The sequence below is a fragment of the Alligator mississippiensis genome, chromosome 7, assembly GCF_030867095.1.
Source record: "Alligator mississippiensis isolate rAllMis1 chromosome 7, rAllMis1, whole genome shotgun sequence".
In the NCBI taxonomy this organism is placed as follows: Eukaryota; Metazoa; Chordata; order Crocodylia; family Alligatoridae; genus Alligator; species Alligator mississippiensis.
The window spans coordinates 51,478,330-51,766,687 of NC_081830.1; the positions used below are offsets into that span (position 1 = coordinate 51,478,330).

At 43.3% G+C, this 288,358-nt stretch overlaps 3 protein-coding genes and 1 long non-coding RNA gene across 7 annotated transcripts in view; 2 read left to right on the plus strand and 2 right to left on the minus strand.

The window, feature by feature from the left end:
• Positions 1 to 98,918: 98,918 nt before the first annotated feature.
• On the minus strand, positions 98,919 to 132,924 carry FAM124B (family with sequence similarity 124 member B). 3 transcript variants are annotated; one of them, XM_019491732.2, is made up of 5 exons: positions 132,505 to 132,924; positions 127,641 to 127,672; positions 119,472 to 119,554; positions 108,217 to 108,962; positions 98,919 to 101,784 (listed from the first exon to the last, which is right to left on the minus strand). In XM_019491732.2, exons 4-5 carry the CDS (start codon positions 108,949 to 108,951, stop codon positions 101,161 to 101,163), a joined length of 1,359 nt encoding a protein of 452 aa, XP_019347277.1. In that variant the 5' UTR covers positions 108,952 to 108,962; positions 119,472 to 119,554; positions 127,641 to 127,672; positions 132,505 to 132,924; the 3' UTR covers positions 98,919 to 101,160. The 3 variants fall into 3 exon arrangements, with proteins under 3 accessions (XP_019347277.1, XP_006276543.2, XP_059586931.1); XM_006276481.4 differs by lacking the exon at positions 119,472 to 119,554; XM_059730948.1 differs by lacking the exons at positions 119,472 to 119,554; positions 127,641 to 127,672; positions 132,505 to 132,924 and adding an exon at positions 109,444 to 110,248 and having other exon boundaries at positions 108,217 to 108,958.
• Positions 132,925 to 142,914: 9,990 nt separating this feature from the next.
• Positions 142,915 to 239,149, minus strand: CUL3 (cullin 3). The gene is made up of 16 exons (XM_006276482.4): positions 238,828 to 239,149; positions 206,888 to 207,085; positions 192,076 to 192,189; positions 174,857 to 175,017; positions 173,368 to 173,482; positions 171,828 to 172,056; positions 170,553 to 170,698; positions 167,361 to 167,537; positions 164,562 to 164,732; positions 161,535 to 161,642; positions 153,954 to 154,078; positions 153,514 to 153,610; positions 152,077 to 152,211; positions 148,075 to 148,261; positions 144,669 to 144,814; positions 142,915 to 143,391 (listed from the first exon to the last, which is right to left on the minus strand). The coding sequence occupies exons 1-16, from the start codon at positions 238,891 to 238,893 to the stop codon at positions 143,260 to 143,262; spliced, it is 2,307 nt and encodes a 768-aa protein (XP_006276544.1). The 5' UTR covers positions 238,894 to 239,149; the 3' UTR covers positions 142,915 to 143,259.
• Positions 239,150 to 239,195: 46 nt separating this feature from the next.
• Positions 239,196 to 241,675, plus strand: LOC106739510 (uncharacterized). The gene is made up of 3 exons (XR_001372781.3): positions 239,196 to 239,303; positions 240,143 to 240,335; positions 240,796 to 241,675. It is a non-coding gene; the product is annotated as an uncharacterized LOC106739510 (long non-coding RNA).
• Positions 241,676 to 283,344: 41,669 nt separating this feature from the next.
• Positions 283,345 to 288,358, plus strand: part of LOC106737496 (guanylate cyclase soluble subunit beta-2) — a 23,398-nt gene continuing 18,384 nt past the window's right edge. Inside the window, exons 1-5 of one of the 2 annotated variants that reach the window (XM_019491867.2) lie at positions 283,345 to 283,458; positions 284,900 to 284,973; positions 285,939 to 286,033; positions 286,235 to 286,395; positions 286,777 to 286,876. In XM_019491867.2, the coding sequence (XP_019347412.1) occupies positions 283,456 to 283,458; positions 284,900 to 284,973; positions 285,939 to 286,033; positions 286,235 to 286,395; positions 286,777 to 286,876 (433 nt within the window). In that variant the 5' untranslated portion in view covers positions 283,345 to 283,455. The other variant, XM_019491868.2, reaches the window with a different exon arrangement.

Consider the following 288,358-nt stretch of genomic DNA (forward strand, 5'->3'; position numbering starts at 1 on the left):
ACTTAGACAGAGTTCTGCCTAAGAAAGGCAATCAAGACAGCACCGAGCCTGGAGACTTAAATACAGCCTCAGATGAGGATACTGATCATTTGCTAGCAGGCTGCTAGCAGATGCACATATTCTATGAATAATGAGACAGTGCTTTTTCTCTCCAACCTCACAAAAACCCCAGAATTTGTTAGGAGTTTCATCTGAATGTTTATAGCCTTCTCTGGAAATTCCTTTTGACTTCAATGGATTTAATACTTACAGAGAATTAAGACCTTAAATTATATAGCACCTCTGATAAGTTTTAAGAATCGGCAACAAACCACAAACCGGCAGCATTTGCAGATGCCCTAGAAGTGATTATATTCTTTATGTTCCTCTAAACCAGAGCTACCAAAATTCTTTAAATGATGCTAGTACTGCAGGCCTCCCAGTATTAAATCTTCGTTTATGGGCACATAAATGTGTGTTTCATTTCTTGTCACATTTAGCATCTATAATGATTTCTCATATACACATATTTCAACGACCATTATAATTACTTTCTGCCACTTTTTATATCCATTCAACTTTATGGCAACATTCATAGTTTAAAAATAATGATGTTTACTGGACTGTAGATGTTGATTTATTAGGAGCTAGCAATGGCTCCTAACAAGCAGTGTAGAAACCAAGCATGCTCAAATGAATGCAATCTCTCTCAACCTAATTAACATCTTTGCCTACCCGAAGCAAGTATCTCCATTACAATGATCAGAAAATCTTTTTGTTGCTTATGTTTTATTTCTTTAAAATAAATCTAAGGCTAAATAAAAGCAGAACATGTCAGTGATTCCCTCTGTCCTTTCACAGAATACTTTTGTTCCTTTTAGTTATCTCTCTACTTCCTCAGAACAAATATATTTCTCCAGCTTTCTTAGAAGTAAACCCCTTAAATTCTGATAGTCTTTCTGCATGTCCATTTCTCATCCGAGATTAGTATTATTCCTTCATTCCTTCAGATGTTAGTGGTTAAAGAGACACTGCCAAGCACTGTAAGCAGAAAGAAAAATTGGGATAAGAGGGCAACATGTGGCTTTTATGCAGTAAATCATTTTTTACGTTCTCAAAGTTATGGTTGCTATTAAAGAGGAAAGGGGGAAAAAACCCCACCACAAAACACTTTTAAGACTAATTTTATTTCTGTCCTTAGTTTATTGGTCTATTTGCATGTGCAATCCTCTGATTTTTAGATATACTTGTAATAAATCCATGTGCAAATTATGCATAAATTTGAGCATCTAAACCACTTGAAGATTAAGCACTTATATGGATTTATATGGAATAATTAGAATTCAGAGATAATACAAAAAATAATGGAATCATTTAGGATGCCTCCAGTAGTTCAGAGCCCTGCTCTAACTCATGGCACTTTACATAAAGCACCATAGGTCCCTTCCAGCCCCTAACATCTATGAAACTATGAGTTAGAGCCCTCCCTACCACTACCGTCAGCCCAACAGATATTGGGTCGGGGGAGGAGAGGGGAGGGCTGGAGCTTGCCTGCACCAGCCCTGGTCAGCAGGGAGGGGCAGGGGGAGCAGCAGCTTGGAGCTTCTAGCTGCATTGAATGGCCAGAGCTGAGGGAGGGGGCAGGGTAGAATAGTGCTCCTTTGCTGTATGGACCCAGCCCAGCTCCTCCCAATACCCCAGCCAGGGTAGCTGGGAGGGGAGCCATAAGGCAAGGGGGCTCCATTCCACCCCACTCCCCCCTCACTCAGCTCTGGCCATTTAAAGCAGTTGGCAGCTCCATTCTGGCTGCTTGCTTCCCCTCCACCTCCTCCCCCCACTGACAGCCCCAAGGGTATGAGCACTAGGCCTGTGCGAAGTAGCAAGTATTTGCTTCAGATTCGGATTAAGCTGATTCAGAGGGACAGTGATTCAATTCAGTGATTTGAATCACTGTCCTGATTCGATTCAGGCGATTTGGATTTAGAGATTCGGCTATAGTTTATAATGGGGAGTCACTAAAACACCTATAACTTTGTTATTTTTTTGCAGATTTGAATGAAGACAACAGGGATGGCAACGCCTTCTGAGGGCATGAATTCTGCCAAGTTTCAAGGGGATAGGTGTGGGGGTTTCTGTGAAAGTGCACCTCAAACTGTTGAAAGCAAAACTCATATTGTTTGTGTGTGTTAAGACAGAGCGGGATGAAAAGAGTAGGGATGGTCCCTGATGATGGTAGGGAACTCAGAGAACGATCACAGTCACTGGCCAGCTACAGATGTCAATATCAGAGCAGTCTTTCCCCACCCCCCAGCCTTTTCCATATATGAAAAATCACCCCATCCCCTCCCTCTTCTCGGCCTCTGTTTGCTGCAAGCCTTCCAAATATCCCCAAATTGATTTGGAGGCTTCCAATTTGATTCAGACCTTTTAATGGGTCTCCCAATTTGATTCAGATTCAGAGATTTGGCTGCCAAATCAGGCCAAATCTCTTCCAAATCGAATTGGCTACTGAAGCTTTGCACAGCCCTAGGAAACACCAGCCCAGCTCTACAAAGCATGAAAAAATTGCTTTAGAGTGCCTTAATCTAATAATTAATTTAATCATTCCATCCAGGAAGAGCACACACCAACTGCTGAAACTTCCTTAGCCTGATGAAGGGTTTTTGAACCCGAAAGCTTGCTTAATAACTATTCTCCAACTATTTGGGTTGGTCTAATAAAAGATATCAGATTCACCCAAGGAACCTTGTCTGCCGTAATCTAATAACTCATTTGACCAGAGTTAATTTTTTGTGAGACTGGCCATTTTAAAAGCACTCTGCAGCCAAGTATATGTCTTAAGTTACAGCTGCAGAGTACTTTCAGGGGCCTGATCACACAAAAAATATAACTTGTGTAATCACCCTTAGATGTCATGGATGTGCCATCAAATCACAAGTGAAAAGTTCTCATTGCAATCAGGAATAGAACTAAAACAGACAGAAATTTAATTTGCTCTTAAATAAAACATTGAATTTTGCAATTTGGGTTTGATGCCAATGTCAAGTGCACATCAAGTGCTCTGGGAACTGCCATATTTTAGCAAGCATATGGAAACAAAACATAGCAAATAAAAAACTGGTAATCACATTCACAAAGTCAGCTGAAATGACCAACATATGAATTAAAAAGGATGTATTTCCCGTTTCCCTTTTAGAAATAATCCATCCAAAAATGGACCCTGAAGGATAAGTGACAGCATGAAGGCAGAAACAACATGGGAAGAAACAGCATGCACCCCCACATTGGGTGTAGAACTAATTCATTCTTCTCCTTGGTGCGCCTCTTTCTTTTTTTTTTTTTAATATCACTTCACTGAATGGGCTTGCACTGATGTTGTCCATACTCTGCTCATACTGGGAATAAAGAAGACTTAACTCCTTGGTCCTTTCAGTGCAAATGCCAGCTTCACTTAGAGGGCCAAATTCTCTGCCCATGTAAATGGTACAGTTCCATTGACTAGAATGGTGTTGTGACCAACAGAAAATGTGATTCATAAGCACTCCAATTTTGTTTCAAGCCTGTGATCAAATAGTATGGACATGGCATGATAAAAATTACTGGATGGCAGCAGTCTAAGTAAGGGTGGGTGAGTGGGGCATCAGCCCCAGACACCAACTTAGGAGGGGTGCTGGGATCATCCCCAATCCCCAAGGAATACCCACCCTGTCAGCAAAAGCAGCCCCATGGTATTGCTCTTTCAGCAGCAGCTGGATGAGCTGTAAGAGCAGCAGCTGGGGTAAGCAGACCAGGCCACAGAGGTAGCAGCAGCTGGGGACTATTTTTGCCTGCCTGGCATAAGTGAGACTCGTGTCCCCCCCAGAACCTGCACCCCTCTGAAATTCCCCACCCTCCTCCTGTCCCCACCTGCACCCCCAAATGATTTGCCCAGGATACAAACCCCGCTTGTCATGCCTCTGTTGGCTAGTCTTTAAAAAATATGACTTCAGCTTGGTCTAAAGCCAAAATCCTGGCACATGGTCCAAAACATCTGGAAGAATGCTGGTGCCCAGATATCAAACTTATTTTATTTACTTCTCTTTAGTAGGCTGCAATTTTGCTTTTAGTGGCTTGTGATCTATTTCCTGAGCTTGTCTCTTAAATTTGGCCTCAGAAGCAACATGCATAAACATCAAAAGCTATCAGTTGTTACTGTGGTACAGGACTGAATTTAAACCATTTAGCATTTGCATAAATAAATATGCTGTGCCAAACTATGTCAGAAATCCTTTCCCAAACAAACAACATATTTAAATTCCTGTAATGAAAATATCTGGGGGAAAAATACAAGTTCAACTAAGAAAGAAAAAACGATTTGCTACCCAGATATCTTCATAGAAACTGATGACTTCAGCTTCTCAGTGATAAACATCAATGGCATAATGGATGCCAAGCAACCATAGGGGTAGAGATCACCTTCTCTAGTCTGTGTACAGCACCTATCACAAAGGGATCCTGGTCCAAGGCCAGTGATACTACAGTAATACAAATAATGAGTAATTGTTACTTAAATTTCACTTGATGGGTATGTCATAGATCCCAGGGAGCTAACATGAGTTACAGGCATTAATGAGCCTACTTAAGCAACTTTAATCCCCTAACCTTAGCTACTAGTTCTTACAATTATGGATTCTAAGTCAAGAACTGAGTGCAGTGGCTAGAAACAGATAAGGAAAGCTCCCCTTATCCTAACAACTGCAACAGACAGACACATACTGAGGGGTAAATATTGTTCACCCACTCTGCCTCGTCCAGTAACTTACTTGAGTTCTTGGATGGGAAAGGAAGAAACTGAAGACTTGGTTTCTCTGCTGTCAAGACTCTGGGTTCTAGCTGACAGTAATGTCTCCCATTTTCTGTGATGCTGTAAGGACCTGGTCCCTAAGAGAACACACACAAAAATCACAGTGCCTCTTTTTTTCCAGTCTTCTAGGTCAAGTCACAGTTAAAATGCTGCAGAAAAGAAAAGAAAAACAAATAATCTAAAACAAAGGCATCTTTTCTTCCCAACCAGTTACCAAGAGCCCTTCATGTTGATTTACTGATTTGTCCATGACTCCTCCTCCCAAGTGAGATGGGCAGGTTATATCAGGCCACTATGTTAAAGGAATAACAGTCTGAAGGATGCTTTCTGTCAGACTGAATTTTCCCCCAGAAATTCAAAGGGCCAAAAGATCCCAGCCCCAGGGAGATTGGTGGATGATGGGTGTATACCTACCTGAAGCCTGGTGTCAAGGTGACCTTACTCACCATGGGAATAGTGGGATAAATATTAATGGATTTGGAAGACTTTTTTTAAATGGATACTTTTACTATACTCTAAGACTCAATGCTTTGCATACAGACCAGTCCCCTGACATGGGATAGAACTTGAGACTCTCTCTAATACATTACCAATTAAAGTGCTAGTCTCTAATGAACTTTTGTCTTCCTTTCCCCAGATTTTGCCTCAAGAGTGCCATTCCTCCGCGCTGTCTTCCCTGCCGCTTCCTGATCTAGGGGTCTCTACTGGAAAAGGCCCAGATACTTCTTAACCAATTCCTTTGTCCATGAGAAGTGAAAGGTAGATTTTCTCTTCGCCCAATTCTGTGATACCTTGAGGGTTCATTTGATCACGTTTGCTGTGCTGACACTTCCTGGCCAAGTTTTTTGAACTTGAATGCCTGGGTGCATTTACAAGTGGATGGCTATCCAAGCAGTGATGCCTGAAGGCTACTGGAAATCAGGTAATCTAATTAATTGCCTAGTGAATTTTGGGTCTCTAGTTTTGAAAGTGCTGATGGGGCCAGATATTTTTTTTTTATTTTAATGCTAACTAAATTCACTGGTTTTAAAAAAGCAAATTTATATATGTTAAAAAAGCTAAGAAAAACATTGCATTACATTAACTATTTACATAGTAGGGCTTTCAAAGCAAGAATTCAATTTTGTCTTTCAATACAGCCTTGAACAGTCTGTCAGTGTACAAAAGGAACAAATAATATTACAAACAACTTGTCAGTAAATATGTAGCTGTACCATATCTGGGCTAAGGCTTTCAAAAGAGACAAAGGATAGTTTAGGAATCAACTTTGACTGAACATCAACAGGAATGGGAGGCTTAACCCCCACTGATGCTTTTATAAGTCTTCTTTCCTAACTTCCCTTCCCCCAGCTGTTCTAATAAATTGTGACCTGAAAGGAAAGACTACAAAAAGAAAAAATAAACGTGTCCCATAACTCCTTGCGCACTAGTTGGAAAGTTCAATAACTAACCATTTTGCCATGATAATCACTATGGCATCTGGAGTCTCAAGATGACAGTAAAGTTATTTGAAGTAACCTCAGCTTTCGAGGTTCCACTTCATTTAAATAATTTCCACCTTGATTATTCTTAATGCCTTTAAAGTGGATGACAGAATCGATTCATAGAAGCTACTGACAGATATTCAATTAAAACCGCTGTTGAATCTGATCTGTGATCCCAACAATTGTGCCTCCTGCCATGCTATCTTTGTGGGATCAAGTAACAGGCTTAAATCATGCCCTATTGCAGGGCTCATAATCTTGGGCTCCCACTGCACCAGCAAGTAGCAACCCAGGTGCCAGTGCTCCTAAGGCTTGGAGTACCAGCCAGCTGATTGGCTTTTCCAGCTGCAGGGTTGCACTGGAGCCTTGAAGGGCTCTGGCATGCTCCCAAGGCTGGAAGCACTGATCAGGTGATTGGCACTAGCCGCACATTCAGTTTAAGGCACAACAGGAACCTGCCACAGATTATTACACGTTTTATGCAGGAGAAGGACTGGGGGTGGGAGGGAGGTTCAGATGCAAGCATTGGTCCCCAGGCACCGGAGACCCCCAGTACGTCACTGCAAATATGTCAAGGATGTGCTAACGGGAGCATCTTAAATCAGTGTCTTCATTCTTAAATGTGTCACTGGACAAAAATTTCAGACCCTGTATTGGAAACATTAGAAAGCAAACATCGGAAACCTCTGCTGAAGTAATCCTGGGAAAAAACACATAGAAACTCATTCTAAGTTAAATCCTCTTTCCAACATCTTAGAGGAATTAAGTTTCTACAGCATTTCTGTTAATGATAAATATTTGCCTGTTCACATAGCCTGATATTTGTGAAATTCCTTTCCTGCATCCCTATGAGTTAATGCTTTCCTTGGCACAGCTGTTTTAGGAAACTATATCATCTTTTTTATTCCCATAGCAGAAGCCATAGAGACCAGCTGATAATTCCCATGACAATTCCCAACATCCAAAAAAAGAAAAAAAAAAAGACTAGTGAAAATCTATACAGGTATGCACATAAGAGCTAAGAGAGATCAGTTGTCATTTCACAGCTTAACACTGGCATTGCTTTTTCTGAAACAAGAATTCTTGCCTTCATTTCTCTCTCCAAGATATTCACTTGTTTAATGAGGTCTGGAGTTTTGCACAAATTTCCAAGTTTTTAGATTAATTTGCATGCAAAAAGAAATGAGAAATGCAGCACACAAATTTTGCATAATTTTTCTAAGTGTGGTCTAGAGATAACACACAGAATTGATTCAGTTAATAATAAATGTCATGGAATAATCCCAAAGTAATCTAAGCAGAATAAGCAGAATACAACAAGTAACTTTTCTTTTGGCCTAGATAGACGGAGACTACAACTTTTCCCAGTGTTCAGATGTTCCAGTCCCAAAGGGCAGCAGACTTGCTTCATCGGCATAAAAAAAAAAATAGTAAAACTTTTCCTCTTGCACCTAAACAAATGTTAGGACTAACCTTTTCTGTTAGACTTTAATACAGTGATGTCCCAGTAGAACAATGTAGATTTTGTAGTTGTTCTAAAAAACTAGTGTTTAGTGAACAGTAGGAGCTTTGGGAAGCATCTTGTTTTCTTTTGTGCTTTTTAAATAAGCAGGCCTTGTTCAGCTTAAATATCCTTTCTGCACAAAGCCTCAGAGCTTATTAGAATGTTCTCTTAGTAGGAATGTTGCTTTGAAATGCAACCTTGTTTGCAATCACATCCAGAAAGTCAGATGTCACTGTCAACAGTTCATTTATAGGGAATTCAAATCAACTGAGAACTTGTGCAGATAGTTTAGAAATGTATTTCCATAACTCCATTAATAGAATTGGATACATTAAAGTAAGTGCCAAAGTACTAGATACCAGTTTTCACATCTTAGCACTGCAAACATAGGTAAATTAGTAAATGTAGCATTTATGTGAAAGATTGTGTGCTTCACAGGGGATGCTTGTGTTGGAATCACCACAGCTGACGAGCTGTGGCTCTTAAGATGGACATTGAGCTTGCTTAAATCACTCAGGATTTCATGCTTACTCTGGCATTCTTGGTGTCATCTCAATTAGCTTCAAATTCTCTCTCCTTCCATATCCTCAGCTAGCAATTAGAAGTGGAAATACTTAGTGCCCTCTGTTTGACTTTGGGAAATCCCTATTTTCTGTTACATCAAAGGAACAGTTTTGAGGGTTAGTTCTTGGAAACCATTTAATTTGAGTGTTTCCAGAAGTCTCTGGTGACAAGTACTGTTCCCAGGGCAGACCACTCAATGAAACTTCAGAATCATCTTTTTTCCTTTATACATTTAAGTGGCCTGTATGTGCTAATTTCCCTGACTTTTGCCACACAGGTTGTTCTGGCTCTTGCCAGCCTGTGGCCACAGGGTGGCCATGACATCCCCTGGTGGCTGTGCAGCCCCTCTCTGGCTCTGTCTCAGCTGCAGCTCTTCCCTTTGATCACTTGCCCACCACACCTTGCTTTATTGAAGGTTATATAAGGGAGGGTACCTATGGGCTATAAGTGAGCCTGAGCCTGTGCTTATCACCTCTGAGCTTATGTAGCACCAGCCTTAGCCGCCTTCTGGTCAGGCAAGCTCTCATTAGCCTCCTGCACCACCTACAAGCAGCCTCACAAATTGCCAGCTCCCTCAAAGGAGCAGGCACACCCCAGGAGCAGGCACACCCCTGCTACACTGGCTTACACATGACCTATGACAAGTGAAGCAAAATGAGAAATTATTTTGTTATGTTCAGATGCAAAGCCAAAAAACAGTTCCTTGTCACCACTACAGTACCCAGGAAAACTCAACGAGCCAGTTTGTCCTGTGGTTAAGGTCAGTTAACCTGTGCTCTCCTTCCTTAGCAACTGATTCAAGCATCCTCACTGCAGGGAAATTGCTACGTTGCAAAGAAAATTACTCAGAATCCAAACATTTTTTTCTATCTATAAAAACAGTATGCTATACTGATATAACATTGCCACTTGAAACACTGGATCATTTATTCCACAGTCTGTGCTTTGAACCCATTTATTTAGCTGGTTCAGGCAAGCTGCAGAGCCACGGCAGATGGGGTCAGGCCTAATTAGAGAATCAGCTGACTCAGGGGCTGACAGGTGAGGCTAGGCCTGATCTTGAGAGCCATATGACTACAGGAGAGATGCCTGATTGGAGAAGGGCTGGGCTGGGACAGGATATAAGCCCAAACCCTGAGAGCAAGAGGATAGTAACATCCTGGGAGCTGTGGAAAGAACATCATGAAGCAGGTGGGCTGCAGCTCCTTGAATGCTAGCATAGAAGATCTCTTTGGAAATTTAGAGTAGGAACTATAGGGATGGAGGAGGTTTCTGAGGACCCAATGTGGGGTCTAGAGTCCAGAGGAGAGAGGGGCTTTGTGCACAGGAGCCTAGAGAGAGGCCAGGCTAGCCCAGAGGAAGAGGGGCTGTGTGTAGAAGGGCCCAGAGAGAGACCAGGTCAGCCTAGCCCAGGGCAGAACTGAAATTTTTAGGGCCTAGTGAAAGTTCAGGCCAGTCCTAGGAGAGGGGCAGGCCTAGGAAGTGACTAGGTGAGCCTTGAGTAAGGGTGTAAGCAGCAGGGAGACCTGGTAGAGAGGCCTGGGAATGCCCAGTAAGTGGTGCAGAGTACAGGGGCCCATTGAAGGGTCTGGGGGTGCCCAGAGAAGAAGGGAACTGTGTAGTATGATCTAGACAGGGCTACAAGCTCTGTGGAGAGAGGGAGAGAATGATTCATGGTGGGACTCAAGAAGGTGGACTTATGGAGATGGTGGGACTGACAGCCTGAAAAACTTACCTTGAGGACCTTGACTGGCCTATGCTGGGGCCAGGGCCTCTGAGAGGCTGAAGGGTGAGAAGCTACCACAAGAAACAGCCAGAGCTGGACTGCCTGGAGTCCCAGCTGGCCTGTTGGTGGGGCCAGGGCCTAGAGAGGCATGAAAGTCCATACATGGGGGGGGGCCACTGCTGAGAGAAAGGTGTTGGGGGCAAATAGCCTGGATGATAATGGGTAATGCTGAACCATCAAAAGAGGAGGGATCTTGGCCCAGGGTCTGAGTACGAGTTGGGGGCCAGACAGAGAGCAAGACTACAGATGGAGTCCAGGCCAGAGAATCTGGTGGGCAGCAGCCTAGGAGAGGCACAGGACTTCTAGGGGTAGCCCAGAGAGATGGATGGAAGATCAAGAAGGCCTGGAGACAGGTCCTGGTTGAGACCTAAAACTGCTCCCTGCTGGAGTTGGTTGGTGTGGTGGGGCAGCCTCCATGAAATGCCACATGTGGGCCACTCTAGGGGATGGTGAGGACGGAGTGCCAGAAAGCCTCATCCCCTACTGCCTTGTGGGTGACCCCATCGGCAGTAGGGGGGAGCATACCCTGACAGAAAAGCACTGGGTGAGGAGGATCATGTGGACCACGGGGGGTACAGAGGCTGGAGTAGGATGAGAAGCTGGAGCAGGGTGAGGAGCCTGAGCCAGAGTGTGGCCCAATGAGGGGCCAGAGAGTAGTGTGGTCCACTGAGGGGTGTGTAGGACCAAATGGGCCGGAGGGGCTGGAGAGGGTCTAGGAGAAATCAGAAAGGAGCTGGCAGTTGGCAGAGGGGCTAAGAAGAAGACTGAGGGGCCTCACAGCTCAGAAATCAGTTGCATGAGGTAGAGGGGTCTGAGAGCTCAGAGAGGAGCCAGCGGACAGACCCAGGGGTCTGGCAACATAAGGCCTGGGAGAAAGACCAAGGGGTCTGAAGCCCTGATATGGGGGCTAAGAGAGGCTGAGGAGTCTGCAGACCCAGTGAGAGGCTGTATCAGCAAATAAAGTGAACACCTGCGAGACATGGGACACGGTGTAGGGGAGGTATAGAACCATGTAATTGGTCCATAAGGCCATGGCCACAAGGTGGGTGGTCAATACAGTAAGATCAGGGCTGCCTCCCATACTCTACATAGTTCTATTAACAGCAAGGCATGGTGGGCAAGCATGGGGCAGAGTGCCCCTAAGACAGTTATTACAATTTTTTTTGTGGGTGCCCTGTTACAAGCACAATGAACAATTGCCTTACATTACCTAATTTGAAGTTGTGATGTTTGTTTAAGTTTAACTTCAAGTGAAGGAAGAATTTTTTAGAATGAATCTTACATCATATATGCATATGGTGCTATGGCGTCTCAGTTGACTAAATAACCATTAATTGTTTACGTGGTTTGAAGTCATTTGTATTGAAGATAAAAGCCATGGACAGCTGTGAAACAGTTTGAAGTTTAAATGAAAAATGAAAGAGACTGGCAATACTTCAAGCATGTGAAGTGTGTAAAATCATCACTTGATACTGCATATGAAAGTGGCCATAGCTCTTTGGCCAAGTTTCTTGAAAACTTGTTAACAGTAAGTTTACAGAATTCAGTGCAAGTTCCAGTGAGAGGTCATAGTCATTCCTTTTGACCTCTGGAACTGGGGAGAGCTCTCTACAGCTGACAAAGTGAGTCTCTATGGTAAAGGCAGCACCCCACAGAGGTGCAAAACTAGCTTTGCACACAAGACCTTCTGAACTAGAAAAAAACAGAGCTGGGGTTGCCTCTCTATCCTGGGTGCAGCACCTGCTGTTTGGCACCCTAGTGCAAGCAAAGCTAGCTCTGGTATCATTGCATAGTACTGCCTGACAATATGCAGAAATACCCTGATTTCCTCTGCACTGGGTTGATTGTGAGGCACAGGAGAGTGTGAGCCAGTATCTTCATATAAGCTTCACTCCCAACCCACCCGCTTTCCCTTTCATTTGCTTCCTATCCTTTCCCTAAGCCTCCCTGCCAACTTCCTCCACACCTCAAAATAGCCCTAATTAAATATTTGCTGTCCCTTTTTCACTGTGCTTGCATGTTATGCTACACCACTTCCTCTCACCCTCTGTCTCTTTGGGGCATTGAATTGCTTAATATGCAGGTATAATAACTAACACAATGGACAACATTCTTGATTAGCCATTAGGTATTACTGTAATAAAAATAGTAACAGCAGATTCACAACTGCAGAGTAGACCCACCCTGAGCAGGTGTCTACATGTGCAGGTATTTGGGAGAAGATTTGCTGCCCCCACTCCCTCTGGCCCTGCACTGCCCCCTGGAGGCTCTGGTCACAGCTTCCTGCAGCCAGTGGCCATCTTTAAAGGCCAGCCCTGTGCGCTGCTCCCTGGCCACCTGCGTTCTGGGCCTGAAGCAGTCTGCAGAGTGCTGGCACAGTGCTCTGAGCCTCCGTTGCTGGAGCCTGTGCCCACTGCATGATGACTGCTCTACCCCCAGGCCACAGGAGCAACATCCAGCACCCCAGGCTCCTGCTAGACACCCTGGTTGCTGTGTTGCACCATCGTGGTGACTGCTGCCTGGCCCAGGTCCATCTCAGCCCTAGAGTCCTGCCCCCCCCCCCCCGTGTAGTGTGGCCACCTGGCCAGATGCACCACAGCATCTCAGGCCCTTTGCCACCATGCTGCTGCTGCTGCCTGAACCCCATGCTGCTACTGCTGATGCATACCTAGACACTACAACCAGAGCTGTCCATATGCTTCTGGGGCACTAGCCCCATTGCCTGTGGGCCTGCTCGGGCAACCAGGACTGGTGGCTGCATGTTGTCCAGCACACCTGGGACAACAAACAGTAGCTGGAGTCATTCTGGATGACCCAGGCCACTTTCCAGGAGCTCCTTGAGCAGCTCCACCCACACCTGCAGCAACAGGCCACCACCATGCAGCAGCCCTTTCCTGTGGCTCACCATTGCCTTGTTCAGGCTGACCATGCCCACCAACCTACACTATGTCAGCCACCCTTTTGGTGTGGGCAAGGCAACCACCAGGAATGCTGTCCTGGATATGTGCAGTGCTCTCCAAGATGTGCTGGGGCATGCTGCGCTCCATGTGCATGACTCCCTCGACGTGGTGGTGGGGTTCCACACCCTTGCCTTCCCCCAGTGCACTGGGGCCCTGGACAGGACCCACATCCCCATCACCTTCCCACCCTACCTTGTAGCTGGGCAGTGGGCAGTTGCCAGGGGGCAGTCAGGGCTACAGCCAGGGGCTGGGCAGTAAGCAATATGAAGGTGACCGCCAGTGCCAAGATGGTGTCCAGCACCTGGCGGTCCTCTGCCATGGCCTTCACTGCCCTGGCCACAATCACAGCTTCCTGGTCCTGGGCCTCCAGGTGCCTCTCCTCGAGGGCCAGAAGCCTATCCTAGAACTCCTGGTCTACTTGATCCCTCTGCTGGTCCTTCTCCTTCTCGCGCATGACTCTCTCCCCCTTTCACATGATGTCCTCTGCATGCCAGCTACGTGAGTCCACCAGCCATGGTGATTAGCCAGTCCAGCAGCCAGGTCCAGTCCTGGGTCTTCCACTACTAGACTCAGTGCATATGGAGGGCCTTAGCCAAAGCTGGTGGTGACCCTGACCACAGATGACTGGTATGGGGCATGAGGGAGCACATGCCCCCCCTGAGATTGGCCTCTGAAAATGGAGGGTTTTTTTGCCACATAGGCTGGTGGCGGCTCACTAAGCCACAGTGCAAAAGTATAGGAGTGGATATGGGACTTTTGGCCCACCCCTGGGCCCACTCACAAATTGTGTCCCTCCCAGACTCAAGAGGTGCCAGTTACCCCTGACGGCGCATCCTGACTAGTACCTATAGAGACAGCAAAAAGAGGCTGTTTGTGAGAGCTTGCAACATTTCTGAGATAACATGCACTAAACCAGGGGACTGTGTGCTTCCTGGCCTCAGACTGGGAGTCATGCATGCATGGGTGCCCATGCCCATGGTAAGTCAGCCAGGCAGGCCCTGGCACAGGCACCCCCCATCCCCACTTGCTCCTCAGGGGCAGGTGGACTGCTGGGTGCTGGCTGCAGGCAGCCTGCCTTTCCTGCCTTCATGAGGCCATGGCTCCAGATCCACTCCACCCATTTCTCCTGTAGGCCAAGCCATCTATGCTGTTGCTGCCTGGGCACCCCCTGCTACAGGACCTTGTGGCCAGAGGCTGGCTGTAGATGTCCCAGGGCCCCGGAATCCCTGTAGCCTTTTAAGGGCCAGGGGCTGGGGCAGAAAAGAGCCACCCCAGCCCTGGGGCTGGGGAAACTCCAAGCCCCATGGCCCTGGGGCTAGCCCGAGGGTGGCCCCCTGGTGGTGGGACTGACCAAGAGCAAATTTGCTCCCAGTCAGCATCTACATATATGTTACTGCACAGTAACTACTCTGCAGTTAAATTTGCTACCTGCATTTGCAGGCAGAAAATTAACCATGGAGTAGACCATCTTACTCTGCAATAAGCTTCTGCGTGTGTAGACAGTGACACTAACTGCACAGTAATTTAGTCCACTGTACAGCAAAGCATCTCATGTAGACGTGCCCAGATAGTCTTTAAAGGACTTTCCAGACTATTCCATTGAAGCTTTGTTATTGCAACTTTCCAAGAGCTGCTTATGCAAGTTAGGAATAATTCAGCTACCTTAATTTAAAAAGGAAAAGAAAAATTGCTTAAGCATTAAAAGAGCCTAGTAAGCTGTTTCTTATGACCATTTGTGTTAGGCTAAATTAAGCAATTTTTCCTTCACACCATGCAAGAGTAGAAAGAAACAGTGAAGAATTAGAGAAATGACAGTTACAACAAACTAAAGGAGATTGCAAAATGCAACTCAAGCTTTTTAGTGGAAAGGCATTGGAGCTCATGATTTGAAGAACAAAGTAAAATACAAGAGAGAGATACACAGGTCTTAGCTCAGTAAAGAAGGTGTAGGAGGAAGGGGTGCACAGATGTAAAGATTAAGGATGCATGAAATGGAGTTAGTTTTAAAGACTGGTTGGCATCAGCTCTCCTGAGGTATCTTCAAAAGAAATAGGTATCAGTATTGCTTATCAGTGCTATTCTGATCCTTTGAACAGGAATGGATTTTACCTACCTTGCAAAAGTGTTTGAATTCATAACTTAGCTTCCAGTCAAGCTGCAGAGCAAGGCTTGAGTGGAATGGTGTATACTGGCTTTCACTAGGCCCATGGATTTGGTCTTTGATCTGGCATGATTCAGGCATAATATTCCTTTTCCTGGGGCAAACTAACCCTGCCTTCCACTACTAAACAACTGCCCTGAGCCTGCAAAAACACACCCTTTAGAAATTTTAGGGCTCTTCAGTATTCCAAGCACTGCACAAACATTAATTAAGGAATTATCATAATATCCCTCGGTTAATTGGAAAATAGACACGAAAGGATTAGAAGGAAAATATTCTGATGAAAAATTATAGTATTGACTTAAGTTTTATGTTTGGAAATAGACCTAAAACTTATCTATTATCTGGCAGCTGCCATCTTGCAGAACAACAAAGTACAGTAGAACTCCTGCTCTGTTCTGGCTACACACACATTTCTCCAGCAGGTTATTTATGTTCTAACATGGTTCACAGCTGCTACCTGCCCCCCTTTCCAGGCTTAAAGTTTCTCTCTTGCTATTTGACATCATGCTCAGGGTTGCAGTAGGTGTCTTACCTCCTGTTCACAAATGCACAACAGCAACCTCACTTGCATCACAAGTTGTACTACTGTGTACTTGTATGGAAAGAGAACAGGACCACAGGCATGTGTAGGAAAGTGGGCTTATGAGATAGCAGAAGCCAAGTCAGCTGGTCCTTGCTTTCAAGCTGAAGAAGAAATGAGTTTAGCTGGCCCTGGGAAAAGAGAGGGAATGGAGTTATCTACTGCAAAGTATGCAGCCAGGCAAGCACAGTTCTTGCAAATGGGTTTTGCAAGACTGCAGTTGTCAGCAAAGTCAGGTTGAATATTTTCGTTGCATTCTTTAGCCAAAACATTATGGGTTTTTTTGTTTTGTTTTTTAAATATTGATGCATCTATTCAGTCTTGTTTAAATGGTAATGTTGTCTTCACAGTGGAGCTTATCAAAAACTTGCAGTTTTTATCTTGCGGAATTTTCCAATATTACAGCATTTGTTCTCATCCTGAACTGGGACTAAAAATAGTCAAAGTGCTGATCCATTTAATGAAATAATGCATTCAGAAAAATTTTGATTCAGAAGTGTCAAGATGATTTGTTTGGGATAAAATCAACTTTAATATTTCCACACAAGAAAGAGCAGCCTCACTGCATTGGAACTAGGACACCCCCTTCCCCATACCATGGGGCAGGCTCCCCAAACACACTACATCTCCCACATTGCATCTTGGGAGATAAAGTTCAGCTAATGAGCTTGGACCAGAAGGGAAAAATGGAGGCATATAAACTGTTGCTGCACGCTGATGTCATACTGACCCCAAACAAATTGTGTCATCTTGATTCTCCTGATGGAAAATTGAAACATTTCTGCAACAAAAATTTTTTTTAATCTAAATTTAATTTTCCTGTAGGAAAAGTATTTTTGCCATCAAAAGACTAATGGAAAATTCCTACCCACCTATGTGAGTGACTTAAATGCCAAGTCAATCTGTAGCAGGCAAAACATTTAAATGTAGGAGTTTGACCACCCCTTCCCAAATTCTCTACAGTTTGTCACCTCAGCAAATACAGTGGCACAAAAATAAAAGAAAAAAAGGAAACATGTTATGCAAGAATTTACAACCTGTGTCAAGTAGAGGGTAGGAAAGTCTCTTTGCAAGCTTTTGGGCACAAGCACCCTTTCTTCAGGCATTTCTGTAAGATCCTGGAATAGTGATGGTTCTGTTGTGGGGTGTAGTTATTGTGGGAGTTGTGGAGATGTGTTGGCAGGTTTTATATTTTTTATCCCAGCATGGTCTGGATCCATTCAGTGTGGTTTGGGCCATAGGAAGTTTGCTTCTGGTGATGAGGTTAGCAAGGTTTAGTGCTTGTTTAAAGGCTAGGATGAGTGGTTCTGGGAAAATCTCTTTAAGAATTGGGCCTTCTTCTAGCATGGGTTGCAGTTGCTTGAGAATTTTCTATATAGGTTCCAGGGAAGGATGGTATGTCATAACTAATGGTGTGTGATTCATGGGGATTTTCTTTTTGTACTGCAGCTAGTAAACTGTAGAGAGGATACCTGGGGTTCTCAGGTGTTAGGCAGGTTATAATGTGCCATAAATTCAATGTTTAGCTTTAGTACATGATTTTTTGTATCCAGTAGATCTACGAAGTGAAGTTCATAGGCTCATCTATGAAAGACCACCTGATACCATGGGAAGAATTGCTACTTTCACAATAACCTCACCCCACAACAGAACCAACCATTCTTGGATCTTACACCTGCACCTCCAGAAATGTAATGCATCTAATTCAATGCACTAAAAATATATAGAAGAAAACAAACAACTGTACCAGAATGAGTGCACATTGAAAATTTATCAAAGACAAAAATATCCAATTACCTGTGGGTGCACACTTTTCACAAGATAAACACTCTCTTTCCAATCTCTCAGTTCTAATGCTCAAAGGGAATTTACAAAACACCTTTCATAGATGAGCATGTGAACTTCACTTTATAAATCTACTGGATACAAAAAATCATGGACTAAATATAGACATTGGATTTATGGCACATTATAATCTGCCTGCCATCTCAGAACCCCAGGTAACCTCTCTACAGTTTACTAGCTGCCTTCTTTTACCAAGTCAACATCCCCCTTCCTCCCCACCCCTATTGTTTACCACACATTTGCATTTTCACAGACCTGCATTTCTGCGTATTGGCTTCTAATCTACCCAGGAGAGCACCCAAACCAACAGCAGACTCTCTCCAATGCCTGAAGAAGGGTGATGGTGCCCAAAAGCTTTCAAAGAACCTTTTTTCAAACTATTTAGTTGGTCTAACAAAAGATATCAAGATATATACCACATTTACCAAAGAACCATTTCTGCCTATGTCCTTAGACCAGCATGGCTACAACCAGTAACCTAGGAGAGTCTCAGAATTTGTGTTGAAACATCTTAAGAAAAGAACACCTGCTAAGTTTCACTGCATAGTCAATATGGTCATGAAGCAAGTCATACTTTTTGACTGTTTAATTTAGGAATGCCAGTAGAAATGTAATTTAATTTCACCTATTAGTTTGTTGGAGGTATGGCAATAAGGACCAGTTTTGGGGCAATCCATTGTTTCCTGAATTAGAAAAGACAAATAGCTCCTCTTTGAGCGGAGATTTTTATTTAAAAAATATGGGAATTAAAAAACACCAGAAAAGTTACGGACCAATTGAACAAAGATCATATTAAAGTGTTCTTGATCATATAGTTGGTCAACTAATTAATTGAACAAACATCACGTTAAAGTGTTTTTCAGTTAGACAGTTGCTACCATGGTACTAGTATGGCTGAAAAGAAGGTTTGACTAATTGGCAGATAGCTATTCATTGCTTGTAGCAGTAACCATTACTGTCGCTGTTATTATTATTCATAACTTGAGCACTTTACCAACAGTTTCATTTGTACAAGCAATGCTTCTAGACCAGTAATTCTCAACTGGGATGCCACAGCACCTTGGGCTGCCATGAAATCCTTTTAAGGGCGGCATCTGGTATTGGGCAGTATTACTACTATCAGGTGGGCAAACACCTGCATGAGTCTCAAAATAAACCCACATTTAAATGGGAATCCATAGTGATAAAAACAATCTGACTCGTTGTGGCCTACCTGAGTTCTTTGCAACAGTAGATTGCGCCATTATTTTTTCATAGTCTGAACAAAAAGAAAGAAAACCCTAAAAAAACAAGTGAAAGCTAAGAGCTGGCATTTTTGCAGGGATGCCTTGAGTCTAACAAGGCATCCCTGCAAGCCAGTGCTCTAGAGTCTAGTGATGGATGCTGCAGATACATTTAAATGCATTAATTTTAACCTAAAATAGTGGGGGGGCAGGTTCAGATAATTTCACTGGGAAGCCATGGCCTAAATAAAGCCCTTAATACATGCAGGTAAGTGGGTAGTTGTCATAGCTCACAGACACTCACAGAGCAAAATATGGACTTTCAGTGAAGATGAAGAAAAAGAAAGGGTGTAATGTGCCTCTGGGACAATAGTAGTTTACCAAGCGGCTGCTCAACTTTGTCCCTAGAGATAGCTCTTCAGTATAAAGAGACACTGTGCAGTGGAAACTAAAGGCTTCAAAACTGCATTCCCCATAGTAGCCTTGTATAGGTTAGGCTGTGTTAGCTCAGATGTAGCATACTGTATCCTCTTAACCTGAGCACTCTCCAGGAAACTTGTGTTCCTGTAGGTCTTAACCATAGGCTGTAAGAACACCAATTTTGTATTTTGAAAGCTGTTATATAGCATGTTTAATATTTCAATCTTTTGATTTAGGTCCAACACATAGTTTAAAAGACAGTTTCCCCAAATCAGACAATACTTGTATTCAGCTTGAGGTGGAAGAATAAGACAGCAGTTAGTGGTACTAAGCAATTTCTTTCAGCATTTTTGTGGATTTGACTAAACCCCAGGATTTCAAGGGAAAGCGAAAGGAAGAAACCATCCCCACAAACTGCTTAGATACAAAATACCATGTTAGTGAATTCCAGCTCAGGAACCCTATGAACAGTCCCACTCTTATTACTGCAGTGTCTTTATCTTACCCAGATGGTTGTCTTTGCAAGGGCTATTTTAGGACCATACAAAAGGAAAGCTTATGTGGTAAAGATGTTAAAAAGTAAGTGAGGATAAACCACATCTGTTGAGAGAGTAAATGGTTCACCTGTGACAAGGTAGGGCCTGATCCCAAGCTCACTAAAATTAATGGGGTGTCTTTCCAGTGATGTCAGTAGATTCTGTATCAGTTGTGTATATGTATTCCCCAAAGTGACTAACCAAAATCCAGTCTCCCTACAATTTGGAGTTAGCTTCTATTTTTTTCCCCTTGAACACCTGATACAGCATGGTCCTACTGAAAGAGTAGAGCAGCTAATCCAGAGGTGAGCAACTATTTTGGCTGGAGGGTCACTTAATGAGTTTTGGTGAGTTGTTGAGGGCCATAAGGGTTGCCCCCCTCTTAACAGGTGCCCCGCACCCTGGTCACCATCTTGGGATCTGAAGTCCCACCCCTTAACCTCTGACCTTTAAGACAAGCAGTCTCTCCCTTGCCCCCTAAAGTATTATTTTTGGGACGGGGTGGGGCTTGCCATCCTTGAACCAGAAAAAAACCAAAATATACTAAAAGTCAAACACCTACTATAAAATATTTTAATTTTATTACAAAAAATATTTTGTCATGATTTGTGTTTGTATTGCGTATATAAAGGTGACTGCATAATAGTTCAAAAATAGAAACTTACTCTTTTATATATTTTGTGTGGGGGCGTGTGTGGGGGGGTATGGGGGGAGTGGCTGTGTATGTGTGGGGGTTGTTGGGTATGTTGCAGGGGAGTGTATTTAGGGAGGGTTGGGGCAGTGTGGATGTGTGGGATTTGTGGGGTGTAAGGGAGGGTGAGTGTGGAGACCCTCCCACAGCCCTCCCAATGGCACACAGCCCCCACCACTGGTTGCAGCAGCAGTAGCAGGTGGTAGGCCCTTGGGGTGCTTGGGGCCCATGCAGACACTGCTGCCCAGTGGCACACAGCTCTGACTCTGCTGGAATTGGCAGGGAGCCCTGCCCCCTGCTTCTGTGGCAGCAGGGAGTGGGAAAGGCAGCCAGCTCCATCGTGTGGGACTTTCCCTCAGTGGCACATGAGTGCTAGGAGCTGCATGTGCACCATCAGGAGACCTGCGCAAGAGCGGTGGGACAGCCTGGCTGAGCTCCTTGCTGCTATGTGCAGGTAGGGCTGGAGCTGTGAGCCATCAGGTGGCAGTGCCTGCATGGGCAGCAGCACCTGCATGGGCCATGAGGGCCCGCCCCCTGCTGCTGCTGCTCCTGATGCTGCCACCACCGGTAGGGGCTGTGCACCATGGGGTGGAGGGAGTGTGTGGGTGTGTCCCCACAGCCTCCCACCCTCTCTCACACTCGCATTCTGCCCACCTGAGTTCCACACTCCCACCACCCCACTGGGCACGGGCTCTGTGCTCCCACTAGCCCCAGCCCCACCCCTGCCGCTTCCCTACCTGCTGCCCAGAGTGAGCACTGAAGCAGGGAGATGAGAAGGAGCTGTTAGAGGCCAGGGAAGTTGAGCAGATTCCCCAGTGGCCAGGGATTCCCCCGCCTAGTCAAACAGAATTCCCACCCAGAAGCTGTGCGCTTGCTGGGCTGGGCCCTTCCACACTGGAGAGTGGGAGTGAGGCACATGGACTGGGTGGGGTACAATTAATTGGTGGGTGCCTGTGGGCCAAATGAAATTGCCGGGTGGACCAGATTTGACCCATTGGCCATATTTTGCTCATCCCTGTTCTAATCCTTGTCCAGATGGGCGATTGGTGCCGTCTTAGTCAGGGGGGCACGTGCCGCCCCCTAAAACCAGTCCCTCTGACCGGGGGGAAAGGGGGCCCACAGGTGACCCTGTGGGCTGCGGGTGGGGCAATCCCACAATGCCCGATTGCTGCAGCCAATTGCTGCAATCGCTGCAGCCACTTCTGGGAGCAAACGCCAGCCGATCACTGCAGTCGCTCCCAGAAGGGGGTGCACCAGCACTCTCAGGGGGTGCACATGCACCCTGTTCACGTCGCCACTGCTTGTCCACACATCTTCAGCAAAGATGAGGAAACACTTGCAGATCAATGACAGGTTATATACCTTCAAAGAAAATGAACTCTGATAAGACAGCAGTACTTTTTTCCAATATGAGTCAGGGAAGTGGTTTTCTATGACTTATCCAGGGATTGTAACAGAAGAGAAAGGTCTCAGAGGTAGGTCTAAAGCAACCAATTAGAATGATGACCCTACTTCTCCAACTGTAATCTTGAAGAACAGTATTTCACCTAAATAGTTGTTTGAAGAGGCATGGTATAATGCTTAAGGAAGCATTGAATTAGACAACTTGAATTCATAACATGTACAGCAACTGAGAGGAGAGAATAAACCTGCTTTCATGTTGGAAGTTTGTGTTAAAACAGTCAGGAAAAAATGCACTGGTCTTGACATAGAGCATCACACTGTAAAATTAGACCTGAAGTCTGCCAAGATTTATTAAGTTATATTTATTAAGTGCCCATCCATTTAAGCATCATACCAAAAAATTAAATGATACAACTGATTGATAGAACAATGGTTAAAACTCAGGCGATTGAGAGACGTGGTTCATACAGAAGTTTGAACATTAAATTCCTGTTAGAATAGACATGAGGGTGAGATTCTCAAAGGCACAAATGGAGATTTTCAAGGTCAGTGGCATTCAGATGCCCAACTATCATTTGTGCCTATGAAAATCACAGAAATTCTTAATAGACATTCTAGTTAGTTTGTTCCTAGACCAACAGTTCTCAACTATTAGCACTGTTAGGTGTGCAAATACTTACACAGTGTTCACTCACAAGATAAACCCAGAGATTTTAAATCAGAAGCTATAGTATCAAAAATGTTCTGACCTGTTTTGGTCTTTCTGAGGGGTGCCTTGACTAACAAGGGGTGCCTTGTATCTCACAAGGTTGAGAACCATTCTGCTAGACCTTGGTATCCATTCCATTCAAATAGGGTAACAAGATCTCTCCAGAACGGGTATAAAATAGGTTAACAAATATCAGCAGGGGCCATCACCTCTCTTGGTAACAAAAAAATAAAATGTCAGACCGCTAGGACTCTCATTCTATTGACTGTCACCAGAAAGAATAAAAATCTCTGAAAAAAGGAACCCACCAGTGCCCAAGGGTGGCTATACGCTTGCATTGAGGCAGCTCTGATGCACTGTAATTACAGCGTGTCGTTAACATGTAATTACCATGGTAATTACTGCACTCCAGTAGATTTCAGTGTCATGTGTATCAGCGTCCCCATGCTGAAAAATGGTGGCAGGGGCACTTTAAAGTTTGTTCATTGATCTTTAGTTAAAGTACCCCCACTGCCATTTTTCAGCACGGGGATGCTGATACTTGTGATACACCAGGTGTTTAAATTAGAATGGCTCTTGGAGCCACTCTAATTAAAATACCCCCCTGGAGTACATGTGTAAGTGCCCCAAGTGATTCAGTGAGAACTTCCATAGAGACAGGATGTTCCTGAAACTGTTCCATAACTGTAAAAGGCCTTTTGGCTCCCAAGACCCAGACCTGGCTGAAAATTCTAGTGAAATAAATAGCAAATCAATGGACTCTAAGAAACAGAACTAGAAAACTAGTGTAAAAATCTTGTAGGAAATAGCAAAGTTGCTTGTATGGCAGAGAGAGAATCTATGTGGATTTTCCAGATAAGACTGGAAAGTGAGTGGCAACCCTTCTAACCATCAGAAATAAAGACTAAACTTTTACATATGTCTACCAAGAGTAAAGTACCAAAGTCCAGTAACTTCTCCATTGTATTTTCAATTCCTCAATAATCAGGCTAAGTGCAGAGTAGACCAAATTATTGTACAGTAATTGCACATGTAGATGGTGACACTTACTGCACAGTAACTCAATCTACTGTGCAGTAAAGTGTCTTGTGTATATACACCCAGATAGTCTTAAAAGCAATTTCTAGAATTCAGCACATATTACATACAAACTTCTCCTTCTTTCATGTCCCATAAACACCAATGAAATTCCTAGAATGCACCAGGCTGTTATATTACAGAGACCTCAACCACTGCGTTTTCACTGTGAGCCATTTGGGAAAGAAAGTTCAGGTAAACAGAAGTGTTTTCTTCCCTCCAAAAATCTTGTTCATAGCTGGGGTATTTTTAAATTCTAAAGGCATAAAACTAAATGCAAAAGTCAAGTGTGTCTGGGTGTTACTTGGGGTCACCGCCTACTCACAAGGAAACCAGTGGGAGGACTGTTTCTTGTGAAGAGTTACTAACTCATTGTTCATAACTGGGATTATAGTCAGCAACAGCATAGCTAAATAATATAGGGGAAGTTTTATAGCATAAACACCTAGCATTATTATGTCTCCTAAAATAACGGCTTACTATGAAAGGGGAGAAAAAAACCCACAATGTAAGATTAGGGATGTATCCTTACAAAAATTCTCAAGGAGCATTGTAGCAAGTGCCCATCCCAGAGATGGTCACAATGCTCCCTGGTAGATGCTCAACCCTTGCCAACCTTGGCTTCCTTTGGAGTTCTCTCCCCTTTACTCACCTGCAACAGCTTGATGTTATTAATTTCTGAGGAAAGGGAGGTTGCCCCAGGGCTTCCCAAGCCTGGCCTTACTCTTATGACCACAGGTGCCCATGGTCATTGCCTTAAGGGTTAATTACATAAGTTCCATCCTCCCCAGTACCCACTCCCATGTCTCACAGATGACATGCTGACACATGCCCTTTCTGGGCTATGGGCTCTCAGCCCTAGTTCTCACCCCTAGTGGGCTACAGGCTTCTTAGCCCCGTCAGTATCTGGCTATATGGGTTCCCAGTCCTTGCCTCTCTTAGGATACGAGCTCCTTAGCCCCCTCAGTCTCTGGCTGTGGTCCATGACCTTCAGTCTGCTTAGACCCTGGCTCTGCTCCTAAACTATTTGGGATCTCCAGACTCCCTTGGCCCTGCTGATACTTGCCCCTCCTGAGCTCCACACCTCTGGGCCCCAGGCCCTCTATTCTTAGCTTCTGCTGGGCTCAGGCTTTGTTCCTATGCTCCGTACTGCTTATCCCAGCTCATCAGTTATCTCAGGAGCCCTGCTGCCAGGAACTCTTCTGCTTGTGGTACTTGGGGCTAGACTGCCTGACCAGCTCAGGTCCTGGGCTTATATAGCTCAAGCCCAGCCCCTTCCTGGTCAGGTGACACCCAAACTGGCCCCTGTCACACCTGCAGACTGCTTTCTGAGCACACCTCTTAAAGTGACAGGCGTGTGAACCACCCTGTCACAGTCATAGTTAGACTGCAATTGTTATAGAAATTGTTCTGTCATCCAGCATGTTCAGCTTCTAAGTGCTGCATACAAATTTCAAATTAAGTTTTCTAGTACATCCTGAACAGTTGACTAATTGTTTCCAGTTAAAAATAAGTTGACCATCCTAGTTATTTTAAGAGCACTGGTGTTCATACTGCTTTTCTGCGCTACTTACTGAATTGATGTAGAGGGCAAGAGAAAGTGTTTTTGGCAACTTCTTTTGTGTTTGGCAATGTTATAAAACTAACTTGATGAAACTGAATAATTTAATGCCCTCCTCTTTTCTCCTTAAAGTTCCTTACAACTCATGCTTCTATAAGCATTTCTCTTCTGTTTGCCTGGAAGTGAAATTTGAAATAAGCTAGGATTTTAAGAAATAAGCTATCTATGCTAATGCCACATCCGAAAGTCTATGACCTAGATCCGGGCAACTGGTTCCATGTGATCTAACACAATTGGAAAAGAGAGCAGTTGGGCACCAGTTTGGAAATAAACTTACCCATAGTTAACAACATTTTTTTATTTTTGTTTGCATTACCACTTCATTGGACAAATCTCTTTCATTGTGTTGATAGCTTTGTACAAAATAATAATGGAGCAAACTGCTTTAGTTTGTTTTCTTGTAACTAGGTACTTTGAACAAACTATTTCAAAGACAAATGTTTCCTACATTTTGTTTTAATATTTATCATTGTGACCTTATTTTCCTTTGACTTATGACATCTACCAAGTACAATTCAAGAGAATGTAATGCCTGATATAAACAATTCAAGTTAAGGAAAAAAATTGTGAAGGTAGTCATCCATTTCAAGTTTTTGTTTATTCTCTGAATTGTGTGGATGGAATTGCTCTGTGGCTACTTAGGACAGCCACAAAATAGAGCTCTACCATGAAAGGAAAGTTTACAATAAGCACTAGTGAGCTTATGCCGAGATACTTGTTTAAAGAGAATACCGATGAGTTCCTTCAAATGAAGTTACTTGGATTTCTCAGTCACTATAAGACAATTTTCCACTATTTTTGTACTTTGCTGCTATGGACTGAAAAGAACAGATGAAGAAGGCCAAATACTTTGGACTTAATGATCCAGGAAGTTCCTTCCAGTACAATGTTCCAATATGCAGCTGGTATAAGCTGACATAGTTCCACAAATTCAATGACAACTGCAAGGGAATCTGGCCAAGTGAGTCATTTGCATATGCTTATCAAGGCCTCAATCCTGCACTTGATAGCCTGCCAGCACACTGAAACAGCAATGTAGAGCCCCATGGACTTCAAAGCTGACTGTGCTCTATGGACTGCAAGTTGGAGGCCCAAACAGACAAATATTCCTTTGTATTTTAATAAAATTATTTGTCTATTTTTAAATTAAGCTTTTGAAGATTTTTTGTTTTATTGTATAGCCCAGCAACCAACCTTCTGTGATGTTTTACTAGGTCACAGTGATAATGTTTGAACATAATAGGCTTACTGGAGTTGTACACCATCATACAATTTCTGAAAAACCTTTACAAGTGTAATGCAAATTTTAAAGCAGGAAACCATTGGGTAACTTCTAAACTGCTAACACATTCCTACTATTTCTCTAGGTATTTTATATTAAAAAAATGCTAGGATTTTACCAATTTATAATTCAATACAGTAACTAATTTAGTTGTCAATGGGGGGTGTTGTTTTGGTTTTTGGTTTTTTACTTGTAGTAAGATTCAAAGAATAGTAGTGAATTATGACAATCATAAAGCCATTACTGCCACATATATCAGTTGTAATGTGCAACTCAAATCTTATCCCAGGTCATCTTCTGCCTGTTTACTCTAATCCACAGCTGGCATTTGTTAACTTTTCTGAGAAACAGGTGTTCTTTCCCCGTTTCCTATCACAACCACAGCTAAAGAATGCATGTCACTAGTTTCTTGCTTTTAACTGTATTGCTTGGATGCTGAAGAATAAAAGAACACCCAACCCTGTGAAAGAGTTCTTCTTAACCCAAATGCCTTCCCCCCCCTTTACAATTCATTTTAAATCACAGAAAAAATATATATATTAGGGCTGTGGAAAATTTCTCTGGGTGTTTGGGTTTGAAGTTGTTTCAATGCGTTTCGAGCTCTAAACAGCAAAATCAGAATGAAACAAAAGGCTTCGAAACAGCTCTGAAATGAAATGAGGGCACTTGAAACGTTTTAAAAGTTTCAAAATGTTTTGAGTTTCAAAGGCGGGCTTACTTGGCTTCAGCGCCAATCCTAGGCAGCAGAGGCAGCCTCCTCTCATCTGGTATGCAGATCCAGAGGCATGCACCTCCTGGAAGACTGCAGGGCTGTGCTGGACTCCTCCTGGGGGCATGGGCCCCTGGATCTGCTTGCCAGATGACTGGAGGCTGCTGCTGCTACCTGGGACCAGTGCTGGGCACAGCCTGCACCCAGCGCTGACGAAGAGTGCTGCTGCCACTGGTCCTAGGAAGCAGCGGCAGCCTCCTGTCATCCGGTACGCAGATCTGGAGGTTCACACCTCCGGGAGGAGTCCGACACAGCCTGGCAGCCCTCCCGGGGGTGTGGGCCCCTGGATCTGCATGCCAGATGAAAGGAGGCTGCCACTGCCACCTGGGACCAGAGCTGGGTGCAGCCTGCGCCCAGTGCTGGAGAAGATTGGTGCTGCCACCAGTCCTAGGCAGCAGAGGCAGCCTCCTGTCATCCAGCATGCAGATCCAGGAGCCCACACCCTGGGAGAGCTGCGAAGCTGTGCAGGACTCCTCCTGGGGGTGTGGGCCCTGGATCTGTGTGCTAGATGAGAGGCAGCTGCTGCTGCCACCTGGGACCAGTGCTGGGCGCAGCCTGTGCCCAGTGCCAGGGATGATTGATGCTGCCGCCGGTCCCAGGTGGCAGTGGCAGCCTCTTCTCATCCGGCGCACAGATCCAGGGGCCCACACCCCCAGGAGGAGTCCAGCACAGGCCCGCAGCCCTCTTGGGGATGTGGGACCCCAGATCTGCATGCTGGATGACAGTAGGCTCCCACTGCCTGCAAGTGTCATGAGTTTTGCTTTGAATAGTTTGAGGTGCAGTTTCCAAGAAACCTCTGCACCTATGTCCTTGAAACCTGGCAGGCTTCATGCCCTCAGAAGGGGCTACCAACCCCGCAATTTTTCATCCAAATCAGGCAAGAATTGACAAAGTTTTAGGCATTTTAATGTCGCCCATAGGCTATAATGGAGAATCATGTCGGAACGCGTCATAACAGAGAAACAGTTTCGACGAAACAAAATGAAAGGAAATGACAAAATGAAACACTGTCCCTTCAAAACAGCAAAATGGAAGTCAAAATGAAATGGTGCTGTTTTGCACAGCCCTATCTGTCTTTACTTACAAATATCAATATTTGCTTATGAATACCATTGGTCCTATACAGAAATTTAAATTTCACTCACTTCATTTAAATATGAAGAGTTATATAATGCTGGAAGAATTTAAAAGGCCTTTAAAACAGTTTTTATAGCCTTTTAAAAAAATTATATAGTTAGACCATGATGCCTAAAGTCAGATGAAAAACAAAGTTGTTCACAAGTTCAATTCCATCCCTATGTTTAACCTTATATTCAGCCTGCAGCAGAATAATAATAAAGGAAATCTTTTTTTTGTCAGGGTTGTGACAGAAATATACACTTTCTGTCAAATTATATCTGGTAATGTGTAGCTGACATTTGAAAGATTTTTTAACTTTTGAATCGAGAGAGGCTTTTTCCTTCCAAACTAGGGCATTTATAGTAAGGCTCTCCTGGAACATTTATCAATATGCTTAACTTCATCCATGTAAACATGTAAAACATATTCAAAATCCTTAGAGATGGGAAAATGTGGAAATATTAGTTAAAAGGGCATTTAGGAGTGCTGATAACAGACTGAACTTGATTTCTTGGCCTCCTTTTGTTGCCTTGGGTCAGAGATACAAAGGTTTCTGACCCTGTCATATGACAGGAGATTAATCTTTGTAACCAGGATTGAGGCCATTCATTCTAGTGCTTACTGTTACAGTCAGCACTTCAAGATTCAGAAAGTTCATGGTATGTGAGGTGTTACTCTGGCAAAGAAACCAGGCAGTTTTGTTTCCACAGACCTAGATAGTTACATACTTAAATACCTTCATTTTTCCCCAGGGGTGTTGGTTATAGCCATGTTGGTCTAAGGACATAGGCAGACAAGGCTGTTTGGGTAAATATGATATCTTTTTTATTAGACCAACTGGATAGTTGGAAAAATTGTTCTTAAGCTTTTGAACACAGGCACCCTTCTTCAGGCATAGGGAGTGTCTATTTCATCCCCCCCCCCCCCTCCCCCGGTCTTCTGGGATGTTACTAGCAAAATGCAACCAAACCTTTAAAAGATTATCTTGAAGAGCAGGCAAAATTTAGCCATGTCACTTCCAAACATCACCGTGTTAAGAATTCATACAAGGAGTAGGAGAAACTCACTGGAGGACAGCTGAGAAAAGAAAGGATGAAATGAAATCAGACAGACAAGAAAGCTGACAAAGTTTTAAAGCATGAGTATCCAGCAGAAAGGAACTCATATGTGACAGTGTGGGCTTTCATGTTTGTCACTTAGAGATTCTGATCACATTTGCTTAGTTTGCAAGTAGAAAGGAACATCCTGGAAAGAAAAGTTGTGAGCTAGAAAAAATGCTGCTCATATTACTACCACTTGTGAACTTATTTTGACAGGAACTTAGATAACTATTAAGTTGCTGATGCATGGAACCAATACAGAATCCCAGTCACCTATTCATAACTCCATTGATAATACAGAGCTAATATTAATAATATACAATAAGGCCATGATTCAGAAAAGTAGTTACGTGTTTAAATCTCACTGATTTCAATGACAAATGCTTAAGGGCTTTCTTGAATCAGAACTCCCTGGCTAGGGACAGACATTACACATAAACTGGTTTAAGTGATCAGAAACTATAGTTTAAACTTGTAACAGAACAGACATTCAGTGTACATAACCAGTTTGAAATTGGCTGCAACTGCTTTGAGATAAACCTGGCTGAATGTATTATCAGATTTATCTGATTTGGGTCAAACAAGTTTATGCAATGTTTTTTTTCCAGACCCCTTCCTGGTTTAACTTAAACTGGAGTCCCTCAGCATCCTGGGTCTGGGTCTGGGCTCTCTGCTCCAGAGCAGGGCTGGCCCTGCCTCTCTGCCTGCCCCTCCCCCCCACTCCTTGCTCAGCTTTTGTTTTCTTGATGGGGTGCTTAATGCTGTGTTATCAACTCTCTGCGGACTCTCTAGCTGGTCAGGAGCAGCAAGGGGGGGAGGGGGAATGACCCCTCCCTAATCAGAGCATCCTGCCGGGGCCTGGCCACACCTCCCCTCAGCTCAGCACTCTGGAAGGGAAGGCAGGACTGCTCTAGCGCCCCCTTGGCTTTTAGCCTGAGCCACTGCAGGTATGTGCCTACATTTTCTCAGTCCAGAGGGAATGTCTATTCATATGCAAACCAGTTCAGCCTAGCCAGGTTAGACTAACCTGCAAAGATTGAATCAATTCAGGCTTTTTGAATGTCTGTCCCGATCCCCTCCTAAGTATCTTTGTCAGCAAAGCTAGCAAGTATATGCACCCAGAAAGAAGATCTGTTGATTAAGATGGCATGTCTTTATACAGTCATTTCCCTATCTGTAGAAGGATTCTCTGTGTTACCTTTTACAATTCTTTAAACATTTAGTAATATTCAATTAATTTGATCATTCCACAAACTGAGGCACCAAATCTTTACTGACAGCTATTGTTAACAAGCATGAACAACCTTGAACACGGCTGGAAGTAGGGGAATGTCAGAAAGACAACAGAGCATGAATCTGACATTGGGAAATGGAATTTGAGTTTTCAGCTGAGGTAGGAGCTGAGGACAGGCAGGCAAGTCCCTAGCCACCTCCAGTTTGAAAGCTGTCAGCTCTGTATCTTTGTGACTAAGAACAGATATAGAAAAAACATTTAAAAAATTCATCATCACAACTAGCCCTATGTATTTATGTGAAACCACTCTGCATTGCTTAGTCACAGAGATTTGTTATTCTATTGTTTAGCAAGATCAAAGTCTTAATGACTTATTGGAAAAGCTGAGATTTGCTAACGTTTTGGCCCCTTCCATGCTCAGGTAATTTTTTTTTAACAATTGTTAAATTGTTGTTACTGTAATTATATCTCCCTGGATACCCTTTTTGTCCCTATTATTTAGGAAAGCAGAGAAAAAATGCAAGAGTTACATGTTTGTAAGTCTGACTTTTTAATGACCAAAGTTGTAGGGATTTAGAGGGCTCTAAATTTGAAACCATGGCGATGACTTTTACAAATACCATATTAACATAAGCTGCCGATGTTGATTTTCTGAAGGGTGCCTTGAAATTAAAGTCTTTGAATAGAGATTTGTCACTTTTAGCTATATTAATCTTGTTTAGAAGGATCCATTAACAAACAGTGGTATAAACAAGTTTATTCAGAATGATCTAATCTGAAAAAGGAACTTTCTGGTTCAACCTGAATTTGGCCCATAAAAAGCAATTCATAATTTGGGCATTTTTGCTATATGATATTCCTTCCATAGTATTCAAAGTTTCAAGTAACAGCAATCAGAGTATGCGCCAAGAACAAGGCAGCTTCATTTCACAAACAGCATTGAAACCTTTTCTATCTTAAAAATGTGTAGGAAGATCTTTTGGGTACTTTTGTACACGCCCACAGAACTTAATGCATTCTTACAAGTGTAATTTACTAATTTTCCAGATGACCTATTTCCAATCAAGTTTGCTACTAAAGAATATTTTTCAAAAACAATAGCCATATTCAGCAAACTACATGCTGAATGTTATTTGCCCCCTAAAGGAAGAAGTAGAAAGAGTAACAGCAATAAGAGACCATAAAAATTAGATTTTATTCTCATTCTAGACTGAATCGAGACCAGAGAGCTGTTAGCAATGGACCAGGTTCGGGCACTCTTGCTCACTATGAGGAACACTTTACTTCCCAAGTGGCCTTATGAGTAACAGCTTCTGGCCTTATTACTATATTCTATCATTGCCAGTTTAATGCATTATCAGTGGTGCACGTACCAGGAGTCAAGTTTGCCTAGCACTTTCTATTTTAAACTTCTATTTCCAGGTGCTTATAACACTGCAAAACTAACTTGGGCTGAAATCTTCCATGGAGTCCAGGGCGAGGGGAGTGTCTGCCACAGGCTGAATTTTTTCCCAAAAGTTAAACAGTATAGTCAAAAACAAGGTTACGGAAAAATAGATCAGTTTGCCCATACTAAAAAATTAAATCCTTACAGCCATTTTATTGAGCTATTTCTGCACTTCCATAGTCTGTAGCAAGGGCTTGGCATGATGTCATCATGGTGCCAGGTAAATGCCTTTTGCTGTGTTAGTCAACAGGGGCTCAACATTTGGCCAAGTTCTACAGCCCTGAAAAATCACAGCTCACACAGGTACACACTTGATTGAGGTTGACAGGTTTGTTCTCTGAAGTCTTCACCTGCATGCTCAAGCTCCTGACAACTCTCACATGCAGAATGACTGTGCACCACACCAAGACAGCTGGAACTAAACAGGACTTTCCCTGTACTTAGTTTTGGCCACAAGGCCACTGTTCCAGGTGCATTAACAGAGACAACCTTACTTTTAAATAAAGCAGCCCCACTGCCATTTTGAAGTGCCGGGACACTGATACACAAGACGGTCTGGGTGCTTTAATTAGAGCAGCACTGAGAGCTGCTCTAATTAAAGTGCCCCACCACATGCACACTCCTGGAGCACATGTACAAATGCCCTTAATGTCATAGGTCAAGGCTGCCTTATCACTGTTTCCCAAATAAAAAACTACAAGCCATGCACAACTTCCAGAAGCACCATCTTGGTAAACAACAGAGCTGAGTATCCAGCAGTAGCTTCTCATGTCTTGGCAAATAGGGAGGTTCTTTGTCCTATGGAGCAGTGACAAGTCCTCCAACATTAGAACTGACTGCAGAATTGCAAACACTATTGTAGCCTGGCCTCAGAAGCCTCTCCCACATCCTTCTACCATTGTCTTGACTGTACTGTGCTAACACTCTTAAACAGATACTCTGCTCCATGCAAACAAGCAGGGTCAAAGCAAGTACAGCACAGCAGCAAGTAACCCATGTTACAGATCACTAACATGCTGCTCAGCTGGCTGAGAAGCTTAATGCATCTGTATGCCAATGTACATCAGAGGAAAGCTGGGAAAGGACTTATGCTCAAACACAAGACTAGGAAGAGCTTAAAATTCTTGGGGTCCCAGAAAGCACGCACAGTAGATGCCTCAATCAGCCAATGGTCCCTACACCCCTCTCCTGTACTGAGAACCGAAGCTACATAGATGGAGTTAGGATTCAGGAAAGCTCATGTAGCAAGCATAGCAAACCCATAGATCCACTATCCCAGCTCCCCAAACATGGGCTCATAGGGGCATGCAGAGTGCACAAAAGCAACACCTTGTTGCCAGAAACTCATAAGCATCTTATCACAACTGTTCTTCCCTTTCCTCAAAGCAGGGAAATAAGGCTTCCAAGACAACATGCCCCCACCAATTGTCATTTAGGAGAGAGCATCTTGTTGGCTGTAAGTCTTTCTACTCAGCAAGGAGATATTAATGCCTGCAGATGTTGTGCAGAATGCAGCACACAATTATGATTTGAGGCACCTATTGCTCAGCTGTCTCAAGCCTTCTACCAAGTGCTATCCATCTGTCTTCAAAGTCCCAGAGGCACACCACACTGTTATCCTGCAGCTGCTTAGGTAATATTTAAGCCGTGATCTGAATGTCCAGTGAAAGGCTTCACCAGTCAGGGCTGTAGAGGTTAGAGAGGTTACCCAAGGACAAAAGGAGAGACAGTCACATCATTAATATCAATCCTGCCTGCATGTCCCCCTCCCCTCATTAAGCCATACTTTTCTCATTAGGGGAAGCAGCTGAGACTTCTTGAAAGTTCTGGCATTGTGATTTCTCCAGACCAAGCCATACTCATGCTAGTAAACTTGCCACAATGGTTGGTTTTTTGCTTAGAAACTACAAGGCTTGGGGGAGAGGGGGGAAGGGGAAAGGGCAAGGCAGGGGGAGAATGCAGCTATGGATCCCATCAACTGCACCCATGCAATTATTAGGAAGTCTTGTGCATGCAAAGTAATAGCAAGCACCACACAAGCTAACAGTAGCTTTTTAAGGGTGTCACACACTTCCACTGTAACAGCCCCAACAGTTTACCTGCTGATGCCAAAATGGTGTTCATCTGATCAGTAGCAGTTGCAGGTAGTGAGTTTCCAGATAGCTGTCTTCTGAATAGACAAAGGAATTATCTTATAGTCCGAGGGTAAGTTTAGAACAGATGTCCAGGAAAGTGCTTTTGGTGATTTTGAACCTCTGTATCCATGGCTGGCCTTCTAAGTCCTTCTTGGAGCATTATCTCCAGTGTTATCTCCAGTTCCATCACCTCCATCATCATCTAGGAGAAGATACAGCTGTGGAAAAGGAAAGCTGTCACTGCTGGAGTATTGCAAAGTGTTGCCAAAATTGCTTCCAAAGGGGCAGCTGCCTGACATAAAGGGATAAACATTTGCACAAGCTGGTGAATATTTCCAGTGTCTTGTCCATATTGATCTTTCTGTAAATTAAAAAATGGCATCAGCCATCAGAAAAGAGGCAGATCATAGAAACCAGAGAGAAAAATCATGGCAGTTTTAGTAAATGTGGAACAGAAAGACTTCTGGCTCATTTCTGGAATTCATCCCATCATGCAGTACACCATCTATCTTATAATACGAATAGGGCATAACAGCAATACAAAGGGCTGTGGGATGTCTCCTCACAAAGCTGTTCACATACTTCCAGGTATATCCTTCCACCCCACGGAAAGCTTTGTTTTGTAGTGAAGTAAAAGTTGGATGCAACTTCAGTGAAGTAATTGCATTGCTTTTGCATCTCTGAAGTACATCTCTGAAGTAAATCCATTCACACTGAGAAGTCCTAAGAAAAACCTTTAATTCATTTCCATGTCAGGGCTGGATCTGTCACAAAATCCCTCCCTACCAAAAATGCCCACACTAACCATGAGTTTGGAAATCTAAACAATAACACACACAGTTTTGGAGGAAAGGGTAGTAAAAATTAGTAGTCAATGAGCCAGAAGAACCTCCATTCTTTAACTCCTACTCCAGAAATTGCAACCTCCCAGAGAAAAGGTCAGGCCCGGCCGCCCTGGGATCCCTTCAGTAGTGGTTGGTTAATAGAAGTATAGTGGAAAATTCAGTGCATGGAACCCCAGGCCTACTATTAATCCTTATTTTATTGCTTACAAGCCATATGCTGTCAGGTTTTATTTCTGCACCAAGACCTTAAGTTTCTCAGGGCAGCAAGATCTAAAAATTTTAAATAATCTCTTGAATCAGACCACCAGTAGGTAAGTAGATTTATTGGCCTCTAACCTGAGTACCAGCCAGTCCACTGCTGGCTGTTTAAGAGGTGACATTTCTGTCTCATTGAAACCAATGGCAAAACTCTTGTTGTTTTACAAAGGGCTAAGATTTCATTAACGGTTTTAAAAGGGTAAACTTTAAAAGCAGTGAGAACATCCTATGTCTGACAAAAGCCAGGACTTCTCACTGTGAATGGATTTACCTCAGAGATGCATCAAAGCAAAAGCAATGCAACTGCTTCTGAGGAAGTGCCATAGGGAACAACTAAGGTATAACCTATTTACAGGAGAAGCTACGTTCAATACCCCCTCAGGTATACCCTGAAGCACGAGGATTTATATCCCTCCAACATCTCAAGGCTATTTAAAGTAAATATAGATGATCTTGTTATCTACATTATCTAAGCCTATTCATCTATCTGTCTGTCTGTCCTACCATAAATCTCACCAAACACTTGGCTTCAGGGGCATCCTGTAGCAATAGATTCCCTGGGGAAAATACATAATGTAAGTAAAATTATTGTGCCCCTCTGTTCTTGTCTGAAAGGAATAGGTAAACAGAGCTCACAACATTAGAAAATTAAGCTTTGTAAACCTGTGACAGTATCTATTACCTGTGTATTTATTTGAAACCTCCAGATAGATCACAACTATTTGCATCTTAAAAATGCCCAGTATTCAGTTGGACTTATGCCCACAAATATATCTGTACAGGACTTTGCTAGGCTATCATAAGAAGGATGATGTCTATTAATTTGAGTGTTGGGAAGACCAACATTTTGGTATGAATTGCATGTTTACCCAGGTGTCAACATAAAACTGCTTTGTTAAGAAATGTTCTTGATACTCATTTGGTTTACGCAAGTGTTACCACATTATACACTCACTTTCTTTGGCAGAGTTATTCCTGATTTACTCTGACATAAATCAGAGGAGAATTATGCCCACAGTAATGTTCTTTTGAATACCTCCATGACTCAGTGCTTGACAATTCAAATGATTTAAAAGTCACCATTCATAATTATAGGAAAGCATTAAAACAATGTGTTGTTACTAATTTACTACCTTTATGAAGATTTTTACCATGACTGGTATTTTACAAACCTAAAACAAACCAATGTAATTCAGAATCCAGATATCTTACACTCACCTCTTTCTTAAAATAGTTTTCCAGAACATTGGGATCTCACAGAGTTTTGACAAACCCAGGAAATATGAAAGAACAAGAGAGAAAATCTAAGGGCAAACGCATTGTTTTTCTTTTGATGGATAAAACCAGACCACAGATATTCTGTTAGTAGGTTTCCTGTTGCCATTCTCCTCCAAGGAATTACTCTTAAAACCTACACTGATGTAAAGTTTTAAGAACACTGTCTAATTGATTTCTTCATCACTGACAGGGATTTAAAAGCTGGAGTATTGACAGACGCACGGAAAGTATTGCGAGTTGAAATGCATTAAGGTAATACTTACATCAAATATAAGTACTTATGCTACTGCAAGACACATGAGAATGAATGACACCCAATTGTTTGATTCATTGTTTTGGCAGAAGCTATATTCTGTACAACCCTGATATGTTCAAATCTCTGCCAGTAACAGGGAGTGCTAACAGTTGCAGAAACCATAGGCCAGCTGATGTATAATGGTAGAACTCAGTTGACTTCAGTGGAGTTGAAGGCTTGACTCTTTGTGCTTGGTAATTTACATGTAAGTGGTGGAAAAGAGCAGGAACAAAATCAGAAAAAAGTTACAGGAATTTTTTTTGCAGCAGATAATGCAGGAAGACTGTGCAATGTAAAGCATAGACTACAGATGACAGTATCAAGAAAGTTACCTTTTCCTTTGTACTATCCGTCAGTAATATGATAGAATAGATACCTCAGTGTAACATCCAGGGTAAAGTTTAAACAATTTCATGAGATTGCCATTATCAATATTGCATAATCATATTTCTCAGATTTACCTATGCCAGGATTATCTAAATTTAGAAGCTGACAAACATGACAGTCAATCTGGGTAAGCTATTCTTTCTCCCTTTTTCCCAACAGTAACATTTCCCAAACTAACTCCCACACAGATACAAGATGAATGACTGAAAACTGCCATGATTTTCCTTCTTCATATTAATACGTGTTTGTAAAAATCAGAGGAGCTGATAATGATAAAATGCTTCCCTTATGGCTAGGGACAGAAGTTACACATAAACCAGTTTAAACCTGTAACAGAACAGAAGTTCAAACTGGTTTAAACTTCTGAAACTGGTTTTAGATAAACCTAGTTGAATGTAGTATCACACTTAACTGATTTGGGTCAAACCGGTTTACGAAATTTCTGTCCCAGACTCCTTCCTAGTTTAAGTTAAATCAGTCTTCCATCATGTTTTCCAGCCCTGGGTTGGATTGTGCTGTCTGCTCCAGCAGAGAAGGGTTTGTGAGGGGCAGGAAAGAGGGTGGGAGGTGGGGACTGGCCCCCGGGCAACTCCTGGCTCAGGTCTGGGGCCAGAAGCACAGAGCTTCCCTGCCCTGCTAAACTTACTGAAAGTTACTGCTGGCTGTGACTGTGGACTACAAATCCTAGAGGGACCTTGAAGCAGGAAGAGGAAGTGATGAGCAACCCTGCAGAATCCTGCTGTTGTGATTCTGGACTGCAAATCCCAGAGACTTCAGGGGCAGCAGGAAGAGGAAGCGAACATGCAGCCCATGCTGGTTACATGTCATGGAGCCATGCACTAGTGCTCCCTGGTTTGTGGTCTGAGCCACTGCAGGTATGTGGCTGTATTTCCTGAATCAAAAGTGAATGTCTGTCCAGTTGTTTCTCAGTTTAATATCTGCAGTTTAGACTAACCTGCAAAGGCTGAATTGATTCAGTCTCAGGTTTTTTGACTGTCTGTACATAGCCATTGTGCCTAAAGTACAACAAACATTTCAAATAGTTGGGAATTTTTTTGTGGATTTTTGTGGATTTTTTGGTCAGAAAATGCAGATTTGTTCATACCATGAAAGCATTTCAATTTTCAAATAACTTTTTGCTGGGAACATCTCTCAGGTCAAAAATGTAATTCCTACTCACAGAGAAACCCAGAGGAGTGAACCTGGGGCTTGAGTATCCCAGATGAGTGTGTTCTGAGGTTAGCACTCTCTCTCCGCCCTTCCCCCTGCCTTTTCCTCTCCCCATCAAAAGATTACATTTTTGTTCTCATCAAGAACAAATTCCAAAACCTTGAAATAGTTCATGAATTAGAATTCTTGCTTTCTGGCCAAGCCTACTTTCAAACTAGTGATTTCAGTACTGAACTAGAAATACCAGTTTCTCCAAGGTAGAAAGATAAAACCCAAATAAATATAGGTGTATTGTATTACCTTAATTCACAACTGGCCATTCCCAAGATGTGTTAGTCACCACTTCCTGCATTTATTTTGTTAACTTATGGCTGGATATTTAATATCAAAAGTATTCAGCCTTGGATGAAAAACTGTTAAGTATGTTACATGATTCTCCAGGTATACACATGATAGTGACATAAACATCTTTTTCAACCCATACTAGCAACAATACTGTATATCAGTTACTACAGCACAGATAGCAATGTTTTCTAATTTTACCCATATTTTTATTGGAGCCTGCCCCCTTAAGGAGCTACACAGAAAAAGTCACACTAGAAAGAAGGCTATCTGATCAGCTGCCATCATTCTCTCAATATATATCTAGAGCAGGGGTGGGCAAAATACGGCCTCCATGCTGGATCTGGCCCACAGAGGGACTTTGTCTGGTCCATGGCAGATCCCTTGTTCCCACTTGGCCCATGCGCTGTCCAGCTCATGGTGCATCCCACCACCCCTGGGTGCGCAGCAGGGCTGGGGTGGCTCTGCAGCTCGACCTCATTGCTTGGCATCCCAGGAGATGGAGGATTGTTCCAGCTGCCGCTGCTGCTGACCCCAGCCCTATGGAGACTGGAAGGGAAGTGCATGCATAGCCCCGGCCTGCCCTGCACCTGCTCTGAACCTGTTCTGGCTACAGCAGACCAGCTCTCGACCAGTTGGGACCTATGTGCACAGCTCCAACCCTGGGCAGCCCTACACCTGCCCCGTAGCAGACTGCCCACATGGTAGAGCAGCTGTAGTGGCAGTGGCTTCGCAGAAGCTGCTGCTGGGCATTGGGGAAAAGCAGCTGCCTCCCCCTTGCTGCTGCTGGGCCCTTCTTGCTGCAGCCTCCTGGAGCCCGCCCCCAGGCTGCCCTGTGACTCTTCTCCACTACTGTCACCAGCACTGCCTCTGGGCCACCCAGTGGGGCAGCAGTGACAGTGAAGAGGAACTGCAGGTTGGGCTCTGGGTAACTGCAGCAAGAAGGGCCCAGCAGAGGTGAGGGGGAGGCAGCCTCTTTTCCCTCATGTTCAGCAGCAGTTTCTACCTGGCCGCTGCCACTGCCATTGCTGCTTAGTGTGGGTGGGTGGGTCTGGAGCAGGTGTGGGGTGGGCCAGGACAAGGGCTGCTAAGGTCCCAGCTGGTCTAGAGCTGGTTTGTTCTGGCTGGGGCAGGTCTGGAGTGGGTGCAGGGCAGGCCGAAGCTGGGGCTCTGCGCTCAGCTGCTGCTGGGCACTGGTGGCAGTGGCATGGAGGAGGAGCAGGTTGGCTCCAGGCTTTTGGGGTGAGTAGGGGTACTGACCAGTCCGTGCAGCTCCCCAAAAGCGCCTTTGTGGCCTGCAGGCCCAAATGATTGCCTGTCTCTGATCTAGAGCCTCATATAGTATGATCATCTTTCAGTCTAAGGGTATGGACACAAACACCAGTTATACCAGGTTAAGTGTGTAGGTGAGGAAGACTTACAACATAGTCATTGTGTAATGTGACCACTCCTACCCTGTGACAAGCAGAAGCTAAACCATGGTAACTTAGTTTAGGTTTCATTTACTGCAAGGTAAGAGGGAACACACAAAACACTGTAAAGTGGCTGAGGTTCTGCAAATGCCCTTTCCCCAACTTTTAATTCAATATCATTTGTTCATCTGTCCATATCCTAAACACTGCAAAAAAATTATCGAGAGCAAAAAAGAGGGCTAGATGTTTTGGGTTTTTTTCTCCACCCTTCTGGACACATCACATCCCTGCACATCCTTGCAAACCGACATTGGCACCCAGGGTGGACAACTGAAGACCCTCTGGGTTAAAATCCATGGTGAACATGGCACAGGGGACACAATGGTAGGAGTCTAATACAGACCTCCTAATCAGGATCAAGAGCTCAACCAGGAATTGGCCAAGGAACTGGTTGAGGCTACATGCTCCCAGTGCATGGTTATCACGAGAGACTTCAACCCAGACATCTTGTGGGAAGAGCACTTGGCCAAATCCGAACGGTCACAAAGCTTCCTCACGTGTGTGGATGAGCTCTATTTGACTCAAGAAGTTTATGGACTGACAAGAGGTAAAGCACTGCTTGACCTGGTACTGGCAAAGGGGGATGATCTAGTCAGCAACCTAATGATTGAAGGGAAGCTGGGAGACAGTGACCACGAGCTGATCATTTTCACTATCCACCGCAAAGCTGGCAAGTCAGTCAGCAATGCAGAAGTCATTGACTTCAGGCAAGTGGACTTTGACAAGCTCAGGAGGTTTGTTGGCAAGGCCCTAAGGGGCCATGACTTGAAGGGGAGGGGAGTTCAGGATGAGTAGTTGCTTCTCAAGGGAATGATCCTGAAAGCACAAGCAATGTCTGTCCTGTCTCGGAAGAAAGGTAGCAAAAGAGCACAGCAGCTCCCTTGGCTCTGCAGGGAACTTGTGGACCTCCTGTGTCTAAAAAGAAAGTCCTATAAAGGATGGAAGATTGGAATTACCTCAAAGGAGGAATATTCTGCACTGGTCCACACCTGTAGGAAGTGAACCAGGAAAGCCAAGGCTGCAACTGAACTCCAACTGGCTACACATATCAAAGACAATAAAAAGTCCTTTTTCAGATATGTGGGGAGCCAGAAGAAAAGCAAGGATAACACTGGACCCCCGCTAAACCAAATGGGACAACTGACAACCAGCACCCAGGAAAAAGCCAACATGCTTAATGGGTATTTTGCATGGGTTTTTCACCAGCCCCAAGGGACGGCCCTGCTTAACACGGTACAGGATCGCCAGGCTGAGGGAGAATCACTGTAGACCATGTAAAGGAACACCTTGAGAGGCTGGACACCTTTAAGTCAGCTGGCCCAGATAGTTTACACCCCAGGGTACTTAAGGAGCTGGCAAGCATCATAGCTCAGCCACTGGCATGGATCTTTGAGAACTCCTGGTGCTCAGGTGAAGTGCCCAAAGATTGGAAGAAGGCCAATGTGATGGCCAACTGTGGCCTCAGCTACATCACAATCCGATGGCTGGGGAATTGGCTCCGGGGTTGGACCCAGAGAGTGGTAATAAATGGAAGTAAATCATCGTGGTGTGCCGTAACCAGTGGATCCCACAAGGCTCAATTCTTGGGCCTATACTCTTTAACATCTTTATTGACGATGTAGACATTGGTGTCAGAAGCAGACTGGCCAAGTTCACCAATGACACCAAACTTAGGGGTAAAGCATCCACACCTGAGGATAGGTTGGTGATCCAGGCCAACCTTGACAGGCTCAGAAAATGGGCAGATGAAAACCTGATGGCATTCAACACTGAAAAATGCAAGGTACTCCATCTTGGGGATAAAACCTCACAGCACTCTTATAGGCTCGGCAGTGCTACGCTTGCTAGCACCATGGCCGAAAGGGACTTGTGGGTCATGATTGAGCACAAGATGAATATCAGCCACCAATGTGATATTGCAGCTGGCAAAGTGAGCAAAACTCTGGCTTGCATCCATAGATGCTACTCAAGCAAATCTCAGGATGTCATCTTCCCGCTGTACTCGGCCTTGGTGAGGCCATAGCTGGAGTATTGCAATTCTGGGCTCCACAATTCAAGAAGGATGTGGAAAATCTTGACAGAGTCTAGAGGAGAGCCACGTGCATGATCAGAGGGCAGGAGAACAGGTCTTATGAAGAGAGGCTGAGAGCCATGGGACTCTTCAGCCTGGAAAGGCGCAGGCTCAGGGAGGGCCTGGTGGCTGCCTGTAAGTATATAAGGGAGCTGGGGGAACGCCTGTTCCCCAGAGCGCCCCAAGGAACTACAAGGTCAAATGGTCACAAACTCCTCCAAGACCATTTCAGGCTGGACATAAGAAAAAAACTTCTTTACTGTCTGAGCCCCCAAGGCCTGGAATAGACTGCCTCCAGAGGTGGTGCAAGCACCTACTCTGGACTCTTTTAAGAAACATTTGGATGTCTATCTTGCTGGGATCCTTTGACCCCAGCTGACTTCCTGCCCCTGGGGCAGGGGGTTGAACTCAATGATCATCCGAGGTCCCTTCCAGCCCTAATGTCTATGAAATCTATTAAATGAAAACTGTCATGGGCAAAACACAAAACATAGTTCCAGACTATATTGAAGACCTTTTGGAAAGTTATTTTGTTGCTACAGATAGCATTTTGTTTCTTCCCCCCCTTTCCCTCTCTCCTCTTTCTCTTCCCTCAGTCCTGCTAGGAAGACTTGTATTAGGACAGGATCTCTGCTAAAAATCTCTCTTCTTACTGCTTCCTTCCTACTCAAAGGCCCAATATTCTGTTACTGAAAACAATCATTTCCAGAGGGATCAGTAATGTCATCACAAATATTGCTAATTCCTGTTGCTGAATCCTCCCTTGAAGTTTGCATTTGTTGTAAATAGAGTCCTTTGGAAATAACAGGTTGCAGAAATAGAACATAGGAGCTTGAAAGGAGAACTAAGCAATAGCAGCAGATGACCCTTTGGAAAGCCTCCATAATAATAGGAAAAATGGATGCATGCACACATATTTCCCTACTAGAACTTTGAAAAAAATTAGAAGTAACAAATTTGACTTTTAAAAATGTGATCTACACCCCTTCTATGTTCTTATTGTGGTTTACTAGTTAGTGAGTTGGGGGAACACCATGAGAGTCAAAATGCCAGTTCTTATTTGTTTGAAGCAGACAAGGCAGGGGTGTGGGAAGCAGATTCTAAGCAGAACATAGTAGGTGGAAGCCTAGGATAAAAAACAGAGAAGAACATAGCCATGTGAGGAAAAGGGGACACCTTAATAAAACACCCTCTTGAAGCACTAAGTCCCCTCAGCAGAAAATAAGACCAAGGCAAAAGGAAGATAGATGCTGACCTAAGCAGTGAGAATGCATGTCCACAAAATGCAAGAGAAAATGACTGTGGGAATGCTTTCTTTGTTGAAGCAAAGGGTCAGGAATGTGGCACAAGTAATGGAAGCAGTGTCTTTATGCCAGGATTTGCCTTTGTACCTAAAACAACTGGCTAACTCTGCATTCAAAAGCTAACCTCAGGATTTTCAACAATGCTAAATTTGCAATAGATTCAGGAGTAGAAGTAACTGTAATTTGTAAGGAGACTTTTAAGAAGAGGCCTCCACTGAAGAAGTACGTACTAATGCCCAATGACTTAGCTAGACAGGTAAATTGGCTAGGTCTATTCAAAACCTGTACTAGTTGTAAAGGCAAGGTGTATGTCATTTATGGAACTCCTACAAGAAATCTCCTTGAATGTCCCAGCTGTGGAGACAGGCCTTCAAGAGGGCATAAGATTAGAGAAAAAATAGCAGACTTGAAGACAGACCAGTATAGAGCCTATTAAAAAAACAACAGATAAAAATGAATGGTATACAACAGAGTACACTGCTGAACTGAAAGGAGCTTGCCAGGGGAAATATATGGTCACATTGATAACCGAAGTAACTAAGGGTGAAATGAAACATTTAGGAGAAAAAGGAATATTCGTTCTCCTAGGGATGACAGAAGCCCTGATTCTCTGTATGACCTTGTGATGGCACCACAGTGAGGCTCCTGGCAGCCTTGGGACTGCTTTGTACTCCATCAGCTGGTTGCATTCCTCGAAAGGGCATTTTCTAGCTGGGGAGTCAGATCCCAGCATGGTCTGGCACTGGGGTTCCATACCTGATAAAGACTTACTGATAGCAGAAGGCAGATGGAACTTGCCCTAGTTTAAAGCAAGGGATATAGTCCTGATAAAACTAGATATAGACAGATACTGGACTACACCAGTTCCTGTCACTGGGCATACTGGTACCTTCTATATCTGTCTGATTGGGATGAACCATAACGTCTGCTACAGAAGAAACAGGCGGGTATGGAATGCAGCTGAATTCCCACGTGGATCCAGGAACAGTGCTACTCACACCACAGGCTTACTAAGGCAATAATTCTGTGAAGAAAACCTACTGACCTGGAATGTGGATAATCTAAGAAAAATCAAAACTTCCATTCCTCAAGGTCAGAGTACAAACAAATGTGGATGTCAACAGCTTGCATAGATCTAGTTTGCTCTTCAGTGTTGATGCTTGTCTAACAAAACAAAAAGGAGGCATTTTCCAGATTTGTAGAGGAAAGAGAAAGCTCTACTATAAAGAAGTAATACAGAGGAAGAGAAGGCACTTTTGGAGGAATGGGTTGTTTTGTTTTCTCTGTTTTAATAATGTTGTAATAAGCTCCTTGTTCAGTGTTAGAGGTAAGCAGCTCCATCGTCATATGGTGGAGGGAACCCAACACCATTACTGGAAATAATGCTGAACTAAGAGCATTCAGCATTTTCCCTAGCCTAAATAATACTAATAATGGTAAATTTAGTTAGTAAATAAGTTAGCACAATAGAACTGCTGTAGCTGTCCCCTTTATATGGGTTATCAAAAAGGAAAGAAACAATCTTTAAAGTAAACATCTTTACAGCAAGCAGTAAAGATAAAATTGCAAGTTAATGTCAGTTAATACAGAATCCATTTTGAAATTCATTTTTGTTTTAAAGCAGTATTTCTATTGGACAGAATGAAAAGTGCATTGGATCCTTACATTGTATCTGTTCCTGCAGCTTTTTGGTACTTTGGTATTTTCTTGACAGAACAGCCCATGAGGTTCTAATTAGGAGGCAGCATGGTGTCCATTCAACTAAGCAGTAAATCAGCACTCTGTCAGTCTTGGCAAACTTTCTTGCCTGCAGCAATCCTTAACATTCAGCAGAACACAAATGCTGGTCATCACATTAACTGTGGCCCACAGTTCAGCTTTCCAGTCACACCCCACCCTAGTTCCATCTCTAGATCCAGGAAAGAAGAGGAAAATGTGCTGCAGGAGGAATAAATATTGGTTTAACAATGAACACAGGGATTCAGGGTTTGAAAGCACGAGAAATATTAAGAAATATGAAAGTATTTGGCCTGGCACTGGTAGATTACTAGTAACCAGCAGTTGTAATTCACAGAAGTGATCTTTTTAAAACACACTTAGTATCTCTCTGTCCTGGGGTAGTGAGACTAGGGAATTAGTATTCACTGTTCTCTGCTATGCTCCCTGCCCTCTCCCAACTTTAATAATTAGGGGAAAAACACAAGAACAGAATTGGGGAAGACAGACAGAAAATAAAGGTTTAAAAAAAATTTCTAACACTTTTCACTTTCACACCTGGCCAGTGCTTTCTTATCAGTCCCCAACTGGTTTCAATGGCAGGCAGGAATTGCCACTGTCTTTGCAGTGAATTCCCCCCTAGTCCCTGGATGTCTCTACTTCCCTGCTGGCCCTCAGCACACTTGCCTCTGCCCCACAGCTCCAGCCTTTTCAGTTGCTGTCCCCATGTGGCAGACTCTCTCCATCTCTACTATCTGGGGCTTACACCAGCAGGCTGAAGGCTGGCAGGCACTCACACAGGCACATGCAGGCAGGCACAGGCACGTGGACTCTGGCTCCCCTGCTTGTATTTCATACCCCCACCAACTACTAGAAAGAACCACAATTCTCTGGGCAGAGGCCCTTCGCACACCATCCAGAGGGCAGAGTGCCATTAGCTATGCCACACCCAGCCCATCTGCAATCCATCCATTAATGCTTTCCCCACCAAAACAACACTCATCCAAAGAAACACTTTCAACATGTAACATAAAATACAATCACATAAATGTCACACACTCAGGGAGGAAAGTCACTCTCATAGGAAAGCAACAGAGAATGCAATTAAGGAAGGGAGATAAGATGGGAAGTCGTTGGGAAAGTGGGTTTTCACCAAAATTAACATAGAGGATGGATGGTTGATCTTGTAGTAAATGTGAAGGCCTAAGATCAGAAACCTGGGTCATGGTCCTTGTGGTATATAAAATGTATCCTTAAGAGGCCAGCAGTGGGATGACCCAGTCCCTCCCCCTGATGCCCTGAGGGTGCGGTTTGTGGTGGTGGGTAGTTGTAGTCCTTCCTGCAAGCTGTGAGCGTGCGAGTTGATGAATCTTGTTCCTAATAAATATAAAGCTGTTTACCACCCCACCCCCCTGGTCTCTGCTGAATGGTGACTCAAGGACAGAACCCCAAAGGCATGGAGGTCTGAGTGAGTACCCCGGCCCTGAACCCAATGGCATATAGCCCTGGATGTGTCACAGCTGTGGCTTTGGGCATAGAAATGCCTCTATTTCATCTAAAATGGTATGGTAGGAAATACCGCTCTAGACAAGTTAAAGACCCAGGGTAAAATCCTGACCTCACTTACTTCAATAATTAAATTGAATATAACAGGGCCAGAACTCTGCTACCAAACCAGCAAGAAAGTTTTGTTTCATCAGATGTGAATGTATGTATTCATGTATCTACTCTTCTGCACCTTTTTCCTCATCAGTATCACCCTAGGGAAAGCCATGGAGTTGGCAACAGGGGCTTAAATAATAGGAGTGGCCCACAACAATGAGTTACTGGACTAACATTTGCTGACATCCCCAAAATCATGTTAACAGCTACCTCCTTGCTGGTCCACTGAGGTCAATGGCAAAATTCCAGATGATTTTAAGGGAATCATGATCCCTCCCCAGAGAGCTCAGGAAGCAAAATGTACTTGCATTACAACTGTTTATCAGCACAAATAAGACAGACAAGGCTAGGAATGGAACAACATGAATGCTAAGGAAGAATTTATGAGGAAAAGGAAACTAAGTTAATAGTTTCAATGGCATTTAAAGGTTTTGGAGCCAGCAACAGGCTTTATTCAAGAATATACACTGCTAAAATTCTCATTTCTACAGGGACTTTGTGCTGTGTATAGACGGTACCGTAATAGATGGGCATCCTTGCCTTAAGCAGTTTTGGATACTGCCAAAGCAAGCAACTTTTAAAATCTACAATAACTTTTAACTAATTGCAGAAGTCAAGCCAGACAGTACAAAAAGGCCTGGAGTTGAGGTTTTGACAGATTGGGACTGCACTTCAAGGAAGAGTAACACAGCATGAGCTCTTTGCAAAGAGACCAAGATGCCAACTGGCTTAGACTAAAGCTTGACATCACTCTGAAAAGCCCAGAAACTGTGTTTGAAAAGCTGACAATCTCCGTTCTTGTATGCACGATATACAGTTTAACTAAAACTAGCACATTAGAATGTAGAGATTTCTTATCCTTCCTCTTTTGAAGTCATCATTTATCAAAACACAAGGAGAACGAGGAAAGTGCAGTGCACTAGTCTGAAGTGTACTTCAGACTATACTGTTTGTGGAAGCATTAGTGGTATGCATGTTGAAGCCTGTTAAAAATTAAGATTTAACTGATTTTAGCTAAGCAAATTGGCCAGAATTTTTTTAAAGATGCCAAATGATTCTATTTTCCAAAAAAGAAAAACACATTTTCACTTGCCTATTAACCAACAGATGTTAATAGTGCACTTAAATATCTTTGCAAATGTGAAAGCTGACAAACAATGTAGTTATGAACCTAATGGCTAGTGAATTAATTAGAGCAAAGTGACTAGAGAAATAAAAAAAAAAGTTACAATTGCCATTTCTAAGAGGCAGTAGCATAATAACTAGGGAGGGTGAGTGGAGTGCCAGCCCCAGGCACCATTTTAGAGGCGGGTGCAAGATTGCTGGATGTGCCACTGCCAGCCCAGCCACTTCTGCTGCCCCAGCTGCCTAGGATGCAAAAAATTGCTTGTTACACCTTTGCTGAGAGGTGTTATAGGGAACTGAAGGTCTGGAATTCAATTAATCCTAGCTGATACAAAGAGTGTAAATGCCCCCAGTCTTTGGAGTGAGCGTCACTATTACAATCCACTGTTGGTACCAACATGGCAGCATATGGGCACTGTTTTATAGCTATGCACTTTCCAGGTGTCCTGAGTCCAAAGTCCTCTCTGAATCACTGTCACCACATTTTGGAGGAACAATTTGCAAAATATGAACATCCCAATGAGGCTCATTTGTGCAGCTGAAGTCTTCCTAGTGGCATTTCCACAAGGGGCCTGCAAGCCAGCTTCTGCTGCTGTGAGCTCAGAAAAGAGAAAAGCTGGTAAAATGAAAGCTGCCCTCCCAAGTTCATGCTTCCTTAATACCTGCTCTTCAATAATAGAATGTAGTCAGAAGAAAAATCACTAAAATGGACTCTGTGAAAGAAGAATAACTGGAGGAGCCCACGCCACAAAGTTTGATCCCACACCAAGCTCCCTTCAAGTTGTTCATGGGTGTTTGAATCAGAGTTTTTAATTATGGCCAGTGTCCTTGAAGAGATTCAAAATCAGTTTATTTTAAACAGCCGATTGATAGAGGTACTGCTGTTTATAAGCCAGGAGGGTTTCATTTACATCCTACATTGTTAGAAAGACAGACAGACAGACCAACCCTCCCAAGCTTGGTCAATAAAACAAAAGTTCTCCCTGGAGATGCACAGTACAAATGATCTGGAACTCATAACAGTACCATCTGCCTCACTCCAAGAGGTGATCAATCATTTTGAAATGCTAAACACCAAGAATCCCTTACTCTGTAATACTGTCCAAATCAACTTATATTGAACAGCTGAACAAAGGATGCTGTGTTCTTATTGGCACATAGGACAGTCCCATGAAGGACTTTGGGGTACAAGAGCTCCATCAGTTCATTAAAATACCAAGTTGACTAAAAGCAATGATTTGTCCTATTTTTGTAACCGTTGCTGAGATGCAGATGCTTCATTTTAGATGAAAACCACTTATAGTTATAGAACCTAAATTATTACTAGGTCCTACATGGTCAGATGCTGTGTGTGTTGTGGAGGAGGAGTGATTGAGGGGATAAAGATAATATTTTGCTCCAACATGGCTCTGCAAGCACTGCCCAGAATCACACCCCTAACACAGGACTGCTGCTGAGTTTCTCCTCAGTATGTTCTCAGGACAACCCTATATATAGACACCCAGGAAAAACTTTCCCAAAAGAGAGGGAGTATAGAAGCACAGCTTTTGTTCTTCTATGTGCTGGACTAGTCAGAGGTCAACTAGCTATGCAGGGAGTAGGAGATAAAATGATGTAGGCATGGAGCAGAATTTATCAGATTACTCACCACAGCACAATTAGGTGGTTCTCCCTCTGGGGCATTACAGTAGGCCATACCTAAAGTGCATAATTTAGTCCTTCATTAGGAATAAAAAAGCAGAGGAGAATACCCTTGTCAACTGGTCCAGTGCAGGCCTCATCTACTGCCAGTGCTGCAAGTACTATTAGTATTAACATGCCATCTAAAACTCAAGATTGATTAAATGTAAGTGCACTCAAAGTTTCTTTGTGAACCAAATCTTGCAAAAAAAGATAAAGTATTTAGTCTGTTCTCAGAAGGTGAGTAAGCAGTCTAAGAAAAGAACTTGAATGTAGGATTTCTTATAACAACCTGGTCCCAGACATGCCATCATCATTGGCTTGGAACTAGTCCAGACTAAACAAGTAGTTGTTTGTCCAAGCTGGCAATAAATTGTTTATTTTCTTCAACAAAATCATGGAGTAGTAGACAAGTTAATGATTCATTCTCCCCCATTTTTTTTTCTCATGGGCAACTATTTATTCACCTGCTTATTTCTGGGGACTCACTAACTTTGTGCTGAAATGCATCTTTGTTACAAATCAAAAACAACCAAACAAACCACTCCTAGTTATAAGAAAATATACAGTGTTCATTCAAACTCATTGAAGAAATCAAGCCCATGATTCATGAACACATCCCTATTTAAAAACATATGCTTAAATCCCATGTTGCATTCCCAAGTGTTTTCCAGCATCCGGGCATAAGACTTGGTGTAGTAACATGTGATGCTGTTCATTTGGACAGCTTGTGCAGTACCGTATATTAAGGTGTTGAGATATTTTCATAGGATTCCATAGGTGGAAAGATGATATAGGTAGGGTCACATTATCTGGTAAAGACCTCCATTGACTTCAGTGAGCTTTTAGTAAAGCCAGGAAGAGAAGAGTAGATGGTGGTATGAGAAAACATGTCTGAAGATTTTGAGAGAGAGTCGGTTGGTTCAGAGAATTCTAACTGGGGAAACTGAGGTCTTGCTTTGCTTTGCTTTGAAAATGTTAGGTGTCTAACTCTGGGTTTTGAACACTGGAAGGTAACCATTCCTCTCAGAGGGAACTGATATGAGAGCTAAGGAAACAACCTATTAGTATCACTGCAATGTACCGGTAAGCACAATAATGTTGCACCAGCAGAGGATATCCAGAAGGCAATACTCACAGTGAAATTCAGTGTATAAACAGCAGGATTGACACTTAAAATCTATGTTTTGCACTTACATCTAAGGCAGTTATGCATAGTTTTTAATATGTGGATCATATTTTAAGAGAAATATTTTCTCTTGCAGAGACATCACCAGTAAGTGAGAAACTCTTGCCTGTGTCCCTACTGCAGCCACCACCCAGTTTAGTTGCCAGTGATCACCAAAGGTAAAATTTGGCTGGTGAAAAAAATAAAAGAGGCAGCTGCAGTGGGGCAAGGGAGGGGCAAACCCCTGGCAGCTGCTCCATTGCCTCTGTAGCTGCTGGCTGTCACCTCATAGATTCATAGCTTCATAGATGTTAGGGTCGGAAGAGACCTCAATATATCATAGAGTTCGACCCCCTGCATAGGCAGGAAAGAGTGCTGGGTTCAGATGACCCCAGCTAGATGCCTATCTAACCACCTCTTGAAGACCCCCAGGGTAGGAGAGAGCACCACCTCCCTTGGGAGCCCGTTCCAGATTTTGGCCGCTCTAAGTGTGAAGAAGTTCTTCCTAATGTCCAGTCTAAATCTGCTCTCTGCTATCTTATGGCCATTATTTTTTGTGACCCCCCAGGGGTACCTTGGCGAGTAGAGCCTCACCAATTCCCTTGTGCACCCCCGTGATGAACTTATAGGCAGCCACAAGGTTGCCTCTCAACCTTCTCTTGGGGAGGCTGAAGAGGTCCAGGTGCCCTAGTCTCTCCTCATAGGGCTTGGCCTGCAAGCCCTTAACCATACGAGTGGCCCTTCTCTGGACCCTCTCCAGGTTATCCACATCCCTCTTGAAGTGCGGTGCCCAAAACTGCACACAGTATTCCAACTGCGGTCTGACCAGCGCCCGATAGTGGGGAAGTATCACCTCCTTGGATCTGTTCGTCATGCATCTGCTGATGCACGCTAAAGTGCCATTAGCTTTTCTGATGACTTCATCACGCTGACGACTCATGTTCATCTTGGAGTCCACTAGGACTCCGAGATCCCTTTCCGCTTCCATGCTACCAAGCAGGTCATTCCCTAGGCAGTAGGTATGCTGGACATTTTTCCTCCCTAGGTTCAGCACTTTGCATTTCTCCTTGTTGAATTGCATTCTGTTGTTTTCCACCCATTTGTCCAACCTGTCCAGGTCTGCCTGCAGTTGTTCCCTGTGGGACCCCACTGCCCACGTCCTTCCAGGTCGATACCGACCCATCCACCACCACTCTCTGGGTGCGGCCCTCTAGCCAATTTGCCACCCACCGGACTGTGTAATCATCCAAGTCACAGTCTCTTAACTTGTTCACCAATATGGTGTGGGATACTGTATCGAAGGCCTTCCTGAAGTCTAAGTAGATGATGTCAACCCCTACTCCTGCGTCCACATGTTTTATAACCTGGTCGTAAAAAGAGACTAGATTAGTCAGGCATGATCTACCTGCTACGAACCCATGCTGGTTTCTCCTCAGTATAATTTTTCCTGCTGGGCTCTCACATATATGAGCCTTAATAATCTTTTCAAAGACTTTGCCTAGGATGGAGGTGAGACTGACTGGCCTATAGTTGCCTAGATCCTCCTTCCTCCCCTTCTTGAAAATGGGGACCACATTGGCCCTTTTCCAGTCCTCCAGGACCTGGCCCGTGCGCCACGAGTGTTCAAATATTCTTGCCAGTGGCTGTGCAATGACATCAGCCAGAGCCTTCAGTACCCTCGGATGGAGCTCATCCGAGCGTGCTGACTTAAATGCATGCAGTTCCTCCAAGTGACTCTGCAACATCTCAGGGTCTACTCTTGGTAGTCTGGTGCCTTGCTGCTGCCTGTCTCCAATCTCAGTAAGAGACTTGTCTTGCCCCTCTTTTAGGAACACTGAGGCAAGGAATTGATTGAGGAGTTCAGCCTTGTCCCCTCTGTCTGTCACCAATTGCTTTTGCCCATTCAGTAGCAGTCCTATACTGCCCTGGGCCTTTCTTTTACTCCCTATATATCTGAAAAGCAATTTTTTGTTATCCTTAACTTGGGATGCCTCAGCTTCATGGTACCTTTGGCTTTTCTAACTGCCTCCCTACAACTACGAGCTGAGGAGGTATAGTCCTCTTTAGTAATCTCTCCCTGTTTCCACTGCTTATATGCCCCCCTTTTTGCCCTCCTGCCCAGCATCTTTCTGACACCCCACTCTCTGACCCCAAGGTACACTACTCAGGGCTCCAGCTCTTCTTTGCTCAGCTGCTTTCTCTCTCCAAAGTGCACATCATGGCAACCAGAACAACTGCTTGGATGGAAAAGAAAAATCCATATTAACTCTCCTTAGCACTGTAAGCATTTTATCCCTTTCAACAAAAAGTCTCACCATCTCTACCTGCTTTTCAGCTTTATTCTTCCTTAGCTACATTTCCTTCAGAAACATGAAAAGCCCCACATGTCCAGTTAATCTCCTGCTGAGCAGCAGTGGGCTATGAAATACAACCTGGAAACTATAACTTGGGCTGAGCTTTGGAGGAGAAATTCCCTTTTGCAGCATAGGAAAGGATGGATTGGAGGGAGCAAAACAGGAAAGATAATCTGCCCTGCTGTTAAGTTAGTGGGGCCCGTTATTGTTAATTCACTTTTCCTTTGTATGCCAGTTTTCCTCATGACATCTATTCTATGTGTGCTATACATGCAATACTCAGAACAAAATGGCTTGAAATACCAAATCAAGTTTTACTCCATGCCGCACATCTCAGATTATATTTCTGCTCTGTCATCATCCCACTACATAGATGTACAGGGATTAGTGATTAAAAGCTAAAGCAAATCACCATTAAGTCAAAAGATTGAGCTGCAACATGTATCTGGCAGGAAAGGAGGCAAATGACCTGAATTAATATTCTATCAGTCTTCACATAAAATTACTACTAATGCCCAATTAATTCCTTCCATTGTACTGCCTATTAAAGCTTCTTTCAGGAGGTTAGGGAAAAGGATATTCCAGATGTAAAATAAGTTGCATGGGCTAAGTTTCTCCATACACTATTTTAAGTCTGTCTGTACTCATACCCAGGTTTAACTTACACATCATCATGAATGCATGATTTGAGGGAATTACTTATTTAGTGTTATGCATACTGCAAAACCACTAAATGAGCAGTATTCGCAGCATGGTGAGACCTGCTTAGTGAGAAGGTTTCCAGTATTTTGTGTGAGAACACAAAGACTTTGAAAATATTTAAAGGCTTGCTTGCTCCAACTCCCACTGAAGTCAGTGGAAGTCTTCCGTTACTTCAGTGGGCTTTGGATTGGACCCAAACACAGGAAGTGTCTGAAGTTGTGAAACAGAGGCTAATGGGAATGTTTTAAACATCTGGTCGTTATCAGTGTCAACAAAACGATTCAGAGATCAACATTTATGAAGTTGGCCCTGTGCAATCATTTCTTATGAAACAGGGAATTTAAAGTTCACCACATACAAATCTGTTTACTGGCTTCATTTATTGTTTCCATCAGTTTCCTTTCCCAATGCCCCACTAGTGGAAGAACCACAAATAATACACAAGGGATACTTTCCAAAATGTACTGCCTATGTGAAGATGATTCCAGAAATTACCCAAGTGATGTGAAGATGATCTGTATAATATAGAAACTTTTTAACGAGCTCTGAAAAAGCCTATTAGGAAATAGTAAGGTCATTACTAACCTACAAGTAAAATGATTTGGGGGAAGCAAGTTACAAATACAATCCAACTAGCCACATTTTTAAGTGGATTCCTTAACAGGGTTGCAATTAGAATGCATAGAAGCCTTGATTTTGTAGTATACATTTAGGCAACCCTTGTTTAATTTGACTTTACAAGAGATCATAAGTCCTCAGCCACTCTGAATCCCAGTCACTTGCATTTAACAGGCCTTTTTCCAAGTTTGAAAATGTTGGCCTCAGATTCCTGCAAACCAAAAATTGTGAATCAGTGGCTGACTAATGGGAAGGACAGGAGAATGAGCAAGACCACAGTTTGGTCAGAACGCCCCAAAGCAACTATGATCTCTCTGAGAAAGTATTAAGAGCACAGCTCATCCTGTTGGAAGTTTCTGAAATGTTGTGGATCATTTTGGAAACAAACTAGGTTGGAACCTTTTATTTCCGTGTTTACACAATGCCCAGCCTGGTGCAGCATTGTGATTGGAACTCATGGGCATTACCAGAGGTAGATTAACGCACAGGCCCAGGAGCCCTGCCAATCAGGGGCCCCCTGAGTTGCCAGGGCCAGCATGGCCCAGGTGGGCATCCTGGCCATAGGCATGTGGGGCAGGCAGCCTGTCCCTCCTCCCCTCCAGCCAGGCCAACACCAGAGCCAGGGGCTAGGGATGGGCGCAGGGCTCCCTGCAGGCAGTGGCAGCTTCGCAGGACTGTCTGCTGCCAGGGGGCCCAATAGGTAGCCCTGCTCCCGCTCCTTGCTGTCTGTGGGTGGCTGCCAGCACCAGAACCACTGGGACAGGATGGGACAGCCCTGTCCTGCCCCGCCCAGGCCAGCAGAGGGCCAGGTGGGCAGCTGGGGATGAAGCTCATGCCCCCTCTCCCCCCAGCCAAGCTGGCCCCATCCCATCCCACGGTGCTGGAGGACCGCAGCTCCAGTTGCGTGATGCCTGCTGGGCGGAGGGGGTCGGGCTATGGCCAAGGCCACCTTCACCTCAGTGATGCTAGTGCCCCTGGCTCACCCTGGACATGCTGAGGAGGCTAGGTGGGCCCAGCTGCAGGCCCCTGGCAGGCATAGAGGGAACCTGCCCTCACTTGGTGGGGGGTTGCCCATTTTGTTTTCCCAGGGTCCCAATACATTTTAATCCACCCCTGGGCACTACTACCATAGAAATAATAAACAACAATAGTAGAAAAGTCACTATATAGCTCTAAATCTTAGTAATCCAGGTGTATCTGAAGCTATCTGGAGGTGTGGCAGGGAAGTCATGCTGTGCAGATTTGTGCCCGAGGTGTTTAGGCAGCCACTTCACAATTTAATTTCCCTCTCTGAGTTTTGAAGTTTTGTTACTCAGCCACAGAGCACTAGCACCATAGGTATGTCTACATAGCTAACTCCCCCTGTAGGCAGCAGCAGGATCAAACGTAGACTGCATCCTCACTCCAGATAATATGGCAAAATCCACACAGTGCTTTGGTACTGCACAGACACAGCTGCACTATTTCTGGGTAGGCTGTTGCCCAGGTGGAGCAGCACATTGTATTTGAGAGCGCTAGTACTGGGCTTAGTTTCGGTCACCAGCCACCATAAGTACTGAATATAGACACAGTCAAAGAAACAGAAACCCTGGCCACGCAAAAAGGTGTGCATAGGCTTAACTGTGAATATGTGAACAAAAGAATGACGCTCAAACTTAATACCGAAAGAGCTGTTCTGACTGGGGATAGTTAAACATTCACCTTCCTAAGTCGGGGTCATAGTGGACAAGCCACATATTGAAATGTACTCAATAAATAACCAAATCCATCTCCAAATGCATTCTCAGACAATTCATGATTTCAAAAAGTAAAGAGGCTTTTGCCATCAGTAGTAAGTCCAGCTCTAGAGTTAGCTCCCTTTGCTCCAGTCACATGGTAAGCATCTGTGCAACTGAGCAAAACTACCTAGTAAGTGGGACTGACAGGACACACAGGAGGAGGATAATTTGATGGTGTTCCCAAAAAACTTTTTGTTCTGGTGAGAGACCAGTGGATTCACCTGCATGTTTAAAGAAATTTTGAGACATCTATATATATTTCCTCCTGCCACATTTTATGGCTCACTTTGTAAGAAAATAAAACCAAACAGAAAACCTCCCAAACTTTGCTATAGGTTGGTTTTGTTGAAAACATGAAATAAGATGACTTTGTAGAACTTACATTCAGTGACTATTTTAGTAAGCAATGCTGAACAGCTAGTACCTCAATTAGTGTTCTTTATGACTAGAAAGTAGTGTTTCCATATTGTTATTATCTGCACACCTATAGCACTGAGGCCAGAGCCCCACAGTGCTGTGTGCTGAACAACCACATAGCAGCTTGGGGAGACCATGACAGTAGCACTGCCTCCTTGCTGGTTTCCATGCACCTGGAGCAGGAGCAAGTGGATTGATTTGACTTTGAATGGAAGTGAAAGGCTCAGCAAGGAGGCAGTGTAGGTATGGTCAAAGAGGCATTCCCTGCTCCACCAAGCTTTCCACCTGTGGTCAACATCTGTTTCTTAACATTTGGATGTAGTTCACATAGCTCTCTCTCAAACTACTGGATCTGTGGTGGTTACAGAACTGCAGAACTTATTTGGCTCTAAAACATAATTGTTTTCATCCATGTAGTTCTGGTAGATGCCAAAATGTTCAAGAAAATCCTTCTTCTCTTGGTGAACATGAACAAGATGCTTCCATATATTATCTATAACAAGGAACATATCTAATAAGATGAAGTGATTCCCAATCAATTCAAACTGAAACTTTAGAGTGTTCTAATACCAAGTTGCTACATATTTTCAGGCATGTTAGGCTGCAGTGATTGCAACAAGACTGTAAACTCTGAGCAATCTTTTTAGCTACTGTGTGTAAAAACATCTCTTCTTGAAAACATTGGCTAATAATATAGGATATTTGCTTGCTTTATATACACATTTCATCTTCCACATGACTCATAGCAGGGTTTTAAAGGTGAGATCGTCTCACACAAAACTGCTGTCACATGCTTTCCATTACAGACTCCATGGATGGCATTGTTCCAGCTACAATACAACCACCAGGGGACATCTCCAGAGGCAAGTCCAAGTGATCTTTCCAAACAGTCAAGGAAATGCTGAATGTCACTGAGAGGCGAGGCTTTTAAAGACACTAGAGATGCATTTCAACTAGAGCAATGATTCTGTCCCACGATCAAGCTTATTTCAAACCAGGAATGTACACATAGAAAACAACTTAAATACAAACACAAAACATTATTTTACAATATTAAGTTTCAGATCAGAGACCACAGAACCATGGTCACTTGAATAAGTATATTTTATTAGTAGTACTACAACACCATACACCAAGAGGTGTTCTCATGCTTTGTGCTGTACAAACCTGTAGCCAGAGGCCAAGCGTATGCTCTCAACAAATAAGAAATGAAGGATGAAAGAAAGGGATAAGTGTGCATGTGGAATACTGAGAAACAAGTGTGCCTCCATTCCCAATCTAGCAAGCACCTATTTCTTGAAAAGGCTCAACATTAGTTCTTAAATGAATTAAGGGACAAGTTAATGCAGTGGGGGCTGATCTTTCTGGGAGGCCTGCCACAAATTTGCTTCATGCCCTCCCAGAGTGCCGCTCTGATCCCCTTCCCCTGTTTCATCTGCTTCTCTGCTTCCCACTCCCTGCTCTTTTTAATATCTAATCTGTATTTCCCAGCCTGTAACATTGCATGGAACAAATGGAATATGCCCAAGTAAAGCCTTTGCAGAGTCAGCAATGCAGCCCAGAACTGCACTGTGGTGACCTGAGATTTGGGAATAATCCCACTATTGCTTAAACTTCTGGAAACACCTACTTAGTGCTGTGGGATCTGCTTCTTGCCTTCTCTTTCGCTCAAAGGGAAGATGTTCCCTGCTTACAAAGTGATGCAAGTAGCCTGTTATGAAAGTCAACCAAAGTATACAGGTAGCAGAATAAGGGCTGGAGATCTCCTTGAATGTTTGATTCACAGGTGTGGTATAAAATACTGTGCTATGACCAATCCAGCTACCCAGGCATAACCATCCATCCCAGAACTTGTATCAGCTTGTGATGAAAAACACCAATGAGAGGAGTAGAGAATATGCATTAGTCATAGACACTAAAGGAATGATATGTATATTCTTCATAGGTTGTTTTGACCACTTTTCTTCCATTCCTCTGAAATATGCTGCTGACTGGGCAAATTGCAATTTTGCCAAGAGCTGCTTTAATAGCAATATAGCGACATGTTTGATTCCAGTCTGAGTAAAAGGATTAATTAAACTGACCCTCTTTCTTATGCCAGTATGTAAGCAAAGTGTACGCATTCAAAAGGTATCCTCATCTCTTGTTTTGGTATTAACGTGGCACTCCTATATTCTCTGCAGGCCTCCCACAATATCATCTGCTAGTTCTACACTGGCCCTTTGCATTCCAAATTAGGACATCATCATTGCCCCAAAGTGTTTACAATCAGAACAGAGACATGACTTGTGAAGGACAGACTGAAACAGGAAGGAATGGGAAAGTGGCCTCCAGGCAAAAATACTGTCAAGAGCCTGGGGTTATCAATAAGTGGTCAAATTTCATAAGAGTTTACAGGATGCAAGGAGGCAGACAAGGTTCTTTGGGTGAATCTGATATCTCTTATTAGACCAACTTAAATGTTGGAAACACTTTTTAGCAAGCTTTTGGATTTAAAAACCCTTCATCAGGCTAAGGAAGTATTTGCAGTTGGTGTGTGCTCTTCCTGGATTGAATGAAAAGTAAAGAAGCCAGAGGCTGGGCTGGTATGCATACAAGATAGGCAGTCAATGAAGATGTAAACTGAGGTGTTAGTGAGTGGAAGACAGGCTGGGTGGGAGAGGAGAAGGGGGATGAATGTAGCAGTGAAACAGTGGAGAGGTACGTGGGAAGTCAGATGCCAGGCAGGTTATATTGTGACATAAATCCAATGTCTCTATTTAGTCCATGATTTTTTGTATCCAGGAGGATGATGAAGTGAAGTTCATAGGCTCGTCTGTGAAAAGTGTTTTGTAAGTTTCCTTTGAGGATTAGAACTGAGAGATTGGAGAGAGAGTGGTTTTCTTGTGAGAAATGTGCCCCCACAGGTAACTGGGTATTCTTGTCTTTGATAGATTTCCAGTGTGCATTCATTCTGGTGCGTAGTTGCTGTTTGGTTTCCTACCTATTTTCCATTAGGGCATTTGGTGCATTGGATGAGAGATATTACATTTCTGGAGGTGCAGCTGTAAGATCCAGGAATGCTGATGGCTCTGTTGTGGGGTATACTGATTGTGGGGGTGGTGGAGATGTGTTGGCAGGTTTTGCATTTCTTGTCATGGCATGGCCTGGATCCACTGGGTATGTTTTGGGCCATAGGAAGTTTGCTTCCGGTGATGAGGTTAGTGAGGTTCGATGCTTGTTTGAAGGCTAGGATGGGTGGCTCTGGGAAGATCTCTTTAAGAATACAGCCTCTTTCTAGTATGGGTTGCAATTGTTTGAGGATTTTCCATATGGGTTTGAGGGAGGGGTGATATGTCATAACCAGTGGGGTGCAATTTGTGGGGGGGTTTCTTCTGTAATGCAGCAATTCTTCACGTGGCTCTTTCAAATGTGCAATCTGTCTCTCTGGAGGAGTGTCCCTGTTAAGTGAAAGCCATTTTAAGATTGATGGTGGATATCCCAGATGTTCTCCTCAGTGCAAATTTGGTGGTATCTAATGGCTTGGCTGTATTTCACAGCTTTCTTGGTGTGTTTAGGGTGATTGCTGGTTCTGTATGTTGGTCTGTGGGTTTCTTGCATAATGTGGTCTGTATTTTAGCATTCTGGATACTGATCATTGTGTCTAAAAAGGAGATGCTGGTGCTGGAGTATTCAAGAGATAGTCGGATGGAGGGACGGTGATTGCTGAATTTCTGATGGAACTCAATCAGAGATTGCAGGTTTTCAGTCCAAATGAAGAAGATGTCATCTATATATCTTAAGTATAGCAAAGGTTTGATGGATACAAGAATGTACTGAGGACCAACTGACTTTCGATAGCCAGTCTGACCCCACTTACCACTTAGTATTTGAAGGCTAAACTGGGGCCATTTAGCTATGTTTCATTCAGGCATAAGCTGATTCAGTTTAGTTTTTACCTAGCACAGGGTACAAGCAGGTGTATGGATGGTTACTGTACATCAATTGCTCTATGGCAAGTTTTACCCTCTGTTAACTAGCTGCACTTAGGTCATCCATCCAGATTCCTGCTGGATCCATATTCTTAATTGGACTCTCAAGATACATCAACACATGGAATTAATTCAAAGCAAAACACTCCAGAGCAGATTGAGCCAAAGTAAAACTACCTGCAGATGCAGCATCTACATGTACACCAGGGGCATCAGCAATTCAAGCTGGCATGGAGCAGTGTGGCGGAGCACAGGGTGCTCCTGCCACTTTAAGGGCCTGGAGCTGGCAGCCTCCAAGTGCCTGATTAGGGCAGCCATTTTGGGGCCTATATAAACTAGGCAGTTTGGCTGCAAGAGGTCAGGCAGCAACATTGCCTGGCCTTAGGGCTGCTGTGAACGCCCGGAGGTAAGGGGGAGCTGCAAGGGGATAGTAGGAGGCTCCTGGTCCTGGGCATGACCTGAAACTGCACCCTGCCAGGAGTGGGTGGTCTGGTGGGGCTCTCAGTGGCGCGGGAGCCCCCAGGAAATGCCAGGCCAGTGATCACCCCGGTGAAAGGCGGGTCGGGGTGCCTTAACCCCTAGCTCCCACCACCACCGGGTGGGTTACCCTAGTGTTTACTGGAGGGCCGAGAGGGCCTGTGTGTGTGAGGGGCCCAGAGAGGGCGGACCCCGAGAGTGGGAGTGATGTGGGCGAGGTGCCGCGGTTGCTCCTAGGAGGAAGGGAGTAGTGGCACGGTGAGGCCCGAGGAGTAGAGTGGCTAGAGAGACCCAGCCCGAAGGGGAGAGTCCCCTTGACTGGCCCATGCTGGGGCCAGGACCAGTGAGGGTCAAAAGGGCCAGGCGCCCACCGCGAGGGACGCCCAAGAGCCGGGGGCCTGGGGTCCCGACTGGCCTTGAGGTGGGCCAGGGCCAGGTAGCCGAAGGTTCCGGGGGAACCACACCCGAGAGGGGAACAAGGCTTCGGGTGGGTGAGGTAGCCCAGATGACGGCGGAGTGGCCGCCTGAGTAGAGAAGACCATAGTGGGGTCTTGCATAGAAGATCCTGGGGCCCAGTGCGGGGGCCAGTGAGGAAGAACACCATGATGCCATCTGCGAGGCTTGGGCTGCGGTATTAGGGGAGGTTGGAGCCGCAGAGCGCCCCTGGGCATCGGGGCAGTCAAAGGGCAGCCTCCCGCTCAATTATCATCATAATTGAACTGATTATCATCAAAGGCGTGGCGGGCGAGATGAGCAGGCGGTTGCCCAGAGACAGGTGGGCGGGCCATGAAGAGCTCGGCCCTGAGTAGGCCTGCTGTCACGGTGACAGGCGGGCGGGCCACAAGCAGATATGGGGGATCAGTCCTGGGCTCTGGGTAGTGGCAGCAGAAGGGCTGGTTGGGGCATGAGGGTGCTGGAAGTGCAGAGCTGGTTGGTCTGACCGGGTGTAATTTATGCCTGCAGTCAGCGTCTACACATGCATTTAAATCACAGTTAATTGTCCCACTGTAAGATAGTACTGTCCTTGACAGTAGTATCTTACAGTAGTATTAATTAGTTTACTGTGGCCTAATAGCATTGCATGTGTCCATGGTGATGCTTTAGTTCACAGTTAATTAGTTTACTCTGTAGAAAGCCATTTTAGAAGTAAAATCATGTCAGCACAAAGTTATACAGAACCAGGTCACATTCTAAATGACAATAGATAATGGGCCTACAAGGAGATCCACTGGACCCTTTAGTAGCAGTTATTACATATTATTAACTATATGGGTACACATATAAAAGGAGAATTAAGGGAAAAAAAGAGTGGTGCTATAGCAAAGGCATAGGATTAGGAGTCAGGAACTCTGCTCTTACAGGGACTTCCACAGATTTCCTGTGTGACACTGCACAGACTGTCAACCTGTCTCTGCCTTAGTTTACCTCTAGATAAAATAGATACAGTGATACTTTTGCACTTGACAGGAATGTTGTCAGGCTTAATTCATATCTGTTCCAATGCTAGTGAGGCATGCAATGGAAGTGTCCACACGGCATGAGGTTACACAGGAAAACATGTCAACCACATCTATCTGAGAGAATTTCTCAATTCAGATGAATTGATTTCCATCCAAGTTCCAAAAACAAAACCTATCATGCATCATTAGGCCAAGAATGAGCATGAGAAATTTCACCCTACAGGGTAATTTTCTCAAGAAGTTGGAAGCCTCTGAAGACATGGGCTTGCAATGAAAGTGCCTTCTCAACCATAACCATACAATTGCTACTGTGACACTGTAATCAATTTAGTATAGTTTACATGTTGTCCCAAGAGCTGTTGTGATCTTGGTATATGCTATGCAATATGGTGAGATCAGATGTTCCCTCTGAACTACAAGCCCATACATACTCTAGGTTTTAAGGCATTAAATTACTTTTGCACAACTGAGCCTTCTTTTTCCACACAGGTAACCAAGGTTAAATCTATTGTTTCTTTGGGTTAAGCCAGAGTGTTACATTCACTAACAGCAAGATGAGAAGATTTTCAGACTCAGTACTGGAAAAAAGAAAGAATTAGCTTGTTTCTCAGTAAAGACAGACTCTAACAATGCCCTAGGAACCTTGTGCGTGTTATAAATTCATAAATCCACATGCATATACCTACAGTGCATCTACATCACGCACACATACCTATGCACACTAATAGGTGAACAGGTTATAACAATTACAATGTTTAAGCACTCCATTGCTCTACAATAAATCTGAAAGCCAGAGGGTAATCAACCAGGACCTTTAAATAAATGTCCGAAAGTGGCATAAAGCAGTAAGGAAAAGAAAATAGGTATAAGACACTAACCCAGCAAATCTGACTTCAAGACGTTATCGAGACTTCCCTGGTGTGAAAAGAAAAACTAGCTGTTAAAGTGGCCCAGGGATTGTTAACTAGAACTAGCTGAAAACAAGAAGGATGACTGGTTAGCAGGAACAGGTTTTTGTTGCTGTTGTCTTGATTTGATTTGGGAGTAGCTGGCTTGGGGGGGGGGGGGGTTGTTTTTTTTTAGTTTGTTTTGGTTTGAGTTCTTTGAGATCTGGTTGGACCCTGGCACAGTACTTCCTGGATTAAATCCAGTTCCTGGACTCTGTTCCTGCTCTGTGGAACTGACCTTAACTGAAATGCCAGTTTCACGAAGCAACAGCCTGGGGTCCCAGGGTCTGTGACTCCAGTGAGACCAGAGTCTCCTGGGGTTTTCAGGCTGCCAGTAAAAGTAACCACTGTAATGTGCTGCTATGGTTATGAATGTGTCAATGTGATAAGGCCTCTATCAATGGAGGAATGATCACAGCCAGTAAGCCATTAGCCTTCTTTGCAACAAGGGCACGCTGTTGGCCCATATTCAGCTTATTGTCCACTGTAACCCCCCAGGTCCTTCTCTGCAGAGCTGCTGCTTAACCAGTTGGTCCCCAGCCTGTAGCATGCATAGGATTGTTCTGTCCTAAGTGCAGGACTTTGCATTTGTCCTTGTTGAACCTCATGAGATTTCTTTTGGCCCAGTCCTCCAATTTGTTGAGGTCTCTCTGAATCCTAGCCCTACCCTCCAGTTATCTACTACTCCCCCACAGCTTGGTATCATCTGCAAACTTGCTGAGGGTGCACTCCACCCAATCTTCCGTGTTGTTAGTGAAGACATTAAACAAAACTAGCCCCAGGACTGATCCCTAGGGCACTGCACTTGATACTGACATTGAACCATTGATTACTACCCATTGAGCCTGATGATCCAGCCAGCTTTCTATCTACCTTACAGTCCATTTATCCAACCCATACTTACTTAGCTTGCTTGCAAGAATGTTGTAGGAGACCATATCAAAAACCTTGCTTAATCAAGGTATATTATGTCTACTGCTCTCCCTGCATCTGCAGAGCAAGTCAACTCATCACAGAAGGCAATCAGGTTGGTCAGGCTTGACTTGCCCTTGGTGAATCCATGCTGTCTGTTCTTAATCACTACCATCTCCTCCTCCAAGTGTTTAGAAATGGATTCCCTGAGGACCCAGCTCTATGATTTTTCCAGGGACTGAGGTGAGACTGACTGATCTGTAGTTCTCTGGATCCTCCTTCTTCCCTTTCTTAAAGATGGGTACTATATTTGCCTTTTTCCAATTAGCACTACTTCTATCTTAGCTTTTAGCCATTTGTTCACACCCCCTCTTTTGGTTGCTGGCCCTTCTCCATGATTACTATATCTGGGGACTTTTGAAACTAAGGAGTCCAGTGAAAATTTCATTCACACACAATGGGTGTGCGACAGCTTGGGTGACAGCTAATGGCTCACTGAACATGGCACACAATTGCAGAGAGCAGGAGCATTGACTGAAAAGCCATTCAAGAGCGTGCTAAGCAAGAAGTCCCCTTTTATGAAGGGATGGGCAAAGTTAAGACATAGGAATTGTTACTAGAGCTGATGGGAAACTTTCCTGTTATCTCCCCACCACAAAATTTTTGGGATATCAACATTTTTCCCCATCTTAAATTGAGACAAAGTCAAAACCTCCACAATTTTTTTCAAACTGAATATCAGGGGGTGAGGGGGGTGGAGGAATCACTTAGATAATCTTGAACTGTTCCATCTTGGTGCTAATGTTTTAATCTGAATATCAAAGTGAAAATCACTTTTTACTCAAAACACCAAGAGGACGTGTAAGTGAGTCAGTGCACCTGCAGCCATTTAGGCAAACTTTGTCCTCTTAAAGTGCTTCTAAAAATCCAAAAAATAGTCTGTGAGAGGGCTTGGGTGGCTGCAGCTCCACTCTGTGGCTTTGCTGCCTTGGAATCCCCACAGCCAGTCCTCATACCATAAACAACAATCCTTGGTCCAAACAAACAAGCAAATGAGTAAAGCAAGCCTTTAGCCTTTTCCCAGGTAGCAAGAGATGGCCATTTAGTTCTGGCCTGTCCTAGATGCAAGGTCCTCTGGGTTTCACTGTGCTTCCAACCAGGAAACTGTTCCTTCCACAGCTTAAGCTGCTAGCTCTTTCTTCCCTTGGGCTTTTAACTTCCTGCTAATCGCCTGCAGCTGGGCTCCTGCACCAGGGCTGTCTGCCTTCCTTAAATGGTCAGACTGCCCTGTTACAGGACTGTATTCAGAAAGAAGACCAATGTCCATATTGATGTTATATGTTGGCTTAACAAGTGAGTGTCATCTCATAATGTCTGTCCCCAGTTTCCACAACAATGTTCTACTCATAATGAACAGTTTATTTTAGTTCAAGCATCAGAAAGCTATGTTTTCAGTGCGAAAGTGGTAAGGTTCTGTTTCGAAGGACTGACATCTGCATACAAGCTTGAATTTTTACATCAGGTTATATGAGTATTTTCATCCTCTATTCATTTTCCTATGTAAGTATTTGCAGAGCAGGTCCTGCTATCCATCAGGTAGGTGGGAGTGTTCTTGAATTAACACAGCTTCTTCAGAGATCCACCTGTTTGGAAAGCAAAAAAATGAGTCAAATGTCAAAGTTGGAGCAATAAGGAATCAAAGAACCTCCAGGGATGGCCAGGATTAAAGATGAATCTGTCATACACAGGTACCTCTGAGGTCAAGCAGGCAAACTTCCATACCAAGATGCAAGAGGGTAGGCCAGGGTCAAAGTTTCAGCAATCACTCAAAGAACTTCCTTGCTTTTCTCATTTTGAGTTAGACTCTAAAATGTTACCTAGTTAACTTCAAAAGGCTTGAATTGGGGGGATGCAAATAATTCTGACAATTTAAAATGTTCTTAGACACGTTATCATTCCTCAGGTACGTGAAAGAAAAAAATTATACAAGCAGGACAGATGCTGCAATGGTGCTCAACCGCAAGGCATTTAAAACATAAGCCCGTTAAGTGGCTTATTTACGTGGAAGTTTTCCAGTATGACATTTCTGATCTGTTCATCAGCCCAAATAACGAGGAGCTATGGAGACAGTCTTTCCCAACCCATGCAGGACTCGGGAGGCCTTCTGGTGACACTCTCTGTCTGGAATTCTTCAGCACTTCCCCGAGTTGGCCGACGTCATTCCAGTGACTAAGCAGCTCCCACCCTGAAATAGGAATCCAGGGAGCTGCTCACTGTTCCCGGCTCCCATACGCTGCCTCTTGGTCTGAATTTGCTTTTGCTAGTTTTGTTTATGTTCTACTCCCCCAGCCGGATTTGACAGAGACAGGGTGCGTTAAGTCTTTCTTGGCACAGATAACTGTAATCTGTTCCTAGGCACAGCTGGGCAAGACTGACTTAGCTTCTGTTCGGTTCTCACACAGCTGTCTTTCCCAATCGGCCTGGAAACTCTGGTTTTAATGTTCATAGTAAATGGTGGGTCGCCCCTCCCCCCTACCTCCCTTGCAGCATTTTTTATTCAACTATGCTTCCTCTCCACAGCAAGCCTGCAGATTCATTTTAACTGTTGTAAAGTGACATGGCTCTAATGCCCAGCTGTGAACCTGGGTGTTAGAGCCCAGATTTTAATAAAGCAGAGTGCCTACACATTAAGTCCCTGGAGTCCATAGCTAGAGACTTATATAAAGTGTCTAAATATAAAAAATGCTGGAGAGAAAGGAGCTTCTATTCACTTCAGTCATGAAAGTTAGTCTCCCACAAATATGATACCAAACATGAAGATTGCACTGAAGAAATTTGCTGTGGGAACAGATGGTGACACTGCAGAGACAGGTAAAGCACTTTGAATTAAATCTATTTAGAGACATTTTGGGTCAGAGCCTATTCTACCTACTGGTCACCATAGTATAATTCTAACTCCACCCTGCCCCAGTCCCTAAAAAAACCAATAACACAAGATAGGGAGGTCTTCCATCTTCTTAGCCTGAGTTCTAAGTCACAAAAAGTAGGAGGAAGGAGGTTTCCCAGGAACTCAGAACGGTGGAATAGGATCACAAAGAGGCACCTAATAAATGGGATGGGATCTGACCCTTATTGTTTACTGAAATGTGCATTATAGACAGATCCAAGGACAGTCCAAGATGGTACCTGTACCCTGCACAGCTCCATTACATGTCAGATAGGACTAAACAAAAAGTACCCAAAGGCCTGGCTAATGGACCAACAATTCCAGGAGAATTAAACAAGGGAAAATGGAGCTCTCCGAACACATTTATGAGTTTAAAATGCCCAGACATCTCTGTGAAAGAGGTGTTTACCATCAGGCTCCTTCTCTAAAAAAGTGGTTCAGACAGTCAAGAAAACTACAAAAAGCCAAGTTTCAGTATAAACAGCCTCCCATGGCAATGCATGCAGAGAAACAGGCTTTACACCTTTTACCACAAAAGCCAGGACTGACTGATTCAGCATTATAAGCTGGTTTTCACAGAGTTAGAAGCTGAGGTGGCTGAACCACAACATTTCCAGTTTGCAGAAAATGTTAACTCCTGGAAATCTCTAGCTTTACTCTGACTAGGACCAATGTGAGATGGAAATTAAAAAAAGAAAATCTTGATTGGCAAATGCTGACACAAGGTGTTTCCAAAATTAAATGCCCAGGTGCTGTGGAATGAAGTCGACATGATTGGTATCAGTTTGATGGCTGTCCATCCTTGAAGAGCTGCACTGAAATTATCAGTAAAAAAAGGACTTTGAGAATTCTGGCTCACATCAGTCTCCCAGAGCTCTGAGGCTCCCAACCTCATGATAAGAAATTTGGGAGCATGGAGAGCCTTGGCTCTCACAAGAGTTTAGAGGGCCTCTGGGCTCTGCTACAGCACTGAGAGCCGAACCTGGGTTAGAGTCAAATCTCTGAAGGCTTCTTCAGCAGGGAGCCTGGAAGTCATAGGGTTCTCCCAAAGCCAGTCCTCAAGATTGAGCTGCCCTGGAGTAAGGGATCCTGAAAGCCCAGATTCCCCAGCAGCCCTCCATGTTTACTGATAGGAAACCAGGCATGGCCTTGCCCATGGCCTGTCTAAATTCAAACCCCAAAGTTGCAGGGGACATTTCCCAGTGTCACCATGTTTCCACAGGTCCTTTCCAACCCTCCACATGATCAGGAGTGGTAATTCACTTAGGTATGATTTTCAGAAACGAGATCAGCAAAAGTATCAGATAAACAAAGAGACTAAGAAAGAAAATTTTTAGCTCTGGAGGAAAGAGGGAAATATGCAAAGAAAAAAAAGGGATTTTCAAAAACACTCAGAGCTGATCTAAGTCTGTAGTCATTGAAGTCAATGGTAAAATGCATCTTGGTTTAACAGGGAGCAGAGGTGGGCCCAAGGATAAGTGCTTTCAAAACTCCTGCTCTTTTCAGTCCATAATCACTATTCAGGCTCACTTGACAGTGTGCTTGGTGACATCCCAAATGGTTTAATAAGGAGTCCTTCCCTTACAGGTAACATCTTCTAAAAAATCTCAGTGACTTAGAAGTGTTCGGTGCATTTTTTAAATTGTCATAAGGCCACATGTTTTAAAGGTAGCTAGATGCAAATACCATATTTACTCAAACATAATATGACACTAATATAAGACAACCCTCCAATAATTTGATTCTATATAAAGAAAATGTACATATATTTGTTATAATTTTCCAGGTATAGAATCTAAGGATTGCAGGGTTGTCTAGAATTCCCACCCACACTTCTACAGCAGGGAAAGCAGTGGTGGGGGCAGCCGGGGGGGGGGAGGGGCAGTCAGGTGGCCCCCTTGCCTTCTGTTTTGCCCACTTTTTTTCCCCTGCAGCCTTCTTGCCTCCCCTGCCACCTACGCCCCCCACCTCTAGCTCCCCATAGCCTGTGTCCCTCCCCACACTCCTCGCAGCCTCTGCCCCTTCCCCCCTGGTCTCCCCAGTCTCTGCCTCTTCTCTCCAAACTCCCCAGTTTCTACCTCTTCCCTTTCCCCCCTACCCCCACTCCTTACTGTCAGATGCCACTTGGGCTATTCCATCCTGGGGCACAGCAAATGGAAGCTCAGCCCTTGCCTGGCCATGCAGCAGTGTTGGCACTATTCACTGGCTGAGTAGGAGAAGGAGTTTCTGTGTGCACCATGCCCAGGAGAGACCCCAGCCCAAGCTGGAGCTGAGCTGAGCCTGACAGTAAGGAAGGCGGGAAGGTGGTGGGCAAGAGGGCAGAAGCTGCAGAGGGGAATTGAATAGGAGTAGGGGCAGGAGGCTGCTGTGGGTCTGACTCTGGCCCTAACCATGGCTCAGGGGTAGTCAGAGCTGCAGCAGCTGCCTTCTCCCCCCTCCACTTCTTATGCAAATATAAGACAAGGGGCTTTTTTCCCTATGCTGATTGGGAGAAAAATAATCATCTTAAATTCAAGTAAATATGGTAGGTGTCCAATAGGATTTTCAAAAGGCACTTAGGAAAAAATAGAGATTCTCACCTAACCCATGAAGATGCTTCCAGAAGATCCCACTAGTGACTATGTGTTCAGGTGCTTACTTGCCATCGGAAAGCTGCCTCTACCTGCTCAAGTCACTTTTCAAAAAATTATCCTATGCGATTAAAAGCTACTTTGATTGGTAAACAACTGTAAACACATTCTACACATAGATCTTTTCCAGCCCATAATGAAGTCACTGGAAAGCTAACATAGACTTTGTTGGATACTGAATCAGATCTTAAGTGTGGCACATTTTGTAATACTCACTGAATGTCTAGACTAGGGCTCATCTTCCCCTCCCTGGGGTTAGGCCCAGTGACAGTTAATGATTCTCTATTGCGATAGTACTACATGATTAGGGGCCATTTTATCAGGTGCTGTATACATGTGCATTCTCCTCCCTCTACAACCTAAAATGGAACACACTTGAGGGGCAGAAATTATAGTCCTAATATTCATTACAAGGCTGCAAAACAAAGGTCCTAGTTTGATGAATGGCCAGAATCTATTTACTTTGTACAGGCAGCACTGTTAAAACGGCTGCTGACCTTACATTTTAAGTTCTGTCCAGGAAATGATGTCTTAGGAGTTTCCTTAAATATAAACCTTTTTATTCACTCTTAAACAAATATCCTTACTTTGGTTCAGCCTCACAGGATGTCTTAAGTCAATCCTCATAGAGCAACAACAATGCAGATTTCAGAGAATTAGAATATGAAAGTGACAAGCTAAGGTTACTTTAATTGGAAAATAAACAGTCAAAACGTTGCCATTTCACTTCTTAAGGAGAAACCAAATAAATGGCAGCTGAAATGTTCAAAACAGTTTGAGAGGTAGATGCCCCAGTTCAATGGGATTTGGGTGTTTGGCTCCCATAATTGAAGAGTTTATCTGGCTAAGGAGTTGCATCTAGAGGGCATAGAAGGTAGGATACATGGAAATGGGTTTAATCTACAGTAAAGCAGATTTAGACCAAATCTTGGAAAAAGCTTCTTCACCTTAAGAGCAATAGGACATTGGAACAAGCTGCCCAGCGGAAAACAGATGAGGCTCTGTTCCCCCGGGCACCACCTGGGATAACAAGGAATTATGGCCACAAATTGATTGAGAGCAGGTTCAGGCTTGATATCAGGAGGCATTATTTTATGGTTAGAGCTGCCAGGCTCTGGAATGGGCTCCCAAGGGAGGTGGTGCTGCCCCCTCCCTTGGAGGTCTTCACGAGGAGGTTGGATAGATATCTGGCTTGGGTATTATGATCCCAGCACTCGTTCCTGCCCAGGGCAGGGGGTCAGATTTGATGATCTGTTCAGGTCCCTTCCAACCCTAGAAACTATGAAACTATAGGGAAGTTGTGGAATCTGCCTCAGGGGAGGTTTACAAGAAAAAGCAGGATAGGCATCTATCTGGAATAGTTTAGAAAGAGCACATCTGGTATTTGTGCAGAGGGTGACTCTTGAAGTCCCTTCCAACCCTATGACTAGAAATTTTAGCTTAGTAAGATCAGATTTTCCAAATGAAGCTGGATATCTAATCGTGCATGTGTGTCTATCTAGCAATGTCAAAATGTAAGATAGTAGATAACACGTTGCTATCATATCGTTTTAATGTTGCTATATTTTCTGTGAACTTCAGTTTGAAGAAACCTGTTCTGTTCAGTGCTACATGATAGATTAGTCCACAAGACCAGACAAGCATATAATTGTAAGTTTCTCTGTGTTCATCCAGAGAACAGAAATGTATTGCCAGAAACAACAACGAAACTGTACTCATGTATGCAGCAAGACTGCCATTGCAGAGGACATGTAAATGACATGCATGTTATAGACACTGACATCATGCAAGAACTCCAAAGTGCACAAATAGATCCAAGGGCTCTATCTATCCTGCAACCTGCCTGTTGACTTTATTGGATCTAGCCTTCCTACCAGTCTGCGTGTGTTCATACGCTATGGAACATAATGATCCTGGTGAAGGCTTTTGAAACCCACTTCAATACAAAGAAACAACAACTAATTGTGGCTCTGCTTTTCTGGCTTTTCTGTGGGTTGACATTAATCTTGTTCAGATAGATTTCCTTTCACATTTCTGTAGCAGAGACATGCTTTTAATGTGAAGGAAGGGACAGACAAATTTGAATCTGGAATAAGGTGGTACATTTTTAACAGTGAGGGGAATCAAGCATTGGAATAACATGACCAAAGGATACGAAGGATTCTCCATCTCTGAAAACTTCTAAATCAAGACCAGAGTTTCTCATAATCTAGTTCAATGTCAGCTATTAACCTTGAAGTGTAAATCAATACAGAGAAGTCCTCTGACCTCCTGCGCAGGAGGCCAGATGCTTAGAGTCACTTCTATTGTGTCATTTTACAGCTGTGGGTTTCAAAGGCAATAAAATCCAGATCCTGGAAGACACAGCAGGCAGGTTGATTGCTGAATCTACACTGAGCTCCTTTGAAAGGGGCTTCACTAGCCATGTGCCCTCATATACAAGTAAATTAATCCTTTAACTGCCGTTACAGTTGTGGATTTTAGATGCCTGCCTACAACAATGTTCCCTCTAAGGAGCAGCAGTTCGTAAGTGCGCCACCTCGGTCTGTGAGTTCACAGCCTCGGTCCAGCGTGGGACACTTACTGAAGGGGGCTGGGGGCCGGGGGCTGGGGCCAGCAGTCAGAGGCCGGAGCCAGGGGCTGGGGCCAGGGGCTGGAGCCGAGGGACAGTGGCTGGAGGCTGGGGACAGTGGCTGGAGGCTGGGGCCAGGGGCTGGTGGCTGGGGCCAGGGGCCAGACCCGGGGGCTGGAACTGGAGCCTAGCACGGGCTCCCTGGCTCCAGGAAGCGCTCCGCTACCCTGCATCAGGGCTGAGGAGTGGAGCACTTCCCTAGAGCCGGCAGAGCCCACGCCAGCCCCAGTGAGGCTCCTCAGGCTCCAGGACACTGCTCTGTTCCCCCGCATCAGCTTGGGGTGCGAGGAGGCACGTGGCGTCAGGGCCGGGGAGCAGAGCAGTGTCCTGGAGCCGGTGGAGCCTCACTGGGGCAGGCAGCAGCTCCTCCCTGAGGTGAGGCAAGGCAGGGATGGAGGCTGGGGCAGGCTCCGCCAGCTCCGGGGAAGTGCTCCACTCCCTGGCCCTGATGTGGGGTAGTGGAGCACTTCTGCAGAGCTGGGGAGCCCGTGCCAGGCTCCAGCTCCAGCCTCTCCTGGTGCGCGGCCTTGAAAAGGCTGTGCGCGGCCACAATTTTAGTTGTGCACGGCCGTGCACGTGTGCACCTTAGAGGAAACCTTGGCCTACAACCTCTTTCCAGCCTGTGATTTCTTAAAACATATCATGCAACAGAGGAAGGGGAGAAGGAGTGGTAGCATACCTGAGGAGAAGGCATACTTGTAGCTTGATATTTTTGGGTGTAACATCTGAATGCATTGTTCCCTGTGCTACTGGTCATTGTCCTAACAGATGGGCAAACCTCAGTCCCTTTGGAAAATTTCTGTGTGGGGCAGTAAAATTCCCTGGGGGTTATTAAGAAGCTTCCTTATACACACTCTGGCATATATATTGGATGTTCATGACAACCCCCCACTTCCCTTGTGTGTGCTAGTGCATTTGGCACTTGCCTAGTAAGTCCTATTTCTATGCAGTTAATATAGAACATTTGTAACAAATCTTATTTGTAGAAAAATGGGGGAGGGAGAAGGGAAAAGAAAATGATGATGCTGGAACTTGGAGTTCAGACTGAGAGCATTTGTCCTTGACCTGCTGTAAAGATGACGAAACACTGTTTAAAGCTCCCGTACTTTAAGCGGGCTACTGACTGTGTGTAGTGAGGTTCAGCATGATATGGCTCAGCAAATGGCTGGGCTAGGCAGCTGCACTGGATTGGTCCATAGAGGTGGCAAGATGTCTAAAGCCCATTTTACAACGTGTAGTCTCACCAGGCAAAGCAGCTGAATCAGAGCTGAGAGGAGCCACAGCCAGAAAATGTCGCCCTCTTCAGTCCAGACCCGAACCTCTCAGTGCAGCTAAGCATCAGAAAGAAACAAACGTACAGTCAGCCTGAGAAACAGGCACCAGCAAGGTGCGGGGAGGGGAATAGGGACAGGGATGGGCGGATTCAGCCCTGCAGTGCTGCTCCAGTACAAAGTCCAAGTGAGGACAGCCTATGACTCATCAGTCTGGGGCAGCTAGGGACCACATCAGACCATGGAGCAGGATCAAGCAACACGCAGACCTGCTCTCACTTTCATTCTCTGAGTGCTTATTAGGTGCTATGCTGTGCTGTGCCCTCTGCATCCCACCGTGAGTCCAAGGTAGGTGAGGAGCTGCTGCATGCAGGGTTGACAGGAGCAGAGATTGCACAGTGATAGCTGAATGTAGCTTCTCCGCAGTGCTAGCACACACTTTGGTCCCTATGTGCAGATGAGTGTTTAATGGCAGGCTGGGCACCATATCTCTCTCATTCATTGCATACCTTAGCAGCTCCTGCCACCAAGCCCGTTAGCACTCACTGTTGTTAGTCAAAGCAGCACTGCAGTGTAGATTTTGGTAGAGATTCAGTGCAACAAAGATAGTCTGAAATGAGGAGCTCCAGCAGCCAGAAGGGGAGGCAGCACAGCCTCACTCCCAGGTGCCACTTGCTGCTTGGTAATGACTAAGGAAGCCCCAAGAGGCCCTATGTGTCATGCCATGGAGCTGTGAGTTCCTTGTCATGTTTTAAATGGATGCAAGGAGGCAGTGCCCTCTGCTGGTCCGGTGAAAATTATCAGTGACAGGTTGATTGGGCTGCCAATATCCAGGCAGGTAGAGAAGGAAATGCCTGAAAGACAGAAAAGAGATTATTTCTTCTCTTTTTCAACATGATGAATCATGGTTATAGAAACAGAGCAATGTTAATTTTGGACCATAAACTCTCCCCCTTCCACCAGGCAGCTGTTGGGTATGTCTGAATCTTTTACAAGGTTTCAACTCTAGACAAAAAGATTCTTTATTAAAACACAGAGTTAGTTATACACTCTGCCTTCCTATCTAGCCCAGTCTGTTGAAGAGTCATGAAATTTGGATGTGATTAAAGAAGACGCTGATTAAGAAGCTAGCCTGTCACCATGTCAGTGGCCTGTTCGAGGGGAGGAAAGCAGTGCTGTCACATGGTGTCTGCTAGAGCCAATTTACAAACCTAATCGCTTCGCAATGTAACCAGGCTGCCAGCTCCTGAATGAGGATGACAGGGGAGCACAAAGCTGTGGGGACTTTTAAAGAATATAAATGTATAGCAATAGACATAAGATCTGTTTCTGCTCTTAACTAACAAGGGAGCTAAGACTCAGAGCTGGAATTGTAATGCAAGCAATTCTAAGGGGAGAGAAGCCTCCTGAGAGAGGCTCAAACTGGGGGTATTAAAAAAACCAGGATGGCACTGTACCAACATGGAAGCAAGGCAGAATGAGGAGAGGGAATCAGCCTGGTGGAGCTGCCAGTTGAAGCAATAGGCGCTGAGAGCCAATGGAACAGTAGCATAACTAAAGGGGGTAGGGGCAATCAGGACACTCCATCTAGGCACCAAACTGGGGGGATGAAAGGGGAGGAGGTGAAAAAATATTGGCTGCTGAGGTGCTGCCCCATGTGCCACCACTGCCCAGGGTGTACAACTGCACAGCTACTCTTCTGCAAGGGAAGCAGCAAAATCTGTCATGTAGGAAACAAGACTGGCAGTCAGAGCTGTGTGTCTGAAGTGCATATGGAGCAGGTAGTTTTGCCTTTCATAGATGTGTAGGTTTGGAAGGGATCTCAGCTATGCCAACCTCCTGCACAGATCCAGGATGCACTAAATCAGTGGTGTTCAACCTCCAGCCCATGGAACCATGTCATCCAGCCTGCAGGGCTCCCCCTGGGAATGGAAGTTTACTAAAGGGGGAGTGCTGGCAATTAATGCTGCCACTGTTCTCCCACCAACAAATTTCCAAGCCCTATGGCTGGATGACTTGGCCCTGCATTCCTGATTGGGCTCCCCACATGGAGGAGGGGTGGCATGCCCCATGAGGCACTTTGAGGGTCAGTGCTGGGGTGGTGGGCTCAATCCAGAAAGTGCAGGGCTAAAGGCAGCAGGCCCAATCCAGCAGGTGAAGTGGCCACAGTTTGGGCAGCAGACCTAATCCACTATGCTTGCAACTGGAGTTGGGGCTAGGGTGGTGGCCCAGATCTGGCATGGGGCAGAGGGGGGCAGGGCCAAGACACCAACTCCACACTGGATTGGGCCCATGGACCAATCCCAAGTCCCAGATTCAGCTTGCAGACCAACCACAAAATAAACTACTCATCCAGCTCATGGCCTAGAAAGGTGGGGCACTGCTACACTAAACCATCCTAGACAGGGAACCCTCCAGCATGCAGTTTAAGTGCCTTGCCTCTGTGGCCAAGTTGAATAGTTGCTATTCTTCTTTATGAAAGCCTTTGAAATATTTGAAAACTGCTAGCATGCCCCCTCTTGATCCCCATTTATCCAGACCAGACATTTCCTCAGCCTTTCCTCATACAGCTTGTATCCCAATGCTTTATCACCTTTTGTCGCTCACTGCAAGAACATCTAGTTTCTCAGCATCCTTCTTTAAATGTGGAGCCCAGACCTACACACAGTGCTCCAGCTGGGACCTAAGTAGCACCAAGCAGAGTGATGCTATCACATCCCTAGGTCTTGTATGCTACTCCTGACAGCAGGGGTGTCAAAGACATGGCCTGTGGGTCAGATCCAGCCCTCAGAGACCTAGCATCCAGCCCCTGATGTTGCCTGTGGTCTTGGAGTTGACACACTCTGAGCTCATGTGTCTACATCCCAGAGTGGCCAGCATGGGAGCCACAGTCCCAGAGCAGGCAATGCTGTTGTGGAGCAGACAGTGCATGCAGTGCAGTCCTGGAGCGGTTGGTCTAGGTGGTGCAGTTCCAGAGCAGCTGGCCCAGGCTCTGTGATGTGCACAACACCCAGGCCAGCTGCTCTGGGATGCGTGCTGGATCTGGCATGCGGGGTTGACCTGTGGGCGCAATCCAGCCTCACACTACTCGTCCAGCCCATGTGGCTAGATGGGCTTGTTTCACCTGACTTATAGTAGTGCAGCTTAATGTTTTTTTGGCAGCCTCAAATTGCTGATTTTGATCTCTTCTGAAGCCATTTGCCTCAATGTGCCTCTGCTTTCTCATAAAAAAATAGTGTATATTGCAAATTTTAAGCCCAGCTGGAGCTGATCAACAGAATATGTTTCATGAGGCCTACTCCACTGACTGCTCATGGCTAAAAGGGGCACCCTCTTCATGTGAAAATGTGGTTTTATGGTCCATAGATCTGTTTGTGGGGAATGAGTGGGTGAGGGGAAGAGCAAAGGGGAGATGGACGAAGCCTCAAGTCAAAAGTGAATGGTGATTTTGGATGTTTGACTTGAGATGTTTGACTCTGAGAAAGTCAAGAGCTTTCAAAAAGTCAGGCTCTTTTAACGTGCTTCATTAAAATTGGACATTAGTGACATTAAAAATTCAAACTGTATACAGAGATTTAATCCTTTGTATAGAAGAAAAGGTGAATTGATTATGTACTACAAGTTCCTGTAGAGCCTGGTGCTGTAATGTGCTTGAAAGCAAAGATTGATAAAAGTTTATTATCTTGAACTAAAAAAATCTAAATTAGCAAAACAAATCCAGGATGTAAAGAGGGACTCATATCAATGGAACCATTTGGACATTATTGGGCCAACAACTAGGGGCCAAAGTAATTTGTAAAGGATATGAACCCTTCAAAATCTCTAGCAGTTACAGTACAACAAACTGCATAGCTGAGCAGAAATAGTTTCTTGAAGAAATCTGGTTTTCTGATGCAGCCAGAATGATGACACTCATTTGATTCAAATATCCCCTTGCTGCCAAACCCAGAGAACATGACTCCTCTTTATTCAGCCCATTACCACAACTTTCATAATTCATGCTTTACTTCCACACATAATGCTAAAACCGTCTGTTTATTGTCATCTCAGCTATTGTCATAAACCACTAAATAGCAACAACTTAAGCAGCAATTTAAGCAATCTCTGCTGAGTAAATTTATTGCTATTACAATTATCTAATGTTATCCCAAGATCAAATCAGCTGGCAGATGATTACTGGCAAAGTTATATCCCTTGTTGAAGAAATCTATGTAAAGATACATAACAGTAAACAACTGAATGGGTTTTTTTTCCTAATAATTGTCAAGAGCTTGCTGAAGCCTGGGAACTTAAGGTACTGTCAAAGCCTGAAAGCAGCATACCTAGGGAATTAGTGCCACATGTACAATTTGTCTCCTAGCTAAGTGGTACAGGGTGCATGAGTTCCTACCACATTGTGCAACTTTTTGGGTGTGCTTTTGAGATGCCTGAAAGCCAAAAACCAGAAGGGTCAGAGGGTGGGTGATGTGCTTGTGTGCTACCACCAGGGCCAGTGCCATTGATGCTGCCCAGTTTTTCCTGTACTGTAATACAGCATCTCCTCCCTTTGGCAGAAGGCTGGAGTCCACTCATAGCATGTGAACAAGTACTTCATTGCCTAGGAAAGCTATTTCTTTGAATCAGTTAATCTCAAAGCCAGTGATTTTCAACCCTGGGAGGCCCCAACAGCCTCTGAAGGAAGAGAGGAGATAAGCAAGATAAGCACAGGCTCCAGTGAAGAGAAGTGAGGAGAAGTGCAGGCTCTTCCCTTCCAGCCACTCCTCTTCATACTATTCACTGCAGTGCAGGTTCTTCCCTACCGGCTGCTTTTCTTTCTTCCCAGCAGGTAAGCACTACGATAAATAAGTTAGTCGCACTCAATTCAAAAGAGTTATGGAGGACTACCACCTTGAGTCTAAAAAGGTTGAGAACCACTACCCTAAGTTGCCACCCTGCCTTCTGCCTGACTTTAGACTCATGCAACTAACAACCTCTCCCCCATTCTGCGCACTAGTGCAGCATTGTAACATGACATCATTTGAAGGGCTTTTGCTCCATTTCTCATGTGTGACACAAATTAAACATCACGGCTGGATGTTATGGAAGGTCACCTTAACTCACACGAGGATGAGGGGATAAATTCTGGCCCCTCCAAGCGTTCAGCTGTGGTGATGCTCTTTATGAAGCAATGGGAAATCCAAGTGAGCACTGCCAAGAGTGCAACTCCAATTACCATCAACTCCATTTAGTATCACCAGTTTTTATCAGTCCTGTGCATGTGACATGATATGGGTTTGACTATATAGTTACTTATTACCAGTAGCCTGTACTATGGTAAGGCCTCTATTTAGCAAGTACAGAACTTTGTGTTAATTTATGTATGACCAGTCCCCCTGCAGACAGAAAATCTCTTTTCCAGCTTAAATGCCTTTCTGAATCAGAGGTCAGGGAAAGAAATTGAGTGAGGTTTCTCACAGAAAGTCTTGACATGCCTCAAACAGGATCCATCAGGGACATTGGAGGACACAGGGAAAAAAAAAATTTGTGACAAATCCATTAAAATAAGAAACTCTTAAATGGCCCGTTTCCATAATCATGACAGCACTAGTGAAGCTGAAATACTGACAAGCCACCTCTACCTGTCAGGATTCACTTCCACAATAGTATCACCGCCCCGCTGTGGTCAATTGCTTGCATATTATGTCTAAACTATTTGTATCCTGCTTCACACTGCTTCCTAATTTTACAGTGCCCTGTGTAGTTGTATGAAGTATGTAAAATGTACCCAGAATTCACCAGCATACTCTATCAGGATGTCCAGCTTTCATACATTATGATACACTTGTGCCAGGTTCGCAACATTTCCTATAGTCAGGAGGAACAATTGTCTACCAGATTTATAACCTATAGCAGTTCTCTACAAAAAGGTGAAGCATTCATTATGGTGAAGGGGGTTTAATTAACTCACTGAATTTTGAGAGATTTTTGGGCTGAATTACACTGTACTGGAGCTGTTAAAAAAGTGACTTCACAGAGGTTTTCATAGCACATAGAAAGATTACCCAGACACACACATACATAAACATACAAATACGTGTCCAATGAGCCATTTAAAGTAATCAGATCAGCCAAGGCATTGGAAGGAGCTGATTGGGAATAGTGTTGAACAGCAGCTTGAATCTGAAAAGCCAGGGAAGTGGTAAGGTAAGGGCCTCTTGTAAACACACACTCCTGTGCCAAGGTCCTGTGGTGGACTGAGCTGGTGGATCTCATGCCCTGGGTGACCTTCTGCCAAAGATATCTGGACCCAAGTGGTTGCCCCAAAGCCCACTGAAGTCAGTGGAATGAAGCCACAGGGAATGGCTTAAATTAAATCTGTACCTTTTTACATCAATGGGATTATTGCCATAGATATCAGTTCATCCCATGCCAGGGGAACCCCTCATACAAGCGGTCACAGTATAGGTGAGGGGCAGCTCAATGTTTTGGAAAAGAAGGCATCTTGGGAACAGGTTGGTCAGTCCACAGCAGGCAGCTCTTTGCAATCCTCTGCAGTTGAAAGCACCCTTGTTCTCTGAGAAGCAGGTTAGGCAGGACTGCCCTGGCCTGGAGCTCCAGAGCAGATAAAGGCACAGCAGGTAGCATGTGCTATGGAAAGCCTCTTCTAGTGGGGAGAGGGAGCTGGCCAGCAGCAAAGGAGGGGCTGCAAATGCACCAGCTGCTTCAGAGGTGAGGCACAGAGATCTGAGATAGTAGCCTCTAGAGCTACAAGTATGAACCTTTAACTAAAATGTTACAGGGGTGCAGGTTGTAGCCGTGTTGGTCTAAGGACATAGGCAGACAAGGTTCTTTGGGTAAATCTGATATCTTTTAATAGCCCCACAGTATGCCAACCTTTTTATGAGCCACCTGGAAGAAGACTTCCTCAAGAACTGCACCATCAAACCCTTGCTATACTTAAGATATATTGATGACATCTTCATCATTTGGACTGAAAACCTGCAATCTCTGATTGAGTTCCATCAGAAATTCAACAATCACCATCCCTCCATCCAACTTTCTCTAGAATACTCCAGCACCAACATCTCCTTTTTAGACACAATGATCAGTATCCAGAATGATAAAATACAGACCACGTTATACAAGAAACCCACAGATCAACAAACATATCTGCACAGAACCAGCAATCGCCCTAAACACAGCAAGAAAACTGTGATATACAGCCAAGCCCTCAGATACCACCAAATTTGCACTGAAAAAAAACACCCGGGATTGCTACCTCACCAAACTTAAGAAGGCTTTCACCCAACAAGGACACTCCTCCAGAGAGATAGATCACACATTTGAAAGAGCCACCCAGATACCAAGTGAAGAACTGCTGAAGTACAGAAGAAACCCCCCCACAAATCACATACCACTGGTTATGGCATATCACCCTGACCTCAAACCCGTACGGAAAATCCTCAAACAATTGCAACCCATGCTAGAAAGACACCCAATTCTTTAAGAGATCTTCCCAGAGCCACCCATCCTAGCCTTCAAACAAGCACCGAACTTCGCTATCCTCATCACCAGAAGCAAACTTCCTCAGGCCCAGAACACACCAAATGGACCCAGACCATGCCATGACAAGAAATGCAAAACCTGCCAACACATCTCCACCACCCCCATAATTACTACACCCCACAACAGAGTCATCAGCATTCCCGGATCTTATAGCTGCACCTCCAGAAATGTAATATATCTCATCCAATGCACCAAATGCCCTGATGGAAAATACGTAGGAGAGACCAAACAACAACTGCGCACCAGAATGAACGCACACCGGAAATCTATTAAAGACAGAAATACCCAATTACCTGTGGGGGCACATTTCTCACAAGAAAACCACTCTCTCTCCAATCTCTCAGTCTTAAACCTCAAAGGAAACTTACAAAACACTTCCCAAAGACAAGCCTATGAACTCCACTTCATCAACCTCCTGGGTACTAAAAATCATGGACTAAATATAGACATTGGATTTATGACACATTATAACCTGCCGGACATCTGACTCCTCTGGTATCTCTCCACTATTCATCCCCCTTCCCCACCGCTCCGCACAGCCTGCCTCTCACCCATTGACTCCTCAATCTACATTGTCAGTGACTGCCTGTCTTGTATGCAGAAGAGCCCAACCTCTGGCTTCTTTACTTTTCATTCCATCCAGGAAGAGCACACACCAACGGCTGAAACTTCCTTAGCCTGATGAAGGGTTTTTGAATCCAAAAGCTTGCTTAATAATTGTTTTCCAACTATTTAAGTTGGTTGTTGCAGGGAAAAACAAAAGGGAGGGCAAAGGGGGAACCCCGGGAACAGGAATCCTGGGAAGGACAGGGAGGAAAAAATAAAAGTAAAGGTAAAGGGGAACACTCACCTGCAGCAGGACCCGTGGTGAAGCCAGAACACCAGGAGGAGCCTGCGTTGATCATCAGCCACGCTTTCATACAGCTGTGGCTGGTCAGTGATGTCAGTGGCGATCAGCAGCTGGTGGAAATCAAGCAGGCCGCCAGCGAAGAGGCGGGGGGAGGACAACAGACACCGGCAAGAGCACCAGCAGGAGGGGCCTCCCTCAAGCTCCCGAGGGAGCGAATGGAGCCAGAAGCTGTTTTCCCTGGCAGGAAAGGATCCTGCTGCGCTCTCTGTGAGCCAGAGGCTGCTGGCTGTGGCGAAGACTGCAACGAAGTAGGAGTGGGGTCTCCCATCTGGAAACCGGAAGAACAGGGCAGATGGGCCTGGAGGGACCCTGACTCCAGCGACCACCACAGAGGAGTGGGAGGTGCTGACCTACTACCCAGCACCCAACCAGGTGGGACTGTGGAGGGCACCGGGGCAGCAGGAGAGATGTACCTAGAGAAAGACAGGAGGCCAGGGCAGCACAAGATGCTGCGAAGTGCAGACCTTGGCTGCATATCGCCGATCCCGCAGGTAACTGGAGGACACGGGGTCACCGAAGGGCTGAAGGGGGCCCGAAGATATAGAAGCCAGGGCGACGAGGGAGAGGAAGTCTGGGGGAGGCCACAGGATCTCACGGCCATGTATAGGGCCTAGGATAGCCCCATAAGAGTCAGGGGGCGTGTTGGTTGTGATTTGGCCTTGGGGGCCTGATGTGGGGACGGTAGGGTCCCTCAGAGGGTATCAAAAGGCTCTTTCTTTTTTTTTTTACTCCATTTTGCGTTTCCCACTTTTGGAGGGGGTGGGTGTCAGGGCTCGGGGAGCCTGATTGTTTCATGAGCCTCAGGATCAGGGTTAGCATTAAGGAAAGACAGCGGTCACGAAGACCGGGGAGGAATCAGAGGCCCAGCACTCGGGAGTCTGGCCACAAGGACAACAGTGACCCGCCAAGGCTGGGTATAAGGGCAAGGTAGAGGGGAGGTGGAGCCTCGCAGAAGACCACCAGAGAGACGTTCTGCCCTTGAGGGAATCTGAGTGGTCCCACCTCCCCACTGTAATAAGATTCAAAGTCGTGGCAGGCGAGATTGGGGAGGACCAGGTCTGGAGCGGACACCTACTCGACGGGCCACCCAGGGTAACAAGGCGGATACCATCACATATCCGGACCAAAGTCACCTGAGACTGGAAGTTCGAGGCCAGGCGGGCAAATTGGTCTAATAAAATATATCAGTTTCACCCAAAGAACCTTGTCTAACTAAAATGTTTGCATTTATTCCAACCAAGAATGGTTGTCCCAGTGAATGATTTTTCCCCCAGTCTGTCTCAGACTTCCAAAATGTCTCCCCTACCGCCTCTTTGATCAACAGAACTTACACTTGCCTCCTGCCTAATGTAGTGCTGACAAGATTTCATCAGCATTATAACCCCAGGTCTGAGAGTCATGTGACTATAAGACAATTAAAAAATATTTGGCCTAAGTCCCTGCTTAATTTGAAATTGTTACTAGTTAAATATAATCCATGATTTTTGCTGTGGTTGGTAGAAAAAGCTGTGCTGCTCTTGGCTTTTCAGCAGGGTACCATTGTTAAGGCATCTCAGCTCCAGCACATTAAACTGTGTAGGTTTTATAATCAAACAATAGAACACCACAGAGAAAGGACTCTATTTCATATCCTGGCCTTAATTTCCTAGTCTGCAGGCACTGAAATGCATTAATTCAAGGCAAATGGACCTCCTTTTGTTATTCAACTCCTTTCCTTACATTTTCAGGTAACACAGTGAGTACTCAACACTCTGAGTACAGAGAGTGCTAACCAGTCCTATGGGAAATGCCATAAGGACCTCAAGTGGGAGGATTGGACAGCATGATTCAATGAACAACAAGTATTCAGCAGGGGGAGACTGCAGAACAGTGAGGTGTTGCAGAGAGAGAGAGAAAAAAATGTCTCATTAAGAGTAAGGAGCTCTGATTTTGCAATATCAGTTCAGGAGAATGATCTAGGAGTTCAGGGAAGATGCCTGCTCAGGCTAGGAGTGGCAGAGAGGTGCTGGGACAGAATACAGATAACATATTCCTGTGTAGTTAGGAGAACTTCCTATAAAAGTTGACCATGAGTGCAGGCTCCATTTATGGTTAATCTATACTTCAAGATGGCTCCAGTAGAGATGGAGACATTCCAGAGAATAAAGCAAGAAGAAAGAATTGGATAAACACCTCATATAAAAAGAGGTTGGGGAAACATTTACACAGCTTCCCTTGTGCCCTCAGAGACCCTGCTCTTGAGTATGTCCTGTCCACCTAACCCTGCACTGTTGGCACTGGATTTATGATACCTTGTTCCAGGTGGACCCAAACCCTCTGACTGACCATGATCTCTCTATTTGATAATAGGCAAATTTTATTCATACACAGTGATAGCAGGTAAGAATAATGCAAACAATTCTATACGTACCAGTCCCAGGGTTCACAGAGTCACGGTACATCTGGCCAGTGCATGAACTTCACTCTGAGGTTCTCTCTTAAATGTCAGATGTCAGCCACCTGGAGGTGGAAGGCTGAGGCCCACCCCACAGTGGGGTGGGTGAGACAGGCTGGTAGTGTGCCCTCTGTTCATGCTGGCTTTGGGTTCCCTCCTTGGGGACCCTCTGCTGCTCTGAAATCCCTCCTTTTGTATTATTTTTTTCCCTCTGATGACTCTTTATCTTTGGGCATCATTGATTGGTCTACCTGTGGTTGTCATACTGTTCACTTTTTGTCCTGTCAGCATATTCCTTTGTTTCATAAATCCATCACATGCACACATCCTAATTTGGGCTTTACCGGTCTTCTCCTAATTTGCTCCATTTCCCAAAACCGGAAATCCCAAAGGCTCTGCACTTGGGCGCTGTGACCTGCTGCCAATGCTGCAGAGTTCCTTCTCTCTGTTATGGAACAGTGTGGTACATGTCTTCAATTTCCCAGCCTGTGTGTCTGCTTGCTGTTTGGCTGTTTCAGACACAATGGACCTTGAAGAAACTTTGTCACAAAAGACTTTTACAAATCAATTAACCCTTGCCATTGCCCTGGATCATTGTCCTAATGCAATGTCTACTTTACCTATAAGCCAATTCCAAAAAGCAAACCTCTAAATACCTTTTTCTAGCCATCAGCACCACACATGAAAAAACAAAGAAAGGAGGTACTAAGGGTATCCAGAGGGAATCCCACCACTGCAGCTCTCAAGCCCACTGGAAACAAAGATCAGGAGCAGCAGCAGGGGAAGACCAAGAATGTCTTCATCATTTCATTTCTAAATCTGAGGTATGCAGAACTGGAGCAGGTGGACATGCTTGAGATTAGATCTTCACTCCTCCTCTGCCCTACCCGTTGCACTGAGCATGCCCTGTATACCTGGAAAAGGGGAAGAATAAGAAGCAACTTGATTGAAGTTTTAGGAAACAGAAGTTTTTAAGGGTGGGGACTGCTTTTCCCTGGGCCTGGACACACAGCAGGTTAATACTATTGTAATTTAAGTAGACTTTGTAGATTTCTCCCAATCCTGGGGTAATTTACATTACACAGCTAAAATAAGGCAGGCCCAGGTTGTTTCACTGTCACCTCTGCCCTTGTTATTCAGGGTTTAAAACAATGGAGGTCAGATGAGAACAAACAGGAACGTGCAACTACTGTCACCCTCTGATGTCAGAAAACAAGCCACAAAATGGACTTAGAATTGCTTAGAGAAAGATGCCATTTCTGGTCACAAGATGGAGCTGGTGTATTAGTGATAACAGGAGTAACTGGGGCACTTGGCTGGAGAAGTCAGAGATTCAGTAAAGCTAGCCAATGCCTCCCCTTACTATGTACATATGCAGGCACAACAGAAACAGACAGACGTATGGAATCTTCCACTTCTCCAGCATGTGGATGTCTACTGCATATTTCTACCACAAAAACCATGCAAGCAGATCATGTTCCTGGGACCGGCCCCACCTGTAATACCAGAATCCAGCACTTGTGCTGTAATTGTAACAAGTCCCTGACCATGCAGGAAATCCCGTTTTTCTTCTGAGATGTGTACTTTACCCTTTTTTTTGCACTAACAACTGGAATTCAAAGAAACAGAGTGAGCTGGCAGTGTAAACTCTGTGGGGCAGACACTATTTTTGTTATGTGCTCACACTGTTCCTAGCACCAGGATCCCCAACTGAAGCCTCATGACACTGCTACACTGTTTGTAGTATAGCAATAATTAAATAATAATAGGATACAGGCACGTGACAGTTACCATATAGTAAATTGACTATTATGTAGTAAAAATGGAGCAAATGTATGACACAACTCTGCTATATAGTGAATCACTCAAATCCATTTTATTGTTATTCTTTATAAAATAGTCTACTAACTTCACACCATAGGAAAGTTACTCCTTGAAATGTGTCATGTGTCTACTCAGTCAATTTCTTCCTAGATAGCTCAATGAAAAGAGGAGCCACTGCCATCCAGTAGCCAAGCTCTGCAATAGCACCTAAGGCATCTATCTTAAAAGAGCTACTCAAATGGCTGCTCTTTGCTTTGGAATACATTTATCATAGGAGTAAAACGGTGGTAAATTACTCCATAGTAGTTATGCTGTATGCCTGCACCCATACTGGACTGGACTGCTGTAGCCAGCAGATCACGGCTCATTGACACTACCTTCTTTTCCTATTGCTCTTGTTGAGAAACGCTAAACCAAATGACGCCATTTTCTCTTACATCCAAGGTTGTTCTGGAGTCCTGTTTTCCTTGCTCAGCCAGCAAGCATGTCTATTTACTCAGCTGGCTCCAGGAAACCTGTAGGTCAGGTATGCCTGTCTCTGTTCCTCCACTAGTTAAAAAACTCTGGTGGATGCTGGTGCCAAACCCTCTAATTGCTTTATAGGTCACTGTCAGTGATTGGCCCCTGGCAGTGTGGGTCTCTCCTTTGCAGTAGATCTGTGCACAGATGTAAATGTTGCAGGTAGCAATTACTCTTATAGGGGACTCCCTAGAAGACTGACTTGAGAAACAGGGAATTCTTTCCTGTTGGACCAGAGACAAGGGGCAGCCAAGCTGGTGAACAAAGAGTCTATTTGCAAGTGAGGTAATATTTTAAAAAGGTTAGGTGGCAAGTGAGTGCAAAGTTGGTCTAAGCAAAGTAACTTTTCTGTTGTTTTAAAAGGTGAACTTACAGCAAGTGGCTCTCTTCTTACCCAGGTCATTGTTCCTTCTCCCTACCTGCTGGAGCGCAGAACTTAATCCTGCCCATGTGCCCACATTTTGTCTTGGTGACCAAATCCATTTCTGTATCTTCAGATACCGCCTCTACGCTGATGACTCTTAAAGCTGCATCTCATCCACCAAAGTCTTTCTCATACTGTATTCTCATCTTTCTTCCAAATGGTCCCTTAACCTCCAATCTGCTCTTCAAACTGAATATAACTTAAACACAATTTTTCTTTCCTCCACACATTCTCCTCGCCCTTCCTCCTTGCACCAGCTATCCTGTGATGCATCACTTCACAGCCACAAAATATCACATGCAAGGCTTCTGGATTTGGAAGGAAGAAGGATAGAACCTTCTATCGAACAGTACTTTGTGCACTCAGATGGTACTACTGTATATTAATAGTTAACTGAAGAGTAAAACTACGGTTGCTGTGCCAAATCACGAATGACATGTATTCTTTGCAATCTGCCTCTTATCAGAGCTATGGTAGACCCAACATTCTCCATTCTCTGAGCTGAGTGCAAAATCTTTAACTAGTGTCCACAAATATATACTGTAGAGCCAAAATTCTAAGGAAAATGATTTTTGTTTTAAACTGAGTGTAAAGGAGTCTAGATGGCTCAAAAATTATTATTAGCTGTGGAGATTTTTACTTCCATGCCACTAGAGACTGAAAGTCTATTATGAGATGATGGCTATATGGTTACCTGTTGGATTGGTTCCAACAGGCAGGTACCTACATTGTGAGATCCAGCATAAATTATCTGACAGACCCAGCAGAGACCAAGGAAAGAATGGACGTGGAGCCTGAATGACACTCCAAAAGTAGTTTACAGAAAAGCTGAATGTGTCAAGGAGATATGGGTAAGTCCACATTGTTGCTATACATGGGGCAGATGCAGGACTCCCCAAAGAGGGGTGCGGAAGCAGCAACCCGTTCTATAGGTGTGGCTGCACACCTCTGCTCCCAGCTTTCTCTTTCAAACTGGTGCAAGCAAACCATACTGCAAGATCTCAGGGGACTTTTTAAGTCCCCAAAATGGATGAAAATCCCTTTCTGCTAGAGGCACATCACCTCCACCTTCCTCCCCTCCCACACACACTCCTGTGCATGCTGCTGCTGCTTTCCTGCTGTCCCAGGGCAGGGAAAGCTCCAGAACTCCTCTTGCCTGCCCCAGCTGGAGTGTGCAGGGGTTAGGCTCAACTGAGGACAGGGACAGCAGCAGCAGAGATGGGGAGGGGGTTCCCCCTCTCCAGACCTGCTCCTAGTGGACTGGGCAGGGAAGGGGAAAATACTGTCTGCCATGCTGTTGCTGCAGTCCCCATCCCCAATGGAGCCCAGTCCCCGCACAGTCCTGCTTTGGGTTGAGGCAGGAGTGGTTCTGAAGTTTCTCTCACCCTCAGGACAATAGGGAAATCAGCAGCAGTAGGTGGGAGGGGAGGGGGGACATGCTTCTGAGCACAAAGGGGAAGGGGGGGATTTTCACCTGCTTTAGGAACTTTAAAAATCCCTGTGTTCCTGTGGTGCACTCCAATCCAAAAGGGTAACTGTGCCACTGCACCCTCCCCCCCCATCTGCCCCCTGACTGTATGTTAGATACATTGAGGATGTTGTCATTCAAGTCTTCCTGTTTGCACTCTTCATTAGCAATTTAGTGCATGTATGTGCACTTGACATTGCAAAATAAATCTCCTAAACCACTGTACTGTACACAAACACAACACATACTGAAATGTCAACATCAGTTTCATGGCAAAAGCTGGCTTATTGAACAACATTGTGATGAAAACCTGCAGTGGGACTGCAGAACAGAGCTGCCAAGCACTCCTTGTTTGGTTCAGCTGCAGTGACAGGTTTTTCCTATCTTTCTGTGAATCCTCTCATCTGTTTTTCCCATGCACTGCATACTTCATACCACACACACTTCTGACTGAGCCCCAACCCTTCTGGGCATCTGCACAAGTGGAAGGGAGGGAAGTGCATTATCACCGATGAAATCTGTCCCACCTATGTTAAGAGACAAGGAGATAAATTCCCATGTCACCCATGTTACCATAGAGCTAGAGAGACTCTGCTGAAGCTGTTGGGCTTCCTTCTGACTTACAGAAGTAAATGAGAGGAAATTTTGGCCCCAAATGTTTAGAGAAATGCCCCAGAACTTACTAGAAAATTGCATTTTGCATTTATTTCACCAAAAACCCATGTCCATTGGCTTGGCTCCATTCCAATATTCTTCAAAATAGGAGGCCAAATTTATGCGCCAACAATTTTGACTGAGTTGCACCAGGGGCTGATTTAGCCCAAAGTATATACCCTGTTCTTGGGCCTGAGGCCAGTACAGGCTGGGCATGGAGCCCAATGCTCCTTTTTTACTCTGTATCTGAGATGCTAAAGAACACTGCCTGCTCTCCCTGGCAACACATGCCCTGAGCTGCATAAAATACTATTCTGCTACTTTTAGGCTAGACAAAAGGTGCTGTTATTGTAGCCAGGGGGCTAAAATAATGAAAGCATCAGCAATAGTGTCTGCAACTTGTGTTAAGATGACTCCACAGAGAGCTCATCTTCTATTCTGAGCTCTTACTTCCAGCCTGCTCTTCTCTCAGGCCTGGCCTTTCTCATTTCAGATATGGCCTATCCCTTCTTCCCCTCCAATTACTGACACTATCTGACTCAACTGACCAAGAAAATAACCCTTTTCTTTGGGCTACAGAGTTTTAGCATAATCTTGTCCTAAATAGAGCCACTGCAGCATTTCTGTATTCAGTTAGGCTGCCCAATTAATTATTTAGGCATCATTTAAAGCAATCTTTTGAGTTTGTTCCAGTGACGCTTATCAAGGATGGCTCTACACAGATAGAAATTACAAAAGACATCAAAACTAGAGAATATATTGGAAAGGTCAATGGGCGATTTGCTCGATAGGCAGAGTGCATGGAAAAGGATGCATATTAAAGCAATTCAACAGAAAGTAGTATAGTGCTCTCAGAGCCTACAAGTTTCTCTCAAAGCTTACACTGAATCTGTCTTTGGTTGTGTAGTGAATCTGTCCATCATACTAGGTTGGTTTTCCTCCTCCTTCCCCCTCCCCCCCCACCAATTTCATCTGGGGAAACTTAAATCTGACACATTTATCCTGAAAATTTTTAGTGTGTAAGAATTTAGTGCTCATGAAAAGTGCCAGATTGACAGCTCTATAGACTTAATCCTTCTTTTTGTCTCCCCATCCCTTGCACTGACTGCTAAACTTCTAAAGTCTCTTAAACCCATTTTAAACAGATGACCCACAGAGGTCAGAGGTCATTTCATTCCCCACGCCCATTCAATCCCAGGACTCTTTCCAAGGAATGCTAACAAGGTTGACATCTGCAATGTGGACATTGAATTACTTGGAACAGGATTAAGTCAACACAAGCTCCTCTCTCAGAAGCCACTGGGCCACAATCCTACTTCTGTATCATTAACACTACATAGGGGGATACATGATACAAAGCATTACTGTGGTCCTCACATCACATGCACATGTGTTGAGAAATGAGGAATGGGTCCTTGCATCACACTTCAGCCAGTCAGATTACAGCTTGAATTCAATTCACTTTCACATTTCTACCAATCTCAATCAAAGGTCAGGGTTAGGCCACCTCAGCTCACCAACCCCTCAGCCTCCACACAATCAAGTCAGAAACAACAGAGTTGCAAGAAAGCAGCAATATGGACAGGCAGAAATATCACTGGAATTATGCCTGGTTTAGAGAGGCCTACATAAGGTCACAATCAGGTCTTGCGCCTGTCTGTCTAGAGTTCCCTGTGGGACATTTGGATTGCTGATCAATAACATTATGTATGAATGTTCTTCAATATGCTGCTGACCCCATTAAAGTGAGACATTTATTTAGCATTAGTATTGATCAGCAGTTCAGAATCTCTACAGCAAATTGTATTAGGCCCATTTCCCATCTAAAATCCATGTTGAATTAGAATCACTTCCAAGTGGGTTAAATTCGGTTCTGGTTTCAGTTCAAAGACTTTACTGAGTTACACCAACAATGGACTCAGCTCCATGTTCTGAAAAACAAAAAGCTCATTGTAGTGGTTTTTCTGCTTCTGTAGCAGCTCACTCTTGTAGTCTGTCCTTCTCTCATCTGTCTTCCTCTCCCTATTTCACCTAGAAACTGAATTTTTAACCCAGTGCTTTATGAATTGACACAACACTCAGCTGATAAAAAGCAGGAAAGCTAGTTTTAATAACTACTAACAAGCTACAAAACTAAGTAACAGAAAAAGACTCTTTCCTAATATAAAGCGAGCTATTAGTCCTAGTATTGCTTTAGCTCCAAAGAGATCTTTACCCAATGCAGGCAGGAAGCAGTTCTTGTACAGCCCTCAAAGTGTGGGCAGCCCTTCACTTGTTGGCTGGGTGGCAGGATGGCTTCTTGGTCTTTCCTGGACTGCACACACCTTGTTGGCAATTCTGTCTTGCTTTATACTGTTTCTTCAAAGCATATTTTTTTGATGGGTTGAAGATCCGGGTCCAGATAAAGCTGACAGGGTGGAGTTGTACAGCTGACAGTTGTGTTCTAAATGCTACACTTTTGGATCTATCTCTGGTTGTTGTGGGCAAGACTGACATGCACAAAACCCTTGATCGCTCTGGAGGTTTATCATTTGCTTAACTATAGTATGGCATGATTGCTCGAGCCCAACACCCTAAACTGGAGGTATACCACTTGATTAATTGCAGTAGGGCTTGATCACTTGGACTGAGCACTTTATGAATTGTAAGGCACTGTAGAGGTCATTGTTATAACAGGGCAAATCCCAAAATATTTATCCAACTGGCACAGGCACCTAGACTGGCGAGAAATGTAATAACAAGAGAGAGGTAATCACTTTGAAAGGGGAGCTTATTCATAATCAGTTTAGACTAGTTGGGGAAGGGGGGGAACTTGATACCAAAGCCAGAGATGGGATTAACTGTATTGTTATGTTTCAGGTGGTCTCAGTCATGAGTTTACATTCTCATGCAAAAGGCACTGATATTATAATTTAGTCATTTAAATTTTGCACATAGGTCCAAACAAGCTACGTGTCCAGCATCCCTATTTCTTACCTAAGTTTCTACTGCTAACTCCTACATTTATACTGTGGTAGCACCTAGAAAGCCATCAGATTGCAGCCTCCTTATGCCTGGTGAAAGCTGCCTTCTCACCTCACTTCTGCTCTGCATTCTCAGTTGTAATTTATATAGTGTCTGCTAGGAAGATACCAGGCTTTACTTATGAAAGTTTATTTTTTTACTTGCCGTGTTTGACCCAATACTTCAGCACAGATTACATAAAGATAATGGAGAAAAGCCTCTCTGCTGTTCAGTCAGCTGTGTTGACCTTGATACCCCTTTGTCAACCTCATCCGTGCAAATCATGGGACACGCTACTTGGCAGCAAACAGGAAAGGGTGTTCCAGAAGGTCCCAGTGTTACCAGGTTACTTTGGCACAACCTGCCCCCTCCCCCACCTCGGTTACTCATTTTTTGCTTCCTCCCTCTTGTCTGGACTCCACAATTTAATGAGACTCAGCTGCATCCATCCCAGTCATAACACAACTTCCTGTTCCAATACTTCTGTAGGCCTAGTTGGAAGCTTTGCCTGTATCTCTGGGTAATTCAAGCCAACCTGCTGGGGGCTTTCCCATGACCTGAAGGAAAAGGATATTGCATCCCAATAGACCTCACCTCTGTTTTGAAACCAAATCACTCCCAAGGGCATAACTTACCCTCCTGTTTCTCATATGCCAACCAGTACTAAAGTCCCTCATGGAGACTGAGCTATGACACTCCCAAGAAAGGAATCATTAAAGCTAACCTTACATTGATGCACTTGCAATGGTCTGATCCTCTTTGGATACTTCTTGGGGAAGGTACCATCTTCAGTTGGTACTTGGAATAGTGCTACGCTCACAGCGAGCACTTCAGAGACACTCGCAGAGCCATGCCATTGAACTGGAAAATAAAGAAAATATACAACAGAAGCCCAAACTTCTCTCTAGGATCACTCCACTGAAGTCAGTGACCTAGAGATGAGCACACTGGAGAGAAAATAACCCCAACACTGAAGCAAATTGGAATTTCAAATAAACTAAAGAATTTGTGATAGAAAACCAGAGGTTTAAATGATTCTGTCTAGTACCATTAAACATTAATATAAGGTTGAGAGATCTCATCCCAGTTACTCTTCCCCCACCTTATAGAAGCCACATCAGCAAAAGAAACACTGTCATCAAAGTAACTTGAGTTTTAGCTCTAACTCTTGCCCTTGTTTTGAGGCACTCCCTTCTGCTTCGAAACCAATCTTGCATTGATGCAAGGGGAAATGGGGGGGAGGGGGAGAAGAGACTCTTTGGGCCTACATGGAACTGCAAGGCAATAGGCTTGCATGGAAGTACAGGAGCCACCCGTGTGCCACGTGCTGCAGAACTAATCTGTACATTCCCTGCCTGAGAGCTGGGATCTTTTGATCTCTCTCGTAAACTAGTAGCAACTCTTTTCCAATTCTGTACTTTGTGTGAAGTTCAGATTACACATAAGTATATGTACTTTCTTTACAAACTTAGTGCTGCTATGCTTTGCCTTGAGAAGTGCTGGTTGAAGTTATGGAAATCCTTTAGAAACAAACCAAACCAAAAAACAAGCCAACCAAAAAACCATTCTGGACCCCAATGCAGTTAAATTATTCAACACCATAATTTCTCCTGTGATTTCAATAGAAATAGGGTCAGGTCTTTAACTTGGGGGTGTCTTCAGAGTACTTTCCATGCCACTCAAAAAGGTCTCTGCTTATTTCATTAAGAGCAATACTTACTAGTATCAGAGAATAATTAACTCAGGGGTGGGCAAAATATGGTCTGTGGGTCGCATCGGGCCCACCAAGTCATTCTATCCAGCCCGCAGGGCCCCTAAAATATTTAGAAAATTAATATTTATCTGCCCCAGGCTCCTGTCAAAGAAGACAGGAACCCGGGGCAGTAGGACCCAGGGGAAGCCCCGGTAGCCTTCTGCAACAGCAGGGCCTGCCACACCAGCTGGAAATCCCTGCTAGCAGGGGCTTTTGGCCTGGGGCCATGGAGCTGTTTGTGGCTGTGCCGGCATGGGAAATTCAGATAGGAAGGGGTGGAGGGAGGCTGGAGAGGACCGTGGGGGTCACCGCCGGTGGGGTGGTAGGAGCGCAGGGCATGGGCTGGGCTGCACCAGCAGGGAGCAGGGGGAGCTGACCCAGCTCCACAGAGCTAATGCCGGCAGGGACCAGGTACTCCTGCTGCCCCGCTCCGGGCCCTGCTGGCACCGGTGCAGGCCCTAGGACACCGGTGCAGGCCCCGCACTCCCGCCTGGCTGCTGCTGGGTCCCCCAGCCCCTCAGTACAGGTGGGGAGCAGCGCGCAGCCCCGACCCTGCGTTTGCCTGTGGGCTGAGCAGCAGTTGCTGGCGAATGAGCTGGTGCTCAGCACAGGGGAAAAGCGGCCGCTCCCCCTCCCTCTGCCTGGTGCCCTGTGCTGCAGCCACTCACAGCCCATGTGTGGCTGTCCTGCCTCTCCGCTGCATCACCACCGCTCCATGGGGCAGCAGTGACAACAGAGAGCAGGCACAGGCAGCCCCGCATGGGCTTCAAGCAGCTGCAGAATGGGGCACTGGCTGTGGGGAGGGGGAGGGGGAGCGGCCACTCCCCCTCCCCCCCCCATGCTGAGCACCAGCTCATTCCCCAGAAACTGCTGATTGGCACAAAGGAAAAGTCAGCTTGCCAAAGCCAAAACTCTGAAAGTGGCCCTCTGCTCAAAATAATTGCTCGCATGTGTATTCACTGGAGCAGTAGATCCAAAGCTCTGGATACTTGGGATTCAAACTCACTTATTCATGGCATTTCTTTAAATAAGTTCTAAAGCACCTAACAAACAGCACCAGTACAGTGTGCTGTGAAGTGTAGAGTTTCACCCAACTGATGCATGGCCTCCATGAGGAGGGAATTGCCCAGGCAAAAAAACCTAATAAACCCTCCCTCCTTTGAGAAGTGCCTGAGAGATGAAAGGTCCTCACTGGAGAGAGACAACCTTGTGGGTGAATATGTTTTTCTGACCTAGGACATGACCCCATTGCACACAGGTAAGGCTTTTGCACACCTGCTGTGGAAGCACCAAGGGCAACATCAGTCTGCTGGGATTCCAAGATCACAGAAGCTAAGGACAAACTATTGTAACACCGCAGAGAAAAAGCGATCTCCTACTATGCAGACCATATATAACCACTCAGAACAGCTCCTAGAAATACCCTTTACTACTTCATCCCCGGAGCTGAGTAGTCTCTCAGTAACCAGCACCATTAAAAACATACTCCTTAGCAAGAGCTTCATATTGATCATAATCAAAGTGTCAGCCCATTTGATTATTCTTATAAAGGTATATTTAAAGGCTTTTCATCTTTTATTTATTAATTGATATTATGTGCAATTATCCAGTGATTATAATGTCTCAGACACCACTGGAGCTTTCCTTTTAGATGTGTGTAGCTGAACCCCTTAGTATCTTATAGGAGACCCTATTAACCCCAATTCTCAGTTACCTGAATTACTCATGTTCCTGTATTTGCAGCAGGGAGCAGAGAGAATGGTAAGTGCTCTAAAGACATTTGTACACTCAGATTTTGGGGAAATCAGGGATGTACTCAGCCCCTGGTTTCAATTAGAGCAACCTCTGGACCGTTCTGCCTTACAGCCCGTTTCCCGTGGGCGACTAAAGGGACTGAGAAGCAGAGAACAACTGTAACACAATCCACTTTGCTCACCCCCGCCCACATGCTAGTCGCATGTTGAAGGAGAACAGCACTGGTGTTTTGACATATCTACTTACTGCGTGTGCTGCCAGGCCTGGATTTTTTTCAGGCACTTGTGGAGACAGAGGCCTTTCCACCCTTTCCCTGCCCCGTGGCTTAGAATATTCAAAGGTGAAGAGATTTAGCTATTTGGCAGCCTGTAATGCAGGGGCAGGCAATAATTTTGGGCAGAGGGATGCTTGCTGAGTTTTGGTAAGCTGTCAAGGGCCACATGGGTAGCCCCGCCCCTTGACAGGTGCCCCACCCCATGCTCACCATCTTGGGACTGGAAGTCCTGCCCCTAACCTCTGACCTTCGCCACTAGAAGTCCCTCCCCTTGCCCCTAGAAGTACTCCTTTGGGGAAGAGGGTTTGCCATGTTAGGGGGGAAAAAATTACATACTAAAAATCAAACACCCATAATAATATATTTTAATTTAATTAAAAACATATATTTTTGTCCTGATTTGTGTGCGTTTGTGGTGTATTGGTCCTAGTCCATTACTGAAGTCACTAACCACACTTTTCCAAAGATAAATCAGATGGGAGATAAAAACCTCAGCTCCAAAGCTACCTGAACTCGTTCTCATGTATCTCTCCTTGTGCTCTTTCCCACTTTCCCCTCCTACTGCTCCTCTCTGTGTAGACATCAAACCTTCGTAAGCAGCCTGATAGATGCTCTTCTCACTCAACAGATGTTGCCAAATGAAGTGGATCAGCTGTGCTGGGATATGTTTCTGGCACAGCTGATCTGCTTCATTGGGAAAAATATAAATCCCTGTCCCCTGTTATCCATTGATCTGGTTTGACAACAGGTGTTGGGTTTCCTGCTCACAGCCATGTGCCTCTGGGAACCTCTGGGGAAGAGAAAACTGGCTCTGGTGGTCTGAGCCCCACCACTGCACTGGAATGTCAATGCACACCTGTGGAATCCCAGACAAGGGAACCTGGGCAGGTGCTGCCAGGGCTTTAGGGGCTTGATCCTGAACGGCCCAGGAATCCTTGGGAGCACCTGTCTGAAGTGACTGGAGATTGTGGGCATCTCTAGGATGCCCATGCTCTCCCGCCGTAAAGCAAACTGCTGCTGGCCACAAAATAGTAGCACAAAATCGTATCACCTGTCACAGTCACAGATTTTGAGCATTTGTGATGCAACGAGAGGTATGGATGTGTTTTTTTGGTTTTGCTGCCACCTTCAATTTTTTTTTTTAATTTAAAAAATGATTTTATGGTGAAACAAAGAGGACATCTGCATACACCCTTAGTTTTGCACCATCTTTCATCCTTTAAATCATAGGGAGAAACAGACCTCAAGGGTGATCTAGTTCAGCATTTCTCAACTGGTGGGTTGCAAGAATATATGAAAGGGCGGCAAGCAAACTTTAAAAATAGATCAACACACTTTTAAAATGGTTTATCCTTTAAAGGAGAAAAATGTGGGAAACTGTGGCTTTTCCCTTGCAGGCGGGCAGAGTTCCAGCGTGCGAAGGGCTGTTTGGGGCTGCTTAACCCCTCACACACCTACCCCCCCACTCACTGGGAGTGAGGGGCACTGGGTCAGGACTGACCATTGATGTTTATAAATGGGTCCTGGTACAAAAAAGGTTGAGAACTACTGATCTAGTCTAACCTGTTGCAAGCAATCAGAAGCTCTGTTAGACAGTCCATCCTCCATGTCCTGGAGTCACCATCTTCACTCCTCCCCTTAAGGCCTGATTTTCCTAGTGTAAATCAGCAATACCTTGACTGATCTCAAAAGTCACACCTGTGTAATGCTGATTTAAGGGGGAATCAGGCCATGAAATCTGTCCTTAAAATCTACATATTCCATAAATCCATTCCCTATGGGATTTTTTCTTCTAGTAATTCCTTTTCACCCACAGCATCTTCCCTGAACTACTACCTTTGCTTTTGTACTGATTTTGCTGCTTTATAGTAGAATGTTTCTGAAGGTTGTGAATCATCTTGTTCTTGTTTTAAGAAGCACTGGGCAAATTTATAGCACATTACACAAGCTGGGGTGGTGGGGAGGGGGAAAGAAATCAGCTTTGATGTAGTAAATTGCCATATTATATTTTATTGCAAGCAATTAAAAATTCACAGAACATGGAATTAAACTTTAAAAATAAAAGCAACAGTTTCATGTTTTCAGTATAAAACAGGAGATACATCTATATCTGTAAGCAGAACCATGCTGGATGGTTTCCTTTGTATAGGACAAAATAAGATAAGAGTCTACTCTCAGGAGAGATGGCACAACATGGGAAAATGTGGCACATAAAAATAATGCTTGGAGCACACTTTATTTTCAGTGCATTGGAATGGACCTTCCTTGCACTCACACACTTCTTCAATGGCAGCAATACTGCTCACTTGATGCCATCTTGGTCATGTTAGGCCTGAGCCAGAGAAGGTGCTGCAAACCCACAGGTCCCAGTAATTTGAGGGACAGGTGGTGGGAGCTTAACACCTCTCAAAACTCAGCACTTTAACCCTATAAAGAGAAAAAAATACAAAGAAACAAGATAATTGCAGTCTAATATATGAACTGCCTCGTCATGTTTCATATCGCTAAAATGAAAAACTGTGGTTCTGACAAGGACCTGACTAGCTGAGACAGAGGATGCTGTTATCACAGTTACTTTTCAGAGAAGACTCACACTTTAAGGTCTAAAGGTAAGCACCCTCTGTAATTTTATTCAACGGACAGTAATGGGAAATGGTGGTGGGAAAGAATTAGATTTCTCCAAGCAAAACCAAATTTCTTGCAAAACTGAGCAAGCCCCTATTTCTTCACAGCAAGCAGTGCTTTCATTTTGGGGACTATTTTGGGGTCTCTGGACATTCAAGTATAACATAAGCCCTGAACAAGACCTAAAATGGGCTTATGGTTGCCTAGGCTTACAGACAGGGCAAATAAATAAAAAAGGCAAAGGAAAGCATGTAGATGTGAGCCAGTCACTGGATAGGCTCCAGTGATTAAATGTAAAGTGCAGCACTGTCCTTTCCCTCTCTACTCTGTACCTCCTCAGTACAAGTAAAGGTGAGAGAAATCGAAACCTATCCAAATGCAGCCTCTGCTATACATCAATGATGGTCAATCAGCCAGCAGGGCAGGTGCTTTCAAAAAGGTACTGTCTCCTTAATCTTGACTCTGTATGTACAGTCTTTTAGCACTGTTCACTTGTGGCTGGTTTTGTAGGTTAAAAGAGCTCCTCACATTTTACTTCACCCTTCATAGTTTGACACCTCAATTATATCCTCTCTCACATATCTCCCTTCTAGTTTATGGAATCCAACTGTATTTAGGTAGGTGGACTTTTTGAGCAAGTTTGGATATATTTAGACATGTGCTTTATTTTTCATGACTTATTTTTTTCCTGAAATGTTTATCCTTTACTATTCTGGCAGCTTCCTCTGGATTTATAGCTCTTGCTTCTTTTGTATCCTGCACTTTAAAATCCTCTTAGGATTTCCACCCTGCTGATAACCGTGCAGAGGTCTAACAAAGACTGTGCAAACTGTTCTTGTTTTTATTAACTACTCTGGGGGTGGGGGAGAGAATGTGCTGATTAGGGAGAAAACATGATTAAAGCTATTGATTTTAAGTGCTTTTTATACGGTGTCGGCATGCGTAGAAGGTCTCTATAGACAGCTTTTTTTCAAATATTTGAAAAGGAGCTGTGTGTGAGAGAGACACTTCTGTGCATGCTTTAGTGTTTTACTTGCATATAATTGATCACACTCATAGCATTCAAGTCTGAATGACAGGGGAAATGAGAAGAAACCAAGGGGTAGAAGGGTGTTGCAAGATTCCTCAGGTGTTGTGACTATGCTGCCACCTATTAATCCTCTTATGCAAGCTGCAACACTGACATCTTAAGAGGCACAATTATTCTGCCATCTACTGGCTGCGACTCACAGAGACAGAAAACTCAAATATAACATATGCTAGGACACATTAACTTTTAAACACAGTAATAAGACTCACATGGCTTATTCCCATTCATTGCACAATAACCCTCCTATATATTCTGCACTAAGAATAAGCAGTCTTGGTAACTACATGATTATATTTCTTTGATTTCGCTCCTGGCTCCCTTAGTATCGCTTTTTGCAAACAAATATCACTCCAATGCCATAGAATGCCACTAAAGTCTCTTTTCAGAATACAAAAAGGTAGTTTAGGCACCTGGGGTATCTGAAGAAGCACAGAGTGACACAGCTTGCTGGATACTTCCTTTCCATTTCCAAAAGAAAGCATTTAGCAGTCAGGCTGTCAGGCACACATGGTTCAAGTCATATAAAGAATTCTTCTTCCTCTTCATTTCCATTGCTATGGTTTGCCCTTGAGAGCCTCCCATGCAAGTTTGAAGGTTGTGGTCCCGCTGCATGGTTCCTTTTGGCCGAGAATAATGACCGATGGGTTCTCTCCTCGGAGGAGCCGGCAGCACCTAATGGACAGTTTGCAGCTCGTGGTTGAAGAAGGCTGCCCTGCAAGTCCCTTGAAAACCAGCTCAGAGGGGAGAGGCTGCATTCAGAATTGACTACAGTAAATCCTGTATCCACATTCATCTCTGCTTCTTGCCTTTGAAACCAATTTTCGCGGCAGGAAATTTTCAGTCTTGTGCCCGAGTTTACATAGGATGAGGCAGCTTCCTGCTGTACAGTAACTGGTGGGCTGCTGGAGTGGGATGAAGAGCAGGAATGACTTTGGGGGGTGCTGCTGGAGTTCTCGCATGCAAAACTTTTCCTCTGTTCAGATTTGGTCTTGCACTTCATAGTTCTGACCCTCTGCCTTCTGTGCTCCAGATTCACTCTCCAGTCTGGGGTGAAATTAGGTAGGGTCTTTTCACCCCCCGCATGGTTGTGCCGACTGGAAAGCACACCGTTTTTTTCATTGTGCTTTGAGTGGCTCTGAACCTGTTAAAAAAAGGTTAAAGGAACAGAGTGAAATCATCATTTTAGCAGTCAGAAAGTGACCACATTCTCATCTGCTGTTCCCTGTGGTGAAATCTTCTATGAAGAAATTATTATGGGTTCACGCGTGATCTTTTGCAGTTACACAAATTAAACATGGAGACTAAAGAACAAATTGATCAATTAATTCCAATTAACTGTTTCTATTAACAAATTATTTTAATTTGCTTCTGCTTACAGCATACAAGTTTTGCTGTTTTGAAAAATTAAAAAAATAAGTTACATATGAACTGCGGCTTGTGGTCTCAGACTGATCCCTGCTGGAAAGTTCTGCAATAAAATAAGAAGTATAATAAAAACCCTTTCACAATTCCTTCTAATAACAATCTGTTTTTTTAATTCTGCATTTCTGACTCCCAGGGATTGAGAATGCAAGACACTGCAAATAGTCCTAAAATAGTCCAGACATTGCAAACTGATTTAGGGACACAGTTAGTACCTCTGCAGAGAGGCCCAACCATGTCCTCTCTATATCAGACCTGATCCTATGAAGCACCTTGGTACACATCTGATTCAAGCTTTTGTCAGGATAATTCTAAGGCAATTCTATGGAAAGGATAGCTTTGGCTGAAACATGACACAGAAGATATGAAACCACCATAAATAAATTGCCTTCCTTAGACAAGTTTATTTTATAATGGAGGGAAAAAAATACTGAGATGATACAAGTTACACACGGAAGAAACAACTAGTAGCTCAGTAAATCCAAAATTGCTATGGCAAGCTAGGTACTTGTTAGCTATCGCTACTCCTGGGAGTACAGGTTACATTTGAATTGCTGTTGATCTTCATGTACTGTATTTTCAAACTAAAAATACAAGTGCAGTTGACAAACTTATTTTCATCCTGGTGCTGATTCAGGTAGAACCTCATTACACTGACTAAACAAGGATTTGAAATACAACAGGTCAACGAGAGATGAGCTTACAGGGACAATGTTTTCACTACCATGTACTTTTCTAGTCATGAGAAATGTCATTTTGAAAATGTATAAAGTAAGGTGCAAACCGGTCGCAAATCAGGCAGAATAGCTTTACACTGACTTTCTAGTGCAGAAGTAGTAAAGCAGAAACCATTAAACTAGTGTGTTGACTGCACTAGGAGAAATCCCCAAATCATTAGGCTTTGTGTTAAAATAATTAAAATTTCTCATGAGTTCTAAGATGAAGTCAATAATAGATGTAATCCTTGGGGAAGGGCAGGGAATGGAATGGTGAAGTAATTAACAATAATTCAAGTAATAAAAATTAAAGTGCTGATGATTTAGGACATAACCTTTTTTCTCATCAAGCTGGGCAACCTTTAAAACAAGCTAGCCCATAATAAATAAACCAACTGGAAATATGACTACAGGTCATACTTCCTGAAGGAAAAAACATGTCAGAGGGCCCAGAGAAGAAACAACATGCTGCCATAGGTGAAAAGTTACAAAGTGATGCCTGAAATAAGTTCTATAGATTTTACTCTTAAATAAGAAGTCAAGAGCACTAATCATTCAAGTAAACAATCATTGGGAGAGCCCCCTAGCTGTGCAGATAAAGGTGCACGATCCACAGTCACACTTCTTTCCATTCCAGACATACATGTCAGGAAGCATGATTGTGGGATTGCAAATTGGATCCCATCATGCCTTACTGCTAGAGCAGGGGGGGGGGGGGGGGGGGGGGGGGGGGGGGAGGCAGGATCGTGATTTGCTTTATTTATTATCATGATCTTGGGCTCCCCCTGCACCAGCAAGCAGAATGGATGGCATGAGAGGAAGCAGCAATAATATGATTACACATATTTTGTGGAATAGCTTTGTACATATCAACTGGTTAATCATGCCTTAAATGTAATCTGTAGATGGTGCCTGAGAGTCAAGAGTGCAGAATCAAGCTCTAAGTCACTGGTAACCAAGCAACTTAAAATACGTCTCTGGCATTGCCCCTTCTTCAGATACTTATGTTCCATTCTGACGTCAGCTTTGCCTCTGCTAAGCGGTAGATACATTTCTTATGGCAATATTTTTAATGGACTATTTATGTAGTTGGGATACTACATAGCTGATACAAATCCCTGCTGTCAAATAATTTCTGCACCATCACAGCTACATCACTCTTCCTAGTAGTAGGAATAAAAGATGAGTGCTAGATTAAGTGGAAACTGGGGTATGTTCCATATGTAATACATTTTATTTAGACATATACCCTCGTGTTGGAACAGAGATGGCCACAAATGCATACATAGCAATCCTTTCTTGCTGGAACGACAGGACAATGGCTTTTGGGAAACTGGAAATGTTCAGTTCCCAGAGAGCAACTTACTTCCTCGAGAACTGAATCTCAACAGAGAACAAACTCCAAGTCTGCATTCCTCTCTCCCCCTACCCAAACTGCTGGTACACAGAAGCTGGCATAACCAAGGCTTCTACCACCATGGTACAATGTCTTTCTGAAATTGAAAACTCACTTACATACCAAGAAAAAAACTTGAAAATCCATCTACCAACACCACCTGGTGGTAACATCTGCCAGAACAGAAAAATGCTGAATACTATAAATACCATAGGCATTTAGGATGAAGTCAAGGGGTGTTGTGAACCCTTGACTACCATCAACTTCACTGGCAATTGAGAGCCTCAAGCAGTTTACAGGTAAAGGACTTTTATGTGCCACTCAAAGCAGTTCACAGGGAAAGGACTTTCATGTGCCACTCAAAGCAAAAATACACACAAAACATCTCCCCCTCCCTCACGTACAAAGCAGCTCCTAACAAGACAGTGTGGCACAGTGTAAAAAAAAATTCTTATAAGCCTGCATACCAGGGAATTTAAATGCATCTGTCAAAGCAAAGACTGCTAGTTGTACCAGGTGGGTGGCAAACTAATTTTCACAATGATGTAGGATGTAAAGAAGCAAGTGCATAAAAGCAAACACTACACAGAGAGATCAGTGCAGAAATCAGCTATGCAGACTGATTAGTAGGGCTGCGCGAGGCTTCGGACAGAGCTTCGGATCTGGAGAAGCTTCGGACACTTTGGGGTCCGAAGCAGCATGTCCCGGTTGAAGCGCTGGCTTTGTTCGGCTTCCCCAAGGGGCTCAGAGCTCCCGAAGAGCTTCGGAGCCGCCTTGGAGATCCGGCCATAGGGTATAGTGGGGAAACAATAAAATATCTATAACTTTGTTGTTTTTTGTTCAATTTGGATGAAATTTTCACAGGTGGTAGACTCTACAGAGAAAATGAAGCTTACCAAGTTCCATGAAGATCAGTGCAGGGGTTTGGGGGGAACTGTACCTCAAATTCTTGAAAGCAAAACTCATGTCACATCTAGGCGTTACAATATAGTGGAGTGAAAATTGCAGGACTGGTAGCCCTTACTGAGGCCACAAAGCCTGCCAAGTTCCATGAAGATCAGTGCAGGGGTTTGGGAGGAACGGCACCCCAAATTCTTGAAAGCAAAACTCCTGTCACGTCTATATGTTACAACAGGGGGGGGGCAAAACTGGAGGGCTGCTAGCTCTTACTGAGGCCACAAAGCCTGCCAAGTTTCAAGAAGATTGGCACAGGGGTTTGGGGGGAACTGCCCCTCAAGATGTAGACAAGCAAAATTTGTGCCATGGGTGCTTGTGGGACTGACTGTGTCTGTCTTGGGGCAGGGAGGGAGACACTGCTGCAGGCCTGGCTGCTAAGCTGCTGTGTTACCAGTTACCAAGCAATCATGATTCACTCAGGGACCAGGGACTCAGGGACCAGCTCAATACACAGGACCTAGCTACTACATAACCACTTAAGGCGCATCAATTAGCACCTACAAAACCAGGCTAAGGAGAGGAAAGACTCAGTACAGACAATCATCTGCCCCAAGACAGACACAGTCTTGGCCCGAGTTTTGTCTGTCAGCAGCTAGGAGGGCAGGGCCCCAGACCCCACCCCCAGCACCGATCTCCTCCACAGCTGGCAGGCATCACAGCAGGGGCCACCATCCCTGCAGCTGTCACCCTACTGTGCCTTAGCGCACACAGTGTCACCCATAGCACATTTTACTTGTCCGCAGCTTGAGGGGCAGTTCCCCCCAAACCCCTGCACCGATCTTCTTGAAACTTGGCAGGCTTTGTGGCCTCAGTAAGAGCTACCAGCCCTGCAGTTTTGACCCTCCTGTTGTGTAATACACAGACATGACATGAGTTTGGCTTTCATGAATTTGGGGTACAGTTCCCCCAAACCCCTGCACCCATCTTCTTGAAACTTGGCAGGCTTCATGCTCTCAGCAGAGGCTACCATCTTGGCAAGTTTAATCCAAATCAGAAAAAAACCAACAAAGTTATAGCTATTTCATTGATTCCCCATTATAGCATATGGCCGGATCTCTGAGACAGCTCTGAAGCTTCAGAGCCGCTCCGGCCTGATTGAGGAGGAAACCCGGTCCGGAGCTCCGGATTGGAGCACAGCCATCCGAAGCGGATCGCTGCCGACTTGCACAGGCCTACTGATTAGGAAGATTTATAGAAAGTGACCTCTGGAAGGAAGAGAAAGAAGAAGAAAAAAAATCACGAGTGAAAGAGGAATCATCTAGTAAATGAGAGAAAAATTAAGAATCTATAGGGCTGGTAATTTAAGAATCCACAGAACTGGTAAATTATTTAAGTAATTTATATTATGTGGAACATACATAAGAGTATGATATACTGAATGAAGATTATACTGGAAATAAAATATATAAATGCAAAATCTGAAGTAATTAAGATTTATAGAAATAATTAAATTGCAAACCCCTTCCTTAATGAGAAATATACATTGTTTCACTGTAACATGTTCATTTTCCAAAAAATTCAACTGAACTATAACCTAATTTTTTTTTTTAAAGGGAAATTCTCTCTCAGATTAGCATTTCAAAAAATTTAATTAGATCTATTCAAAAGGCACATTGCAAATGCTGGCCCTGCTTCTGCAGCTCTTAATCTTCATTTTAAGGCTATTATTACTCATTATCACAGCTCCTCTGTGACAGGTGCTACACTGCCATTTAGTAAGTGGCTGCCACTGTCCCTACTATAAATAGCTTACAATTTCAAAAAGGGTGGCCTAACTACTTAACCCTTCTGACTGCAAACCGTAATCATAGCACGGCTGAGAGCTGGAGAATATACGAGAGATGTTCATGTCCCAGAGCCTGAGGCAATGAACTGCCAACAGCACCTCTGTTTTGGGAGCTGCATTTAAATTGCCTGTGAGATGCCTGTGGCTTCCAAGCTTTGACCCAGCCATAGCTAATTTAAATGATGCCAAGTATGATCCTTCTCCTCATGTTAAGATAAATCAGGAAGTTGATGGAATTAAGGCAAGAGGAACTAGGCCCAATGAATTCATGTACTATTTGTAGTTATAAGGTGTGCCTTCCAGCTGGTTCCAGATTGCTCACCATAACCCCTCACAAGGCAATCGGCATTAAAAGGGCTGGACTTTCAACCTTCCTGGCAGCATTTCCCCCTCTAATCATTGTGATAAACCAGGAGAGCTGTAGTGAGCATTAATTAGGTGAGCCTATGACTACAGCTCTAATTCACATAAATGGTCCATAAATAGTGACTCTACAGTTTGTCACCGAGCCATAGGAGCCAAAGTTATTTAAGGATTTTGTATCTTAGATCCTCAGTAAGACTCCCTTAGACCTACCTCCATTCTTGTTTAGACTTTCTTACAACCTTGCCTGGTGCAAATCACGCCAGTTCATCTTCCCTTACACCCAGAGAGGCAAGTGACCCTAAGCAAGCATGAGTGTAAGGGGGTCTAAATTATTTACAGAAATTATTGGACATTAGGGAGTCAAATAACATAGGTGAAAGCAGTAAGTAGAAAAGAGGTACTTTACCTGGAATAAATTATTCACTATGCTGCATTCACTCAACACAGCTGCACTAAGACCCACTAAAGTTTTCACATAAAATAATGCAGTGTGCTGTACTAAAATTTCAAAATAATCTTCCTCCCCTCCAGGTGACACCCAATAACACAGCTAGAAATCAGCTTCAGAAAGCATTTACAATACAAAACCTTGAAGAAATAATTCAAGCAGTTATGGTAATTTGCCTTGAAGTGAAACTTCATCTATGAACCAGCCTGCAAAAGGTATCTGTACTCACATATCAAGTTATCATTAACAAGCCTAACTTTGTGTTGTTAAATCATTGTAAGTTATGGTGTAATATAAAAGGATTGCTAAATATTTTTTAGAATTTTTTACATTTCTGTTAGTAGGAATGGCATCCAGAGCACAGAACAGGCATTTACACAAGTTGTCATACTCTTGAACTGATAACCCAACAACAGCTAACTTCCACTCTGGAACTACATTCTTCTCCCTCTCTGACTGAAAGAGAGCACACACAACATTACCTGAAGCAGGATTTTGTTTCCTTCATAGTCCTGAGTTTGCCATCTGGTGCTGCTGATAGGAATACATGGATGAGGCAAAAGAGGTACTAGCTGTCCTATTTCTTGCACCTTGAATTGCAGCACTGAAGATTCTTTCAGCTCAACAGATATCCCAAGAGGCAGCTGCTTCAGACAGAGCTGAAAAGCAGTGTGTTTTGTTGTGTAAAGGGCAAAGAGACAAAAGTTACTTTTCTGCATTGTTGCTTCCTTCTGCAGGATCATCTCATATAATCTTACTGCATCTTCGTAGTTATCAAAGCTACAGTACAGGGTAACACGCAGAATTTCAGTGCCATAATGAACTTGCCTGACACCCCACACAGGCATGTGGTCATCCAGACCATAGAAATCCTGATTAGCTGGTGCATAGGGGTAAAGTTTTCCATTAGTATTTTGTGTGTGATAATACTGCCATGGTGGGTGCTGAAAGAAATCATGGACCTGAAAAATCCGTTCTTCCCCAAAGGCCTCATGCAGGAAAAGGAGAACAGATATCCCTGGAAATCCAGAGCTTTTCTTGCGGTATTTCTCATAATATTTAATTGGAGTAACACGCTCTGATACAAGGAAAAGGCGAACATCAGGGCAGATCCATTCCAAAAGTTGATCAAGGGTTTGCTGCAAAAACAATGAATGTCCACAGTTGGCGAGGAGATGCACTGTCATCACCATAGTAGGGTCTGTACTTTCATCCATTGCAAAACTGCCTTGAAAATAAAAAATAAAGATAAATCAGTGCTTTAATTTTTCTGGAAAGAGGCAATGTTGCTAATGCTAGGTAATCATAAACAACTGTATTTGTCACTTCTCTACTGCTTTCCATTTACAATCACAAAGTCCTTAGCAAGCTTCACAACAACCGCATGCAACTCATATGTTCAATTTGCAAGGGGGGCGGGGAGTGGAGGGGAAGAAAACAAACAAACTACAGGAAGACACAGAGAAATAAAATGACCTGTCCAACATAATAAAGATGGACAATGGAATATGTCTCTTATTTGCTAAAATCCAGTTTGGAATTTTAATCCATGTCTATGTATGAGACCCCCTGCCTCTTACAAAAAACCCTCCCAGCCCTAACATTTTTTTTTATAGTAAGATAAAGTGAAGATTAAGAACACATAAAGAAAAAAACCAAGCAAGCAAAGTATTTATTCTTGAATATTTTAATTATCTTTTAAAATATACTTGCCGGCTGATCACAGAAGCACAAATTCTGGGATCCAGTAGAACTGTGACAATGTACGTCACTGGATAAAGTTACTGCTGCTGTACAAATGCCATGTGGCACTTGAGTTTTAAAGCCTCAGCATATTTTGCTTTGTTAGTCAGCATGCCAATGTTTGTGCGTGATCTAAAAGCTTGTGATCTTTGTGAGTAACACCCTTCTGGAGTGCACAGATAACCCATTCTTTAAAAACAAGGAAAGGAAATAGGCTAAGAAAAGAAAAACAAATGTGAACTACAGAGATAACAATTAGGGCAGATAGGAATCAATCTAAGGAAAGACAAGAGTGTAGGGAAATTCCTTGACTCCTAATTTTTCCATTGTATCATTTCACTCAGGGTGGAGAGTACTGCTGTTCCGTACTAATCGAAGTGTCTCAATTCTCTGTTTGTTGTATACACTTCATAGTCATCTAGGCGCCAGATTTTTCCCTGCCTTTTGGTGCATTTTCTTTCTTGTCTATTGCTGTGCTGTATTTGGAAAACCTGTTCCACTTATGCTAGCAGGAGTCTGGATAAGCTTCCTTTTAATGGCTTTAAAAAGTGGGTGGAAGGGGGGGACAGGTTGTGTTTAAACTTTCCCAAAATCCATCTAATCTTCAGAGGGGGAAGGGGGAACAGGTGCTGCTCAGATTGAAACATCTAGGGTGATGACAGATATGCAGCTCCCTGCTGTAAGCCATGGTGCTTTACAGGAAGCGCCATGAGTTTCACTGATTCCCCTGACCCAACAGCCGTTCGTTGGTGTGTCTGGGGGATTGGGGGATTGAACTCCAGTTCAGAGTGGCTGAAGCCTCTCTTCCCCCAGCCCCTCCTCCCCATACTGTCTTCAGGATGGGAGGGGGGAGAAGGGAGGGGAAATATATAGCAAAATGTATAAAAGAGGGACGTTTTATATTTCTGTGATCTGGAGAAGGCTAGAAGGAGCAATATTTTCATCAACAATATAATATATCAATATCAAATTATACCAGTATGAACTGTTACAATGTAATTTACCTTTGTAACACAAGTGTAGTAAAACCACTGAAGTTTGACTTTCATTCCAGGTCAAAGTTAGCTGACTTTGTACTGCTAGAGGATCATGCTGATATAACCATCAGAAGTGCACATCAGAGGCACTGATAGAAGTGATGTTTTGTCATGCAATCAGCCCCCTGAAGCCCTTTACAACCCTGACAAAAGTAAATATTGTGCAGTATGTGGCATTTCCAGCCCTCTAGATTAATAAAGCACTCTGACTCTGAAAGAGTGTGTTATTCAAACTTTGAACCACATCCCCTTTTTCAAATTTTATAATTGGTTGTACAAAAACTCCAGGTCTAAACACACCAATATTTGGACAGTTCCATATCTATGGTTTAGGTACATCTCAATAAAAGGCTTATTCTTTTACTAATTTATAAATGCATAAATACCATATGCTTATATTCCATGGTAATATGTGCAATATAAAACAAAGGATTATTAAAGGCAGAGAGAAGATTAGATGGATTTGGGGAAAGTTTAAACACAATCTATTTGCTTAATAGGCCTGGTGACTCCATAGTAATTACTGTGAAATAGAATAATTCCTACCCTTGGACAATCACAGGAATTCAATGGAGAAAATAAAAAATTATAGCACTTCAAGAAGTACAAGGGTTTCAAGGCTATAGACAGAAGCCCTTTAAAGCACTGTAAATGAATTCTAAACAACTTTCTCTTCCCACCACCTCCCTAAAGTAGATGTCTCCAGCTAAAGAAAAAATATTTAATCAACTGTGGGTATGTCTGCATGTGCAATAATGCACAGAAAGGATACTGCGCATTAAACAAGGTGCAGTAAATTATACCCAGGAATGTGTATATATGTGTGCCCTGTTGGGTGCAGATTTGTGCCCAACAGGATCAACCTGGTTCAGGGCTGCTCCTGCCCTGCTCTTCCATCCTGCACCAACCAGGGGGAGTGCCCCTGGCTGCCAGCTGCGGGGCTAACAGGAGGCAAAGGGGCCGGTCCTGATGTGGATGGGGCTGGGAGAGCTGTGCCGGTTGCAGGGGCAGCTGGCTTCCATCCCTGTCCCCATGTGCACGGGGCCAGGAGAATTGTGCTGGCTGCAGGGGCAGTTGTCTCCTACCCCATGCACATCAGGACCATCAGGATTGGAAGCCATCTGCCTCTGCTGCCGGCACAGCTCTCTTGGCCCTGTGCATGTGGACACCCATCCCTATGGGACCAGGGTAGGGGTTAGCTGCCCCTCTGGCCAGCACAGCTCCCCCAACTTGGGGGTTTAGCCAGGCAGCAGTGGCCCCCTGGTGCCTGGGCTCACTGGGAGTAAAATTGCTCACAGTCAGAATCTACACGTATGCTGCGCATTATCTAATGTGCCATTTATCTAGTACCTGTATGTGCTGGTACTAGCAAATGGCACATTAGACTAATTTAATTCACAGTAGGTTCAGTGCATGTATAGATGGCAACACTTTACTGCACATTAGAATAGTCTAATGTGCAGTAAAGTGTTTCATGTAGACATGCCCTATATGTTACAGTCCTGAATCTCAGTGATTTTGGATAGGGAAGAAGGACAGGACAATCAGCTGACTTCCTGTGTCTCAGATCAACCGGAATTTTGCCTGGGTATTAAAATTAATGAAAGACCTTCAGAATTTGGCGTCCAGCAAGAAATATAAACTCAGTTCAAATGCAAATGTTATTTGTCCTCCAAGAGGGGCTGCTGCTGTTCGAGACACCTTAGAAGAGGCATCCAAGGCTACCACATCACTAGTGTGACTCAAATAGAAAAGATAACCAGTGTTAGAACTACATTATGATCAGAGCTCCTATCTCTGGTGATAGTGAGGAGGATAATATAAGCCAGGGAACAATCAACTGAGGAACAGCTCAGAGAGAAAGATTCAGAAATATGCATTTACTGCAATCACCATTAAGCCAGCATCTGAGTCACCAGCCACAACTTTGATTCCTCCCTGTATAATCAGCCACTCCATTCCACCTCCCCCTCTGTGGGTTCCACTTCACCCCAGGTCTGTGTCCACTACCTTTTATGCCCTTCCCCTGTGCTATAGCTTCTATGTAAACTGTTTTCCTATTAATGCTGGCAAAGGCAACTAAAAGAAAGTAGAATGACTGTGATCAATTTTAATTTGCTGGTTTCACAAGAAGCACTATATAAGTCGCATGGACGTGCTCTTCCTGTGATACTGGTAACACTTGGGAAAATCTATTCTGTGCCTCCTTCCCAAGGAGCACCCAATCTGAAAAAGCATGAGAAGAAAACAATACAGTAGTAACCCTATATCCGGTAATTGCCATCTGTTTCCCCTTCTCTAAGCTAGCATGCACATATGGGAGTGAAAGAGCTGATGTACTTATTTGTTGGCAAACTCTTAGTTTTCATAGGTGTGAATATAGAGCAGTGACGTGCCCTAATTTCCTTGTTGAATCACATCAGCTTCTGCAAATGTATACAGCTCCCTCCCACCTTGCTCAACTCACAGCAGAAGCCCGGCTCTTTAAAAATCCCCTGAATGTAAAAATGTCCTTAGGGAAAGGATTCATTCTTGAAGGCAACTGAAAAGTAGATTGTGCTAAGCAAATTTTACAACCTAGCTGCACTTCATGTGGATTAACGTGTTTAGAGGGTGGGGGGTAATGGAAAGAAAAGACTTTCCACTGACTTTATTGGGAAATGAATTAGGCTCAGTATGGAGGTGAACTTCAACAGCCTTATGCACTTCAATCTCCTTCCCAGGTATTGGTCCTGAAGCAGCTGTGATCCATTTGAAGTTCCACACAACTTTTCAACAGCTGGGTCTAATTCTCATATACAGAGGAGATGAAGCTGACCACTAAAAGAGGGCAATTTTTTTCAGCACACAGTACATTTGCTAAAAATAAAGCTTTGGTCATTCTAAAACTATTTGTGAATTCATGCTGAATAATCAGGGCTGGGAAAGAAAGTTGGGTACAGTACTAGCAGCAGTGCCCCCTTCTCTCCCTCCACACCTTCCCTTTCTTTTGTTTAAGAGCTCAGTGGTCACAGAACTCAACCAAGACATGAGACCCATGGTTCAACTTGACTTCTGCCTGAGGGCATTTGAACGTACACCCCTGAAGAGCACTTAGCCACTGCACTAGAGCAATCCAAGATCAAGTGCTCCCAGTTGCTCCTGTTAATACTGATTTACTCTGTGTGGCTAAATATTCAGTAACATGGAGGTAGGAACCTAGGTCTCCCAAATCTCAGGTGAGCTCAGGAGCCACTCTCATGCTCTTGCTCTCAGCCTCAGTGAATATTTACAACTTGCCTTTCAGATAAAAGAGCAAACCTTTGACCACCATCTCTTCACTCCCTCCCCCCAGCCCTAGTTTTGTGATTCTAGCTCTGTTTCCTCCCCCCCCCCACCTTTTATTTTACAAACACCCAAAATGAAACGTTTCATGTCAAATGGAAAAATGTCAAACCAAATTCTTTTTTTCATCAAGAAAAAGTGAGAAATATTATATTAAATTTGAGAAGAGAATTTGCGGGGAGAAGTAGGGGTTGCTTTGGCTGCCAAATAGAAAAGTTATTCACAAAGCCGTACTGCAAGAATCAGCAAAGATCTCTGTAGGAGACCAAAAAAAGAGCTGTCCAGAAGTTCATAAGAAAATGAATTGCACTCAGAAATAAAATGGCACTATAGTATTGTGACAGCACCTTTGGTGCCTGTCACTTTAAGGGCGGGAGCAGGGAGCTGCCAGGTGGCTGACTGCAGCAGCCATTTTTCAAACTTAGGCCAGAAAGGCAGCAGTCTGGGTTGAGTAGCCAAGGAGGTAACATTGTGCTGAGCTGCTCCTTGGAGGTAAGGGTAGGAGCTATAGGGGGTGGTTTGGAGGTTCCTGGTCCTGGGTATGACTTGAAACTGCACCCTGCAGGGCAAGGGTAGTAGGGCTCCTAGTGGTGTGAGAGCCCCCAGGAAATGCCAGGCCAGTTATCTCCCTGGTGAAAGGTGGGTAGAGGTGCCTTAAAACCTCAGCCCCCACTATATAGTGGAGAATATACAAACTATGGGGCCAGGCATGCTGAGGGAAAGGTGCCTGAGCCCCTGGGGGTGTAAGACCCAAGCCCTGGAGAAGGGGCAGTGTGGAGCCCAGGAAGGGCATAAAGGTGACCCCAAGGAGGGGTGGAGAGTGGTTCCAAGATGGGGCAGAAAGAGCTGAGTGCCCAGGAAGGGGCCAGTGGCTAGATTCAGCCTAGGTTTAGGCATGGACTGTCACTCGCAAGCCGGGTTGCAAGAGTAAGCCTGATAGCCTGAAGGCCGCTCTCAGGGAACAGGGCAGAGTGGAAGAGGCCCGGTGAGAGGGGGCAGAGTGAGGGAGGCCTGGTGAGAGGAGGGAGTATGATTGAGTGAGTGCAAGAGGCCCAATATGGGGCAGAGTTTGGCCTGGCTTCTGGCTAGAGCATTTATAATCATGGATGCTATCTGCGAGGCATGGGCTAGAGTTTGGAGAGGTTTGGAGTTGTGGATATCACCCCAGACATCAGGGGTTCAAAATGGGCAGCCTCCTGTCTAAGTACCTCCTTTATTATTTATCAACAAGGCATGGCAGGAAAACTATTTGGGCAGCATGCCTATAGGTAGGAGGCGGGCCAGTACTAGCACTGGCCCTGGATGCTCACTTACCCTGTCATAATTATTCACAATAAGAGTGACTATCTGGGAATATAATACAATATAGTCACACATTTATTTTACTTTGGGAATATACATGAGCTACTTAAATACTATGCATGTTTATACTAACAACACACCAAGCTCTATAAGGCCCATATAAACCTTCACTTTGTGTTTTTAGTTGAACAAATTCTTTTTCTCTTTTATATTAAAAGGAAAAGTTTGAGAGAATTTTTACAATACAGATCAGTGTACAAATGCAATTGCAGGGTGGGAGGGAACATATTTTAATTTAGGAATGACAGGTAAAGTGAGTATTATACAATGTAATTAATGCCTCAGAGATTTAAAAAAAAAAAGAGTGAAAAGTTTAGAAAAACTCCAAGCTCAATTCAAATCCTGCACTCATGGCAATTGTCTGATGGCGGTAAAGAATTCTCACATGCTGCAGTAATAGATGCAATGTTATACAAATCCAATATAAAACATGAATTTAAGAACTGGTAAGCGACTTTAATAGTGTAAACAGTTTCCTAAAGTCCCTCTTCCCAACAGGATAGCTAATGAATTCTCAGACCTGACTGAACTGTGACTCAATCTTAAATATAATACTATTCAAAATAGGCATGGACAAAAGTATAGCTGTACTCAGTGTGTAGAAAAATGAACAGTTAAAACACTTTAAAAATAGTAACAATTTACAGTAAATCCACTATAACTGATTTATCTGTCAGCTCTAAACTAGATCATGGCATCTTTACAGTAGTTTCACTCAGGCTTCAAGTTAGAAGTTCAGCTTCACCATACTACTATAGGACTGGGTAGACAAATTTATATTTTAACAAATCTTTTGCAGCCTCTTTACTCAGATTTATTCCAAAACACTGTTTGCTGTCCTCACTTCCTTGTTATAAAAAAAAAGCTTTAACAACAACAGCAACAAAAAATTAAAATAAACTGAACAGACGCAACAAATTTATACTGCCCTCTCAATTCTGATTTGTGATTTATCTCAAACATTCTTGATTACAGTCAATTTAAAAGGTATGCCTGCTAGCTGGTGAGGACCCATTTAACGTGAAGAAATTATCTTGACAACCACTGATCAATCCATTCATTCTTTGCAGTCAAGTGCAAATCTGAACAACCTCAAGCTTTTTGACCAAGCTTAGCTTTGGGTGCAAACTCTATGGCTCTGGCTCTCACCCACTTTTGAGGAAGGTAAAACTGTCATAATGGAAGAAACTCAAAACACAGAACTTTAAATGTATTAAACACAAGCATTATTGTTTATATTCTCTTGATTTCTTATCTATAACTGGCTAATACAGACTAGGAAAATAAGGTTCTGAGTACCAATAGGTACAGGAACAGTTCACTGTTTTCTAAGTTCCACAATGAGCAATTCAGTAAAGAAATGAGAGCATAATAAAGAGCAGGAAAGGAAAGTGGAAACCTCAGTCTACCACTGATTAGCTTACCTGAAGGCACTACTGAGCAGGCTGGGCCTTGGGTTGCTGGCTTTGAGTCACCACTACAAACACCCCTCAGAAACAAAAGTCAGAAATTAACCAAAAGGCAGCCCTTGAAAATCAAACTTAAGCTCCTCTCACAGACAGGCCCAGTGACTTGAGACTCTTGCCTTAAGAAACACTATTCTACAAGATCTGCAGACAATATAGAGTTTCAAGACTCAGAGGAGAGATATATCCCAACAACACTTCCTTGTCAGTTAACATAAAAGACAGTTTTACACTGACACCAAAAGACAGCTCAGGGAGTATGCAGCCCTGCAGCAGTACTGTGCCCAGCCAGAGGTCCAATTATGGTGGGAATGAATTTTTCTTGCTCAGTTCTCTTAAGTATAATATTTAGACAAACTGAAAACAAGAAAACCAAGATAGCAGGGGTTATGCATACTTTCTTTGGAAAACAGAATGACGGAGACTAATTTCAGTCAATGTTCTTCAGCATATTTGCTATTTTTTTATTGAAAAAGATAGGAATGTGCCTTTTGAGATCTTCAGCTCTGTAAAGAAAAATGAATATGGCCTAACATTAAAGTAGCTTGGCATGTATACTTGAATCAGAATAAATATAGTCAAATTTTGGGAGCAGATATAAGTGAGTCTGTTTTAAGTTGGTGGATCATACTCCCTCAAGGTTATAATAAGGGTTGGGGGGAGGGAGGGTTGTCCTTAAAGAATTCGCTTGTATTCTTCCTTTCATTACCAAGTCAGGCATTTAGCAACCAGCAGTTATGGGAATGAGGGTAATGCCTTAAATTTTTGTTTACTGAACTTTATCTTAACCCCCCTTCACCTGTCCCCTAAATCATCTTGGTAAAAGGGCAGCACTAGGACATCTCTCTGAAACTCATTACTGCTGATATAATGTGATTCAATATATTAAAAGTTTTTCTGATATTTATTTGGCTATCAGGAGAGTGGAGAATAATGTAATACATGAATTTGCATTAGGAAAAAAGAGAATCATTTATACCATCTGCTTCTGGCTCCTTCAGATCTGAGAATTTTAGGGCTCTATTCTGCCCTTATTTAGTCTCCCTTCTCATCAGGCTGGATAAAACCAAGATAGACAAAGACCATTATCAGCAAAGACAACTTGTGGAAAAAATGGAAGGAGACTACAGATAAACATAATTCTACCAGTGAAAACCTCAATCCACTAAAACCAATAGCAAAACTGCAATTTCTTCAAAGAGACCAAGTTTTCACCCCCTACTGACCAGATAGGTTCTGGATGAATATTCACTTTCCAAACTGAAGTCTTGGTGGGATTTCAAACAGCGCTCTAGGGCCAGATTCAAAGCTCACTGTATTCAGTGAATTCTTTCCACTGACATCACTGAGGTTTGTTTCAAATCCATCATGAACAAGTTTCAATTTTGCGCAAATAAGAGTGGCCTATTCAAAAGTGGGCAGGATGACCTCAACTTGTGTGTGCTCTGGAGGATCAGTTGATACATGTTATGCATGCTTACAAATTCAAACTGCTGTACCCTCTCACCTCCAGCCAGACCCCATACTTTATGACAATGATTTTCAACTATGGTAACATGAAATCTTTTTAAGGGTGCCATAGGATGCTGCTCAATAGTAGCTCTTTTAGATGTGCAAATGGGTGCAAACAGAAGTGCAGCTCCCCACTGTAACTGAGAATGCTTTGCAGGAAGTGTCCTGAGTTACAAGGATCTCCTGGACCAAACTGAAGTTCACTGTAGTTCCAAGGGGAAGGGAAAACTAGCTGCTGGCTGCCAGCCTGCAGGCAGTTTTCCCTAGCAATACCTGGTCCTTCCTGTCAGCCTAGACTGTTTTTCAGACTGGGAGGGAGGAAAGGGAACCTGGGGAGTTCATTCAAGCAATTCCCCAGCTAGTGCTGGAGGGTGGGGCAGGTGTATTGGAGCCACCCTCCAGCAGGGGCTGAAGAAACCCCAGACTGAACTCCCCCCCCCCCCCCCTCCGATTCTGAAAACAGCTTGGAGGCTGGCAGGCAGGCAGACACAAGTTACAGAAAATACTATGTTTTGAAACATCTTCATCTGAGTCCTCGTGCAATGAGGGTTTAGATTTTCATCCAGTCATCCATTTTTTAAGTGGTCCGCAGCTGTGCACTTGTGTTTGGTCATGGCTATAAATTGCTTTCTGTGGCCAGATCAGGCAAAAATTGTCGCTTCAGTCTGCGCCCATGATTCACAAAATAAACCCAGAGATTTCAAATTGGAATCCATAGTGTGGAAAACATTTCTGGAACCTGTTTTTGTCTTTGTGTGCTTTACAACAAAAGAATTTCTCTATTATTTTTCCATAGTCAAAAAATGAATGAAAGCCAAGAGCTGGCATTTTCCAAGGGGTGGTTTAAGTCTGGAAAGTATAAGAACTGATGTTTTATGAAACGCAGGAGAAAGTAACTAGATTGAGAAGCAATCTAGGAGCTACAAAGCAACAATGAATGTATTTATATCTACATGAACAAATAAGTCTTCCCACAACTAAACATATTCAGACAGACTAGGACTGGTGTGGTTTTACAGATGCCCCAGCCATAAACTGGCCCTTCTCAGATTACATGGCTGATGGCAACTACAGCCATAGCCACAGGCAATTTTTAGGAAAGTATCAAGCACAGAAAGAAATCTCTTTGTAGTCATTCAAATGAACTGCTTTCTTCATCTGCACTTTCCAAGCAGTCCAGGGACAGGGAAGGTGGAATGCCATCAAAGAAATGTATATAACCAAAAGTTGAAAAGAGCATTTTATATAGACATTTCTATACAAACTCAGCACCAGCAGTTAGGATTTCCTTACCGAGTGATAATAGGGTTGTATTTTGGAAAGCCCAAAATCCCAAATCTCAGCAATGAGCAGTCACACTGTTTGCCTTTTAAAAACTGTGAAAGGAAGTGATAATGGACAGAACATCTATTAGTAACTATATCTCATAACACCAGGGTAACTCTAGTATATGCTGGCCTGACTACAAGACCACCATCATAGCTGTAAGTGGAGAAATGGTTGAAAACCTTTATTTGTGCAGTCTTATCAACGAAGCTTTCCCTCCATTCTCACATACCAACTGCAAACAATTTTGGTTTATGTTTCATCCATAAATTGTACACTATTTCCAGTTACAGAGAACTAGTACTAGCTTAAGACAGCTCCTTAACTATACCTTTAAAAAATGTAACATACCTAAAAACAGACTATTATGTATTAGGAAATAAGATTGATTCAGATTTAAACACAAACTTGTGTCAGGTCTGGGAAAAAACACCTCCAACCTACAGCTTCATGTGACTTTTGAAATTTCAGAACTTTTTTCATTTGTAGGGTTTCAATGGAATATATATATATTTTTTTTCTGAAAACACCCAGACCAATTAAGCAACATTTTTCATTTATCTAAAGCCATTTTTGGTAAACACAGGATTTCAAATAACAATTTTGATAAACATTTCAAAGAAAATAATCATTAAGAAGAGTGTTGCAACAAAAAAGAAAAATGCTTTAAAAAGTTCCATACATTTATTTCCAAAAAATGTTCAATGGAAAAACCTTTGTTCAACAACTTTAATGAGATTTACTTTTATGAGGAATAAAACATAAAGGGGGAAGGCCTACCTTAAAACAAGTTGAATAAAAATGGCTCTAAGAACCCCAGTTTTTTCCCTGGAAATCCTGTTTCTTATTAACAAATCAACATTCCTCTTGCAAGGTACTTGCAAGTATGGACAGGTCATTAAAAAGGAGAGACGGTCATTAACATCCATGGAACGAAGAGTTAAGAAGAAATCAGGTAGATTGCAATGATCCATAGTCAGTTGACTCTGTCACTGCTGCCTGAAGAGAAATGCTGCTGCCACTGCCAAGCAGTTTGTTTTAAACTTTGGGTGGACTAAGGATCAAAGAGGAGTGCAACTGCCTCACTGCACCCTGCCTGGATCTGCCTGAACTTGCAAGCCATAGTTCAGACTGCATAAGTGAACAGGGATCCAGCAGGAAAAAGGACTCTGAACAAAAGTGTAAATTCATGTTTCTAACACCTAAACTGAGCAATTACAAAATGTGATTAGCAGGAAAAAGTTTTCCCTCAGAAAAGGAGGTTTAAAATAAAAGTGCACTTTATCCATCAAAGCTACATAACAAAAAAATTAATGGAAGTCTTTGTAATAAAACTCGATCAACATTCAATAACATTTATGCTGATTATTTTCCTTTCAATTTTATCCTTGTTGGGCTTGTGCATCTTATACACTGGAAATGATGGCAAATTTAATTTCTATATTTTTTTCACTTGGTCACTTCTTAGTGGCTGGAAGATTGGACACATTAATGCATTTTTCTGTCTTTGGAGAAATTCTTTATATTAAGAAACTAGTGCCCAAGGTACAAATTTGCAACAAAATTCAGTGTTCAGCAGGTCCGTCTGAAAGCAATGGAATGTTCTTGTCCCCAGGAGAGCTGAAAATCCAGTCCCAGCTATGCAGTCAAATGAGCTAGGGTAGTTCTTTACTCCAAGATGGCATCCCACTAACACGGGCTCATGGATCTTCACTGGCACATAGGTTGGTAGGATTAGGTCTTGTTAACATATTCATCCACAATTAAGAAGCTAAAAAAGTAGCCTTTTTCCTAAGCATCTGCCATTCTATTGGTGGGGAGGGGAGCCAGGGAGATGTGGGCAATGGGACTGGTGGGTGAACAGAACTTATAGTTTCGTAGTTGGTAGGGTCAGAAGGGACCTGAGCAGGTCATCAAGTCTGACCCCCTGCCATGGGCAGGAAAGAGTACAGGAGTCAAATGACCATGGCTAGGTGATTATCTAGCCTCCTTTTGAAGGCCTCCAGGGTAGAAGTGAGCACCACTTCCCTTGGAAGTTGGTTCCAGATCCTAGCCATCCTGTGAAGTAGTGCTTCCTGATGTACAGCCTGAACCTACTTTCAATCAACTTATGGCCGTTGTTCCTAGTTACTCCTGGTAGTGCTCAGGGGAACAGGGTATCTCCCATTCCCTGCGGGCCCCCCTTGGTAAGTCTATAGATGGCCACCAGATCTCCTCTCAGCCTTCTCTTGTGAAGGCTGAACAGGTTCAGGTCCCGTAGCCTCTCCTTGTAGGGCCTGCCTTGCTGCCCCCTGATCATGCGAGTGGCCCTCCTCTGCACCCTCTCAATGCTGTCCACATCCCTCCTGAAGTGCAGCGCCCAGAACTGGACACAGTACTGTAACTGCGGCCTGACCAATGTCATATAGAGGGGGAGGATCACCTCCTTGGACCTGCTCGTGATGCATCTGTGGATGCATGACAAGGTGTGGTTGGCCCTACTGACTGCGTCCTCTCATTGGCAGCCCATGTTCATCTTGGAATCAATAATGACTTCAAGATCCTTTTCTGCCCCTCTGCTGATGAGAAGGGAGTTCCCCAGCCTGTAGGTATGCTGCTGGTTCTTCCTCCCTAGGTGCAGTACCTTGCACTTTTCAGTATTGAATCCCATCCTATTCTCATCCGCCCACCCCTGTAACCTGACCAGATCTAGTTGTAGCCTGTCCCTCTCTTCTAGCGTGCCCACATCTCCCCACATCTTAGTGTCATCTGCAAATTTGAACAAGGTGCTTTTCACCCCCTCTTCCAAGTCGCTGATGAAGATGTTGAACAGTGCAGGCCTAAGGACTGAGCCCTGGGGAACTCCACTGCCCACATCACTCCAGGTTGAAAATGACCCATCCACCACCACTCTCTGGGTGCGGCCCTCCAGCCAATTTGTGACCCATTTGATTGTGTAGGCATTGACACCACAGTTGCTTAATTTTTTAATGAAAATGGGGTGAGAGACAGTGTCGAAGGTCTTCCTAAAGTCCGGAAAGACTACGTCCACTGCGACACCTGTGTCCAACGATTTTGTGACCTAGTCATAGAATGCCACCAGGTTGGTCTGACAGGACCTGCCTCTAACGAACCCATGTTGGTCACCCCTAAGCATTATGAAAAAGGCTACTTGAACATGGAGGTAGGCTCCTAATTTCAGGCACTTCTGTTTGACAAGGTGAGCTGAGGTAATGGATGTAAATCAAATATTAATTTATTACTTTCATTAAAAAATCATAGATGCATCTAAATCAAATAGAGGATTGTGGGGTCCTGTGGTTTATTTAATGGGCTTAAACATAGCAATGTTGCAGGCAACTTATAAGAAATGCTAACAGCAGATGCCAAAATAAATGATGCTGGAGAGAGTGTTAATAAGAGCAAGTTCTCTAAGCTTGGCCTTCAGTTTAGGGAACAATGGAGAGCCATGCTGTGTAAAGGCTCCTAATTACTCCTATTCCTCAGGCCAACTCCCCCCAGACACTGACTAATGCACTCATAATTCTAATTAAAAAACAAAACACGCCACTGGGCACGTGTCCCACATGAGGCAGGAGTTGCCAACCGTGTCATTAACTAAGTTACTAGCAAACTGAGACAGCTTGGCCACAGAATGAGGTTGTTAGAGGGGGCAGCTTCTAACCAAGGTGGGCCCAGCAGCTCCCCTGGATTGGGCCCACTGCAGTACCCCACGGGAGGGCCCTACAGCTACCAAACAGCTCCTTGCCCACCCCACCCTCCTTCCAATCTTTCTCCCCCTTTCCTGTGGAGTGCTACTGGGCAGTCACTGGGGTGTGGGGGCTCATGAGTGAGTGGGCAGCCATGGGGCCCAGCAGGGTTGTGTAGGCTGCAGGGAGCCCAGGAGCAAATAATGGGAATCCCCCCCACCTTCCCTCCCTTCCCCCACCTGGTTGCCACTGCCACTCTGGGCTGATCCAAGCAGTGGGGTGAAATCTTTGTAGCAGAGGGGGAGTCCAAGTGGCAGGGGAGCAATTGGGGGATGAGGGATTAATTGTGGGGTGGTCCAAGCAACATGGAAAGGGTAGGGGGGGCTTTGCCCCCAGTCTGTACTGTGGCTAGAGAGTCGGGGAGCAGGAGTGGGCATGGAGCAGAATTGGCAGCTTTTAGCCACATTCCCGCTCACCAGCCTTCTAGCATCAGGTCAGAGTTGGAAAAGGATATTAACACTGATGTGCAACTACTCATAACATGTGCTAACTTTAATGCCAACTGACATTGCTTATAATTATCACATACTAATTGTAATGTGTAACTACAGTCTAATTAGACTGTGATCTATCCAAAAGAAACAGTTAGGTTGAGTTCTCTGTGACCACCAACTCAGCAAAGCTGTGATGGGCCGGCAGCAGCACAGGTTCCTTATACAGAGTTGACTGCTGGGAACATGCTGGTTCCCCATCCCTCCTAGAATAGCAGGTTTCTAAGTTTTATGATGCTTGGGGGAATTTCACCCTTCTCAAACCAGTTGTTTCAGGCAGCCTGCAGACTCAGGCATACTCAAAACACTTTGCAAATGTGAAGCTGAGATTCTGCTCATCATCAGATGAAAAGGCAGAGCTCCTTAACACTTTGCATGAGTATTCCTGAAACCAGGTAAGAACTTGTCCCCTCTGAGGTGCAGAGAATACGGTGATGACAGCAGTCCACATAAAATCAGTCCTGAACAGGTGAAGATACTCTTAGATCATATGGATGTTTTCAAGTTAGTTGGGCCAGATGACCTGCATCTGAAGGAACTGATGAGCTCATAGCGGTGCCTCTGGTGAGGCTGTTGGAAGAGTTGTGGAACTCAGGAGTGGTCCCAAATGACTGGAAAAGGGCTAACGTGGTGCCCATCTTTAAGAAAGGAAAGAGGGACGACCCTGCTAGCTATAGTCCGATCAGTCTGACTTTGGTCCTAGGAAAAATCTTTGAAAAAAATTGTCAAGGAGGCCATCAACCACAAGCTTGTAACTGGTGGGGTACTGAGAAACAACCAGCATGGCTTTGTTAAGAGAAGGTCATGCCTAACAAACCTGGTGTCCTTTTATGACCAGGTAACTAACCAGCTGGACATGGGACAGGAGGTGGATGTCATCTACCTAGATTTCAGCAAGGCCTTTGATACTGTTTTCCATGAAATCCTCTCAATTAAGTTGGAGAGTACTGGCCATGGTCCTTCATCTGGGTAGAGAGAACCCTCACCATATCTATACGATGGGTGGTGGTCCACTGACTGGCACTGCATCCAAAAAGGGCCTGGGGGTGACAATTGACCAGAGGATGAATATGAGCTGTCAGTGTGATGAAGTCACCAACAGAGCAAATAGAACTCTGGTGTGCATCAGCAGATGTGTCACCAGTAGAGCCAGAGAGGTGCTCCTCCCCCTCTATTTGGCATTGGCAAGGCCACAACTGGAGTACTGTGTATAGTCCTCAGCACCATACTTCAAGAAGGAGGTGGACAAGCTCAAAAGGGTGCAGATAAGGGCCACCTGCATAATCAAGGGCCTAAGGGATAGGCTTTATGAGGGGAGACTTTGGGATCTGGGTTTGTTCAGTTTGAGTAAAAGACAGCTGAGGGGGGACTTGATAGTCACCTACAAATATGTCAAGGGAGAACACCAGGATCTGGGAGAGCAACTTTTCAGAAAAGCAACACCCCCCCACCCACCCACCCCCAGAGGATGAGGACCAATGGGCACATGCTAATCAAGGAAAAGTTTAGGCTAGATATACAAAAAAACCCTTATTTTCCATACAGGTAACTAGAATCTGGAACACACTTCCAGCAAAGGTGGTGCAGTTGCCATCCCTGGCGGTGTTCAAGAGGAGGCTGGACAATGACCTTGTTGAGCTCATTTGAGCCCAGTTACCTCCTGCCCATGGCAGGGAACTGGACTTGATAATCTTACAGGTCCCTTTTGGTCCTTCTTTCTATGATTCTATCAGAAGTTTCAAGGAACTGCAACCCCAGATACACATCCATAGTGTCTTGGGGTAAAACTATTAAAATGCTGTACAGCATTACAATTTATGAAAGACTTTTTCTTGTAGATCATCACAAGTGTCCCCAGATTCAAGAGTCAGTTTTAAGTGAGGGCCACCATATTTTAGCACTCTCTCCAGACTAATCTAAACTATGCCCATCAACTATGGTCACTGGGGCTAGTACTCTAACCAAGAATGAACAAACTATAGTACAGCTCTGGTCATATACTGTACTTCCCATATAACCTGCACACTTAAGGGTGCAGTGAAATGAGTATGTGCCACTGGAGCCCACTACACTCTGAACGAGACTCCTCTCTGACAGAGGAAAGCACATCTGGAGGGAGAATGGGGCATCCTTCAGTTTTACATAGCATAACTGGTACATTATGAAAGTCCTGTATAAAATGTTTGGGAAACTTGCTCTCCATGAGGCCACTAGCAAGATGTATATTCAGAATCACAGAAGCCTACAAGTTATTGCCTCTGGTGAAAAAGGCCAAGTGAGAAATGAATATAGCCCATTTTATTGGCCTGATCTCACAATTCCTTCATCCCCCTGCAGGCATTAGGTATTCCATGGATTAGAAAACATACATGAAAGGCAGCCAGCCCTTGCTTTGCATTGCACTTGTGACTATGCATAACTAAACCCACTCTTTGTCACAGCAGAAAGCAGGGTCTGGCAGTCTTTCCAACAGATAATTTATAATACAGCTGGCACCAAGTTATTCTCTCTTTCTCCCTTGTTCTTGATGCTTTAGGAGTTCACTGACCCCTAAAGAGTTGGCCTAATGTCAAATGCTACAAAAATAAGGAAATTCACATTGGACGAAAACACAATAGCAAGCAGTAAGCCCCCAGAGCAGGAACCATGGCTACCGCTCTCTATGTACAGCACCGAGCATAATGCAGTCTTTGGGTGCTATTGTAATCTGACTGTTAAATGATGATGATTAAAGAGATAGACTTTTGACATTATCTGTATTCTGATAGAGGGAAAGAAACTATCTGGAAAGAAACCATTACTTCTGGGGTATATGATTAGGGACCTATCGAAATCACGGTAGAAGTTCGCCACTTGGCGGCAACTTTAATCTTGCAGTTTCCTGGGTGTCACCCCTCCCCCACCACTGATTGGCAGAGGGACCTTGCCATTTGCTACTGATCAGCAGGGAGGCAAAAAACGTAGTTTTAAATATGGTGTGGTTGTTGCCTCCTGGCCAGTCAGCAGCAATCAGCAGGGGTGCCAGGGCTCCTCGACCAATTGGCGGCAAGAGGTAAAAACCACACCTTATTTAAAACCATGCTTTTCACTGATCAGGAGTGAGTGGCGGAGAGTGACCCCTCCACCAATCGGGAGCAGGGGTGCATGATGGAAACTGCTTAATTAAAGGAGTCGCTGCGTAGTGCACTTCTGCCACAATTTTGGTAGGTCCCTATACATGATGAATTCCACAGTGAGCTTTACTTTAAAGCTAATGAGCTGAATGTTTAAACCACAGCTTTGTATACAGTACTCTTCCTACTCAGGCAATAAGGAAATGGAAAGAAATGTTTTTTTTGCCACTTTCTCAGTAAGGAAACTCATAGACTGATCCTCTCTGTTGCCCTGCACTATCATTTTCAGCTAGACAACCTGGGTACAGAACACTTCTCCACTGTGGTAGTATTTCACACTTATTTGCCCAACAGGATTTGACCCACAAGATGAAGGATACCAGACAATTTTACTGATATTAATCTAGTTGCTATTATTATAGTAATGCTTATACTGGAGTTGGATGCTGTGCTGTTCTCAGCAGGAAAAAAAATAGCCTTAAGTATAGGATTGTTCTTAGGAAGTTCATCTTGAATAAATGAGTAAACACATTTGTTTCCAGTGTCTACTTAGTGCCACAGCCAGCTTGGTGCATGGTGCAGGGTCACATGCAGACTGCCCCTCTGCACACTACTACGAAACATTACTTGCATTTGATTTGGTGCCCCCCAATGCAAGGGCACCCAGTACTAGTGCACTGCTGCTACTGCTCTTCCTATGATACTGCCTACCACCGTCCGCCCTTTCATACATGCCACATTTAATAATGAAGTGTATTAACTGGAAAATAAAAAGTTACTCACTGCTGGTTGAGGACATTCCACTGCAATGAGTCCTGTGAAGACAGAAACAAAGTGTCAGTGCTATTTTGCCCAATACAGTGTTTGGGATTAAAAGGAAAAAGCTCTCTTTACCACTGAAACAAAATCACAATTGGCATTGGAAAACATGTTCTTGTGCATCTGTTGTTTTCTTTTGCTTTTACTTAATGAAAGGTTCACCCTCCTGTCTGCAAAGTTAAGCAGTCCCTTCTGAAGGCTTCTGCAGTCTGTACTTTCCCAACAAGTCATGTTGCACAGCTACAGATGAGCGGCTGGAATGTACAGACCTCAAAACACTTTGTTTTCAGTCTAGACAGACATCACTTTCAATGTCATTTGGCACCTCTTCTGTTCACTTCTTTAAATGCTGGTCCAAGTTCATTAGGTACCTTGGAAATAGCATTTTCTATCCTACAACCACGTCTCAGAAAGGTTACCATGATCCTGCAGTTCTATCAAGAAAAGGTCACAGAAGTTGTAAAGAAAATCCATACCAATGAACATGAACCATTTTCATGGAGTTTAAAAAAGTTTTTGCCATTCCTTAACTGGTAAGAAGCAAGAAATAAAACCAGTGAAATAATACAATGTAGTAAGAGTTAAAGAGAAATAACCTACAGTAAAATGGAGACAGATAATGCTGCTGGTTTCTACTGATAAACTAACACTAATTTGCTATGACTTCTTAAAACTTAAGTGACTTGACCTCTCCATGTCCCATCTTCCTAATCCTAAAGTCATCGAACTTGAAGTAGATGTGATCTGTAAAGCAAATTCTTGAGTCACGGCATTTTGGAATATGTAAGAATTTTCATCGCCATAGGCAAAAACCTTGTCCCTCTTGCAAACAGCAAAGTGTGTGCCTCATGCAACTCAACTCAAAGAAGAAAGGACTTTACTTTTACTTTACTTTTATTGAAAGTTAAATCAGAGCACCTCCATGAATCTACTAGGGAAAGAACTACTGCTCTATGTATAGATTTTATCCCTTCAGTGCTGGGAAGAGAGGGAGACAGACCCCTCAAACAGGATAGGACCAGACACCAACACACTCCTTGAACCCCCACATGAAGCTCAGATGGAACTCCACTATACAATTGTATATATTCCTCACTCCAGTACCTATCTGAATGTTTAGGAAACCTTAACTATAAAACACAGCACACCTCAGAGACATACAACTAACTCCATTTTATATAGGAAACTGATAAATTAAGCAACTTTTCCAAATTTTCACAGGAAATCTGTGGCAGAGTCAGGAATAGATCCCCCATCTGATACCCTCAATCCAAAGCCATCCTTCACCTGTGGCAGCCACTGCATCATCTGAGAGCATGCCATGCTTAGAAATTCCGTGGGCTGCTATTTGTAAAAGAACTATGCTGCCAGGCTGCTGGCAACAGCAGCCACAGAAGAGCTGGCATGGAAGCAGACAGCTCTCAAACAATAGCTGCGTTCTCCCTTTGATCTAGGATGGGGATGGACTTGCACTCTGATGCAAGCCCAGTCTCTGAACAGAAGACTTCCTTACATGCAATTCCTACTTTTATATGAGTTTTAGCAGCCTTGTCTTAACTTCATAACAGAGCAAGATCCACTGAAACACCTTTTACCTACACAAAGATACGATTTTTCCAGCGGGATTTTTTTTTTTTTAAGAAAGCCCATTCAAAATTATCCGACTGCACCATTCAAGCTACCTGGCCCAGGAGAGCCATGCTTACATGCCCAAAGGCAGAACCAGGACTCTCACCAATCATTTAATTGTACAAAAACTCCAGAAGCAAAGAATAAAGTAAAGGAATGTCGTAAAACAGGGACAAAGTGCTTCAGCCGATGCGATTAATAAGCCTTATAACAGAAAAAACAGCTTGGCAGTTCATCAGTTCTTTTTCTGTAATTAGTATTTAAGAGCAAGTACCCAATTATTCACTGTCTTGCTCCCCTGATTGCCAAGATCAAAAGAAACAATATGAACTAGGAAAAAACAAGTGATTCACACAAGTGACTCAGTTTTGCCCTGGAATTCTTTACGTAGCTCAGAGGTTAGAGAAGTGGTTCTGTTACTCTCACTCACAGAGCTTGTACCTGCAGCCTTTCACCTCTGCAAGGATGTTTACTGATTAACAGCTAGGGCATTGCAGCGCTCTGCCTGCTGCCTATTCCATCAGTCATGATTGCTGCACTATTAACCTGTTCTTACTTAACCTCATTTGGTTGCATCCATTATGTATAATCATTTCCTTATCACATGCTTGGACTGTAAACTACAAATATAGGACATAAAACTGGACAGGACCTCCTTATTCGTTAGACCCAGTCCCCTGCCATTGCAGGCAACTAAATTGTATGATCTTTAATAAACGGTTCAAGTTCAATCTTAAAACCATTTAGATTTATTATTCCCATGCCTCCTTTGGATTGGCTGTTCCAGAACCTCATTCCTCTGATGGTTAGAAAACTTGTAATTTCCAATCTAAATATATTTATGCCTTTTTTATACCCATTTTTTTCTCATGTCAATAATGTCTGTTAGCCTAAAAAATTCTTTTTCCTGCCCTTGTGTTTACCCCAATCCCCTACTGTATTTACAAAGAACAAACGTTCTCAGCACTCATTTTTGAAAATGAGTGCTTTTCATTTAGTTTCACAACTATACACCAAAAAAAGCTCAACAGATTGCTCATGCCAAAGTGGTCTATTGGACATAGCATATAAAGGAGTGATGTGGCTAGCATCAACCCCAACAGCATTTGACTCTCCCAGCCTGAACGACCAGGCACCCATCTACACCAACTTAAAAGTGGAGGCACCTTTCAACAACAATTCAAAGCAAGAGTCAAGGTCACACCTCTGTTGCCATAGGGAGACACCTTAACCATTCTATCACCAGGCCTCAGCAGTGTGTGGTACCACAGCATTCATTTTTCACTGCTTTGAATGGAAATACTTTGCTTGATGCATTCTAGGATCACACTTGCCTTTTTCATAACCACATCATGTAGTCGCCCTCTGTCAGACCAATGCGTCTAGGTCTCTCTTTCTCTATCACTTAAAAAATGAGGAGTTCCCAGATTATAGCAGAAATTCTTGATATTATTAGCCCCCAAATACATGACCTAGCACTTTGTAGTGTGGACTTTAATTTGTTACTCTAGATCTGGGGATGGGGAGACTAACTTTTAATGACATTGTGTATTGCACCTAGAAAAACAGGGCCTTGACCCCCATTTTGGGTCTCCAGGTATGACTGCAATACGAATGATGAAAATGGATATAACAATTCAGATAAATTACACAGAGCACCTATAAAGCTGATGGAGGTATTGACAGGGGATCTGATTGGACCTAGGACAGTTTTAGGCAGAAAGGCATACAAAACTTATGTGGACAGAGAAATAAAGACCAATGACGAGATCCTAACTCAGTGGTCTCCAACCTTTTTAAGTAGATCACCTTTGTCATTTAAAATCAACCCAAGATCTACCATGCGCCACTGTGCACTCTCCTGCCCCCAGCAGGTAAGTCTGTGGGGATGGGGGGAGATTGAGGCAGAGGGAGAAAAAATTATTTGGGGGTGTACCACCTCAGCAGGTAAGTCTCACCCGGCCAGGGCCCCACTCAGCTTAGCCCTGCTCTTGCCTCTGTGGCACTCTCTCTCACCGCGGGGGCCTCGATCTAGCCCCCGCTCCTTCCCTCCCCCCCGGACTGACCTGCTGGGCTGGGGTGCACATGTGTTTGCATGCGGGCACTCAGCCCCCTGCCCCAGCCTCGGATCGACTCCAAGAGGCTCTGAGATCTACCGGTGGGTGGCCACTGTCCTAACTAGAAGAACCCCTTCCTCTAAAGTCGACACCAGAACAGCACATCTAGTGTTAGCAGCACTCTTCCCCAGCAAAGAGCTGCCCAGGTATAGCTAATGTGACTTCAACAGCATCTAAAGCTACCGTTCCTTCTCTACAGGTAGAGTCCAGATTAGGAGGGAGAAGGAAAGATGAGCTGAATACAAGCTTTTGAATTAAAGCCCCATTGTGAAACATTTCCATTCACTGAGAAATAACCTCATGGACGTTCACATCCCTTATAGACAAGGCTCTTCCTCACAGGAACAGACCAGAATCTCCCAGCCAACACGTTATTTCTGAAGTGACCCCCTGCTTCCTCAACCAACGGAACAAACAGATGGGCAGCGTCTGCAGCGGTGGTCCGTGTGCTCCCTCTCTTGGCATCTTTGCCTACAGAGCACACATGCATGTGGGCAGGGGGTGGGGCGGATATAGGGACAAGTCCTAGTTCCAGACACTAACCCAACATCAAGATTTGGGATGTTCTTTTTGGGCCCCTGAAAAACGACCTCTGTGTAGCCGCGATGCAGCCTCAGGGCTGCCTGCGCTCGTCTGCGAGCCCAGAGACGGCCGCGCGGGCCCCGCCCGAGCCCGAGCCCGAGCCCGAGCCCTGGAGATCCGTCCTCTCGCCCGCTCCGCCCGCGGGAGCCCAGGCGCCGCTCGGGGCTGACATCCACGCTCCAGCCCGGGCCCGCGCCGCTGCGGGGAAGCGCCCGGGCTTCTACCCCGGCCGGGACCAGCTCTGCCGTCCCCCACCTGCCTCCTGCGGGGCGTCTCCGTCTGGCCCGGGCCCGGCTCAGCCCCGCTCGACCTCGCGCCCACGGCTGCACCCTCCGCCGGGCCGGGCCGGGCCGGGCCGAGAGCCGCGGGCGCGAAGCGCGTTGGTGCAGCGCCGCCGCGAGCCGCCCGGCACGAGCAATGCCCCGGAGCAGGGCCCCGCGCTGCCGCCTGGAAACCAAACAAGCCAGTTAGCAACCGCCCGGCCCGGCCCGGCCGCCTACCCCGCGCGGTGCAGCCGGAGCCTCCGCCCGGGTCCCCGCAGGGGAGCTGCGTCCCGTCCTCGTGCCCCGGGAGGAGGCAGCCGAGCGCCAGCCCGCGGCGGGGCAGGGGCTCTCCCGCCGGCGAAGGGCGGCACGGCCCGGAGCACCCCGGGGAGCGGAGGGGAGGGAACGGGCTCTGCCCGGGTCCCCCCCCCCCGACTCGTTCTCCTGCGGCCACGGCTGCCCCGGCTGCGCGAGGGCTGTGCCAGACAGGGAAGGCTGGGGTAAGGTAAGAGGAGCTCGCCCCGTTACCAATACTGCTACTTCCTCCTTTCCACCCCCAAGGCAAGGCAGTGCCATCACTCCGTCTTCTTAACAGCTCTCCCAAGCAAGCTGCTTTTCAGCCCCAGCCAGGGCCATGGTCTGCACAACACACGGCTGTGCTTGCTTTTAGGTAAGGATTAACCACCGCTATCCTACTGTGATCTGTAGCCCAGGATCCCTGCTCAAAGGAAACGTATAATTAAATCTTTGCACAGATTAGTTATGGGGAAGAATTATGGCTTCGAAGCTACATACCTAGACATTTCCTCACAGCCAAGCTCCTTGCTGTAGGCTCTCTTCCCAGGACTTCCCTAGGGTCCCTAGTAGCACTCTTTGCACTTCCAAATCCTTGGTCCTAATCCAGTTGATGCAATCAGTGGAGGCCACTACTGACTGCAAGCAGCCAACGGGAAACAAGGCATTTTGCACCTGCTGCTGTCCCTCTATGCTACCGTCTCAGCCTGAGGCCTAGATCTTGTATTTTGTCTGGACTATCCAAACTGAGCAAGTTGTCGATAGGAAAAAGTCTGTGGTGCAGTGGACCCAACACAGGACCAGGATTCATGGACTCCCAAATTCTAATTTTAGTTCTTTTACTAACTTCCTTCACTTAACATCACCTCTGCTTCTTGAATTGCAGATTAAAGATGATCCTTATCCTGCCACATGACATGGGTGGGAAGATTAATAATAGAACAGTAGTTGGAAAAGCAGCAAATTCAGTTTTTAACAGCAGATTAAATTATTTCTAATTATACCTGTACATTAAATCTTTTTCCACTTAAACACGTTCCCTTTCCTGTCCACCCAGCACTGGCTGCGTGGGCCAGGTTCAAGAATGCTGCTCAGCACTGTGACCCAATGTAGTTGCTATTTGTAGAATAGCAACTACATTGGGTCACATTGTCATCCCAATGTAGAATGCACCTGTTGTTGCTTCAAATTTCACTGAGACTTGATAAAAAAAAAAGGAGTTGAAGTGCTCAACCACCAAAGTACCAAGCACATATTTGCACAGATAAGCACTAATTTATTGCTTGGGACTTGGAGATTTTTTCAACAGGGAAGTGTGGGTAAAGGATAAATATATGATTAGGGTTAATCTGTAGATGGAATCCAGGGGGACCATGCTAAAAGTTTTGGTGCTAGCTCTCACAGGAGTTATATTCATGTCCCAATGCTTACTTCTCAACTGTGAAACATTAAACTTTAACATTGTTTTTAATCTTACTCCCAGTAATGATTATAAGAGCTCCTTCTCCCTAGAATCCTGCTCTCACACTGTAGTCATCTCATCATTGGAATTCTCTCCTTGTCTTGACCATGGACATACAATTATTAGTGACACTGAAAATAATTCCAACTGCAAATGGTTTAAAAAACTTTGCCCTATGCTGGGATTTAAAGCCATCTGTGTTGATGCATCAATGCAAAAGCATAGTGTAGATGTGCTGTGCCAGCAAAGACCTGTCTTCAACCAGCATGGCTTGTCTTGGCTTTAGATTTGAATAGGATGCCTGTTGGTGAGTTATGGGTTACATTGGTATGGCACATCTGTACATGGGTCGTTACACACAACCCTACTGCAGACAAACAAACATGCTCTGTGCTCGGTCTGAGTATCATGCCTATGGAGGCAAAGGCTTCCTGGGGAGAAACCATAGGTCAGAGTGATTTCTTGTACAAGTAGGTCTACGGCAAAATACTTATAATCTGGAGAATGGAGAACCTCCAGACACCCATGAGATTTCTGATCTGCACTTTGTCTCAGGTTGGCTTCTCATTTCTTACTAAAAGCTTGGAGAAAGATCCAGGGGATTGGATCATGAAGGAAAATTGCAGTCAGATGCATTCAAAGGCTTTTTAAGTTGTGTTGACAGTGGCTAAAGTAGATCATGGGATAAAAGGGAAGCTCAGAAGTCTTGGGGGCAGATGCCAGGAAGGGCTAGAGTTTAAATAACTACCTATGTAAAATTTAGAATGTACATTTCTGTATCTCCTCCATCCCCTCTTTCCTTCCTTCTGATAATATACGCTGCTTCAAAATGTCATATATATGAATGATTATTTTTATTCCTTCTTATTCCTCTTAAGACACGGAGCACCACCAGGAAACATCTTTCCTTTCCTGGGGAAAGGTGCCAGAGCTTTTCACTTCCTTTCCCTGTGACAGAGGGATATTTGTGCACTTAAGTGCACCAAGACTCTTGGTTCACTGCTTTGGCTCTTCCTGTGAAGAAGTTATCAGATCTGCCCTGCAACTCTGAGTCTTCCAGACAGGGCAGGATATAAAACTAATAAACAAGCAACCAAAGAAACAAACTTCCCTCTAGAGTCCCTCAGCAGTGCAGATATATGTCTGAACATGCACTTCATTAACACAGAGCAGTGGGGAGAGTTCTATAGGCCCGCTCCTTCTGGTGACAGAGCTCAAGCAGGACCTGCTGGCTGATACACTGGAGCAGAGAAGACTGGGGAAGGAAGGACTACAAAAAATGTAACTGAGTAAAAATTCCCTAGGTAAAAGCGTTTACTAGTTGGAATTTAGAGCTAGAATGAGAGGTGCAGGATTCAACCTTCTATTGATGTTGCTAATACGTAACATTTAAAATGCATCTGTTTGACCCCATTCTTGCCTAATAATCTTACCATGTGTATCCACACTGGAGGTTATTACATCAGCATTGTCCCACAATTACCTTTCACAACCTCTCCTGTCACTCTTTGGGGACTGACATTTTTTCAGGGACATTGAGCCTTACCATGTACAGTGACCAATTATATCCTCTTTCCTCTTCAAAACTAGAGAGTGCTTTATTTTCCCACTAAAAGACAAAACACAACACCCAAATCAACAGAAGACAGATTGTAGTAGGCTTCACATCAATCATGCCCTGGATGCACCATCCTGTAGGTTCCCCAGCAACACTCCATTCCAACTACCTTAAATGAAACACATTGGTATTTATAAAGAGAAAAAATAATAAAAATGCAAAAAATTTCTAAAAATATCTATACAAATACTACTGAAAACACTCTCTAGAACGGCATTAACACTTAGTTACAAATAAAAAAAATTAACAGATTACATGAATCACAAATCTGGAAATTTTAAGAAAATATAAAAATTGATGAATTTGGCTGGTGTTTTTGAAAGGAATTGAGAAGTGTTAATGAAAGGTGTTGATACCCATTATAGACAACTAAGAAATGTATGTTGTAGTTTTATTAGGCATATTGGTAACATTTAATGAATTATGTAACTTGATGTAGTTTATGTATAGCTATACTGTAACTGCAAAATAATGCCAAGATCCTTAACCAAAATGCTATTCACTTTCAAAACGTGTCAGGGTGAAATATATTTAGAGGCATGGAGAGAAGAGGGAGCAGCTTTAGGGCAACTGGCTGCCATCCATGTGGAAGTCCCAGTTAATGGTGAGCAAGATGCATCTCGGAATTAAGAGGCACTCCCCTTTTAAGGATCAATTTTCATTTACACACTGCAGAATTGTAATGCCACCTTAACAGTAACTACTTGCTACTTCTGAGAGTCCTGTTAACTGTTTCACTAGATTCTTCCTTACATGAGTCATGTAGAAATCATGACTCACCATCCATTATCATCTGCCGACAATATGATCATAATACTGTGATGAGGTGGGTTTTTCATAGAAAATTTCATATTAAATAGCATAGAATACATTTCAAATGTGCAAAAAATATGAGCCTTCCCTACATGATAATACATCAATCACTATCAACAGATTGCTTTTTTAGAATTACCAAGAAAAATTCTTCAGATTTGTATACAAAATGGAAAGTAATATATTCTGGTGTATGAAAATGGAGGTCAGGTAGATGATTGCTACAGGTGCATTAAAAGCATAAGAGGAAATACCAAGCCTAGCTAGCAACCTGTTACCAAACTTGTGCAATGTACACAGAATAGTTTTATTATGGATGACAAAATTAGCATCCTAACAGAACATTGTTTTCAGAATAAAGGAGTATCAATTTTTTCAAGTTGTGCCCACCAAGTCATCTGGGAGTGTGGGTGGGATGGGGGAGGGGACTCCTGGGCGCTGAACAGAAGGACGCCAAGTATGAAAAGACATGGCTTTCACATGTATTTGACATAGTTCAAGTAATACAGTGAATTGCACACCTGAGGTGAGAGACAAAGCTGTCTCTGACCATTTATAACCACTCAGAAGTATGTGTTGCATGACAAGTTAATAAAGGGAAGGAATAAAATATATTGATTTACGAATAACCCCGGTTTTAAGCCATACTTTTTCAGTAAATTTACCAGACGGGAGACCAGGAATCAGGTGGTACAACTCGGCAGATGGCAAGACCAGACAGCCCAGACGCATATTAATTCAGAACCCCATTTAAATAGCCTCCGCCCAGCAGTGGGATTCTTCACAAAAAAATTACCCCTGCTAAATTATGCATATTTACTTCCTGTTTTGCAGCGGTGCCAAGCCCATGCAACCCATATTCCCTTCAGAATTGTATGTGCTCTGTGCCTGAAATGGGGCACTTGGGATCAGATCGCATTCCACCTACTAGGCCTCTATGGCTACAAACTGGTGTTGCATATAAACCATTTTATATGTTTTCCTGGGATAAGAAGTACTAACAGTTCATCCCAGGATATTGCATAGTAAATGCAAACAGTTATCCTGGGATTACATCATTGAATCAATGACAATAGTAGCAGCGCATTCAGCCGCTCACTAAAGCCTGATTAAAAGGGTAATCAACGTGTGCACAAGCCTATCTTGGGATATTTCTGTTCTTAGATGATCACAGGCACAATCTGTCCGGAGACAAATGCAACATCTGCTCCTACCATAAGTTTGATTCTCTTCTACCTTCTTGCCCAAATCCCTGAAAACCTAACTCATTAGGTGACTGGTTTCTCTCGTGTCATTTTTGAGTTTTAAAGCTACAATGATGTGTTACAAAAGTACATGCATTAACAATTTTTCAGGGACTTGAGCTGCATGGAACAGGATTGAACCTAGACACTCCACATGCCTTAGTGCAATCAGACACCAGTACGTGGAATAGGATCTGCCCCTACTTTTAAGATCCCACTCAATAACAGTCTTCTCTTGATTCTTCATCTTGTATTGCTTCTAGATGAATTACCTCCAGGTTTAGTCAACTCACTGTGACCATTTTTCACAACTGTTATGACTCTCAGTTCTAAATCTGAGCCATTTATGCTTAACATGAAAGCTTCAGACAACATACAATTTTTCTGTACTTACTAAAGACAGCCTGCTATTGTTTTCAAAGTATTTGAAGGCAGACCTCCTTCAGTGTGAATGGGCAGGTTTCAATAGGGGGGCACTGAATTGTTTCTTTAACTTTGTAGCCAAAAATCCAGGCAGGAGGAAAGCTAATGGAAATCTTAACAGCCCAGTTTTTGTTCTTTTGTAAGTGTGACATTCTGCAAATTTTGTACTACTACACAAAACTGTAGGACACAAATGGCAAATTGTGTTAATTTGAATGTTTACAGTATCTGGTATCTACTTAAGCTTATAACAAACACAATCTGCTGCAGTAATTTAAATCAGTCCCATTGGGATTTTCTTCTAAATTGGGCTCTTAGAATTGGCAATATAGTTTGTTGGTATTGTGTCCCCATGCCATCATGTACGGACTCTATGTACAACTTGAAATTTAAAGAAGCAGAACTTAAAATCTCTAATAGGGCACTTTGGTTGTAGCTCTGTTGGTCTAAGGACATAGGCAGGCAAGGTTCTTTGAGTAGATGTGATACCTTTTATTAGACCAACTGAGTAGTTGGGGAAAAAGTTCTTAGCAAGCTTTCAGGTGCAGTCACCCTTCTTCAGACATAGGAAGTCTTCAGGAGTCTCAGAACAGCAGAGACTTCCTATGCCTGAAGAAAGGTGACAGAACCCAAAAGCTTGCTAAGAACTTTTTCCAACTACTCAGTTGGTCTAATAAAGTATATCACATCTACTCAAAGAACCTTCCCTGTTTAGTAAGGCACTGTATTGTTGAGTAGAACTGGTTGGAAGATTTCCACCAAAACATTTTTTACTAGAAAAATGATAACTGGTCAAAGTGTAACAAGTCACATCTTGATACACTCAAGGGGATGTGCTGGCACAGTGCTCTCCATGATTCTGAAAAATCCTACTCTGACATGAAGTAGCCTTGAAAGTGAAGTTACTTTGTTAGCTTATCTCACATTGGTTTAAACAGATCACCGGAACACAACCCTCTCTCTGCAGAGCTTGCTTAATGAATTAGACTGAGACCAAGTGCATCCACAAAATATAATTAGATTGCATCAGCTGGCTGGAGTAGCTAAACTGTCAGCCACTGAATTTTCCATTTACCATAAGCTGACATTATTTGGCTGTTTTAATCACAGCCATTTGTTAAAGTGTGGTATTTTGCACCTAACAGCTGCTCTAACTTAAAAAAAGTGTATTTTTAATTCTCACATTAACTTTCCCTAGATCATATTATAGGCACAGTCAGGGTACAAGCAAATTTGGTACCCTCTTTTATTGGACTAACTTTATTGTTGGAAAAGATGTTAAAAAACCTTTTAGAATACAAAGTGCAAGGGCCCATAAGCCTGTCTAATTTCTAACATCTCTCCCAATGATAAATTTGGCCCACTAAAAAGATAAACAAAATGTTCTTGTATTTTCCGTGGACCATTACAGTTGCAATACTACTACAAAATGTACAGGTGACAAACACATAACATATAATGTGTTAGGAGGGAAGGCAGAACAACAAGAGCATATCACTACTACACCCACTCTACCATAAGTTTAGTTCCAGGCTACTCGAAGTCCTGGCACTAATCTTTACAGCCCACAGCGAGGTGGAGCCTAACAATCAGTGCCTCTGCCCTAAACAGTTACAGTTAACAGAAACAATGCAGCTGATAGGGCTCAGGATCAAGTTATCAGAAACTGATGATTTACGGTGGCAAGTTCTCACTGTACAATGCACTATAACTAGTATGCATCAAGATCCCTGCAGTTCATAAGAAAGTGATTGGAAAAAAGAACCCTCAGGAAAATGCAACTCCATTTAGCATTGATACACTTCTTATATCAAGTGTATATGCTCTCAGTCTCTTTACAAACATTATGCTTAACATCTATTCAGAGATGGAAGGATATTCAGCCCCTCCGCCATAGATTTACTATATAAGGTAAACATCAAATGGAAATCAAAGCTGGAAATAAACCCAAATCTCTAATCACTAAATTATACTGCTAAAAACAATAAAGTATACATTTTGTACAGTTTAAAACTGAAACTCAAGGTGAAAAAAATCCAGAGTGTAGTTATGGCAGTAGCATAGACATAACTGAGCTTAGGAAAGGCAAGCTTTCAGAGAAAGACAGATGTGGTGTTTAGTGACATAACCCCTTCTTAGTCTTTCCTTGTATGATATACTTGCAGGATGGCAATTTTGCAGCCTGTCTGAAAATCTGCCCATGTCTCTTCTGATATTTATGAATTTAGAAGCCTAATGTTAAGGCACCACTGACTTAAATTTCTTTCCCTTCAGATCCTTGAAAGGAACAGTTCAGTATTGTACTTGGCTTTTCAACCTCACTGCTTTCGATTAACACACACAAAAATGTTTAGGAAACTTAGTATTGTTCTTAATGCTTGATAAAGTTCATATTCTCCATTGTTATGAAAGTTGCATAGTCACTATAGATTGTTTTTAAAAATTCCTGAAGGTAGAGCCCACGTTAAGAAAGATCAGAAATGATGCCATATGAGATTATCACAGCTTGCACAAGAAATGTCAATATTATGCATATATATTCTTAAAAAAAACCCCAACCCAACCAAACTCACCTTAAAGGGAAGTGTAGCAATATCTTTCTGCTGCCAGTTTGATTTCAGTTTGGATATTCCCATCTTTGTATCCTCTGCTTTATGATCTCATAGTTCATGTTTAGGAACAAGATTTTTTAAAGATTCACTTAAACAATTTTGAAAGTCCCTTCCCAAATAATTAAAATGTTAAATTTACTAATAATTTAACATTGAAAATGATATTCTATTACCTTTTGCTTAAAAAGGCTTAAATCACTAATAACACTATTACCAATAACTTTACACAATTGTTAACATAAAAAGTTAAGTGTGAACTAAAAAAAGCCATAACATTCTAGATTAAATCCTATTTTCATATAAACAATGGTAAAGCACCCACTGACTAATTGAGGAAGTCACTTGTCAACAATAAATTTACATTTCTAGTTTTCAGTACTTTAGCAAAATGCTAATGCTGTTTAAAAATGGTTCAGGTATCTGAAAAGAAGAAACCCCCATGCACCTTTGTAGAAAGTGCTGTATGCCCCAGAAAACATGGGACACTATACATACTGCAGAAGATTTTTAAATGTCTTTTATGAGCCAAGCAGCATCTAAGAGGTACTCAAACAGTTCCAGCATATCATCTTATTTAGAACACGTACTAGGTTAAAAAAAAATTCAACATTTGTAACATTATTAAAAATACATACCTTGGTCATTTAAAATTCTTATATATACTCTACACATGTGCACAGGTATTTTAGTGACTAACAGCAAACAGGCTTTACAGATGGACTGCTTATTAAGCATCATTGTGGAAACAGAATATAGCTACACACAAGGAAACATCTGAACGTACAAGCTTTTTTTGTTTCCCCCAGTCTGATCAAATTCTTCTCTTTTATGATGTAAAAAGAAACACACTCCTTTTGCCTTGAAATAAATTGTAAAAACAGCAAAACATCTGAAATAAAGCATTATTCTCTCTCTTTACAATACTCAAATGCCAGTCAGGCTCTGTATACTTGTTGACCAGAGTAAATTTAAAATTCTGTGGTGTTGTGACATTTTTATCCACACTGCAAATAAATTGCTCTATTTGCTACATACCTAAAGAGATGCATTTGCCTGGTACGGTTAACTAACAGATATACTATGAGTATGCTAATGATCCAAGACCCTTTTTCCTTTTTATTCTAAGCTGAAGTCAATATTATGAGCAGCCTCTCCCAAATACCTTTTTAAATCTCTAATTAAAAAAATACAATTAAGGATAACAGTGCTTTGATGTAAAAAGAAGAAAGCATGGTCTATGGCAAAAGTTATGCAAAATAAATTTGTAATGCCGAAAACATAGCTAAAAACAAAATAGTAATCTTATACACATCTTCAAAGTAAAAACTCTGATTTATCTAAGAATAACAATTACAGTGAATTGCAACTTGGAAATAGATTGTTGAACCATACTAGCTGTTAAGTGAAAAAAAGTTGTTCTATAAGAACTGAAGATTTCATTAAGATTAAAGTAACAATATTTATTGCATTTTTAGATTTAATTTTAAAACAATTAATAGTGCACAATGGCTTCATTTTAATTTCCTGAAATAGGTACGTATGGTGGAAAATCCTCTGGCCATAAACCCCTCTATGGCATATATAAACAAAGTACTGTCTGGTGCGTTTCCCCAGGGGACAGTATTTATGTTCAATCAATTGCCGTCCCTGTACTCTAACACACTTAGTTGTTTGTGTACACTAAATCCATTTATTTTAAATGTGTTTTGTCTACATTAAGTGAAATAAAAACATCGCCCTGTACAATCCACTATCAGCAGTGAGTACAACAGCCAAAATTATTATACAGTTTATACACACTAAAATCTTTCCTTTTCTTTTTCCTATAAAGAATCCAGAACAAACCTAATCAATATAGAACTTATTTTAGAAGAATTCAAATTACAGAAGGGAAAGCCAAAATTATTACTGTCTTTACTGAGCCCCAAAAGGTTCCTGATCGTATTGCTGGAACAATAGTGAGTGCAGCCGGAATAGTGAAGCATGCTAAAATTGTATTTCCGGGTCTTTATAAGATTACCAAATATTTAAATTAACATGGCTAGTTAAAGAAATGTCTGAAGCAGAGCAATATACCTGGGAATTCTGTCTTACCAGTTGTGGGCTTTTTAAAACCCAATTTATACAATGCGCGAGGTGCTAAGCAACACTACAGAAACACATTTACATCAACACTGAAAATCTGGGGAAATGAAATTCCAACAATTTATTTTTTAATGAGCTGTATTTTCTAAATTTGTTTTTATTTTTCTGTTTTCATACAATATTGAAAACAAACGCGGCACATTCACATTTTCCCGAGGAATTGTAAGGATGATCTCTACAGGGATAACGTTGAAAAGCCTGAAGCTCAATCAACTGATGTTGAAAACTCTCAAAAGGAGTAAAAGGCTTGATCTGAATGGTCTAGAACATGTATTGTAATTTAATAGAAGAGATGGTCGTCTTAATATTAATGATTTAAAAGAACTTCCCAGTTCATGCGAAGAATATAGTCCAAGAATAAATCAAATTTTTGAACGCATTTTATGCTACGTAAGTGTATACTTTGCGATCCTCAGGTGTTCGTGCCAAATATTCTCTCTCAATAAGTCCTTCAATACGTTTTTTAATAACAACTGGACTCGGTAAGAATCGGGCTTTCAGCTGCTGAGTTACCTAGAATATAAAAACAAGATTATGTAATGTGGAATTTCAGGTCACATTAAATGATTAGGCAGCACAACAAACACATACCAAAACATTCATGGAAACCCCTTTTAAAAATACATGTAGTCATCTGCACACTAAGGGTGCCTCTGCATGTGTGGTATGTGGTGCACAGACCCATCTTCAGCGTCACACTACCATGCAGGAGATCCCAGGGTTAAAAGACCCCAGACCATAAAAAAGTGTGGCGATGCATGTGGTGGCAGCACGTGCCACCCTAAACCAGAGCCTGGAGGCTGGAGCCAAACTGCCAGCCAGGCTTCCTGTTGCAAAAGCATTGTGGCTGCAGCTCCCAGATGCCCCCAGGACCCCAGGTAAAGCTGCTGGGGCCAGCACAGTTGGTAGCCACTGAGGTAACCTGCCATGCGCCAGAGCACAAGGTGTGCTGCTGTTACCTGTCCCCAGGGAAACATGTTCCTGCTCATCTGGATGCATCCTAAGATTTTTAACTTGCTTAATACTGAAGTTTGTAACAGAAATAGGTTTGGGCCAAGCCAAAAATAAATTAGTATCTTTATTCCTGTACTACTGATACATCACATCCAATATTCTGCCTGCACTAGCAGTCACTGGCTCAGGCAAAGAGAAAACTTGATAATGCATCAGGACAATTAAGGAATGATGCATATAGAGGAAAACATTTTTCCCTGCACCAACACAAATCAACTTGTATTCTGAAGTATATGACACTGGTGCAAACACCATCTATGTGCTAAGTTTTCTTATAATAAAATGTGAATTTTACTACAAAAATAACCAAAGTGCTATTCTCTGGAGTACTGCCTGGTCTGAGAATTCTCCACTATCTAACCACTGTGGTTATGATGGGCTGGAAAATATCTGCTGTTCCTAAAAAAAAGCAAAGTTTCACATTTCAAACTAAAAGGATCAAGACTCTTCCCTTACTGAAGATCCACTCTTTGTTTAGCAAAGACTGCAATGCAGGATACTGATCTTTAGTGTTCAATATATTACTTTGTGTAATAAAACTTTAATTTAAGAAACTGTTTACATAATCTCCTTTAGTGCCTGTAATTAACAGATTCCCTCCTACCCATCTGGGGTGTTTCAGATCTCTTAAAACTAGGTTTTAGAAAGAAATATTAAGCGTCTCAATAACAGTACTACTGTGGGATCTAATCGCCGATAGTGTTCTGTAACACTGCAGAACTGAAAGGAGTAATAACTGTCAGAGAAATCTCTTGTCAACACCAGAGACACATTACCTCTGCTACTAGCACATTATGCTGCATCTTCTTTCTAGATTTCATTATCCGAACTATAGCAGCCTCTATCTCATGTTTTCTGTCATCATCTACTTTCTGCCTTGTTTCTTTTCGTTCTGGATCTGATTCCCCTTGTTTGGCAGCAACTAAAAGAAAAGGTGAAATACCATAGGCCAAGTCAAAATAATGCATTTCAGTAGGGTTAACATGCATGAAATCTCATTTGAGTCACAATGAAGTTAGTTATTTCTTGCTTGCAATGTTTTCAAATATGGTTTTTTAATTAAATGAGGCCACAAGAACTAAGATGCATATAGTAGTCAACACATCATTATGTTTGCTTGTCAATAGTGAATAGCAACTGACATCTTACTGTAGAAGTTAAACAGTACTAAAAAGCCTGCCTGCAGAACTCTGGCTACTGTGCACAATTCTGCTCACTAAAATGACACTGGTTTTGCCAAATTAATTGTTGGCTAAGGATTATACCTGAAGTTTTCTGAAATTAAAAATACTTTTCCATTTTTTTCAACAAATTAAATTGTTGGGACAGTGCAATCCAATTTTTGAAGTCAGGTTTTTCTACCGTTGCTTATCAGGATATGGTTGGTTCATTTCAAAATTTAGCAGTTTGGGAATTCCAACATGGTAAACCGAATCACAGAGTAATAGAGAAATTAATGTTGGAAGGGACCTCAAGAGATCATCTAGTCCAATTCCCTGCTCAGAGAAGGACCATCCCTAATTAAATCATTCCAGCCAAGACTCTGTTGAGCAAGGCCTTAAAAACCTCCAAGGACGGAGATTCTACAACCTCTCTAGGTAACCCATTCCAGTTCCTAGTGAGAAGGTTTTTTTCCTAGTATCTAGCCTAGACTTCCCTTGCTGCAACTTGAAACCATTGCTTCTTGTTCTGTCATCTGCCACCATTGAAAACAGCCTAGCTCCATCCTCTTTGGAATCACCCTTCAGGTAGTTAAAGGCTTCTATCAAATCTCCCCATCTTCTCTTCTGAAGACTAAATAAGTTTAGTTCCCTCAGCCTCTCCTCAAAAGTTCTGTGCCCCAGCTCCCAAACCATTTTCATTGTCCTCCACTGGACTCTCTCCAACTTGCCCACATCCTTTCTCTAGTGGGAGGCCCAAAACTAGATACAGCTTTTTAAAGGTCTTGGGTGTGCATGGCAAGCCTTGGGAGCATGGTGCCCTCCCCATTTGCCTGAAAGGATTGAGTGGGGATGCAGGGTCCAGGACCTAGTGATGCCTTCGGCCTGATCCCACTGATTAGGGAGGGGATGGCTGCATCCTAGACCCTTAGGCTGCCCCCACAGCAGATCTCTATGATCAGCTGAGCATCAAGATGTCATGGGTCAGCCCCAACATGACGTGCATTCAATTTAAGGCATGATACAAATGAGCCAAAAAACGGGTAGGCATTGCATGTGGAATACCTTTGTGGCGCGTTTGCTATATGACACCACAAACTGGAGTCACTGTGTAGCTGGGTTACTATTTATGGTGCGATTAAAACCTTAATGTCCTAAATATATGCATCAGGACTAAGCCTGTACGAAGCAGCAAGTATTCGCTTTAGATTCAGATTTGGCCTATTTGGAGGGACAGCAATTCGATTCAGTGATTTGAATCACTGTCCCAATTCGATTCAGCTGATTCGGATTCGGAGATTCGTCCATAGACTATAATGGGGAATCACTAAAATACCTATAACTTTGTAATTTTTTTGCAGATTCAGATGAAAACAGCAGAGATGGTAGCCACTTTTGAGGGCATGAAGCCTGCCAAATTTCAAGGAGATAGATGTAGGGGTTTCTGTGAAAGTGCACCTCAAACTCTTGAAAGCAAAATTCATATCACTTGTATGTGTGGGGAAAGATCACAGTCACTGGCCAGCTACAGATGTTAATATCAGAGCAGTCTTTCCCCACCCCCCAGCCCTTTCCATATATGCGCGATCATCCCACCCCCTCCCTCTTCTCAGCTTCTGCTTGCTGCAAGCCTTCCAAATCTCCCCGAATTGATTCAGAGGCTTCCGATTCAATTTGGACCTTTTAATGGGTCTCCCGATTCAATTCAGATTCGGAGATTCGGCCACAGAATTGGGCCGAATTTCCTCCGAATCGAATCAGTTACCAAAGCTTCACACAGCCCTAGCCAGGACCCTAAAATAATTAGCAACAAGAAAAACATCAAACAAATCACTTCGCTCTCTTTAACTGCATCTCCCTTCTACTTTTACCAGCATTTAATTGTGTCCTTTTTCTGCCATCACTGATTTCTTACTTTTTCCCCCCCCTCACTCTCACTTCCTATAAATATGACTTCAGAACATCTTTTCTTTTTCTGAATAGGTGCGCCTCCTTACTAAGATCCCTTTCCCCTCTTAATTTCTCGACATAGAGCCGCTGAGCATTTATGGCTTTTCGTTAAGAGTGAGCATGCACCATGTTTTAACCTTCAGTTTTTCACTAGAGAATGTAAAGATACATTTTCTCAGAGGGATCAAAACTAGCTCTACACTGCCAGAGTGCTAAGAAACAGAAAAGAACCTAGATTCGGTCACCCCTGAAAAAAATCTGATCAGCTTTATAGTAAACTGCTTTTACAACTGATTGGATTTACATTACATTAATGAGTATTTTAAGATCCACAGAGGACTGCAGGGCAAGATTAATGTTGAACTGGAACAGCTGGGGGCAAACTGTGGCCCATGGTGCCAGCTGGGTTGCAAGCTGCAGCTTGTCTTAGTAAAAGGTTCCCAACCTCTGGTTTAAGATGTCTGCTGCTTTATCCAAAACTACAGTTTTTAGAAAAAAAGGTTAAATGGTTGCAATATTAGAAGTATCTGGCATCAGACAGACCATTTTCAGTAGTAATTTCTATTTTATGCACAAAAATCTCTTTTTAAATGCTGTCACTGGGTGTTGAGATAGGAGCTGGATCTGAGTTTTTATATGAAGTGTGATAATATCAGGTATTACTATCTTACATTGAAATAGCTAAAGCATATTCTATCCAAAGATCTAAATATAGTTGGCGATAATTTTCAACACTTTTGTGAGTTAGGCAAGTGATTTCAATTGATTTCAATTTAGGAAAGTGAACTCAGATCAAACCGCTGCTCAAACCAAGCTTGATTTAAAGCTTTGGTGCTTTAATTTCCTTTTTTGCTGAAGATGACTGAGCATTTTGAGAACATTCCCCGTTCACTTAACCATTACTTCCTGCAGTTAAATTTTCATTTTCAGCTACTAGCCTGTGACAGCAGTACATTTTATTGATTATTAATTTCCTCTGGCTGGTATAAAGTGTTAAGTTTGCAATGTAAAATCCCAATGCTTTATAAATTAAGATGTGAAACATATCAGCAACTAAAAAAAAATCACTTACCCGTTTGAATCTTGACTCTGTGCAGTTTTGATGTGAACTGATCATTCACTGTAAATATATGACCATTTTCTATTTCTTTCGATTTAGGCTCTTTTGTAAGAACTCGTTGTGTTGGCTTGCCACATGCAAGGGATTGTAGGGCTCTAACAAGCTCTCTTTCAGGGATATCAGTTTCTTGTTGAATTTCCTGAAAGAAAACCATGACATCATAATTAGTTTATGATTAATATCAGAATAGGTTAGGTACTGTACTTTGCAAAAGACAGTACTGACTGTACAAAAAGTTAATCCTTTGCCCTCAAAACAGTTTACTGATGTTTATAGTCTTTAGAACATTGACAAATTAGACTTATCACCGAATGAGTTAACAAGTGCTGTGTAAAATGGTTAAAAGATTGATAATTTGGTTTCAAGAAAGTGGGCTTCTTGAAGTATAATTTTAAGAAAACAATTGTCAACCCAATAAAACCAGCTGAATGAATAATTAGGTCTCCTAAGCACATTAAATGATAAGTGAACATTTATCTCCTGAGAAAGTGGACTATTCCCTTTCACTTATCTCCAGCATTTGCTGGAGTGAAACCTGAGCTCCAAAGGAACTTATATCATCACTTCAGTGGAAAGTACATACAGTCCATGCATCAATGAAATTCCTGACACAGGCCTATGCAAATATCTTACTAAGCCAGCAGAAGCAGTACTTTAATATGAAAAACTCACAGTCGTACAGGTATTATTAAAGTCTATCTTGAATCTGAAACTATACTTTTCAAAAGCAAATTCTCATGACTCTGCAGAGTATATACTTCTGACAGAGTAAACAACTATACAAGATTGGTTTAGTTTCTGTCCCTCCCCACTTCCAAACAAAACCAATTCAGTTTTGTTCATCTTGACTCAAGCAAGAGATGAAATCTGAAGGAGGATGGCAAACAGTAACAGTGTTAAACTTATAACGCTACCACATAGAGGGCATGACAACCTTGTTGGAAAGCATACCACAGATTACCCTCAAACCCTTCCAGCGCACCACTCTGACTTGCTTTTCATGTCCAGTCTACTGTTGTGCTTTTTGCTCTCATTCCAGTGTTCCCTACCTGAACCACTGCTCAGCTTTCTGCTCTATCTGCTGCTGTGCAGTCTGTCCCCTCCCTGATCTGCCACATGCCACAAACATAACACTACTTGTGGCATGAATGCTGCAGGCTGGCCACCCCTAGCAAAAAGAATTAGAAGGCCCACTTTTCAAGATGTGTAATCAACTTGTCTGTCATGTCACTCAAACTTTCATGTACTTTTGTAGTTAGAGCTTCTCAAGCAGATAATTTGCTAGGTAAGACATAGTATGCTAGTTTTAACACGCTTACATAGTTGGATGCACATTTAGAAGGTTATTGTCTCCAAGAACTCAATAGAGAGCCATTTGGAAGCTCAGTCATCAATCTTCATTTTCCAGTTAACTGGGCATAGTAATACAGAAGATGTTGAAATATTTCTGAACTTTTGCAAAATGCTTCAGGACTTTACTAGCAGTTAGTATTTCCTCAAATATAACTAGTATGCTGAAGACTCTTGTATCTATAGTTAAAGATGGCTGTATTCAAAATCTCTACTTTTTTATTGGGTGACAAAAGAGTATTTCATACTTCTGTCTGTACAGTGTTCTTAGATGGCACTGTCAGCAGACAGGAATTAAAGTAGATCCAAATTTTATTTTTGTATTCAGTTCCCAGATGCTATGGGCACGTCATTAAGATGGATTCCAAGTGCAGTGCTAAATTATGACCCCATGCAACCCAATTCCACATAACCATTTTAATGGTGGACAAGTGAGAATAGTTATTCAGTTCTCACATAAGTATGAAATAACCCTCTGAATATTTAAAAGGAATAAAGTTTTAAAGAAATATGGTGCCATTCTTAGACTTTTGTTTTCAAAGTAGAACTATACTTTAAAGTTTTAGTAATTCATGTAACAAGCTTGCTGAACCCCTGCAGTGCTAAGATTTGCCAGAACAAATTAGACATTTAAAGTTCCTTGCTTTTCAGCTTAAAGGCTAACATTAATACATGGGCTACAGACAGGAGTTACACATAAACTGGTTTAAATGATCAGAAACGGACTTAACGTGTAACAGAACAGAAGCTCAGTGCACGTAGACCAGTTTCAAAATGGCTGAAACTGGTTTAAGATAAATCTGGTTAAATGTAGATCAGACTTAACTGATTTGGGTCAAACTGGTTTAGGAAACTTCTGTCCCAAACCCCTTCCTGGTTTCAAGTTAAATCACACTCCCCCAGCATCCCAGCATTTTGCAGCTGTGGGCTGGTCTGTGCTGTCTGCTGCAGAGAACAGGGCTGGCCCCACCCCTCTGCTCCCTAGCTGGAGCAGTGAGGGCTGGCTGATGAGAGACGGGGAGGGGGGGCCAAGCCCAGCTGGGAATGCAGCCCAGTCTGCAGGGGGGGGCCGGGGGGGCAAACCCCAGATGAGGTCTGGGGCCAGGGAGGGGGGTTACACACCCCTTTCCCTGCTCAAACTTACTGTTCACTGCAACTGTGGACTACAAATCCCAGAGGCTCCTGGAAGCAGGAAGATGAAGCTATGAACAACCCTGCAGAGTGCTGCTGCTATAAATCTGGACTGGGGGCAGTAGGAAGAGGAAGTGAACAAATACACAGCCAGAAAGCCATGCTCTAGTGCCCCTGGCTTTTGGCCTGAGCCTCTGCAAGCATGTGGCTGCATTTCCAAAGTCAAAGGTAAATAAATGTCTGTTCACTTCCATTTAATCTGTGCATCTTAAACTAACCTGCAAACATTGAACTGATTCAGCCTCAGGCTTCTGACTGTCTGTACTTAGCCATAATGATAAGCTAACTGTGCTGTTCTATACAATTCCCTGTTTCCTAAGTTGTATTTCACTCATTTCAATTAAATTATTTTAAAAACTTTCTGCAACACATCTAAAAGCATAACATTCTATAACTATCTATATCCATTATTTATAGATGACCAAAAAAATTGTAAATGTTAGCATCATGCATATAGATAAGCTGCATGCTTCGCAAAATTTTCTTGAAATATGTTAATGTGGATCAAAGTGCATTTAATTCCCTGCTGATAACCAAAAAGTCCCCCTCACTATCTTTAAATGTGTAACTGGTACTTGGCAGACAAGGTTCCTTGGGTGAATCTGCTATCTTTTATTAGACCAACCCAAATAGTTGGAGAATAGTTATTAAGCAAGCTTTCGACTTCAAAAACCCTTCATCAGGCTAAGGAAGTTTCAGTAGTTGGTGTGTGCTCTGCCTGGATGGAAACTGGTACTTGTTCACTTGTATTGTAATTTAAGTACAATATAACCTCTTAAATCTGGATATCAAAAATCTGGAATTTTCAAAAATCCAGCACATTGGGGAGTAGCAGTGGCCAGTCCTGGAGCAGCGGCGAGGGAAACTTGCACGTGGTGGCTGCCACCATCCTCCATCACCCTGCATTGCTGCTCCGCAGCAGCCACTACTCTCCCTTATGCCCTACCCGGCCCTGCCACCAGCCACTGCTCTGGTTTAAAAAAATCCAGAATTTTCAAATTTATGGCAGGCAGGTGCTCAGTCCTGAGCATACTGGATTTATGAGGTTATACTGTATAACCACTAGTTTGTTTCTATCCCATTTGTTTTTCAAGTTTCAGTCTGCCATGCAATTTTAAAGCTAAATTACAATAATCTAAATTTTGTCTCAAAAATAAATTTTAAAGCAGTGGTAGTCAGTATTATTTGAAGAAACTAAAGTGAAGTGCACCTTAAACTGTAATACTTGCATGGTAAGCTTTGTTACGTACTTAAACTTAATGCCTCAAGACAGCACCTGAACAACATACCAATGAGATGTCTACACCATAAGGTCTAGATGAGAAACCATGACCTCTTGACAAAACTGACATCTGTTTGCAAGGGTCAGTTTAATAATTATTTAAAGCTTGCTTAAAAAACCACACTTCTTACCTCAAACGTGTATTTTTCTCTGTTGTTAAAGAGCATTAGTATCGTCATCTGGAAAGTGGAAACTTGCAGTATGTGTTTCCGTGTGTTTGAGCCAGTTACTTGGGCACCTCCTACACCAACCTCAGAGCCGTCTTCCTGTTTTAATTTAAAAAATCATAAAATTACTTATAGGAATCTAACTGGACCTCCTAAATCAGCTTTCCATTAAACGGAAGACTCTGCTTATGAGTATTAACTACAACATTTTTAAATACATACAATTATCAGAGTGGTATATGCTAGGTGTTTCCTTTGCCAACCCTCTCCAAGGCTCTTTCAGCATCCTAACTTCCCACCTTCCCCCACATTTGTCGTTAGTGCTGCACCTGAGCTACCTGTCCATTGCTCCAGTGACACCAGGCCCAAGCCTCTTATTAATCCCTTTTGAGGGCATCCCATAAATCAGGCTTGTTTTGCAGCTATGCTTGAATGCCCTCTTTGTCTCTGTGCGTCATGCAATCTCTTTTTTCCACCTCAGTGGTACTCAGCAGGCTGGGTGGGCATTGCCTGGTTCATCCACAGCTTGATCCAGCCAGTAGTCAAAATCTAGTGCCCAGGGAAGGTGCAGTGGGGCCCCATCCAGCCATGTGAAGGGATCATGACCTGGCTCTGATCCAGCCGTGCGGAGGCAGGGGGCATGGCCCAGACACATGGGAGGAAGGGGGCATGGCACAGTTCCAAACTAGTTATGCAGGGGAAGGGGGCATGGCCCAGCCCCAATCCAGCCATGCAGGAGGAAGGGGCATGGTCCAGCTCTGACCTGCTGCCTGGACCTTGGGCATCTGGAAGCAGGGGAGGGTGGGAGTATTAAATGCCATCACTCCCCCACTGCCAAATTTCCCAACCTGTGAGAAGCCCCACAGGCCACATGACATGGCTCTGTGGGCTGCAACTGGCCCACAGGCTGGAGGTTAAGCACCCTTGGCTCTAATTTAAGATTAGCTTTCCAGTACTGATCTCTTCAGTGCATGCTACATTTGTTTCTCATGCATATCAGATTGAGATTCAATAAATTCAGCAAATATTATAAGTTAGTGGCACTCTGTATGTGAAACTAGAACAGGTTTGGCTTTAAAATATATGTAAGTACAATGAAATAACTCTGGAAAAACAACCTGATTTCACTATGAACAGATTCACAGTTTAAATTTAACACATATTTGGAATGTTACTTGTGACAACAATCACCATTCTATGTTATAGAAAAGCTAGCAAGTTGGATAGTTTCAAATTTGATTCTAGCTTCCAGAAAATAAGCATTATATGTATATTCCAAATTGCTGTCAGGGATAGAATTGGTTGTAGAAGGAATGGAGCATATCTAACATTGCAAAACTTGCCAAAAGCCTACAAGTATACAGTGTTTTAAGTTAACGCTTGTACAATCTTGAAGTTTACCTTTTTAACAGGGCCATAGAAAGTGGCATTGAGATCTGCAGAACCCATATGATGCTGAAGCGTCAGTTGTCGACCACTATGTTTAGCTAAATAAAACCTATAATACAAATAAAATGGAATTTGTGAAATTAAAATGGAAAGAAGTTACATTTTTATACCTTGTATATTACCCGGAGTTGTCCCAAAGCATTTCAGGTAACTACTGAGAACATTCCTAGCCTTTCAGGATGAAATATACTAAGTGTAATTTATAGGTTACTCTTAAAAGCATTAAATTAAATTTAACTGGAAGTCTCATTTGAAACAAAAAAGACAGGCAATAAGCAGTCAGTTTTCTAACTTTCTAGCTTTTAAAATATAGTTTTAAAATTCTTGTAACTACCTTATCAAAAACATTTATTTTACAAGACAGAGTACCAAATGCCTAATTTAACACGTACCTTCTAAATATTTCAAAAGCATGTCTGGGGGCTGGCGGGATGTTACACTTTGGTGTGGCTGACTGGGTAGGCCAGTAACCTGTTGTGAGAACCCTCACTGTGAGATCAACACCACCTAATGAAACCTGCAGAGTAATTGGAAGAAGGAGCGCACAATTTAAAAACAAAAGTTTTGCATCCTTGTTCATTGTTATAATTAGTCATTCACTTTCCATAAGCTAAGGATACAATACACTTGCCATACTTTCCAAGAAGAGCAAATTAAGTCATCACTGTTGGTAAAGGAGCCAAAAGAAATCAGAAGAACAGCCAGAAAGAACTAACATTGTTCCCATCTGGCATTTAGGACTGTACAGAATTTGACAATGTAAAGTAATAGGCAAAAGCAAATATTTGTGATGATAAACAGAAATTCTGAAATTCGCATCACCTCACAGCCAAATCTGTCATTTATGACCTCCTACTGTTACTTTGTTTTTAAAACAGTTGACTATCTAGAAGAAAGCAGGTGGCTAACCATATGAATTAAAACCAAAAAAAGTTATGTACTTGCCCTATGGCACAATATGATAAGAAAATTTCACAGCATCTGATGAAGTGAGCTCAGGCTCATGAAACCTCAAGCTGATTTGGTTAGTCTATACAGTGCAAATATACCCTGCCTTCTGCCTAAATAAATAGCTTGCTATTTAACATAGGGAGTTAACAAGAGTGAGTTAACTCATACCTTTCCTTTTCTCAAGTTTTAAAATAGAAAACCATTTACCTTACCATATATTTTACTTTAATTTTGCATCAAGAAATGGTTTCTCTCAAGTTGGAGAAAATAATCGGCTTAAATTCTTGTTCTAAAATAAATGAACTTAACTTTGGTATTTGCACAGGTTGAAAACACTTGAAATGAAGTTCTGAGTTAAATTGTTTCATCAGTAGGTGGCACACAACTATTTGCAATCAAGGTGTACTTGTTAGCTACAGTCAACTAAATTCAACTGCATTAAACTTGTAAGTAAAAGTATAGGAAAATGAATGTGGGCTTATTATAATTAATACTTTCAAAGAACATGCATCACAGGCAGGTACTTTTCTCTCTAAAACAAAGTGTAATTAAACGCTTCTAGATTCTTACATACTACAAGAAAACCTAAGATAAAGGAATAGATACAGCACATTAGATTAAAAAGCCATAAAAGTCATGGAAATGAAACTCTGACTCTTTCAAAGTTAAATAGCAGGACAGCCTCCCTGAACAGCATTAAAATGTAATTTTTATATTACAAAAGTACAGTAAAAGTTCTGTTAACCGGCATCTTATAAGCCAGCATGCTCAATTAACCGGCATGCCGGCTTGTAAGGTAAAGTGAAACCGGAAGTGCCCACCGTGGCACTTCTGGTTTCTCTGAGCCCCAACAGGCTGGGACAAAGCAGCCTGTGCTGACGAGCCCCCATGGCCCGGGGCCATAACAGGCTGTGCGGGGTCTGCCTCCATATCCTGCGGGGCCCACAGGGGGACCAACTGGCCAGGAGGTCGGCCACCTCCAGTTGGGTCCAAGGTGCTAGCTCTGAGCAGGCAGGGTCCTGCCACTGGCCTCCCTAGCATGAATTCTGGTGTTCCCCGTTTGAACGCTGATAAAAAAAAATCTCAAAATCACTCTGTAAATTACCCTGAAATCCATGTTCCTCCACAACTGAAACAAAAGACCACTATAATATATATATATATATATATATATATATATATAGAGAGAGAGAGAGAGAGAGAGAGAGAGAGAGAGAGAGAGAGAGAGAGAGAGAGAGAGAGAGAGATCGAGATCGAGATCGATCGATCGGTTGGGCAATGTTTTATTGATATATCTATAGCGTTAAAGCAAATTTGAAGCCTACCACTGTCTCTATCATCATAATAAAGTCAATTCTAAATATTTATACGTTTTGCTGCCTCCCACCCCCTCAACAGGGCCCACATGCCCCACCCCTGCTTGCTCCCTCAGCCCCCTGAATTGCTGCCCCACTTGCCCCATCCCCCGACGGCTCCTGTAGCCCCCCCTGATGGCTGCCCCCCCCCCAGCCCCCTCAATAGCTGTCCCACCCGGCCCCATCCCCTGCTTGCACCCCAACCCCCCCCCAGTCCCCCATGGCTGCCCCCCCCACCCCAGCCTCTGGCACGTTAGAAAAAAAAAAAGCCTCTACTAACCACAGGAGCAGGGGCCGTGGGGCCTCCTGGCAGAGCGCCCCCCATGCAGCATGGGGCAGCAGAGCCGTCACCTGGCCCTGCACTGTGCGGTGGGTCCCCAATGACCCCCAAGGCAGCTGCTAGTGCTGGTGAGTGCAGGGGGTGAGGGGTTGTTTTTATAAAATTGCTAGGATGCTGGGGCCTGGAAGGGCAGTGATGGGGGAGCTGTGGCAGCCATCAGGGAGTCTCGTAGGGGGGCAGGCAGGGGATGCGGCCAGGCAGGGCAGGAATCAGGGGGACTCGGGGGACAGCAATGGGAGTCTGGGGTCCCCTCCTCCAGCCCCCCCCCCCCACTTACCAGCAGGAGCCCGGGTCCAGCTCCCTGCAGTTGGCATGCTGCTTGTCCTGCACAGGTAGTCAGTGTGCTTTAGCACCAGGGTGAGGGCCAGCCACAGAGATGCTCTGGCTGCTACCAGAGCTGTTTTGTGGAGGACCCAACCTCCGGCTGCCTCTTCCCCGCTTTTTTCCGTCATGGCTCTTTTTGACCCCTGGATATCCAGGGGTCTAATTTTGCCTCCACAGCGTAGGGAATATTTTCTCATTCCCACACATGCCTCTTGCAGCATCTCAAAGGGCTTTGACACACTGTAAGATGCATGTGCTTACAGCCCCATGAGATTGCTTTCTTCGTCACTGTGTGCCCAGCATCAACTAAGGGAAGGAGTGTGTCTCAACCATGTAACCTGAACTGCATCATCTCTAAACTGCAAAATTTAGGTTTATTGGTATCTCAGTTTTGACTTTTGCCAATCCAGAACTTCTCTTTGTGTGAAACTGTCCACACTGCAATAAACTTGCAAAATATGTTGTTAACTTGGTTTTAAAACCAAGAGGCTTTGAATAGAGAAGAATATCTGGTTCCTGACCTTTTCTAGGAGAGGTCATGTATATGCAATGTGTGCAAATTATTTAAACTGAAACATAATAGGCCTTTCTTTATGGAAAATGTTAGGACCTATGGCACTACAACAGTAACATAAAAACTTCTCAACTCCATCCAAACTGCCAACAATTTTTATCACAGAACTGTTCTGCTAGGGAAATATATACTCTTCTTTTTGCTTCAAGTATTCTAGACATTTAATAAAAACTCAGCAATAAGGCTAGCCAAAGGGAAACCATGAAATGAATGACTGCCGTCCATCAAGATTAAGATACCTCCCTCCTTTGAATCAAGTCTCCTTTAACATTTAAGTATCAAAAAGCATGTAACATGCCTCTTACTCCTAATTAAATAAGAACTTTCTCTCCAATTTCAGAATATTAAACTCAAGACCTAGAATGACTCTTTTAGACCCAATATTTAGAAAAAACCTTTCCCTTATGAATTCACATTAAGGAATTACAGGAGAGGGGATTTCTATAACCTGATACTGTAAAATCTTCCTTTTTAAAACAAATGAAGAGTTTTAATTATTTCAATTTTCCAGAATAAAAAAACCGTGCCGGAGAAGCTAAAGTTATCTGGGTTTCAAGGATGCCCAAATCTTCCTACAGATACAGCTATAAGACAAAATCCATCAGACTGATCACACTCAGCAACACTTTGCCTAGTTATCATGGGACATACTTCTTGAAAGTAACTGCTGGTGGTGTCCTTTGGTGAAACATCTAAACCCAATCTTCACCAAAAGCAGATAAATATCAGGATGCACTGAAGGAATCACCTGCTACTGATTCCTTCAGTGAAAGACTCTAACATTATTCAAACACCTTAAATCTTCAAGAATGCTATATATATTCTCATGCACTGTCTAGAGAAAATGAGAAAGATTAAACTGGTGGTTCTCAACCTTTTTGAACTTCACGCACTCCTCAATGGAATTGAGGCATCCCTCTATAACTTTTATGAGTTGAACGGAACCTAATTTTTTAAAAGTTTATATATTACTACAGTGCTTATCACCTTACACAAGGCCTGGGAAGTAGAGGTGAGGATCATCTAGGCAGGGACAATCGTTAACCTAACTTAGCTGCTTATCTCCTCACATGTCACTGATGATCTCATACCTTGCAGCTTCCTTTAAACATCTAGAAGTGCTTGGGCACCCTGGTTGAGAATCACACGCTTAAACATACCTCAAACACTTGAGAAGGAATGTCTGTAGTGGACTCTTTATGTGGTGGACTCTTTAGTACCTGGGAAGTTGTAACAGGCTTGAGCCTACTTCTTTGATTTCTCTAAATCAGGGCTGTCAAGCTTCAAAGTGGCCGTGGGGGCAAAAACACATGGGGGAGCACAAGTGGGGGTCCATGAGTTCCCCCAGGTTGTACACCCCACATACACAGATGAACATTTACCTTCCCTGCTGCACTGTGCAGGTAGGTGCTCCCCCATGCGGTGCAGCACCCTGCCACATCCTCACTTTCCTATGGTGTATGGGTGACCTGGGCTGCCAGCACTGCAAGCTTTGCTGTGCTGTACTGTATCACCTCTCCAGCAGAGGCCTGCAGCACAAACCAAGGGAGGGAGGGAGGGAGGACAGTTGCTGCTACAGCTGGTACAGCAGGGGCAGTGGAAGTTGGGTGAGAACCCAGGGAGCAAATGTTAATCCCCCTCAGGGCACATACATCCCACAAGTCCACCACTTGGACAGCCTTGCTCTAAATCTATTTCCAAATTATTCATGAGTACAAGCCCCCACAATAACTAAAAATATTCCCGTGAAGCAAACAATTTAAATTCCCTGTGCTTATCAAAGATTTCAGAGTGCTTTGCATAATCAAAAACATTAAAGCTGAGGTGCTCCCACAAGACAAAAAAAGGCACCATACAGCATTCAGAGATCTGAAGTTGCCTGCACAGAATGTCCTAGTACATCTGATACGTAATGGCCTCTGTTTATCTGTGGACTGGTATTCTTTGGCAGGCTATTGGCATTATCATTGTACTGTGAATCTGAACTGATTGTATAAAAAAAAGTATATGGAGCAAAGTACTTTTGACTACTATAAAGAGAAATAAAGTAAGACAACAATGTTGAAGCACCCAGGGAACAAGACGAACCCATTTACAGGTCTTACATCACAACATGGGTCCTGCCAGCATGAAAAGTGACAGTCTGGGCAAGGGGTCATGGTACCTGCCTGATCCTGAACCAATAATTGGTAGTAGGTAAACTGAAAGAAATGGTTAAGTCTTGTTATACCTTTGATGGAAGAATTCATTTAACCTCTAAACCACTACCGCCACTAAGTCTAGCGGCAGACGTTCAAAAAGCCCAAGTTTGATTTGATTCAATCTTTGTAGGTTAGTCTAACCTGCACAGACTGAACCAGTCTGCAAGTGAATAGACCAAGAGTGGCCACAGTTACTCACCCTGCGAGCCACATATGATCCTCCACTGAAGTTCAAGAGCCAGAAAGCAGGAGGTGGAGAGCAACCCAGAGTGGAGGTGACCCCTCCCTGCACTGCCGAGCCACTCTGGCTTTCCCTGTGGGGAGCACACCCCAGGGTAAGTGGCACAGCTGTAGCCCCCACCCCGGAGCCCAGCGCCTGAGCCAGCAGCCCCTGCAGTGCCTCTGAGCTGGCCCGGGTAGCCCTCTGGGCTACGCTACTGACACGGCTCAGTGACCTTGTCACTGAACTGCAGCTGCCGGGGTGGCCCCAAACCCACAGCCCAGCTCAGTCCAGGCAGTGGAGGCAGGCTGCCCCCAGCAGCTGTGGGGGGAGGAGAGGAGCAGCAGGAATGTCCCTCCAGCACTGCCCTGGGGAGAGGTGGAGGGGGAAGAGTCCCCACCAGCACAGAAAAGATCCCTGGCATAGCCCCACTAAGGTGAAGGCAGCAAGAAGGATTAATTCCTTCCTCCGTCCCTTCTGCCCTGAAGCCAGGGTCTGCCAGCCCCAAGGGCCACCATTGCAGCCCCCTCCCCTCTGCTCCCATCAAACAGGCAGTCTCCGACTGCGGTGGGGAAGGAGGGGAAGAAGGGAAGAATTAATCCCCTCCCTGCCCATTCTATCTTAACAGAGCCATGCTGGCCAGTGTTTTGCCATGTCCCATCCCTGCTTGGGCTAGACAGCAGAGGGGTGGGGCCAGCCCTGCCCAGAGAGCATACTGGGATGCTGAAGGACTGTGGTTTAACTTAAACTAAGAAGAGGTCTGGGACAGACATTGCATAAACCAGTTTGGGCTCAATCAATTAAGCCTGATACTACATTCAACCAGGTTCATCTCAAACCCGTTTTGGCAGTTTTGAAACTGGTTTACGTCCACTGAATGCCTGTTCTGTTACATGTTTAAACCAGTTTCTGATCACTTACAGTGGTTTGTGTGTAATGTCTGTCCTTTGCCTAAGAGGATAGATACAAACTGATTCATGTCTAATGGATCAGCATCATATAACATTTAGTTTGTTTATATGGGTATAACTGACAGACAGGTTACATGCGATTCTTAAATAATAAGGAAGAAAAGAAAAGGGGCTGGCTACATGCCCAGTGTCTTAGTAGATCATAATTACAATAAATATCCAAGATTTAGTTTTCATACTTTCAGATAAAGAACCAGCAAGACCACCTGTAATGATGTCTTGTGTAACTCCAAAAATGTCACTATTAATTTAGTTCATAGATCAAAGCTTAAAATGATTCTGTCAAAGTGCTACCACAGAACTAATCTTGGTTGGCTATGAAAAGCGAATGGATCTCACACAAAACCCTTACCTTACTCAAGAGAGTACATACAAGGAGTCAAAACACAAAGAACTAGATTCCTAAATAGAAACCTGACCAAGAAGATCCCTGCTAAGAAGGAAAATGATATGTAAAGCTGCAGCTTACAGATGGAGCTCATTACTAGTTAGGAGCATGAACTGACAGTCCTGACACTTAAGTCACTTTCTGCCTCAACAGCAAGTTGGTGTGCACCACCTGCTGGGAAAGCAGCTGAACAGTTTTTAAGCCTAGCCCTGAAGCTTTCCCAAACTTGCCATATGCAAGTACAGATGAGACTGTAGTTCTACTACAATTAAGTCTACTTCTACCAAGCACTAAGTCTGTGCAAATGCACAACGCATCTTTTACTTAGTTGGTTAACTTATGTTGTGTCTTGAAGTGAATACAATTTTCAATTATATTTAACTCATTTATGGTAATTACTACATAAAACTATTTAGAATACTGACAGAATAAAAATTTTAAAAGAACTTTATTACTGAGACTAGTTTTCATCAAGTAGTGAGTCAGGTTTCAAATAAACACAGGATAAAACCATTTACTGAATGAGTCAACCAAAGTTGCAACGTGAAACATGTAGCCAGTAAAGGACTGCATGACTCCTAGTACTAAGAACCAAGTTTTTTCTGTACCTAAAGCAGAAGCACAAGAAAAATATATAATTGATTCTTACCCCTGTAGCCTGAAGATGTTGCCTGAATTCATCCATTGTTGTGTTTGAGATGCTCATATCCCTGAACATGCCTTCCAGTTTAGATGTGAATTGACATCCACATTCCGTCTATAAAATAAAGTAGTTATTTCACTGTACCACCACTATAAAAATGTATCTATAAATGCTGCAATCTCAAAACACTGAAAGAAAACACTAAATGCCACAAGTGCCTAAATGCAGAAAAGGTAACTTTGGCTATAATTTTTTAGTTAAATTATCATTCACACCCAGTTTCCAGGTCTTAAGAGAGAAACTCTTCTTTCCATGCAAGGATGAGAAGCAGTGTGTGACATAATACTATGAAATCTGTTTTTCCTTACTGACTGTGTTCAAAACAAACCAGTCAAAAACATATTCTTTATCTCAACCTGCTCTGAAAAGTTAATGCACACATACCCACATAAACCAGCCTTCCTGTAACATGACAATGAATGAAAAACTAATTTTACTCAGCCATCCAAAATCATTAATTGCCCATGACAAGCAAAGTTTTCCAGGTCACTACAACATATCAACTGAGATGACAGAAAGTGTTAAAACCAGACAGTATTGAGCATGTGTGTTGTAAATGTACTTACACAGACAAGACAGCCATATTAATTGAAATGTCTTTAACTTGTGCAAGTCTATGAGAAGACCAACTAATCCTTGCTGACAGCTGTTAACTAATCCTTGCTGCAGCTTGGAGGTACGGTGACCTGCGTCTTTCAAATAACTGAAGTAGGAGAGGCAAGAGAAGCCAGAAAGGCCCCACCTCTAGTCATCTGTGATAAATCTGGAGTGACCAAATTTTACCAACAGATAGTGTAGAACAATTGTGGAAGGCATACCACCAATTAACATCTCATTCCCCCAGTGCCACTCCACTTCCCCTGCCAAATCTGCTGCTCTCCTTTCTGCTCCCAGTCCCATGTTCCCTGCCTGCTCTGCTTATTGTGCTGCCTGTCCTCTCCCCCATCTGCTGTGGGCCAAGTACAGAGACTGCCTGTGCCACTGGTGGCATCCATGTCGCAGGCTGGTTTCCCTAGTGCAGAAGGCTGGTATGTCACGAGACAGGCACTGGCTGTATTTGAAGCTTGTTCTTGCTAACTGCTATGCCACTCTACATATACAGGTAAAAGGCACAATGGGATCTAATGTTCAATCCACACAATCATGCCCCCTGTCATGCCACACATGCATGGCAAGAGGCACAACTGTGTAATTGTGATTTGGTTCTATCACACCTTATTGCCGGTGCACAGGGAACTGCAGATCATGATCCCTGGCTCCCCTGGCTGTGAACACTAAAGATGATGGGGCTTGGGCTCACAGCAGGGGCAGCACTGGGAACACTGCTCCTGCCATGAGCACTGTTGGCTGCAAGGCTCACAGTGGGAGGTTTACAGCAGCAGCTTCCCCCCTGCTGTGAGCCCTGCAGCCTATGTCACTATGGGGCTTGCAGTAGCTACCGTCACTGAGAGCCTCATGTCGCGCAGGGCTCACAGCAGGGGGGAACAAGCTACAATGTTATTACACGTTTTTTGCGGAATAACTTCGTAGCTTTTTGCTTGTTTTATCATGCCATTAATTGGTTGAACACATAGCTGGGTCACAACTTAAGGCATGATTACCTGGTTAATCATGCCTTAAGTGTAACGTGTAGGGGAGGTATAAGTGACCTGTAGGTTACATATACATGGCATAATGCTATGCTGGGCAGGGATACCAGAGCTAAGCTGCATACCAGAGTCAGTACAGCTATGTTAATAAAGCATAGCACTTGAGCTAAATAGCTGTGCTGAAAAGATAACTTGTGTATCTTCTACTTTATTGTGCTACAGGTTCCTTAGAAGAACAGGTCGTCTTCAGCATCTTCAGGTAAAACAGATTAAAGACATTTTTAACTAAGAACAGACGCAGTCTTGCTCACATCTTACAAAGGCAAAGCAGATTCTGCAAGGTGACTTGCTGCCTCCCTTCAGAAGGGACTGTGTGGGACAGAATCAGTAGTTAGGCCAAGTTGTTTAGACTCAACAATCCCTGCTACATGCATGATTTTATTCAACTGAAGATCTGTTAGTCCTATGTGAGACAGGCTGAGGCACAAAATAGCACAGGGTAAATCCAGAGCACCGGCTGTCCAGATCAAATCAGCTAGTATGCCAGTCATTGTTTCTTGTTTTTATTTTCAGTGAGGTCTTGGCAAAATGCTCTAAGGTTTCAGCCAGGATACCATGTTTGGTTTGCACTAGAGCTTGGGTATCTTAGTCTTCCAGATGACCAGATAGAATTATAGGTACCTAATGTCCACTAGTTTATCTCCAACTTCTTCATGAGTTCAGGGTATAGGTTATCAGGTCCACAGGCTTTACCTGTTTTAACTGCCCTTTTTAATCTGGAGTAAAGTGCATCATGGGACATGAAAGGCAGCATAAGGTAAATGTGTTTTCAGAAACTAATATGGTCTCACTATAAAAATGCTAAGTCAAAAAAAGGAGATTCAGAAAGAAGAAATAACATACTCTACAGTTACTGCAGAACTTTTCATTACCCCATCTTGAAGTGCTTTATTTTATGCTCCAAGTGCTCAACAGTATTAAAGATACTGCAAACCCATTTTGCAGATCAGTGAAAATGTGTGGAATAAGAAAAAGGTCAAACTCCCAGTCTCAAACCACTTAATCATACTGTCTTTTGGAGTTGCACTATTAGGAAGAGACTAACTTTTTTGACGACCTATAAGAACAAAACAGTCTAAAATACTTTTCTATTCTATTAGGGACAGACATCACCTAATTCTGTAGTTTTATTTCTTTTTGGACAGGTTAGCCTTTACTGCAAAGAACTAAAAACAGTATTTTTTCAAGTTTATTAAAAACTAAAATTGAATATTTAAATGAAAATAATTTTATGTCAATTACATATTAATTAAAAGAAATCAGAAGTGAAGATAAATTAAAGAACATTTTGAACGTGCTAAAACACATACAGATAATCTTTTACCTTTAATTTTGATATCATATTTTTCTCAGAGTCATCTGAAACACTCTTGTTTGTGAGGAGTCTTCTTGCCAAGTGCTGTTTATAGTAACGTTCAAAAACATCTTTCTCTTGCATAAACCTAAATAAAACCATTGCCTTATCCAATATAGTTTCTACTTCTTGCTCTGTTAGCTGTAAAAGAAATACATAATTTGCTACTTTTAGTATATAAAATATAAAATTTCTTAATTTTTAAAATTAAAGTCTTAGCCCAACAGACGCCCTCCCCTCACTACACATACTCTTCATGAAGAAAAAAAGTACACATCTAAGTCAATTTAACTGGAAAACAATTCAGTTTTGACCCCAGGATTAAACTTCAACATATAAAGGAAACAAGTTCGAACTCTAAAGTATCCTGGTTGACTGCATTTTGAAGGACTTTTCAGCACAACACCACCACCACTAACCTGACACTAACCCTAGATTGGAACCCACCCTGCATATGCAAAGTAGATGATCTGGACCCCCTTTTGCCCAATCTACCAGGTGTAACAAAACAGCAGCACACTAACACACCAAGTAAAAAGGAAAACTCAGGTCAAACTAAAATGAAGACAAGACACTAAAGAGGAAAAAAGTTGTAGTATATGACAGAAGAAAAGTGCCTTACATTTCCCACAACTACTTTAAAATAAAAAAAAAAAATGTACTGTTGAAATATACATTAAAAAAAACAACAATATCATTTTTAAATGAAGGCTGAGACTCCATTTGTAAATCATTTGATGGTCTGCCTGTCAGTCTATGGACTGAGCTGGAGTTCTAGTGCTACAACAGGTAACAAAAAGTAGGTTGACAACAATTTCAACCTTCAACAACAATAACTAACGTAAGTAAGTAAAACTTACAATTTAATTTCTGAAGCATGAACAGAAATCTACGCTGTAAGAACTCTCACACATTCTACTGCAAGCTGAAAATATGTTTCAGGTAAACAGGAAACAGCTACAACTAAAGCCCAAGGCTTTTCAAGCAAATGTTAGCTGCGGGATAATTTTTAGTTAAAGCTGAATATGCTGTTTTACAAAAGCTAGGCTTCTTTATTTAGATATGAACACTTGGTCTGTAATTCTTACCATTTTCAATGACAAGATGCAATTGTAGTGCTGTATTTTCTTTCAAGTTTGAAACGGAATCAATACAACTGAAAAAAAGGGCCACTATCTTTTCAAATCAACTGTAATGTCCTAGTTGTAAGTAAAATATCTTGGTTTATGTGGTTCACTATACAGTTTAGGTATAATATTTTACATTAAAACATGCTAAACTGGTTACATTTAGCCGTGAAGTAAAGCTTGTTTTCCCAATTAATTTAAAAAACTGACAATGGGAATTTGTCGGAAAACTTGGGTATGAGATTAGTCCAGTCTTCCACCCTTTCATGCAATGCTTTGATTTGGTTTGTATTACTGTTTAAAACATTAAAAAATAAAGTACTCTAACTGAGAATTTGGCGGCCATACTTGATTGTAAAACTTTTGCAATCCTCTCTGCATGTTAACTATTTATGGTAGGGATTGCTCATAAAGTACATGGATGAGACTATGCTGGGAGAGTTGAAAACACAGAACCACAGTAAATCAAGATGATCTTGATGAAGCGGTCCAAAATCAGCAAAATGAAATTCGATCAGGACAAGTTACTTTGGAAGGGAAACAAGTTCAAGAAAGATAAGTGTTAAGCAGCATACTCAGGAAGGAGAAATCAAAAGCAGAAAATCAAAGTGCAAAATAAATGGGTATGCAGCAGTACAGCAGAAGGGATCTGGGGGTTATGATGGACCACAAACAGTTAAACAATCTGAAACAGTGGCAAGAAAGGCATATGCCATTCTGAAATGTATTAACAGGTGTATCATATGTAGGGACCTACTATATTCAGAAGGGCTGCCCCCCCCAAATTTCATGGGAAGAATGTGGGCCTGGGTAGCCATTTCACAGGTTGAAAGCGGCAGGCCCCCCACACCTGATTGGCCGAGGGGCCCCAGTGGTCCTGCCTCTCGCCACTGACTGGCTGCGGGGGCTGCCCATCTTGTGGCCCCACCCCTCACCGCTGATTGGTGGAGGGGGGCAGGGCCACATGACAGGCAACCCTCACAGGCAATCAGCAGCAAGGAGCAGCAGCTATCTTGCTGGTAGCCCTTCAAGCAGGCACTCCCCTCCTCCCCAGCCTGGGCAGCTGCCACAGTGCTCCATAAGTCATTCTCCCCAGCCCCAGATTTTGGGGCAACGTGGTAAGTATTCTGTTCTATTTCCATTGGCAAGGACTCAAGTACCGTGACATACTTTGGGCATTGCACAAGTTGTTGAAAGTCCAGTGGAGAGCAAAAGAATGATATGACCTATGAGGAAGGGTTAAAGGAACTGGATTTAAGGTAACTGAAGAGGGGAATTGTAACAGTTTTCTGATGCATAAAAGTTTGTTAAAAAGGTGAAAGTAATCTATTGCTTTCCATGTCCTGTGTGATTGGAACAAGGAGGAACTGTCTAAATCTGCAGTTAAGATTTTCAGTTAGATATTAGCAATATTTTCGAACTTACAAAGGTTAATTAAGCAAAACGATCAATTTCCAAGGTACTGAGGGAAGCTGTGGTATCTCCTTCACTGGAAACGTTTAAGGACAGGGTAACACATTGTCACAGATGGTCTAGATATACTTATCCTGCTTCAGAGCAAAGGAATGGACAAAATGACCACGTTTCGGATCTGTCCCTTTCCATGTGCATAATGTACCCTGTTAACAGAGTCTATACTTACTCCCTTGACTCCTTTTTTCAGCTTATCATCAATAAATAATGAGAGGTACTCTGGAGACCTAGAGTTGAGGTTGAGGAAATACTCAAAGTCACCCGCAATAGTTTGCTTGAAGAGACGGTCATTATTGAAAGATTCTTGAAGAAAGCGATCAAACCTACTCTTTAAATCCAGTAAACCCTTAAGGAAAAAAAAAAAAAAAAAACCCAGAAAATTTTGTTTTTACATGCATGCTATTGCAATTAGTAAGGAAATTACATACTACACTGCATTTTAAGAAACCTTAATTGAAGTCATACTCTATAAATTTAGCATTTATCTCCATATTTCCCAGTGTTAATTCAGAAACTTCTCCCCCATTTTTAACAGTCTGGAGTGGCACAGATCAGTCTGTTGTTACACTAACTGCTTCAAATAAACCAACTAAACGACATGCATTAACAGTGTAGCTATTCATCAAAAAGGAAAAAAAAAAGATTGTAGGTACCAAGTTGATTTTATCCCCAAATTTACTAAAATGTATAGTCTAGAGATACAAGATGGAACATGATAAATCTTAACATCTACAGACATAGTTCCCATTATCTTGGTTACATATAGTTCTTACCAAGCTTCAAGGGGCATCATGATCAATAACAAACAAGATACTCATAGTTATGAGCATGTATTAATAAAGAAAGGAAAATAAAATAACAACATCAAGCACATGCAAGTACTATATAATAGCTACTTCAGCCATTCACCCAAGGTCCATCTTGGACTAAATGCTTTTTTCTCAGTAAGCCAAAACCAAAAAACATATATCAGTCCTTTTGTCAATATTAACACTATCATCTTAGCATAGAATAAATAAACAAAACAGTTTACAGATGAGCTAGGGCATTTCACATAAGGATTGGTGAATCTGTTCAGTTTATAATGTATAAACTAAAGAATTTATAAATGGACATTAGCCAAGTGATATTTTTCATGTCTTATAAAACTCAAAAAAATATTGAACTCAGTTACTTAGAAGAAGCCATTCAAGAGTTACTCAATATAGCTGTATTTCTTCTCATTTCCCCAATTCACTTTAAGGAGTAATCCTTAGACAGGCTAATTAATGAATATTAGAGGATTTAAATTTAAAATTGATTCCACTAATCTCAGTTTACTAAAGTCAGGTTCAGTTTCACAGTGTGAACACCTGGCATTAACAGGAGAAACTGTTAGCACCTTGAATTACAATAGTATTTCAAATGTCCCTTTCAAAGTAATCACAAGAACAATTAAAGTCTAATCCCTTGGCAATGCTTTGGCAATCATCTCACCAATGATGCTGATATTGCAGAAGCAGAGCTGGACTGGAAGGCTGCTTGTTTCTTCTGAATACCATATTAGTCTTCTTGCTGCTCCTTACTTGAAAGAGATGAGGTGAACAGGCACAGGCTGTGATGAAATCAGAGTGCCAAATTGGTATCTCAGGGGTTTAGGTTGTAGCTGTTGCTGGTCTAAGGACATAGGCACACAAGGTTCTTTGGGTATCTCAGTTTATAGGGATTGATATTCTTCTCCTTCCATAGTAGAAGATACAGTTCTCCAGGGGCTTGCTAGAATCTGAACATCAAATGCTGTCACACTTTCCACACTTCAGCACCTTCATGGAATGATCTTGCCACATATTCATGAACCAAAGGTATTATCTGCTAATGCATATGCAGAACGGTTGTAAATCTTCTTCAGTTTCACGGTCTTAATGCTTTTGTCTTTGTGGCAGCAAATTCGCAAGTTATCTTTAGAGTAAAACTTAAAAACTCTTTTCTTTTATTCAGTTCATTTTCTGGGATAGTTCCACAAGGTTTAACACAGTTGAAATAATTTCAAATTAATCCAAGCCCTTGTATTTCTAGATCAAAGCTTTTGGCTTTTATTTTAAGCTAACATGACTCAAATTTTAATGTTCAAATGATCAAAAAGATTACTCCTCCACTTAATCCTTTGCAGGGGTCATTTTTTTTGTCTTTTGAAGTTTGGTAAGAAAGTTGCATAAGCATTGCCAGAAAACAAATTCCTCAATTAATATGAATATTTTTATACTCAAATGGCTTCTTACAATTGTATCCTGTTATAACTAGGTTATCCGATTCATTGCCAAAAAACATCTTGCTATTAATACAACAATATTTGGAGAGCATTACGTTAAAATGCCTGTACACACATACAAGACATTTGCAACCAAACATCATAAAAGAATATTTATATACTGTCTTCAGGACACAGACTATACACAAATATTTTCCCTTTAGAGTAGAAACACTAGATCATTAGAAATAATCCACATTTTCCTATCTATACAAGTTTTTCTCAAAGATTAAATAACTGATTCATAAAGGTATACATTTTCGTGGGCAACTACCTACTGATGAACTGCAGTTTATGGAACTCCCAAGGTGCCACCCTGCCCCTATCTTTTGCCTGACTTCAGGCTAACAAAACTAACCGCCACTGTTCAAGAGAAATGAGTACTTATTTAAACAAAAACAAAATTTTAAAAACAAGTTTTAGTGAGAATATTTCCAGAATTCTTTTCATACATTTAAAACATTTTCCACCATGAAGACAACCAGAATTAGCTATCATGACAACATCTTTAAACTCCTAGCAAAGTAAGAGGTGCTCTGCTATTTGAGAAAATGCTTCTGCTGTTTTTTGTTGCAATCGTCAATACTTTTGCCTCCCAATCTACAATTAAAACTCCTGCCAGGTGCACTATACAAGAAGAATATCGTAACAACCAACATTCAGATACCTCTTACTAATATGAAAATCTAGTTCATTAAAGCAAAACACAGGAACTATAAAGTCTGTATTCCAGAGTCTGAACAATTGGACCTTGATACGAAGGTCACTTTTTATATAAAATAGAAGCTTCCCTAGTGTTTTTTTTAATTACCCTGAATATTTCACTTAATAAAAACAGAAGCCGAAAACAAGTGATTAGCCTCCAAACCTATGTATGAAAAGGTGTAAATATCTTCTTGAAATCAAAACTGTCATAAAACTTTAACAACTTCTAATTTAGGCTATCTGTAACCATTGTTGCATCTATCTGAAGGCTTACTGACCACATATGACATCAATTAAACACCCTTGTAGTTAATGACTACTCTGAAATGCAGAGAAAAAGTGAAAAAAAAAAAGATACATTTTATCTACCTGTATATAGTCAACTGGGTTCTTTCCTTCTCCTTCTTCAGATACTAGTGCTTTTCCTTGCTCCCTCAGATACGAGCTCATACATTCACACATTGTCTTCAGACCATTTGGCACACGGCTAAATAACTTGTACATGCAAGCAAGGTCTGGAAAAAAAAAGGAATATTATTGATTTCAGCCAGCACGTATGTTTCATTCTCACTCATTCATTCGATCAGCACAAACAGACATGAACAAATTCTAGCTTAAGATTCATTTAACAGTCTTCACAACAACAAAAATCAAGATCTGCTACAAGAACAAAACAGCATGGCATTAAAATTCACTAGACAATGAGATGTTCATGAATTCAGGGGGAAGCTGTTGTAAATTTTGTTCAGTAACACAGTCTTCAAAATGACCAGCCTAAAGTTCAAAGTTAAAGTAAATGGGAAAATACTTTAAAATAGAAAGGACTAATGTAGTGAGTTTTGGGTTTTAACTTAAAAAAATAAATAAGTCACTAAACTTCTTAGGAAACCTCAAAGTTAAAAATAATTCATGTTTGATAGCAGCCCCAAGTGCGGGATTCTGCAGCACAATTTGTCAATAATCTAAAAGTGAGTTTGCTCTTCATTTGCTCAATCTCTCCTGTGCCACTCCCTCCCCCCTCACCAAAGTTCAAAACCTTGTGGCTTTCCTCCCTTCCAAATCAAGCAACATAGAATGGATGCTCCTTTCCTTTATGCCCTTCATTTGCACATCTGGGCTAGGGACAGACATTAAAAAAGTCAGAACCTGAATTGATTCAACCTTTGCAGGTTAGTTGAAGGTAGAGGCAGTTTGTATAGAACATCCAAGGCTGAACCATTTGTAATGGCGCAGACATGTGGGCACATGCTTGCAGCTGCTCATGCCAAGAGCCAGGGGTGCTACAGCCACTTGTTCTCCATAATGTAGTTTACAGTCTCTTCCCTTGCTGAACTGATCAGGCAAGATCACTGAGTGAACAACTTTCTCCAGCAGTTCTCAAACTGTGGCTTATTGACCAGAAGTAGACTCTGGAGTCGGATGGTTCAGAAGCTGCACATTTTGAAAACTACTTAAGAGAAAGTGTAGGAGGCTGGCAAGTTGACAAGTGCCACTTATTATGCATTGGTACTTTTGTGAGAGTTGATTTGGTGCTTCTATACTTCCACGGAAATGGAAATATTAAGGGCTAAAGAAAACTGTAAGTATCACAAAAAAACAAGCAATATCCTAAGTATTTTTGTTTTCAATGTAATCCAGTCTTACCTTCAGTCTTTCCATTTTTCAGCATATGAACTAGCCCAGAGTTCTCCATTTCCACTATAGTCTTCATATGCTTGGAAATAAGCTCCCGCTCAACAACTTTCACTATTGGCTCTTCTGTTGATTTATCAAGGCAGTGCATCACCCGTTCTATTTCTTCGTTAATTCTGGCTTCTACTTTCTTTATATATACTGAAGCACTGTTTTCAGCTAAAAATTTCTGACTTTCCATCTATGATGAAAAACAAATTAACGTTTGAGAGATTTTTTTGAAAATGAAGAAGCAAATGTGAAATGTGCTTGGTATTAATCAAATAATTTATAAATAAGTTCTAATCAAATCTGAAATGTCACAAACCATTAAATAACTATACCTGTGATATCACAAAAAATATGCAAGTGTGCAAATATTTGTGCGACTGTTCACACAGTTCTATACATGACAGCATACACACAATTTCAAGAGGCACTAGCATCCAGTTTCCAAGAGTCAGTAAAACTAAATCATGAGGGTAATGCATAAAACCGTAAAATAGCAATATCTAATTGTCATACCATAGTTAAGGAAAAAAGGAGAAAAATAAAAGGATGGACAATTTTTCTGAACCTAGTTGGTGAAAGTTTGAGAGGTGAAGGATCAGAAGCCCATTTTATTTTCATTCTAGCTAGTCAGTGAAAATTTTCTTATTTTATGTCAAATGGCTTTTAACTAAACAGGTCAATATCATTCTCCCTTGATGCTTAGCACAAGACAGGCAAGGAGTTTTTTTATTTGTTTTTTTAACCTGTCATAAACCAATTCTTTAATTTTAATTTAGAAATTTTGTTCTATGAACAGTAAACACTTCATTCAGAATCAAATTTAACTCCTCACTCTTCAATTTCACCTCTCCTTTCCAATTTACATAATCCTAGTCCTTAGTATTTCTTTCTACGTAAATTAAAAACATGCCTTCCTGCTTCAAACATTTTCAGAGACCTCTTACACTTTTCTACTTTATATCATGTGATAAAGAAGACATTTTTATTATTAAATTTGTTAGCATCTCAATTTTGCTTTTTAGTTCCCCCATCTGACAGAAATGGAGGTGTAGGAACTTGCTTTCAATGAACATACTCGACTATTTCAAATAAGGATATAAGTGGTTTCGAATTCAGGATTAAGCCTCAATAACCATTCCTCCAAAACCCCAATCTTCCCTGTAACATTTCTTAACCTTTATTCAAGGTTCCAATAAAAATACTGCTTGGTAAGATAATTATTTTTCTTCCCCTTTTACAGAAGTTATTTACTTATAGAGTTTATGAAACTAAAAACTCTCAATAAGCGTAAAACACTTGCATAACGTCAACGTTGTAAGATTAATCAAAGTTTTGTTTAGTCACGTGCAAACATGCTCTCCCTCCTCCTCCACCACCACTATTTAACTTATGTAACAGTTAATATAGCTGTAGATCTCATCAACTCTTGCACCTTTTGGGCAACTACAAATGTATTAGCTACATTCCAAGCACAGTTATTGAAATGACAACAGCATTGTACCTGAAAGAATTCTGCAGACATCTCCAAAAATGGAGCCTCAAAGTCTTCTTCATAAACCGATCTTCCTTCAAGACCTAGAATCATTAACATCTGGCAAGCATTTCTTATTGCGCCTCTGCCAAAAGATGTTGTTAACAACTTAGAAATTCATACATGCTCTTAAGACACGAAGTAAACAGGCAGAATAAGTTAATATAACTATATAGAACACCGTTATAATAGGTGTGCTGTTTCTGTTCAGCACCTAACAGATTTTATTGTGACATTTTTGAAAATGTAAAAGGTAATACAACTCTACTTTCAAAAGAAAGTATCACTGTAAGTGAACTAGGTCTCAACTGCAATAAATTATTCTGAAATCTGTTTACACTTATATTACATGACTGCCACAAAACAGAACTGACAATCAGGTTATTTTTCTTTAAAAGTAAGTTAAATTGAAAAGGTACCAACAAATAAAAAATGGAACCATTATTCTAAACTTGATTTTATCTTGGATGAGACTCATTTAAAAGAGTCCAATAGTTACAGCCATACTACTGCTCTAGTCCAACTATGGAAAAAAATACAAAAAATAAAAACAAATCAGAAAGACAAAATATGATTATGAGCACAAACACATCAATAAATTATAGGAGAGTTGAGGATTCATTCCAGGAAAATAAAACCCACTGTCTGCCAATAGAAAAGAATATCCAACTGTTGCCAAGCAATATCAGTCTCCCATAGACTGCCTTTGGAGCAACCCCAATCACACTACTACAGCCAAACTAGCATGAAATTTACATATCTCCACACCCAACAGCTGTTCTGAAATTGGAGAAGTACACAAAAAGCTCACAAATTTCTCATTATTTTAGCTACAACATCATGCATGTGGCAAGAATCTCACTATTTGCTAATATGGTAGAAAGGAACAAGAAACTGATTTAAAGTCTTAGAGAAACCAGAGAGATTAAAACTCTTGGAATGCAAAAGTAGTTAAATAAGAGAAATTACGTAAAGCAAATCAGTAGATCCTAATACAAGAGTAAAACCAATACACACAAAATAAGAAGAAATAAAAGCTAAGGCAAAGGCCAGAAATTGCCCAACCCCTAAACATTACAACAAGCTGCAGAGGCAAAGAAGTGGCAGGAAAGCCTTGAAAGAAACAAAATCCCAGGTTAAATATAAACGAATATTCATGTCTTTGCAGTTAAATCAAGTATATACTGTTATGCAACAGCTTTTCTTAGTCACAAACCACCTAAAATTAACAAAGGTGGTTGACTCAAACAGTTAAAGGAGCCATTTTGCCTGTTCAAAACCTGCACGTTTTCTAGCATAATATAGAACAACTTTTAAAATATACTTGTGGTCAAAATTGTAGATGTGATAGAGGTTGCTTTGCAAACCAGCAATCTATGTATTTATGTTGCAAATACTACTTTCCATTCTACATCTAACAGATTAAGCAAAAGACAGCAATAAGTTATAACTACTGTACCTGTCTACAACTTCTCCTTTCCGCTCTCTTGCGATCATATCCAACAGTGTCTGTCGAAGGTGATCCCTAATACAGCCATAACGTACAACTTGATCTCGAAAAATTATTAAACCCAAATTGTAGACATTCTCCACATTATTTTGTTGTACATACACACGGTCCTACAGAGAAAAAATACATGTGTCAACATAAATTTATGCTTAACTGTGAAATTTGAAATGCTCATTTTTCAAACCACAAGGAATCAATTACATCTCCCCTCCAAGTCGCACAACTTATCTGATTTTCAAATATCTCATGTACACTGATAAAGTCTAGAGAACTCCATACCACGCTATCATTATTAACAGGAACACATAATATGCTCAAACCTGTGTCCTTTACAAACTTCACTTGTTTATAGGAGGAAATCCATGGCTCCATTCCTGCCCCCGAGTAATCTAATGAATCCCCTCTAATGCTATTTCTATTAAAAGGAACAACCCATTTTATTTGCTTCCCTCAGCTACCAAGAGCGTTCCTACTATTTCTGTTGGACAGACTGTTTGTCACACCCAACACTTACAGATGCAATTTCAAGAAATACTACTGGGCTAACAAAATAAAGAATGGCTCTAAAGCGAGATAATTTAATTATTATCATAGAGTTAGGGGAAAAAAGGTTTACCATGAAAAACGCACATGAAAATGTTGAACTCAGACCAAAATCCTGCTTGATTTTCAACTAACATGGAAAGGGGAAAAGAAACCAGGCTTCAAAGACAATTTGTATTTAATTTTAAAGAAAGGACATTTTTCTTTAATAGCAACACAAATGTGTGTCTGTTCAGCTTAAAGCATAGGCCAAGTAGCTCATACATCCACCAATCCTATCCAATAAGATAACAAAATCCTTAGGAAACAGTATTCCATATATTACACAGGCCAAAAACCATTCTTGAGTTCACCTATCCATTTTTGCACTGATACGCACAGTTTGCCCACAGGACATCATTCCTACCCCAGCTAACTTATCTGTATAGAGGAGAGGATGAAATTCATTTCTTTTTCCAGAAGCTCTTCACCTAGTATCAGAAAACTAATTCATCTTTGTCCAGCCTCCTTATGCAATCCAACTCACCCACGACACTACCTCCCCCACGGCAGCTTTCCCAGATATAATCAGAGGTCCTAGTTTTTTTGTAAAGCATTTTCTTGTACTTGTGTTCAGAGAAAAGTTAAGTAAAAGAAAGGAGAAAGGCCCAAAGAAACACGGAAGAGGACAGCAGAGCAAAAGGAAGAAACAGGACAGGCAATGTGAAAAAGCAAAAAGGTGAAAGAAAGGAGTGGAGACACTTTCTTGAAAGCTTCAGATGCCACATAGCAAAAAGAACAAAGCAAGCAAGTAGGCACCTTTTTCATAAGCATAAAAGTGCCTAGAAGAAAATTGAGAAAAAACAAGTTTCATCCCCCTAACACAAAAATGTACCTTTTCTAAAAAGACTCACCAGGTATGGACAATTAAAAAATAAAGCATTTTATATATCAAACTACTTAAGAAAAAGAACAAATCATCTTTAAAGAAAATTTAGGGTCTATCAGCTGATGTCATTACAACCAAGAAAGCAAGTAACGTGCTGGCAGTACTAACCACTATTACAGTAATTCAATAATAGGAATACTGTTCTTGATGTGGCTGACATGTCCTATTGAGTAAACTTGACACTCCAGTGAATCCACAACAGTATAACACCGAAGTCAGACAGCTCTATTATTGTTCTTGATGCTTCAGATAGACTTCCCACTGAGAATAATACTTTCTTTATTGGATACTCTTCCAAAGCAAACTGGAGGACAAAAGATGGTCCATGTGGAAATAGGCTCAGAGAAAGGTTCTAGGCAAGGAAGCAGCATTCACGTCCCAAAAAGAGCAGCAGCAGGCACTTCAAAGAATAAGAGAAACTCTCAGAAGTCATGGGTGGGGTTGGAAGTGGCAATTATTTACAAACTAGAATATTGCTAGCAGGTAGTTAGGTAGGTAGGTAAAAATCAAGCTACCTGCTGTAAAATTAAGAGTAATGATTTTCCTTGTTCTTCCCAACAGTATATAAGGAGTGTTTGGGGACAAACTGTCTGTCGTCAGTCAGTGTTGCGCCAAACTTTTGGTCCTAAGTCCTAGGTTCGACCATAAAAACAAGCAACAAGCCTCTTCCCCTGCTCCTTCACCACATGCATGAGCTTGAGCTTGTACAATGGGAATTCCTGTGGTCAGAAACCATGGTCTTCTACTTGGTAAATTTACTGTGCCTGGTAGTGGCACCCTCAAGAACACTGTGCAGTGCTGGGGTGGGCTGCCTCTGAGACTAGGGCTACGGACAGAAGTTACACATAAACCAGTTTAAGTAATCAGAAACTGGTTTAAACCTGTAAAGGAAAAGAAGTTCAGTGCAAAATGGCTGAAACTGGTTTAAGATAAACCTAGTTGACTGTAGTATCAGACTTAACTGGCCTGGGTCAAACTGGTTAATGAAACTTCTGTCCCAGATCACTTCCTGGTTCACATTAAATCACAGTCTGCAGCATGCTTTCCAGCACTGGGCTGGAGCAGTGAGGGCTGGCTAACAAGGGAGTGGAGGGGCAAGCCTGGCTGACAATGCAGCCCAGTCTGCAGGGGGAGCGGAGGGGTGGGGGGCAAGGGCTGCCTCCTCAGGCAAACCCCCGCTGGGATCTGGGGCCAGGGACAGGGGTTATACTGCCCTTTCCCTGAGCATGGAGCTGCCCTGTGGAGTTACTTACCGCTGGCTGTGACTGTAGACTACAAATCCCAGGAGCACCTGGAAGCAGGAAGAGGAAGTGATGAGAAACCCTGAGAATCCTGTTCCTTTAGTTGTGGACTACAAATCCCAGACACCTCGGGGGCAGCAAGAAAAGTAAGCAAATACACAGCCCAGGCTGTGTTTCAGTTAATAGTTTTTCAGACAAAGAACTATTCTTGTTCAAGCTTTTATGAATTCAGTGCTACTACCTGCCATTGGGGGAAGGGGATGGCGTGGGCGGAGGAAGCCTCAGACAAGCAAGACAAGCATCACCTGCAGGAGCAGCCCAGCCTAAACCGATAACAAGCGAAACAGGTAATCATGTAAGTGACATGGGCCTGGGTACCGCTGGGATTAGGGGGGCAGTCCATTCATCTTCAAGAGGCCTCAAATGCCTCTATACTAATGCTCGCAGCATGGGGAACAAGCAGGAGGAACTAGTCCTCCTGCTAGCCAGCACCAACCCAGGCATAGTGGGGCTCACTGAAACGTGGTGGGACCCACCGCATGACTGGGCAGTGAATATCAAGGGCTACAGGCTGTACAGGAAAGATAGGACAAGCAGGAAGGGTGGGGGTGTGGCGCTCTATGTCAAGGAGCAACACACATCCACAGTAACACTGGGTCAGAGGAGGAGCAAACGGAAGTGCTCTGGGTTAGAATACAAGGGGGTCGGGGAGAAAGGGACTTAACGGTGGGGGTCTACTACAGACCACCCAACCAAGAAGATCGAGACCAGGAATTCTTAAGTCAGCTCACGGTTAGATAGTTAGGTCCAAGGATGTGGTTGTCATGGGTGACCTAAACTTTCCAGACATCTGCTGGGAGGAGCAGACAGCCAGGTCTGACCGCTCACGCAGGTTCTTAACTGATATACAGGACCTCCATCTAACCCAGGAGGTACACAGCCCCACCAGGGGAGACGCCTTGTTGGATTTGGTCCTGGCCACAGGCGATGACCTGGTATGGGGTTTGCGGGTGCTCGACCACCTGGGCAATAGCAATCATCGTCTGCTGGAATTCACCATCCAGCGCAAGGTGGCGAAAGCCTCCAGCAAGGCAGCAGCCCTTGACTTCAGGAGGGCGGACTTTAACGAGGTGCGAAAACAAGTGGGGGATGCACTGAGGTCCCAGAGCAGGAGGGAGTTGAGTGTCCAGGAGGAGTGGTCGTTCCTTAAGGAAACGATCCTTCAAGCTCAAAGGGAAGTAATCCCTACATGAGTCAAAGGGGGCAAGAGGGTGCAAAGGCCCCCATGGCTCACCAAAAGCATCCGGGAATGTCTCTAAACAAAAAAGGAGGTATACACCCGTTGGAAGGGAGGGGCCATCACAAGAGGGCTATACCTCGGTAGTTCGGGAACGTAGGGGGGGCGGTCAGAAAGGCCAAGGCGGAAATGGAGCTGGGACTAGCGACCCAGATCAAAGACAACAAGAAGTCCTTTTTCAAATACATAGGAGGGCAAAAGAAGGTGCCAGGTAACGTGGGGCCTCTGCAGGACACGCTAGGAAATCTGGTCACCTCACCTGATGGTAAAGCTGACATATTCAACCATTTCTTTGCCTCCGTATTTCTGAGGAGGAACCTGGATATCTCCCCCACTGGCACCCCCAAGGGCCCTGTGGGTGGCACACCCAGGCCTAGGGTTAATGAGGACCTTGTCAGGGAACTTCTGGAGGGACTAGATGTATTTAAATCCGCAGGTCCTGATGATCTCCACCCCAGAGTGCTGAAGGAACTAGCAGACGTCATTGCAGGACCTCTGGTGCAGCTCTACGAGCACTTGTGGTGCTTGGGCGATGTGCCAGAGGACTGGAAAAGGGCCAGTGTGGTCCCCATCTTCAAAAAAGGGAGGAAGGAGGACCCAGGAAACTATAGGCCTGTGAGTCTTACCTCGGTCCTGGGGAAGCTTTTCGAAAGAATTATCCTGGCACATGTCCAGGAAGGGCCAGCAGGGGAGGTTATGCTCAGGGGCAACCAGCATGGGTTCGTTAGGGGCAGGTCTTGTCAAACCAACCTGGTGGCCTTCTACGACCAGGTCACCAAGTCCTTGGATGCAGGTGTCACAGTGGATATAGTCTTTCTGGACTTCAGGAAGGCCTTCGACAAGGTCTCTTACCCCATTCTCAGTAAGAAACTAGGAGACAGTGGTGTTGATGCCTACATGGTCAGATGGGTCACTAACTGGCTGGAGGGCCACACCCAGAGGGTGGTGGTGGACGGGTCTTATTGGACCTGGAGGGATGTGGGCAGCGGGGTTCCCCAGGGCTTGGTCCTCCAGCCCGCACTATTCAACATCTTCAGTGACTTGGACAAGGGGGTAAAAAGCAACCTGTTGAAATTCACGGATGACACTAAGATGTGGGGAGAAGTGGGAACACTAGAAGGGAGGAACAGGCTGCAATCGGACCTGGGCAGGTTACAGGGGTGGGCCGATGAGAACAGGATGGTTTTCAACACTGACAAGTGCAGGGTAATGCACCTGGGGAGGAGGAACCAGCAGCACACCTACAGGCTGGGGAACTCCCTTCTCACCAGGGTCGAGACAGAAAAGGATCTTGGAGTCATCATTGATGCCACAACGAACATGGGCCGACAAAGTAGGGATGTGGTCAGGAAGGCCAACCATACCTTGTCGTGCATCCACAGATGCATCTCAGGCAGGTACAAGGAGGTGATCCTCCCCCACTACGTGGCACTGGTCAGGCTGCAGCTGGAGTGCTGCGTCCAGTTCTCGACGCCGCACTTCAGGAGGGATGTGGCCAGTATAGAGGGTCCAAAGGAGGGCCACCTGCATGATCAGGGGTCAGCAGGGCAGGCCCTACGAGGAGAGGCTGAGGGACCTGAACCTGTTCAGCCTCCAAAAGAGAAGGCTGGGGGGGGGGGGGGGGGAATCTAGTGGCAGTCTACAAACTAGATAAGGGGGACCAGCAGGCATTGGGAGAGTCCCTGTTTCCCCGAGCACTCCCGGGAGTTACAGGAAACAATGGACACAAGCTAGCAGAAGGTAGTTTCATGCTAGACATTAGGAGGCACTATTTCACTGTCAGGGTGGCTAGGACCTGGAACCAACTTCCAAAAGAAGTGGTGCTGGCTCCTACCCTGGGGGTCTTTAAACAAAGGCTGGACGAACATCTGGCCGGGGTCGTTTGACCCCAGTACTCTTCCCTGCCATGGCAGGGGGTCGGACTAGATTATCTCCTCATAGGGTCCCTTCCGACCCTATGAAACTATGAAACCTCCTCCTGCCCCCCCACCACACAGAACACAGGCTGAGGCCTGGCCATGCCCGGTGGACCAGCTCCAGCAGGGAAGGTGTGGGGGGGAGTCTTTGGAGGGCCTTCTCGGTTCCCTCCCCTTTGGCAATGGCTGGCAGCCATGCTCTAGCACCCCTCAGCTTCTGGCTTGAGCCACTTCAGGCTTGTGACCGCATTTCCTGAATTAAAAGTGAATATGCATTCACTTGCTAATCAGTTTAATCTCTGCAGTTTACACTAACCTGCAAAGACTGAATCAATTCAGCCTCAGGCTTTTTAACTGTCTGTACTTAGCCTTGATGTGCAGCTATGTCAGAAAGGTGCTTCATGTAGCTACTTCACACTGCTTAGTGGAAGGACCAATTGTCCTCAAGTCAATTAGCCTAGACCAGAGATTTTCAAACTTTTTGAGCTGAGCTCCCCTTTGAGTTAGTTTTGTTCACATGCTCCCCTCACCCCCGAGGAGCAGTGCAGCCAGGCACAGGGCACCCCTCCTGCTATTAGACACCACAGCTTGCCTCAGTTCAGCTGAGCAGGGTCTACGTACTATGGCTCCAGCGCCCCTGCCTTGGCCCTGCTGAGGCTCTAGGCTGTGCACCCACTGTGCCTGGCTCCCGAAGGTGCAGCAGCCCACTGGTGGAGCCTGCCCAGGGCTCTCTGCTCCTGCATCTCCCTGTGAGACTGTAAAGGCACTGACTCCTTACAGACTTCTTGTCTGTGGCCCACTACGCTGCGCCTCCCCCCACCAAACATTCCTTCATGTCCCCCCCCAGGAGGACACACCCCACAGTCTGAAAACTGCTGGCGTAGACACTTCTTCTGGTTAAGGAGGCAGCATGCCTGAGCAACACTTGTACTTTTGGGCCCAGCACAGTAAGTTTACTGTGTGTAAAGAAAATTCACATGGCTATCAATGCTGACTTAAACTAAGTTAACATGGAGCTTGCAGAGCCACAGGCAGCAGCCAGACTGAAAGAAAACATACATGCACTATCCTCTTAAAACAAGACAAAGCAGCTGCACTGAAAGGAATTGTTTCCTGCTCACAGTGCCTGCCTGAAGTTCCTAGAAGTATGCTTACACCTGAAGACATGACTGCTATGCTGTTGGGCTTCCTAAGATGGACAGCAGAGCAGTGGAGACATGGCAAGACTAACTTCTGCATGGTCTAACTCAGAGACGGGCAATTATTTCAGGTTGAGGGCTGCTTAATGAGGTGGTGAGCTGTTGAGGGCCGCATGCATAGCTCCACCCCTTGACAACTGCCCTGCCCCCTGGTCACCATCTTGGGACCAGAAGTCCCACCCCTAACCCCTGACTTTTACCACTGGAAGCCCTTCCCCTTGACCCTCAGAAATACTCCTTTTGGAAGGGGGGGGAGGGTTGCCATCTTAGAACCTAAAAAAAACGAATTATATGCTAAAGGTCAAGCACGTACTATAACATTTTAATTTTATTACAAAGAATATTTTTGTCACGATTTGTGTTTGCATACAGTATATAGAGGTGACTGCATAATAACTCACCAATAAAATCTTAGTCTCGTTTACTGTGGGTGTGTGTAGGCGTGTAGTGGGGTGTGTACGGGGGCTTGCGAGAGAGTGTGGCTGTGTGCGGGGGGACACAGGGTATGGGTGTGAAGGATGGTGGGTGCCCACCCGAGCCCCATGCTCCAATCCAGCTGCAGCTCTGCCTCTGCCACTTCCTGACCTGCTGCCTGGAGCCAGCGGAAGACCGGGGAAGCAGAGCAGGTCCCTGGGGGCTGCAGCAGTAGCCCTGACCAGAAGCTACGTGCTGGCCGGGCCAAGCCCTTCCACCTACAAGGGTGGGAGACAGGTGCAATAGGGTACATTTGGAGGCTGTGTACATGTGGGTGGAAGGGCTGGGTGCCGCATAATTTGTTGGTGGGTTCCGCAGGCCAAATGAAAGTGCTTGGCAGGTCGCATCTGGGCCGTGGGCTGTATTTTGCCTGCCTCTGGTCTAGCTGCATGCAGCTGTTATCATGGATGTTTATACAACTTTAACTAATGCCTGTACTGTTATTTTTGTATGTGCAAGCTAGAGGGGATATTCATATGCAAGCCACAATCGCACATTTAAATGTAGCTAGCACACGCATACCAAAAGGCATGTGAACTCCACACCACTCAAAACAGGGCTGCAGCTTATGCTTCACAATAGTTTTAATTATTTGAATCTGCCTGCCCATTCAGTTTTTCAAGTAAGCAAAGATATTCTACAATTTGGCACTGGCTGCTAGAGTTGAGGTATGGAAATCAAAAGCAGTACAATCAATTTACATGCATTATAAGATACAGTATAGCTAAACATCTGAATTTCAATGACAGAACTTGGAATGCGTCTTGTATGCTAGTACTGCTTTTATAAAACAACTACAAGTCACAGAACCATGCTACCCTAAAATGGACCCATATTGAATTCAGATTGATGCCAAGTAAGTGGAGGGCACTGATAAACAAAAACAATAAAATGTTCTTTTAAAGCAGCCATAATTCAAACCTACTAAAATACTTTATTTTCAGATAGATTTTCAGCAGCAAATCAGATGCTATAACATGACTCTACAGCACCCATTTTTTCCAAAGAGTGAACATTAGTATAAGACTGCAAGTATACTACCTGGGCACTATACCTTTCTAAAAAGATATTATTAAATAAAAACCAGATGCATTTGAAATACAACATTAAAGTGGTAACACTTAAATGACAGAGGAAAGGTTCTCACTACAATGTCTGCTTGCCCACAAGAAACATACGTGTATTTTTTCCTCAATTGTTAAGTTTACAATCTTCATGTTTTATTATAACCTTTTGCACTACTTTTCAGGTTTTGTCTTGTTTTGTTTTTTTTTTTTTTTAAGATGAAAGAGATTGATCTCACGTGTTTATCTGCTTTACTGTACAGCTAACAAGGATGTCAGTTGCAATGATAGTTTTATAATATGCATGCAGTTCCACTAAAACTGGAGCAGATTCATTATATTTTAAAACTGTGGTTTTGAGTTAAAACCTGACATGATTTACTGACCGTCGTTTGAACTAACCCAGAAAGTATTTAAACAATTATTGCTAAATACAGTATTTATATGCGATGTAACATTGGTAGCTTCTTCCCAAGCACACCTGAAACAGTGATAGATAGAAAGAGGTAATGTTTGCTGAATTTTTAACCACGCTACAGCTAATGTTTATTGGAAGACTGAAGTCATATGCTGCCACCTAAAGGTCCATTTTAGCTTTATGTAGCATCAAAAAATACCTTTTCCAGTGGATACGCTCTGTCAATGTAAAAAAGAAAAGAAAAGGACAAATCTCTAAAACTGAAGTACCTTGCCCTCACATACAAACTTTTTACTACTCTGAAAGAAAAATAGACAGGCAGTAACTTTAACTTTTTAAGGGATAGCTCCATATAATCCAGCCTTTCATATTAGACGATAAGCTTCACTTATTAGTGTTCTCAGGAAAGGGAGGCAGGCTTTTGCAGGTCTTTAAAAGAAAATTGTTGATCCACTTAGTTCAATAAATTCTTAAAACATACATTTACATTTTTTTTTAATTTAAAAAGGACACAAGTACTACCTTCAGTACTGCTACTATTGGAAGCAAAACTATTGTCTTGTAGAAATCAAACAGATAGAAATCTATTAGGTTCTCACTGACAAGGGAAAGGCTATTGAAAAAGAGGAAGATAAGTCATGTGGACTCTGCTGAACAGCTTTTAGTATTAAGAAGTCAAATACTGCATTGAGAAGTTTCACAAAATAACACAAGTGCTAATTAGTACTATGCAAATTTATTACCTAGATTCAACTGGACATTCAAATTTCTTTTTGGCACTTTTGTTCCATATACATCTGAAAGAAAGGCATCAACCCTTACTAATGCATACAAATTAGAGGTAGCTGTCTCTCTCGTCTCAAGGTTAAATGGAGATGGCAAGACAAGACAAACTGAACACTTACCTGATCTTTCACACTGCATTAGCACCTAATGACTGCACTCAAGAAGCAAAGTATTGCTGATCTGTGTACATTCTGTATATAATAAAAAAAGAATCTGTATTCCCAATAAGCTTGCAACTGAAGCACCTATCACTCTCAAGTAATCATACCAATGATACAGCCATTGTTGGTATAAAATTCATCATGGGGACTTTTTCTAGACATTGAAGACTGGTAGCTAATTCAGTGAACTTCATAGTGTAAGCTATTTTTTAGTCACGTCACCTAAAGGATCACAGATTCTTAGTCTAAAGCCAAAATAAATTATTAGGTTCAGCCCACTTGCTTATCACAGGGCCAACATATCACCCTGTAGTTAACTTCTGGGGTGCACCCAAGAACTTAATTTGACAAAGGTACTTTTTCAAAAGAAGGCAGTTTAATCTGAAGGTGTCAAGAGAAGAATTCACCAATGCCCTCAGCAGTTCAGTCCAGCAATTTGTGCCTTATTTCTTCTCTGAATGCATCTAGCTTCAGCTAACAGCCACTGGCCCTTCCTATACCTTTCATCAGTAGATTAAAGAATCATTCATTACTCTCCTGTGAAGATTCTTCTCTACTGTAATTAACTCATCCCTCAGTCTTCTTTTTGAGAAGATAAGGAGGTTGAGATCCTTAAGGATCTCCACATAAGGGTAAGCATGCTACACGTTTGTAAGCCAGTGGTTCCCAACTTTTTAAACAGCGGGCCGGAAGTGACTGCAGACCAGCCAGTCACTTCTGGACTTCCGGTCTGACAGCCAACCTTTCTACGGACTGTCAGCCAACCCTTCACAGCCCAGGGGTTGGGAACCTCTGATGTTGGCAACCAGACCTGTAAGCTCCTCACTAAACAGCTACATTTCACATGGACCATTTCCCACCAAAACAAGTCTTAATTATTTTCCTGGCATTGTATTAGTTATTAACTATCAGTCTAAGATTGCCTTTGCTGAGTGAGCTTCAAAAGGAAGAAAGAATACTAATACTAAGTATCAAGAAAAGCTAAACAAACAGTACTAGCATTAACAAAATAAGCAACAGCTGAAGAAGCTGACAACATGCAAAACATCATGCAAATGGACAGGAAGAGGGAAGAAGTGACAAGAAAAATGATGAGAGAGCAGAGCATATGGTGCTTCCTGTTCTACAGTTTAAACCGGTGGTGCCCAACCTTCCAGCTGTGCAGGCCAGATGAGTGATGTGGGGTCACAAAATGAGCCTGAGTCCACATAGGGTCAGTAAATGGGGTCTGTCCACAGGTGTCATTCTGTGCACTGGCTTAATCTTACGCGCCCAAATGCAGCCATAGAACAACTCCATGTGCTACGACAGGGCGATATTATTCAGCGGACATGATTCCCCCACTGGTCCAGAAATTGGCAGCGCGGGAGTGACCACTTTAAAGAAATTTGGTTTTCCCATGGCTGCACTGTTTTGTAGTTGATGGATTTTTCTCTCTAAAGCTGTTAATACTGCACAGTTCCCAAGCATTACTAAATCTGAATCATATACAAGTAAAATGAACTTACTGTTGACCAGTGCAATGTAGTACCACATTTACCCAATCAGCATGGGGAAAAAAAGCCCCTCATTTGATGATCGTATACAAGGAAAGATAACAGTCTACCATTAAACTGCTGTCAAAAAACATGGGCTCAGAAACAGAAAGCGACTAGGAAGTTTATTAAAATGCAGCCACTACTAAGCATGCCTATAAAACATACGACCCACAAGGGGTAAACATGCTGATAGGAACCTACAATAAGGACAGATTGGTGCAGTCCATCTGAATGAGACATAATAGTGCCCAGTGTATGCAGTCCCCCTCAGTGCTGACACTTAAGTCATGGTGAGCCACTACATGGGATATATTTCAACTTCCTCTTCTCTCCCATAGCTAAGCTGTACCTTTGCCCCCGGCCCCCCCCTATTTCCAGTACTTCCTGTTTCTTAGCCAGCCCTAAATGGCTGGAAAATATCACAAAGCAGGGCCCCAAACAGTTCAACGAGAATCCCTCTGTTGCCCCATCTCAGCCTGCTGCATATGACGAATGTGGCCCTGCCCTCCACAAGGTAGAGCTAGACGAGGCTGCCCTGCACCTCATCTGCATTTACATTTTGGAGGATCCTGGGAGGATCACAACAAAAACATCCAGTTCCAGTTATGAGTGCTGCTTAAAACTATGTTTATGGAGTACCCATGCTAAAACTACAGCAGTTTCAAAAAAGGTAAACTGCATCAGTTCTGCCCAAACTAAGCCTCTGGGTACCTGTTGTAATTTGCTTATATAAAAGTTTTGACCCTCCCTTTGAAAAAGTTGGGAGTAGAAGGGCAGAGAGCAAGGAGACCCCCCAAATTTATTTTCCCTGTTGTAGCAGAGGGAGGGGGACAAATTCAAGGCAAACTTCCAATAGCTAGATTCTATACCTTGAAAATTATGACAAATTTATAAATCTTCTATATAGAATCTAATTATTGGGGGCAGTCGTCTTATATTCAGAGTCATCTTAGTTTTGAGTAATTACGTCTGCATCTGAACAAAAGCTCATTGCTAAAGCTTTTAACTTTTAGTAGCTCCTGAGCCAACTAGATCATCTTTGTAGCTTCAAACTATCATCCATCTTGGTTTTATTGCATCAACTGATTGGCTGACCTGCTGTAGCACATGTTAAATTAAATTGATAACCAGGCAAAGCACTTGTTTAATCAACCAAACATGTTGACCAAGTAGGGGATAATAACCCATCTTGTCTTATTGCATAGAATTTTATGTTGAACTAGAATCCTTTCAGCTTGCATTATAGCAGCTTTAGTAAGCAGTCAGCTGTGTTAACTTTCAGTCAGGCCATATTAGCATAAGTAAGAGTCAGGGCAGTAGGGTAAAAAGAACTAAGTCACATGCGAAAGAAACATCTTGAAAAGGCTAGCCAGTCCTAGGACATCAAATCTTGATTAAGGGTTCATGTCAGTGCATTCTAGCTGACCAACAGGATGGCATACGAGCACCTCCTCTCTGACCATATTTGTTGAAGTTTCTATCAAATAATGTAGCAAGCCTTTGCTTGAGGAGGGGGAATAAAAAGGGGCTCAGTGCTCTGAGATGCGTTCCTCTGGCATCCTTTGCTGAGGTTCTCACCTGAAGGTGTAATGAAGATCCAATGCCTCTTAGAACTTAAGTCTGAATTTGGGCAAGACTTCCCTAACAGTCTAGCAAACTTAGTAATTCTTAAAATTTTAAGACTAAGCTGTAAGACTTCATATTTCTGTTTGAATCATAGAAGGATATCTAGATACATACTGTGCTGTTATTTATTTGCTAGCAATATTAATAATTGGAAATCCTAAAGTTTACTTTTACATGTACTTGACTGAAAAACTGATTTTACGTAAGAACAGGAACTATCAAGATAGAACACCAGGCCTCCAAATCTACTGTAGGGGTCAACAACTAGCAGGTATTGCACAGGGTGTAATTTCAGATGCATGTGAAAAATTACACTGATTGTTACATCTACAGATATCACACAGATTGACATTTCCTTATTCTGTCAAAAAACTGGTATTCCTATCTTATTATGAACTGCATGTAACAGCAAGAGATCAATCTTTTTGCTCTCTTATCCAATTAGTAATCTATGCCTTAGAGTAAAAGCTTTTCTGTTACTCCTGATCACAAGACACAAAATTTGAGAGTGATCTTTGATTTCAGCTGATCTGTGCAGACTTATTCTCCTTAAATTTACTGATACGCGTTAGTGAATCTTGATATAATCTATATTAAATTAATACCCAAAGTGAATATGATACATTCCTTTTATCTCTATATTTGGGTCCCACCTTTTGGCACTCTGGTTCTTTCATTCTTGCTAATCTACTGTAGGTAGAGACAGAATGGTCCAGCAGAATGTTGGACGAAGCTTCAAGTGTATTATTTACACTAGGCATGCAATGCACCTTTGTCTCAAAGCCTAACCTGCAAAATGAAAATTATTCTTTCCCAGCTAATTTGCAGATGGGCTGAGTATTAATATTTGCACAGAATCTTGGAAATATAAAGTACAACATACTGCTATTCATTCTCTGACTAATACCAGGGGCTGACCTGGTATTTCACTACTGTTTTTGTTTTGTTTTTTAAACAATAGCTGCTTAAAGTTTTATTATAGAATTAAAGCTCCATACACCAAAATATGATAAGACTTTCAGGAACTGATTAGTCATAACTTTTGTTCACTTGTAGAAGCATCTGTACTCATCCTCACTAGAACTGTTATTCTAAATATTGGCCCATTGGCCCAGCCTACTGAAACTCACCACTAAAACATGAATGTTCAATACTATTACAAATTTTAAATGAGAACTGGAATTTCTTCCTGGTTGGGGCTTAACAGTTTTGTAATCATTACTGCAAAAAGCACTTCCTTAAAAAGCAAACATTACTAAAAAATAAATCTTGTAAGCAGGTTAGCAGTACTGACCAGAAAAATCAATATAAACGACAAAATTCAAACCTTCACACAGTTTTGGAACATACATTGTTGCACACATTACAGAAGCAGCAGACATTTTGGAAAGGAAATTCTGTTGTACCCAAAAGAATATTAGGCACTTTAGATATTCAATATCAAATTTTCTGCACTGACCAGTGTCAAGCTTAAATGCTGAATTAAAAAGTTACTTAAAATGAAAGTGTTTTCAGTCTCCTACTCTCCATTCAATACTTTTTAGTCAGCTAAATTAAAAAGGTTATCACTAGTAAGGCAAAAAGCAGTTGACCCAAGTACCCACCTCTAGTCCAGCACCGTCTGCTGACAAACTATGCCAGTGGTCTCCAACCTTTTTATGGTGAAGATTGCTTTTTGTAAGTAAAGGGCACCCCAGGATTTACTGCCCCGCCCTGCCTCCCCGACCCCCAAATGAGCCGCCTGGCCTCTGATCCCAGTCACCCAGCCTGGCCCAGGCAGCAGGGGGCATGGCTCAGCCCAGCCACATGCGTTCTGTCGCTCCCAATCGTGGAGCTTCTGAAAGACTGAGATCGACTCTCAGAGGCTCCATAAATAGACCAGTCGATTGAGATTGACTGGCTGGTGACCAATGAACTATGCCATTTTCCAAAAGCATGTTTTACCTCTTCACCAAGAAGTCAAACTTCTTTCCTGGGAGTTCAAACACAAGCCTTCTACTAAGACCTTAGCTACTGACTAACTGAAACAGACTACTCTACAAATCCAAAAAGGCCTCTATTATCCAAATTAAAAGATCATCTTTGTTAGCTAGTGGATACAGAAGATTCCTTAGGATAGCCTCCTATCAGATGGTTTCAATATGTTCACATATGTATTCTAATGGCCCTGTCCCTGTTCCACAGCAAAAGAATGTATTGAAGTTGGGCTGGGCTCAGCATTATCCAAAATAAGACTTAACACTTTGCTTAATTACAACCTATTTTCTTTAAACTCAGCTAGCACATGAAGGCTAGAGACAGACATTACACATAAACTGGTTTACGTGATCAGAAACCGGTTTAAACCTGTAACAGAAGAGATGTTCAGTGCACGTAAACCAGTTTTAAAAATGGCTGAAACTGGTTTGATATAAACTTGGTTGAATGTAGTATCAGAATACTGATACTTAAATGATTTGGGTCAAACTGGTTTATGCAATGCCTGTCCCAGGCTCCTTACTCGTTTAAGTTAAATCAGACTTCTCTAGCATCCCAGTTGCTTTGCAACTCTGGGTGGGACTCTGCTCACTGCTCCAGCCCAGCAGGACTGCCCCTCCCCTCTCCTCCCTGGCTGGAGCTCTGGCAGATACTGCAGGTACAGCAGCATCTGCCTGGCTTCCTCCTACTCCCCTCCCTCTTACCCTCCCATGCTCCCTCCTTCTCTGCCATACATAGACACCTCAGTATTAGCTAGCATACCACACGCTGGCTGCGGTCTGTACTGTGGGAAACTAGGCAGACAGGACAGTACTGCTTAGGGCTTTTTGGAGCTAATCAGCAGGTGGCTGGTAATGTCCCTCCAATCCTTCTTTGGAAAAAGTTGTTTAAGAAGAGCTTGAAATAATGAGAAATCCTTTTGTTTTGCTGATAGGGTGATAAATGCTCCCTGCTGTACAACTAAATCCCTGATTGGCCCCATTGCTGACCCGGAAGGGGATAGACCCCTCCCATATCAAACCATTCTGCCAGGGCCTGGCCACACCCCGCCCTCTCAGCTCAGCGCTATGGAAGGGAAGGGAGGGCTGCTCTAGTGCTCCCCCCACACCAGCTTCTAGCCTAAGCCACTGCAGGCATGTTCCCGCATTTTTTTTTTTAGTCCAGAGGGAATGTCTGTAGGGTTACAAGCTGATTCAGCCTAGGCAGGTTAGACTAACCTGCAAAGATTGAATCAATTCAGCCTCAGGTTTTCTGAATGTCTATCCCTAGCCATATAGTCAGAGGAGACTTGACTACATGGAAAATGTGAAAAGAGAACCACCGTCAGGTTTTGTGTTATAGGGAAACATTAAACACAGCAAAAAGTCAAATCAGAATAATGCTTGTGTCCTCCTCTAACTTTGAGATAATTGGATTAGATTACCAAAGTCTGAAAAGGTGTATTTTTGACAATTTCTAAACCACTCAGTTACAAAGCCAAACTTAGAGATGATAAAGACATGATTTCATAGTGGATTCTGGCTGCAGCGCAACCTTAGATGTACGTTGAGTGCTAACACCTACCAAGTAACAAGCAGCAGTTACATAAAAAGTTGAAAATATCATGCAACATCTTAGGATAGGATACTAGACTACCTATGAAAAAGAAATATTCTTCTCTTTGGCACTGAGAAAAAAACAAATCAGAACTGACTGCTTAGCTACACACAAAAATAAGCCAGGTATGTTAAAACAATTACATTTTCTTTTGTTTGGCTTTGGAAAGCCTTTTCACTCCAGAAGCACAGGGTGACAGCAAAACACATTTTCAATCATTTCTCTTCTGCCACTGTCTTCTCTATAAAGGTTTTAATAGTTTATCATTGAGATCAAGTATTTATCTTAAAAAGCAGAGTACTGCTCATGTTTTATTTATCACCCTCTAAACAGCCCCTGTGATGTACAAGAAATGAGTAGTTTACCTTATGCATGGCAAAAAATATAATACTGCAGTTACGCACCATATACATCAGAATGTCTCTAATCATCACCATAGCTGTCTGATGATCATTCCATGCTTGGTTTAGTGTTTGAAGAAAGTTGTTATTCAATGAATTTAGCACATCTTCTCGCACCTGTAACAGAACAGAAAGATACTGGCATATTACCTATCAGTTCTTGCTATTTAGCTTGAGGTCTCAAAAGTTCCATTTCAAATCTAAAGTTCCCTGCTCTCTACATATCTGCTGTGCCACTATCTCAAGTATCCCAGATACTAAGAGCTAGACATTTGTTGAGTTTAAAGAAGATCAGTAGAGATAGATTCTCAGTGCCATTGCTAGAATCAGATCTGAGATTACTAACAGTATCTGCGTCCAAGATATTGTCCGAATTCTCAGAGTAAGAATAAAGTAACTTATTTTTTCTAGCAAGTATTTTTCTTTTATTTATTTCTGAACTGACACTTATTTAATGTCAGAACTAAGTGACTATCATTGGATATATACCTGTACTTTGTTCTGTTGATATTCACTGCAAACAAAATTAAGTAACTGTTTCATTTCTGCAAGATTAATCCTTAATACAAATAAAAACTATGCAAGTACACTTTAGACCAATTATTCAACTATTTACTAAATACAAGAAAAATAAAAAGGAAAATTTTCTAACCCAAGACATTGAGACATAAAACATTACTAGTTAATGTATAAAAGACACTTATTGCCAACAGAAACATGTTAATGTGGATCAACCCAAAACACCAGAAAATGCTCTAAAATATTACTTTTGAAAACAAGTTTAGATGGAACAACCAACTTGGCAAATCTAGAAGGGCAGGATGAGGAGATACCGGGGAAGGTCAGATAGCAGGGACTGGCAAAAAAAAATTGAAAAGAGCATTCTACGAGTAAGAGAGGCTACCTTAGACCAAAGCTTTGCAGTCATGTATCCCAGTGATTAGCTTGCAGCCAAATGGGATACTGAGAGCTGTTGATCTGCAGCTTTTACTTCGAAGGATAAGTTTTCTCTGATCAGGTGATGCTTATTGCTAGTCTTGTCCAGCTGATCATAGTGGCACCTTTTGAAATAAACAATGCAGCAAACTGGAGCATATCAATGGTCCCACACTGCTGTTTGTTGCAGCTATGTGTCCACCCAGTTCACAAACCTTTATTTTGATGGGGGAGGTTGGAACTGTATCTTATTTATTGTAGCAGGGATCTTACACAAAGAAACCACAGGCCAGGCTCTCTCACTGGTCTTTTGGGTCCCCCCCCATTTACTAGTACAACTTTGCAGTGTTTGGGTATTTAAATGCCAAATAAAAACTTACCAGTCCAACACCACAAATTCCTCCATGGGTTTATCCATGGTATGATGCACTGGAAGTATACCTCCTCCTTTAAGATATCGTTTCTGCCCTTTCCTCTAGTCCAGCTGTCAGCAATCTTTTTGGACTGGGAGCTGGAGTGACCCAGTTTGGGTCAGTGATGGCTAGGCAGATGCAGAGCTGCCCCCACCAGAACCAATGGTTCTGTGGGCTAGATGCACTCCACAGATCATAGGTTGTTGATCCCTGGTTCAGCTCTATTACTAGTCAGAATCCTCTCCTTCCCTAAAAAGAAAGCTAGTCTGTGTTGGGAGATGGTCAAGTACCCCTTATCTATAGGCTAGCAATTAAAATCCAGCTCTATACACAGCTTCAAGTAAAAATCATAAGAAATGCTAAACTGAAAACCGGAAGAGGTGTTAAGTATATGGACAGTCCCTGGCCAAATTACATGTTTTATAATGTATTACTAATTATCCATAAAGTAACGCAATCTGTAAACTAGTTAGAGTTGTTTTTATACCCTGTAGGCATTTTGCATTTCCCCCCCTCTTTTTTCCTTATAAAAGCAACTATACTCCATAAATAGCATGCCTATTCCTCCTTAATAAAAACAGAGACCAAAAGCCTTTGGACAGGGAAGTAAAAAAGAAACACTGCCAGGAGAACTACATAATTAAAAATTAACACGTTTTTATTTTTAAAATGCTGGCTTTACTGGCTCATACACAGGCAATAAAGGCACTGAATTTCCCTGGCTAATGTTAGTATTTGTATATTCCAAGTGTGTATAACAACTGCTGAAGATTTCATGTAGTTACTTTATTTGGGAACAGTCTGAAGACTCAAAAGAACTTCAGGTTTAAGCTTAATATTTAAACCCTTTTCCAAATAATTACCTTCTTGTAGCATCAAGATTGGGAGCATATTCAGTATCCGTCACTGAATATGTTTTCCTGTAGTTTTCCCCCCTCCCCCCATATTACACTAGAGATAAAGTTGCTGGAACAAAAAGGCCCTGCTAGGACAAACTTCTTGTTATTTTTGTTAAATAACTCTCTCTTTTTCTTTCTCCCATAACACCTTTTATTCTCAGGTGCGACTGTTTAATCAGCTTGGTGATCTAAGGTCTGGGGCAGAGGGGTCCAAGGACCCAAAGATATTGGCTCCTAGTCTAACAGTCTAGATAAACGAGTGCGCTTTAAATCCCAACAACACTCGCTTCAAACTGAGGGAAGTACTTCATGAAGACATTTGTCTTGGGTGCGAATACACTGATAACTGCACTCTGAAAACCAGGATTAGCATCTTGCAAGAATAGCCATATGAAACTGAATCACATGTACACCGTTTTTTTTAAAATGAAAGACCAATAATTAAACAGTTTTATTCAACAGCTAGATGTTCCCAGTTATGGGAAGATAGTAATATGCCATCAGAAAAGTCTGTATTTCCTGTTAACTAAGGATTTGGAATGTTTCTAAAAGTACAGCTCATATAAAGATGGTTTTAAGAGTGCAAAAAAGATGATCTAAATCTTTCCACCTTAAGTAGTAATAAATACTACTACTTCCCCTTAAGGCCACCATAATTTTGAATCACAGCACAGGAATCTGTAGTCACTTTATAGCCCTGCTCACCATATAACACAAATCAATGGCTTGGAGTTATATTATTTCATCTACCATGACCAGGGGCTTGTCTACACAGATATTTTACACATGCTTATATTATGAAGACTTTGACAAACTTTTGGAACAGGAAAGACCCATGCTTTGTCTTGGATGGCCAATGGACAAGAAATCTCCTGTCATAATTATCTGCTTAACATGCCCAAGTATGGCAGCCCCCATACAGGTAGCCCTGAACACCCAGCCAACACCCCTAACTAAAATTAAGCTGATAGCAATACTGTAGAAGTCAGCAAAAATATCACTACAATAAATTGCTAATACGGCATCTTTTGATCGAAACCTGATTTTTTAATTATTACCAGTGTTGTACATTGCCACATTGGACAAATGTGAGCTAGACCCCTTTGCAAGTTTTATCCTCTCTTCTTCCGAGTTCCTACACATGCTCAAAATGCAGCTATAGCTGACAGAAATGTAAGTTAGCTTCCCAGCTTTCCAGTGCAAACCCCTGCTGACCTCCACCCTTCACCAGACTGCCCCACCCCCAACATGTACATTTCCTCAGTTCTCTCTCCTGACCTCCTTACGAAGTCAACCACCTAGCCCACATGTGTGTTCAAAAAGGTGTCCTCCTCACTAGTCAGCTTGCCCATTTCCTTCCTGCCCCAATGCTAGCCCCATCCTGCAATGCCATGTGGTCACCAACCAACTGCATGAGATTAAAAAAATAATACTTTATTATGGAAATGAGCTTATTGACAGTGAAGCACCCAGTAGTTCTATTATACAGTACACAGCACATTTTAATCATGAAGGAAGTTAAGTCAGTACACCAGTGCATGTTTGTTACCAATACAAATCTTAGTGAGGCTTTTTTTTTTTTTTAAACTCTTAGGAAAACATTTACAAAGGTATAAAATAAACAAAAGACTTTAATGCATTTTTTCAGTCTATTAAAAACTACATTGTTGCAATAAGCAAACTAGGCATGGTATTTACAAGGCACTTTCAGGTATTTGGGGAGATAACTGCAAGTCCTTGTATGGTGGAGCAAGCTTTGAGCACATCTGCAGGGAATTTTAAATGGATTTTTAGACAAAAGTGCCTTAGTAAGGCTCTAATGTTGCAAGGCAGAGCTGGTTTTTCCCTGGTTTCCAAATAAGTAACTATACCATTCCAGCCACAGACAAGTAACTGACTGAAATAATGAACTAACAACCTTCGAAAGCAAATTCCATCAAGGCTGCTACTCACTTTGATCCTCCTCTTGCTTTGGCACACCAATGCTTGCACTACTGCCTCAGGGTTCACCAGCCCCACTTCTATAGCCTCTGGAGAGCTCCAGTCAGGAGTAATGGTTCATTTCTAGTACACAGCAGCTCCCATTCCGACAGCACAACAGCCCACTATGGGAACCGTGTTCCTTGAATTCCTCCAGCCCAGGTGAAACGCCAACTCCTAACACAGATTCCCAAGACATGGCCAAGAAGAAAGGCTAGTCACAGCAATTGTTGAGCCCTTCTGCAGTGAAAAGACAGTTCCAAGATCAGTGAACTGCTATGTTCCTTAGCCTTTAGTTTATACAGCTGTTGTTACCACATTAAAAAGGGGGGTTTTTTGTTTCGTTTTCTAATCTCATGCAAAGCAGGCCTTGGATTTGAGTTTATGCTTCCATCTGCCATTACTGTAGCAAGGAACTCAGAGTGCCTGTACATGAACATGAAGGCTGCTCTGATGCACTGTAAATAAAGCACGTCAATTAATTGAGTCTGCTGGAGCGTGGTTATTACTGCATTCCAGCCAGCCTCTTAGTCTTGCATATCAGAGGGCAGTAATCAATGGCTCTGTGTCTAGTTCGCAGCCGGTATCAAGTGGAGTGCCCCATATGTCAGTTGTGGGGCCAGTTTTTTTTTCAATGTCTTCATCAGTGACCTGGAAGATGGCATAGAGGGCACCCTCAGCAAGTTTGCAGATGACACCAAGTTGGGGGGAGTAGTAGATACACTGGAGGGTAGGACCAGGATTCAGAGTGACGTAGATGAATTGGAGGATTGGGCCAAAAGGAATCTTGTGAGGTTCAACAAGGACAAGTGCAAAGTCCTGCAATTAGGACAGAACAATCCCCTGGACCAGTACAGGCTGGGGAGTGAGTGGCTGGGCAGCAGCTCTGCAGAAAATGACTTGGGAAGTTACAGTGGACAATAAGCAGAATATGAGCCAGCAGTGTGCCCTTGCTTCCAAGAAGGCTAACAGCAAACTGGGATGCATTGGTAGGAGTGTTGCCAGCAGGTCAAGGGAAGTGATTATTCCCCTCTACTCACCACTGATGAGGCCACATCTGGAGTATTGTGTTCAGTTTTGGGCCCCCCACTACAGACAGGATGTGGAAAAATTGGACAGTCTCTAGCAGAGGGCAACAAAAATGATAAGGGGACTAGAATACATGACTTCTGAGGACAGGCCGAGGGAACTGGGCTTATTTAGTCTGCAGAAGAGAAGACTGAGAGGGGATTTAATAGCAGCCTTCAACTACCTGAAGGGAGGCTCAAAAGAGGGTGGAGCTACATTGTTGTCAATGGTGGCAGATGACAGAACAAGGAACAACTGTCTGAAGTTGCAGCAAGGGAAGTTTAGGTTAGATATTAGGAAGAATTTTCTCACCAGGTGGGTAGTAAAACACTGGAACAGGTTACCCAGAGAGGTGGTGGACTCTCCATCCTTGGAGGTTTTTAAGACCCGGATAGACAAAGCTTTGGCTGGGACCATCTACGTGGGGACGGTCTTGCATTGACCAAAGGGTTGGAACAAGATGGTCTCCTGAAGTCCCTTCCAACCTAATTTTCTATGTTTCTATGATCAGCGTCCCCACACTTGAGTGAGCTTTAGTTCAAGTGCCCCCGCTGCCATTTCTAAGTTTGGGGACACTGATACATGATGCTGAGGCACTTTAATTAGACCAGCTCTTGGAGGCGGAATAATTAAAGCACCTCCCCACCCCCCAGCCCCTAGAACACAAGTAAAAGTGAGGATTAGGCCAGGCACATAATCCAAAACTTCACATCCTTTCCACAAAATAGGCATGCAAAGCATCACTGTACTGTGTCCCTAAAGCAAGGCAATTATTTTGGCTGGAGGGCCGCTTAACGAGTTTTGGTGAGCTGTCAAGGGCTGCAAGGGTGGCCCCACCCCCTGGTCGTCATCTTGGAACTGGAGGTCCCACCCCCAACCTCTAAAGTTTGCCATTGGAAGTCCCTCTCCTTGCCCCTGGAAGTACTCCTTCTGGGAAGGGAGTTTGCCATCTTGGAACCCCCCCCCAACAAATTATATACTAAAAATCAAACATTTGTAATAATATTTTAAAATTTTATTTCAAAAACTTTTTTTGTCCTGATTTGTGTGCATTTGTGCTGTATATATAGACGTGATTGCATAATAGCTCAAAATGAAGACTTACTCTTGTATATTGTGTGGGGGGGGTATTGGGTTTGTGGAGAGCTGTATATGTATGTGGGGTGTGGGGGACACAGGGGGGTACGTGTGGGTGGGTATGGGGGGTTTGTGGGGATGTGTGTGTAGGTGGGTATGGGGTCTGTGGGACGCTATGGCATGTGTGGAGGGGTAGGGTGGCTAGGGGTGTGTATGTGGTGTGTGCGTGCAGCTGTAATCAGGGTGCCCCCCCAGGGGCATGCAGGTGCGAGTGTGGGGGAGGATATGTTTGTCAGATCTGTGGGAGGTGGGAGGAGGGAGGGGGGTCTCAAGATAATGTTGAGTATGCGTGGGAGCCCAAGCAAGCGCCCCCCTGAGCCGGTCAGCACCTGCCCCTGCCCCCAAACCGCAACAGCCCAGAGCCCGCGCACCCTGCGGCATCTCTCTCACCACTGCCAATAGCATGCAGCCCCAGCGCCACAATTTTTGGTGCAACTGCCTAGAGCACGCACCATACCAGACTGGCGTGCGGCTCCGTCACCTCTGCCTCTGGGCTCCCTGGGGCTGCTCCACACTGTCACTGCTGCCATGCAGGGCAGCCCAGAGGTGGCAGTGATGGAACCACAGGGCAGCCTGGGGTGGGACGGGCGCCGGGTGGCTGCACCTAAAACTTCCCAGCAGCAGCAAGGGGAGGAGCTGTTTCCCTCTTCCCCGCCCTATGCTGAGCACCAGTTCCTTTCTGGTGCTGCCACTGCCGCTGCCGTTCAACCCAGAGGGGCGAGCCCGGAGCCAGCACTGGGGCCCGGGCTCAGCAGTGGCAGTGCGAGAGAGAAATTGCTAGTCAGCGTGGGGCAAAAGCAACTCCTTCCCCTTGTCAGCATTTCCTGGTGCAGCCACCCAGAGCCTGTGCGGGGCTGCCCTGTGTCTGCTCTGCTTTGCCACCACTGCTCCATGGGGCAGCCAAGAAGCAGAAGTGATGCGGTGGAGAGGAAGGGCAGTCCAGCGTGGGCTCCAGGGAGCTACACTTCAATGTGCTGGCAGCGGTGAGGGGGAGGGGCCACTTTTGCCCCACACTGAGCAGTAGTTTCTTTCCTGCACTGCAGCAGCTCAGCCTGGGTGGGCAAGCCTGGAGCCAGTGCAGGGTGTACAGAATCAGGGCTGCAGGTGCTGGTACCTGCCACTACCGCGGGGCTAGGGACAGTGGTGGCAGCAGCCAGAAGGAGCCGACCCAGCCACGCTGCATGCCCAGGGGATGGCAGGATGCGCCACAGCAGAGCGGTGCCTCTAGGAGGTGGGACCAAGGAACCCACTGCAGGACGGACAAAGCCCTTCCATGGGCCAGATTTGGTCTGTGGGCTGTATTTTGCCCACACCTGCTCTAAAGAGAGATGGGGTTTCACTCAGTCTAGTCAGCGCATCCTGAAAGTCTGGTACCTCTGCTTTCCAGTGCACAGCAGGACTTCTCTTCTTCGCTCTTGCAGATCAAAGCATGTAGTTATAATTCAAAGCAGGTGTTGTTCAGCTGCATCAGGGTTTCTAGCTAGCTATTACCATTTACCCTCCAATTTCCCAAAGGAGAACTATTTAGTTAGATAGTAGCCAAACAATTCTTTTCTGCAGTCCAAACATCCAGTGAAAGGCTTCAGTGGCACTACTAGTACACCATAAGCAAGGCACTGAGAATAAGAATGCTGACACCACTGACATCCGCAGAATTACCTTTACTAGCAAATGGCCCTATCTGTATAAAAGAAAAGCAAGAGTTCCTTAAAATCTCGAGAATACGAACTGACTGAGATCAATGGTATTAATGCTGTCAAGAATGACACAATGGTGAAACACACACTGGACCACAAGAGAGAAGTACCTGTTTCTGAACTGCAAGACACAGTATTGGCACAGGCAAATAGTCAGAATGTGGGTCAACTCCCACATATGTGCAAAGACACCAATAAACTCCAAAGGACTGGGCAGGCTATATAACATCACCTTTTCAGTAGCAGCATACACCTTCATCACAACAGCCTCAACTTGGTTAGCAAGTAACCAATACCAACTGGGAGTCCTGGGTTCCCAAATGGCAATAAGCACTCATTTCTGAATGGTATCGGACTTCTCACATCATTGTACTACTTTTATACCTTTGGAGTAAGCTCTCCACAGACTTCCCAGAAAAGACCTGAAGTTCTGTAGATACTGTTGGACATCCCAGGTCTTCAGTATAGCCTGGCCCACCAGCTGGTGACAGAAAAGGTGCTGCACAGAGCGAAGCTGTTCCTAGGAAAAATCCTTCCTCAGGCAGTTTCTCAATCTTCCTACTCTCCTAACCACATTCTAATTCTGCAACTGGGGTGGGTGAAGTGAGAAGGGGCTGAGAAACTGCAGCAAACTTCAACTGCTGATAAAATGAATGGCTTGGAAAGCTGCAACTGGCCAGTGATATTTCAGATGCATCCGCACAAGCTGCAGTGTATGCCCAACTACCAATATCACAGCACCAAAATGTTTCCTCTAACACAAGTTAAAAACCTAGAAAAATGGAAGAGGAAGAACATGGGGCAGTCACGACTTTCACCTAGCTCCTACTAGAATATTCCAGCATGCACTGCAGGAACAATCCCACAATGCAGTCTGGCAGTAATACCCAAGAACCTAGGATTATCAACCAAAATACTGGGTTCATATTTTGGAGAAAATACCCCCACATAGAAGCAATGATGTGTACTAAAGTAAAAAGCTGCTGTTTATCCTCTTCTGCTAACAAGACAGCTCTTCCTGAGCTTTTCTTAGAATTTTTCAGGTTTCCCAGAATCCTATCACCAGCTTTTTTCATTTCCTTTTTAACTAGCAAGAGAATTTAGTATTTCTGATTAGCACATTGGCAATAAAGATGCTAAAGATATTTGCACATGCATTTAAGTTTTTCTAGGCTTACATCAACGTATGGATTTAAAACTAAGGGTGTAACACTTCAGAATCTATAAACATCCCCTATATTTACAAGGCTGAGCGCCAGCATAAGAGTTTGAAGCTTCTGGGCTTTTAAGGAAATCAAACTCTCTCTCTCTAATCTTAAACACAGAGGCTATTTTTTTAATAAAAAATAATCAAATGCATACAGTGAGTTAAGAATTAAACGCTGTTACATGGACTGTGCTAGTTATGACATTTCTTTTCTTATAGGGTTAAAGATGCAACATAGCAAACAGTCTAGTCATGTAATGTCCCACATGATAATGTTTAGTCCAGCTAGTCTAGCCCCATGAAGTGACATTCTGATCCCCTTCTTCCACCTGATCTCCTGCTCTGCTTTCTACTCCTTACTCTACAATCCCTGCCCAACTTCCTCTCCTTTCTGCTTCCTATCATGTGTCACCTGCCTGAACTGCACTGCTTCCTGCCCAACCTGTTGCTGTGCTATCTGTGCCCTCCCCAGTGTCCCATGTGCCACACACTGAGGCTGACTGTACTACCTGTGCTACAGGTTGGCCACTCCTGAGCTAAAACATGTGGGATCGAGACATGTCAGGGAAAGTATTATGGTGAGGCTAAAAAGACAGGTCAAGGGCAAGAACAGGGAGACCAGTTCAACTATGATGTGCCACAGAAGGCTTAGAAGCAATAGTGAGGGTAGTTTATATTTAAATTTTATACTGACAATATTTCAATGTCACTGTTCACAGATAGTATTAATGACCAGCAAATATGACTGAAGTCCATAATCAGCAGAGATCTGGGTTTTCCGTTTCCCATGGAAAAAAAACGAGAAAACCACGGATTCCGGTTTATTGGAGAAAACGTGGGTTTCCCTTTTAGCAGAGAAATCTGCGGATTCTCCGCTTTTGCAAAGAGCTCTTGCAGGCTGACACAGCTCCAGCCTGCAAGAGCCAATTGCAGAAAGGATGGGAAACCCCCAGCCCTGCCCAGAGGAGGAGTGAGAGGGGAAGGGCAGGGCCTGAGCCTCTGAGGCAGCCAAGGCTCGGCTCAGGCTCAGACTTGCCCTTCACCCCTGTAGCTTAGAGGTAAATGGGGCTTGGGGCAGGGCTGGGGAAGATGGTTAGGGGCTGAGGGAGTGAGGGGTGCTGCTGGCCCCAGGCAGCACACTGCAGCCGGAAGCAAGGCCAGGGGGTGAGGGCAGGGGTGCCCCTCTACGGGAGGCTTTGCGGGCAAGCGATGCAAGACGAAGTGTGGTGGTGCCTGCCATGTGCAGGCTGCACACATGCCGCCTGGCCAGGGGAGGGGGAGAAGGAGGTTGGCATGTGGCAAGCTGCACAGCTCCATGACCGGCTCTGCAGCGGCGGCGAGGGATGGTGGCTAGGGGGGCAGGGGAGCTCACATGAGGCGGCCATTGCCACTTACCTGTAGGGCCCGTGCCAGCAGTGATGGCCACTGCCTACAAAATCTCGTCACGGAGCCATGCCTGGAGCTGGGCGCAGAGTGGCAGTGTGGTGGCAGCCGGGCAGCATGCAGCCATCCCCACTACCATCCCGTGCAATGGCCACAGCTGCCACCACACTGCCACTGCCCCCTGAGGCCAGCTGCACAGCATCGAGCAGGGCTCCATGGTGGCAGCAGGAGGTTTTGTATGCAGCGGCTGTCACCACTGGCACACAGCGGCTGCTGCTGCTTACCCGTGGGGCTGCCCGTACCAGCGGTGATGGCTGCTGCGTACAAAACCTCCCGCTGCCACCGCGGAGCCATGCTCAGAGCTGTGCGGCTGGCCGCATGGGCAGCAGCAGTGTGGTGACGGCTGCATGCCGCTCGGCCGCCACCACACTGCCACTCTGCGCCCAGCTCCAGGCACGGCTCCGCAGCGAGATTTTGTAGGCAGCAGCCATCACCACTGGCACGGCCCTACGGGTAAGCAGCAACGGCCGCTGCATGCGAGCTCCCACACCCCCCTAGCCACCATCCCTCACCGCCGCTGCAGAACCAGCTCTGCAGCTGGCCACATGCCAGCCTCCTTCTCCCCCTCCCCTGGGCAGGCAGCCAGGCGGCATGTGTGCAGCCTGCACACGGCGGGCACCACCACCACACTGCACCCTGCATCGCTTGCCCGCAAAGCCCCCCGCAGAGGGACACCCCGCCCTCACCCCCTGGCCCTGCTTCTGGCTGCAGTGTGCTGCCTGGGGCCGGTAGCACCCCCCACTCCCTCAGCCCCCAACCATCTTCCCCAGCCCTGCCCCACAGCCCCCAAGCCACACCTACCTCTAGGATCCAGGGGTGAAGGGCATGGCTCTGCGGTGGCAGGGCTTACCTGCAAAGCCCCCCAGCCAGCACACAGCCACCATCACCCTGCACCACTGCAGAGCTGTGCAGCTGGTCATGGGGCATAAGCAGCGGTACAGTGGCAGCTGGTGCATGCAAGGCCCCCTTTTCTATGACCCAGCCGGGCAGCATGTATGTGGCCCGCACACAGTGGTTGCCACTGCACTGCTGCTGCCGTGCCCTGCACCACTTGCCCACCAAGCTGTGCAGCCAGCTGTGGGATCACAGCACAGGGTACAGTGGCAGAGTTGCGGTGGCAGCCTCCGTGTGCAAACCCCCCCGTCAGGCCAGCTGGCATGTGTGTGGCCTGCAGTGGCACCCTTGCTCTCACCCCCAGGCCCTGGCTCCTGGGAGTGGGCACAGGGCACACCCCCTGCTTCTTGGTCTACCCCCCAGCACTTTCCCTTTCCCCTGCCCTGCCCCACCCCTTCCTCCCACACACACTTACCTGCTGGGGTGAGTGTCAGTGTCTGTGTATGTCTGTGTCTGCATGTCTGTGGGGCTGTTGTGAGGGGCATCAGGAGAGCTGTTGAGACTGTGGTGGGGAGTGTGGAGCACCAGCAGCGCTGGGGGGGAGGGGAGGGGGGAAGCTGTGGGGGACCTTTAATTTTTATCATGGATTTTGGATTTTTAAATCAGAGAATATGCAATTTTTAAATCAGAGAAAACCAGGATCCCTGATGATCACAAAAACACTCTTGACTAGTATGCCAATTTTTGAAAACTGTATATAAAACTTTTTCCTTAAGTGTCTGGTCTTTTCTAATGTAAATGCTGGCTGAGCATAAATTACAGCTATCAGTTAAATAAGGATTACAGAAAAGGAGCTCCTAAGCATGCCACAGCAGAAATACACTTCCATATTCCAAATCTGAATACCACTAACTATAAAGAAATGTTTTCACATAAATGGGTAACAGCTGCCTAAGTTCTGCAGTCTATGATCCTTAAACAACCCTGAACTGGGCTCTTATGTTACAATATACAATGCAAGCAGCATGACTGGTACACTGAATCAATGAGACCGTAACCTGTAAAATGCAAGGACATATACTGGGAGTAGACAGAAAAATATAATTTTGTTTCACAGAGAAACTCCATATTTCACAAACAGGTGTCAGTTCTACCAGACAAAAAAAAATCAGGCCATGAACAATCAGCAAATTTCAGTGGGAAATGTTTTGTTTAGATTTTTACAATCAGCTCTAACATCTAGAATTTTCTCTTTGAATATAGATTTATGAAGACTTTTGGTTAGAATAATTTCACCAGCTGTGAAATTTAAAATAGATCCTTAACATTAAGTAAGTCCTGAAAGAAAAAAACTGTAGCTTTGGAAAGAGCCAAAAATGTACATTTCTTCTAAGCATTTTACATAATAAAAAGCTTAGTTATTGGGGAGTTGGGGGTGGTGATCTGTATTAGGATTCAAATCCCAATCTAAATGAGTAAAAGTCGACTGCAACAATATAATCACCCAGTGTTGACTGTAAGCAAAACTAAGCAACAGATAGACAAAATTCACAGGAAACTAAACATCTGAGGCATACGCCAGGTTTTACACAAGTAGCATAGGCAAAGAATGTACATACTGTGAAAATAAAAATAAATGATGATGCAGCACCAATCAGTAATCATTATGGGATTGTAGAATACTTCAGTCTCTTTGTACTTAACCTGCATTACATTTATATATGAGGCCTTACCTGGGAGTACTGGATCCAGTTTTGGGCCCCACAGTTCAAGGACATGGACAGTTTGGAAAGAGTTCAGTGCAGGGCAACAAAAATGATCAGAGGCCTGGGAAATGAAACTTATGAGGAAAGATTGAAAGCATGAGGGTTATTTAGCCTGGAGAAAAAAAAAATTACTATGGGGATATTAGATAACAGTCTTCAAACACCTGAAGGGTGATTATAGAGAGGATGGAGACAGGTTTTTTTTCTGTGGCTGTAGGGAAAAGAACTAAGAGCAATGGCCTTAACCTACAGCAGGGACAATTTAGGCTGAAGGTTAGGAAGAACTTTCTGACTGTAAATTTGGTCAGGTATTGGAACAGGCTACCTAAAGAAGCTGTACAAATCTCCATGCTCAAAAACTTTCAAAAGCACGTTAAACGGACACTTGGCTAGCATGATCCTGCCTTGGGCAGGATAACCTTGTGAGGTCCCCTCCAGCCCCGCTTTCCTATAATCCTATGACAAAACACATCTAAAGACTTTTTAAACTAAAACTGTCTAAAGCAAGACTAGCTACAATTCTGTAAGAGGCCTGGAGATAAGAAGTTACAGAAAAGCAGCTGCTCTCTGGACTGCAATAAGTTAGAAGACAGGCAGGTTTGGATTCTGCTACAAGAAAAAAGTACTGGATATCCTACCTAGATTTCTGGTCATGGTTCCAATAGGAAATCTTCAGAGCTGCTTTTACTTAGCAAAAGTAAATTTAGACTAGGTTCACTAACACACAATAGTTAAAACAGACCCAAACTTGGGTCACTTTTCTTATCCAGACAGGACCCAAAGGGGTCCATATCTCGCACATCAAAGCAAAGGTTGGAAGGATCTCTCTCTCATCTTCAGAATGAGGGAGATTGTTTATTTATGTTTCTGACTGACTTAAATGTATGTTTTGAAAAGGCTGAAAATGTTAAGAATGCAGACCTTTTAGGAGGGAGGGAGGGAGGGAGAGGGGGAGAGAGGTTTGTGCGCATTGCCTGGTGACTAAATAATGTAATCCCAGCACAGCTCCATTTCATTAGCTCATGAACAACAGCCCACAACAAATAGGTTCTTATCCAGGGACCTAGTGTGTTTGCAGACTGAAAAGTGAGGTTATTACTTATTAGTAAGCGAACCAGAGAAATGACCTGAGATAACCCTATCAAAAAGCCAGAAAATTTGACAACTATTCAACATTTGTGCAAAAACACATTTGTACACATTCAAAATTTGTGTGTGTCATTTTTCATTAACAGTTTTCAACAGAAGTAATTTTCTTCAATATGAAATCCATTTATGCTTGGCATTAGTCTGAGACTGCTATGTTATAGTAACTGGGTTTTACTTCAGCCCATGTATCAAATTTGGATTTTTGTCAGATAAACCACAACTGTATAGAGATCAGCTTGCATATCATAAAGAGAGAATGTTTTTAATACAGAATATTATTAAGTACCTTGTTTATGAGATGCTCAGTGACTACTTCTCTTAGTCCAGTGTAAAGTTTTTCTCCGTGTTTATGTAACACCATAGTATATGCATTCCTATACAGTTCCTCAAAACTGAGACCACTGTTGTTCTTACGCTGGATCTCTTGGATGGCATTTTTCAGGAGATCCCAAATGCTGTTTACATATTTTTCATCCATGGTCATCTGTCATATTAAAAAAAGAAACAAAAAGAAAGGAATTATTGTCCAGTATTGGGAATTTTTACAGCTAGAAAAGTATCTGGAACCCATTATAATTTGCAGCACTTCCAGATGCAATTCTGCTGGCCACATTTCCAAACTTAAGAGATTTATCAAAATAACAGCTTTGTCACAATTGGCAGGGATTAAGTGTTCATTACTCAAAGTCATGCTTCCAACAGCATCATTTATAAAAGTCCATCACTTTTCCTTCTATATCTAAAACTTTCACAGGGCTTGTTTCCCTCCTCCTCCCCCCATCGCCTTAAATACAAGCACTGCTCTCCGGTTAATCTTCTTCCATTCCAATATCACATAAAGCAACTTTCACACACATCATTTAATTTTACTTTATCTTGCATAATAGAAATCTCATGTAAGAGAAATAAGGAGCAGTGATCTTTTTTTCAGCTGTCCATATACCAAGTGAATCATTTGTTCTTAATTTACCCTAGTATGCCAAGGACCAAAATACTCTGTGCTCAAGAAATGTATATGCAAGCATGTATCACATATACAAATGATGTGCATCACTAAACATTTTTGTGAGAATCTGAGCCTAAATAACCCTATAGAATATATTCCCAATGCAGAAAGGGAGAAACAAGTTAAATTGTCTGAAGAGCCACAAGGGCCATTGATATAAATAGGGGAAAAAACCAAACTAAAAAATGGCGCTTTATCTGAAGAGGAACCACATCAGTTTGACCCGGCTCCTCAACATCTGTATAGATCATCCGCTTTAGTGGGGCTTTTTAGCGCTTTAATCTAATAGCTGATTCAATCTAAAAAGCCCTGCTGAAGCACGTGATCTATACAGATGCTGGGTGAGCCAGGTCAAGCTGACATAGTTCCTCTTCTGGGCATCTACTGCACTTGTTGCGGGGGTGCACTGAGCTGAAAATAAAGTGCCCGTTTCCACCCCCCCCCCTCCATCCCCCGTCAGCAGCCAAGGTGATTTAGCCAGAGAGCTGGTATCAGTTTCTTGTTCAGATCACAATGAGTAATAAATAGTCTCACTCTAGTGGCACAATGCTTGTTTAAGCCATTTACTAATAAAGGTGAAAGGTAGCAAAATCTTGTCATTTAAAGAAAGAAGGCTAGGTTCAAAGGGAAAGTGACTTCTTTTGTTTTACTATGTTAATTGTCTAGAGGCTGGATAAGATAAATTTAACTGCAATTTTGTTTTCTCAGAAACAGTGCTCTAACTATACATAATTTTGAAGTATTTCATTTTTCTTGAACAAAGCAACCTAACGTATTAAAAGATTAAGCCAGAAGATTGTTTAAGTATCACAATATGAAATCTACCATAACTGTTACAAGCATTTACCACACATTCAAGTTTAATTAATCCACTGCCTAAAATGCAACTATAACTGAATCACTTAAAAAGAGGAAATATGTGAAGTTAAACTCTTGTTAGCAAAAGCCAAACAACAGTACTGAGTTTAACCAGCATTTCATATTTTTAGGAAGATGGAGAGAAGAAAACCACTGTTTCCAAATGAACTTGTGGGAAGGAGGCCTCTGATCAACAAAATACTTTCAAAATAGCCTCAAATCTTAAAGAGGAGAATTATTTAGTCACAGATGGTGGCAGTAAGGCAAAGATAAGTATCACATGACCAGTTCTACCTCCTCCTGCCACCACAGAAAATAGAGGTCTTCAACCACTTATAACAAAGAATAAAATAATGAACTAAATATTAAACAAATAATCTTTTAATTAATTTTTAGCTATTAAAAATTTTCAGACTATCAAAGTTTTTAAGTGTTTGAAAGAGCAAAGTGGTTTGAGACCTCTCTCAGCTCTTAGCTAAAGCGGCACCAGTACTATGTCTAAACAAAAATAATTCCCTCCCACCACCATTTTTGTTGAGTGTTCAAGAACAAAAAAACCCAAAATAGGTTTGCATCAAAAAGTTCTTCTTCCAATCAATTATACTTCCACTCTCTTACTACCCAAGTGACTAATTAATTTGAACCTTCAAGAACAGAGACTAGACTGGTTCCTTGCAATTAAAAAAAAAAGATGCACATTCATCAAGAAATATACACATTCTATATACATCATAGAGAAGAGAAAAAAAACTGCTTATACCATTTTTCTTTTGATGATCACCTTTCCAGGCAGAGCAATTAGGCTTTTGAGAGCTATAAAAGGGAGACAGTAGAGAAAGGACATACCAAAGATTTTTTGGGGGTGCTAACCAGGTTTTCCAAGAGGTCAGGTTTTTTGTTTGTTTTTTTTTTAAATGAAGATTTGCATTTGCTATACAGCACACCTTAGGAAAATGGAAATGTCTCCTAAAGTGTTCCTCAATAAACAATTTTATGAGCACTGAAAGTAAAACTGCCTGTTTAAAACTGTACAGTGCAATCCACATGAAGAATTTCTAGCTGTTCCCTTATAAAAAAAAGATAAAAGTTTTATTTTCCTTTTAAATAGGTTTAGCACTCAGGAAAAATTATTTATTAGAGGTACGCCAAGTCCTCAGTCCAATATCAGATCAGTACCGATATAAAGAAAATTGGCTGTACCGGAAATCGGCCTCAAGTGGCTGATAATTTGGTCAATAAATGCCCATGCATGCGCGCAGCCACAGCGCAGCAAGGAGCACAGCCCAGCAGCGTGGAGAGCTACGTGCAGCTGGTAAGTCTGTTTTGGTGGATGGGGAGGGGGAAGGAGGGAGGGAAAGAGTGTGTGCACGCGGGGGGGGCAGGGGGGAGTAGATCAATATCCCCTGCGGGAGGGAGAGAGCAGGGGCAAGGACTGCCTACACAGGGCGGGGTGCACGCAGCACGGATCCGCAGCTTGTCAGTGGGAGCTGGACTGGGGGTTAGGGGCTACGGACACCCCAGATTTCGCAATTTGACATTTATGTGGTAAGACTATTCCTGCAAACAGTAAAATTCAAAAACGAAAAGATTTGATTAAAAAATGTCTTTTTGTTACTTTTTTATGAATAACTATTCATATAGTAATTAGGTTGCCCTTAACTTAATTTTAATAAAAGCCTTTCTTATGTTGCCTCTATTTGTTTTGCCTCATCCTTTGCAAAGAATATTCAATATTTTATTATAAAACTCTTTTCATAAAACTGAAAATAATTTTAAACATGTTTAAACTGAAACACTAAACCTACAAAGTGATTTTGCAATGACAATATTTAAAGCATTTACTTTGATTATATTTGTATGTCTGTTCATCAAATGCAGCTATTTAAATAAAACCAATTCTACATTTTCTATGTCCCTTTGAGTATTATGATTTGATTAATATTTCCTCCTTTATATGGAGTTTTGCAACTAGAGTACAGACAGTAACCATTTAAAAATATCATACCGTTCCTCAGAGAGAAAGAGGAGTATGAAAAGAAATTCTTAAATTAAAAGTTTGTGAGGAAGCAGGATAAAATTTTTTAAAAATCTTTTTACTGTATATTGTAACCATGGAATTTGAAACCATGGAAAGGGCTTTCTAACAAAAGATGTGGAAGCTTTTAAATAGTAAGTAAGGAGAATTCAAGTAGCTGAAAATAACTGAAGCCATGTTTACCTAGGGACACTCAGGAAAAAGTTAAAGGTGTGCATTTAAATGCATTTTAAACAAGAATGAAAAGGAGAACAAATTTTACTTCTGGCCTGCACATAAAGGTTCAATACATTTAAAGCTGCTGACAGACATGAAAAAACAAAGCAGCACTTCACTGGAAGAGGCTTCATATGTTAGTTCAACCCGACTCCATGGTGTCTGTATAGATCAAGCACTTCTGCAAGGCTTTTAGATGCTTTTATCTAATAGTTGGTTCAATCAGCTATTAGATAAAGCACTAAGAAAGCCCCACTGATGTGCCTGATCTATGTAGACATTGTGCAAACCGAGTCAAACTACTGCGATGCCAAGTCAAACTTACTGTGGGGGTGCATCAAGTTTAAAGTAAAGCGCTGTTTTTTGGAGGGTTTTTTTTTTTTTTTTTTTTTTTTTTTTTACGCTTGTAACCTAAATGTCACACCTTTGGTTAAGGCAACTTAACTTTCCAGACTGTTGCCAGATAGACAAGACAACAAATATCAGGGAGCAACTGGCTTAGTCCTAGAGAAAAGTCCTCCATAAAACACATCTGAGGAGCTCCATGCCACATGTTCAAATTAAAGCTCAGTGCAAACCAGCCACCAAGATGTTCTACATTCAATGTTTCCCATCTTTGTGGCTGGTTTGCCATTTTTAGTGTGTGATAAACTGGTTGACCATTAACAGTAATGCATGTAATATCTGATAGAGAAAGGCCTTGCACTTAGGGATGCATGTATCCAAGAGCAATCCTACTCAACTGTTCTTAAATCCCTGGAAAACCATTACTTTTGTAACATGCCTCTTCTTAGTTTTAAAACTAAACCACAGAAAGCAGCAAGGAGAAAAAGGACCCAACTTCTTTCTTAATGGTTTTTCAAAAAGATTGGCAGATTGGGACAGGTTTTAAAGACTCAGATGAGTAAGTTCCACTAAGGCACACACTAGGTCAGGGGCAGGCAATTATTTGGGCCTGCAGGCCACATAGTGAGTTTTGGGGAGCTGTCGCAGGCTGGGTCAGCATTCCTGCGCCCCCCCACACCCCCGGCACAACAGCTCACCAAACCTCCCTATGTGTGATGGAGGTGCAGGTGGGGAGCTGGCATGGGCACAGGCGGGTGGCAACTTTAGTAGAGGAAGCTCAGCCAGGGCCACCAGTGCTGCTTCAAGCTGCCCTTCTATCACAAGGAGGGGCTGGAGCTGCTGCCTCAAGTCAGTGCCAGTAGATGTGGCAGAGGTAGCAGGGCATCTCTGCTGTAGGCTCTGGGTGTTACGGCGAGAAGAGCCCCAGTCATGGTCAGGGGGAGGTGGCCACACCTGGTCCCATTTTCTCCTGGAGCCAAGCAGCAGCTTCTACCTGGCTGCTGCTGCTCACCATGAGGGTACCTCTCTCTCTCTCTTTCCCCACCCAAACTGTCTCATGGGTACAGCAATGTCCAGGCCGCATCTGCAGCTTAAACCAGCTCCCATCCTGCGTACCAGAAGCAGTGTTGGGTGGGTACACGCTCTCTCTCCTCACCTGAACTGTCCTGCAGCTACAGCAATATCTCAGCCCCATCCACAGGTAACACCAGCTCCCACCCCACATGTGGGAAGCAGTGCCAGGCAAGCACCAGCATCTACTGTGGGTACTGCTGGCAGGTTCCCACTGGGGATCAGGGCATCCACCCAGGGCTACAGGTGACACTGCTGCAGTGCTTCAGCTGCACTCAGACAGATGCCCTGATCCCCAGTGGGAATCTGCTGGCAGCATCCACACCTGATGCTGGTGTGGCACTGCTTCCCACGCGTGGGGGCAGGAGATGATGTTACCTGCAGATGGGGGGGGAGGGGAGGTGAAAGGGGGAGGGGGAGCTTCCAGCACAACACAGCAGTCCAAGCAGCTGGCTTCCATGACTCTGTGGCTGCCCACCACAATCAGTTGGCAGGCTGGCCCCACAGACCATATCTTGCCCACCCCTGCACTAAGTGAAAATAGGATCTCGCCATGATCTCTTTAGAAAAATTATTGCAAAGAATGCACCAACCTTTAAAGATTTCAACAAGAGACTCTAATCCTGGAAAATGCTTTGTCTGCTACTGCTTTTTGACAGATAGGTTAGCTTACAACACACATAGATATGGGTGTATTTACTGTTCATTAGCTACTATGCACTAATTCCTTCCACTTTAAAATCAAGCATCCACTCAAAGTTAGTGCAGGGTACCCAGTAAGAATAAAAATTCACCATTTATTTCCCTGCAAAACTAGCTTCCCTATATAGACAAGTCCCAAATATACCATTGTTACTCCCTTCTCCTACAATGGGGGAATCCCCTCAATAGCTGCCTTTTCTGTGGGGATTCTTTACTTTGGAAGGTTGAAATAATTAAATATAATATACGCTGACCAGCATCATTCAACCACTGACCCAGAAGCATTTCAAACAAGCATTTATACATAGGCTACAAATCTAAGCCACGAAAGAGAGTCAATTAGTATAAAAATGTGTGTCTTAATTGTGATTTGACTCTCATCAGTAAAGAAACAAAAAAAATTAAAAAACAGAAACAAAAAACTAGTATAACCTCTATAAGGGAGACAGACTGCCAACTGTCATCTTTGACAGAATCTGATGCTGCAGTTTCTGTGATGGCTCCTCCTCAACTTCCAGAAAGAATAAACTATTATTTGTTCCTTGTTTCCTTCACAGCTCCCAAACTCCTATCAGTATGTATATAAAACACACAGCAATAAGAGAAGATACAGTCCTAGTCTATCAGTAGTTTCAGTCTCTCAGAGATGAGCTTTTCCCCAAAGAGACCCTGCCATTTTATATTTTAGAAATTGGATAAAAAATGACTTGAGGAAGGTACAAAAGGTATTTCATTAATAATGTTGCTAAAAAATTAGGAGTAAAAGATAACCTGCACAGAAGTAATATAAAAAGTCATCTAGGTAAACAACACACCATTATGACTTCACCACAAAAACTTCAGATTAGGAGAAATATCTTCACTCTGGTTTATCTCCCATACCACACAGATGCGGTTTTCACTAAAACATCCTCCATTATTCATAACACAAATTACAGTCTCTCTTTTCAGCTGCTAAACTATTAACAGTCAAGCATTGCATCCTCAAGATGTTTCTTCACTATTGGAGAAGTTGCATACGTAAATACCAGTTATATCTATATCGACAGACACGGAAATATCCATCTACAGGTCTGTTACTCTATTCTGATACTCACACGTGTGTGCGCACCCCCCCCCTTTTATGTATACATGCAAAATTAAGCCCTACCAAAAAGTAAATATCCTTTATCCATTGCAAAATCAGTACATTCAAATATACAAACACAGTATTCTGCTACTAATAATTAATACATTATAATACTTAACATTATAATGTATTATAGTAGTATAATATTCTGGAGTGCAAGAAAGCTCCAGAAAAAGTACATTTCAGGTATTTTCATGCTTACACAGGACAACTTTATAGACCCATTACAAAGAACATTAAAAATAATATATTAACTTTTACCATTTAATATTGGGCATTATATCTTTCTTTGTCACTATTTGCAGTTGTTATTTAAATTACATTTCAAGAAACAACACTGTTGGTATTCTGTTTAGTTGTTGGGTGGGGGAGAAAGGATTCATTTGTTTGCTTTTTTTTTTTTTTTTTTAAAGTAGTACCTTTTAGGTAACCTGCTTACTGAAGTTTTCCACAATAGAAATTTATCCTCTGCCACGTTGTCAAAAAACACCTAGCTTATTTTGAAGCAATGGTTTCTTAGAAAAAACAAAGATTTCTAATAACTTAAATGACCATGGAGCACATCAGTAAGTCATCTATATAAGCTTATAAGAAGACTATATGACTGTTTTTCCCTCACTGTTAAAGCTCCATTTAACTCTTGAACAAAATGTGTCAGGCTTTACATTTTCTTGCTCAAGCCTCTAAATAAGAATTACAAAGAGAGTTATATCTACAGATCATTTAACTTGCAAGACCTTCACTTAAAATATTTTGGAAAATAATTTCCTTTATTTAGCTAGACAAAACAAAACTGTCATCATAAAAACAAACATGTACCAGAAGTACCAATACAGTAACCAAGAGACACAAAATTAGTTTGTGATGTCATTAGAACATTTATGCACTCCTGAGATTCTTGTGTGAAAAGATGTCATACAGGTATTAAAGAGAAAGAAAGAAAAAGAAAAAAGCCTAAGGCCTGATCCTGTAAAAGGTGATCCAATAATACACACTCATGCTTTTGTTTCGAACCCCACTAACAAAGCCACTCTCTGATCCACAGATGCAAGTCTGATCACATGATCGTTAGCACTCTTCCCTGACTATCACTGGATTTACTCAAAACTTTTAACATAATTTGCTTGAAACTAAATGAATCACTATGTAGCACAGTAAAATCCTCATACTACAGTAACTTTTAATTTACAACTAAAAGTTAAATTGCTGTTGTTCTTGAGGGCTTATGAGACCTTGTTTGATAGATACGAAGTTTGAGGCTGGGAAAAATGAGGACCAGAGCCAGGGGCTTGGCTATCTACTATGGGTGAACTGATACAGATTTTTGGGGCCAATACTGATATCTGATTTTTAAGGAGGCATATCAGCCAATACCAATTGGATTTCCAATATGCAGCCCAGCAGCTTGAAGAGTAGTGTCCAGCTGGTAAGTCTGTTGTGGTGGAAGGGGAGGGGCAGGGGGAAGGGGAGGGGGTAGATCGAGGCCCCTGCAGTGAAAGAGGGAGTGGGACTGGGGCAGGCACTGCCCAGCCAGGGTGGGGGGAGGGACAGAGCCACAGCTCGTCATGGGGGGGCATGTATCCCCAGATCTACACAGGGCAGGGATGTTCCTGGCGGGGGTTGGGGTGGGGTGGGGTGTGCTGGGCTGCGCTCAGGGTGGCAGTACTGGGGGGGGGGGGGGAAAGGGAGGGGCTGCAGCCACTCCAAAATTTGCCATAGCCCTCCCCAACCTCTCCTCCCAGCACCACCGCTGCCTGCCCCGAGTGTAGCCCAGCCTCAGCCTGCAGCAGCAGCAGCCCACACTCCCTCCTCTCCCCTCCCCTCCATGCATTCTTGGGGTGCATGCAGCAGTGGGAACAGCCCCCCTCCACCCTTAGACGAGCCGCGGCTCTATCCCACCCAATCTGCCCCAGCCCCTCCCTCACCGCAGGGGCCTAGGATCTGCCCCCCCCATACCCTTTCCCTCCTCCCTCCCCTTCCACCACAACAGACTTACCAGCTACACACAGCTCTCCAAGCTGCCAGGCTGTGTTCCTCGCAATTTATGTGCTGTGCTGTGCCTGTGCACATGCACGGGCCACTTATCGGCCACATCAGGCCAATCTCCAATACAGTCAATTTCTTTATATTGGTGGCAATCCAATATTGGACTGATGTATCAGTGCACCTCTACTATCTAGTCTCTACAGCCTTGGAACCAACCAAGCTTGCTAGCAGCAGGACAGGTGCTATTCTCCCTGACAAGCCACCAGGTGATAAAGATTAGGATCCCTATTATATCAGCAAAGAAAATTAAGCAGTTATAAGTAAAAGGAAGACTCCTCCCAGCACAGTGATTAAATGAATAACAACCTGAGCACAACTTACTTATCCCACATTATTTCCACAAGTAGGAGGATGAGTTAAGGTCCACAAATAAATTCCTCAAAAATCAGGTAAAGCATACATACATTTTCCTGCTCTTAGATTTGTGACAAGAGTCACAGCTCCATAACACTGAGATTTTCAGACCATGGTCTACTGGAATATGAAAGGAACAGGGGTTGTTACACCTGCATGCAGACCTGGAAAGGGCTAACATTTACTGAGGTACTGTAGGGAGAAGCAGCCAACTATCAAAAGTAGCACTGGGAGGTGACAATTTCCAGTTTGAAGAATTTAGATAAATTATATGAATAGAGATGGGAGGATCTAGAATTGTGAAGTGCTGAAATAGATCCTAGCACTGAGCATGGATAAGCTCCCCTCAATTCCAAAATATGCTACAAGGACCCTAACATATGGAAACATTTCCACATGGAAAGTTGTTCTGACAAAAAAGACCTGTAATTTGCCAACACTGTCAAATGAATTATGCATTTCCAAATGCATGCTACCTTGCATGCACTAATGTTCTGCAGACAATAAAAAGATGGAAATGAAGGTCAACAAAAAGAGTGAGAGACACACTCAGAATCAGAATCCCCTATTTCAAGAAGTGTTCTTGATTCAGAAGTCTTTCTGCTTCTCTGGCATAGCCATATGGAACCACTGCACACTCCATTCCAATTCTTCAGTCTTCAGAAAAACAACAAGCACCTCAAAAGCATGTGTAGCCAAAAGACTCCTAAATGAGTATTTACACACATCCAAATTTCAACAAAAAATTTGACTAAGTTCTTAAAATAGCAATATATGGTGCTAGTATGCCATTTTCAGCCACTGAAAACAGTTACTAGCAAGCAGGATTTTAAACTATTAAGACCATCATGGCAGTTACCCAGCAAATACTCATTGAAAAAAAACCTTTTCTGCAGTCAAAATATGAACGTGAGTGGTAACATTCAAAAAGAACCAAAACACTTGTTCTGCATTTGCCCACCCATTTCTAAGGCACAGAACAGAATTATATAAGTATGTGATAGCACCTCAGTTTTGTGTATGAACAATGAAACAGGAAAGAACAGGCATACTGTGGAGTCTATTAGCAGTGAAACATGAATTAAGAGAAGACTGGAAAAGCATTTCTTCTCTTCACTGGCAATGCCAGAAGTATGAATGCAGTATGAGACATTATAGTGGATGCGTACAACTGCTTCTTTTGGCCTAAACCTACCTTTTGATTTCATGTAGTTAGACATACTAAAAGGGACTTAACACAGCAAAACATATGAAAACTTCACACATTATAATTCTAGTCTTCAAGAAGAAAGCAGGAAGAGTCCAGTAAGAATAAAATGAGAACACAGAAGCTTTCCAGCAAAATACAGTGGGGGAAGTAGGTGATGCTGTTAAAAACATTATAAACAGAGAAACTCTTCAAGGAATGAGATAACTGAAGATTTTAATGTATTTAAGTTTATGCTGTACTTGACACAGTTGTCACATCTTCTGGGTTCAACTATAGCGCTCTCTGAAAATTCTACCTTCAACTCCTTTATTGCAATTACCATATATGAATTGGTGAAAATGCTCTTGTCATGTATTCTTTACATTATGGGCCAGATAAAAAGTTAACGGCTTCTTAAAATCTAAGTGCATCATACCCCAATCGTAAGTCAGGAAAAATTAAAAACAGAGAACTTATTCATAGATGAGAATTTTGCTGCTGACAAATATAAGTTAGTACAAACCTAACAGATCCTAAATTCAAAGGCAGTAATGTCAGGAATGATAGCATTTCCTTAGATAAGCAACATGCTTAAAAACTAGATTCTGGAAAACTCCTGTCAAATGTTGCAGGATACAAACATTCTTTAGGTAAGTTGTTCAGAAGAGCAATGAGAGAGCTGACCAAGCATGCTGCTCCTATAATATAGCAACCATATTATACACCAGGGCTGTCCAACTTCTGACTGGTTGGGGGCTACAGGCTGTGCCACACCCCAACATGCCCTGCAGCAAGCACCCTCCACACTTCACTGTGCCAGTGCACCAGCCCCTGCGCTGGCCAGTCTTGTCTGGAAGGAGGGGCCAGGGAGGCACAAGAGAACTGAGAGGACAATGGAAACGAGCTTCTGCTTGAAAACCCTGTAGAACTTGTTTCCTTTTGTTGATGTATGACCTCACTGAAGCAAGGAATCTAGTGGGAGGAGCAGATCCCCAAGACCCTGAATTCTGGCTGGTTTATACTGTGCTTATTCCCCCCCACCACTTGGACTAGATCCCTTGGACAGCCCTTGGCTCCCTTTGCTTACACATGAGTAACATAACTGAGGCAGAAGCAAGAAACAGCTATGAAGCAGTTTCATGCGAGAACAGGCCCAGTAAGAACATTAATGAAGAAGCCCACTGTTCCCAGAAGAAGCAGAATCATTTGAATGGGCACCTCCTATGAGGGTCTGACTTCTCTAATAACACTGTTCAGCTTCTTTCATTTTACCTGCAATAAGGAAGTTTGTAGAAGGCAGTGTCTGTTACCATTCTAAGACAACAAGTCCGCTGAGAAAATGTTAACTATCACAAACCCATGGTTCAGCAGCATCCCTACTGTGATGACATATATGGCTGATGCTGACTGAGGCTTGACTATGCTGTTTGTCCAGGAAAGGGCAGTAAGGAACCTCTTCCTGCTTCACAGTAACTATCAATACAATTCGCACTTTCATAAAAACTCTTGCAGCATTGTTTCTAGACCAAAGGTAGGAAGAGTTGCAATCCCAGAACAAAACCTAGGAAATACCTGTAAAACTGTGGAACTGCAATCTGGAGATAGGTACCCCGAGTCATGCAATCTTTTCATCGAGAGAAGCTACTGTGAACTTTAAATCTGTTCATCATGTTACATCTTTATAGATGGACTGAGATAAGTCAAATACTGCTGTCCAGCCCTATCTTTTAAACAGATTGAGAGGGACCATGGGACAATATTTGAAATAAGGTCCCATGAAATAATGTAACACTATCCATCATAGTGTTACATTATTGTGAAGGCATCAGGGCTACATGCTAAACAAGGGAGCTAAGGAGACTTGCCCGCCTGCAAAAGGCCTGTATGTAACGGCAGCAATATTCTCTCATTATCATCTCCCCCAGAAAGAAACAATAACCTAGACATTAGGATGCTGTGATGCATAGTAGCAGCAGTAAACAACAGCCCAATAGGATATGGAGACTCACGACAGGAACTAGAGATAATCGTTTACTAGAAAATACCCAGTATTTAGTGTGGCAGGAAATGCCTATACCACTAACATTCATTCATAGTGCCTAATAAGAGAGATATATCTACCACTCACTCAGGGCTGTTGTCAACTTCCTAAGTGTAGCTTACAATATTCACTGAAAGTACACTTGCCCGAGTGAGCCTGTCCTCTGTAATTTGATGGTTTTGTTCACTATTTAAGTTCTAATAAAGCTGGAGGGGAGGACTGGCCTTAAGCAAAGCAAGGAAAATTCCTTTGGGGCTGGGAAAGGCTTAGGACAGGAGTTTTTAACATTTTTGGGTTAATGTACCCCTGGCAGCCAATCAGGAAGGCAGGAATCCCCGGTTGAAAACTCCAGGTTTAGGACATATGTCTATGGTCTTTTCTTCTCTATATCAATTTGCCATGCTGCTTTCCAAGAGGGTGAACAAGGAAATAAGTTCTGAGAAAGAAGCCTCATGTTCCCCAAGGGAATACATTTTTCCTTATACTTTTAATGCAAAAGTATCAAACATTTGGCCTGTAGAGCCATGTAGGCCCGCCCACAGGGTTCCTAGAGTGGCCAAAAATTTGATGGTTGGCCCCTGTGGCATGTTGCCGTGTCAACATACTGAGTTGATACGGCAGCACGGGAAGCCACTGGAGATGCTACTACCACAGCTTACTCCATCACAGAAATCCCAGGATGGAGCCCACTGGGGACTCATTTCAGTGGTAGTACAGCAAGTGACATTGAAGTTGACTCCTGCAGCTCCCCGAGCCAACACAATGGTTCAGGCAGCTATAGAGGCGATTGGGGTTGGTGCTGCTGCTGCTGGGTCCAGACCTGGCCTATGAGGCCAATGAGCTTGATAGCTCCATCGTAAAGGAATCCCCTGAATCAGGTTCTTCAGAAGACAAAAGGAATGAGGAGAAGATCCTTTTCTTCACTTAGGGTTGGGGAACAGTACCACTTGTTAGAATAACTAAAGGTGTTTCTATGTCTGAGTTGTTTGGGTTTTTTTGCCAGTTATTAAGCTTCCCTTCTCCAGGTACAGAGAGATCTTAAGACTTCTGCAGATGGATTTTTTGTCCTATCTAGAGTAGAGGACAGCAACTCATGCTTGTCTCAGGGCTGCTGTTCGTGCCAACCCAGAGATTTTGCAGGTGCATCGGGGGGGGGGGGGGGTTGTCTCCTTCAAGAAACCCTAACCTAGGTTTGAAAACCACTAAAATCTTCATAGAACTCCAACACACACTCAATCAAAAGGACTCTTACAAGAGTCACAATATATGACTTTCTCGACCTATGTGGCTTTCTTTGCCAGACTGCATTCAGTGGACACGTGTATTAAGGCATTTTTTTTTCTAATGTGCATTAAATTTAGTACCTCCAGTGCACGGTACTAAGGAAATATGCATTAGGCTGCCTTAATGCACAGTAATGAACGTGTATGGTTTTTAAGTGATGCTTAATGTGCAGTAGCCTATTTTACTGCACATCAGCATAATCACACTTTTTTTTACATGACAGTTTAATGAGCAGTAAAATAGGCTACTGCGCATTAAAACACACATGTAGAAGCACCCAGTATGTATGAAGAGGGAAACAGTGACTTATGGGGACAAATCACATCCTTTCTTCTGATCAAGAACAACTGTTCTTTTTCTTTAGATTTCAACTAGAGCATGAAAACCTGGTCGTCTTGCCTGGAGCCGAAGACGCAGCTGAAAAAATGATTTCTCAGAGCTAGTCATCCTTCCATAGCACTAATTAAGGCCAGATACAGACATTACACTTTGATCGATAAGTGGTCAGAAACTGATCTATACATGTAACAGAAGAGAAGTTTGGTGCACAGACTGGTTTAAAAAGTGGCGGAACCTAGTCTAAGATTTGCACTCTACACCAAAGACTGAATGTGTGTTCTGTTCACTACCTATCTAAACTACACTGCTTACAGAAAACTACATAACTTGGATCGTTCCACCTCGGCTTTCTGAATGCCTATACCTAGCCCAATAGGTTTAGTCTGCATTCCACGCCATGAAGAGCAGAGACCAAGTCTCACTCTATGCTACAAATTTTTGCTGGCACAACTCCAACGTGAGTGCACAAGCAAAGTCTCTCTACGGCAGGAGAACCCTCTGCCACCCTTCCTGTGCCAAGTGGAGTTAGGCTTCTGCATATCACCTGGCAGCTGGCTGATGCTGTGCCTAGACACTGCAGGACCTGCAGCCAGCTACCACAGTCAGCAGCTGGTATGCTCTCCACACTTCACACTCTGGTAGTACAGCTGCTGAGCAGAGCCAGGCACAACCACAAGAAACACCCAGGTATCAACAAGCTCTGGCAACAATGGTTGCTCTCTGCTGCCAGAACTTCTTGTGGCAGAGACATCTCCCAGTGGCATGGATCTGTATGCTTCATTATAAATGTGGAAAGGAAGTGGCTTCATTAAATTAGGCACTGTGGTCAGTTGCAAGAGTATTACTGAAGAGACTTCCTGTTCTACTAAACTAAGTTGGAATGAACAAAGTTCAGTCTCCCCACTCAAGAAAAAAAAATTCTTGTAACTGGCTTACATGTTGACCTGGCAGGAGTTTATCCTTTATAAGCTATTTAAATTGCCCTATATGAAGTAAGTTTAAAGCCAGATCCTAACAGACTAGAATCAGAAAGGCAATCACAACTTATGATCTGGAACTGGTCTTGACAGATTTAGGAGATCATTCAAATTTCAACAAGTTAAAATTTCAACAATGGTTAGAGATCAAATTCCCTATTTCTAGAAGCAAGCCTGAAACAATAAAACTAGTAAAGCAGTCTACAAAAAAAAAAAAGAATTTGTATGTCAGTGTGGTTCTACACAGCCTGTATTCCTTTTTCATGGCCTTACAAATTCCTGGAAAGTAATTTTGTTTACAATGTTTATCTGGATAATATAATAAATTCCAGAATGCACACTAGTTTTTCTCTTTTGTAAGAAAAAAAGATAGATAACAAATACCTTAACTTTAAATAAGAACTGAAATCCTAGTCAGAATGTTACTATCCATAATACCCTGGTTCTCTGAATAAGGATGCCAATTTTATATTGTCAACTTCGTTAATGTAACACTTTTTTACATCACTAAATTCATAGCAAATTTATAACCTAAGTATAAAGAAAAACAGTAAGAGCCAAGAACACAAAGTCAGAAGTCAGCATATGCTTCTCAAAACCATATTTCACAGGACATCACAACTACAAAAGGGCAAGAATTTAGCTGTCACTCTGGAAGTTAATGTGGACTGCAAACATCACAAGACCCAAAATTAAAACAGCAGTAGCAGAGTGTATAAACAGTATTCAGCCTACCAGGAATAAGAATTCTAATACCCTGCGCGTTTATTAGTCAACACTGTGAACAGAAGTATTACATCATTTGTGTATTACAATTTAACGTGGCACCAAATTATAGAATGCTTAAAAAAAAACCACTTACTCCTTTTGCTAGAGATAAACACAAAATACTGTTTACTACCCAACTGGCAACTCAATGAATAAGTGTAAAATCAAGTCTCCACCTTCTAGACCAAAAAAAAGTTAGAAAATAAAGTTACAAAACAAAGTATTAGTCAGTCAAATACCCAGTTCAGACACAAGTTCTCTCTCTCCTTTAGGCATCACTACATTGTAGACCTTATTATTTACTTTCAGCAGGACCTGCCCTGGTTAGTACACAGATCAATTAATGAAGGAGGCAATGTTTTGAAGGACATCATTCTCATATCCTGCAGAAATCAGATACTGCGTAGCGAATGAGGCAGGAGCATGTTGTTTCCATTTTCATGTATTATCCTACATAGGGCAGTGGGTCCTGGGTTCCCAACAAATTCTGCCTTGTTCCAAACAAACCTTCAAAGATCATAGTAATTAAATAAGAAATTCCACCTTATCTTCCTTATATAAGACAGGTCATGCTAATAGAACATTGGATTTTCATGCCCACACACTTCCCTTCTCCCCTGCCATTTTGTTTTGTTTTTTTAAACAGACCTACTTAAACACAATTAAGGGGGGGAAAAAATCAGTGCATTTGCCACAAGAAAGTAGTCAGCCAAATAAAAATGACTTTTAATCAAGCCACCAGGAGGCATAACTGTAAATGAGGTACTCCCTGACAAGTTTCAAGCTCCTACCAACCTCCCATTAAGATATTGAAGCTAAGATATTCAAAAAAATGTTGCAAGTGTTTGACAATTTATTTGATTTTTTTTGTTCAAGCTTTCAAAGTAACTGACCATGAATTATAAATTGAACATATAAAATTTCTACCATATGAGCTAAAACTTGATGAAATTAAAATTATTATAAACCTGATGTTATGCCTGTATTTTAACCATGGGTCTTTTAAAAGAAGTGTCCCATGATGCTCATAACTGTGCTGTCTAAAGGCTGTGCTGCTGCTGTTCCACATGCGGCCACCACCCCCACCCACTCCGCTCCATGTTTTCTGAAAACCCCTGCCAGATTATTTCAGATAACCAGAATTTTTACATAACCGGCAATCCCCTTACTCAGGGGATGCTGGATAACAAAGATTTTACTGTACATTATACAAAGGTCAAAGGGAAAAAAGTGTTCGTTTTCAAAAATACTTCAACCTAATAACAACATTGGGGGGCTGTTTACATGGAGGAAGTTTTCAAACCAGCTTTAAAAACTCGGTTAGAAACAAAGTCTGGTCCCTGGAGCAGTGTCATCTGGCCACAGAGCTCTTGTGTACTACATCAGGCACAAGGAGCCTGATCCCCAGATGCAAGGCCAGCAGAGGCAGTGTGGGCCCAATTCAAGACCATGAGGGCAGCCTTCAGACCAGCCCTGTATCACTCATTTGGCCCACAGAGCCATATGGATGAACCCTACTGATCTAACACAGCTAGAGTCCTCTTTATGTGAGAAATGAAGGCAACCCCTCTTTAGTCCTACAGATCTTAAACTAAAACTACAAATGGAGCACCTCATTTTTACTGTACATTTTTGATGCTGAAAAAAAAAATAACATTACATTGTAATCAACATTCATTAATCAATTTTTAATTATGCCAGTGTTTTTTCTGTTAATGTGATTTAAGTTAGTATTTTCACACAACAGTAATTCCAGCTAATAAAGCCTAAACAATTTTAAAAAACTGTATGCATCTCACCTAATAATTATTTAAGCTGCAAAAAAACCCGAGAGGACTCAGACCAGACAGCTACAATGCAAATGCCAATTAAGAGGGTTAAGCAACCCAGCAGCATGCATCATCCAAACATAGTTATTCCATGTACTTTTCATGGTTACACCAATGTATTAAATCTGAAATCATACACCTAAACTTACCGCTATATATTGAGGCTCTCAATCCGCAAATCATCTGATCTGCCCTGATCAAATTTTATTTCCCAAATTTGCATGTTAAAAGTAACAAAAGTGCGTCTGATCATTTTCATGTATTGGTTTTCAGTTTATATGGGTCGAACTCAAACACAAAAAATAAAAGTAACTGCACCCTATCAGGGCTACATGATCAGGATGCAAAGCAAAGCTTTTATTGCAGTCTTCCCATGACCTGAATCCACTACATACCACTAATTTGGGGGTCTAGTCCTTTCCCAAACAACCATGGACCTAAACTGCTAGCAGTCTGAGCATTATTCAACAAACAGAGAAAACCCAAGTCAATAACGTCCTTTACACTGCAACCTAACAGAATCATTATGGGCTTAAAATTTATGAAAATTGTACTATTTCTGTCTCCAAACATACGTTATCTTCAAGCATTCCCATCCCACACAGCAGAGTCCTTAACATCTACTTCAACATTTATGACTTCTTTTGTAGCTTAAACAGAGTATGGTACTACCGATACAGTATTTTATGACAACTGGTGATCCAGAGACCAACTCAATTATCACTTTTCCCCTGGTTACCAAATGCCATACCTATTTTACATCCATTTCCTACTTTTCCAGATAATGCAATCTAGAAAATAAAACCACCAGTAAAAATGATTACATTGTAGAAATTAATTTCAAGTAGCAACTTTTTAAAAAGTAGCTACTCAGGGGGCTGGACTCGATGATCTTCCGAGGTCCCTTCCAGCCCTAACGTCTATGAAATCTATGAAATGCGAGGGAAAACTCTAGAACAGGGGTGTCCAACCTTTCTGAATGCGAGGCCAGATCACGAACTTTTTATCACCCAGTGGGCCGGCAAGCCATATTCAAAGACCTCACAGGAAGTGGTATCACATCAGGAAGTGATGTCACGTGACCTTTGACACCAATGAAGTTGCAGGAAGTGACAATGAAATGGGTCTAACCAGTTAAAAACTATCACTCTAAATGACTCATTTCCTGGATCTCAGCAAGTGAGCTGGAGTTCTCAGATAATATGCAAGCGTCACAGAGCTGTTAATGTCACAGTCCATCAGTCCAGTGTCCCAGTGAAGACATTAGCATTATTTCTGGCTGTGCAATGTCTGAGCATCCCCAGTAGAGGGAAAGCATCCCACTACAATTCATTCATTTTACCCAACAACATATATCAAATCCTTCCAGGGAAACATCTATTTCACTCCACCACCTTTCCTGCCAGAAACTCTTCTCCCCTTTGCTACACACCTCCAACGTCAAGGAGGGGCCACGGGGTCTGGTGGGTCTTTGTCCCCTGAAGAAGCTCTCTCACTGCTAGAGACTATTGGGGAGGGCTCACCCCCAGTCACACTGCGGCTAGCAGTAGTTTTCCTTTAGCTAAAGTTTTGGGGCCGCACCCGGCACCACGCAAATGACTGGGCATTCCGGCACTGGGAGGCAAGGAGGAGCTGCCGGGGCTGGCACAGAAGGGAAGCGTGGCCATGCATGTGGAGCCCGGAGTCTGTGCAAGGGCCCGCAGAGGCGCTCAGGCCCCGCACCTGTAAACGGAGCAGGATTTGGCCCGAGGGGTTAGGGCGCCTCTTGGCGCTGAACCGACACTACATGAGCAGCACGTCCCCGGGGCCACGGGCTTCCGCTCCGCGCCTAACCGTGCCAGGCTCTTCCGCGGCCTGGCCCCACAGCTGCCCCGCGCCAGGCACAGAGCTGCGAGAAACCTCGCCAGGGCGGGGGCGGGCCCCGACCTGTTGGGGGATCCCAGAGCCCAGCAAGGGCAGCGCGGCAGGAAACATGGTGAGGACCGCGGAAGGGCGGCTTCAGCTGCATGCCACTTTTCCTGGCTGGTGCTGACCCGGCCGGGTCCATCCCATCCGGAGCAGCATGTGGCTGAAGCCGGCTCCCCATGCGCTGCTGGGGACGGGAGGATACTGGCCAGGTCTGCACCGGCCAGCAGAAGTGGCGGCAGAGCCATGTGCCGCTCGGGACTGGATAAGCCCGGCCGGAGTAGCAGGGGCTCAGCTGCATTTTCCCCTACCTGTGCTGGTCAGTCCCAAGTGGCACATGGCTCCGCTGCCGCTTCTGCTGGCTGGTGCCATCCTGGCCGGCCTCCTCCTGTCCCCAGCAGCACGTGGGAATCCAGCTTCAGCCTCAAGAAGGCCTTTGATACGGTATCCCACCCCATACTGGTGAACAAGTTAAGAGGCTGTGATGTGGATGACTGCACAGTCCGGTGGGTGGCAAATTGGCTAGAGGGTCGCACCCAAAGAGTCGTGGTAGATGGGTCGGTCTCGACCTGGAAGGGTGTGGGCAGTGGGGTCCCACAGGGTTCGGTCCTTGGACCGATACTCTTTAATGTCTTCATCAGCGACTTGGACGTGGGAGTGAAATGTACTCTGTCCAAGTTTGCAGATGACACAAAGCTATGGGGAGAAGTGGACACGCCGGAGGGCAGGGAACAGCTGCAGGCAGACCTGGATAGGTTGCACAAGTGGGCAGAAAACAACAGGTTGCAGTTCAACAAGGAGAAATGCAAAGTGCTGCACCTAGGGAGGAAAAATGTCCAGCACACCTACAGCCTAGGGAATGACCTGCTGGGTGGCACAGAGGTGGAAAGGGATCTTGGAGTCCTAGTGGACTCCAAGATGAACATGAGCCGGCAGTGTGACGAAGCTATCAGAAAAGCCAATGGCACTTTATCGTGCATCAGCAGATGCATGACAAATAGGTCCAGGGAGGTGATACTTCCCCTCTATAGGGCGTTGGTCAGACCGCAGTTGGAGTACTGCGTGCAATTCTGGGCGCCACACTTCAACAAGGATGCGGATAACCTGGAGAGGGTACAGCGAAGGGCAACTCGTATGGTCAAGGGCCTGCAGACCAAGCCCTACGAGGAGAGACTAGAGAAACTGGACCTGTTCAGCCTCCGCGAGAGAAGGTTGAGAGGCGACCTTGTAGCTGCCTATAAGTTCATCACGGGGGCACAGAAGGGAATTGGTGAGGATTTATTCACCAAGGCACCCCCGGGGGTTACAAGAAACAATGGCCACAAGCTAGTAGAGAGCAGATTTAGACTGGACATAAGGAAGAACTTCTTCACAGTTCGAGTGGCCAAGGTCTGGAACGGGCTCCCAAGGGAGGTGGTGCTCTCCCCTACCCTGGGGGTCTTCAAGAGGAGGTTGGATAGGCATCTAGCTGGGGTCATCTAGACCCAGCACTCTTTCCTGCTTATGCAGGGGGTCGGACTTGATGATCTATTGAGGTCCCTTCCGACCCTAACATCTATGAATCTATGAATCTATGAATCATGCTGCTCCGGATGGGACAACCCGCCCAGGTCGGCACCAGCCAGCAGAGGCAGCAGCAGAGCCATGTGACGTTCAGGACTGACCAACACAGGTAGGGAAAGTGCAGCTGATCCTCCTGCTCCTCCGGCCAGGCTCGTCCTGTCCCAAGCGGCACATGGCTACTCCTCTTCCCACACGCACCACATCGGCAACGCCAAGCCGACACGGTGCATGTGGGAACCTTGTCCCTTCCCCAGCCCTTCAGCAGCCATTAGGAAGCTGCTGAGGGGCTGGGGGAGGGACAAGGGGTGGGAACGAAAGTAAACCGTGTTTACTTTTGTTTCCTGTCACAGCACCGCGGGCCACAGAAAATGCCTTGGTGGGCCGCATGTTGGACAAGCCTGCTCTAGAAGAAAGAACTCCTTCCTAGAGTGAAAACTACCAGAGCTCACAAGTTTTTAAAACCACATAACAAAATAGAACCTAAAAGACTAATTCTTTCTTTGAAGAAAAAAATGGACAGGTCAACTAAGTTAGGAAGTGGTAATTAAAATATCTCTCTTGATACCATTCATATTTTAACAAAATCACAAAACCTACAACCTTCAGAACATTTTCCAAATATTCAAGACTGCAACATATGAAAGAAGGAGAACAGATAGAATGCCATATCAAAACAAAAAACAGAACAAGCTCAAATGCCAGCATTACTCAGGGAACTACTGTACACACAACATTCACCTAAAAAAAGGTTTTATACCAGGGGTGGGCAAAATGCAGCCCAGGGGCTGGATGTGGCCTGCCAGGCCATTCTATCTGGCCCGCAGGGCCCTAAATATTAATTTTCTAAATTTTTTAATCTGCCCTAGGCTGCCTGTCACATGGCCCTCAATGGCTTGCCAAAACTCAGTAAGCATCCCTCTGCCCAAAATAATTGCTCGCCCATTTATACAGTATCATCATTCAGCCTATGGAATTCCACTCCCTGAGCTATTTTCATTTTTACCTGCTCATCTACTACTGGCACAGAGTCATTTGGAAGATATGGTTCTTGTAGGTATACACCTCCTTACACAACTGTTTAGAACACAAAACAAATATTACATAATCTACTGAACTTACAGGCAGAAGCTGCTCAGTGCTGTGACCAAATTCTGCCACTTTCTACTCTTAAAAGGTTGCTTTGTAGCCTTTCCAAAAGTCATAGCTAGAAAGGACCTGTTTCACTGCTACCTTAAATAATATGATACACTCCAATTGTTAATGATTTCTACAGCATCAAGCAGACACATTCCTCTACCTATTAAAAACCAATCCTTCAAAGACTAAATACTTTCAAGACCTACAGATGTAGGCAGTTTGATAGGACTCTATGCAAGAATTACAGTAAGGCTTCACTACTCAGTTTGCAAGGTCTTGTTAGATCACAGTTGTATGTAGAATTAAGTGTTACAAAAATTCCTTAGGAAATCTCCTCTAAAACTTGTATGAGCATACCCTGAACACCCAAAATGCAGTAAAAAGTGACAGCATCCCTAATTTTTAGGCATTTAAACAGCATTTAAACTATGACAGATTCAAGTGTAAAATGAACACTGCAGTAAAGCTCTTTCAGTATTAACAAATCAGGAAATACTGGAATATGTTCATGTTAAAGAATTTCAAGAAATGGTAGATTATCCTGGGGTAGCTAATCATTTCCAGCTGTAAACCAAAATGACCCACTCTGGGTCAGAGGTTGTGGACACCAGACCATGTCCACACGAGCACGGACATTTGTTTCCCTGGGGACAAGCAGCGGCAGCACACCTTGTGCCATTGCTACCTGTCCCCGGGGAATGCCCAAATCACGCAATCACGCGTGCTTTGGCGCATGGCAGATGACCCCAGGTCAGGTGGAGGAAGCTGGGACCAGCATCTGTGCAGGCCCCAGAAGCCTTACCTGGGGTCTTGGGAAGCTGCAGCTGCAGCACTCCTGCAGCTGGGAGCCTGCCACAGCCAGAGCATGGTTTCAGGCAGCCAGGCTCCAGTTTTGGACGCCACACACTGCCACATGCACTGCCCTGCTTTTTTTCCCCCCCCGTGTGTTTTTTTGACCCCAGAACTGCAAGGTAGCAGTGCAGAAAATGCCTGAATGTGTGGTATGTGGTTCTGCAGCCTGAGTGGTACTTACCACACATACTAAGTTCACAGATTCACACAAGTTTAGGGCTTAAGGGACCTTGTGAGATCACTGGGTCCAGGCCAAGTTAACTTAAAATAAGGCAACTTAACTAAATTTATTTAGTTAAGCCACGTTGGAGTGTATACACATACAGCTCCTTGACATGATAGCAGCCATCTTGTGAACTAAACTGACTTACTTAATGCGACTCAAGGTAATACACTTGGAAAGTGCAATATATGTTATTAATAATAATAATCTGGCAACACATTTAAGTCAACTCTTCTCCACTTACATGTGTATGCTCTGACAGTTAAGTTGACTTTGAAAAGTTAAGTTGACTTAACTGTCATAAAAGTTAGTATATATGTGTACGCATCCTAGGAGCTCGCCAGCACTGGTCCCCAAGTGCCATGGCGAGAGTGCCTGGAGGCAAAGACCACCCCCGGTGCCAAACCCCCACATCCACAGGCTGGATCTAACAGTTCTGCAAGCCACATAAAGCTTGCAAACCATAGGTTGCCAATCCCTGGATTGTAAAAACAATGCCTATTTACATGAACAAGATAAACAATATTTTAGATTTTTAGTCTTCAATTTCAAGATTTTAAATGTGTCACAGGAAAAATCTTTAATAATAAATATTTACTTATAACTGCTGCTTATATTATAAACCATGTGGTCCATCAGCTAGATTGCTTCTCTAAAACTGCTTTGTGAACTGGAAATAATGAAGATGCAGCAAATCACTGATATGAAACATTAATTTAAACTACATGATATGAAGCAAGGGTGTCAAACACATCTGGCTCTCCCAGCCCAGCCACCACCCCATGCCAGATTCAATGTGCACTCTGGGATTCCACTCTGGCACCCACCTCTGACAGGCTGCACAGTTAACAGCATTTGTTCTGGGATCTGTGCCACAGGTAACATCATGGCAACTGGTCCAGGACTGTACCACACAGAGTGCCTGCTCCAGCCAGCCTTGGACCCTTGCTGTACAAGGTGTCTGCATGCCACAGGTCCCAAACTGTCTAGGGCAGGCACCCTGTGTACACTGTAAGGCCCACATTGCAGACCCCATACACAGGGCCAGCCAAGGTCAATTCAGACCCAGGGTCAGCACTGAGGGCCAAACAACTGTGTTTCATGGGCTGGATCCAGGTCACAGATCAGTTTGACACCCTTGGTGTAATGTAAAGAGCACCAGTCATGCATGTACATTCATTTACCTACTTGGAGCTGAACAAAGTTGTGGTACCTCCTTCCATTTTCTCCCAATCTCAAAGACTACTGTACAGTCTGAAGCCATGTACTCCAGAGAACATGTGCTAACACAACAACAGATTCTACCCTCTGGATATTTAAGACCGGTTCAATAATTTCTCTAACTTCCTTCTATTGTCTTTGTTAAGATGTCCATGTGAGGCAAGAGAAGTCAAAATAACTTCTTGCATTTTTGCCTTGTATTTTTTACATATATTATAGGGATCTAATGTAAATTTAAGTTTATCTCAACATACAACATATATCCCCTAAGGTTGAAAACAAGTCATACAAAAGATTAATGCTTCATATAGCCAAAATGCATGTTCTGGCTACCTAAGCAAACCAACCATTACTGGGCCTCTGATTTAAAGAAAGGGGTGTCCACATACCTACCAGCCTCATTTTAATAAAACAATTAAAGACTCTCACCCTCTGATCTGCAAAGATATGGATGGAAAAAAATACTTACACTAGTGTAAGCCAATCAAGAAACAAGAAAGAAAGAAAGAAAGAAAGAAAGAAAGAAAGAAACAGCCAGGCTGTACTTCTGCAAAAGAAGTATAACTTAGCTGGACACTTTCTCCTCTCATTAAATGATTCAGTTAAGCTGTATTTAAACACATATGTGTAGGATCTTTCTAGGCCTTTCCAACAGTTGTATTCTAACTCCATACCTGTTGATGTGATAATGGTGGATCAAAATAGATGGTTCAGAACAGTGCTTCCCAAACCTCCCCATTTATGATTCCATTTTCTTAGCATGGCACATGACTCCCAACCCACAGGCCCCCACAACCCAGGTGTGCCTCACTCCCCACCCACAGCCCCCACATTCCCCCAAATGGCCCAGGGCCAGGGGCCACGGGCCACAGCTCCCTGCTTCCCCCACCACCACCCAGCAGTGCCTAAGCCCCAGCTGCCATGTATGGGAGGTGGCAACTGCTGCAGCTAGAGCAAAGTCCAGAGCCATTTCCTTCCCTCCCCCATGGCCAGCACTGCTGGAGAGGAACCTAAGGGGGGTGGGGGGAGAGGGACATATGTGGGCTGCAGGCTTGGGGCTCCCTGACCTGCTGTCCTCCCCCTGGTGGCTCTGCAGCCCAGTAAACAAGACCCAGTGCGGGAAGGAGGGAGTGCCGCACTGCCATGGCTGCCAAATCTGAGGCACCCCCTGCTCACCTGCCAGCAGCATGGGCATAAATCCACACCACTGCTGCTACTGCCATGCATCACCTTGGCCATGGTGGTGTGGCACTCCCTTCCACAAAGGATCCCAGCAGCTCCTGCTCAGAGCTGATCCAGCCTAGCTGCAGCCTTGCACCCCACTGTGGGCACAGAAATCTATGGGCACATTTATCATCACCCCATCTGCTGATGATGCAACCCCATAGAAGGTTGGCAAAAACTGTTCTGCACACTTACCCCAAAATATGAAAGACAGATCTGCAGGAAATTAAGATGATCAAAAGGATGGACACACATATGTATGCATAACAAGTTAAAGCACACAGAATCTCTCACTAAGTCATAGTATTTTTCAAAAGATTGAACCAACTAACTCTTGTAGACAGCAACAGATTTCTTGTAATAAGAGATATGAATCTTGCAAAAAAAAAAAAAAAAAGCTCAACTAACAAAAGCTCTTTTATGTGGTAGATACTTCTCAAGTAGCCTATCATTTTGCAAGAACCAGATATATATTATAGTAGTTCCATCTTGTACACCTTTCTTCCACTTCAGCAAACTTTCATGACTTTTATTTTCACTTGAAGAGAGCCATAGTGAAATGGTTTGAATGGAGTTGTAGCAAAGCCAGTTGATACTACCTTCTGGCTGACCTGTGCAGACCTGAGACAGTTTTAAAGGAAAAAAACTAACACATTTTAGCACCATCTGCATTGGTCAACTAAATCATGTTAAAATTATGCTTTCTGTAACATTGTTTTGGGGCATTTTAAATAGCCTTTAACCAATAACATTCATTGTGACTTGATTAAGGGAAAGCACTCAAAAAATCCAGAGCAGTCATTCTTAACCAAGAAACATAGCCAATTGGCAAAGTGTAAAGGCATCACAGGTGATCTACCTTATAACAGTTACGGATACAGAGTAATGCTTTTGGCTGACCCTCCCTCCTCTCAAACACTCCTGCACCAGACAACATCCTGCCAAGATGTTAGACTATTCTACACATGTTACATCCTGAATAGGAAGTAACATAAACATCAGGTTCCCAGGATACTGGTCTAGAAAATGAGTGCTGCCAAACATCCTCACACCTAGCCTTACAAAGGCAAGAACACACTCAGGGCAGCAGAGTTGGCCACGAACATAAAAGAAGCCACTTTGGAGATATGAAGGAGTGTGAAATCAAAATCAGATACTAGCAGACTGAGCAATTCCCCTCCTGTGTTCTGCTGGAGGGTATAAACGTAACATGAAAAACATCCCAGAGAAGGCACTTAAAATCTGTTTCATCAAGGGTCATTCTTATATGGTTCAGGCCAACTGGCAGTTCTTCATTGCTCCAAGTCATCTAAAAATCTCACATTTTACAGCTCTTTAAAGGCACTTGGAGTGTTATGAATGCTACATTTGTCCACTTGGGCTTAGTTCTGCTGACAGGCAAAACTAGTTAAGCCAGGCCTAGCACCATGCAAACGTGGCTACACTGCTAGCATTCCACTGATAACAGGTGCAGAAATAACTTGGGTGTCAGCAGCCTGCGGAGGGAGACCACTGTTTTGGAGTTCATTAATCTGATGACAAGGAGAGAAAATAACCCCAGTTTCTTTTCCCATGTTTTGGAAAACCATCAACATTGAGATTTTCTGCACAACATAATATTCGTCATGCAAGGGGACACTCTTTCACTTCCTAAACTTAAAGCAGTATTTACAAAATGTAGCCAATATATAGAATGGACAAGTCAAAGACAGGCATTATCAAGTGACAACAATTATTTGCTACATTTCACATGCTGAGTCAATACTATCTGACTTAGTGCCCAAGCACTGAAAATATAATGGACAAACAAAGTAAGAGATTGTTTAAAAAATTTAATCCATTCAAAACCCTATGCCAAGTTTAGTCTGGGTTTTTTTTTTTGCTTTTGTTGCTGTAAAAATCAGTATCAGTGATAAAAAGATGTATGCATGGATATACATCATGGAAGTTCCATGGCCAAGAAAGCCCATTGTATTATGACATTTTCAAAAATACAAGTCTTCTATACCTGAGAGTCTGTAGATACACAAGATACTTCAAGGCATGACCCTAAATTAACCATCATTACCCCCTGCAAATATATAAAATTTCAAGATCTTAAAGTTATTTCCATCTCTATTCCTAGATTTGAGCAAGTTCAGAATGCAATGCTGAGAAACACAAACACCTTCATATTGGCCATTTTTGGTTCTAAGTTTTAATTTTTTCCCACTGCTTTAGAACTAGCTTCCACTGCTTTGAAGGCAAGTTGAGTAAATAAACACAGGATAAAACCCTCCTTTAACACACTAGTGTGAAGCTGGATGGGTAAACTTATGTCTTTTCTATTATGAATGGAAAGGGCAGATTACCGATCAAGGAATTCTATTCACTGACTACTTCTGACTACCAAGCAATCCACTTCAGCATCTAAATTCCAAGGTACTCAAGGCTACTACTGCTCTTGAAGGAAGAAAAAGCTACCCTAATGCTCTGAACATCAGCACCTGGTTAGTAAGTATCAAAGAATAGTTCTATGGAGTGATGTTTGCCACCAAAAGTCAAGAAAGTAAAAATAAAGAACAGAGAAGAACATTATGTCTACAAAAAAATGAAAGATATCCAAGCAAAGCATTAGTGATTGGGCAATAATGTTAATATAGTTTCCTTAACAGCAAAAATTATTATTTTATACAGGCTGTCCTCAGACTTATGACAGAATTGGTTCCTGAAAACAGGGTCTTAAGTCGAAATGTAACTCGGAACCAATTTTCCCATAGGAAACAATGTTATAAATGGGGGATTGGTTGCTGAGCCAAGGCCCGATACACTATTTTCACCAACAATAATGCAGAATTTTGTACTCAGTCAATTATAGATGAGTAATATAGCTACATTAATGTGTTTATAGTCTAAATAGCAATCATATTGACTTGGAAGGACTTTTTTGAGGCAACTTTGCTACACTTTTTGAAGGGCTCTTGGCTGGAGTCTTCTCAGGAATTTTGGCTCAGCTTTGTCTGCTTTCTTAAAGAAAATGTCCACGGAAGGTCAGACAGATGTTCTCCAGGGAGATGGACAATGCAGCGAGCTTGTTCGCTGGCATGGCCTGACGTCGGATCAAGTGTTGTAAAGTCGAAACTGACGTTAGAAAGTTGAAACAGGGTGTCAATTTATAAACGTTGTAAGTGCGAAATGTTGTAACTTGAAACATTGTAAGTTGAGGACTGCCTGTACCTTTCTTTATCATTCACCCATGTATACTATAGAAAAAAAATACTGAATAAGTTATAGGGCCAGGACTAGCACTAGACCAGTGCTTCCCAAACTTTTCCTCAGTGTGACCCCATTTCCTCAGCATGCCCCCTCACTCCTAGCCTCCAGGCCTCCACAACCCCAGGTGCCCCTCACTCCCCAACCCCCACAGTGCCCCAGGGCCAGGACCCACAGCTCCCTGCCCCCCCAACCCCCAGCAGCCACCCACAGGAGGCGACAGCAGGTGTGGCCAGAGAGAAGTACGAGCCCAGCTGCACCCGCCCCCGCCCCCGCCCCCCCCCCCCCCCCTCCAGGCAGCACTACCCTGTGGAGAGGAGCCGGGGGGTGGGCAGGGATGTGGGCTGCCCATTGTAGGCAGGCTTGGGGCTCCCTGCCCTCTCCCCCCAGGGACCCCGTGGTCCAGTAGGCAGGACAAGGTATGAGAGGGAGTGCTGCACTGCCACAGCTGCCCAGGTGAGGCACCCCTGGCTTATCTGCCAGCAGTGAGGGCAAAACTCCATGCCACTGCAGCTGCTGTGTCTCACCTTGGCGGATATGGTGATGCAGCACTCCCAAAATGGGTCCCGTCCACTGGGCCGCAGAGGAAGCTCCTGCCCACAGCTGGTCCGGCTTGGCTGCACCCCGCATCCCACTGGGCTCAGAAATCTCAGGAGGCACGTTTATTGCCATCCCATCCACTGATGATGTTGCCACCCACGTTCAGGGTTTCAACCTACAGTTTGGGAACTGCTGCACTAGACAGTAACCACACTACTGGTAGTTACCTTTATAAAATTATGTAATAGTAAGCAGGCAGTCTTTCCATTTGAGAAACTTAAATCAAAAAAGCAGGAAAGGAATAAAAAGGAAATGGGAGATGTAATAAAGACACCTAAATGGCAAGCAGAGCACCAACACTGGACATCACAAACAGAGATGCCTCAGAATAAGAGGTGGTAAAAACAGTGAAGATTGGTAGCTTAAGGTAAATGAAGTAAATTCTAAATACAGATACCAATCTTGAAAATACAAATAGTTTTACTTACATGAATAGTCAACTGGATTACTCACATAAGTAAAGTTACACACACACAAATCTTTGCACAAAGTAGTAACTTTAACATTACACAGGTAAGGATAGAAAACCCTCAACAGCAACTATTTGGGTACATATTCTTTTTTTCACTTTCAAGCCCCTTTATCTGATCCAGTTTGGTTTTGGAAATCAAAATCAGTTCTAAATAGTGAGCCTTGAAAAAAGTTCTGTCAAAAGATGTCAGCTTCTACTTTGGAAATGTGCAGGTCCCAATATCTATGTATACTTAATAGAGTTTTTCTTTGGTGGAAGTTAATTTTTGTGAAGAATCTTAATGGAGTCATTCTTCAAATAACTGCAGAGAAGAGAAATTATAACAATGTTCTAACAAGAACCATTCTGAAGGGGAAAATGATGACAATGCTCAATTTTTTGCGAGAACTGATCTGTGTGTGAACATTCTTCACCCACAAGCGCAGCTTTACATGCTCAGTAACAAGAACCGTCAGCTAATGTAAAAAATAGTCTTAGCTTAGTATCATGTCCCGTCCCTATTAGTTTACAATTAGTTACAAGCATTCTGAGATTTTAATAGCTGAACAGAGCAGATTGTTAGGAAACTTGTGTAGTACATTGTCTTTGGCATAGTCTGCTGCAATCTAAGTGTCACATTTTTGCCACTTCTAATTTTTTTTATGATGTATCCCTATGAATTGTTTACAACGGCCATGGCCGCTTGGAATTGCTTTTTTTCACTACAAAACAAGAAATCTGAACAGCATGACTTATTAAGCAAATAATTTCTTTGGTGACCACCAGCCATTCTTCAGCAGAGATACCCAACTTTCTCAGATGCAGTGGTCCCCTTTGACATTTATAGTTGATATAATTATCAATAATTAGAAAGCGAGTCTAAAATAGAGAAGCTAGAGCTGAATCAGACTCCTCAGCAGAACTTCATCAGCCTGCCAATGTAAACAACTCTTTTATTTAATCAGCAAGCCTTAGGGGCGAGTAAATGTTCCTCAGCATGAGACTTGCTGCTGCAGTGAGGTCAACCAGGGAGCTCCAACTTCTGTGTGCAGGCAACACCTAGGGGCCCTTTGCCACTCACCATCTAGGCTAGGGTCACAACCCCTCCCCTAAAGCTTGAAATTCAAGTCAATGGAGTCTCCTCTTTAATGTGTAGGTGCGTGCAGGTACGCACAGGTATACGTACACACAGGCACACGCACAGACGCAGACCCACGGGCACACAGGCACAGGCACATCCGCACAGAGAGGCCTGCGGGCAGGCTGCAGCGCAGCAGCCCCACTCGCTTTAGTGGGCACAACTGTCAGAGCGGCGGAGGGGAGGGCCCAGGCCGGGCGCGGGCCCAGGCCGGGGAGGCCGGTACTGGCACCCACCTCTAGGCCCGGGCAGTCGCGGCCCCTCACCTCCCCCCGGGCAGCCTGGCGGCGGTGCCCCCACACCCGCGGAAAGGGCCGGGCCGGGCCGCGGCGCGAGGGGGGGCCGGTGCCGGCCTCCGGCGGCCGCTCGAGCGCCGTGACAGGTCGCGCCGGGCTCGTAACAGCCGGACCCCGCGGAGGCCGCCGCTCCCCCGACCGGGCCGGGCCGGGCCGGGCCGAGCCGGGCACTCACGGGGAAGGCGCGGATCCGCATCTTGGTGTCCTTCCGGCTGCCCGTCCCCTTGCTCAGGTTCGACATCTTCGGGCGCGGAGCCGCCTGTGGGCGCGGGCGGGTGGGCCCGGGCCGGGCTCCGGCGACCTTCGCTCCGGACTGCGGGCCCTGGCGGAGCGGGGCGGGTGGCGGCGGCGGCGCAGGCCCCTTCCTCCAGCGGCAGCGGCGGCGGCGGCCCCCTCAGCCTCCTCCTCCTCCTCCTCCTCGGCCGCGATGGCGGACAAACATCGCGCAGTGCGCAGGGCCGAGCGCCCCCGCCCGCCAGGCGCGCTCAGATCCGGCCGCGGCGGCGGCAGCAGGCGGAGCGCGGCCGGGGGGAGGGGGCGGGGCCTCCCGCTCTCGCGAGACTTCCGCGGGACTGTCGCGGCCCTCAACTAGGCCCGCGACCCCGGCCGGGGGGTGTCTGGTCTGGCCCGGCCGCTGCGTCGTCAAATCTGGTACTATCGGACCGTGCGGTTTTCACTGTCAATAAAGCCCCAGGTCCGGGAGTCAAGGGAGTGCACCAGCTCCCGGGGTTTCATTGCAAAGAAAAGCAGGAGTCCTAGAAAGTTCAGTTTGTTGGGAGCTGTTTTTTGCGGCGCTGGGAGTTTGTCATGGCCGGGCCTTCCCGGGCAGCAACAGCAGTGGGAAGTCTGCAGAGTGGGGAGGAAGCTAAGGCAGACGTAGTCTTAAACACAGGGTCAAACCCAGTGAAAGGCGAATCAGGCAAAAGCCAATTATAGCTCTATGGAAGATGGGGAAAATAACTGGACAGACATATAGGACCTTTCCTGTTTTTTGCAGGCTAAATTTAGTTCCTCAGAAGTCAGTTATGCCCTGCTAAGGGTGCACATGCACATACCACTGCTGCGGTACCCAAGCAAGCTCAAAATGCACTGGATCTGGTATCGGAAGCACTAAAACCAAATGAGCGCTGTGCTCCACCCAAACTAAATAGGCTTGTGTTGTGCTGCGTAGGAATAGCCTGAGTCATGACACCGATGGGTGTTGTACTCTTTGGGAGACTCATCGAGTTATGTCGCAATATATTTGTTTTCCTTTCTCTTGCTGTTTTCTTTGCTCGTCACAAGAAACGCCTGAGAAATGAGGGCACCACTTGAGGCAACACCTGTGAGTGCATGAGGCTAAATATAGGTCCCTTGAGAATGGGGCAGTTGCTATAATCAGAGAATCATAGAGAAAAGGTGGGAAGGGACCTCCAGCCATCTTCTTGTCCAACCCCCTGCCAGAAGTAGGATCATCTCTATCTAAACCATCCTACTGTCTACCCTTTTAGCAAAACTACAGTCAACCTTGATGCAACCACAAAACATAACACCTGAACCTGCCATCTTTAAACAAGGTGACCACGGCCATCGCTGTCCTTGTTGGAAAAGTTGTTAAAAAAGCTGAAGAGATCCAAGGAAGAGGACCACACCCCCAGCTACAGAGGAAGAAAAAAACCCTCACAGTCCATGTCAATCTGACTTGTGGGTAAAATTTCCCTATGCCAAATTTCAGTCTGACCCTGAGCAGAGGGGCAAGACCCTCTAGCCGGAACCCCCTGTGTGTAAGGCCCATTAGGAGCCTTGGCACACACAAAATGGGGAAGGACAGCTTGTATATATCAGATTTTGTACATTTGGGGAGATAGGGTTGGCCTCATATTTGTGTTTGTCACTCTAAAAACTAGCAGGTGCTTGAAGTTTGGGCCTAAGTGGCTCACTCAGGATCCCACACAAGTGGTATATAGCACAGCTAGGAATAAGAGGCCTACCTAGTGACTTCCAAACTCAATTCTGCCTACTGCAGCATTCTTTCTCCTATGATCTCCAACCATTTTCCTAGTACTGCCCACACAGTGCAATATGTATACTAAGAGCACAGTAATATATGTGTTCATCCTATAACTTTTCTTTACCAAGTAACTTGCTCTTTTGTCTCTTTCAGTTCCAAACCACTACAGTTCCTTGGGATTATGCATGTTCCTATATTTTAAACCTCCTGTTCAGAATTACTTATATACCTAAAGAAGACATTATATAACAACAGCACAACAAGATTAAGACAACAGTCTTAATGATTTCAGCACGACCAGGCAAAACCATCCAGCCGTTCTCAGAATACATAGGAAACAGTCACAAGGTATGACAAGGCAAATGGTAGGAGGGGCAAAGTTTTCCTACTGACTGCCTACATGAAAATAAAAGATCCACATACATTTTGAATTTCCATCTCATTTTGGAGCTTAATAAACAAATGCCACCAAATTAAGGCTCAACAAGGAGTCTTTTGTCTAAAAGGAATACAAAAAGTTTAGAGGGAGATCTTTGCCTTAAACTGCAGGTTGGAGGCGGTTGCTTCTACTAAGAGAAGGCGAGGAACCTTTGAGGCCTGAACTGTAAGGGCACAGTTATTTTCTTTTATTTCCTTTGTTGAATACAGTGAGTGGGCAGAGCAGCCCAAACTTTTATTATAAAATGATTCCAAATAAAGGACTCTGTCTTCTTGAACCTTGAAAGAGGTATGGCTGGAGCTTGCAGTAAATGAACTGGCAAAAGGCACAACCAGCTCACATAGATACAAGAATTTTCTAAGATTTTTCTCATCCCAAACAGAGAGAAAAAGGTCAATCTCACATTTTCATGAATTTTAATAATAATTCAAAGTTGTTTTGATCCATAAGTCAGAGACCTAGTTCACTGAAAAGTTTCATTTCAGTTTTGTTTTGACCTTTTCATAATTTTTATAGTTTTAAAATAAAATAAACTTTGGACTAACCTTATATAATAGTGTGTGTGTGTGTGTGTGTGTGTGTGTGTGTGTGTGTGTGTGTATAAAAAAAATATAAAAAATACTAATATGTAATAGTATATATATGTGTGTGTGTGTGTGTGTGTGTGTGTATAATACTATACAATAATACATATACATACATAATACAGTATACTAATACTATACAATATACTAAGAGCCAGGCGAAGAGCATCAGAAGCTCTAAAAGCTTGGCTCCAGTACAACACATTATTTGCATTTTTAATTAACAATTTCAATGAAATCTCCAAAAACAGTATCTTCTTTTTTTCAAGTTAATTTTTCTATTTGATGACTCAGTACTGCATGGTTGAAGCTAATGGGAAGTATAATTTGAAGGGAGAGGTGGAGGGAGGGGGAAATCAGGCTTTCGGTATCATACCAAAGAGTTCTTAGGTATTAAAGAAACCAGATGCACATTTCTTCCCCCCTCCCCACCAGTTTTGCAACATGTAACATACTGAATTCATTTGTAATAGAACCTTTGCTTGCAGAATTCACAGTTTTTGAATGGCAATAAACTATTGCTCCTAAGAATCATAAAAATTACCTTCTCTATGCTATGTTTCTCCTTACTTTATATGAAAATCAGACACATTTCAATATTTTGTTCCAGAGTAAGAAGGAAAAAATAATATGAAGTGTCTATGAGAGCAAGAAAGAATGACTAACCCCTGCAAACACCCAAATGCTTAAGTTAAGCTGTGGTTAAGAGTTTCAGGAAGTAGGCCCCATTTTATAACTTTCTGCATCTGAAAAAAAATGAACAAAATAGCTGCTTCCTGCATGGTGGGTGAAAAGGAGAGAGGTTCCTTTCCCGTTAAAGTAACATATAAAGATAGAAAAAGCATTTCTTTTTTAACTATATATCTATTTGAATAAGATGCTTTTTTTTAGGTTTTGCATTAATTCCATGTGGTGCATTAAGATTAACACAATAGTGATCGTAGAAACAAATAAATTGTTTTCTCAATCATGACTTTTAAAGTCTATGAAAAGAACCATGTTGATAACAGCACAAAATAAAGCATAACTGAAAAAAATCTAAAGGGGATACAGCAAAATAAGTGTATGCTATATATGTACTGAAGTCAGCTAAACAGAAGTAGACTGGTTTTCAATGTATAATAATTTGGGACCCAATACTGGAGTCCTGATTCAAGCAGATTTGCTCTCAGTGTCACATCTGGAAGAATATGATATGGCCCAATGGAGCAAATGGCACTTTTAAACACTTAAGTCTCCTTGATTGCAAAAGGAGTTCTGGATACGGTGGGCAAGCAAGGTCCAAAAAAAGTAGAATCTTAGGATCATCTGAAAGTAGGACAAGAAGTGCATGGACGTTTGATTCCCTGGGGACAACTAGCGAGGGCACACCTTGTGCCACTAGTTGTTCCTGGGGAATGCCCATGCCACGTGCACTTTGGCATGTGGCAAGTTACCTGGGGTGCTGGTGGCCTCCCAGGGCTGTAGCTGTGTCACTCCTGTGGCACAGCCTGGGTGGCAGTGGCATATGCCTACGCCAGGTAGGCTTCGCTTAGGGCAGCTGATGCTGCTGCCGTGTGCATCACTCCACTTTTTTTCAGTGGGTTTTTTGGATCCCTGGATATACAGGGGTCAAAAAAACCCTCTACGCTGCTCCCTTGCAGTGCAGAGAACAACAGAATGTTCAGTATGTGGTGCCGCAGATGTATCTGCCGTGTTACATAATGCTTGGCCATGCTCATCTGGATGCGGCCCATGAGGTCATCTAGTCCAATCCCGTGCTCAAAGCAGGATCATCCATGACTAAACTATCCCATCCAAGTGTCTGTCCAACCGGCTTTTAAAAACTTCCAAGGATGGAGATTCCACAGTTTCTCTAGGTAGCCTATTCCGGTGCTTGACCATCCTCATATTCAGAAAGTTCCTCCTAATCTCCAACCTAAATTTCCCTTGCTGTGTCTTGAGGTCATTGTTTCTTGTCTTGTCCCCTATGGCCACAGAGGAAAACCCATCTCCATCCTTTCTATCATCACCCTTCAGGTATCTGAAGACTGTTATCAAACCCCTGCCTCAGCCTTCCCTTCTCCAAACCAAATAACACTAGCTTTTTGCCTTTCCTCATAAGTCATGCTTCCAGGTCTCTAGTTATTTTGTTGCTAGCTGTTGGACTCTCTCCAATCTGTCCACATCCTTCCTGAAGTATGGAGCCCAAAAGTGGACACATTACTCTAAACATTCAGAAAAAAATATTTATTAGATTACTACTACATTTCTGTATCTAAAAACAGGACAAGTTCAACTCCTATTGAATGCCTCTGAACGAGTTAGTTGATAAAAGTGTCACCCTGTCCTACCTTCTTCCTAGTCTTCTACTTAGCTGCTATCCCTTGGGAGGTTTTGCTCACCATTTTGCATGTGAATCAACATCGTGTAGATTTAATTGTAACTTCCTTGAACATTGCTTCATAGATTTTAGGGAGGAGTATAATTAGGAGATAATAAAGTCACCTACTTATCTGAGGCGGCTCTAGAATTCTTGATTTATTTTGTTGTTCTTTTCTTCCTAGGTGAAGCTTTTACCTAAAAAGCATCTCACCTAAGCATTTTTCTCCCCCAAATACCTGTTGCCATTTCAATATTCAGCAATCAGTGGCTCTATTTCATGGAGCAGCCATTTTGTCAGAAAATTTCAGAGTAGAACTTTTCAAATAAGCACACAATTTCAATCAACAGAAATGGTAAAAGGCTCTGAGAGTTGTTTTTAGATAGTTGTAGTGTGTAGTGAAAGCAAGCATTGTACCATTATTCCTATGTAAACATTTGCTCTTTTACATTTCTATGGCTTTAATATATATTGGCTGTAATACAAAGGCCTGATGCTTCGGCAAGGTGTTCTGAAAGGAGTTAAAACAGATATGAAGGTGGCGAATAGTCAGGCATACATGGTGCAAACAGGGAGCAGAGAGGATGAGACTTACTGTAGATGATTTCGAGTCATATTCAGATTTATACAGGAACAATACAAATTTGTCCAAGTGTCCAGCTTGGTTGAGGGTCAAGTGCTGTATCTGTATTGCTAAATGAGGTGCTAAATGGATGGCAAATATAAATTTGGTCAAAAAAAGCCTGTAGTTAGAAAGTTGATATACAGAACACTCTTCAGCAGCAACATTCATAGTTTCCATGCTATCAGAGTTAAGCTAACTGCCTGTGTGCAGAACTAATTAGGAGTCAAACGGAAGAGTTATCTTCTTTTTTATTATGCAATGTATGATGTCAATACATACAGAAAATAACCCACATGCTGAAGAGGCACCAGACAGCAGCATCAAAACTTAAATCAGAAAGAAAAAGTGTATTTACAAGAATATACCCACACACTACTATAACATTATTATATATATTTCTGAAACAATGCAGAACTCCAAGCAATTTTTCAAAATTATAATGGTATTATTGACTTACAAAATCACATTTCAGTCTGAGATTATTTTTACCTATTTTATTTTCCTTTTTGCTTTTATTTATCTGCAGTTACTAACTTGACTATGAATGAATGAGGTGAGAGAACATATGTCATTTTAAAAATGTTTTTACTTTGCACATTTGACACCACTGTGTATATTTGGTTTTAGTATTTCCCCATGGAGTCAGTTAGCATTTAATCAGCGGAACTTTTTCATGCATCCATAACTTTATGCAAATGATGCCATTGACTTCAATGGGACCGTTCATGTTTAAAGCTAGATGCTTACCTAAATTGTTCAGGTTTGGAGGGCTTAGGTCCCTGCTGTTTGAACCTATTAATATTTACAAAAAATAAATAAAAATATTCCAAAACCATAATAATTCACAGAGAATTTTCATGTGTATATAACATTAGCTTTTTTTTCCCTTTCAATTGCATAGAGTTCTGGCAGATCATATCCCTTTTATTCTGACACAACTTGCGGACCAGATAATACAAAGAGATACTGAAACATTGCACTGTGCACGACTTAGAAATACTAATGAAATAGTTTACCATAACTTTTTGGACTTAGAGATTCAAAGGAATGAGTTATTCCATTGTGCAAAAATGGAGATCTTCCAACCCAAACAACAGCAATGATGGTATCTGTGCTGGCAGCATCAATAGGGGGCTTTCAATACGTGATCAACAATACATCTGTGTAAGAGGTAAATAGATTTCTCTGTGATGAATGAATGGCTGAGAGCTTTAAAACCACAGATAACTATTAGTAAGCACATGGGTGAAGCAGAGTGCCTTGTTAATCTGATAGATTTAAAGCCAAACAGAAAACCTGCAATTTTTGCTGGCCTTTATTTAAACCTGCTACAGGTAGAAGTTATACTAAAATATATAATACTGCTTAAAATTAAGTACCAGATCATCAGCTTAAAACAAAACAACTCCTGCCCCCTCCCTCTCCCCCTCCCCCCAACCGAAAACAATGCAAGCAAAATCAGGAACAAGAAAGAGTAACTATTTTAGTCCTATTTTGTTTAATATATTGACCAAAGATTTAACTTCACCAAGAGAGAGGTAGTTAGCCATGCTAGTCTGAAGTCAGGCAGAAGGCAAGGTAGATTTGAAGGGTAGATCTGACTTTATAGATGAAATCAGAGATGCATACGTTTTTGGCAGCAGCTGCTTATTTCATCAGATGCTAAAAAGCGATGCTTCAGCTTATGTATCTCTGATTTAATTAGTTTATAAAGTACAACTCTATTTTGCCTTCTGCTTTACTTCACTAAAGCAAACCCCTAATACAGTAGTACAATGTACACCACTAGAGACTGGTGTGTACTGGTGCAGCATACCCAGGCACTTCCTTTCAATATTAGGTATCACTTTGTGCCGTACAAAGTAACCCAAAAATAAATATCATGATCTTGTAAAACAAGATATGCCCATGCTGTGACCAAATTTCAAATGGATTGTTGACATACTGGGATGAAAGGCAAAGATCATGGGGATGCTGTAATTAGTACATCGTGTAGTGGCACATTTCATAAACAGGTTTAACCAGACAAAACACATAATAATAAACCCTAATGATGTGCAACATGCACAAGATTCCTGTTCAGTACGAGATCACTTGAAAATTTTGGGAATAACGTATAAAGCACTTAATGCACAATGGCAGTGGTTCTAAACTTTTGTAGACTCTGGCATTGAGGCACCACTGGCAGGTTTTTGCAGTACCCTGAGTTGAGAATCACTGCTCTAGGCCTACCCTAACTCCAAGGTCCCCTGTCATTACCAAATCCACTCTACCGAGCAAGGAAGAAATGCTGCACATAACTTTAAAAGATCACAGAAATAGCATCATAATCTGAAAAATACCAGAAGATTAAAGACTTGATCAATACCCAAAGGGGAAGGCTATTTCTGAGAATAGCCTGTAAATCTGACAGGAAAAAGAGAAATAATAATATAAAAAAGACATCACAAATACAAACTTTTGGAAGCTGAATATGGACTAGAAACAATATGCAACATTTTGACACAGTAAGTAAGTATTGGAACAATTAATGTAGGGAGGTGGCAGATTTTCAATCACTTAAAATCTTTAAGACTGATTTTTATATATATATATATATATATACTATTTATGATAGCTCAAGCAAAGTTAATTTCTTTAGTCCTGCTCAGTGTTCTTCCTTCCAAAATGAAAGCTTCCAGGTTAACATGTTGTTTTGTTTTGTGATTATGTGATTTGTTTCTCGATGCTATTTATTGCTTTTGTAAAACAGATAGTCTATTTCCAACATTGGGAGGGAAGAGACAAAGTGTTCTCTTGCAAAATGCTAATGGAAATCTTCTATTTTAAAAATCCTTTAGAAATTCTGTTCATATCAATATGTTATACCTACAACATAAGGAACTTATTTTGCACTCAGTTACACTCACCAAAAATGACTTATTTTAGAGGTATTATTTACCTTCATGCCCCAGCTACCTTGACATTTCATATCAGTTAAAAGACAAAAAATTACTCAGTGTTTGGGATTGTATTAAAATTACAGCAGTGTTTGGGACTGTATTAAAATGTTGTTCACATCCAAGAAAAGGATTTAAAGATTTCCCCAAAGACGTAAGGTGTTGTTACGCATTAACCTTAGGCCATACTAAATTTGTGGAATGTAAGACAGTATTAAAAGAATGTGCTGTGAGAAATTGTACATTAAGGGTTAATACCATTTCCAACTTGCACAGCTTTCACTTTTGCTGGAGGACTGGTGAGCAGGGGCACTGGGGACACGTAGGGGGTGCATGCAAGTGCACGTGCACCCCCTGGCTGCTCGCCACTCCCCACCCCACTGTTGACACCACTGACAGCGTCCACGTGTGGTAAGCGATTGCCACTGGCCACCTCTGCCAGTGTTGTCTGCAGGTGGTCATCCACCCCTGTTCGGTGCTCGCCACCCCCACCTCTACCACCAACAGTGCCAGTGGCATCTGCAGGAGCTCACCACTTACCACCGCCATGCTCCTGCTGCTGCCATGCCCTACCAGCTGCTGGGGGCACACATCATTCATGAGCAGGGGTGTGGTTAGGAGCCAGGACACCTGGGCTCTATCCCTGCTCTCGGTGGGGGTGTTGGGGTGGGAAATGGGGGGCTGCAGCATTTGGAGCATGGGGCTATGGGTGGTAGGAGAGGGCTATATTGTGGGGAGCCGTCCACTGACTCCTGATGGCCTGATCCCAGCTACCATGACCTGATCTCAGCCCCTGCAGCCTTTCTTGGAGAGGGCTGTGCCTTTCTTTCAGAGTTGGGCAGAAACTGCAGAAAAGTTCAATTAACCTCTGTTACTCAGTTAATTGAAATTTCCTCCCCCACTCTGCCTGGCCCATTTCCCCCAAGTGCCACCAAAGCACAGACTGTGGCTCCATGCTTCAACAGCTCTATGCTGGTAGTAGAGCCTCAAGGTTTAGCACAGTGGTAGCATGGAGCCATGGAGAAGCATGCTTCCCTCGTTCCTCACAGTTGCGTGCGCCCTTTGTGCTAAACCCCAGGGACTCTTTGATGGTAGCACAGCCCACTCCACCCTGCCCAGCCCCAGGATGGGAATGGTGGGATATAGAGGGAAGCCACAGCTCCCATTAAGCAGCCTGACCAAGGAAGAACCAAAGGGACTTGAGGGAAACAGGCCAGGCAAAAGCCACAGAAAATATCAATTAACCCAGAATAACCAAGGTTAATAGAACTTTTCTGCAGATTTTGCCTGGCTTGGGGAAAGGTGCAGCCCTCTCCAAGGAAGGCTAGAGAGGATAAAATTGGGTTGCAGGGACTGGATTTAGGTTGGCAGGGCCCAGTAGAGGGCTCCCCACAACACAGGCCTCTCCCATCATATGCCACCCCACCCCACCCCCAGAGAGGAATGTGGGGGCCTGTGGACCCCACAGCCCATATGCAATTCCCATAAGCCGCAGCCCATATGCAATTCCACCTACCAGTTCCATGCCTCTACTATTGCAACCCCCACTGCCCGCTTTTGGCACTGGTGGTGTCCCACCTGCTCCCAGGCTGTACCACCCCTTGAACAGTAGAGTTCGAGAGGATGGAAAATTCACCCACTAAGCAGAAGCAGGGGGATAAGGGGGGTGGGGCTTGGAGCAGTGCATCCTGGGATGCTGGAGGATGGCAAATTGCTCATTTTATCTCCTTGGAACAGACTGAGGTTACCATAACACCAGCTGAATAGCACATCCCAGAGTTAACCCTTTCCTGAATTGGTATAACTTTGAGATGCTCAGAGGGCATTTAGCACAAGTTAGTGTGCTTTAATGTGTGGATGCTCATATTTAAGTGTCCTTAGTATGGTCTAAGCATAACATGTGACTTCATCCATATACTTCTCCTCTTCCAAGCTGCTTCAAAGTTAGAGGTGCTGCTGGTTAGATTTAATTTGTATACTCTTCCAGCTCATTCATGTCCCCAGTAAAAAAAATAGTGGAGCGGGGGAGAGAATGCAGTGAATATTTTGATATATCATTATGGCTAATTCTTGAAGTATACCTATTATTCTGAAATATTTGACCATGCTACATAATACAACTGTCTATTTTTGGCTCTTCTTGAAGAACTCAAGACATATCCAGGAAAACTGCAAAAATGCCTCCAGACATTATTGAGCATTGGGGCAGGTCTACACAGTTTTTACATAACTATTTTTGTGTATAACAAGAATAGGTATCATAGTAGGGTGATTTTATTTACCAAAATATTAATATATATGATTGTCACTTTTATTCAAGTATGACTACTACTGATACTGGAAATCAGTTTCCACATATAGGGTTCAGATGTGTCAAGGCAAGTTGGTGTCTACATTCCCTCTTACTGTCAGCCAAGGTGGTGTGATGAAGTTGTTGCTCATTCTGCTTCCTTCTTAGTGGAGTGGCAAGCTCGCCTATCATGGGCCATATCCTCCCAGCCTGGCAAGCAGTATGCACCACTTAATGCAGTCCTTGTAGCGGAGTTTGGCACGGCCAACCTTCCTGCTGCCTTTTTTCAAATTCACTGTACAGAACTGTCTTAGGCAGTCAATTGTTGTTCATACATATGATGTGGCCAACCCAGGTCATTTGCCTCCATGCTAGCATGGCTTCCAAAATATTATTAATCATGTTTATTGACTATTAAGCAGGATTTCAACCAAGATACAACCCTACACTGTGCCACATGCAAACATAAACTCATAAGCTGTCCTTGACCCCCAAAAGTTTACAAGCTACCTATCCAGGACGGTGCAGTAAGGGGAAGGAGTTCATCATGCAAGCAGAGTGAATGATGTAATAGTAGCAAGCATTATGCTAGTTCCACAAGTTACTTTTGGGATGGGGGAGGCAAGGCTAAGATAAATGTGAAGAAAAGTGAAGGGAAGCAGAATGAGGGGAACAGGGAAGAAAAGAGGAGAGTAGGAGGCACTACTAAAGTACTGGGAGTGAGGGGGGTGAGAAAACCACCAAAATAAACAGGAGAGAGAGTAAGTCTAGTAAAAAACCAGAGGAAGTTCTCTGACTGGCTGAAAGACCCAGCTTTAGCTGTTAGAGCTTCTGGCTGGCTCCAGAAGTGGATCCAAGATTTTACAAAGGGGTGGGGAGAGGGTGCGCACTGTTGACAACTCTCATGATTTTTGGCATTGTTCTTAAAGTCTATGCTTCAGGAATGTGAAAAACCTAGCTCTTTCTTTTAACTATATTTATATATATAGATAAAAGAAAGAGTTAAGTTTTTCACATTCCCGAAGCATAGACTTTAAGAACAATGCCAAAAATCATGTGGGTTGGCAATATTGGGTGCGGGAGCAACAACTGGTGTTGCAGGGGTGGCTGCACCCTCTACTCCCAGCTTCCTTGCATCCCTCCTCCACCAGAGTGGGCAGACCATGCTGTGGAAGCAGCAGTCAAGGACTTTTTAAAATCCCCAAAGCAGATAAAAAACCCATCCCCTTCCTCCCCCTGCTCAAAGTCTTGCCCCTCCCCTCCGCTTCCTCCCCCTACCACTGCCAATGTCCATGTTGTTCTGGGGGTGAGGAGAGTTCCTACACACTCTAGCCAAGCTGCATGAGGACAGTGGCAGGGAGTGTAAGGGACAGGAAGGAAAGGGGAAAGGAAGTGCCTCCGAGGGTACTGAAGGCACTGGCTGACGTCATTGCGCAACCACTGGCGGTAATATTTGAGCAGTTGTGGTGCATGGGCCAGGTCCCGGAGGACTGGAAAGGGGCCAATGTGGTCCCCATTTTCAAGAAGGGGAGGAAGGAGGACCCAGGCAACTATAGGCCAGTCAGTCTCACCTCCATCCTAGGCAAAGTCTTTGAAAAAATTATCAAGGCTCACATTTGCGAGAGCCCGGCAGGACAAATTATGCTGAGGGGAAACCAGCACGGGTTCGTAGCAGGTAGATCATGCCTGACTAATTTAGTCTCTTTTTATGACCAGGTTACAAAACGCCTGGACTCAGGAGTAGGGGTTGATGTCGTATACTTAGACTTCAGGAAGGCCTTCGATACGGTATCCCACACCATACTGGTAAACAAGAGGCTGTGACTTGGATGACTACACAGTCCGGTGGGTGCCGAATTGGCTAGAGGGTTGCACCCAGAGAGTTGTAGTGGATGGGTTGGTATCAACCTGGAAGGGTGTGGGCAGTGGGGTCCCACAGGGCTTGGTCCTTGGACTGATACTCTTCAATATCTTCATCAGTGACTTGGACGAGGGACTGAAGTGTACTCTGTCCAAGTTTGCAGATGACAAAACTGTGGGGAGAAGTAGACACGCCGGAGGCAGGGAACAACTACAAGCAGACCTGGACAGGTTGGACATATGGGCAGAAAACAACAGAATGCAATTCAACAAGGAGAAATGCAAAGTGCTGCACCTAGGGAGGAAAAATGTCCAGCATACCTACTGCCTAGGAAATGACCTGCTTGGTTGCACGGAAGCGGGAAGGGATCTTGGAGTCCTAGTGGAGTGAGTCGGCAGTGTGACGAAGCCATCAGAAAAGCTAATAGCACTTTATCGTGCATCAGCAGATGCATGACGAACAGATCCAAGGAGGTGATACTCCCCCTCTATCAGGCGCTGGTCAGACCGCAGTTGGAGTACTGCATGCAGTTTTGGGCGCCGCACTTCAGGAGGGATGTGGATAACCTGGAGAGGGTCCAGAGAAGGGCCACTCATATGGTTAGGGGCTTGCGGGCCAAGCCCTATGAGGAGAGACTGGGGCACCTGGACATCTTCAGCCTCCGCAAGAGAAGGTTGAGAGGCGACCTTGTGGCTGCCTATAAGTTCATCACGGGGGCACAGAAGGGAATTGGTGAGTATTTATTCACCAAGGCGCCCCCAGGGGTTACAAGAAATAATGGCCACAAGCTAGCAGAGAGCAGATTTAGACTAGACATTAGGAAGAACTTCTCAGTTAGCGTGGCCAAGGTCTGGAATGGGCTCCCAAGGGAGGTGGTGCTCTCCCCTACCCTGGGGGTCTTCAAGAGGAGGTTAGATAAGCATCTAGCTGGGGTCATCTGAACCCAGCACTCTTTCCTGCCTATGCAGGGGGTCGGACTCAATGATCTATTGAGGTCCCTTCCGACCCTAGCATCTATGAATCTATGAATCAGAATGAGCAGGAAGAGGGAAGGGAAATTCTTACCTTTTTGGGGTGTTTAGAAGAGTCCCTAGCTACTGCTCCTGCTCCATGTTCACAAGGTGGGGTATGGATCCAGGGCCTGTCCTATCCTGAGAAACCTGCAGCCTTAAGGGGCCCTGCAGCCAAGGGACACCCTGCATCTGGCCACTTGCCACCCCTCCCTGCTGCTGCTGGCTTCACATCCAGCTGTTCTCCACCACTCCCCCGCCACTGCTGCCAGCTTCTTCAGCCACTCACCGCCCCCCCCCCCCCCACATCAGGAGCCCCCAAAACTATTTCTTGCACGGGGCCTAAAAAATTGTGGGTCAGCCCTGTATGGATCCCCCTGGATCTCTCCCTCCATCTTTCTCTGCAGTTTTCCCCCTGGGGTTACATAGCATGGACTGTAAGAGAGGGATCTCCCTTCATACTTTTGAACTATGGAGGAGTGGTGTCCTCCATTTTACCTACACACACTCTCTCTCTCTACAGCAGTTCCTGCTTTGGCTGCCTCTGCAGCTGCTCCTATAAGTAGTATAAAATAGTTATACCAGTGCCATCATCCCTAGTGTGGATTCAGTTTTGATAATATATGGTGCCTGTGATATAATTTAAGCCCTTTCATATAAAGTAATATCTATAGAAGTAGAAATAGCAGTAATATAACTACATCCATGCTAGGAGATGGTAAGGTTACAACTTGTTTGTTAAGGCCTCATCTTCTCTCACCACTTCGATTCTGTTGTCTTCTTCTGGAAAGGGTGTTACATATGTCTCCCACAAAATAAATCTTGGGCAAAATCCTGAGCCTACTGAAGTCAATTGAAGTTTTACCAGTCTTTCCATCATAAGAGATAGGGAATGGGACCTAAGGTAACTTTCTCCCTCAATGTTAGTGTCACTGAAGAAGAAAGAGGGCTACCAGTGACTTTTCCTTAAGCATTCCTGTTACAACACAACATAGTGGCACATCTCACCTTATGTGTGGCATGATTTTTTATGTCAATTATGAAATAATTACCACTAAATTAAGTCTCTAGTACATTAGAGACTTGATTCTCTTCTTACTGTCCATCGGTAAATGGTAAAATGCCTATTAACTTCAATGGCTTAGGACAGGGTAGGCAATTATTTTGGCTGGAAGGTCACTTAATGAGTTTTGGTGAGCTGTTGAGGGCTCCACACAAAATCTTTTAAAAGATAACATTTTAAAAAATTATAGGTAAAAAACAAATCATGCTAAAACTCAAACATCTACGATAACCATTTAACTGTTATTCCAAAAATATTTTTGTCCTGATATATGTTTTTTTGAGTAGTGTATATAGAGCCAATTGTATAATAACTCAAAATAAAGTCTTACTCTTGTATATTATGGGGGGGTATGGGGTGGGTGGGTGTGTGTATGCATGGGGCAGTGTGGGGGTGTGTGTGAGGAAGGTGTGCACATGTGGGGGGGCTGCCTGCACACTAGGTCCCAGGAGCTGGTGGGTGATACAAGGAGAGGGGGCAGGGGTGCACACAGCAGAGCTCTCTTGGGCAGTGCAGGCATGGTTTGTGCCCCCGCCCCCCTCTCCCAACCCATGGCTGCCCCTGTGGTGCTCCTCATGGAGCCAAGTCCTGCCCACTCCTGCTCAGGGCAGCCCGCACCATGCTCCTGCCTGTGCCTGTAGAGTAATAGAAGAACAGGTTAGGAATTACTTAGAGAAGCTAGATGCTTTGAAGTTAGCAGGACCAAATGCACCTTACGGTCCTGATGGAGCTGGCTGAGGCAATTTCAGGGCCACTGGTTATCCTCTTTGAGAACCCACGGAGGTCAGGTGAAGTCCTGGATGATTAGAAAAGAGAAAATACATTGCCCATTTTTAATAAAGGGAAGAAGGAAGATCTGGGGAATTACAGACTAGTGAGCCTGACCTCAATACCTGGAAAAACCATGGAGCAGGTCCTCAAAAGAATCTACTGTGAAACACCTAAAGGAGAACAAGGTGACAAGGAACAGCCAGCATGGATTCACCAAGAACAAGTCATGCCTGACCAACCTGATTGCCTTCTATGATAAAGTAACAGGCTCTGTGGATGCGGGGGTGCAGTGGATGTGATATATCTTGATTTTAGCTAGGCTTTTGACATGGTCTCCCAAAACATTTTCATTAACAAGTTAAGGAAATACAGACTAGAGATATCCACCTTACAATACTCTCATAACTGGTTGGATCATCGTGCTCAACAAATTGTCCTCAATGTCCAGCTGGGAGGAGTTATAAAGTGGAGTACTCCAGTGGTCTAATTGGGAAATAACTAGCTAGGCTGCAGCATGGCAGAGAAGGACCTGGGCTGAATATGAACCAACAGTGTACTCTTGTTGCCAAAAATGCCAAGAGCATACTTGGTTGTAGTGACAGAGGTGTCACTTGCAAATCCAGACAAATGATTCTTCTACTCTATTCAGCATGAGTGAAAACTCACTGGGAATACTGCATGCAGTTTTGAGCCCCATACCTCAAGAAGGATGTGGACAGATTAGAGAGAAACCAGCGGAGAATGAAAAAAACATGATTTGGGGCCTGGGAAGCAAGACTTATGAGGAAAGACTGAAAGAGCTATGGTTATTAAGCCTGGAGAAGAGAAAGCTGAGGGGGGATTTTATAACAGTCTTCAAATACCTGAAGGGCAATAATAGAGAGGATGTAGATGAGCTTTCCTTTTGTAGTTGTAGGGGACAGGACTAGGTGCAAATGCTAAAAGCTACAGCACAGGAAATTCAGGTTGGAGATTTTCTGAGTATGAGGGTGGCCAAGCACTGAGGTTAGGGACAAAAGCATTCCCACAGGGGGGGGAATTACCCTTGCACCCTCCTCCCTGCAGCTGGTAGACCAGGGCTGTGGGGATCGTATGCTGGCCAGGGGAAAGGCATGAGTGTCCCTCTATGGCCAGACACCTAGCTCAAGGGTCAGCACCAGGAGAGGGTGCTCTTTCTCTCTCACAGGGGCAGGATGGCAGGTATGCTCTAGGACTCCCTGCCTTCTGGCCTGGGTCAGTGCAAGCCTCTGCCTCCATTTGTTATCAGTTCAATCTTGAATTGATTTCACCTCAGGCTTCTTGACTGTCTGTACTTAGCCTGACAGGCTACTACTTGGCTGGCATTGTTAAGTCAGGGACAATCCTGCCTTGAGCAGGGGGCTGGACTAAATGACCTGATTAGGTCCCTTCCAGTCCTGCTGCCCTATGATCTGCTCAGATCTGAATCCTACTTTGGATGCGTTATTTCCTTTCACCATGTTTTGAAAAGTAAATGAATGCATTCTCATGACATTATCACACCCAGATCATGGAAAATAAAACAAAAAGTAGGCAAATGCTCATCACTACATGGAAATATTCCTGAGCCATAACCAAATAAGTGTTGATACGAGTAGGAAACTAACCGTGAGGATCCTTCAGGCCTGGCTTAGCTTATCTGAAAGAAGAGAATAGAGTACATAAGGAGGAGAAAGGACACTATATAAGGGGTGATGGAAAACTGAGATGAGCTGGATGATGTAGAAAAAGGGGTAGTGTAAGAGTGCTGTAGCCATGATGCTCAAGGAATTATTTGAGAAGCAAGGATTTCTTAGGATGATATCTTTTATTGGACCAACTATAGAGTTGGGATAGTGTTAGACAAGCTTTTGAATATAAGACATTCTTCATCAGGTAGGGAAAAGGGAAATAGAAGAAGGGGAAAACAACTATCTGATTCTACCACCACTGAAGTAATGGATAAAACTTCCATTAATTTTGATAGGATTGGGTCCCAATATAGTCTGCCTTTGAAACAAGGAAAAAAGAACTAACAGATTAAAAAAATCTAGAAAGGGGAAGACAACTTACGAGAGATGGAGAGAGAGGGAGAGAAAGAGAAAGTTTCATAAAGGAGCCAGGAGCTAGAGATAATTATAAGAAGAGAGAAGTATTTAAACTGAGCATAAGATTTGGGGGGAGGGGGTGAAAAGTAGAGACAGAGTTAATTTCAAGTATCCACCTGGCACAGAAAAATCCTTAACAAGTGAGGTGGGAAGAGAGAGATGCTGCACACTTTTTGTCCGTTGTGTGCACCAAACTATACCTTTGTTGTTTATTTTTTGTGTTGTTTTATTTTTTTACAGGATTTCTTGATTGGATTAATAATTGTAATGCTTACTCTCCACAAGAATGGATAGAAATACCAAGTGTTCTAATATATGTAATTAGAGGCAGGGCTGTGTGAAATTTTGCTGCCAGTTTTGTTTCAACTCGTTTTGAGGTCGAAACAGCAAAATTGAAATGAAACAGATATAGTCGAAACAGCCTCAAAACAAAATGAAGCAAGTTGAAACATTTCACCATTACTCCCATAGGTTATAATGGGGAAGGATGAAACAGCCTATTACTTTGTCATTTCTATCCTGGTTTGGATGACACTCACAGGACTGGTAGCTCCTTCTGAGGGCATGATGCCTGCCAAGTTTCAAGGAGATAGGTGAAGGGGGTTCAGAGAAACTGCACCCCAAAATCTTGAAAGCAAAACGTGTCACGTGTATGTGTTAAGCCACAGCAAGATCAAAACTGCAGGGATAGTAGCCCCTGCTGAGGCCACAAAGTCTGCCAAGTTTCAAGGAGATAGGTGCAGGGATTTGGGAGAAACTGTACCTCAAGCTGCGGACAAGCAAAACTCGTGACTCTGTGTTCACCAGGGCACCCTTGGGGAAAACTAGGAGTAATGGTTACAAACTCCTGGAAGTTCATTTCAGGCTCAACATTAGGAAAAACTAGTTCACAACTAGGGTGTCCAGACTGTGACCATTACTTCTAGCTTTCCCCAAGGGTGCCCTGGTGAACAGCTGTTCGCTAAGCCCTAGATATATGCTTCTGATGTAGCAGTAAGCCACTATCAAGTTCTCTCTCAGCCTTCTTTTTTTCAGGCTGAAGAGTCCCAGGTCCCTCAGCCTTTCCTCATATGGCTTGCCATGCAAATCTCTGATCATATGGGTAGCCCTTCTCTGAACTCTCTCAAGCTTTACCATGTCCTTGTTAAAGTGCGGAGCCCAGAACTGGACGCAGTACTCCAGCTGTGGTCTCACCAGAGAATCACTTCTTTGCAATAGTTCTGCTGTAGATGCATCAATTGATGCATGCCAGGGTATTGTTGGCCCTGCTGGCTACAGCATCACACTGCTGGCTCATGTTCATACTGTGGTCAATTATTACCCCAGGTCTGTGGTGGCAAGTGTTGGGGGATCTTCAGTCCTGCTGCCTGATGAGAGGCAACAGTTGCACAAGCACCCATGTCATGAGTTTTGCCTGTCAGCAACTAGGGGTGCAGGACCCCAGAGCCCCCCTGCACCTATCTCCTTGACAGTTGCCCGGCTTTGTAGCCACAGCAGGGCCTAGCAGCCAGGCCTGCAGTAGTTTCCATCCCCTTCCCCCACATGCCCCAAGACGGACACAGTTGCACAAGCACCCATGACACAAGTTTTGCCTGTCAGCAGCCGGAGGTGCAGGGCCCCAGAACCCCTGCACCTATCTCCTTGACACCTGGCAGGCTTTGTAGCCTCAGCAGGGGTTAGCATGCCTGTAGCTTTCACCCTGCTGTGGCTTAACACACACACGACATAAGTTTTACCTTCAAGATGTTGGGGTGCAGTTTCTCTGAACCCCTTGCACCTATCTCCTTGAAACTTTGCAGGCTTCACACCCTCAGAAGGGACTATTATTCCTGTGGTTTTCATCCAAATCAGGCCAGAAATTATGAAGTTATAGGCTGTTTTGATCTTCCCTGTATCTTACGAGTGAAACGTTGAAACAGTTTCAACGTTTTGACCCTGTTTCGATGGAACAGAACAGAACAGAACAGCTGTTTCGAATCAAAACAAAATTCGAAACAGAACGCTGTTCCATTGAAACGTCAAAACACTGGCCAAAACAGAGTGCTGCTGTTTCACACAGCCCTAATTAGAGGCCATTAATCTCTTGATATTGGGAAGAGTTAAAGTATTAAACACCATTTACATATAGGACTAAATTTGCTTCACGTGCATAAAACCAGGGGATTCCCCATTCATCATTGTACCTCTGCCTTCCTCACATACTTATGACCTTCCATCGTATCACCCTCTAACCTGGTTTATACAGAGCCCACATTTAGACTACATCCTGTACTATGCTGGATTGAGAAACTGCACTACACAGCCAATTTATTACACTTGTCCCTGTGGAATTCCACCACCCTACAGATAGCTTTGCATCTGCATGTGGTACTGGGTAATTTTCTCCCAAAGACGGGAATATCCTCAGGGCCATATCCTGTGACTAGTTTTCATCTCTCAGTAATGAGGATTTCATGTGTCTGGCAAGATATTGAGTCAAAATACTTTGAGTCAATAATGTAAGTGAACATCTTGAGCACCTCCACTTAACTTCGACTCAGTTTTCCTGGGAGTACACTGAAGTCAGTGCTATCAGAATCTGCCCCACTGGCATGTTGAGGGCAGTGAAAGAGCCTAGGTCCTAGACTGCCTGACATTTGAAGTCAATCACCTAACACCTCTGGCATCTTATTTCAAATTCTGTTTGTTTTTTGAGAACTCAAGACAGCTTGTGCTTGACTGAGGATTGCAGGAATTGACTCTGCTTTTAAAAATAATGTCACTATTTACTCTGGACTGTTTTCATGTTTTAATCTGCTGAGCAACTGGTATTTTTCTCTATTCTGGAAACTACTGTGGAACATAATGGAAGGAAAAATCCTAAATTCACCGATCTTAATGATTCATGAGTTATATGTTATAAGTAGTTTATATACATATGCCTTTCATTCAAAATTTCAGTAGCTCTAGAAATGCCAATATATAAAATAAGATTAGGTACAGTTAAAATAATTAAGATCAATATGCAAACTCATTTTAGAAGTTGTTTCTATCCCTCAAGATATATTTTAAGAATAAGCTTTAAAATACACCTACATTGAGGTTTATTCTTGCAGGACACACAAGCATTAGATTAGCCCACAGGCAGCAAAGTGCTATGGTCTTTAATGAAGAGCCAGGAACTAATGTGATCTTATTAAAACAACTGACTCAATATGGGATGCCACAATGACCAAGTCCACGTATCTAACTGAGCCCTATCAAGTAACTAGATTTAATAAATAAATCAAATAACTAAATAATAAAAGAGATTTGTTTAAAGTCAGCTATGAATCTCACCCAAATTTCTCTCATGAAAAATGAAGTACTGTAAAGGGACAAATAAAAAGAAATGGGTTAACCATGTGTTATTATAATATATGAAGTGAAGATGTATAAGATGATAAAAATATTATTTCATCCCTAATGCTGTGTACTATCCATGGTTATATGCCTTTGAGTGCATCAAAACTGACAGGAAAGGTTGTATTTTCTATTCAACTTGTCCCCGTGCTAAATGTGCATTGGTCAATTAACCAAATATATATGGGTACATGTATAGGGGGGGTTTAGATCCCTAAATTGAAACAGTGGGCTTTTAATGGATGATTGGTTAAAAACCCACCGTTTCAATTTAGGGGCTTCCATCACTGTTATAGCGAGGGGCCTGATCCTTTTTTTTCTTCTTGCAGAGCCTGACCATGTCTCCCACAGCAGGGGGGCAAGCTGCTGGCAGGCCAAATAGCCCCTGAGCTGTGGAGTCCCTGGTCCTTCCTTCTGCAGTGGCAGTGTCCCCTGGGTGGGCTGCTAGCAGGCAGGTGCTGTCCCAGTTTGGGCAGTACCCACCCACTAGCCGCCTGCCTGGGGGGCTCTGGTGGGCACTGGAGGGGTGGAGGGTCCTGAGCAGCGAGCTGGCAGGGGCCCCCAGTTCTTCCCTCCACCACGGCAGTGCCCCCCAAAGCCCCCCAGGCAGGTGGTTAGTGCGCGGGTACTGCCCAAACTGGGACAGTACCTGCTTGCTAGCAGCCCACCCAGGGGACACTGCCACTGCCACTGCAGAAGGAAGGACCAAGGACCATTGCATGTGGTTTAGTTTGCAACATAACTAACACATTTAAATGATAAAAAACCCAGGCACATGTACAGTGTGATGCAATTAAACTTCAAAAATGTCCGCTTTTCATCACATGTACAAGCGTCCTATGAAGTCACAAACAAATCACTTTAGTTTTACAGTTAGTTCTACATGTCTATGCCCACATCTGGAGGCTGACATGAGCACAATTTGCACATGTAGTGATTGTATGTTCCAGTGACCTGTTAGATACCTAACTGCTATCTTCGTGTATAGTATACAAGAGATTACAAAAAAATGTGTACATTTTTTTTATGAGCAAGGAGTTTTGGAAATCTCTGTCCTTATTAAAAAGGGCATTGAATTAGCAGTGAATGCTGAAGCATAGCATATGTGAGGAGCTATGCAATAAACATTAAAATCAGCACCTTGAAGATTTCCAAGGATTCTAATTTAGCTGAGCTCACGAACTGATCACTGGTACAGAGGACCAAGAGGTCACAACAACATCAGTCATGTGAGTGTCAGTAACATGTTTCAGTGCATTCCTGGATCAGGAACCAAACATGGAATAAGAAGTTATTTGCAATTCAAAAAAGACTTCATTAACTTTTTAATACATTTTTCTTGTGGAGCATAAAAAAGTATTTTGGACTGTTTAATTACTCCCTCTCTCTTCTTCTCTCTACCACAGAAAATGGAAACATTTTATGTTTCCATACACAAAGAACAAAACATACACTTACTTTTTTTGGTAAACCATAGGTAGGGTGACAACAAAGACAGGTGATATCCCCCATAAGAGGACACAATGCATTCTCCTTCTGTAACACACAGCTACTCTTCCACAAAGTGGCCATTGTCTCTCCAGACAACACGCTTCTGGAAGTTTACAAGACAGAAGAGACACAATAATGGTAAAACAGAAAAACCACATCCACGCTTTGCCAAAATGGTTAACCTGTGGTTTTGGTAGTTCAAACTTGCACTAGCCCTTCCCCAGGGGAAGCAAGCTACACCAGTAATTTTGTCTATGTACCTACATCAAATCTAGAAACTTCTTTTAGCACAGCTGTGCTGATGGAGGGTCACACCTCTTCAAGCCCTGTTCTACGTAGCTGTGCCAGGAGAGGCTGACAACCAGAGCCGACCCAAGCAGGGTGCAGGGCCCGGGGCAAATCAGCCCGTGCGGGGCCCACTCTGATCCCATGGGCCTGGACCCGAAGAAGCTGTCGCCACCACATTTTATAGCCAATTTCATTTTCATGCTGTATTCTGAAGTAACAATCAATACCCAGCTGGAGAATTTTGTTTTACTCATATGAATTATTTGATTGTTAGGTTCCTTTTTTATTTCTGAAGCTGCTGGGAAATCTGAAGATTTTATGGACAGGTTTTCTGAAATCCAAAACTCTTTATCTGCTAAGGTATTTTTCACTTGGTGTACTAGAAACCTAGTTCAACAGGTTAAGTGGCCTGTCCTATTGTTTATTATGGGCCAGCGCCTGTTTTGAAATAAGAATAAAGACAAGATGGGTCTGGAGAACTGTCATATTCTACAATGAGTGGGGAATAATTATGCTAATCCAATATATTAAAAAAATAATTTAAATATATTTTGACTGTGTTTTCTCCCTGCTACTGAGCCATGGCCAATTAGCATGAAGAACCATATGCCCCCAGAACGTGTTATCTCCCTGTTTCTGGTTATTCTAGTTGCACTGTCTAGAATCCAGAAATTTTTCTTCATTTCCTGCATTTCACCTCAAATGGCTGTGACTGGGGACAGAATTTCTTTTCGTGGGGTATAGAAACAAGGTATACATCCCCTTCTTTCCCACAAGTAGCAACAGTGAGGTCCCTTATGTTACTTTGAAGAGGCAGTGTTTTCCTCAGTAGCCAGGGTATGTCTGCTTGGATAAGGGCAATGCATTCTTCCTTTCTTGTCAAAGAGAGGACTCCTGGCATAGCCGCTGGTATTGTTGTTAACACTAATAGGAGGTTTGCATTTCTCAGATCTATTATTGTAGGTTGCTTACAGGTTCAGGCAGACTTGGCTACATCAGTTACAATCTACTGTGATTACTGAGTGGCTAAAATGTGTGTGATGCCAATTTAAGCCTCCTTTAACATTTTTGATTCATCCACATATGTAGTACTGTCTTATATGTAGTGTTTCTAATATTTACTCCCACTCAATTTTACTGTGCCAGATGTACATTCAATAAAATTACTGCAAGAGAATTGCAGTTTGGCTGTCTCCATCTCAAAGTTATTATAATTACCCTTTTGGAAGATCAGGTCTGAGTTAATACTGCAATTCCTTAACATTTGCCATTGTGGCCAAGTGATAGGGTACCATCAAGAATCTAGTTCACTCCAGCACTAAATATAGTTGCTGCCATTAGTAGAACTATGCCTGTAAGGGTTACTTTGAAAGACCTTCCTATTTGGGCAGGCATTTAGCAAACAAAACTAGGGGGTCTCTTTTATTTTGATACTTTAGTTGCCTTTTAAGTTGTTTTGTTCCGGTGTTCATTATCTTGTTTTATAAATTATTCTATTTTCTTATTGTAAACTGCCATGAGCCTTTGTTGTGAAGGACAGCCTGTACATTGAATAAATTAACTAATAAATACATATATAATAAATGGTATAAGCTCAAGGGATAAGAAGCAGTTGAAAATTGATCGTGCAATAGTTTACTGAAATCCCATTCAGGGCTGTAGCATTGTATCCAATTATATTACAAACATAGCTCCATTCTAAACTCTTCTGTATGATTACTGACTTGCAGCTTCTTCCCCATCGACCTTCCATTTAATCCTTATGTAAGGAGTTTCTGTCTGAATCTCTTAGCCCCTGGCCTCTTCAGCCTCAACTCATCACTTCTTGTTTTGCCTTAGCTATCACATTTGAGACACTTTTGACTCTAACACCCTAATTTTCTAGTACTAAGTTAAAAATGAAATGTATCTTTGTTTCTAACCCTCCCACGTATTTGCTTTGAATTAAATAACAGTCTGGAAGAATGTGCAATATAATTCTCCTAAGCACAGCTGGAGACTGGGAACTGCAAAAGTCGGGAACAGTGGTGAAGGAGTCAGTTCTAGCTAGTTTTGGAACAAAAAAGTAAGAGTATATTTGGAGAATTATGCTGGGATTTGCCATGCTACTCTCAGTGATTCCGATGGAAATCGTGCTTCTAAAACATTTCCCAATGCTTCAAAAAAAGAAATACAAAAATGTTAACAGAATAAAGCAGAAGTATCGGTTTCCAGCTGATGTCAGCCAGTGCTAAATGTCCTGTTAGAACAAAAATAAGAGAGCAGACCAACACTACACTAATTTTATTTAAAGGAAAATACACAGAGACCAGTTGGTAAGTCCAAGTTTAGATATAAAAACCCACAGAACAACAGCTGTATTAGTTTAAAATGGAATCAGGAAATGGTTATTCCTGTATGTTGCTGCCATTAGTAGAGTGGTGCTTATAAGTGTTACTTTGGAAAAGCATTTAGGGACAGTTGTAGTCTATTTGCCTCTGCTTGTATTTTCTTCCTGGATCTTTCACTAAGGTCCCAGGATTAGCTTCAGTAAAAGATTTGGGCACTTACAAATTAGGTGCTTGACCCTCCCAGAAGAAACCAACACAGCTTTAGCCATATAGGTTCCTTTAGCAGATCATGGGGAGAATTCGCTGCTGCAGCTGGGCCATCCAAAAAACTTACACACTGAGCATGTAGCTGCCTTAAAGCTGGCCGTGAGGAAATGGAGCACAGCAGTGTATTTGATGTCCCTATCCCTTTTCAAAGGGATGATACCTGAATCAGTGGAGGTGCCAGGGATGCCTCCCTCTTACACAATAACATTGTAGTTACAGCACAAGCCAAAAAAATTAAAATAAAGGGAGACCCAGGTAATCATGCTGTCCTCAATTGGAAGGGGCTCAAACAAAACTAATAGGTAGGCTTGGGGAGGGGGGGGGGGGGGGTGGCTAAGGCACTCTCTAACCCTCCTATGGGAACTGGTACTACACATGAAGGAATGCAAGATTCATGGGGTCAGAGAGGAAGAGCATAAGAAGGAACATGACTGTAGCCTACTGGTGGGGATAATTTCTGTTTTTATTCAATAACTATTATATGTACAATTAATAAAGGGTCCAGGAAACAGGGACCACAACCTAGGGCTCCTACTCCCAAGCAAATGCCCTATTAAACTACAGAGCCAAGCTCCTGCTTGTGCTTTCTTTCTGGCCCCATGAATTTTCCATTCCTTTATGCACAGTGGCATATTTAGAAGAAGGTGGTAAGGAGTGACATGTTAGGATTTAATAAACTTATGTACATTAGAGAAAAATGTTTAAAATAAATATTAACAATAAACTCTGTTTAAAATAAATATTAGCAATACACTCTAAGAAGAGGGTTCATGAAAATAAAAGCAAATTGTAATGCATTGCTTATGTAGGAGGATCACAAATAATTGGCACAGTCTACAATATGTCAGTTACCTAAACGGTGAAACACAGTAACTGCTTATCTACTCACAGCCAGATGACCCAACAATTTAGCACATACTTTTCAGTTAATTGATTTCCCTAGTATGGTAAAACCTTTAATACCAAATAGATTTCTATATTCAACATATCCTGCTGGCCAAATTCAGCAGTCAATTCAGAAAGGTACAAAGTCCTATCTCTAAGCGTGTGTAAAGGTTGCTGTTTGGGGCTAGGAAACCCATAGATAAGAGCTGCCTAACGTGGAGAACTAGAAAGTAAGAAGTAGAATCCCAACTTTATCATTAAAATTAAAAAAAAAAAATGGGGGAAAAAATCTACCCCTTTTCTAACGTTAAAATTAAACACAGACAGGTTTATCTAAACTGACCAGTATGTTTGAAAAGAACAGACTCTGTTTCTGAAACAGGAGGCTGGGGGGCCACTAGGGCTGGGGACAGAAATTACACATAAACTGGAATAAGTGATCAGAAACTGGTTTAAACCTGTAACAGAATAGAAGTTTAGTGCACATAAGCCAGTTTCAAAATGGCTGAAACTGGCTTAAGATAAACCTGGTTGTCTGTAGTATCAGATTTAACTGATTTAGGTCAAACTGGTTTATGAAACCCCTTCCTGGTTCAAGTTAAATCACAATCCGCAGCATTTTGCAGTCCTGTGCTGGGCTGTCTGCTCCAGAGGGATAGGCTGGCCCTGCCCCTCTGCTCCCTAGCTGGAGCAGTGAGGGTTGACTTACTGGCCTCACTGGCTGGCTGGCCTGACTGGTAGGTTCACTAGCCCCCCAGGGCAAACCCCTGCTGGTGCCTGGGGCCAGAGGAGTTAAACTTCCCTTCCCCCAAGTATGGAACTGCTCTGTCCTGCTTACTTAATGCTGACTCTGACTGTGGATTACAAATCCCAGAGGTACCTGGAAGCAAGAAGAGGAAGTGGTGAGTAACTCTGCAGAGTCCTGCTGCTTTGAGACGACTGCAAATCCCAGAGACCTCAGGGGCAGCAGGACGAGGAAGCAAACACACAGTCCATACTGGCTATGTGCCAGAGAGCCATGTTCTAGTGCCACCCAGCTTCTGGCTTGAGCTACTGCAGGTATGTGACTGCATTTCCTGAATCAAAAGTGAATGTCTGTTCATTTGTGTGCCCGCCTCTGCTCTACCAGGCATTCTTGTGCAGCCTTAGCTTGAACTATCAATCTTGCCTGTCCCGGGGTTGCGAATGGACCCCAAAGGCTACCCCAGCTGATGTCCGGGGATCACCTTAACTCACCTGCCATGACTTCGAATGGAACCTCAGTGGAGGGGTTCCCCTTCAAGGCAGCCTCCAGGGTCGTCACGCCTCTCAGTGGGCACTCACGGGGCTCTGACCTCCCCTACACCCCGGCCACTCGCCACCTGGGGTCGCAGGTCTTCTGGCCCTTTGGCGTCCCTGGCTCCACTTGGCTTCTTCCCCAGACTCCCGTGGCCCTCCAGCCACAAGTCTCAGTGTCCCTGGGTTGCGGCTCGAGCGTGTAGGCTTCAAGGCCCTTGGACCTGGATCCGACTAACCCATATCCCTAGTGCCCTATTCCAACCACCCTGTGACGTAGCGTGTGATCCTCATCACTGTGACTGCCAAAGCAATGCGACCAGTGGACCTGGAGGCCACAAAGGAATAAAGAGTGCCCTTAACCTATGGGCCCCGTGTTTTCCCTGTGCCTAGGTGCCCCAGCCCCAGTTGCTTGCCCCACTCGGGTATGGTGTCCCAGCTGATTGTTTTTGGGATGTTGTGGGGCCCGTCCGCTGCATAACCGTCCCTGCTTGGGGTCTTCTGCCGCACTCCGTGGCTATCCCCATTGGGGGTTCCCGTCGGCCCCGCCCATGTTACCTCCTCTCTGGGGCTTCCCTGCTGGCTTGCCAGTCAGTGTCCCTGCCGGCTTGCCAGTCGGTGCCTCTGCCGGTTCTGTAACCAGCTTCGCTGCCTCTGCCTCCGTTAGCCTCGCTGCCGGTGCTGCTGCTGGCTCCACTGCCGGCTCCTCTGCCAGTGCTGCTGCCGGCTCCTCTGCCGGTGCTGCTGCTGATATCTCTGCCGGCTCCTCTGCCAATGCTACTGCCAGCTCCGCTGCCGGTGCTGCTGCCGGTGCCTCTGCCGGCTCCGCTGCCGGTGCCTTCGCCAGCTCCGCTGCTGGTGCCTTCGCTGGCTCCGCTGCTGGCTTCTCTGCTGGCTTCGCTGTCGGCTCCACTGCCAGCGCCTCCGCCGGCTCTGCTGCTGGCTTCTCTGCCGGCTTCACTGTTGGTGCCTCCCCAGGCTCCGCCCCCACAATCCCGGGCTGCCCGACGCAGCAGCTGCACCCCTCAGGGTGTAGGTTCCCTGTTGAGCCTCCACTCACCAGCCACCTTCCTGTGCCTCTGGGGCCGCCTTTTGTTTCCGCCGGGTGGTGTCTCCAGCTGACATCTCTCGGACCCAGCTGAATATGAATGCAGCTGACAAGCCACGTGGGCAGTTTCTCACTCCTTTCAGCCCCTGCAGATGGTAAGTTGGGGCTGCCTTCCATTTTGGGTTGGGGTTCTCCTGCAACCCTGGCATCCCTGGGACAATTTGCTTATTGGTTCAATCTTTGCAGCTTAGACTAAACTGCAAAGACTAAAGCAATTCAGCCTCAGGCTTTTTGACTATCTGTACTTAGCCTAGAGGTTTATGTACACTTTTTAAATAAAATATATCAGATAAGTTTGGATGCATACCAAAGGTTCATCTGGCTAAACCCCTCCCAAAGTCCTGAGCCAGCCACAAGCAGGGTTATGTGATAATGGGTGTCAGGAATAATTTACATAAGAGTAGAAGGTCATAAAAATAGTTTCACAGACCCATTCCAGCATGCTAAAACCTGGCTCTAGTGCCTTCAGAAAAAGTAATATGTTTACATTTAAGAACTGGTCATCTACTCAACAGTACATGGCTGGAAGAAAGTTAAGAAAATGGTTGGTTGTTTGGTTGTAAATATTAATTTGAACAGGCTGGCCTGGATTCTTTGGGGGGAGGGGGAAGGATGTATTTTGATGCTGTTCTCTTATAGCTATTTGAATCAAGAGTACTTCATGGTGACCAATAAAAATACACTAACATAAAAATCATAAAGAGATCAGAATAAGGCTCCCCATTTTAGTGCCAGATATTAACACTCTTACTTAACTTCAGAATATGGCCTAAAACAATTAGCTTCATATCGGTGAGAAAGCAATTAAAACAAAGGTACTCCTCACGTTTGAACCAACAAGAAAAAAAAAATAAAACAGAATACATAAGGAATGGTAATAATAGTAATTTTTAAATGAGCAGCTGGCACATCATAAACAACAAAATGTAGTAGGACACAATAAATATGTATAATTTTTTATGTGTTAGTTCCAGTGAAAACTGCTATGTAAACTGAAGAGTAACATAGTATGTTTTCTTCTTAGGACACTTCAGGACAGAAAGAGAGAATTAAAGACAAGATTATGGATACCTTCTGCTACAGACCTATAGACTTCATCCAGATGAGCAGGGGTGTGCTCTTGCAGCAGCAGAAATGGCCAGCAGCCAGAGCATCTCACTGGAGGACCAAGCCTCCATTTGTTCTGGTAGATGCTAGTGTAGCGTGCACTGCACTGCTTTTTTTCCCAGTACTTTTTATTGATACCAGGAACTTCTGGTAGCAAATTTTGCCACCACACTGCAAATTTGCAGCATGAGGCATGGTTTAAGATTCCACTCATGTTTTAATGTTCCATGTTTTAACATGCCCCTGCTCATCTGGATGTGGCCATAGAGTTTGATAGGAATGAAAGACCAAAAGGGTTTAAATAGGGCTCTATATAAATAAATCTAAAACCCTATGCAACTTAACAGATGTTGTCCTCTCCTTAGGGACACTTAACCTTCCTCTACAGTTCTGTAAACCTTCTACTCAATCCTATAGAATCACTTATATAAACCTACAGAAATGTCATTTTCTACTTCATTTTTATTTGCGAGATGGCTTATAGAATGTAAGGCACAAGCAGGGTCAAATTTATCAGTAGTGTATTGGCAGACTCATCTGCCTGGTTTTATGCTACAAAAAACAATCACAGGGATGCAAACTTCTCTGGGGCACCAAAATATGGCAGCGGGATGTGGCCATAATAAAGCTGTTAAGTGTTAGTAGAAGAGAACAACTGAGATGAATTGGTACAAAAATGAGACAGCAAAGGCAGAGCAGCCTTTACACGAATGCGAGGAGCTACATGGATAAAGCAGGATTCCAAATAAATGTTTAACAACTATGCACAAATCAGGCCTAGCTGCACATATACACGGCAGCTGTGTTAAGCTCTCTTTGCTTCCATGGCAGTGGTCAGGAAGGCCCACAAGGCAGCTCCCAAATTATTTAAAGGGATACAACCCAATTCTTAGAGGCTGCAGAAACTTAGGGAACAAAAGCATCTACTGGCTCAGTGGCTCTCTAAAGAAGACAGAAGGCAGGGTGGATTTGAACCTTCTGCTCAACTTCAAACTAACACAGCTAACTACCCCTCTTTAAAGTATGCTTTTTTCTGCATTTTGGGGACCCAGTGTACACAGTGACTCAATCACTATCAGGAAGCCAGTATACAAGAGAGACAAAAGTGCCACCTGCCCTCCTCTGGTGCAAGGAGTCTAGCCAGACAAGGGAATAGTATAGTAAACTGCATGCTTGAGAGACCCAATATTTTTAAAACCCAAGATCTCTCTGTCACAGAGTGCCTTCCAAAGGAATACTTGCTTGGGACACCACAGGCATGTCTAGTCTCTGAGAGTACCCCTTAAAGCCAGGCCAGGCGTGGCTTGTAAAGCAAGATGGCAGGACAGGCCCCTTTCGATTCTGTGACCCCAGCCTTTTGGCCTTTCCCCTTCCCTGCTACTCCATGGCCCTGACTCAAGAAGCAACATCCAGTTCCACTCCTGAGAGAGGGGCTTCACTTCCTGTTGGCAGGACTCTGTGCAAGCCAAAGCTCCAAGCAGTACAGTCTCTACAGTAAAGGCCACTTAGCCAGAGGTTCTCTACAGTTCGATCCATATGCAAATGGCTATTAAATTTATTAGAGCATGGTGGGAAGGGGAAAAAGAAATAAAAAACAGACCCGAGAAGGCCCTGCATGATTCCTTGAGCTCAGAAAAAGAAGAGGAAAGATTAGCAAGGCAGATGTTATGGCCCTGATCCAGCAAAATTCTTATGTATAATTTTACAATCCAAAAAACAAGAACAAAAACAAAAAACATGACCTCCCACCAAAAAAACACCCCCCACACACCACAGAAAAAGCATTGAGGTTGCAAAGTTGAAGTTAAGAAATGCCAGGATGAAGGTTGCCTTCCCCATCAATATTCAGCTCCTTTGTTTCACATCAATTATGAAATAGGCTTCCTTTCCCATATTATTACCTCTACACACCCAGTTCAGACTCTTGTTCCCTCTGTACTGAGGCACACTACTTCCTCCTCCGTGTGGAGAAAGACGGACATGGTCTCATTTTGTTTTCAGTTCCAGCTCCCAACATCTGAGCAGCCTGCAACTGGCTGCATCCATGACTGAAGGAGAGTCCTGTTCAGTCCTGCCTCTCTAAGCTGTAGCACACATTCCAGTGCAGAGGGATTCTTTAGAGACTGCAGCTGCCAGATTGTGAGCAGTAGCAAGCAGACTTTTTTTTAACCAGTGTAGCAAGAGACACATCTGATACAAGGCAGTGCCTATTGCTGCACTTAAGTTAACTTACACTGCTGTCACTGATATACATGTACTAACACAGCTAAGATAGCTTTGAACTAAGACAGCAGGGAGTGCCACACAGGCTAATTTATCTTGCTTCTCAACACTGGCGATGTGTTGGGGATGCAGGTGGGTGCATGTGCACCCCCTGAGATTGGCAGTACACCCCCTGATAGAAGCACTGCCAACCCTGCTGATGGCGCCTGCTAACAATCACTGCTCACCATCCCCTGCCACCAACACCACCATGGCCACCTGCGGGAGCTCCCCACTCACCGCCACCATGCCCCTGCTGCCGCCACCACTGCCGCCTGCGGGCGGTCGCTGCAGCCTTTGGGGGCACACATCATTTATGCTTCTCAAGGAAGCTTTGCAGCCCCATTGAACTCAATTCTGCCATGGATGGCCAGTTATCAGTACCCACTCTAGCTACTTGTTCAGGTCAGATAGGGCACGTCCAGACAAGGCCACATGTACCTCTTGCTGCATCTCAAAGAAGTTTGAGACATGGCAAGAGGCACACTGGGAACAAAAAAACATTCCCCATGCTGCATATTTTCAGCACAGGCTCAAAATTTGATACATGGCTATTCAGGTATCAACCTCCCCGCCCCCCCCCCCGCCCCCTCCCCGCCCCCCCCCCCAAAAAAAGAGAGGCAGGGCATGGTCCAGGACTGTGCCCTGAGGCAACCGGGGGCTTGGGTTCTCCAAAGAGATGCTCTGGTAGCCAGCCAGAACACCTTTGTGTTAGCCCCTTGCCTCAGTGCTACAGCACACTGCTTGCCCATGCAGGGCAAACAGCAATGCAGGCTGCAGTGATTTGGACCCAGGCTCCATTCCAGGTAAGTGGGGGAGGGGAAGGGAATGCATGGGCAACTGTGCAGATGGGCTACAATGGGGAGTGCAGGAGGAGGTGGTCAGCCAGTGCCTCTCACACCGGTGTCCTGGCCCCTGCTGGCAGGTGTGTGGCTTGCCTGGGGCCTCAGCTGCAGAGGCCCGCAGGGGCCAGCAGATCTAGAACTGGCATAGTAAAGACACATTTCTGATGGGATATGAATGCAGTAGCATAACTAAGGGTGAGACAATCCAGGAACTTTTGCAGGTCATGGTGTCAAAAGCTGTACTAAGGTCAAAGAGAGGGAATGGTATGCACTCATTAAAGATTTACAGTGTAATGCTCACATATGTAATTGAGATGCAAAATATGGGAAATCTGATTCCATATCATAAGAACAAAGATCACAGATACTTGATACCCAGCAGTATAAAATGACTGGATTATCATTTTCACAACTGAAACTGCATTTTCTAACAAAATTGAGACTAAATGAAAGGTAACTCACAAATACTAAGAGAACTGTTAAAATAGCTTATTAGCAATATGCTGCAATTTCATGGAGTACTTGAATTGTGAGTATCCTTGGAAATATCAGGAGAGCTCTTTGAATTACTATTGATGTTATGTTTAACATCAATAAAGGCTAGAAGAGCTATCAGCAATGATTTGTAAATACACTTCTTTTGCAAACTAAGGGATGATTACCTGGTGGGGAAACACATTCATTGCTTATCAATCTTAAGCCTGTTTAGCAGCACAGTCTACATGGGCTACTGGACAAATATTATATCTTCTGATACGAATAAAATAGACATAGAAATTATGATTGCCTTTTAAAACTAATAGCAAAATAAAGGCAACTTAAGGAACATATTAACTTTCAATTTCAAAACCATGTTGCTTTGAAATTATTAGAAAATCAAAAAGATATTTTTTATTATTAATAATTATTTAGAACGTTTCTGCATTTCTCTGAACTTCACCGTGCTCATGGCAAAATTTATCTGTGGCTTGACTCCACTAAATTTTGTACATGAGTTATAACAGAAATGATTTTGATTCACAGAGTCAAAATGGACTCATGATTTTTCATAGAATGTTAAATTACTAATTATTATTATTATCAGTAGCTGGCACCAAAACATATAATTCAGTCAAAAGCATATCACATGTAGTTAGCAGGAGTAGCTAACAATATTCTACCTAACAAGTTATGGATTTTGGAGGAAAAGCTGTTAAATGTGGTCTTTAAGTGAAAAAAACCCAAGGGTCAGAAACATTAAGGAAGATAATCCAGGAGCTTTCTATAGGAATCTCACCCAAGAAGGATACTGCTTCACCACTGAATGACACCCATGTTTCACTGTGCTCCTCTGTCTTCCCTGGCACAAAAAGGAAATTAAGTCTAGCAATGGAAATGCCTAGGGAGTGGAAAGGGAATCTTGCCCAGAGAGATATTAAATGCCAGGTGACATACATGGAGGCTTGGGATAAGAAGAGAAGAAGGGAGTGATGCCAAAACATAACATATCCAGCTGGGTGAATAAATCATAACTTTTTTTAATTCTGTCATCGTTCATTATGGTAAAGAGCACTTGTGAATAGATTCTGTGACTGAACTGGTATATTTTCATGACAGTTTTGCAAGGCTCAATCAGACAGTATTGACATGATCTGCATTGTACTTAATTTAACAGTTAACCAAGAAAACTTTTTAAAACTTGCATTTCTCTTATTTTAGTGCTAGTGTAAGCTGGTGCAATTTCACTGATATCAATGGAATTAGTTAGCTGGCCTGGTGGGTACATTGTCCATAGTTTTCAAGAAAGAATGAAAAATTAAAGAATTAAACCATGGATTCTCATCCAGGGTGCTGCATCACCCTGGGGTGCCAGGAGACCCTTTTAAGCATTGTTATGTGCATAAACACCTATACATGTTTCCCAAGAGAAACCCAGAAATGTCAAATAGGAATCAATAATATCAAAAATATTCTAACCTGTTGTGTGGTCTGAGTTCTTTTCAATAAAATAATTGCTCTATTATTTTTTGTAGTAAAGAAACAAGTGAAAGGTAAGAGCTGCCATTTTTGGAGGGGTGCCTTAAGTCTACTGATGGGTGCCTTGAGTCTAAACCATTAAGTCATTGCATTTTTTAATATATAGTTCAGAAATGTAGCTATTTAAAATATGAAGAACAGCACAACTTTTGGGTTTATTTGTACTCATAATTTAGAATCTTTCAGGTTTTTGGATGGTTTGGTAGCATGAAAGCCTGGAAACCACCCATATACATAAATAACCTCTTAGTAGATTTCTCTGCTTTTGGTAAAAGGATTTTTTTTTCTTTTCCAGCAGCCTGAAACATGGCAGTGAATTCTGATTCAATTATAAACATCTGATAGCTGAAGGGCTGTTATTAGAATATATTCAGAGCAAAGTGAGTTAAAGAGGCATGCGTGCTAAGGGGCTTGTTGGAATGATTGCTGGGAATCATTTGGAGAAAGTATCTTGTTTCTGCTATTGTATTTTGGGCTCCAGACTGAAATGTTTAGAATGTGAACTGTTTCAGGCAGGTGAACATTTTGGGGAGTGGCCACTATATCATAGCAAATAACATGTATTTTTTCATTTTTACCAATTATTACACAAGGGGTGTGTCTCCATATGCACCGATACTATGCAGTAAGTTAGGTTACTGTGCAGTACAGGCACGTGTCTGCACGTATGCAACCATACTGCGCTGTAATTATGGTGACGTACACTGACTCAGGAATAAATTTGCTATGTGGACGATGCAGATACCAAATTTACTTCTGACTAGTTACTGCACAGTAAGGCATGTTAGATGCCTTACTGCACAATGACCCTGTTTGTGTAGACTGACTTGGGAGTAACTTTACTCCCAAGCCGGTGCACATACAGCACTACTGCGCTGTAATGTCTACACATGTTGATGCCGGTCTAAAAACAACTTACTGCTCAGTAAGTTATTGCACAGTAAGTTACTGTGCAGTAAATGCATGTGTAAACATGCCCAAGAAAAAGAAAAGAAATAAAAAATTACACAACATCTTCAGAAAGACGCACATTGTCTATGCTCCCATAGTTTGATAGACATAGTCCCTGTTGTTGTGACCTGAAGTCCTAAATTGCTGTATTTTGAATGTGCATCCCTTGTTTAGCTGAAAAATACACATAAAACAGATCATTTCCCACAAACAGATCATTTATTTTGTTTATGCATGTAAGGCATCTCAAGGGTACAGTTCATTTTCAAGAGTATTGGTATAGCATAAACTGTTGTGAGAAATTGGCTCTTGATGCAAGTACTTCGAATAGAAGGGGCATATAAATATCTTTGGCAAGGCTAAAACCTCTCACTTTCAGCCAAATAATGTCTTGTTTAATGAATCTTATATCACAAAGAGAGAAGAACTATAGCAGAACCATCTTTTTAGATATGTGGGGAGCTGGAGGAAAAGCAAGGGTAACATTGGACCCCTTCTAAACCATATGGGGGAACTGACAACCAAAACCCAGGAAAAAGTCAACCTGCTTAATGGGTATTTTGCATCAGTTTTTCACGAGCCCCAAGGGACGGCTCTGCTTAATACAGCACAGGATGGCCAGGGTGAGGGAGAATTGTTACCCTTCATCAGTGTAGACCATGTGAAGGAACACCTTGAGAGGCTGGACACCTTCAAGTCAGCTGGCCCAGACAGTTTACACCCCAGGGTACTTATGGAGCTGGCAAGCATCATAGCTCAGCCACTGGCACAGATCTTCGAGAACTCGTGGCACTCAGGTGAACTGCCCGAAGATTGGAAGAAGGCCAATGTGGGGCCTATCTTCAAGAAAGGGAGGAAAGTAGATCTGGGGAACTACAGTCCCATCAACCTGACCTTTATCCCAGGGAAGATCTTGGAAAAAATTATCAAAGACACTATTCTTGACAAATTGGCTGATGGAAACATCCTGAGGGATAGCCAGCATGGGTTTGTTGTGGGTAGGTCTTGCCTGACCAATCTCATCTCCTTCAATCAGGTGACGTGTCACCTGGACAAGGGAGAAGAGGTTGACATCATATATCTTGATTTTAAAAAAGCCTTCAATCTGGTATCCCATGATCATCTCATAGAAAAACTGGCCAACTGTGGCGTTGGCTGCATCACACTTCACTGGCTGGGGAACTGGTTGGACCCAGAGAGTGGTAGCTGATGGAAGTCAATCATTGTGGTGCGCCGTGACCAGTGGGGTTCCCCCAGGCTCTGTCCTTGGGCCTATATTCTTTAACATCTTCATTAATGATGTGGACATTGGTATCAGAAGCGGACTGGCCAAGTTCGCCGATGACACCAAACTTTGGGGTAAAGCATCCACACCTGAGGACAGGAGGGTGATCCAGGCCGACCTTGACAGGCTCAGAAAATGGGCGGATGAAAACTTGATGGCGTTCAACACCAAAAAATGCAAGGTACTCCACCTTGGGAAGAAAAACTCGCAGCATGCTTATAGGCTTGGCAGTGCTACGCTTGCTAGCACCATGGCTGAAAGGGACTTGGGGGTCATGATTGAGCACAAGATGAATATGAGCCATCAGTATGATATTGCAGCTGGTAAAGCGAGCAAAACTCTGGCTTGTGTCCATAGATGCTTCTCAAGCAAATCCTAGGATGTCATCCTCCTACTGTACTTGGCCTTGGTGAGGCCACAGCTGTAGTACTGCATCCAGTTCTGGGCTCCTCAATTTAAAAAGGATGTGGAGAAGCTTGAGAGAGTCCAGAGGAGAGCCACATACATGATCAGAGGGCAGGAAAACAGGCCTTATGATGAGAAGCTGAGAGCTATGGGACTCTTCAGCTTGGAAAAGCACGGGCTCGGGGGGACCTGGTGGCTGCCTCTAAGTATATAAGGGGTGTACATCAAGATCTGGGAGAATGCCAGTTCACCAGAGTGCCCAAGGGATGACAAGATTAAATGGTCACAAACTCCTCCAAAACCGTTTCAGGCTGGACATAAGGAAGAACTTTTTTACTATCCGAGCCCCCAAGGTCTGGAACAGACTGCCGTCGGAGGTGGTGCAAGCACCTACTCTGTACTCCTTTAAGAGACATTTGGATGTTTATCTTGCTGGGATCCTTTGACCCCAGCTGACTTCCTGCTCCTGGGGCAGGGGGCTGAACTCAGTGATCTTCTCATGTCCTTCCTAGCCCTAATGTGTATGAAATCTAGGAAATCTAGAACTAACAGTATACTGCTGGACCAACTATTCTCCCTTCATATATCTCATTCATTGTAAATAATGGGGGAAAGATATCAAAGGTTATTTGCAAGAATCAGGCTATGGGGCCCAAATCCTTGTGCCACTCTGCAGTATTAGAAGCTTGGCTGGTTTCAAGGGGGCAGGGAAAGCTATTCATACCCAAAATGCCACTATTGGATGATAGCACCTGCTTCAAGTGAAGATGCCCTGTGCCTTCTCAACATGGTGCAGCCACGGGAGAGGATCAGGAAACCTACAAAGCCTGTCCCAGACCATTCTCTGCTCCCATCCTACTTTTGTTACCCTACATGAAACTTTCTGAAAATAGGCAGACCTCCTGGATCTAGACTTTGCCTTCTGCAGCAAAACCATACCGGTTCCATTGCCTGGACAGAAGATGAAATTTCCTTTTGCTGCTGATATGCTGTAATTATTGTTGTTGTTTTTACTATTATTATTATTATTACTGAATATAGACAAGGAGAACTGAATACAAGCTAAAAACAAAATAATGGGAAATGCAATGTGATATGCCTAAAATGTAAAAAAACCAATCAGGGCTCATGGACAGAGATGATATCTTTTATTAGACCAACAAGATTTTGGCAAAAAAAATCTTTAGTCGCAAGCTTTCAGGCACAAACACCCTTCATCAGGCATCAGAGAAAAGATTGTAAAAGTTCTCCTGGGTAGAAATGAAAGTTCATATTTCATAGGATTTCACAGAGGAGTCAATAGATGGAAACCCACCCTGGGCAGCAGTTCTTAGTTGGTAAGGAGTCTCAGCAATCCTCATCACAGCCTCACAGGAGGATATCACCTCTGTCCGTGAGCCTTGATTACTCTTTCCTCTAAACCAATATGGCTACAACCTGGATACCTGCTTCAAATGTAAGGCATTTTACATCTGCAAAAATAAAATCTTCTTGCAGTAGGTAAGATAAATTTGTCTTTGTCCTTCATAGTAAAAGACAACCACTTTTGATATCATAATTAATGTAATTCACCTGCATGTGAACTGGTTTATAGTGAGTCAGTCTCACTTACCAGAGTTCATTGGTAGATTGGTAGGACCTAGTCAAACAACTCAAGATGAGATTTGCAACAGTTAGTAGCTGCTTTTGTTTAAAAAAGTTTCATTTCCAATCTAGTAATGGAGCTGAAACAGTGCCATGTGACTAGGGTGACCAACTACACATCATGAAGTGTGGCAAATAGTTTATATTATATTAAACCAATGAATAGTGCATAAATGATAAATTTCTCTAACTCAGGCATTCTTGTGGGATGTGGAATTCAGATATATATTTGAATTTTGGGTAGCCTTTCCAAGGGTTGCCTGTCGCTATATGAATAATTTTAAAATCACTTTATTATTTTTTGTATATTACTAGAAAGAAAAATAAAGTTAATATGCACTGGTGTTAGTTCTCAGGTTCTCAGTGTTCTCAATGTTCCAATGTTACAGCTGACATTTTAAATACATGATAAAGATTGTTTTTCATGGTAACCTTCATTTTCAATAGTAGCATTTCTTACACGCCTATCATTTTCTGTAACCTGGGTTTCATGATTCATCACTTCTAATTTCAGTCATTTACACTAATATACAATGGAATAACAAGGGGCTTATGTATATAAAAAACAGAAATCAGAGACATAGCTCATAATGAGGTGAAGTTAAATGTATAGAATAGAACAGAATAGAACAAAACAGAATAGAATAAGTTAATATACGACCTGTATCTATATCAATTGGCTGGAATATTAAATTGAAATTGTGTATCTCATAGTCTCATAACTAGATTATTTTTAGTTGTTTTCTAGGTGTAATTAAGCAATTGTAGCTGGGTATGTAAGTTAAATGCCCATCCCATAAGGTAATTAACAGTTATAATAGCTAGCCTTTCCCAACTAAAGCAGATTTGCACATCTATACAAAATATTATTTTGAATAAGAACAAATGCTACAAGCCATAAGTGCTAAACAACAAATGCTGCCCAAGCTATAAATAACTTTAGTGGTAGGATTACTTGGTTTCTACAAAGCCAACATTCCATTTGCTGGGAAGTTGCTTCATTACAATGTAGCACAGAAATAAAAACCCCAAAACAAAAATTCAGAAGTGAAAGTGAAATACATTCTAAGAGAAATGCAATTCTAAGTGCTGAAGTGTTACTGTTCCTGAAGCAGTTGTGACAAACTGGCCTCCGTTTTCTAGAGTCTCACTGTAGTCCTTAAAAGCACTATATATATATATATATATATATATATATATATATAAACTCTTTACATAGAAATTTTCAGCTCTAGATTCTGCAGGTGTAAAAAATAAAAACTGATTTGAGGTGGTAAATTGGTAACTGGATGATAGACTGCAGGATTTATGTGCACATCATAGTTGTGCACATAAAGCTTAATTTTGGGTTATGCAAAAGTTTGAATATAAAAATGCCTGGATTGGAAGGTAACATTAACCGTGGCTGATTAATAGGACTGATTAATTTTCATATCTTGAATAACAGAATTATATAAGAAGAGGTTATTCTGGGTCTGCTGAAGCTTGAAGAGATAGATACAGGCAGTCCTTGACTTACAATGTTTCGCACTGACAAAGTTAATAAATTGACACCCTGTTTCAACTTTCTGATGTCAGTTTTGACTTTACAACACTTGTTCTGATGCGATGCCACACCAGAGAACAAGTTTGCTGTGTCCCCCATCTCCCTGGAGAACATCTGTCCAAACTTCCTTGGACACTTTCTTTAAAAAAGCAGACAAGACTCCAGAAAACCCTGCATCCAAGACTCCTGAGAAGACTCCAGCCAAGAACCCTTCAAAACATCCAACCAAGAGCCCTTCAGAAAGTCCAGCAAAGTCACCTCAAAGAAGTCCTTCCAAATCAGTATAATTGCTATTTACAATATAAATACATTAATGTAGCTATATTATTCATCTATAATTTTTTTAGTACAAAATTCTGGGTTATTTTTGGTGAAAATAAGGTATTGGGCCTTGATTCAGGAGCTAATCCCCTATTTATAAGATTGTTTCCTATGGGAAAATCAGTTTTGAGTTACAATGTTCCAACTTAAGATGTGGTTTTCAAGAACCAATTGTGTCGTAAGTCCGAGGACTGCCTGTATTAGAACGGGCCATAAATTGGGTAGGATTTGAAGTAATCACAAAGTGTTGCATAGTTTCCCAGCAGACAGACCAGTAGACAAAATATACACTGAAGGAAAAAGTCTTGCAAATTTGAAATCAAGGAGGTCTCTGAGATTTCTAGCTTTGGGACCATGGCCAGAAATAGATATAAGACAAATATAACTAATTTTGTTGTGGGAAGCTTTGAGACAGGAGTCTGCAGATATCTGGAATACATAGGACACAAATTCCTGATTAATATTTGTGATGTGTTCTATTAGTGCCCACAATCTACTATACATTTTCCAAGGAGAAATAAAGAGCCTCACTGTGGCTCTTACAGTGTAAGAAAACAATCAAGCAAAGGTAGGTGAGAGGGGCACAGCGTTATGAGGAAGGTGGACAGCTCATACTTAACTGCATCTTGTTCAAATAAAGTTACATATGCATTGTTTCTGTATGGGTCACACCAGCAGGAGTTTTTCACAAAGATCTTATTTGTGTTGGAGGTAGTAGAAGCCTTGTACATGAGATCAGGAAAAGTAATTCATGCAGTAAACCAGAAGGGTATGTAGGTGTTGGTATGAGAAACTGACTAATGGATGGCTGAGGTTGGCACCACTGGCAGAGGGAAGAGGGATGGCACAATATAAAACAAAGAAGTTATTTGGTATTTTAAAGCTGAACTTGGTGTGGGGAGTGGAAGGGTGGCATGGCCAGTGCCAAAACATTAAAAAATACTGTGTCATTGAAGCCAAAAAATTCCACTTGACTTTGTGACAGAAAAGTTTCTGGTATTCAGGCTTTTCACTATTTATTTTCTTGAAAACATTCTGAAGTTCTGGTTTCCATTTCAAAGTATAAAGGAACAGTTTTGAAACCTCAAAAGTTGTGGCAAATAGAATTAAGCACCTCAAGCGACCGGCACCTAAATGCTGTCAGCATCCTGGTAAGAATTTAACTCTTAAGTCCTGTTTCTATGATCATAACAGGGTGCAGGTTGTACAAAGAGATCAATTTTAATTATAAACAATCTTACTATATATTTCCTCCTTATTCACCAAGAATCATTTAATACCCCTAGATGAATACACATTATTTTCCTTCTATGTAGGCTGCTCCTCAGTTCAAAACAGGGAAAGGGCCCCCTCTAGGGGGCAAGTCACAAGGTAGTTGACAGGAAGAAAATTTGCTTGTTTGAAAAATCGTGGGGATGTCTGTCTTAAAGCATTGGTTCCCAGGGGGGTTGAATGACTTCACTCAAACAAAAATGAACAAGCAGAGCACTGGATACATAACCGAGTAAACTCCTAAGAAGAAAGTCAGCATTAGACTTGTAAGTTACACAATGGGGAGGAACACAGTCCCCAGTGTACAAGTTGCTGCTGTGGGTTCTGGCTTGGATCCCATTAGAAATAAACCCTTTCAACAGGATGAAGTAACAGGATAAAACCCTGGCTTTTTCCTTGTGCTGCTTTGTTTGCTTTGAATCCAGGCACTAAAAGAAAACAACATGAAATAAAATATGAATCAGACTCAATGTCACTGGAATGTCCCCAGAGGTGAGCTGGCTGAGCTGGTCAAACTGAACTTGATGGCAATGCTGCCATGTTCCAGTGGGTATGCACAATGTCTGCACTGAATGTGCCACCTCCTAAACCAGGGAGGAGGCTGCTGGCTCTAGCCCTTTCAGCTCTTGCTGAATACATGCAACTGATTTTGATTCCTGTTTCAGAGAAATTATGAGGATGCACTACAGCTGCCAAGTGGTTTGTCTTCCCACAACCTGTTCAAACCACCGTTCAGCCCTCTGGACAAGATAAGTACTATGGTGATGGATGCTGGTCCTTTGAGGAATAAGGGGAGGCTCAATTAGAGCTGGGATGCAGAGATCAGTAAAACCTTGTCAAGCTTGGCAGATGCCCCATGAGTCTTAGATGCTGGTCAGTAAAAAAGCAGTGCCTTTTTGTAGGGTGTTAGATGCTGGTCAGTAAAAAAGCAGTACCTTTTTGTAGGGTGCTTGTATTGCCAAACAACTGGAACAAAGTTGCTACATCCTGCAGCTGAGGCCTTCTTGGGCCCAGCCTAGCTTTCTGCCTTTGCAGTCCTGACCCACACACATTAGGGCTAACCCAGCCCTGCCTCAATGAGTGACAGTCTCCTTCACTAGCGCCTGAGGGAACAAAGGCCCAGTCAGACCGGGGTGAGCTCTCTGCCAGGCCCAGAGGACAACGGGCTCCTGTCAGAGAGATGCCATGGGTGGCCCAGCGTTCCCCATGGTCTCTGATGCCCCGTGGCCCCATGGCGCCCATTGCAGATGAGCAATCACACGTTGGAGGCTGTAGGCAGGAAGCGGGGGCTGCTCCAGCTCAAGGTGCCTCAAAGCTTAGAGCCAGCCCTTCCTGCAGGTCCCCCGTGGCCAGTCTTGCCCATGGCGAAGTAGCCACAGCACTACACCCGGCGCTCCCACTGCCTGGCCGGGGCTCCTGCCTGCCCCCCCCCGCTCGTCGCCGAAGTGGGGAGCGTGGCCTGTCAGGAGGTGCACGTGCACCCCAATATATGGCCACAGTACAGAGGCCCGGGGGCAAACTTTGAGTATCAGGCCCCGCTTTCACCAGAGATAATGCTAATAATAATTTTTTAAACGACCATTTTCGGGCTGGGCCCCCTTTCTGTCCAGGGCCGACCCCCTCCCTCCTTCCCTCATGCTTGTGTCCGGCCCTGGCGGGCTGGATCTCAGCCCTGGCGTTGCTCCGGTTGGGGACCAGGGAACTCAGGCGGGCCCGTCCGTGCTGCGCGGGGCTGCGGGGAGCCGGGAGGGGGGCCGGGCCGAGCGCCCGCAGCTCAGCACCCCCGGCCCGGGACAGCGCCCGCGGGTGCCGCCGCGCCCAGGCAGCCGCGGAGGAGCTCTCGCCCTGGCGGCGGCGCCAGCCCTCGGCGGCCCGGCGCAGAGCGGGGAGGGAGGCGGGAGCGCGAGGAGGAGGCGCCGCGGCCGCCTGCCCTGACGCGCGCGTGCGAGAGCAGGCGGGGAGATGGGGCAGCGCCGCGGATGCCGCGCGAGGCCGGGGCCGGGTCTGGGGCCGGGGCAGCGCTCCCCGCCCCGCCGGGGGCTCCGCGCTCCGTGAGGCAGCGCCCGGCTCGGGCCCCGCGCCAGGATGGTGAGTGTCTCCGCCGCGCGGCGGGGGGCCGAGCCCCGGGCTGTCCCGCCCGCGCTCCCCGCACGGCCCCGCCGCCCAGCCCGCACGGGGCGGGAGGGGAGGGGAGGGGAGCGGGCGGCGCACGCTGCCAGCACGGGGCAATGAATGCCCCCTCGCCGGCCCTCGAGAGGCGGGAGGGCAGCGGGGCCGCCCCGCTCCCGTGGGGAAAGGGGAGGCGGGAGCTGTCAGCCCCGGCGGGAAAGCCAGCCTTGCCTCCCGACCGCCATGGGCAGGGCGCAGCGGGACCTCACGGCTCTGCCGGCAGCGGGGCCAGGGCTTCACCGCCCAGCGGTGTCCCTTCGTCGGGCACCAGGCAGGCACGCAAAGGTCCGCATCCATTTGGTGCGGCCCCCAGACCCAGCACCGAGCTGCGCCCGCTCCCAGGGAGCCCCGGGTCGTGTAGCAGCGGCACCCTCGTGCGCCGCCCGGCGCCGCTGGACACCAGTCCGCAGCTCGCCGCTCTTCACACGCGGCTGTGCAGAGCTGGCGCAGAGTCCCGCGGAATATAATCCCGTCTGGAAATGAAGTTTCTGCTGCCTGGAAAACGCAGGGCTGCTCTCCCAGGCGACACCTTAGGGCCGGCACAGTCCTGAAGCCAACAACATTCAATACAAATTTTGCCTCCTGCGTAATGATGGGCCTGCTGATAGGACGAAGCCCTCACTTAAAGACAAAATGCACACGGAGATTTGCTTTATGAGGAAGAGACTTTTCCTTTAGCTGGCACAACAGTGACATGGAAATGTCCAGTTTGAACTGGAAGTGGACACAGTGAAGGTTAGCATTTGGAGCCAAGCTTGGCAGTCAGGGAATTTGGAGTCCATCCTCATCACTGCCATTGCCTACAACAGTGGTTTTCAACCTTTTTCACGAGGGCCCCAAAAACATTTTCAATGGAGGTGCGGACTCCTTTGAATTGTGAGGGTAGGTATTCTCATATTTGTGATCGATCAAAGTCATTTTTCACAACCCCTTAGACATAGTCTGCGGACCCCCAGGGGTCCATGGACCACAGGTTGAAAACCACTGGAGTATAGGCATAATTCAAAATCTACTGCTGTCACAGGGGGTCTCAATATGGGCTCAGGCAGCTCAGGGTCAGGCCTTGGGTGAGCTGTTTAGTCCCTAACTCTGTGTTGTTGTTGTTATTACAAAGCTATTGATTAGAATATATTTTAATGCTTAACTTTTCAAATCATTATCATCTCTTTATATATTTATCTATCTACCTGTATTTGTGTGTATATGTAAATAAAACACACAGTAAGACATAACAGAGCCAATTTTACTTTGTCCTGCAGATTTACATTGTGAGATTTGTGAAATATTGTGTGATTTGTCAGTTGGACTGAATTTTTTAAAATCTGTACCTTTTTCCATATTCCCGTATTTGCTTTTGCAGTATGGATTTATAAATACATGCCTGAAGTCTCTAGTGGTTGAGAAATATGGTGAAGAAACCTGGGAAAAATTAAGGTAAGTCATTCCTACAAAATTGAATAAATTAAGTGTAAAGGAGTTTAGTAGCATGCATAGGATAACAGTCTCTCACTGTGATGTAAAACCTAAGCAATTATTAAAAATAACTGATAAGGCAAAGACAAGATTTTTACACTGTAGTACTTTCATCATATCACTTTAATCTGTCCTATTTACTTTATATATTATGCCAAATAATTAGGGGTGAAATTTTGTCCAATGAGTATTTGTGCAATAGTCACACTTGCTTATTGTACTATTACTGAAAAGTAATTATGCTGAATAGATGCTGCCCTTATTTTGAAGTCAATTTCACTTGAGAACCTCAGGCAAAAACAATTAAATGTAATTGAAGACATCATATTCTCTCCCCTTCACATTTTTGTTTTAAAGGTTTTATCCAATTTTGCATGAAAATAAAGATATAGCAATAAAGAAAATTAGTTACCACGGTATATAGGCCATGATGTAAAACCCACTGAACTAATAGAAAGAGTCTAGTCAAGCCTATGGTGACCCAAGAGCTTAACAGTATGAACCATAATCTACAACAAGCCAATGGAAGTGAAGAAATAGGTATCTCCTGTCAGCACAGAATCTAACGAAATGGGACCTTAGTTCTTGACTGGAGTACAGAAGTCCTACCATGAAATAAAATAATAAATACACATGGACTCATTCACACAGGTACTTAAATATACTTTAACGCTTTACTGCCTTCAAAGGGATTACTCACATGAGTAAAAACTGCAGGACTGAGGCCTGTTTAGTTATTCTGTCCTTAGCAGGCACTGCCTAATCTAATTTAAATTAATAAAGAAAGGCCATGCTCAGATATCATAGTGCTGACTGATTAAGAAATGTAGCAATGGGAATGGAGTCTGAGTAAGGCAAACAAGCTGGGCTCCTTAATTCTGTTCTGTTTAGGGCAATCTTGAGACAGAATATCACTTTTGTTGCAGGATCCAAGCAGGAGTTCAGGATTCATTTTTGACTTTTGAAGTTTACCAAGATGAGATCACAATGCTGCTAATTGATAAAGCCTGCAAAATGTTAGGTATGTTTCACATCACATTAAATATTTCCAGCCCTGGCCTACATCTCTGGGCAACAGTCCAGGTCATAGCCCACTCCCTCAATCTTAAAATTCCCTGCTTGTATCAAAAAACCTTTGCATTTATCATTATGATTCCATTTCAGAGCATTGCTATAACTCCCCAATCTAGTTTTTTGCATTAACATATATTTGTTTTTCCAGGTGTTCCCTCTGATATGGTTCTGAAGCAGTTTGGAGAGTATTTCTTTGAGTTTTGCAAACGATCAGGCTATGACCATATGTTAAGAACCCTGGGTGGAAATCTCTACGAGTTCATAGAAAACCTGGATTCATTGCACAGCTACTTATCTCTTTCTTATCAGGCAAGTTTAAGTAATAACTAGTGAGCAGTTATAGATGAAAACTGAAGCATAAACACACAAGAGAATATCTTATCACCTGAATTAAATATGTTTATAAACCAGTCCTTTTGTGCATTGAAATGACTTATTCTGATGCCTTAGGGAAAAAATCAGATCTTCAAAGTTACCTTTAATATTAGATATAAAGCTACTTAGTACTTTGGGTCAAAGTATAGTAGATTTTTCTAGAGAAATAAGGATTTTTTTCTGATAAAACTCAAGTGAAACTAGAAAATCACTACCATCGAGTGCTGCTTTTTATTTTGCCAATATGCTTTTATGCAGCTTATTATTGTGCTAGAAAAGGTATTTAACATTTTCCTCTTCTTTTCCCTGCTCCAGGAAATGAATGCACCTTCTTTTAGAGTAGAAAATAATGAAGATGGGTCAATGCATTTACATTACTACTCAGATAGAAGAGGTCTATGCCATATTGTTCCAGGTAAAGATGCATACTATAGCTTAGGTAGAAATGCATACATGGACTGATTCATAACTGATTCATAATATGTTTGCATCTATTTCTTGCTCAGGTTTCAAAAGTTCTATGACTGAGGATTGTCTGTGGAATTGAAAGCTTGACAGATTTTCAACTGCCTTTTAGATATTTGACCTTTATAGCTTGATTTTTCAGAGAAGCTGTGTGGGTGCAGCTCCTACTGACTTCAGTAGGATTTGTGGGGGCTTAGCAGTTCTGAAAAAGATCAGAGTTTTACAATGGAAAACGTGGAAGTCCCTACTGTATGCTGTAGAGACAAGGTGTTATTTTTAGTTCTTAATAACTTGTGTCCCCCAAATAACTACAGTGGAGCACAGCAATACCACCCCAGTCCCCACCTGCTCTCTGAGTGCCGCCTGACTTCTATTTCTGACCTCCTTTAACTTCGGTGACCAGGGATTGTGCCATCTCCCACTACCAGTAAAACTACTACCTTCAAAATTTACCGAGGAAAAATCATTATTGAACTCTGTTCAGGACTGGGCATGATATTTATATTTGCAGAAATAAAAATCTTCATTCTGAAACCCAGTCCCGTGAATTTTGAAAGAATCACTATTTTTCACAATTATATTGATGTAGTGTTTACATAGAATTAGGACTAGGATCGATATGATTAAATAGATGTCCCTGCACAGAAACTTTTACTTTAAAATGCAATCAAATCTCCCCCTTTATTTCCTTGTTACACAGTGGAACTCACAGCTATTTGAGACTTCAATGATTTTTAGAAATGCAGAGTAATTTTTCATATCACTGTCATGGTGCAATATTCCACTGAACAGCCACATATTAATATATAAGAACTGGGAGCAATGATAATGCATCTTGATGAAATACTTTGAGAGAGAGTATTCTCTTTGACTGCCTAATTAAGGTCAAACTGCAAGAAAGATATTTAGAAAAACACAGACATTCATAGCAATACTCTATAATCTTTTCAAAATATACATCAGTTAAAATAGTTCCAGTCAACTCTTCTACAGAATAATTATTTTCTTGATGCATGACAATGAGAAGTGGACACACCAGAGGGCAGGGAACAACTACAAGCAGACCTGGACAGGTTGGACATGTCAGCGGAAAACAACAGAATGCAATTCAACAAGGAGAAATGCAAAGTGCTGCACCTAGGGAGGAAAAATGTCCAGCATACCTACTGCCTAGGGAATGACCTGCTTGGTGGAATGGAAGCAGAAAGGGATCCTGGAGTCCTAGTGGACTCCAAGATGAACATGAGTCTGCAGTGTGATGAAGCCATCAGAAAAGCTAATGGCACTTTATCGTACTTCAGCAGATGCATGACGAACAGACCCAAGGAGGTGATACTTCCCCTCTATCGGGCGCAGGTCAGACTGCAGTTGGAATACTGCATGCAGTTTTGGGCGCCACACTTCAAGAGGGATGTGGATAACCTGGAGAGGG

Bases quoted from the DNA above. Each gene is read 5' to 3' on its own strand.
- FAM124B (XM_006276481.4), bottom strand. The intron at 101,785-108,216 runs GTAATGTTGTGT...TTTTTTTAACAG, and splicing joins GAAACAAAATCCTGCTTCAG to GTTCAGAGCCACTCAAAGCA.
- CUL3 (XM_006276482.4), bottom strand. From the start codon at position 238,893: ATGTCGAACCTGAGCAAGGGGACGGGCAGCCGGAAGGACACCAAGATG. The intron at 170,699-171,827 runs GTAAGACTGGAT...TTTTTTTTCCAG, and splicing joins GAAAAATGGAAAGACTGAAG to ACCTTGCTTGCATGTACAAG. The intron at 167,538-170,552 runs GTAGATAAAATG...TTTTTCCTTAAG, and splicing joins ACCCAGTTGACTATATACAG to GGTTTACTGGATTTAAAGAG.